We start from the raw sequence: 288,358 nt of genomic DNA on the forward strand, positions 1-288,358 counted from the left end.
ATCTGTTGGCGCATAGCACTGGATTGCCGTAAGGTTCCTAACCCGTGTTCTGAATCTGGCAACGATTATTCGCTCATTTATTGGTTCCCACTTCATCAGGGCCGCATGTGCCCCTGGGCTCAGTAGGAATCCAACTCCTCTTTCTCGAGTAGCATTTTCACCTCGTATGCCAGAGTAGAGCAAGACTTACCCGAATGATGTCCTTAGTGATGTCCGAAATTTTCAATTATTCGATTACCGATTAATCGACGAGCGTTGTCTGCACTAATCGATTTATTCAACTATTCGTGCTAGTGGTATTCGATTACAAATATTCGAATATTTTTTTCATTTATTCGATTAATCGAACGATTATGAACGATTAGTGGGCATTATTCGAGGATTATTCGCATTCATATTATTTCCTTTGAACTATTCGATTAATTCAACTACTCGTGCTGGCAGTATTCGATTAAAAATTATTCGAATATTTTTATAGTTATTCGATTAGTTGAATTAATCGAACGATTAACGGACATCACTAGATGTCCTGTGTTCGCCAGTACCCGGCCAGCGGACCTCGCGCAGCCCCAGGATTTCAAGCTTCAGGCGGCTAGCTTCCCTTGCAAGTTGAGCCAGCTTGCCCTGCTGGGCAAGGGTCAGTATATTCCATGTTCCGATTCGTGTCCGTGTTTTCATGCTAAAGGTCGTTGCCAATAATCCGGAGAGATTTCTTCTTTCATTTTCGGTAACTTTTTGTATGTTCTGGTACAGTAGGCTGTTAACCTAAGATCCTTATCCCGCTGATGGGGCTGCCATCTTAATGTGGGCGGGAGCCACTGTGCCCCCTTTCCTGTTAGCATACGACAACCGAAGTTGCGTACCCCAGCCGGCACCTCGTGGAGGTAGGAATAGGAGTTAATGAACAGAGGTTATGGAATGCACATGTTCACCCTTTGCCAGCCTTGGAATCTATGATCAGGGTGAATTCTTGGAATTTTTCGAAGATCTATCGCATGTCGAATAGTTGGTGTAACTGTTGATAGTTACACTTCAAGTTATATTTTTAGCTGTTGGCTCTCAAATTCCCAACATTTCTCCAGGAATCTCATTTCCAGCTACGTTGTAAGTTTTTGGGTAAATTAGTTTTCAGGTACGTAGTCGTTTTTCTCATTGTGATTAAGGTTGGTGGCTCTCCACCTCCTCCTTTCGCAAACTGTCATTTCGATGGTCATTACCTGCTTCCAGCAAGATGGTGCAACATGCCCACACTGAAGCCGTTACAATTGAATGCGTGGAATGTTCGGTAAATCTATAATATCTCCAAATGGTAAATCTTAAGTGTACGCCAATAGACTACTGTGTTACCTGACTCACTGCGAAATGCGTTGTATTCGCGGGATCGTGTTGGTTCGAAAGGTTTCGAAAAATATCGCCCTTGTATCGAAAATATCGTAAATTTTGATCACTAAAAATAACGTACTTAAACATTATATTTCATGTGCCAGTAGTACGCAATAATTGTATTGTGAAACTGAATTGTTTTTTATGCAACTTTTTACAAATTAAATGCAATAACAAAAGCACAACTTATAAAAAATCGTTTGTTATCGATATTAACTGAATATGCGTTATAAACGAATAAAACGCATGGTTACGTTTTATTTCAATAATACGCATATTCGCAGTGAGTCAGGTAAAACAGTAGAGCTCGAACACAACATTCGTACCGACATAGCGGCTATATCAGCCGAAATACTGCACCGAAACATCAGAAATTGGACAATTGTAATGCAGCAGTACAAGCATATTCGGCCGTAATTTGAGCGATATCATATTTTAATCTTAAATGGATAAATTTTCCACCAAAATAGGCCATTGAGCATGAAAATATTAAGTTACTCAACAATGGGAATGAAATAACAGTGTAGCGCTGATCATGCCATTGGCAACCGAGGGTTATTTCGTTGATCGACCCGTTTTCGAGCCTGCTGACTTCAGGTGACTGCAAATCATACATTTAGGCGCAATGTTAAGCGATTGCTGCTGTTGCGCGTGTAGTGAACGAAAACTGGTTGCATGAAGACTTGCAGATCGAACAGCAAATATGAGAAAGCGATGAGATCATGCCTAAGAATAGCAACATGCAAACATGTCTTCAAGAGGTTATAAATATAAGACATATTCCAATGATTTGAGTTTGAAAATGGAAAATCATACTTATTCAGAAGTTAACGAAGGGATTAATTAGCCAACAAGCCATTGATATATAGATAATAAGTGTCTCCGTTAACGTGATTTTAACATTATTTTTTGAGCTTCTCGGGAATGTATCGTGTTAACTAATTTTACTACAAACTAATTTTAATCAGACCGACTCAAAGTGGTTCAACTGGCTGCCTCCACAAACATCCCACCGAAAATTTGTCTCATTAATCGATCGAGTCGGGCTGTGCTAGAGGGGCTAAAAACTCCTCCAGTAAGCCACTCACATATACAGCGCAGTTAATTTGAATATAAAATAAATATTCCGATGACAACAACGGCAGGACTTCGGCCATTTGGCCGCGAGTTTCTCCGCTTTTGGCGATCGCGCTTGCTTAAAAGACGGTCGGACTGGGTAAACTTTGCGCGAGTCGTTCGCGCAGAAGTGGTCAAAGCTTTGAGTGGTTTGATGTGTTTCTTTTTTTTCCTTCGCTGAACCTTCACCCGGCATCACCGTTTCCCCTTCCTCCGTAGAACTCCAACAACGATCGTGATCGTAAGCTGATGAAGTGCCTTTGTTCGCCGTCGCCGGTCGCTGTGCTGGGCTTTGCACCGTTGACTTTCATGGTAAATAACCGGGCACGAGCGACCAATCAGCGTCGAGCATCGGGAAGGAACCGTCATCGTTGGAGCTGCTTTGCTTCGGTGGGCGAAATGGGGATGTGGAGTTAAAAAAATCTTAGCGAAATGAAAGGAAGTTTCGAGATTGCAGCAACCTTTTCGTGCACCGCCAGGGATTGAGTGGCACTTGGAACAGGACAGCAATTTGCTGCAGTATGTCACCTTTTCCAAGAAAATGGAAACTGGTTTAGCGGGGATTTATTATTTTTCCTGTATACTGGCGCCATAGGATCTCACCTCGAGAACTGACCGTAGTAAAGGGTTTTTGCCTAAGAGATTCAGGCCAGGAATATTTGAGTCAATATCGAATAGAGGGTTTTTCTGGGACACAAGATAAAAAAAGTACAAGAAATGTTGGCCGTCATGTTCACAAGTTAGACTTTTCAGGCCATTTTGCATCGACACTAAGATTTCGAATTTGCTATTTTTTCTCGTGAAAAGGTCTAGACATCTTTCGAAACATTTAGCGACAAAACACATTTTTTAGTTATTCCTTTCAGGTCCAATGTTAATAACTTTTAATTGAAATTAAAGTTTTCTTTACGAGGTTGTAATTGAAAGCATAATTCAAAATGATTATTTTTCATGCTACCTTTACATACTCAATCACACCTCTGTTACAAAATATTTTTTTGGAAAAAGTTTTCCAGCGGACGTGCAGTACATACCCAGTCCTAACAGCATAGTATGATTATCTACTGATCAACTATTACAGTCACAATATATGCAGAAAACTGATACATAATTCATCTGGTAATGTATCGAATCACAGTGTGATACACCGTTCATTAGGCTATAAAAAGTATCAAGCCCTATTCACTTCAGAAAGGAAGCAAAAAACAAGGAATAACATTTATACAGCGTTGAATTTGGTTCATTCATAAGTTGCTATCTACTATTTTGCTGAAAAGAAGTGATAGATAGGTAGAAGCAACTGATGTAGAAAGGTGTGAATGTGAATTGACGTACATATAGTGCACCACGTTAATCTCAGTAGAGTACAAAAGTAATACAAATGCAATGAACATTAAAGCGAAATGAGACTGACATTTCCGTTGGTAATAGGTTTAGCTAATATTCGGACTGTTGCTTATATGTTCGAATCTTAAATTGTCGTTTGCTTTAGATGCGATTTAAAAATAAAAATATAGATAGACAAATTATTTTCATTGTACAGTTGGATTTCGATTTTGGCAACAAAAGTATTCGTTTTTGGCAACACAAGATATTTTACTTCCAAAAATGTGCTTAAATATCAATCAGTTTCTGCATACATGCTTTAAATGACGAAGAAATGATGCCCTCAGCATGTTAGTGAAAAAAAGTTATGTGGTTTCGAACAATAATATTTTTATTGCCGTAAGACTACGTCTTACCGCAGGGTGTCAATAACTTATTTGCACCGGACGGATAGCTCTTAGCGGACTTTTTAAACTTAAAATGGTTGCAATCGTTGATTAATGATATTTAGTTAATTTCTAAAGCATTTACATTAAATTTTTTCATATCGAAAAAGGGTCTCGATTTTGGCACGGTTTCGATTTTGGCAACATAGGCGACACGCATTTGTTGCCAAATTCGAAATCCTACTGTATTTATTTTTATATTTTTTATGCTGATTTCCAATTATGCATGCAAACATCCAATGCTGCCTATTTATACTATAGATTAACCAAAATAGGTGGACTTAAACTTCACGCGTTTCTTTTGATCATGCCTTTGAAAAAAACTTGCACATCAAAACGTCATCCAAGCAAGAGAAGCAACGCATCCAAATTTTGTTCGAGCACTTTTATTATCCGCTTTGAATATGACGACTCAAGCAACCAAAAATCCGAATTTCACTTAAGAAATGAACTTGGAAGTTTGTTTGGTTCAAATTTAGTGTTGCAAAACTTTCTTGCTGAACAACAAGACATGCAGAACAACAACATTTGCAAACCGAACTTCATTCTCAATAAAGTACCGTTAACATCTGTAGCAACTTGAAAATACAGCATGCAGCTTGAAAGTTCAACATGTAGCTTGAAAGTAACCAAGAGTTTGGAAAATGTTTGTTTATTCTACCGAAAATGTTTGTTTATTCAGTGGTCAAGTTGGAACTAGCCCAGGTTAAAAAACAAAAACGGTATAAGTCAGGTTAACTAGCTTTATATTTATGGATTTATAGCTTGCTAAGCAGCTTTGCCTGTAATTAACCGAACTTCAAAGTTGCCTTGAGTTCGCTGCATTGAGCGCTAAGCAGTTTCAAAAGAAACTTTGTCAAAAATTTATAAAACAGCACTTTAATAGTTTGCACTATTTTTATACTTTTCTATTTTCTACATCCGCCTAGTTCTACAACTTCTGTAAAGTCGGTTCATGCGATTAAGATAGACCATATAAAAACCCTAAATAACACCTACACTGAAAAATTTTCGTATAGTTTCTAAGTGTCCCACACATAGATTTTTGCAAGGCGCCCAGCAAATGAACTTTACGTGCCAAACAGTTATCATTTATGTGTTTTTAACAGTTATCATTAAAATTTGCACATACTATTCATATACGTATAATTTTTATGTGTACTTCTGGGCGGATTGTGTGTATATGTGGCACATGATAATCACATGAATTTTCATATGGAAATTTACCATTAGTTATGTGCAGATTATTTTGAGTGTACCTCTGCTGGATTTGAATCCGAGCGTTCCGCGTTGCAAGCCTATCCTGATGCATTAAGCCATCTCTGACGCCACAAGAGACCTAAATTTTGTTGAGTTGTTCTTCGGTGTAAGTTCGTTTCGGGGCTGTTTTAATTCGCGACTACGAAGTTGCTGATATTTGTTTGGTTTTTGTGTGAGAAAAAAAGAGAAGGAAGTATTTTTGCCTTTGTTTTCACGCAAGTTTTGGCAATTCGGCACGGGATTTCGTGTAAGTGCGAACAGGCCTAAAATTCTCTATTAGTTTCGTGGTCCCGAATGAGAAACAAGCACATCGAGTAAGATTGATGCAGATCGCATATTTCAGCATGCATCTAGGTTATCGAAAGGAGGAGTACTCGTAATCCCCCCTAGGTGGTGTGTTGTGGTAAGTTGTAAAAATAAATTAATATTTATAAAAACAGTCATTCTTCTTCTGTTGACCTTTCATCAAAATATGTTTATATAAGAGGCTTATGTCTGTACCAAAAACCAGGTCTCTGACAGGACGTCATACTTTCGTAGCAATGGGTTGTATTCTCAGTCACCTCACCGGTCGACTGCTGGACTGCTTGATTGCTCAACTAGTTGACTAGACTGCTCGACTGGAGATTCGACTGCTCGACTCAAACTGCTTGATTGGACAGATCGACTTGACTGCTTGACTGAACAGCTCGAGTGGACTACTCGATTCGACTGCTTGACACATTTGTTTGACCCACTACTCGACCCGACTGCTCGACTTAACTGTACGATTGAACTGCTCGACTGGACTGTTCGATTCGACTGCTCGACTGGACAGCATGATTCATCTGCACGACTATACTGCTCGACTCAACTGTTCGATTCGACGCTCGACTGGACTACTCGACTCAACTGCTCGACTGGACTACTCGACTCAACTGATTGACTCGACTGTTCGAATGAACTGCTTGACTCAAGTATTCGATTGGACCATTCGAATCGGCTGCTCGACTCAACTGTTCGAATTAACTGCTCGACACAACTGTTTGACTCAACCGATTGACCCGACTGCTTGACTGTACCATTCGATTCGACTGCTCGACTAGACTGCTCGATCCAACTGCTCGACTGGACTACTCGATCCAACTGCTCGACTGGACTACTCGACTTAACTGCTCGACTAAACTGCTCGACTTGACTGCTCGACTCGATCACTCGATTAAACTGCTCGACTCAACTACTCGATCGGACTGCTTGACTGAACAGCTTGATTTAACTGCTCGATCGAACTGCTTGATTTGACTGCTTGACTCGCCTGGTCAACTCGATTGCTTGTTGCGACATCATATGGTCGGTGTTAAATCAGACCGGACCAAGCAGCAAAATTTAAAAAAATGAGTTATTGATAGCAAACGATCAAGAATTTTCTAAGCAACATTTTACTCTAATCAAACTACATAAATGTTGCAAACAGCCAGAGTTAGAAGATGATTTCGAATGCAGCAAACTTAGAATGCGTTTTTCTCGAAGTCAGAATTTTGCCACTCGGTTCGGTCTGACTTAACACCGACCATATGAATCGGTTTGCGGCAGACAATAGACGGTTCAGAGCCATTCACACTAAATTGGTTTGACGAGGAATGCCAACAAGCCATAAAGAGGAAAAAATTAGCTTGGAAAAACTATCTAAGTATATCCACGAGAGAGAATTTGGCCTAGTATCGACGAGCGCGGAATGATTTGACCTTGATCCTGAGGAGGAAAAAGCGCCAGAAGGAGGACAGAGATCGTAAGGAGCTGGAACAACTATTCTGGGCCAATGACACGTGCAAGTTTCACGAGAAGGTGAGCCGAACTCGTAAGGGCCACACACCTAAACCTGTCATGCGTAGGCGTAGATGATCGACAGGTAGAAGCAGTATTTCGATGAGCACATCAACGGCGATATTGCAGCAGGAGACGCAATGGAAGGTAACCTAGGAGTGGACCGCTAGCAACGACACTTCATTGGATAGTTTTTAGGAGTTGGGAGGAGGAGAAACTACCGGAGGAGTGGAAGGAAGTTGTAGTATGTCCCATCTACAAAAAGGGCGACCGGCTAGATTGCTGTAATTACCACCGCCTACAAGATGCTGTCCCAGATTTTGTTGCGTCGCCCAATAGCAAGAGAATTCGTAGAGCAGTATCAGGCGGGCTTGATGGGGTGCTACTATGGATCAAATTTTTACTCTCCGACAAATCCTTCAGAAATGTCGAGAGTACAACGTGCCCATGCATCATATTTTCGTGGATTTCAAAGCAGCATACGATACCGTTGGACGAGAACAGCTATGGCAGATAATGCACGAGTATGGTTTTCCGGACAAACTGACGCGGCTGATCAAAGCTACTCTGGAGCGAGTGATGTGCTATGTGCGCGTTTCGGGGACACTACCCAGATAACACAAGATCGTAATAGAAAGTGCACATTAAGTCGTATGCATGTCAATTGTACATTGGAATTGCATAATGATTCGAGTATGTCAAGGCGAAGTGTACAATAAGTTGTTTTGCGGTCGTGCGTGTCGTCATATACAACTTATTACTATGAATTGTAAAGCAGTATAGATGACTGTAACATTTAGTTATATCTTAATCGTATATTGATGATTATTAAGTTGCGTGTTCTAAAACTTGTTGTATAGAATGCTAGATAGAATTATCAACATTTTTGCACGTATATTGCCTCCACTTTGGTACTTATATGTTCTTATGTGGTGTGAAATATAACTTTTTAGTGCGGATATGATTTCGTATCTCTCAGTTGCAACCGAAATATACAAACCAAATTGTTTACTAGGTATCGAGTCCTTTCGAATCCCACAAAGGGTTGCGGCAAAGCAATAGACTGTCCTGTATGTTATTCAATATCGCTATTGAAGGTGTGATCCGGCAAGCGGGCATCGAATCGAGAGGAACGATCTTCAGCAAAAGTAGCCAACTCCTAGCTTTTGCAGACGACCTCGACATCATTACTAGAAACCTTGGAACGGCGGAGGCAACCTACGCCAGATTTTAAATGAAGGCTAGGAGGATAGGGTTACAAATCAATGCATCGAAAACCTAATATATGGTATGAAGAGGCTTCAGAGAGAGCAATGTTTGTCTCCCACGAAAAGTTACTATTGACGGCGATAAACTGGAAGTGGTTGATGAGTTCGTATATTTGGGATCTCTGGTCACCGCCGACAATAATACGAGTAAGGAGATCCAAAGACGCATCCAAACCCACTTTTCCCTTCGCAAGACGTTTCGATCAAGGGCCATGTGCCGCCGCACAAAGCTGACGATGTACAAAATGCTAATCAGACCGGTAGTTCTTTAAGGACTTGAGACAGTTTTTTTTATTGGGGCAAGTATTCGATTACATAAAATACTTAAGAGTAACTATCTATATCCTATTGTGTGTTCAATCACAAGTGGTGACTTTTCAACACTATTAGAATTGCATTATATACTATTATTCTGATTTCTTATGATTTGTTATGACAATTAAGATTATTTAGCAGTAGGGATTACAAACTAAATGTAAGGGAAAAAAATATAAATCTTAACCTAATACCTAACCTAGCTAACTTATAATCTATAAAGAGACCTAATCATAGCAATAGAGGATTGCAACGATTTTTGTCGGAAATATGAAATAATTTTGTTTGACATAGTTGCTAGGGTTTCAACACCAGTAAGTCTATGTAATTCTAATGTGCTAAATCAAGGAGGACGCTTCAAAATCATTTTCAAAATTTTATTTTGAATCCTCTGAAGACTCTTCTTCCTCGTAATACAACAACTTGACCAAATCGGAACGGCATATAACATCGCCGGTCTAAAAATTTGTCTGTAAATCAATAGTTTATTTTTCAGACAAAGTCTAGAATTTCTGTTAATGAGAGGATATAAACATTTCATATATTTATTACATTTTGCTTGAATACTTTCGATGTGGTCTTTAAAAGTAAGTTTTTTATCATAAATTAATCCCAAATATTTAACTTGGTCAGACCAACTCAAAGTAACTCCATTCATCTTGATAATGTGATTGCTATTTGGCTTAAGGGAAGAAGCTCTAGGCTTATGAGGAAAAATATTTAATTGAGTTTTAGAAGCATTGGGAGAAATTTTCCACTTTTGCAAGTATTTGGAGAAAATATCCAAGCTTTTCTGCAGTCGACTACATATGACACGAAGACTTTTTCCTTTTACGGAAATGCTTGTATCGTCGCAGAATAACGACTTTGTGCAGCCAGCCGGTAATTCAGGATGATCAGATGTGTATATGTTATACAGGATTGGGCCCAAGATCGAGCCTTGAGGCACACCTGCTTTAACAGGAAATTTATCAGATTTAGAATTCTGATAGACAACCTGTAAAAATCGATCAGTTAAATAATTTTGTAAAATTTTTACAATGTAAATTGGAAAGTTAAAATTTATCAATTTCGTGATTAAGCCTTTATGCCACACACTGTCGAATGCTTTTTCTATGTCTAGAAGAGCAACTCCAGTAGAATAGCCGTCGGCTTTATTAGCTCGTATCATATTAGTAACTCTGAGCAATTGATGAGTAGTGGAATGCCCATGTCGAAAACCAAATTGTTCATCTGCAAAAATGGAATGTTCAGTAATATGTGACATCATTCTGTTAAGAATTATTCTCTCAAATAATTTACTTATGGATGGAAGTAAACTAATTGGCCTATAGTGGACTTGAGACAGTAATTTTGCTTACGGAGAACCTACGTGCATTAGCCGTATTTGAACGAAAGGTGTTGCGGACTATTTTTGGCGGAGTACAAACGGAAAGCGGACAAATTAGTTCAATAATTGGAACAACGAACAACTAACGAAACTCTTTCCAATTTTATTGCACACCTGTTTTGCTTGTTCTAACCTCTGTTTTTCTTCAACTCTAATTTGATGGTTCACCTCTCCGCGAGGTGATCCTGGAAGCAGTTCTTCGATGGGCATATCAAAAATGGTATAACAGAAGCAGGTCGCATAGAAGCTAATCTAGTAGCGCCTACAAACGATAACAGCAATCTCGATGAGATCCAGGATCGAACCATAGATTTTATAAGGGGCACCGTAGCCGTAAGATTACCGAGTTTGATAAGCGAGTGGTCGTGTGGGTCTTAGTTGAATCAGGCCATTCGATGTCCAGTGACTCTATGAATCATCGTCTTCAATGTAGCCTACAAAGTGCTTTTATCTTCCGCCAACTCTCACCAATTGTGATCAGATTTGCGGCATATTATTAGGTCGGCCGAAGCCAACAAACATTTTTACTGCATAATTACTTATTAATAGCTTGTTTCCTGAACATTGGCCATATGACGGTTGAATAATCTACTGTTCAAATAAAATGTTTGTTGGGAAGGACGGACAACGACGGACTAAATCTTTATGCTGTTGCAGATTCTCTACAAAGGCCGTGAATTTTTTACCCAGCATCTGTTTATCGACTACAAAGCAGCATGTGATTCAACCGACCACAAAGAGTCATTGAAAATTATGGACGAGAACGGCTTTCCTGTGAAGCTAATCAGACTAATTAAATCGACGGTGGACGGTACGTAGTGCTGTTTACGGATTGGGATGGATTGTGGAATCCTTTCGAATCCCGCAGGGCGTTTCGTCAAAGCGTTATTCACCCTTGTCTGCTGTTCAGTATAGTGCAACAGGGTGAAACGCCAGTGATGCATTTGTCTACCTTGGCTCACTGATGACGGCTGACAATGACACCAGCGTAGCCGTGATTTTCGGAGGCGTACTTTCAGCGGAAGCTGTGCGTATTATGGGTGGGATGATCTGCGAGTACCTGGTGACTGGTCCGAGGAATTAAAGAGCGACAGTCAACAACCGAGTAAAATAGAGGAATTTCGTTCATCACCAGTTCATGTCGTAACTCGTAAGACGAAGAGCCAATTAAATATTGATAACTAAGGTAACTGAACTAAACAAGTAATATGTAAACTGTTAAGTTATTCAATTAAAACTCATTCATTAAACTTCACCGTAATGAAACCAGACACATATGCACTTTTTAAACTATTATAAACAGCTTTCTCCGTCATGATTATTGTTTACTTTTAGCCAATGAACGGATTTATGTGGCATTTTTTTTTTATTTTTACAGTTTTGCAATATTATAATTATTATTGTTTTCTGTAACATAAACATCTTTATGCGCATCCCGAACCACTTTACAAGACTTCCGTTCAATAAGAGCCCCACATCTCACGCATTTTTTCTATCAGTAAGTACCAACAACTTTACAACTATTATTATTACAGGCTATAAACTAGGTGTGAACATTAGTCTTTAATCTACTTTAGCACGTTCGAAATACATAACATTAACACTGGGATACCTTCAGTATGCACTCTACCTCATCGACTAATTGGAAAGCTAATTCAAAAATATAGGCAAACATACAATTATCCTAAGACCCATTCTTGAATACGAATAAAAATCGAATACTATAATTTAAAAGAAACTAACGTTGCATTAAATGGCAGTTGCTGAGGTAAGAAATAAAAAAAAATACATATGTACTAACAAAAAATGACCAACGGAAACAGAATCAAATCATGGGACGTTCTCATTTCTGCTATCACTTCGCAAAACGTCGTTGTTTGCTCAATTGCATTGCAATTGCTGCATCGATAACTAGCAAAAAAGGCCCGAAGGAGGTCGATTGCGACTAGAAGACAAATTCATTTGACTTTCAATGCACCTGCTGCAAGTAGTTATGCAGGCTGAATGCGATTCGCACCAGTCAATCGTGACAGAGCCAACTCACCTAGGCTTGTATGTACAACTCATGGCATTATTACTATCGCCGCCAATGCACACATCACTTGCACATTGATTGTAATCATCGTAAAAAAATAGCTAAATTATTATCAATTCCAGCAATGGTGCAGAATAGATTGCAAATATGTTGTGTCAATAGCATTCACGTATGCATGATCCTAGCCTCGCGTTAGATAGAAGCGGCGGGTGAAGAATGTCGCCGGCCACGAACCGGTCAGCCGTCATCGACACGAACTCACTTACAGATGCACGTCCGGCCGAGATGCACGCGTCTAATGATCTCGCCGCGCGCTGGGCCGTGTGTTCGGATTGCATGTAAACATGCAAGAAGGAACCCCCTCCGCTTGACCCAGAAGAATTTTGAAAGAGCTCCTTTGTGTCCGCGACTGTGGCCGTAATTATTCTTTGATTAATGTTCCATCGTGAGTGACAGAATGACTCTTTTCTACCACATCCTACAAAGCATTTTCAACTGAACAGAGCTGCTGCAGGAATGCGTCCGTTGTTCACTGCACACTGATGCATTAAAAATGCGCTCGTGGAGTCATAAAAATCCGATTAAAGACAGTTTAACCTAAGTAATAAACAATCTATGTATTGTTGGTGAAGTCCAGCATGCGCTTTTGACCTTGCCATTGTCAGCAGCATCAACTCCAGAAAAAAATGAAGACCCAACATCGGATCGGACCACCGGTGAAGAGTGCCTGCCTACTAAGGACGCACAATGATACGACTTACTTAATTGGAATTTGCCTTCAATGAAAAGAAAAAAACTAATTTAAAGTCTCGATTAATTCAAGCCAATGGCGGAGAATGTATTCAAATCATTTAACTGATGACATCAATTTTGATGAACAGTGACTTCACAGATTTATTGTTTTGTAAATTGCCCCATTCGGAGAGTGTAATCGTTTGTCACAAAGTGCTAGGTGCAGTAGTCTGTGGCGAATATAGAACCTATATAGATTACAGTTTCAAAGCAATAAAGCTATTAGGGGAACGCACAGCACAACATTGGAACGGCAGCCAGCGCCAGTAATACCTACCAATGAAAGTAACCGAGGGGTGAAATTTTTGTGAATGAACCAACCCACGCTTGTCGCACCAGCTCCCGTCGCCGAAATAGAGTTGTTTCGTTCAGATTTTTATCACTGTTTGGACTATTCCGAGGGGTTAAGCCGATATAGGCAATCTGTTCTTCGGGGCTGCCACATTGAGTGTGGCTCGTATAAATTATATCGTTCAGTCAGAGTCAGAACCGTTTGATCGTTGGTCACGTGGCGTACACCTTAAATAAACTAAAGCACCACCCGGTATGCAAGATGTTACCAAATTGAGTTATTGTATGCATATTAATTGTGTTACAAAAAACTATAATCCACAACGAGAATATCAAGCGATTGAAAACTTATAGACTACACAACATAAGAATTGATTTAATGAAGAATTTAAACATCTACATAGGTACTTCTTATTGGAATTATTCAAACTAGGGGTTTTTAAACGTTAAGTGAAAACGAATTGCAAAATAATAAGCAAAATATGGTTTTATAGAGCATTCAGCATTCACATATTATTTATTTAGAGTAGGGCGGGGCATAAGTGCGATGTTTGTAGTTGTCAACAATTTTTGTGAGATATAAAGAAGGACAACAACGTAATATACTTTATAGTGATGCAGTAACTCAATGTCTTCACATTCAACTATAAATCATCTGCGGTAATAGTGTTTTGTAAAATAAATTCTTCTTTCTTCTGATCAAGTGCAGATTCGCACTTTTACCCCAATAGCGGGGCAAAAGTGCGAATACCGCGGGGCAAAAGTTCGAAGCTAGAATCCATGAAATTAGCCCAGCAGTAGCTATCAACACCATATTATCTTCAATCAGCGTTATGTTTCGGTAAGGTATATTCCCGATTGGCACCTTTTCTATTTTGCGCTGGTGTATTGCAGCCTCCATCAGATCGAAACTTTTCCAAACGTTTGTTTTTTGTTTCATCAGCGGTAACACATTGTTTTTCTTCGGCCAACATCTGTAGAGCACAGAGTTTTCTGTAGATCTTTCATTTCTAGTATCTGTGATATAGTGCCGAAAGCTGTAAATAATTAGCTATACATTTTCGCCTCGTCTATGAATCGCACTTTTGCCTAGTCCGTGAATCGAACTTTTACCCCGCAAGGCGCTTGACGGGGTTAGATTAAATTACGGAAAAGCGAAATATATTTTGTAAATTATTTTCGCCAAATTTTCAAAACAGATATATGAGTGATGTAAAACGCTGCTATAAATTTTCAACAAGTAATATCCTCCTGTTGATATCGAATTTGCCCTATAACGAAAAATTACATCAAAACCGCCCTAAAATAACATTTGCACATAACTCAGCAACTATGCTTCGTAAGCAACCAAAGCTTCAAGCTGTCAAAGTAGTCACCCATCCATGCCAATGTAGAAAATTTACTCGGAATTTGCACCGATAAATCATTGAATCGTACTTTTACCCGCATTGCACTTTTACCCCTCCTTACTCTATTCATCAGCCATCAGCGCATCAAGAGGCTACATAGGCCGTTGACGACAAAAAATATTCACATATTAAAAACGGACATCATTTCGGGAGAAAGTGTCTGGGTATGAAAATTTGACTCTTAGTAGTACGGGCTCTCATAAAGCTCGCCTGGTACTGCCCTACGAAATTTCTTGCTACTGTAGAAAGACGTCGCAACAAAATCTGGGAGCATCTTTCTGGGTGATCCCTAGGTAGGCTTGTGGATAGGTTGGCTTGGAAAGAAAGTCATTCCGATCATCAGGCCTCGGAAAACTGTAAAGTTATCGCTCGCGCCGGTGTGCAGGCAATTGACCTAATCACCGATCTAACATACTTACTTACTTATTCAGCCGAGAGCCGGGGTGGCTCTTGCCGTATCAAGAATTCCTCTCCATTGTCCTCGGTCCTGGGCTACTCGCAACATCTTTCGTTCAAAAACGGCAAGTGCACGTATGTCTTCCGTAAGTAAAGTTACTGTCTCAAGTCCGTAGAGGCCTACCGGTGTGATTAGCGTTTTGTACATCATCAGCTTTGTGCGGCGGCGTATGCTCCTTGATCGAAACGTCTTGCGAAGGGAAAAGTAGGCTCGATTTCCAGCTTGAATGCGTCGTTGGATCTCCTTACTCGTATTAATGTCGGCGGTGACCAGAGATCCCATATATACGAACACATCAACCACTTCCAGTTCATCGCCGTCAATAGTCACTGTCTGTGGGAGGCAAACGTTACTTTCTCGGGAGCCTCTTCCTACCATATATTTGGTTTTCAACGCATTAATTTGTAACCCTATCCTCCCAGCCTCCGTTTTTAGTCTGGCGTGAGGACTTGAGAGTGTCCCCGAAACGCGCACGTAGCACATCACTAGTTCCAGAGTAGCTTTGATCAGCCGCGTCAGTTTGTCCGGAAAACGAAAATATGATGCGAAAATATGGCACGTTGTTCTCTCGACATTTCTAAAGGATTTGTCGGGGAGTAAAAATTTGATCCGTAGTAGCACGGGCCCCATAAAGCCCGCCTGATACTGCCCTACGAATTCTCTTGCTATTGGGGATAGACGACGCAACAAAATCTGGGAGAGCGCCTTATAGGCGGCGTTGACCAGCGTAATGCCGCGGTAGTTACAACAGTCTAGCCGGTCACCCTTTTTGTAGATGGGTCAGACTAAGCCTTCCATCTACTCCTCCGGTAGTTTCTCTTCTTCCCAAATCCTTGAAATCAGCCAGTGAAGTGCCGTTGCTAGCGGTTCTTGGCCTTTTTGGTAGAGTTCTGCCGGGAGTCTGTCCTTTCCGGCGGCTCTATTATTCTTCAGCAGACCTATTTCTTGTCGGATCTTGTCTTGTTGGATTCTTGTCTAGCTCCACAGAGGAAGACAGAGCTGCATCCAGTACGCGCGCGTAGTTTTCAGCAGTTCGCGGGTTGTCTAGTTGCCAAATGTTTAGCCGAGGAGGGCGACTTTGTCGCGAGGTATAAACCGTCGATAGTTTTGAACGCACATGTACTGCTCATAGGTAGAGGTCCGAGTCAATATTCGCACCCCGTAGGGAGCGTACGTTGGTGATGTTCGAGAAAAACCGGCCCTCGCTGAGAATATGGTCGATTTGGTTCGAGGTTCGTTGGTCAGGCGATCTTCAGGTGGCCTTGTGGATATCTTTGTGGGGAAAGAAGGTGCTTTTGATCACCAAGCCTCGGGAAGCCGCGAAGTTGATAAAGTGCTGGCCGTTATTGTTCGTGTCGGTGTGCATGCTAAGGGGCCCGAACACCAGTCTATAAATTGCTTCCCTACCGATTTAGGCGTTCATATCCCCGATGACGATCTTGATGTCCCGTGGTGAGCAGCTGTCGTACGTTGCCTCCAGCTGCGCATAGAACCCTTCCTTTTCGTCGTCGGGTCTACCTTCGTGTGGACAATGCACGTTTATGATGGTGTAGTTGAAGAAACGACCTTTTATCCTCAACAGGCACATCCTCTTGTTGATCGCTTTCCAGTCCATTACGCGATCCTGCATTGTGCCCAATACTACGAAGCTCGTTCCCAGATCGTTGGTCGCTCCACCACTCTGGAAAAATCGGGCTTTGCCGCTACGGATTCTCCACACCTTCTCGCCTTTGCGACAGATCTCCTGCAGTGCCACGATGCCAAACTTTCGGGGTTCTAGCTGATCGAGCAGCACCCTGTCGCCTTCAACGAAATTTAGCGATCTGCAGTTCGAGGTACCAAGTCTCCATTCCATGTCCTTATTTCGTCGCCTTGGTCCATGCCGAATGTTCTGAGAAGATATTTCTTGACTCTTGTTAGTTTTTTTAGGTTTAGATAGGTAGCCGTACTAGGGCTTACGCTACCGAGTCTCGTGATGGGGCTGCCATCTTGCAGTGTCAAGACACACTGTGCCTCCTCCCCTGTTGGTATACGACAACCGGGGTTGGTTACCCGATCTCCGCTAAGGTTGCTCGTATTCCGGCTGGTACTACGTGGTAGGGGTAGGAATTGCTAGACATGAGGCTAGGGACCACAATGGGGTCTGTTTTACGCATTATCCAACCATTTACCAACCGATCTAACATCGCGTCCCTATTGACCTGGGCGTTCATAACCCTGATGACGCTCTTGATGTGGAACAACTGTCGCACATCTCATCATCGGGTCTACATCACTGTAAACAGTTGAAAATATGCTACAGTTACGAGACTGAAAATGGAAAAACGGGCATCGAAATATTTATGAAGACAAGATAACCTGTTTCTTGAGAGACTGACAAAGCAGGACTTTAAAACAATTATATTCCAATTTCTTCAGTAAAACAGGATTTCATTTTGAAAATCAGGATTTTTCACTGTAAACCAGGACACTAAGACAACGCACGCGATAGGACATGTCCTGGTAAATCAGGGTGAGTGGTCACCCTACCCATATATAACTTTGTCAAATTTTGCTCGGCTGAGACGGTACTGTCAAATGCATCCAAATTGTGTCAAAGTGATCAAACTTCTGATGACAGCTTAACCAGCTGAACATTGAACATTAAAAACATAAAAAGTCGTGGGCTTAAACCGCCATTAGACATTACCTTTCTTTATCGACAGACTTCGCAGCCGGCTGTTTAGAGTACAGGAAAATTACGGGGCCAGTGTAACGATCCTCCTACTGACTCTATCAAGCAAGCACCGTCTAGCTGAGATTCGAACATGCGACGACTGGCTTGTTAGACCAGCATCGTACCTCGAAGCTAAGTAGGCGGTACCTTAAAAACATTTTTTTTTATTAATATTATTCGAGAAAATATTGTTCGGCGAGATTTGGCCAAGCAGGGGCTCGACCTTTGGTGTTTCGGCCAAATATAGTTTCGGACTTCTGTGACAGTTGTTGAAATTCGGCCATTCGGTTGATTGGCTCAAGTGCGTATTCATAGGAAAGCCAAGTTTTGTAAATTATGCCCAACGTCCATTATGAGCAACATCAATATTAAATCAACACTTCCAACAAGATTCTGCACCGTCTCACCAGGCGAAAGCAACACAGGCATGATGTGAAGACAATTTTCCGGATTTTATTTCTTCGAAAGAATAGCGTGCCTCTTCAGATTTCAGCAGATTTCGCTCGAATCGCTTATAGAGCAGTTCCACGTGTAATAGGTAAATGACAAAATTTAAACCTTTCTGATTTAGATGAAACTTTACAGACGTGTTTGATAGGAAAAAATATGCACCTTCCACAGGTTTTGGCGTCATTTTGATTCAAGGCTCATTTTTAAAAAGGGCGTATTCATTTTCATGTGTATTATGTTTGAAAGATTGTATCTCGAGAACTATCGATTTTACAAAAATTATGTCTAAACAAAAGTTGTAGAAAATATGCACTTAAAAAAAATATTTTACCTATTTTTCAAAAATTTGAAAATAAAAGTTATAATCAAGATATCAAAAATATACCATTTTTGAAAATTTTTAATTTTTTTTGGAAAAAATAGAAGTAATTTGCAACCTTTTAAAAGTTATCCTGAGATGGAGTAACTTTCATGGACGAATTTCGAAGTACAACGACTTTCATGATTTTTTCCAACTTGGAATTTTTCAAGTAATGCATGAATTTGTAATACAAATAACAATTCTTTATGTCATTTACAGCAAAATTGGTCATAATAAAATTTTTTCTAAATGCAACAGTTTTGAATTTATTTTAATTTTTTATGTTAAACACGTCTTTTTCATATGTTGCTCCAGTTGCTCCACAGTTTCTATAAAACTTCTAATAACTACAATTAATTTCCTGCATCTTATTCGAAAACACCTTATTGATTCAACCTTTCGCTTTTGAGTTGTGAGTATTTTGAAAACTGTATTCGAAAACACTGGACGCGCTGATTAGTTAGTAACTTTTTACCGCGTGAGTAAACATAACAGAAATTTTGACTAAAAATAGTTAAAAGTATGTTGTTTATATCGCTAGAATTTTACCAAAATAGGTTAAGAGATTACAGTGATATCTTTGAAACAAGAGAAAGTACGCAAAAAACGTTGGGTACTTTCTTCGAAAAGCCTGACGTTTCTCATAGACGGAGCAGTAAACAGCTCAGAATCGAATACTCAACCGTATCCCAAGTAATCAGAAGAAGCATCAGATTCAAGAAGCATCAGATTACCAAACGGAATGATGACAGCGGTAGGAAACGCGGCACCACAGACCCGACGAATGCCAGCATGGTAGCTGCGCATTCGAGCACAACCATATATTTCGATTCAGGATGTGGCCAAAACAGGTTAAATTTTCGATTTATTTTGTGCAAAAAACAATGACACGTTGTGGACTGCACGTGTAAAAAGTTCGGATGGCACCGAACTGGAGTGACAAACAGAACACGGTGGTCGAAGAAAGTGCCCAATTTTTTGTACGCTTTCTCCTGTTCCAATGATATCACTGTAATCTCTTAATCTATTTTGGTAAAACTCTACCGATATAAACAACATACTTTCAACTATTTTTAGTCTAAATTTCTGTTATGTTCACTCACGCGGTAAAAAGTTGCTAACTAATCAGCGTGTCCAGTTTTTTCGAATATAGTTTTCAAAATACCCTCAACTCATAAGCGAAAGGTTGGATCAATAACGTATATTCGGATAAGTCGTAGGAAATTAAATGTAGTTATTAGAAATTTTATAGAAACTGTGGAGCAACTGGAGCAACATAGGAAAAAGACGTGTTTGACATAAAAAATTAAAATTAATCCCACTTTTTTCCGAATATCTCGAAAACGGCTGCATTTAGAAAAATTATTATTACGACCAATTTTATTTGTAAATGACATAAAGAATTGTTATTTGTATTACAAATTTATATATTACTTGAAAAATCTCAAGTTGGAAAAAAATCATGAAAGTCGTTGTTCTACGAAATCCATCCATGAAAATTGCTCCATCTCAGGATAACTTTTAAAAGGTTGCAAATTACATCTACTTTTTCAAAATAAGTTTAAAAATTTTCAAAATACTTTTGATATCTTGATTTTAAGTTTTATTTTCAAATTTTTGAAAAATTGGTAAAATATTTTTTCCAGTGTATATTTTTTTATATTCAGAAATCTATTTTCTATAACTTTTGGTTTGACATAATTTTTGTAAAATCGATCGTTTTCGAGATACAATCTTTCTAAAATAATAAACATGAAAATAAATACGCCCTTTTTAAAAATGAGTTTTGAATCAAAGTGGCGCCAAAACCTGTGGAAGGTGCATAGTTCCTCCTATTAAGACGTTTGTTAAGTTTCATCCAAATCAAAGAAGTTCATTTCAGATTTCTGCTTTTTTGGACGATTTGGCGTGGAATTGCTCTATAGGGAGAGAATGACGGAGAGAAAAAGAGAGACAATGGTCAAGAGAATGAGAGAGAATCCGAAAGAGAAAGCGAAATACACAGAAAGTGAAATCGAAAGAGACAGAGAAAAACCGAAAAAGACGAGAGAAAGAAATAGGTAAACAGAGATAGGATGAGTAAGACAGGGAGAGCGAGGGAAGAAGAGGTAGTGTGAGATAGAAGAGAGAGAGAGAGAGAGAGAGAGAGAGAGAGAGAGAGAGAGAGAGAGATTGCCGTATTATGATTATTTGCTATTAATTCGCGGTGATAAATAACCCAATTTTGAATTCCTTCTAACGATTTAGCTTAAACCTGCTCACAATGTAGGTTTGAACACTTTACGATTTTTTTAGTAATTTCAAGTACAGTTTGATCAGTGTAGTACAGCCTCCCAGTTGGCTTCGAGGTATGACGCTGGCCTGATAAGCCAGTCGTCGTATGTTCGAATCTCGGCTAGGAGAGGCTCTTAGAGTCAATAGGATCGTAGCAACTGGCCCGTCAATTGTCCTGTACTCTAACCGCTGGCTGCGAAGTCTGTCGTATAAAAACAGAAGGTCAAGTTTCGATAACGGAATGTAGCACCTAGGCTTTGCGTTGCTTTGCTTACAGTTTGATCATCCGTGCGTTTTCCGTGATTGACTTGGATCATTCGAAATTGCACAAAGAATCATCAAAATGGTACTCGGTGGTCTGGTAGATAAACACACCCTTTTATTTGTCGCGCAAATAATACTGTACTATCTATAATTAAAACCAGTAAAGTAAAATATTTTATCTCAGCCCTGTCTAAATCGCAGTACAGAAATAACTATAATCAACGGAAGTGCACCATATACCTTGCAGCATGGTATTATGGTATCATGGCATGGTCGTCTAGCGATCGACTACTTCCACCACAATATTATGCAGAAAACTGATAAATAATTCATTTAGCAATATCGAATCGAACGGTATGATACGTCATTCATTAAGCTATAAAAAGCATCGAACTTTAGTCCCCTTAGAAAGGAAGGAATAAAAACCATGGAGTAACATTTGTACAGCACAGGATTTAGTTCATTCATAAGTTATTATCTACTATCGCGTTCAAAAGAAGTGACAGATAAATAGAAATAACTGATGTAGAAAGGTGTGAATAGTGATGTCCGAAATTTTCAATTATTCGATTACCGATTAATCGGCGAGCGTTGTCTGCACTAATCGATTAATTCAACTAATCGTGCTAGTGGTATTCGATTAGAAATATTCGAATATTTTTTTAATTAATTCGATTAATCGAACGATTATGAACGATTAGCGGCCATTATTCGGGGATTATTCGCATTCATATTATTTCCTTTGAACTATTCGATTAATTCAACTACTCGTGCTGGCAGTATTCGATTAAAAATTATTCGAATATTTTTATAATTATTCGATTAGTTGAATTAATCGAACGATTAACGGACATCACTAGGTGTGAACGGATGTAAATACTATATCAAACACTGTCTATCTCAGTGGAATGCAAAAGTAATATAAATGCTATAAACATTATTTTCTTTTAAGCGAAATAAGACTGACATTTCCGTTTGCAACAAGTTTATAACAAATAAACAAATAAAGAAACGAAATATTGTACACACAAAACAACAAGCTATTTGGTTTGGCTTGAAATTAGTCTACATATGCATTATCAGAAAACGTTGCGATTTTCTATCAGATTTCTATCAGTATGATCAGAAATCTTTCAAGTTTCACCCACAGCAGCCCAGACTTTCGCGCCGCTGCTGCAGTTGCATTTTCTGTTTCGGCAGAAAGCTTTCTTCCATTCGATTCAACTGGTGTTCTTTTCATTGTCATATTCAATATTCACCCACACAGGGAGGCGTATGTATACGAGCGAGATTATAGCGAACATAGACTGATAATGATGAGAAAACACAACATCAACTTTATGTTTTCCAACCCGGCCGCAATATGGAGTGGGCTGTTGCGCATGTTTTGTTTTTCACACACGCATCGAACTCTGGGCCACACTTACACGCTCACCCGTTGGTAGCCGAGATAACATATTTTTTTCAGGAGAATTGAAAACAAACGCGGCCTATACCAGACGACGAAGCACGCCTTCGCTTCGGTTTGTTCGGGCTCTGCTCTGCTGACGCTCGCCTGTGAAGTGAAGTGATCGCGCGCCGATGGTTTTGGGTTTCGCTCTTGCTCGCTCTCTCTTGGCTTGCTCCCATGCTACCAGTTTGGCGGATATCGGCTACGGCTCAAGTGTCTGCTTGATGCTAGAGCTTGGCGATGCGATGGTTGTTTTGTTGGTAGAACGACGAACGATGAACGCTCTGGCTCTGGCTCTGGCCGCTCTGCCTGTTGAAGCTGAAGAAAAACGGGTTTCTGCTGTGTAGTCCGCGAGTCGCGCAAAGTCTCGCCGCATCATCTCACACATCACATTCGCAGCGGCCGTCATTTCTCGGTGGTGCCTTTGCGAGTGATGTTGATGGTTTACGTTTCGGTTCCAGCGACGTGGGTTTCTGTTTTAAAACTGTGGTGTGTGCAAAGTTCGTCGCCTTCGTTGCAGTTATTTCTGAAACCGGCCGGACACCACTGCGGAGGGCTTCGGAAAGGTAGCAGCGTTCTGCCACTCGTTCCTCAAGGGTACAGTGTGTGTATGTGAAGTGAAGAAATCCGTGCTTCGTGTCACCTAAGTTGGTCGTCGAGGCCAGGGCTCACCTGCGGGGGCATCATAAGTTGGCCGATAGTGGCCAATCTTGCGATAGGAGGAGAGCTCTAAAGCAAACTCGCGCCGTGGGTACACTTTCGCGCAACGAGGGGCGGAAGCAGGCGCGCGGTTACGACAGACAACTGAGGCTGAGGAGCTCGAAGACGACGTCGAAGAAAAGTGTTTAATTGCGGCGAGAAAAGTGGAATTTTGAAAGTTTTTTTTGCGTGAATTTTGATTTTCGTGTTATGTGAGCTGGTTGGTTTGACTGAAAAGAAAAATTGTAGTTCAATTGTTGGTTGCTGGTGGATTGTATGTCGTTGCGTGAAAATTTTTCAAATCAAAACAGCGAAACAGTGAGGGTTTGAAGAGAAAACCGTCCGGTTTTAAAAACGACGATCGATTTGTAATAAGCTGATAATGACGTGCCGTTTGCGGTTTATGTCAACCCGGAGAAACTAGAATTTGCGTAGCGACTATCTGCAGAAGAAGCGGTTGTTTTGTTTGTGGACACGTACACGACAACTTCATGCGAAGCTGACAAATCGACTGGAAACAGAGCTCCATCAAGACGGTGCATAACTTAAGTGTAGCAGAAAAAAGGAAACATTATAACTTGACGTGAGTACTCAATTCCTGAACTGAATTTGCAAAGTTTTACATTTACATGAATATTTGTAATCATGAATATATATTCTGTAACAAGTTTCAAATCACATTTACATCTACTTTGTTTATAACTAGCAATTTGAAACAGTACAAAGAACAGATTTTTATAACTAGCTGCTCTAAGGCCATTTGGAGACATCTGACACCATTATGGGTGTCTTCTAAAATTTACGAGGCATGAAACTCTTAAAGTTTGACAACCATATTGTTATGATTGGACATGCCCAAAAGACTACTTCCGCCGTATTATTCACAACCTGCTATAGGGTTGCCACGGGAAATAGCGAACCTAAAGCATTGTCAGTGGTTCATAAAACCTTAAAGTTTGATAATCATATTAATATAGTTTGCGTTATGTCCTAAAATGGTATCAGCAGTGGTGATCCTGCCAAGTTTTTCTTTTTTCTTGCATTTCGTTTCCAATTGCGTAAAATAAGCAACGAAGCTAGCGAAAGACAGGGAGATTCGGCCAGACACGTTTAGTTTTTTTGCCTAATATCTTGTTTTGTTTTTAGCAGCCGAGAGCCGGGGTGGATCTTGCCGTATCAAGAATTCCTCTCCATTGTACTCGGTCCTGAGCTATTCGTCGCCAATTCGTTGCGCGTCTCGACACATGCAAATCGGCTTAAACCTGGTCGACCCATCTAGCACGTTGGGCCCTTCTATTTCTGGTGCCGGTGGGGTTCTTGAAGAGAACGGATTTCACTGCACAGTCATCCGACATCCTTGCGACGAGGCCGGCCCACCGTAGTCTCCTAACTTTCGCCAGGTGTACGATGGAAATCTCTCCAAGCAGGGCTTGTAGCTCGTGATTCATACGTCTCCGCCACTCTCCGCTTTCCGTTTGTTAGATCCACTTCTTGAAAAAGATTCAAATCCATCGAAACGTCGGGCATACAATAAATAAAGTGTCGTTTTGCTTTGCCGATTTACTGTCCTGCCGTCAACAATATTTGGGAATCATCATCAGTCGACAGCTCCACTTCGATAATTTATTAACTTCGAAGCAGCATACGATACAGTCGATTGAGACCAGTTATCGAAGACATTGCAGGAATACAGTTTTCCGGATAAACTGACGCAACTGACTAGTGCTGTCACTGGATCGAGTGATGTGTTTTGTGTGCGGGACTCTCTCGAGTGCCTTTGAGACGCGGCGAAGGTTGAAACAAGGCGACAGCTGTTCAATATCGCTCTAGGTCTTGGAAGGTGCAGTCTGTCCCATCCACAAAAAGGGCGACCGGCTAGATTGCTGTAATTACCACGGCATCACGTTGGTCGACGCCGCCTACAACGTGCTCTCCCAGATTTTGTTGCGTCGTCTATCCGCAAATGCAAGAGAATTCATAGCGCAGTATCAGGCAGGCTTTATAGGGGCCCGTGCTACTGCGGATAAAATTTCTACTCACCGACAAATCCTACAGAAATGTTAAGAGTACAACGTGCCCACGCATCATATTTTCGTGGATTTCAGGACAGCATACGATGCAGTTGAACGCGAACAGCTATGGCAGATAATGCACGAGTACGGGTTCTCGGACAAACTGACGCGGCTGATCAAAGCTATCCTGGAGCGAGTAATGTGCTACGTGCGCGTTTCGGTGATACTCTCGAGTCCTTTCGAATCGTGCAGAGGCTTGCGGCAAAGGGATAGACTGTCCTGTATGTTATTCAATATCGCTATTGAAGGTATGATCCGGCGAGCGGGCATCGAAAAGAGAAGTACGATCTTCAGCAAGAGTAGTTAACGCCTTCGCAGATGACCCCGACATCATTACTAGAAATCTTGGGACGGCGGAGGCAATCTACGCCAGACTGTTAATTTGCATAAGAAGATTAGAAGCATCAATTTTACCGGTTAAAAGCTTTCCTATGGAAATGGCTCTGGCCAGGTCTCTCCGTTGAGCAAGCGATTCCAAATTAAGCAAACGACAACACTCCACATAGGAAGGAGTCAAGTTCTATTGAGTTACGCCAAAGCAGAGATCTAAAAGCATATCATAGTAATCTAGACAGTATCGCCTCAGTTCTATTAAACCGAAATATCTGCATAGGGGCTCCAAATTATCGCTGAGGTTTCTAAAACCGATTGCACAAGGCAGTAATATAGTGCTCTCAGACAGTATGGTTCAGTGAACTTCGTTCCAATTCTTGTAATAAAGCCCAGATTTCTATTCGCCTGTGCAATAATTAGTGAGTAATGATCACTGAAAGACACCCGAGAGTCCAGCAATATCTCAAGATCCCTAAAAGTTGATACTCTCGAAAGAATCTGACCAGATAAGGTGTAGTCCCACACAATCGATTGTTTTCTGCATGTGAAAGAGATCACGTAACATTTGAGCATACTCAGTGATAAGCTGTGATTATTGGAGCACCATCCAAACAGATCCATCCAGATATCGTTGAAGTTCAATGCAGTATGCTATGGTTCATATCAAAAGAAACAGTTTAAGATCATCCACATAAAGTAGTCTGCATCCTGGTGATATAATAAGACGGACGTCATTGAAAAACAAAGAAAAAAGCAGAGGCCCGAGATTGCTTCCTTGTGGCGTGTACCTGATGAGCTGAAGAAGCTGTATGATTCATAGTTTCCAGTCGTCTCAGAAAGGAAACGGTTAATCAGGTATGATCTGAGTCACTTGACGAAGCTATAGGAAGCTCCCAATTCAATGGAGCAATTTTTGCCACCAGAATAGAACAATCGACTCGGTCAAATGCGATATATGGTAAACTTGAGCACTATCTTCTATACGTTAATTTCAGTGTGATGTGAACTGAGCCAAATTAATGGTTATCGATCTGCTTGGAAAGAAGCCATGTTGGTCGCTTGAGATATAGAACTTAGTTTGTTACACAAAACTTTGGAGTTTTGGAGGCAGCGCACAGGGATATTAAACCTCGGTAGTTGGTAATGTTCTGCTTATCGCTTTTTTGAAGACCGGAAACATAATAGTCGTTTTCTAACATGTAGGGTAACCAACCTATTTTGGACCCCTTCAGCAGCTGTACATAAGTTGGACACTTCCATTTGATTTTGCTGTAAGTGTCCAAATTATGTACAGCTGTTGAGGGGGTCCAAAATACGTTGATTACTCTACATAGGAAATACAGCTTGCGATTATGATTTGTTGAAAATTATTTTAAACGGGTAACAGAGCGCAGTTGCACATTTTTTAATTAAAATTGCAGGAATTCTGTCAGGTCCATAAGAGGTAGAGGACTTCAGCTTACCAATCGCAGCAATAACATCGTCATCGGAAAAACTTATGTTACCAATGTTTAGAACGTTGCATGGAACATGACGGAGAGCACTTTCGACTTCAAACGAGTTAGCGAAAGTAGCACTAAATACATTAGAGAAGATTGAAACTAAAGAAAATTTTTCACGATTGAATTCAACTATTAATTTTATTCCCGATAGATATGTATTTCACCTACGACTTGCAGACTACATTATTTGCGTCATTGATGGTTCTACCCAGGTAACAATTTGAGTTTTATTACACTCTTATGATGGCATTTAAGACCAAAATTGGTCATGAAAACCGCCATAAGAGCACAATAAACCTCACATTGTTGCTTGGGTATATATCATATGATGGAAAGCCGCCATTTTATGTTGATACGAGTAGTTCGATGAGCTAGGTATAGCACATTTTATATTTGTGGGTTTTCTGTATATTTCAAATTTCCAGGTTCCTGCACTTTCTATTTGCCTAATTTCAATATGTCCAAAAAAGGAAGTTTTCTTTTTTTTTATTTCGTTGGTAAGTGTTCTTGTGCGTGCTGTTTATGGCTGCAAGCATGGTTTCCAGTTCTCCAGTTCCAGCATAAGTAAATGCTGAACATCTTTTCAGGGGTAACTGATTCTGTTCGTTAGCCATAAACAGTTCGCTCTAGAACGGTGATAGTGGATTGCCCATTGGTGCACCTTTCAATTGTCTGTAGTAGTTTCTCCTAACTATAAAGTAGTTCTTCTCTATACACAATCGTGTAAACTTCAAGTATCCTCCTACCTTTTTCCTCCATGCGTTGTCCCCATGTTGTTTCATTAGTCAATCTTCCAAGGTGCTTAACGATTCCACATAGGAGTAGTTGAGCCGAAAAGTTGGTCAAAAGTATTGTTAATCATTTTTATTAGAGTAAACAAGCGGTAATGAGTGAAAAATAGTATCATTAGTTCTATGAAGTAATTTTTTAAGGAATTATGTTTGTATCTACCTTGTAGTGTAGTGCAACTTTTCTGATATAACTTTTACTGTAGATGAAGAATGGAAACTTTTTTAGAAATTGTGTGAATAAAGGAAGAGATGTGTATGAGAGAGAGAGAGGTAAGATAGAGAGAAAGAGAGAGAGAGAGAGAGAGAGAGAGAGAGAGAGAGAGAGAGAGAGAGAGAGAGAGAGAGAGGGGGGGAGAGAGAGGGAGGTGAGAAAGACAGGTGTGTATTAGAGAGAGAGGTGCCAAGGAGAGGTGTGTGGAGAGTTGTGGAGAGTTGTGGAGAGAGAGAGGTGAGATCTTAAACACTTGCCTTCATTTTCCTGCGTATGCTTCTCTCTCGATTCATTATTGAATCCCTTCGATGGGTGACCCTCCGGAAATTATCACAGGAAAACCTAATCCAGATCCAGCATGTACTTATTCTTCTTACAAAACAGGCCTTTTGACTGATAACACGCTTATCGAATAAATTACGTAATGAAGAAACTCAAAGCATGTGCAAATTTGATAGACATTAAAGAAATTTGACGAATTTCTCTTTCAATACCTAAAGTTTCTTGTTCAATTACTTTATAGAGCATTCCTCTGGTGTCTCACAAGCACAATGACATACAATTTATCTTTCAAATGATTGAAAATATTCAATTTTGCATTTTTTTTATGATAAATTATACTTTTCATGATAGTATAATTTATCATAAGAAAAATGCTGCGAAATGGAATACTTCATCATTTAGTAAAAAGTTTTTATTTCATAAAATTGCAAAAAGTTGCAAAAATTTCACTCACAACGCTCTTCCTGGAACTCTAAGCTATCAAATAGCATCAAAGATTGTGATGAGAAAAGGTGAGAACATGAACAAATATCACTTTAAAGTAGCAACATATTTGTGCTAATTTGCTATAATAAAAACTGATCGCCTGTCATCATTATATTAACTGAAATCTAAAGTCTATGTCAAAAATAATTGTAAAATCTTTGAGTTTTAAAAGCCTTTTTACAGCTGGTCGATAGGATATATAATAGGCCTATGCAATGTGAAAGGCAACATCCTTACCTACATGAGCGAAAATATATGGCCCATTTTTACTCGAAGTTTGACAGCTCTATGCAAGATGTAAACAAGACAAATGGTTTCAAAATTAACGTTACATTGTGTGATAGGTATCTGGGAAGACAGCAAGGTTTAATTGGAGGGGATTGAGCGAATTTCAACTTTCCTCATTTTCACCAGCTTTTAGGTCCAAATACTCCACTGTGGATTCTTTCACACGCTCTGTTTTTCTGATGTTTTAGGTGCTTGAAGAATTAGTTACGTTACATAGATTGCGTAATTTTAAGAATCAACTCACCAGTTACCTCCTATAGAATCTGTAAAGCTGCTATGGTATAGCTTAGCCGAGAACAAAGGGCGGGAATATATATTCTGAGGGTTAATTTTGTTTTGTTTGATTATAGTCATTAACAGCTTGGGTCATTCCTGACTTCTGCGGGGTTGAGACTTGAACTCGGGTCCTCGGCGTGAGAGGCGTGAATGATAACCACTACACCGGGATTCACCCCGCCCGGATTATTTGGTAGAGATTTCAGTTCGCGTTTCTTACAGAATCTTGTAAACCAATCTGCATTCAAAAAATCTGCATTCTCCAACAAAAAAAAGCAAAAATCTGCATTCAAAAAGTCGAATTCTCTATCGCTAAACAACACTCGCACTACAGTAATGTTCCGATATTGTCTACCCGCGATTTTTTCTGCCCCCGATTTTATCAGCTTTTTATCCCGATTTTGTCAGCCTATAAATTTTGTTTAATTTTTGTGCTTTAAGACTTGTTTTATAAAACTTTTCAGCCTGCTTGAAACTATTCCGATTTTCTGGAGAGACTTTTTGAATAAAATGATGCCATCTTGCGAGTAATTCGGGGTCAAAATTAGGGTATTTTTATGGTTCTATAGTTCCTAAACAAGCAAAGGTAGAGGTGTACTATATTTAGCAATGTTGTGTATTTTTACTATTTGTACAACTTTGTAAAACAGTAAAAAGTCAGACAACAACTACAAAAACAGCTAAAATAGAAAAACTGATTTTAACAATTTTTCATTTATGACAAATAGAATTTTTCTATCTTTGCTGAAGAGATAGAAGGTTATTGTCTTCAGCAAAATTTCTTGTAATAATATGCTGTAAAACTTTGCAGAACACATCAATGTGTTATATTGAAACTGAAGAAAAATAATTTTTTTGTTTCATTTTTAGGGGGATTAATCAAAATATGAATCCCGCTGAACGATAGAAATTTTAATTTTAAGAAACTCGTCCAAAGGTTCCATAAACCTAAAACCAAGTTTTCCCGCTCAAAGCTAATGCGCACCAAAAAAGGTTCTGGACCAGTGTGCTGTGCCCGGTTCATTGAGCCTTCGCTTGACCAATTGAGGGTTAAAATTTAATTTTTAGTAGAAGTCTTCGATACTGCAAGGTCTTGAGTCTTGAATTTTGAAAAAATTTTCGAAAAAAAAATTTCCCGATTTTGTCAGTTTCCCCATGTTGAAATTTGGGCTGACAAAATCGGAACATTACTGTATTAGTAACTGTACATTTCTGTAGCATATTCAGTAGCGACATGCCAGCGAGTAACGCTGTGCTGGGTCTAGAAAAAACAGATACGGTAGGATCAGGAACAGCAGGAACAGCAAATAATTTGTTTATTTTCGTGCGCATTCGTCTTACATTCTGGTTGTATATACTGAGTTGATATTCGGTAGCCGATGCGTTGTACGAAGGGCAGTTATCAACGATGTTTATGATCCTCTACAGGTCTTCAAGAGCAATTTCATAAAGCCGCTAATAAAATTAGGAGCTCCACTAGAATATTCTGAGGACCGTTATAAAACTGTCTTCCGAAAAGTAGAAAAATATTCAATATTTCATCCCAGTTTCATCGAAAATCATAACCAGATAGCAACCAATCATGCGTTCAGGCATATCTATCAAAGCTTCTTAGGATTGAAAAGTTATCCGCCTTTTCATTCCGAGAGAAAAGTCTTCGAATCTACTTATGGAACGCTATCGAATACGCCAATCTTCAAGGCAGACATAATCCTAATTCAATGAAAGATACAAAACAAAAGTCCCGACTCAGTCCGCAGAGTAGGTCGCCGAAGAAGCCGAAGTCTTTATCCACTTTTTTTTAAACGACACATTATTACTACGCATTCATTAGCGCATCGGACATATATCAAACATGGTACAGTTCCAAATTCAGAAACTCCGTTAAGCAAACTACATAAATCTCCCGAGTGTTCACCGACGCGGCTCTGTCACGTCACGTGGGCCGCTATCGAGTGGGTGCCCCCGAAGTTCGGAAACTAACATATTAGCAGCCGAAAGCATATGCACAAATTACTCACATCTCACAACGCCGCGTGGCCACGCCAATAGCCATAAAGCTAGTTTTAATGGTCCATCCGCTATCCAAAACGGAATCCTGTGTGCGCCACCTTTTTTCCGATAGTGCGCCTCCTCGCCGAGTTTGTTGTTTTTTGTTTTTACTTTGTTTCGCGAGCGAGTGACATAACCGAAAAAGTGGTTTGAGTAATTCATTCAATTCCGCACCGCTCAAAACCAAATAGGAAACGTGAACCATGGCGTTTCCAGCTTTGTGGTCTGTAATAATCAGCCGTACAATAATCGATAACCAACAACAAACGCCAGCCGGCTTTGTTTACACGCCACTCGAACTCTTTACAGGCGCTCGTTCGGATCAGTCGGAAATGGTCTGTTTGGCGTGTGCGCGCACACGGATCCACCGACACCCACTCACGCAACGCTGCTGTTTTGCATATTGCCGTGCCGCATCGAATCGCTCCAAGCGGCGCTGTTTTCGTTGCTGTCAACCGATGACGAAAACGATGGCAACGCACTCCGACTCCGGCTCGAGATTATGTATGCTTTCTTTAAATAATAGCACAGACACATTGTTGCTGAACAATGAACAAAAGACTCGTAGCGACGAGTTCAATTACTTTTAAACGATTCGTTTACATTGTTTGCTATAAACATGTTGTCACCAAGATGCGACAGAAACAATAGCGCTGCGCGCATAAGTGCGGCAGAAATTTTGACTAATTTCGATTAACATTCCTGCAGGTTCATTGGCTTCATGTTCATGTAAGTTGACTTCGTTTTTGTCTTCGATGCAAACAACTTACTTGCTATCGCTACAATGACGAACGTCGAACTTGTTTCAACCAATTACAAGGTTGGCCTCCGAGGTCTGACCCAAAACAAACGATGCATTTAAGGAAATTTTCGTCGTGAGTCAATTTCTGATTCTGGAAAGCGCTGACTCTGATTCAAGAAAGAATTTGTACGCAACTCACAGTCCTCCCCAAACGAGCAGTTAAAAGCTAAAAGGTTCTTGGACTTCGAAAACATTACAACCAATTAACTGGCCTCTCGATGAGAGCGCGCTCGGACCAAGTGTATGGGAAAAACGCATTTTTCTTCGCACCCATGTTACTAAAATCTACACTGACATTCACACACACACGACACACCAATTCCATCTTGTTTTCCGAATCTGAATAACCCCGTCAAGGCAATCGGTGTCGGTGTTGATGATGACGGCAGCAGCGCGCAGTGTGGTGAAACGGGCAGAAACGAAACAAAGATTTGGCTGCTGCTGCCTTTGCTGCATCGCTTTTGTTGCGTGAATGTTTTGACGCCCTGATTTTAGCTCCGATTTTGGTCGGAACGCGGACAGCGCAATTGCCTACGACTTGATGATTCCCCCCGAGGCGTGCGCGCGGTACTGTACGGGAAAATTGGTGTCCAATTGGGCAAAAGTCGTGATTGAACATGATAATTGCTGTCGTGGGAACCCATTGTGGACAGGATGAGGAATAAGTGTCTACCCGGTCTCGTTCGGTTCTGCGATTGGCATGCGTCAGAACTGGGGCTATTTCACAACACAACACCAGAAAATCGTTCACTGATTTGGTTCGGAACAGCTTCAGCTTTTGTCAGTCTATAAATTTTGTCTAACTTCTGTGATTTTAGACATGATTTATAAAAGTTTGCAATATTCGTGAAACTATTTTGATTCCCTGGACAGAGTTTTTGAATAAAATGTTGCCTTTTTCTCGAGTAATTCGGCTCAAAATTAGGATATTTTTATATTAAAAGTTCTACAGTTCCTAAACAAGCAAAGATAGAGGTATACTACATTCGGCAATGCTGTGTATTTTTACTATTTGAATAACTTTGCAAAACGAGAAAAAGTCATACAACAACTACAAAAAAAGTTAAAATAGGAAAACTGATTTTAACGATTTTTTATATGTAGGTATATGAGAAATACGATTTTTCTATCTTTACTGAAGAGATATAAGGTTACTGTCTACAGCAAAATTTCTTGTAATAATTTGCTATAAAACTTTGCAGAACACATCAATGTGTTACATTGAAACTGAAGAAAAATATTTTTTTTAGTTCACTTTTAGGAAGATTAATTAAAATTTTCATTTCGCTAGAGGATAGAACTTTCAATTTTAAGAAACTCTTCCAAAGGTTCCATAATCCTAAAACCAGATTCTTCTTCTTCAGCAGCATAGAGCCGGGGTGGCTCGTGCTGTTACAAGCACTCGTCTCCATTCAACTCGGTCTTGGGCCACTCGTCGCCAATTCCCTAGTCGTCTCAGAAGTCGCAAATCGCGTTCGACCTGGTCGAGCCATCGTGCACGTTGGGCCCCCTGTTCCTGGTGCCGGTGGGGTTGTTGAAGAATACTATTTTCGTCACACTGTCGTCCGGCATCCTTACGACGTGTCCGGCCCACCGTAGCCTGCTAACTTTCGCTAGATGTACGATGGGAGTCTCCCCAAGCAGTGCCTGTAGCTCGTGATTCATACGCCCCCGCCACTCTCCGCGTTTAGTTTGTACTCCGCCAAATATCGTCCGCAGAACTTTCCGTTCAAACACGGCAAGGGCGCGTATGTCCTCCGTAAGCAGCGTCACGGCTTCAAGTCCATAAAGAACTAGCGGTCTAATAATCGTTTTGTACATTGTTAGCTTCGTGCGGCGGCGTATGCTTCCTGATCGTAGCGTTTTACGGAGGGCAAAGTAGGCCCGATTTCCCGCTTGGATGCGCCGCTGGATCTCCTAAAACCAGATATTCCGGCTTAAAACTAGTGCGCACCAAAAAAAATTTTTGTACTAGTGCACAGTGGTCAAATTTTGAAAAAACGCGGACATTAGCAATTGGGTAAAAAATGCGTAATTTTTCAAGGGTGGTGTCTTCGGAGAAGTTAAATAATAAAATAAGCGCATCTTTCTGCACTAATAGATAGGGTGACCTTGAATTCACCTATTAGGGTGATACGAACTTGTTTTTTTTAAATAATTTCAAAAAAAAATTTTTTCTGTAAAAAGTAACTAAACATACTAAAATAAGCAACTTTGCTGAATACATTAACTATCTATCTTTTATAATGATGGGTTAAAAAGGTGCGCCTAAAAATCAATTATGCTCAATAACTTTGCACCCGATTTTTTACTGCTTTCGAGAGTTCTACAAAGTTTTACACTATGCTAATATATACATTTTCACTGAACACTGTTTGTCACTAGGACGCATATTTAATAAGTTATAAAATAAATGAAAACAAAAAATTTCAAAATTCAATTTTTTTTTCTATTTCGGGCAGTTTCGCCCAAACCAGACAACCATTAGGTGAAAGTACTATATTTTATCTAGTACTATATTTAACCTCCCAGGTGGCCTTGAGGTATGGTGCTGGCCTAATAAGCCAGTCGTATATGTTCGAATCTCGGCTGGGAGAGGCTGTTGGAATCAATAGGAACGTAGCAACTGGCCCTGCAAGTGTTCTGTATTCTAACAGCTGGCTGCGAAGTCTGTTGTATAAAAACATAAGGGCAAGTTTCAATAACGGAATGTAGCGCCTAGGATTTGCTTTGCTTTTTACTATATTTGATCTATAAAAAAATATTTCCATCAGGAGCTCTCCAAAGGAATCTCAAAACAATCAATTGAAAAATGTGTTATTTTTTGATAAATTTTTTTATAGCTCGTTAAGTGAAAGAGATAAAGAGTTACAGTATTTAACAAAGTTACTTATTTTAATGTGTTCTACAATTTTGCTGAAGACACCATACCTTTTTGAACGCATTGTAAACGAAAATTTGTATCACCCTAATGAAACTACCAAAATCACAATAGTTTGCTATAACGCAAAAATGAGTTATTTTTGAGGCAAAGTGTCTTTAGAGAAGTTTAATAATAAAATACAGCGCATCTTTCTTCACTATTAAGGTGACCATGAATTCACCTATTAGGGTGATACGAACTTTTGTTTTTTTAAATACTTTCAAAAAGTTGCAGAGGATACTAAAATAAGCATTTTTGAGGAATATAGTAACTATCTATCTTTTACCGGTTGCGAAATATAATGATGTGCCAAAAAGGAGCACTTAAAAATCAATTATGCTCAATAACTTTGCACACAATTTTTTTTATTGCTTTCAAATGTTCTACAGAGTTATTCAGTATGCTAAAATACACATTTTCTCTGAAGACTGTTTTTCCCGAAGATGCATTTTCAATGAGTTATAAAAAATTTTATCAGAAAATAACACATTTTTCAATTGATTTTTCTGAGATTCCTTTGGAGATCTCCTGATGGAAATATTTTTTTATAAATAAAATATAGTACTTTCATCTAATGGTTGTCTGGTTTGTGCGAAGCTGCCCGAAATTATTGAGCATAATTGATTTTTAAGCGAACCTTTTTAACCCATCATTATAAGAAATAGATAGTTAATTATTCAGCAAAGTTGCTTATTTTAGTATGTTCTGCAACGTTTTGAAGAAATTTTTTTTTTTGAAATTAGGCCATTGCAAATCATTTTCAAAGTTTTTGTATAAAAAAAATAATTTATAGGATATGAGTTAACTTTTTTATAAAATCAATTGTCTGTGGGCTCTACAGCCTGAAAGACTCGAAAAATGAGTGTACGAGTTGAGTTAACGCTTCTAGCACGAAATAGAAATGGAAGCTCAAACAGTGGAATTTCCGAGACTCGGCCAAAATTTTTTTTTTCGCTTTTGTCTTTTTGATCGTAGATTTTTGCACGAAAAATAAGAACGTATATATTAAAAGGAAGAATAGATTTGGTTTTCACATTTAAACTTTAAGTAAAAATGCTTAAAATCCATATATTTTTTGCTCGATTAAAAAATTCTCTTTGTTTTTTTTCACAAAAACTTTTTTAAATACTTGTAATGGCCTTATTTAAAAAAACAAAAGTTTGTATCACCCTAATAGGTGAATTCACGGTCACCTTAATAGTGCAGAAAGATGCGCTATATTTTATTATTAAACTTCTCTGAAGGCACCACCCTTGAAAAATTACGCATTTTTTACCCAATTGCTAATGTCCGCGTTTTTTCAAAATTTGACCACTGTACAGTGTGCTGTGCCCGGTTGATTAGATTGCGTTTAGCTTTCGGTTGATCAATTGAGGCTTAAAATTTAATTCGACATACCTGATACCTGATACCTGAATGTAATATTATAATTTCTACATTGTATGCATTGTAGAAGCCAGAATTACACGAATGAAGCACCAATTTATAGCAGCAGGTTTGAAACGCCCATTTACAACCCAGTAAACCATTTGGTTTATATATCTCGATTGCAACTAAGATATACGAAATCATATCTGAACGAAAAAGTTATATTTCACGCCATATAAGAACATATATGTACCAAAGTGGAGGCGATATACGTGCGAAAATTTTGACAATTATTTGTAATTCTATTTTGCGTAGTTTTTATAACACGCAACTAAATACTCCTGAATATATGATTAAGATATAATCAAATATTGCAATCGTCTATACTACTTTATAATTCACAGTCATGAATTGTATCTGAAGACACGCACGACTGCAAAACAACTTATTGTTCACTTCGATTTGACATACTCTAATCATTATACAATTCCAATGGGAAATTGACATGAAAGCAATTTAATGTGAACTTTCTATTACGATTTTGTGTTATCTGGGAATAAACTCAATTTCTCCTACATCAACTGAGAAATTTTGGATTTGGCTGTCAGCAAGTGGACAACGAATGGTACCAGCAGATGGTGGAGCAAGGGAGTGGTCCTGCTTATGGAACTCTCCTGAGTAATTCTCGCTGAAACGGGCCCGCTACTGACACGAGGCCTTAAAATATTGGATATTGTGCACTTGATTGATAACGGGTGGCAACTAAAATTTTTTGAGGCCCCTATACTCAACAATAAAGGAGCTCAGAGAGAAATGAGAGTATGTATGTGTTAGCTCTCTCTCTCTCTCTCTCTCTCTCTCTCTCTCTCTCTCTCTCTCTCTCTCTCTCTCTCTCTCTCTCTCTCTCTCTCTCTCTCTATCTCTCGCTCTCTCTCTTTCTCCTCTTTTTGTTAATATTTTTAGTTTTGTTTATGTTTGCCCAGTTTTGCTAAAAATGGCGTCGAAACAAGTAGCATTTCGGTAGAGCGTTGTACACTTCTACGAACTGCCACAGAAATCTAGGTAAAAAGTATACGATACAAAATTTAAAAAGCGGCTTCGACTGTTCACCATATCCCAAGATGCCCAACAACTATTCGCAAGCAAGGTAGTGGAAGACCAGCCAAAATTATGGACGCAGAAGGACATCGATCTCTTTCTCGTTTCTTCAACAACAAGCCCAAGGTTTGGCTACCAATTAAGATGCACCAGATGAATGTTTGAAGAAAATTTTGATCCCGTTTCTACAAAAAAAATTATGCAGATGGACAATACGTGTTTTGGCCGGATAGAGCATCATCGCATTACGCCAAAAAAACATAAACGTTCCTGAATACCCATTCGATCCCATTTTAACCCGAAAACCACGACCCGAAAAACCTGTCTCAGAACGCCCAATCGAAGATTTCTTCGGGGTTTTGAGTTCCTTGGTGTAAAAAAAATAACTGGAGTGTCAAAAATTGCAAACAGTTGATTGATAGAATCAAGAGATGCGTTCGCAAAGTTGACATGACGGCCATACATCGGTCCTGTTCAGACATGAAACGGAAGCTTCGCTGAACAGCCGATTATGGACCGTTTTCAAACGTACACTAATTTTTTTTTCAACAATAGATAATGTATCTTTAATTTCGGTAAATCAGATCTTCTTCATGTATCTTTGTCTTTTTTTGACAGCTTGAGAAAAAAATTCCAAAATTTTAGTTGTCACCCGTTAATTGAAAATGGTTAAAAAATAGGAATAGCACTTTTAATACCTCGGAACAGTGGATCCCTCGCTCACCAAGGGACCCGAAAGTTTCAAAGAAAGTTGAATTTTTAACAAACCTTAAGATCTATATGACGTGATATTTTCTAAATTTGCAATGAAACAACTATGGCATGGTTCTGTAAAGAAGAAAAACAAGGCTTTCAAATGGAGTAAAAAAATTGTTGCTGGTCATCTTGGATTTGGTCGCCATATTGGATTTTAACAAAAAAAAATCGCCGTTTTCACTTTCAGTTCTTCAACCGATTGTCATTTTTCACCATTGGAAAGCTGAGAATTTTTTTTTACAAAAAACATTCATAAAACTAGGCATTAACTAAATGAAACAACCAATTATCTGTTGTAAGGTTTACGATTCTAACGTAATGTTCAATCTTGCTACAGAAAATCTATTGTTTAATCAGGGTAATTCCACTGCACATTAAAACTAATAAATGCTTCATATGCCATTTTACCTCAGCTTGACCTCGTGTCAGTAGTGGCCCCGTTTCAGCGAGAATTACTCTCCTGCATCACACTTCAATGTCCATCTATTATAGGCGTTGCACAAATTGGTTGACAATGACTACAAATGGTCTCATAAAACCAAACGGGTCAAATATCTGCAACACGGACGGTGCGCAGTCTGCGTCGTTCAAGATTTATGGGTTTGAAAGAAACGATGTCCATCAAAATCGGAAAATTTCCTCTGGAGTATTCCAGAATCCAGATTTTTTTTTCAATATGTGGGGTGGATACGGTTATTTTAAAAATTCGCTTTTCAGTAAATTTTGTGGTTAAAGTATGGTCACAGACAAATAGACATAACTCTTGGAAGAAAAATCAACAAAAATTATCGTACCTCACATTTAGCCTGAACACTAGCACCATCTATGATCGACATTCCCAAATATCAAATAGCAATATGGGTGTCCCTCGAAGTAGCAAGTATTTTTTATAGGAAATTCCCCTTCTTTCGTCAAAAAGCGCCACTTTGACCAAAACGGGGACATTCCCAACTAAGCCCAAATTTGAAATGACGGTTTTATCGGTACGATGAATGGAAAACGAGTGTTATGTCTGTTTGTCTGTGGTATGGTGGTCGCGCAACTAAATACTACATCACACAAGTAACAATTATAAAGCTACTTTGTTTTACTTGAATTTTATAAAGGTTTTATTGCGTTACCTCTGGTTTTATTATGGTATTACGTAAAGATTAACTAACTGAATATATTTTTTTTTTGCTAAATCAACCAGTGTTTGAAAATTGCAAAATTTCGATTGCGCGTTGATTTTATCCACTTATTATATCAATATGCACGATAAAATTTAATGCGCATAGGCTGCAAACCAACGCTGAAAATTTATTAATTATTCTATAGGATATTTTATAATTGTCTCTATAAACTAAATCGAGCAGGATCATTCGACAGTAAAACCACAAAACCTTAACGGCTCAGAATACATCCAAACGTCCACTAAAGAGCTCGTGTTGAAAAATCCTGTCATTCGATACCCCATTTGCCATGTAAAACCGATGCCGGATGTTACGGAATGTCCAGAATCGGCTCAAAATACATCCAAATGTCTACTAAAGAGCTCGTGTTGAAAAATCCTATCGTTTGATACCCCATTCATTTGCCGTATTTTCAAAGAGAATTCCAAATGACCACTTTTGAGTTCCGGTAGAACCGACAGTGGATGTTCCGAAGTGTGGGGCGTAAACAAGCGCTCTACAGGATAATGTAAAAGTCATTATTAGTGACTACAAATAAAATGGATAACTTTTGCGCAGTAAATTATGCCGATTTCTAGTTTTATTTCATCTGCTACTTATGACGTCATAAAAAATCCCACCGCGATCTGGAATATCTCCGGGAAAATTGAACCATAATTCACCAGCACATTTTTAAAGGCATCATCATTAAAGGCCAATATAATGTGGTTCTTTTAAGACTAGTTACATAAAAATCGATTGAAAATCAGTGAAGATAGAGCAAAAAATGTAACTGAAAGTACCTTCATTGTTGATGTCGTGGACGTGAAGGTTAACTACATTGGCATGGATAGGTGACAACTTTGATATATTGAATCTACCGTAAATATTTGTTGCTTACGAAGCATGACTGCTGAGTTAAGTGCAAATGTTATTTTAGAGCGATGATTCTATGATTTACAAAATATATCTTGCTTTTCTGTGATTTGATCAATCCCCGCCAAGCGCCTAGCGGGGCAAAAGTGCGATTCACGAACGGCGCAAAAGTGTGATTCATGGACGAGGCAAAAATTCATAGGTAATTATACACTCAAGTCGCTTTTGACGCGAATGATACGTCCCGCGTAAATCAAAACCACGTAAAAAAAACGGGTAAATTTCGACATTCACGTAAAAAAAATCGCGTAAATTCCGAAAATCGCGTAAAAAAACCGCGTAAATTCAGAAACTCGCGTAAATTCCGGAAATCGCGTAAAAAACCGCGTAAATTCCGAAATTCGCGTAAAAATAGTCGCGCCCCCCGGAATTCGAACTTTTACCCCGCTAGTAAAGCAAAAGTGCGATTCGACACTTAACCCTTAAATGAGCACACTGAAAAAATTCATTTAAAAAGAAAACTTACTTACCTAAAGGCGGTAACGTAAGTTTACTTTGGGGATGTTTTTCACTATGCTGTTTTAAAACAACATTGCGCATTTAAGGGTTAATCAGACAAATGAAGAATTTAATTTGCATAACACTATTATTGAGGATGATTTATAGTTGAATGTGAAGATATTGAGTTATTGCATCAATATGAAATATATTTTATTGCTGTGCTTCTTTATATCTCGTGCAAATGGATGATAACTTTAAACATCGCACTTATGCCCCGCTCTACTCTATTGTGTTTTCTGCTTATCTTGTCAGTATAATTGCATGCAACCAAATACATTGTCAGTCAATTTTGGGTAAAACGAGTTACCGTGAAAAAACCACCAAATTTTGGGCAACTTCCATATTATAATTGAGGAAAATCTGTATTTTAGGCATACAGATTCCGTACACGTGATTTCTTGCAAATATCTGTTAAACAATTGTTTATTTGTACTTTCTATTGCATTGCTGTCAAGTGTGAAATAACTGATAAACAGAGTGTCCAAAAGAATTAATAATGTGCGGAGGACGTTAGCTAATTGATGATATTTTAACTGTTGTTCGTATGTTAGTTGAAAGGCAATTATATTTCAAATCAACTTGTCACAATAAATGATGTTATATATCAACTATTTGCAAGGAAATTGACGAATGTGAATCAGTGGCAGCTGGCAGGGGTAGTAGTGATTTTTGGTAGAATACTTCCTTATTTTCGTTATTTCGACATATTGGCACAAACAAAAGGGCGTAACTGCAAAGTGCAAACAAACCAAGTGAGGGTTTCTTTCTCTACGCTAGTCCGTCAAAAAAAACTCTCACTCGTTTGTTTACATTTTCAGTAGGTCAAAAATATGCAAACAGGTTTGGATTCATCAAACTGGCAAAATATGGACTCCGCACTCTACATGGATTATCTGTCACTGAAAATGGTTTTAGCATAGCCGGACAGAAATTGTAAAATTTTCCTAAACCTTGTTCGTAAACTACGGTTCAAGTTTTTATGATAAATACAAACCAGTAACTAGTTGTATGTACATTAAATTTTACTACTTCAGGGTTACTGATTCAGCAAAATGTCTGCCTATATTGAAAGCTATTATTCTCCCTTAGCTCAGATTACAGCAGGCGTTTTCACAAACTTCAGCATAGGGTTTTTTTAACGATTAGCTCGGCTAGTTTTATTGACGAAGCTCATCAAACTCCGCTTCTTTGACGAAATCCATCAGAGATATTGCGTAACCTCATTTAAGGATATATTAATGTTTATGTTAGTGTATTGAGCGGCATAAGCCATTATTTACAACGTTTGGATGGTCAATACTTGCAGCTTTCGAAATGCTGACAAAGCGTCGTAGCAAATGCAGATATTGTAATTTCAGTGGCAGAATATTGCGTTGTATAATTCATATGATTTGTAAGTAAAATTAATTCAGAAATGCTACGAATCAAATCAAAACAAAAATTGTGAGAATTTCGTGAAATGTTTAAAAAAAAATCTATCCCGTCATTCATAAAAGTCCTAAAAATCAGACAAATTTCCCAAATTCCAATACTTTTTATAATTATATGGTTCAAGTTCAAGCAGATCAGAATACTAAAACCACTTTGTGGACTTTTTGGAACATCGCCAAAAATTATCAGTACTATGAACAATAACTAACACTAACTTGATATATTCCAGCGTAACGGGACACAATTAGCAACTATTTTTACTGTGTAAATTGATTCTTGTTTCACTAAGTTTTTGGCAAATAGCTCGTAAAATTGGTAACCTAAGAGGACTTTACTTTCCAGTTGTACGGCAGAGATTTGGTTAAATAGGAACTGATTTTCGTGGTGGGCATGGTCTCCCGTAACGCTGGAACACATGGGAATTTGGAAAACAATCCAACACAATATTGATCTATTTTCATGGAATACATAATGACCAGTTTGCAATTCAAATAATTGCTACCCATTATCTGTAGACTATTACAAATCAATATTCCCAAATGCAGGCGCAAACTGCTCCTCCGAACACCCAGAGCCTCCTCCCCAAAGGACCAGCTCCATGCGCTCCAGCTACTTGACCCAACTGCGGCGGATACAGCGCAAAGGATGCTTTGCATTTCGCGAAGCGGATCTGGCCGCCATTGATGCGTGACGGGTGCTGCCGGCTACCATGGTAACGAACGAACCGACCGACCAACCAACCATGGACGGAATCGAAAAGTTAAGCTCCTTCAGCTGGAAGTAATCGCAATCCGCTCGCCGGTCTGTGCTCTCGTAACTCAACGACAGGGTGATCCGAAAGTGCTCCCAGCAGCACAGCACAGCACAGCAGGATAGCGGAGGATTCTGCCGGCCGCCATCCATCCGCGCCAGCCCGCAATCTCCCGCAATCCTAGTAGGGTAGACGAAAATCAATATTTTTCAGCACGCCTGGATGCGTCTCACTCGCGACTGCGCACTCCGAACCGTGCTCGCTGACATGGAACTAATCCAGGAAAATCGTCGCATCGTCATTGCTCTCCTGGGCGACTGACGCGAGCTCTTTTTTGCTGTTTGCTGTACTATCGATTTTCATTCCCCGCTAGCCGCGGGGTACGCTTAAGGGTTAAGAACTAGAATGATGACCTGTCATGTCTTGGAAATCCGACCGGTCGTCAAATGGTCTCAAGCCGGACCGCAGAAACCGGCAACTTTCATGCCGAGGTAGCAAGGTCGAATTCCTTTTCCTCCCCCAGGACCAAAAATAATTCGTCGTCGCAAACCATTTCGGATCGGAACGTCAGAAGGGAAATGAGATCTCACTCATGCGAGAAATTCATTTCACCGTATCGTTTGGATCGGAATACAAATAGATTTCGGATTTGGGCTTGCGAGCGATGACGGCTGTCTCGGAAATAAATGGTGTAGGCCTACATGCAGGTCCTCTGGCTGGCTGGCCGCCGGCTGGCTGACACTGCGAGCGCACGAACGAGCGTCTTCTGTAAACGATTGAGCGATGTGTGCGTCACGGGTGCGTTTTTAACGAGCAGCGGAAGTTTGCAGTTTGCAGGAAGCATTTAGCACGATGGCGTAATTTATTAGCAATGCAGCCCCCCGTTTATCGTTTTGCCATCCAGGGGTGCTTTTCTGTTTCGAGGATACGGATAGTGCCGGTAATTATTTGCTACTGTTTGATACAGGGAAAAAAAGAAACCACCCGAAGGCGTATGATTGCAAATAACTTCAGTTCGCTGGAAGCTCGTTTTACTTTTCAACATTAATTTATTTTTTCGCATTATAGCCACGCATTAGACAACAAAAGTAATAAGAAAAATGATAGCTTCGACTTTATGTGTTTCTGTAATGGAGCTGGCACTCAATTGTTGTGCTACTTATGAATTAAAAATATAATAAAGACGCAAATAAAATTGAGGAAACGAATAGAGTGCACAAATCAGGCTTTTGAGACATGCTGCAATATTATTTCTGGACTAATGTATGTTATTGATTCTATGGAAATTAAATTATCACTCTTAGGAGAACTCTGTGTTGTTACTTTTAAAGTATCTTTATTTGATAGGATTGTTTTTCATTTTAAAATGAAACACAAGAATTGCAAAAAGTGTATAAATTTTTTAATTGAATCAATAAATTGATGTCTGCCATTTGCTGCGACTACGCCTGAGGTGGTCCATACAGAGGAAGGTTCAATTTTGCACCTTCTTTTTCAAGCATTTCAGCTGTGATTTCTCACCAATGAACCGTGTAATATTGTCTTCCAAGGCCTCAATCGTTACTGGTTTATCCGTGCAGATCAGAAAACTAAAGCCTTGGGTATAAACTTCTTTAAGATTTGACCTTTCTTTACTGATACAGACTTCGCAGTCTCAATGGTCTCAAGCCGTTAAAGTACATGACAATTACGGGACTAATCCCACTGACTGCAGAAGCATCGCTCCGCAAACATTCGAATATACGACGACTGGGTTGTTAGACCAGCATCGTACCTCGAAGGTAATTGGGCGGCCTGTGTAGATCAGAAAAAGTAGTCGAATCACACGATAAATTTACAATGTCAAAACGAGAGATTGCTTACTCGCCAGGATCATCCCATTTTTTTGTCCATTGTTTTGCATGCTGTGTGGTAAGTAGTGCCGTCCTGTTGAAACCACATGTCAGTCAAAAACAATACTCATCCTTGAAAAAAAAAAGCTTGTAATCATCGACTGATGGCAGGCTCCGAGTTTTATGTATATATTTGTATTTCTGTTACTTCGTCTTTTACTTCTACTAGCAGAGATCCGCGGTGCCTCTTGCTAAATCAAGAATTCCTCTACACTGTACTCTTTACTACATCAAAAATAGTTCGTGTTTCGCCAACTTTGTGCTGCGGCGTATATTCCTTGATTGAAGCATTTTACGGAGGGAAAGGTAGGCTCGACTTCCAGCTTAGATGTGTCGTTAAATCTCCTTACTCGTATTACAAACGGCGGTGGCCAAGATCCTAAATAAACGAACTTCATCGCACCCAATAGTCACTGTTCGAGGGAAGCAAACGTTGCTTTCTCTGGAGCTTCTTCCTACCCCCTGGTTTTTGACAGAAACATACAGGACAATCCATGCCACAACCCTCTGTGCAATTCGACAGGACTCGAGAGTGCCCCCGAAACGCGCACGGGACGATTAGCCGCTTTAGCTTGTCCGTAAAACCGTGCCCGTGCATGATCTCCCATAGCTGTTCGCGACTTGGCGTTCAACTGTATCATATGCCGTCCTAAAAACTACGAAAGTATGACGCGTGCGCACGACATTTCTGGAGGATTTGTCGGAGAGTAAAAATTTGATCCATTCCTTGATCGAAGCGTCTTACAGAAGGAAAAGTAGGCTCGACTTCCAGCTTAGATGTGTCGTTGAATCTCCTTACTCGTATTACAAACGGCGGTGACCAGAGGTTCGAACTCGCCGCCAATAGTTACTGTTCGTGGGAAGCAAGCGCTGCTTTCTCTGGAGCTTCTTCCTACCATATATTTGGTTTTCGATGCATTGATATAAAACCCAACTCTCCTAACCTTATTTAGCGTAGATTGCCTCCGCCGTCTCAAGGATTCTAGTAATGATGTCGAGGTCGTTTGCGAAGTGCTTCACCTTGAAGCTTAGGTTTGGCAATTTTGTACGGCCATGGTGCCCCCCCAGCCATATGACAATACGGCAAGCACATGATCGATGTGTTTTATCTACGCCATTTAGCTTAATGCTTCGCATACTGATGAACCATTTTATAAAACACAAAAAAACAAGTAAATTTATAGCTTCCATAAACTTCTAGAACATTCCGCATCCGAGCCTAATCAAATAAACGAATTTGAAAAAAACTTCTAGAATACTGTAAGCTTTAAAATCGAAAGGAAAACAGTACGTTCACAGAAAACTTTATACAAATTGAAGCAATCCAAAAAAACTAATAAACATATGCTTTCCGTACTCTAACAAGGATGGGTGGAGACAAGGATCACCTATACAAGTTTATAGTATTTGATCTTAGATTTAAGACTGCACTGATTTTTCCACTTTCCCCATTCTATTGGCTCGTAAAATTAAGGAAAATAAAGCTTAAATAAGCGACAACTTTGCAAGGAAAGGTCATAATGGTTTGCAATCTTCTGCAAAAACAGGTATTTTGAGTGTTTCGATAAATGCCTAGATCGATGCGTTCTTCTAAAATGCAACCAACAAAAGTTAAGTATGAAAAACTAATTTTAAAAGAACTTTCATAGAAAATGCTCTAAAGCTCTACATCCGATAGAGATAGAAATGCTTATTAGCTTGTATTTCTTATTTTTGAAGATATATGACATGAAACAGAAAGAACTAAACTTGTTAAACTGTAAAGTTTTAACTACATTTGATTACTAATGAAAGCATTATCATTGACTACCACAATAGATCTAACTAATGGTCGCAGTGGTCCAGGCTCCCATAAAAAAAAAATTATCATTGACAGTTTCAATAAATGAGCGTCAATTATACGGATAACAATGCAAAATACACTAGAATTTTTAATGGATCCGATTGTTATTCTATTGTAACCACAAGGGTCCATCAAGAAAAAAGGACATTCCAATCTGTTTTGAAAAATATGTAAAATTTAGCGATTTGCAACATAACGTGGAGAAAAAAGTGGACGTGTATTAAGCATACGGTGAACGCAAAACACATATATTTATCGTACTCTCATTGGATGGGTGGGGACAAGCGGCACCTATGCAAGTATGCAGTACCTAACCCAAGCTTCAAGGTGAAGCACTGATTTGATGTCTTTACTTGCCCCATTTTATCTTATAGGTTTAATCAGCCTTTTAGGAAAAATAAAACTTAAATAAGTGATAACTTAGCAAGTAAATGTCCTAGAGGATTACAGTGTTCAGCAAAAACGTGTGTTTTGAGTGCTTCGATAATTGCCTAGAACAATGTGTTTTTCTAAAATGCAACCAGCAAAAGTTAAGTATAGAAAACTAATTTTTAAAGCACTTTATAAGAAAATGCTTTATAGTGCTGTACCGGGTAGAGATAGAAATGTTATTTCTTCACCAAATTTGCTTGTTTTTATATTTTCTTCAATTTTGCTGAAGAAACCACGTCAAACTACTAACACAAAAAAATTAATATTTTATTACCATCATAGTTAGCCATGACTAACATGACTATACTGAAGACCCGATTTGCTAGAATGAAAGCAAAAGATACTAGGAAAATAGCTCCATTTCTCGCCCTTTTGGACCACTGTGCAGTGATCTCTGAGGTTTTTTGAACAAAGTTAGTAGCGCACAAATCGGTTTGGCCATCGATTTGGGCAAAACCCAAACCGATGGCCAAACCGATTTGTCCGCTACTTTATAATAAAACTCTCCCGAAACTTTTGAAATAGCAACAGCTTTCATAATGGAAAACTGGTCTGAAAATGAGGAAAAACAAGTGCCTGAGGGAGCCTGAGGGAAAACCGAAATGAAAATAACAAAAAATGAAACAAGAGACGAAGAAAAAAGAGAACACTGAAGCAGGACACAAAAAAATGAAACACGATAGAAAAAGAGGAAAAATGGAAGGAACAATTGGGAAAATGAGAGCAAAAACAAAGAAAATGATACATGAAGGGAGTAAACGGCCCTGGAAAGAAGAAAAAAACGGAACAGAAAAAAAGAAAAACATGTGAGAGAATAAAACGAAAATTGTCAATTCTAATATCACGTGAAACTTCGTGTCTAGTTTCGTTTTCATCCCAAGCAGCTATTTGAGTTTTATTACGTTCTTCTAGTGGGTTTCATAACCAATTTCATAAAACGGCTAATAAAACTATGAGCTCCATTAGATCCGATATAAAAGTTCCTCCTTTTGATGACCGATATAACACTTCCTTCTGACCATGAGGCCCAATCTTTGGAAGGTTTTCATAACATCTTGAAGAGCAAGGCCATAGGCTCAACTAGGTTTATTACGCTCTGTTGAAAGCAGCAATATAACCGATTCTGCTTTTCGCTGCTTGACGGTATCCGCTATAATCCAATAATGCTTTTCGCTTTGTTCGACAAAGCTATAAAGCAGGAAGCTTGCTGCGTAGAAAGCTAAATCATCAAGATAGCTCTAATATCTTGAAAATATATATCCGTCAGCAGAAAAGGTAAAGAAGTGTCACTGTCAGATAATCCTGAACGATTTGATACAGCGACGATAATAAAATAGAAGCGATGCAATTTTTATTACATACATTTTCAGCAGTATCCGTAACTGTGCAGCATATGCGCATTAAATTTTATTGAAATGAAAAGTGTGTAAAAACAACGCACCATCACAATTCTGCAATTTTTAAAAACCAGTTGTATAAACAAAATAAATATGTTCGATTAGTCAATCTTATTTTCTAGGTTTGTCAATCAACTGCAATAAGATCCACTTTGATTGGTGCGCCATATTGTATTACTACGCTCCACTTGTAGTCAGTTTATAAGACATGTGTCGCAGTCAACCAGTTTTATCGTGGTGGTATAAGCAACCACAATAAACTTGTTTTATTAACATTATTAACAGCTTTATAGCTAACTATAAATAGTTTATGACTTCTACGACCATGATTAAACCGGTGGTAGTGATTCATACCGGCATAAAAGCTATTTAAAACTCAAATAAAACCAAGTGGCTTTAGAATTGTTTCTTGGGGTGTCCGGTTTGAAGTAAACTTGAAGTTCAAATTAGTCCAAATTCCAGTCTAATTTGAGTCCAATTTCTAGTATTTTAATTCCATTTTATTGGTCATCAAATTTAAACTCTACTTTCGAGTCCAATTTGAATTACAATTTCAAGTCTATTTTTAAATGTAATTCCAAGTCTAATCTCAAGTCCAATTTAAATCCATTTTATGTCCAATTTCAAGTCAACCTTCAATTCGAATTTTAAATTCAATTTCGAGCTTAACTTCAAATCCAAAACCAAGCCTAATTTAATTCCAATTTCTAATAAAATTTCAAGTCCAATTTAAAATTAAAACTCAATGTCTAATTCCAAGTAAAATTTCCAGCCCAAATTATTCCAATTTCAAAACCAATATCCGAATTCAAGTCAAATTTAATGTCATATGTCAAGTGCGATTTCAAGTCCAATTTCTCCTCTAATGGACTAGTGTAATGCATTACAACACTTCCAAGTCTAATTTCTATTCCAATTTCAATTTTAATGTTAAATTCAATTGCACCCGAAAGTACGGAGATTTCAACCGAATCGCCCGCTATTTTTATGATAAGTAATAATAGATTCGCAATCCCACGATTGCTCCGTTTTACCAGGCCAAACCATTCTTCTGAAAGGCCGATGTCTGGAGATACTAGCGTTCACAAACGGTGGCTGCGACATCGTTGGCCTGTTCAATATGGACATCTTATATTAACACATCATGTGAAAACATGATAACATGACCGAATTTTCCAATCTTCATCGAATGAAATGCTATAGCCTTCGAAAATAATCTGCTCATAAAATCATCAAACCACAAACCGTTCAACCTTCAGCAGGCAGGCATGCACGATCTAATGTGTCGATTGTTTACGACAACGAAACATTCCACGGTGTCCGTCCGCATGTAAACAATTGCGCCCATTTGAATAGGAAACTCGATACACCCCACGATGGTCGGGTCGGGTCGGGAGACAACCAACAGGCAGTAACATAGACCCGCAGCCAACCAGCCAGCCAGCCGACGACGACGGGTAGTCGACGGAGTTGGAAATTGGAACTCGAAGAATTTTGCCCATTTGCATTTTTAGGTTTCCCTCCAAATCGGCGACGTGCCGTGCCGGTGCGCGTTTCTCTACGGATGAATGAATGAATTGAATGAACATGAACACTTGTTTTGTGATCGCCCCACCGTCGTCACACAGGCAGCAGACAGCGCAGGTTGGGTCTAACGACACGTTGGTTGTGCAGCGAGCAGAAAAATATATTAATTGATTGCGATTGGAATTCAATTTCCTCGTTTCCTCCCAATCCACCGAACCGGACCGAGCACCAACAGCAGCGAACGGGCTGCTAGCGCGGGACCACGAAGGAGAAACCGCATCCAACGGGGAGTAACAAGTTGATTTTCAAGTTTCGAACGAAAGATCGAGCCTTTTGGCGAAACTCGCAGCTATCCGCTAAGCCGCGAGTGCCTTGAGGTCCGTTTCGTTCGGTAAATCTGTGCCCATAGTTGGATTTGTGTTGGTGTTGATGTTGATGACAGAGGAAGGCCTTTTATTTTTTGGAAATAAAAGAATGGAATTCAGGCCATCGTAATATTTCTCTCCTCCGTTTTCGAGGATTGTACGCGACTTTCGCGGTGAAGCCGTAGCGCGTGGTGACCGGCCGGCTGTAATAGCCTCGAGGATTGGGCTGGCTGATCGAGCGAATAGAAATCTCATCGAAATTCGATGACCCCGCGGGTTGTGCTGTGAAAGGGGAATAAAAGTTAACTGGCGAAATGAGATCCACACCGGGCAGGTGCTCGCCCGGGTTGCCGTCTTTCGACGACGGGGTGGTCGATAGATGAAAAGTCGAACATTGTTTTTATCTAATTCATCTTAGAGAGATAGTTCGTGGAAGTTTATAGTTCAGTTGATTTATCTACCGGATGCATGAAAGATCGCCGGATTATCGACGGATCAATTTCAATACTACTTCGTTTAACCATTATGTAATGACTATGATAATATTATTTTTCGATCGCACCCTTAGCCGACAGCAATCAAAACGTGGAAGTATATGAAAACAAGTTTGAAATGATTTGACAGCCTGTACAAATCCATTGACGATTGACCACATCTTAACTATTCAAGTAGACTAGATTAGACACTGTTACTATAAATAGGTAAATAAAATCATTAAAAATCAATTATAACGATGCCAAGACATAGATAGTAATTTTCTAAAAATATTTTATTCGTTCCTGATCTTGGATAAGGACGGTGTGGCTAATTCTGAAACAGTCCAGCTGAAACTATCCAGTTTCAAATTTATTACCCAGGCATAAATTGTGGCTCTGATTGCGATTTGTACTCGAGAGACTCGACCGCTTGGTTGTTCGACCGGTTTTGTGATAACGATAAAAACGACACCCATCCAACGGTGTCCGCGGTGGATGTTTTAGGGAGAACATTTTGTTAGTTTAATTAACTTACTTCCTAAAATAGATCGAACTTGATCGACTTGAATCGATTGGCCACTTTGATTATATTTATTACGTATCGTTTAGTTGATGTGATCTGGAAGTCAAGACTAATTAATTTTTATTTTTATTAAAATTCATAACTCAGCAACCACCGGATAATTTCAAGGATTTGGGAGGAAAAGAAACTACCGGAGGATTGAATGGAAGGTATGATTTGACCCATCTACAAAAAGGGCGAACGGCTAGATTGCACATCATATTGTGCCAAAACGTGAAGTTTTTCGCATATAGTGTCTTTAGGAACATTTCTTGGTATAACAAGCCGCTTCTTGTAATTTCTCTCACAAGTGATTAATGGGGTGATTAATTCCCTTAAAAGTGAGATACGAAATTTGTTTTCTCGTACATTCGAGATACAGGTTTGGTACTTTCGGCAAAGTTGTAGTAAATATCAATACAAATAACTTTGTCAAAGACACCATACTTGTATTTCTTAATGGAAATCATCTATTGACACTTGCTTTTACAGATGTTTTGTTGTACTTTTAAGTAGGAGTTGTTTGATCTGCCACCATTGGGAAATATTTAAGCTCAAAGAAGTACTATTTTTCACCAAAAAAGCTCAAAATCTCGGAAACTTTAGAAAATAATATATAATAATGTTCTAAAAGAACGTTGATTTTAGCAAGATAAATAACTTTCTAGAACACTATGAACACGTAAAAATTGACCAGAATAAGTCACCGTTTAAAAACTGTTTTAAAGGGTTTGTCCTCGAATAACGCTTCATAGACAATTTGCATTAAGATATACAAGTATGGTGTCTTTGACAAAGTTGTTTGTATTAATATTTACTACAACTTTGCCAAAAGTACCAAACCTATATCTCGAAAATACGGGAAAATAAATTTCGTATCTCACTTTTAAGCGAATTAATCACCCAGCCCTGCTGTCCAAGAGACTAGGCATCGCAGCCCCAGTAAGACAGTATGCTTAAACAACTTTCGCTAGGAGAAATTCAGGAAAGGAACTACAACCGGATAATCGGCATGGACCCAGGCAAAAGAAAAAGGACAACGATTATTGGAAACTTGGTACTTGGAATGTCAGGACTCTACTTGAACCGGCACGCGCGGGTTCTCTTGCCAGGATACCCTGCAGAAGATGAAGGTCGAGGTTGCAGCCATCCAGGAAGTGCGGTGGCTGAAGACGGGAGAACGTGAATTCCGCGCAGTAGATCCTATTGCGGGCACGACATTCAAGTATCACATCTACTACAGTGGCGGCGATAAAGCAGAGCATGGCGTCGGATTCGTATTACATGGAAAACAAATGAAGCGTGTCATTAGGTGGAGGCCCATCAATGACCGTCTATGCGTGTTGAGAATTAAGGGCAAATTCTTCAACTACAGTCTGATAAATGTGTACGCACCGACGAACGATAAGCCCGATAACGTTAAAGAGGCGTTCTATGATCTTCTCGACAGAACATATGGAGAGTGTCCAAAACATGACATAAAGATAGTCATCGGGGATACAAATGCACAGGTCGGACGTGAAGAGTTCTTTCGTCCCGTTATTGGTAGTGAAAGCCTCCATTCTACCACAAACGACAATGGCCTGAGGCTAATCAACTTCGCTGCAGCCAGAGGAATGGTTATCTGTAGTACCCATTTTGCACGATGGAACATTCGGAAGCACACCTGGAAACACCCTGATGGAGAGGCCTGCTCTCAGATCGACCACGTTCTGGTTGATGGCTGGCACTTTTCTGATGTCGCGATCTTTCCGGGGACCAAACGTTGACTCGGACCACTATCTCGTAGTAAGCAAGATCCGCGCACGGTTGTCCAACGTATTCAAATCGAAACCAACGAGGAAGATACGACTGAACTTTCGGCGGTTATCAGCGGAGGGAGTTGCTGCAGAGTACTCTCAGAAGACTGATGAGCGGACCGGTGAACATCTCGGAAAGAACCTGAACGAACAGTGGAGACACATCCACGACGCGATCAGTACTACAGCGCGGGAAGTGTTGGGTACTACTGCCGCAGCCACTTCCAGTGAGTGGTTTGACGCAGAGTGCCAGCGAGTGACTGATGAGAAGAATCGAGCCAGAAGTCACATTTTGGCTGCAACTGTGACACGCCAGAGCAGGGAGAGATACCGAGATGCTAGAGCTGCCGAAAAGAGACTTGACCGTCGTAAGAAACGACAGCACTGGGATCGCGTTCTTGCAGAGGCGGAGAATTGTTTCGAGAGGCACGATACAAGAAGCTTCTTTAATACGATCAACGAAATCAAGAACCGGACCGTGCCAACTCCTGTTATGTGCAACGACAAGGAGGGGAACCTGATTACTGAAAGATCGGAGGTGGCTAGGCGTTGGAAACAATATTTCGATGCATTGTTGAATGGTGAACAAGATGGAACGGTCAACAGAAACAGGATAACGATTGAGGATGATGGACAAGCTGTGGATCCACCAACTTTGGAAGAGGTTAGGAAAGCAGCGAGAGAGCTGAAAAACGGCAAAGCAGCTGGAAAGGACGGCATCCCCGCCGAACTTTTGAAAGTCGGGAGCGAACGGCTGTATTGTGCAATCCATCAGGTTATACTAAAGGTATGGACTGAGGAGGTATTACCTACGGACTGGTCTCATATGCCCAATTTACAAAAAGGGCCATCGACTCGAATGCAGCAATTATCGAGTAATTACTGTCCTCAATTCTGCATACAAAATTCACTCCCGCATCCTGTTTCTCAGACTGAGGCCGTTACAGGAAACCTTTGTTGGCGAATACCAGTGCGGTTTTCCAGAGGGACGCTCCACGACGGACCAAATGTTCACCTTGCGACAGATCCTCGATAAATTCCGGGAATTCAACTTGCAGACTCATCATCTGTTTATAGACTTCAAGGCGGCGTACGATTCAGTTAAACGAAACGAGCTGTGGCAGATTATGCTTGAACATGGTTTTCCAACAAAACTGATTAGGCTGATACGTGCTACCCTTGATGGTTCAAAATCAAGCGTCAGGATAGCGGGTGAGACTTCGGACTCGTTTGTGATGTTAGATGGTTTTAAGCAAGATGACGGACTATCGAACTTGCTGTTCAACATTGCATTGGAAGATGCTATTAGAAGGGCCGGCGTGCAGAGAAGCGGTACCATTATCACGAAATCTCATATGCTCCTAGGGTTCGCGGACGACATCGATATCATCGGTGTTAACCGTAGAGCTGTGGAAGGAGCGTACACGCATCTTAACTCGCGCTCTATAAGACGCCAATTCTCCCGGAGGTACTCTACGGTCACGAAGCGTGGACGTTGAAAGAGGGCAACCGACGAGCTCTTGGCGTTTTCGAGCGTAAGATCCTGCGATCAATTCTTGGCGGCATATTAGCCGAAGAAGTGTGGCGCAGGCGCATGAATCATGAAATATACCAAGTGTACAAAGATGCGGATATTGTGAAGCGACTAAAATACGGCAGGCTACAGTGGGCTGGCCACGTAGCAAGGATGCCGGATGAGAGACCAGCGAAAACGATATTTAGCAGAGAACCCGACAGAGGCCGACGACTTCGAGGCAGACTCCGTACCCGTTGGATGAGCGCTGTTGACGAGGATGCTAGAACAGCGGGTGTAAGGGGCAACTGGAGAGTGGCAGCCCAAGACCGAGTAATGTGGAGACGGCTCCTGAATTCGGCATTGATTCGTTAAGCGGATTGTCGCCGAAAAAGTAAAGTAAAGTAAAGTAAGTAATCACCCAAAGATTGCTCTCACAAGAAGGGGTTTGTTATACCAAGAAATTTTTCTAAAGGTACTATATGCGAAAAATTTCACGTTTCGGTGCTATATCAAACGATCACGTATTTCGCTGTTTGAACCACTGTGGATTGCTGTAATTACCGCGTTATTACGTCGCCTACAAGGTGTTCTCGCAAATTTTGTTAGGTCATCTATTCCCAATGGCAAGCAATTTCGTAGGGTAGTACCAGTAGAACTCCTCTATGTTGTTTGGGTCTATGATTATCTTCAGATAAAAGTAACACGAAAACCATGTAGGCCCAATAATTAGAAACATGCCGAAAATACCAACCAATGCTCTAAATTAAATTTAAATTGTGCTTGAACTTTTATTTGGAATTAGACATGAAACTAGACTTAGAATTGGACTTGAAATCGGTGTTGACATTGGGCATGAAATTAGAATTGAATTTGAACTGGAAATTGAGCTTATATTAAGGCTTGAAACTAAACTTGAAATTTAATTTAAAACTGCGCTTGAAATTAAACTAAAAAATGGAAATATTTTCACGCAATTGAGTTTCTTATCGCGAGCTTCTGAGTTACAGAAATTATTTTGTTTTTCATTAAATTTTACCCAGAAGGTGGGGCACGTACCTCAGCGTGCCCCAGCCTGGGCACGTCATTGTTTGTGAAAACAAAAAATAACTTCAAGTTAAATAATTTGCCGAATCTGAGCAATGATTTAATTTTTCGACTCATACTGTCGTGTAAAATACAAATTCACAGTTGAAAGTTATCTGAACTACACCCAACATTTCTCTTTCATTTTCGTCATTTTCGACATCAATCAGGGTAGGGCTTTGACTATGATGAATCGAATCTTGTGTGGAATTAGTGTGTATATGTAAGCATGGGCTTGGTGATTATTAATATTTTCCTCTTCGTGTAATATTTCATGTAATCTGCGTGAACCGTTACTGCCTGCCATACCCACCTGAGCGTCGTCGGTAGGTCGATTCAACCGCGAGCAGATAACTGCCGCACCTCGGCACCACCACCGCGCCCGACGGAGCAAATAATCCAATTTTTATAATCAAGCCACTCCAAGCTATCTATCTAATGCTTATCTAATCCAGCTCAGTGGCTGCTGGCTGCATCATTATAAACTGATCTAAGTGTATGACAGCCGGCGGCTTCGAGCGGCCTGCGATTACCTCAAGCCAACAGAAACTATGTACATACCAAACCAACAACAAACGGTACTTGGCGCACGTGGTGGTGGGTCCGAAAGAGAATCGCGGTAATACTACGCCAGTGCGCGAGTGCCACCCACTTTTGCGTACCGATGAAGATGACTGGGTAGGCGCAAACAGAAGCGACCCCGAGTCGTTACGGCACGCAACCGATGCGCTGTCGGAACGTGTAACCTCCGGCGGTAAAGAGATGAGTTTCAATTGAGCAATTGAATCTTTGCCAATGTCCTTCGGGTACGCCGTGCTTGGACGCTGCGTGCAGTAAACCGACAGATGACTGACAATAATCGCGGAGAAATTGTTTGTGCCGTTGGGGAAAAAGGCTTTTTTCCTTTACCAATTCACCTGTTCGGGTAAGATTAAAACTAAAGGACATAACAACAAAGGCACCGCGTAACGGAGCTTCAAATGGTTGTTTCCAACTAACCCCAGTTCCCAATTGACACGTTCCATAGGTTACTGCAAGTGTTAAAAGGAATTCCCCACTGGGTGGATTCCGAATCACCACATACCTCCCAAACGCACAGCAGGAATCTTTCTCGAACGAAAAAACACAGTCGATTTTCACCCTTCGAATCCCCTCAAACAACATTCGGCTACGACGACGACGACGATTAGGGCGTTTTTATTACCCGACCGATTCAGTCATCTCAATTACAGTCGCAGTTTCCAACCCAGCCAGCCTTTTCCTACTCCAGCTCATTTCATCATATCTAGATAAATGTGTCAAGTGGTATTTCCCTCCTGCCCCCAAAAAAAATTTCAATTACAAAACTCGGAGATTGTGTACAATTTCATTGGTGCGAATCGGAGTCCCCTTCCGCCCGAAGGGCCAAAGCAGTCGCTCGCACGCGTGCACTGACGACCGACCGACCGACCGACCCACGACAACGCTACAGAAGGAAGGGTGTAAATCGTCCTTTCTCCTCCCGCTCCATTCCCTCCCGTTTCGTTTTGTTCGTTCCGTTTCAAACGACTGAAGGACGAACCGTTTTCCCCGGTACGGTGCGCGGTGCGGTGGTTTTTGTTCAAATCGACCAGCATAAGCAGCAGCGGTAGCGATAAAACTATCAATGCAGATCTGTTTGTCTTCCTTAGTTTTCTTCAACGAACGTCGTCGGTCGGCGTTCATTCCCCTGGCATCATCATCCGAATCCGTTTGTCGCTCCCTACAAGTGCTTGTATTGTTATTTTATTACCGTCATCATTATGTTTCAAGGGGGAAAACAGAATGCACCGGCAGCCAGGTTGGCCAGACAGACGAGCCTCGTTTTGAGCCTCTACGAGCCTCTGGATTGTAAAAATTAATATAAAAATACAACAGTTTGCTCTCCAATCAGTCGTTTTGGATTTAGTTCCGTGATTACTTTCTAAACGGCAGCATTTCCCTAGCAGCCAATAGTTTCGATTTTACTACACATTCACGTACCTTGAAGTGCACCTCTAGTTCCGTTGGGTTCCGTGTATTTTTGCTGCTAATTAGCGAAATACTGCCACATACAGGTGAAACTTAATTCTCAATAAAGTATCACTAAAACCAGCATCGGCGTCATTAGCAACTGGAAAATCGAAGAAAGTCTTCTGTTTTGCTCTTGTGCGCTTGAAAAAATCACGCTACTTATGATAAAAAAGCAAGTGTACCTAAGCTTGATGTTACACGAAGACCAGTAATTCAATAGGACAGAAGCAGCCACGTAGCCAGAGAGGTGGCCCGGGGTCCTACTTCGACCCCAATTGCTTTACAAGCATATTTTGCCGCCTAGGACTACAATATATATAACGTATTGTAGTTCTAAACGAAAAAATATGGATGTACATAAAATAACACCAAATGGAGCGTCCGCCCCCCCCCCCCTCCTCTGGCTACGTGGCTGGGCAGAAGTCCAACATGTAAACAACCCGAGTGCGGGCTCATTATTACTGAGCCAACCATATAAAAACGAACCCTCACTTGGTTTGTTTACATGTTGGACTTCTGCGCTATTGAATTGTTACTCTTCACATAATAACGACAGTTTTCTGCTATTTATATTAGTGCGATGGTGACCGCATGGTTGACATGAAATACGTTAGTCTACGTGGCCAAATTATTATGGCAACGTTCGACAGACCCACGCACGTCCAACGCTTCAACTATTTTGATTAAACAGACTGTTGACTATTATTTTTGAATTGCCCAGAAGCTTGTAACAAAAATTTACAATTTACTGTATTGAACTAGTTTCAATCAGAAACGTGCAAAAATGGTTTTCTTCATTTATCAGATGACTCTTCGTATCTAAAAGGTGTCCTCTGTAATTTTCCGATTCGAAAATGTCGATTTAACTTTTCAATAATAAACTTTTGGCAGCTCCTATAAGGAGTAACGACTGGTTGACCTTGAAATACTTAGTAATGGTTAAAGAGTAATTGATTTTGAAATACTTGCCAATGGCGACTGAGCTTCCATGAACTTAGTTTTCGACGATCGAGCAAGCTTAATGCGAATTAACGGATATGGTTATTAACAGCGTCATTTTCAATGTCCGATTTCGATGCCCGCCGTTGAAAAAGGTTCGGCTACGTATGTTATGAGATGGAAAAACTTGAGAAATGGGACAGACCAAAATTTAACTAGAAATGCGTTAAAATAAAACAAGAGCTACCTATCTGTAGGGCTATCAGTTGCTGCAGAGTAAGTCATCGCATAGCATCAAAAACAAATGGAAGGCAACCGAAGGAGAAAGAAGATTTGATAAAAAACATGTTCCACGATACAGTCCTGGTCCAAAATATTGTTCAGGCCCAGAATCTGGTTCAAAATCTGATCCAAAATCTGGTTGATGCTTTAAAAATGTGGTCCAAAATCTACTTCAGGTCCAAAATCTGATAAAAGATGTAGCTCAAAATTTTGTTTATAATCTGGCCTAGTTTTGAGAATCTGGTCCAAAATTTGATCCATCATATTGACCAAAATGTAATAAAAAATGTAGTCCAGAATATTCTGGTCATGGTTCAGAACGTGGACCACAATGTGGTCCCACATCTGATTCAAAATTTGACCAAAAATGTGGTCCAAATATTATCCAAAACCTAGTTCAAATTTGATAAAAATGCGGTCCAAAATTTGGTCCAGGCTATGATGGACGTCCAGCATTTAGTTCAGATCCAGCATTTGGTCCAAAATATGGCCCAAAGCTAATAAAAAATGTAGTCCAAAATCTGATCCAGAAGCTAGGTAAAATCTGTTCCAAAGTATGTAACAAATTCTGGTAAAAAAAATTGGTAAGAAATATGCGGTCCAGGTCCAGAATCTGGTAGAAAATCTGATAAAAAAAGTGGCCCAAAATCTGATGTGGTCCTGAATCGGGGCAAGGTCCACTATCTGGTCCAAATCTGATAAAAAAGTAGTCCAAAATCTGGTCTAGAATCTGATGCAGCCCCAAGATCTGTTTCAGGTCTAGAATGTGGTTCAGATCCGGATTCTGCTCCAAAACCTGATTAAAAATCCAAAATGTTATCCAAAATCTGGTCCAAATCTACGAAAATGTAGTCCTTAATCTAATCCAGAATCTGAGGCAGATCCAGCCGAGGCTTACAGTCTGGATCCAAAATTTAATCCAAAATCTGGTCAAAAATCTGATCGAAAACTGGTTCTAACTGGTATCTCGAGGATACCAAATGAAAAAGGGCTACCTTTACGCTATCAAGACAGAAATAAACAAACAAGCAAACAAACAAATCCGGAACAAAATTTGACAAAAAATGTGGTCCACACTATAGTTCATCTGTAAAATATGGTCGAGGTCCAGAATCTGCTTCAACATATGGTTCAAAATCTGGTTGCTAACTTGAAATCTGCTTAAAAATGTGCCCCAAAATCTGGTTTATATTCTGGTCCAGTTCCGCACCCAAAGTTGATTCAAAATCTGGCCCAAAATTTGATAAAAAGTGTTGTCCAAAATCGGGGCAAGGTCCACAATCTGATCTAGGTCGAAAATGTGGTCCAAAATATTATCCAAAATCTGATCCAAAATCTGGTCCAAAATGTGATCATAAATCTGATCAAAAATCTAATCTGATCTGATGAAAATATTGGTCAAAATTTGGTTCAAAATCTAGTCCAATTCAGTTCGAAAATCTGAAACCAAAGTTGGTAAAAAATGTGATCTACGATGTAGCTTAAAAGCTGATCAAAAAACTATGGCCTCAAATCTGGTTAAAAACGTCGTCCAAACTCTGGTTCATAACTTGGTCCAAATTTTGATCCAAAATCTGGTTTGGCGAAGAATATGGTTCAATATCTGGTCCAGTAGCTAGTTCAAATCTGCTCCAAAATTTGTTACAAAATTTGAAACAAAATCTGATCAAAAATGTGGTACAGAATTTAATGGCAGGTTCAGAATCTGGTTGGTGGTTTAAAATTTCATCAAAAATTATAAACTTGTAAGGGACACTGTCACGTTACGACTCTACTTCTACGTATGTTTCATTATCAAAGGATGCTAAAAGGCACCAATTTCGCGAATGTCATTTTAGTCATGTTTGTCTCTGGACGGGCTTTGCGCACAGCAACAAATATCTGTCGGTATCTAAAGACTATTCGCACGTGATTTTGAACAGATTGGTTGATGGTACATAATCTTCGTTGTTGGTAAATGGACTCCTCGTGTATTTTTCTTATGTCGATACTTCGGATTTCCTTTTTTGTTTCACGTTGCCCACATAACCAAATAAATACGTCGTTAAATAGTACGCGAGCTCGAATGATAGTGTTTGCACCGCTAACCACGGTGGATCTAGATCAATTCCTTTTCACTAACAAAGATTCCTTCCTGTGACACTTGTGAATGATGCAGAGGATTCCCCGATCTCTAAGTAGCAGCAAGTATCAGACTGACTTTCCTTTACCTCTCAAATTGAACTGCATTGAACATGTTATTGTTCAATGATCATCGCAGGGAATTAGATCACTAGAAATTCGAGAATGCACACTGAGAATGATTTGCTACTCCTAAACATCATTACGATGGTTCTTTGTGCAATTTCAACTGTTCTAGATCAATCGCGGGAGCCTCACGGGCGGTCAAACTATGCTTTGTTTTAAATGGAAGTCGGAGATATGTTAATTTTGAAATTTGTTACATTGAAATGCTATCTACTACGAGCGTAACATCAACTGTTTCAGAACAATAATTCAACAAATTACGCTAGACCATAATCTAATGTGATCAGTAGAGCAAAGAAAATGTTTTAATCTTCATATAATAATGTGTTCGTTCCTAAAAGGATAGTTATTGGCAATTGATGAAATTGTTGGTCAATGTTAGTTCCATTCAGCAGTTTCTTAAAATGTTTGCCGTAACGGATGGCCAGCCGCAAATAACATGACATGTCTTCTTGCTGTCACCAGCGGCAGCCTGGTAGTTCCAAAACTTCAGCATCAAAATTTATCTCAAAGTAGAAGGAGGCACTTGCACCAACGCGTTTGACCTAATTTGTCTTTTGCAGCAAGTGCAAAATAAGCCCTATCGAAAACTGAAGACCAGCACTCATTGTAACGAGCCAACCGGGAAGCCAGAGCAACTATGCGATCAAAAATGTTATCGACATCGACGCTCATGAGTCACGATGAAATACCGGTATCCCGATGGATTGGCTCCAAGGCTGCGTTTTTTTTTTCTTTCGGCGTGCTTGTTTTCTTCTACTACTTTTCAGGTTTGAAAACTGTCACACAGGTTTAGCTAGGTGCTTTTCGATGGTTTATATTTGCTTCGCAGGAGCTGATAGCACTGCACGCTGAGGAGAGTTACCCCTTGTTTTATTCCAACACATTTTAGGTATAATTTTGTCCGTCCCATTTTTCATGTTGCGCCATTTTATTACTTACGTAGGCGAACCTTTCCGTCGATTGTGAATCGGTAGATGGCAATTTGGCGCTATTTCAATTATACAGGGTGAGTAGTAATAACTGTCAGTAAAGTAAATGGTCACAAAAATAAGGCACTTGCATAAATTTTAATTTTGACTGTATTTCGTGCAAAGTATACCCATGAAATTTGTTTTAAATTAGTCAAATTCAAATCTTTTACCCTTTACTTTAATTACCAGTCACAATCGTTGTTGAAAAGCGTTACAGCTGGGCACGCACGATATTCTGAAGCATTTCATCCCAAATCTTCTTTAAACGTTGCTTGAAAGTAACCTCAGGGAATCCTTTGGTGCTCTATTGTTTGCTTAGCGTCAAACCCCATGCATAACTAGAGGTCGAGAAGATTCAAATCAGGCGAAGAGGCACGCCATTCCTTCAGAGAAATAGCATCCGGAAAATTGTCCTCACAGCAAGCCTGTCTAACTTTCGCCTAGTGAGGCGGAGCAGAATCTTGTTGGAAGCAGCATGGTGCAGTCTTGTAGTGTTTTTTGACGAATGGAAGAAAATGTAGTAGTAGTCAGACCGTGTACAGATGTATTTTCTGTGCTTTCGAGCGAGGAAAAACCTAGTTTACGGTGATAATAAACGACACCTAAAAAGGCATAATGAAAAACATAACCTTGAAAAATATAAATATAAAAGTAAATTTGTTTTGATTACATCACAACTGACTTTAGACATTATTAAGATGAAAAAATTATAATCAATTTAGATTGTCATTTTAGATTCCTATTCGAGTGAAAATTATATTTTAAAAATAGATTTTTTGCTCATCTTAAGGCACGCGGTATTGCGGAAGTTCGGTAATTATGCGGCGTGCAGCTTGGTTGCAATATAGGTCGCGTGACACAATCCCAGAGTGATAACATATCTCTGGCTAACACGGAAGGAAACTATGTTGCAGCGGAAATTTTCAAATGTCGCTATTATTTAGTGATCTGAAGAAGACTCGGGTATATAATTATCACAGAAGCTGACCGCTGTGCTGTGCTGCAGTACTTTATTCTCATACATCGACGATGATGGTGGGCATTTAAAATAGCTGTACATGGCATGCGGAAGGGCCGCCCGGTCGGTTGTTCCGTAGCAGCTTGATCCGTCGCCACGCAATCTCTTCCCGTGCGGTGGGTTAGGAAGCAAATAACGAAATAATGAGATTTCTTCGCGGACGCGGATTACATGTGTGTTATCAAAGAGCTCGGCCAGTTCTGCTGCATGCTGTAGCCGCTGGAAAAGCAGCCGGAATGCATTGGTTTGAACCACGCCCCTCGGTCGACTCTCGGCATGACCACTCAGCGTGCAGCGGAGAAAATACCATTTAGATAAAAAAGTGCACAGAGAATAGGATGCAATTGCTCCAGATATGTAGTGGCACTGCTGCTGCTTCTGCTACTACCACTGGGCCCTGGAAGAGCAGGTTGTTTCCCATTGCGCAGAATTTCTTTCGTATGAAATATAGTTGACTTTCGGCGAAATTTCACACGGAAAGGAGGGTGGTGGGTGCTAGGGAAAGCGCTAGACTGCATTTACGGATTACGAGTTGCTTTCATTTCAAGTAGCTAGAGATAAGCATCGAACATCATGGAGAACACATTGACGTAATCAAAACCGCGACGTCAAACTTAGGAGTATATGTCCCTTTTGTTAGCCATGTCAGGATTGTAAGTAACTTCACATTCAAGGAGGTGGGTTAAAAACAAAGCAAAACAAAACTGTCTTTTGCACTTCGCGCGCAGACTCTGTAATCAGCTGCACCCAGCGTCATCATCGTATCGCTCCTAACAGCAATGCAGGTTGAGGAAAGGAACAATATTCTTAGGCAGCCCGCGCGCGGAGTAATTACATGACGAGTGCACGACCTGCACTATTCAGTGCATAAAATGCTGCATTTTTGCCGTGCAATAATAGAGATGCATAGATGCATGGCATACGCTCGAAAGAGTTTGCACGGGAACTTCGAGAAGAAAGAAATTACAGACCAGCCGAGGGGGCGTTTTAATTTCGAGTGTGTGTGCAATCGTCGGAGTTGGCTTCCCGGTGCGTAAACTATAATAATGTACTCCCACTCTTGCTAAGTGGAAATAGAAGCGGCGAAATTTGCGTCCTATTTTATGTGATTTTATAAATGAAAATTATTCTCAGTGACAATTTATTTATATGGATATTGCAATAAATTAGAAAACGATATTGGAACTGCTGGTTTTATATTCCATTAAAAAACCCACGACACCGCTGAGCGTAACTTGCAAAGCTTAATCAGCGATAAATAAGCCTACATTGCAAAACTAGAGATAGGCAAATGTTATCAAATCTCACACTCCATTGTTTACAGAATTTTTTACCGTTTCCGATTGTTATTCTTTGATTTGCTAGCAAAAAAAAACTTGCATTTTTTCGTACATTTGAAAAACTATAACTGGTTCAGCGTCCCGGCACGACCAATACGAGGGACCCCACCAGTGAAAGTATTTAACGTTATCAAATAAAGATGTTTCTGATGCCTCGAATTGAGGTAAAAGTCTCCATTTATTGGTTCATTATCCGTATATCGCGCACGGTTCTCCATACGTAACCTGGGGTGGTGATCTGCCGCCGCCGCCGGACTCATTTGAAGATGTGATTGTACCTGCAGGATAGCAGCAGTTTGAGCGCGTTTCGAGTTTCCCAAATGGCAGAATTTTTTTTGCTCTGCGACAACGGCAGTTGCGGCCAATAAAGTAATAATATGGTAATTAGCCGTTTTGATCTAGCTTGTAAACAAGCTACTAACTTGGAATAATTGTGTACGGCAGAAGCCTTTGAACCTTCCGCGCCGCTGAACTTGCTGGGGTACAATGTCGTTTCGGCTTGCAGCAGCGAGTTAATTTTCGTCACTAAATGACTTTTTTTATGACCTCTTAGCGGTACCTAATTGTAGGTTTTGCTTGACTCTCTGTGGGAGCCGTCGGTGTGAATTACCTGCGTTGACGAAAAACCGGTGCGTTGATTGCCCGCTTCGGAGGCGTGAATTGATTCGTGGCTCTTGATTCGACTTGGTTGACAAATGATTTTGGTTTGGCCTAGTCACAAGTATTCGGTTCAAGGCATTGCCCTTCAACCGATGTATGGTGGCTTTTCTGAAGATTAATTTCACGCCAATTTAGAAAAAAAGCGGTGATGGGCATGTCCCTCTCGGGTCAATAAGAATTAAAGTCGACTTCATAGCTGGACGAAGCTGGGTTAATTTTTCAGATGGTCAACTTAGCCTTGATCATAGCGTAAAACTTAGCATTACTATAGGTCCAGTTAGCGTCGAGGTGCGATGCTTGTCTAACAAACTAGTCGTCGAATGTTCGAATGTCGGCTGAGCGGTGCTGCTAGAGTCAGCAACTAGCCCCGTAATTGTCCGGTACTCTAATAACCGGATGCGAAGCCTGTCGATAAAGAAGGGTAATGACTAAAGATGGTTATACTCAAGGCTTTTTTACTATGCACCTGCATTTTACAGTATTGTAACTTAATTATAAGTAACTTTATTGTATTGGAGGAACTAGCACTCATTTATACAGTGGGCTGGCATGTTGTAAAAGCGATACAAATAAAAATTGCTCTAGTTTTTATTACCTCCAATTATCTATAGGTTATATTTTAGTTTAAAAAACTCAGTCGATTTTTCTAGAGAGGCTAAATCTCCCCTAGAGGGGCTTCCCAAGTACCAATTCTATAGCCACTTGGTTATACTTGAATTTTACAAAGGTTTAAATGCGGTATTAATCATTACCTCTGTTTTTATTACGGCACTACGCAATACCAAGAGTAAATCACTTTTAGCAAGCTATAAAACCATAACAAAACTAATACAAACAATAAAACAAATTTATTGTGGTTGCTTATATTATCACGATAAAACTAGTTGGCTACACCAAAGCAAAACCATGGGTATAAACGTCCTTAAGAACTTGGTTGTTAGAGTACAGGAAAACTACGGGGCTAGTGTAAAGATCGTATTGACTCAATAGCGGCACCGCCCAGATGGGATTCGATCCTACGATGACTGGCTTGTTAGATCAGCATCGTACCCCGGTGCTAACTTGCCATATGTGTGGTGTAGCGAACCAAAATGGCGCACCAATCAAAACTGATTGTTTGATTGTTGCTTGTCAAACCTTAACCGTTATGTGTTCGACAGGGTACCCGGGTACCTTTTCAGATTTCAAAGTAAGAAATTCTAAAGTTTTCTTCGACCCAGGATACTGAAACTCTGTGACATCTCAGAACTAGCTAAATTACAACTTTTCATAAAATAAGTTTTCATGTAGCACTTAAGGGGGAGGAAAGGGGAAGCTTCGAAATTTTTTACCCTTTAAGTGCTCGACAAGGGTACCCGGGTACCCACAAATTGAAATGCTTGTAACTTTGGCAATATTTGACCGATTTGGACCAACTTACCACCTAAAGATTCAGGAACTTATCCACTTTCAATGGGGTTACAACAGAACCGGAAGTAGTTCATCTGGTTTCCGGAAATCCGGTATTCCGGGGCTGTGTTCCGGAATTAAAGCTAAAAAGTACTGAAAAGGATTTTTCTATCTTCGCTAAAGAGATAGAAGGTTACTGTCTTCTAGAAAATTTCTTGTAATAACATGCTCTAAAACTTTGCAAAACCCGTAAATGTGTTATATTGAAATTGAAGAAAAATACAAATTTTATTTTACTTTTAGGGGGATTAATCAAAATTTTAATTTCACCAAACGATAGAACTTTTAATTTCAAGAAACTCTTCCAAAGCCTTTATAAACCTAAAGTCAAGTTTTCCCACTCAAAACTGTAATACGCTTGTTTATTGAAGCACTGGTTTTGAACCACTGTGAAGCCCCACGGGAATATGTTGCGGAATGGCCATGCCGGGGCAAAATCATTAGATAGAGTTAAAACAATGAAAAACGACCTTCCGGAGTAATTTCATGAATTTAGATACCCATATTGCCAGTGTTGCAATCCAAACAGTTCTGTGGCCGCAGGAGGTCCCATGGGAACTTGTTCCAGAATGGCCATTCCTAGGATAAATCATTATACTGTTTTAAAACTATGAAAAATAACCTTTCGGAGTCATTTGAGGAATTTTGGATACCCATATTACTATGATTACATCCAAAATCTTAAAAAGTGCTTTAATTCCGGAACACACCCTCGGAATACCGAATTTCCGGGAATCAGATGAACCACTTCCGGTTCTGTTGTAACCCCACTGAAAGTGGATAAGTTCCTGAATCTTTAGGTGGTAAGATGGTCCAAATCGGTCAAACATTGCCAAAGTTACAAGCGTTTCAATTTGTGGGTACCCGGGTACCCTTGTCGAGCACTTAAAGGTGTTTTTTTTGTCGAACACATAACGGTTAATAAATCTGTAAGTTTTATAGAGCTATTATAACGGCAACACCCTGACCAATCAGATTAATTGCTGATATTGCCATATTTTTGCATTTTGTTTTAGCTCGCAAACGACGATTCTCCAAAGCAATGTGTTTTGCAGTAAAAAAGTTATTATCACTCGGTTTTCCTGTCACAGGAAGCAACTAAACCAATTTTGCTAGAAGTTGAGATTGGCTAACTGAATATATTTATTTTGTCAAAACGAAAGCTGCAAAATTTTGATAGCGCGTTGATTTTATCCACCCATTGTATCAATATGCACGATAAAATTTAATGCGCATATGCTGCAAAGCAATGGAGACTGCTTTTCCATGCAAATGAAATACAGATTTCTTTATCAATCTCGAACTAATCATGTAAATAGAACCAAATCTGGCATGTGGGGTTTTTTGGAGGCATGAATTTATTTTATGATGGTTTGAGACCACTCACCCTTGTGGTACGCTCATATAAATAAAACAGAAATTTTTTCGTATGTGCCATATTTTCTGCTATGTAACAAGCGGTAATCTGTGAAAGTAAACTAGTAAAACATTCTCAGAGCAAAAGACAGTGAATCAACGCCGCTAATTTACGTGCCTGTTGCCATTCACGTCAAAGGAGTATGCCATTGGAATGGCACGTCATATTTGCGATGAACATGCTTTGGCTTTAATGTTATTTGTAACCAATGGCCCTTTTAAAGGCCACAAGCAAGTTAGAGTAAGATTATTGAAACATGTCAAGCTACGCATAATCATATTTAATACAATAATCTGTAGGCTGGCCATTCATTACTATTTCAACTTTATGATGCACACAATTGATTTTTAAAAGAAATCTCTGTTTCAATTCAAAGCTACAATTGCATTCAATGAAGAATTGAATCTGTATATTTCGCTCTTCTCTTTTAAACATTCACTTAAACAATGGCACTCACAGATTCTTATAAACATACATTCATAAACATAAACAAACATTCCAAAAATGCAGTTTTGAGATTTTTTTAAAACAGATTGGAATGTTCGTTTTCCTTTTATGGACCCTTGTGGTTTACAATTGAATAACGACAGGGTCCATTATAAGAATTCTAATGTACTTTGCAAGGGTAGGGTCCACTAATGGCGACATTTTTGGAATTGTTATCCGTATAATGGATCCTCACTTGTTGAAAATGTCGATTTCAAAGCATTAGTAATAAGATGTACAAATTAATAACCGCCGAAAATGTTCCAGAGATCCATATAAGAATGGTTTTGTCCTTAAAAGGGCGGTTTCTTATAATTGAAGAAATTGTTGGGAATTTGGGTTTTTGTTTTCATTGGCAACAGATCGGCTTGAATGTTCCATAATACCAGGCACGGCTTGTTGTAGCGAGTCAACATCAGCGGTAAATATTACCAACAAAGTTGTGACAAAGTGACGCTTATGAATCACAATGAAATTCCGGTATCCAGGTGGATTTGTTTCAACATCGCATAGTTCTCCCGCTGCTTCTCTCTTTTCTTCTTTGGTTGCTTTTCACGGGCACTGTAACCAGAGCCGTAGCGTGACATTGAGGTGCCCTTGGCGGAAACCCAATTTGACGGCCCCTGGTTTCCCAAATCAGTATTCCTTCCAGGCTTATCATTTTTTCGTATTCGCCCTTTATCCAAAACTTTGCTGCACTTAACATATGTATTGAAAAAATGGACTAATTTCGGATGGCGATGAAGCCTTAAAAATACTTTGATGCCCTGCCAGGTGGCTTTTATGCCTAAATTTTTTTATTGGCAGCAGTTGGGGAATGTCGGGAGAGTTGGTGATCATCAGTACAACATTTATCTTTAACCGGTCCATCACCCCTAGTGATCTCTTCCCATGATGGGCCAAGGTCAGGGCCGGCCAAAAGACTTGCGCATGCTTTGGGCGATACTTCTTGATGAAGGCGACAACTTCCGTTAGGTACTTTGTAGTTCGTACTGTATCTCGTATCGTTCGTATCTCCTCGTTCACCCTAAACCCCGGACGAAACAACAGATTAAACATTATCTTCTCGCTGATTGTCAACCACAGAAGGATCTTCTTTAGGAAGACATACTTGACCTCACTGTTTATCTTCATGGTGGGGGACGCAAAGTATTCGGTATTCTGCCAGTCGTTGCCGCCCAGCGTCAAGTAGTTTTCGTCGCCCATTACGACCGCGAGATCATACTTCACCGGAAAGATGTTTTCACCAGCACCTTCAACCGGCTGGGCGATTGCATGTTACTTAGAGACAGCCAGTATTAATTGACTGACGCTTCCGCATAAAAACGTCCATTTTAACCCAGTACTTCTTCATCGTTTAGCCGGTTTCTCCGTACCCTCGACCCAAGGCGCGGAACGATGAGACCACCTTACTCTCGGTCTTTATCTTCAGCTTCTGCTGCACGTTACGGTCGCGCAGCACTGTTGGGTGGCCAGAACCAGGTTTCCGCTCAATGCTTTCGCCTTTCTCGCGGGGAAGGATATTGTACTTGCCAGATTGGCTCTATTCAGCGAATATAAAGTGCTTCACCATTCTAACTTCTTCGCTACGGGGTGGAGCTGGCAGTACGAAGAAAGTCTCGAGCGTAATTGTTGGCTTTACTGAATTGAAGGCCCATTTTGGTGCCCACGAGAGCTATCGCCGTTGGCGAGGGCCAGTCTGGCCAACTGCACGCTACGGCGTTGACTGTACCGATGCTTACTTAGTGTTCGATGTGCGCTTGCTCCGTAGCAACTGATAGCACTGCGGAGAGCTATCCCTTTTTTTCCCAACACATTTCAGGTACAATTTTAATCCGTCCCAGTTTTCATGGTCTGCCATTCTACTACTTCGATGGACAGTCCTTTTCTTCTAGTGTATAACGAGAAGTAAATCTGTAGACGGTACGAGGAGGTAAAGTTAAAGCCCCGTTCAATTTGTGCTAGTGTCGCTTGTTTCTAGTGAGTACATCGTTAGCTGCCAAAAAGAAATTACTGCACGCGTTTATTTAGCATTTGTGATAGGATTGAACTACTACAGTGTTGGAGCTGGAAGGAAAGGCCACCAAATGATGAATGGGGTTACCATTACCAAAGGTGGTGTACTGCTGAACAGCCAAGCCGTTCTGTTCTGTTGCCAAAGAAACCCGAGGAGAAAGCTTACTGAATTTCCAACAGTTTCATCAATTACCGAACACAGTGTCAAGTGTACACAATGAAACACAAATGAAAAATCATATACTTATCTCAGGCTTCTAATACATCCAAATACTGGTGTCAGGTCAGTAGATATTTTGGAAAATTGTTTTTTCAATCCCTTTTAGTTCTAATAAGAATGAAATAGAGCCAGTGTGAAACCGCGTTTCAAGCGATTGCGTTCACACATACACAAACTAACGCACTTTTCTTGGTAAGCCATACTGTATTGTTCAGCGTAATACTAGAATCTAGCACTATTTGCGTCGGAAGTCACGACATTTGAGCATTAATAGACAACAATGACACTCTGTTCGTGATTATATCTGTATCTACACAACGATGCTCTGAAATTGATTGAAAAAAGCAAAGTATTCGCCACTACATCCGCACACTCTGAAGCGAGAATTCTAGTTAAACATTGCTTCATTATCTTCAATTTTTCAATAGTGCAACCACAATAAATCAATATTCTTCTTCTTTTGGGTCGACGTGTAGAAGATTTTCCGATCGATTGGTGCAAGAATATTGAAAATTGATCGGAAAACCGCTAAACAATTAGCGCTCAAAACCTGACCACTTTTCGAGAAAGATTTTTTGGAGCGACACCCTATTCCAAACCTTGCCGTAAGATCGTAGTCCTGCGTCAAAAACAATCGGACTGTGCAATATCCGGGGAATATGGCGCATTCCAAGTAGGTTTTAACGGGTTTGGCAATACAAGACCGAGCATTGTCATGCTGTAGAATCACTTTATCGTACCCCTGCTCGTAATTTGGCTGTTTTGGCACGCAGTATTCGACTCAATCGTATTAATTGAATTCGATACTGTTTTCTAGTGAATGTTTTGTCTGACCAATAATTTTCCGTGTTTGAATGTTCTGTCAAAAATGTGTAACACTGATGTTAAGTCCTCCTGATCGGGTACCGTCGATAGTTTTGAGCGCACATGTATTGCTACTAGAGTACTAGATAATTCGCACTCAGTAGGGAGCGTATGTTGGTGATGCTCGAGAAAAACTCGAGTATCAGCTCGAGGTCTATTGGGTTTAATGTTCGTTGGTCAGGTTATCTCCAGGTGGCTTTGTGGATATATTGGCGGGGAAAGAAAGTGCTCCTGATCACCAGGGCTCGGGAAGCTGCAAAGTTGATGCATCGCCTGGCCGTTATCGCTCGTGTGGGTGTGCAGGTTATGGGCCCGATTACCGGTCTGCACTTCGGTTCTCTGTCGATCTGAGCGTTCATATCCCCGATGACGATCTTGATGTCCCGTGGCGAACAGCTACATGATTATAGAAAATAGAATAAACATAGATGAGCAAAATCGAGAAAGCCTATTTTGAAACGGAGCTCTGCTCAGGTGTTTTTGACAAATACGGTGGATAAAAGTGGTCTTATATTGAGGTAAAAATGACCTTAGGTATCAAGTTGCGTTCTATCAAAGTTGTTTTATTCTGAGGTTATCTTATATCGAGATATCACTGCATGTATACATATATTTAGCTTTTTGATTTTGCTTGACTCTAACTCGATTGTGATTGAATTGAATATTTCTCAACTGCTTGTTTCATCAGCTCTAGAATTTATAGTAGATGATTTATCCTAACATGGTCAGATCAACTTAAACGTCAAAATAATATCAATTGATAAAAATCATGGTACAGAATTAGTCCATAATAACAATGCATTAACTTGATTATCCTACTTGTCTAATCTAAATCGAAAAATCTCTTTGTCTATGGCTGTCAATCAAGGCACACCTTTGCTGGCCCATCAAAGTGGACAGTTTTTGACTGTACGTACCTCAAAACTCGTGACCCTAACACTTGCGTTAAAGCTTGCTGGGCAGGTTGTGCGTAGCGCGAATGCAGAAGTGGGCCATCTCGATCTTCACCTACTGCATGGCATGGCAAAGACCAGTCTAATGCCAGTAACTAAAAACAAGTTATCCTCATCTGTAAAGACACGACTGACGGCACCTTGTACCCCTAGCAGTGATCATCTCTACAATTTATGACCGCTGCTAGGTGCTAATCCACGCTCTGTATTATTAACGATTCACTGGCTGAACGGTTCGCTAGTTGCGACCGCGACTCGTGTACGTAGTAGGTACACGGCCGGTCGTTCGTCCTTGAGTTCCAATCGCTGCGTTTTGTATCAACAACCGTCGTCCGTACCACCAGGGAACCGCATTCCACCGACAGCACCGACAGCAACCATCGGAGACTTCCTCATCGTTGTTCACCTTGAAAGCAATGCGGCACCGTTTACTACCGATTGAACCGGTGAATGGTTCGTTCCTTCGTCGATTTGTTACTTATTGACATGTCAAAGGGTTGCTCAATGGTTAATAAATTGTTCTGCAAACTTCTAGGTGGTTTTGTTCCACTGCACTTAGGAAATTTTATTTAATGATATGCCTACTTTTATCTGCAAACTTTACTGCATAAATTAATATGGCATTCAATTAGTTAATTGATGAGTTATAAACGTACACTGCTGACAAAGTATATGTTCATCGACGGACAAAAGCAAACGTCACGTCAATGCCAAATACGAACAAGAGAACAAAACGTCAACATCAAGCTTGTCAAACATAGCTTAACTGCGACGAGAAAACAACCGTAATGATATTGACAATTGCTGAATTATGCCAATTTGGATAACAAACAGTTATACCTTTTATGTGCCAAGTTCGACGTTTCCCATTTGAGCCGAAAATAAACGCTCGTATCCTGTCCGTCGAACATGTATCACCACTTCATCTTGAGACCCAAACCGAAAGTACCGAAAATTGTTTTTATTCTGATGGCTATTTCTTTCTTACCTTTCTCCTTCCGTATTTACACGCTGCTGGACCGCCAAATTTGCCGGAATTGTTCCATTAATAAATGTTAGCAACCAATAGCAACTTCTTCAACTGGACGGCTGGACGCTGGCTGGCTGGATGGACATCTCACTGGATTCTGGGCACACGCGAAAAAAAAAACTGGAAACAACCGGCTAACTGTAAATTGTAGTAATTTCAGCGGCCGTGCGTAGAGTCAGCCAGTTAGCAGAAGGCGTCAAACGCGCCGTCGATATACGACGGCCACAGATAGACGTGACCTGCAAAGAGCAGTGAAAAAAAAGTACAATAAAAAAGAAGACAGTTTAACATTTTTTATTTTTTTTCTGTCTCTTCTATTTTCTCTTGCTATCTCCGTTGCGTAACCGAGGAATATTTTGCGTCGCGCGAGATGGAGATGGACACGCGGGGGCCTCTCTACGCAAAACTTGAATATTAAGTTTTCTTGGTTTGGTTTGCTTTTGTTATGCTTTCGAAAGAGGTTATGTTCAGCGCGGATTTGGCAGACGTCACTGCTGTGTCTGCCTGTCATTCTGTCTGCTTTATTATTTCGCTAATTTGATGCCGTTGAAACCGTTTTTGTTTTGCTAATAGTTTTATAATTAAAGCTTTATTATTTTCAAGTGGGCGTTCGATTGGTGAACGCAGTTGTAATTTATGGCTTAAGTTAGACCAATAAGTTTGACAGTTGTTTTTATTTTATTCGATAAAAAGTGCTCGACGAGTGACGCAAACGTCACAGGATCTGGAAAGGTAATTTCTGAACAAAGCCTCTAGAGTATAACGCTAATTGAACTGATCTTCTTGCCAATTTATTCCAGCTTGTTCAATTAATCTTTACAGCTGCGTGGTGTTTTCATTATTGCTAGTCTGCCATAAACTCATTGAAATCCAATAAAATATCTAATGAATGTTTAGCTCTTTAAACTAATCGCAACTCATTTCCCTCTTAACTGCTGCTCCGGATGGCCGGTTAAGGTGTGGTTTTCGAATCGCCGCGCTAAATGGCGCCGTGAGGAGAAACTGCGCTCGCAAAAACGTCTAATAAACCAGGTCGGATCCAGCGGTTCGCAGCCGGGAATGCCGTCGACCATTTGTTCACCGTCAGCAACGAAGATTTACAACTCCGAGTACGATAATCCGTATGCAGCGGCAGCCGCCGCATCACAGCCTACTTCGGACTGCTACAGTTCGATCTCGAACTCCGTAGGGCTTATGGCCGGTCAGCCGCCGCGTGACAACTACCAATATTTACTGTCCGATTCGCTGCACTCTCTGAGCATGCCTTACTCGTTTCACCATCGTTTGCCGTGCAGTTCCCCTTCGAGCGTTCAGCCGATGGATCTTAACACGCATTCGGCCGCTTCGGCGGCTGCTGCAGCGGCTGCGGCTTCCGCTTACAGTCAATCGATAAGCATGACCGATCTATCCCAGATGACTCCGTCAAGCGCGGCGGCGGCGGCTGCTGCAGGTCTTCCGCCGCCGCCGCGTCATCTTCCGATAATTACCAGTTCGATAGCCGCCAATGCGGCGGCGGCCAGCAATGACATCGATTCAGCCGGTCCCGGAGGCGGCGGACACTACATTACACGGCTTGAATAGTCATTAAGTCAGCCGCTGCCGTTGACCCACCATCAACACCATCCCCACCACCATCAACAGCAGCAGCAGCAACATCAACCTTTACCACCCTCGCAGAACATACCATCCTCGCCATCTTCGCAGGTGGCTCCATCGGCGACTCATCAAACTTTATCGGCGGTAGAACTGTCAAATGCGAGTCAACAACAGCAGCAGCAGCAGCAGCAGCAGCATCAGCAACAGCCGCCGAGCGATATGGAGGGATAATAATTGTAGCAAATTAGAGGATTTCATTTGGTGAATGAAAAAGCGTTGCACTCGACTGACGGTTGTTTCATAAAATGTGATATTGTAATACGTTAATTAGTACTCGTTCTTATAAACCAAACGAACTCATTACAGATGTGTAGTTTCGGATTTAAAATCCGGCAAAATAATGTAGTAGCATTACAAATGTATGGTTTTTATGCGCATGTTATAGATAGACCCCGAAGTTTTGAACACGATTCACAAATCTATTTGTAGACTTATACGATGAGGAGCGAAGAAGGGCTGAAACGTGGAACAATTCCGCGGATGCAGCTGCGTACGCCTGCCTAAGCAAGCGAATAGGCCGCAGGAGAATCATAACTTAATTATATACATGTAATAGTAAAAAGCAAACACATTAAAAGTTCATTCTATGAAGGAAAATGTGAAAATAATACAATATTAAACCAAAATGAATACAACAAAACAACCGGAAACGAATTTTGACAAATAAAATGCTATCGCGAAAGCGTAAAAGATATGTGATTAGCCGCAATGAAGAAAGCAAACACACAGCAAACAGCGGAAATCGTCTTTTCATTTCATTGTTTGGTTCAATTTTGTCGCTTTTATTTTGGGTTTCGCGCACGTTCACGAACGTTCGCGCTTGTTGACAGATGACTTAGCGGCGGCGCTGCGCTGCGCCGCCAAGCGTTGCTTGCGCCGGGGCACGCTCGCCGGCCAATGCTCGACCGAAATGGTTTAATTTGTTTTCAGGAAAGTAAACACCGCTTATTGTCGCACAGTTTGAACGTCATTGTCGTTGCTGTTCGTCGTGCTCGCGAAGAGACCCGCAAGAGGAGATGCGTGCGTTGATGAAAGATCCGGAACTGTTCGACAGTTTGATGCATTTGTCGAAATGTGTCATGGCGTGCACGGACCGTGCCCTTAATATGCGGTAGTGTTTTGCAACTGTACTTTAATGTACGCTTACCTTTAAAACTAAAACACACACACGTACAGTAAGTAGACAACCGGTGTGATATCGCATTGTACACCCGGTCTGTGAATGCTTTTCTTTGTGTAGTCAGTTTTTTCCTCTTACTTTGCCGGTTTCCTTTCGGCCTATTATGATGTGTAAATTGAGATTTTCGGTAATTTACGACTTAATTGTTGTGCGTTTTGACACAGTCATAAAACAGACCTCAGATCTATCCGGATGGTTCCGTTCGGTAAACCCTTCATTTATTGTTTTTCCCAGGTTTAATACGAATCAGCATTGTTTGTTTTTATTTTTTGATGAATTGTTTTTTTTTACGTCCGTCGGTGGAATGGTGCCGTCATTTTTTTCTATTTTCTATAATAGAAAATATCGTATCAATTGTTTGTTCTACCTTTCTATAATAGAAAATATCGTATCAATTGTTTGTTCTACCTTTAGGTTGGCTCAGCTAATTACATCTTTCTTTTCCAATTTTGACGTATTGCCAAGGATTAATTTGTATGGAATTCGATTGATTACGTATTTATAATTCCCTATGATGTTTGCTTTGCTTTTCATACATTCACAAATAGCAGGCTGTTAATGAATTGTAACAAATTATAGGTCTAATGCATGTATAAAAACTATTGATAATAATAAGTTACCTTTGCTATGTGTTCTTTGAGGGTTTACGTGATAAGACACGTAATATTTTGATTTCATTTTTTGCGTATTTTGATTAGTTAGTTTATTGTTGTATGTGTTGTAATTATCTGTAAACCAATTTAATAACTAGACCTAGACTAACAACTTCTTTACCCTTAATTTTCAGATTATCCAATTCGAGAGCCCTTCCAGCTTCGCTGCAATGAATCATTCCCTCATTGACCTCCCCTAATTTGCACTTCCTCAACCAGTTCACAACCATGTCAAGCAGCTCGAGTGGACCCCAACCTGCGTCCAGCTCTGTTCAATCTGTTCACCACCACAATGCGCAAGAAATGACACGTGGCTCGGTGGTGGCAGCGACGGCGTTGTCGACACTTAACCGTCAACAACAACAACAGCAACATCATCAGCAGATCGTTCCCGGATCGCTAAATGTCGTCGCCGTTGCTGGGTTGCTGGGAAATCCGCTTGTCGGTTCCGTCGGCGGCGGTAGCGGCGGCGGAAGTTTCCACCCACCACCGCCGGCCGTCGTACTACCGGCGGAAATCGTCGTCAGTGGAAACAGTGCCAGCGGCTTAAGCGGTGGCTGTGGGGCCACGAGGCATATTATCTCCAGTCCGATCCAGGCCGGCACCGGACCCTCCAAGGGGTTGCTGAACGGGCCCGGGCAGAACAATTGTTTTCTGAATTGTGCCGTTCAGGTGAGTTTTACTGTGTGCACTTCTTTCTCTTGTTGTTGTATATTGCTTAATTGATACCGGTAGGGTCGCAGTAAAACAAGAGCTTTGCAATGCAATGCTGCGAAAATAGCATTTCCGTTCTGGTCATGCGGAAGCACCACGATACGAAGGTGCGGTGGGGATCAAGAGGATCGAAGGAAATGGTCGCAACTTTGAGCAGGGCTTCCCCATGTGAAGCCCGTTGTGAGGGAGATTTGCTGTTTTTTTTTCTTTTGCTTGTGTGCAGAAGAGAAAGAAAAAAACGAAAGAAAGTCTTATCGTACTAAAACGTAAAGCGGAAGGGTATTGTATTTCAAGTGAGGGCTCTACTCGAGAAAAGCACTTGGGAAAACATTAAAATGGGTGCCATTGATTAGGGAGTTCTTGTAGTTTGATTCTAATATTAAGAATTTTCTAGAACCCATATAACATAAAATAATATTGTATTCTTTCTAAACAACCACATATGTTAAAGCTGGCTAGCTCTTCTCTAATCATAAAGAATTTAAGCGTCTAAGTCAAACGATAGCGATCGATGACCATACTTGGAAATACTTCAAATACGTACTCAAGCAGCTAAGCTAGAACGCGCGACTTAAGTATCTAAGGCGATGGGCAGCACATACAGCGTCTGTTTCGGAACGAGCGACTGAATATGAAACGCTGTATTACGTAAGCTATAGCTAAGATGGCAGACCCATCAGCGGGATAGAGGTATTGTGACCCCAGCAAGGTAGTATGTCGCAAATCTCTTATACCACTAACAATGAAAATGGAAACGCCGAACAGATTAATCGGCATAGGACACGGCAAAGAACTAGGAATGCTGGCTCGAGAGCTACAACGACTCAGAGTAGGGTTCGCTGCTATTCAGGAAGTTCTGTGGCCAAATTTCGGATAAAAGGAGGCAGGCACTTCTTTCAACTACCACATCTATTCGGCCTATAAGGTGTTCTCCCGTATCCTGTTCTGTAGACTGAATTCATTAACCAATTCCTTAGTAGGCGTTGGTACACGGCTTGGCTGATGTTCGTGAGTGTCAGCTACTAGACAAGTTCCCAGAATACAATTTATAGCCTTATCATTAAGGCGACGAATGATTCAGTCAAACGAAATGAACTGTGGCATATAATGCAAGAAAACCTATATTCCAACGAAATTTATTAAGCTGTTTCGTGCAACGCTAGAGGGGTTAAAATTATGAGTCAGAATAGCGGAGAGAATGCACTCTCGGACCTGCTTTTCAACATTGCCTTGGTAGGTGCAATACCAAGAGCAAACGTGGAAAGGAACGAGACTATCATCACGAAATCTTACATACTTCTTGGTTTTGCGGGGTGATGTCGATATCATCCGAATCAACCGCAGAGCAGTGGAACAAGCCTTTAGGCCTTTCAAGTTGGAAGTAGCGAGATTGGGCGTTATCATTAACACAGCCGAAACGAAGTACATTGTTGTTAGCAGGGATCGTGGAAGTCCAAATGGTATTGAGGCCGAGATGAAACTGAAAGGGGAACGATGTAGTGAAGTAGTGGAGAAGTCATAAGCATTAGTACGCTCATTACATGTGAAAACGATGTGAGCCGCAAGGTAAAACAACGAATTCGGGCCGTGAATCGGGTTTTCTCCGGATTATGTAGCCAGTTGTATACTGTAGTTTGCAAATTCGCGCAAAACTGGTTTCCTACAGAACATTCCAGAACTCTCGATGGGCCTTTATGGGCATGACTGTGGCCTAGGAGGGAGAAGTCAGCTTCCGGGGCAACTGTTCTGCACCGCCCAGCACAAGCTTAATATTCCGGAGAAAGAAAGGAAGCAGAAATTTTCAAATTTGTCAAAAAATACATGATTTAGCAAACGATCCGCTCATATGGCAAACGGAGTGCGCCGTTCGTGACTACCGGAACTGTAAACGGGCAGATCTACCTCAAGTGAATGTCCTGGAGTGATACGAAGTAAACCGGCACCGGCACAACTTTTGTACCCAAGGACATGAACCTCCCCAACGCACCAGAACTAAGGCCAATTAAAAAATACTGGGCTATTATGACGCAGGCACTACGGAAGCATCCCAAGGTAGTCAAATCTGGGGAAGACATGAAGAAAAAGTGTGTTTTCGTACAAAAGAAGCTGCAGCCAGACGTTGTACAGAAAACAGAACCTTAGGAGTAGAGTTAAGCGTAAGGTGTGAGCATAAGGTTATGCTCCCAAGGGTGTCTCACATCAAACTGCATCACGGAAAAAACGCTGGAGAAAATTATCGAGTTGATAACCATATATATAAATATAGCATATTTATTTAATTCAACTTCAATACCATAACCGCACTCCGTTTGGCATATTAGCGGATGTCTTCATATCTTCATGTCTTTCTCAGATTTGACCTCGTTGGGATGCTTCGGTAGTGCCTGCTTCATAATAGCTCAGTATTTTTCAATGAGCCTTGGTGCCGGTGCGTTGGGGGCTTCATGTCCTATGTACGAAAGTGACTCCGTCGGCTTCGTAGCACTCCAAGACATTCTTTGAATAGTAGCACGACGCTAAATCCGATTAGAAGATCGTAGGGCCCTCATCTTGCTTCAATAGAGGAAGCCGACGCTTCCGTAAACACTCCTTGAGCTAGATCTCCCCGTTTACACTCTTGATAGTCACAAACGGCGCACTCCGTTTGTCACACAAGTTTCTGCTTCCTTACTTCCTTCGGAACACAGTACAGTAGCTACAGAAGCCCGTCTTGACGCAAGTCTCATCATCCATGATGAGACAATGAGGCTTTGTCAGCATCTGGGTGTACAGTTTCCAGTGACTTTCCCACTGTATTTTGCCATTCGTTACGATTTCGAATCGTTTTTTTCCGCTTGGGATTCCGCTTAAACGCTTTCACGACACGCTTGTGATACTGATCACTAATAGAACATCCATTCTGACCGCATTTCTCCTTCCGTTCGATGCTCAGAGTAGTAACGTTTAATCACATGACTCACCGTTGATGGCACGATTCGAAGTCATTTCCCGATGTCCTGATGAGAGAGTTGAGGATCAATTCGCGACGTTGCTTTTCGGGTGACGCTATTGTTTTTAATTTTCGAAAACTGACAGCGTTAAAAATACAGTGTACACAATACATTCTAAATCACATCTGCCCAAATTTTTAAGCGATAATACTCAATAGGTAATTTTTAAAACCTTTTTTCGACCGGGAACAACGATTATTCATTGATTAAAGCCTATTACGTATCTGGAAAAGATTTTCAGAAAATGAGATATCTTCAGCCCGTACCGAAAATCTCGTACAATCAAGATGTAAAATGAAGGGACAAGCTCATCTTCTCGTATTTGTAAACATATACGAAAATTTCCTTTCATGATCTTTTTCGTATCAATTCTATTCGCGTTGACGGCATTAAACGATCTCTTGCGCACTCATAGAAATGCCCGTATGTACGTGTGGGTGAAAATCTGCCAAAATGTTTCGATCTCTTGCGCTCTTTAAGAAATTCCTATTCCGCTTCACCCCTACAGTAAACTTTTGGAGGTGGCAGCAGCTTACGTTCGTCAACGCGAATACTACACCTGAAAGTAAAGTTTTTTTGCGTAGTGCATAACTTTGATAAATTACTGAACCACTGCGAGCATTTATTCCCTAGGAAACCCATCCATAATATAACTAGGTAGATAATCGGCTCTCGTACAACAAAACGACAAACTGTTGCGGCGATCGATCGCACTCGAGCCCTCTTGGTGCAGACGGGGGAGGATCGTACTTCGTTCGTTCGTCGACAACGACGAAGACGACGACGACGACGACGGCTACTACTGGGACGACCGCAAGACGGGCGCATATCAAGCAGCCGTTTCCCACGGCTCTAGTAATTAAATAATAATGCATTCAACACCGCCGTTCGCCGCTCCGGTACCCCTAACCGGTACGGTGGCGCTCATGCGAACATTTTCCCAATGGGTTCATGTTTTTACATGCAGTCCGGGTCGTCCACACGTTAACGAGCGCACAGTCACTGTGCGACGACGACGGTGACGACGACGGCGCGCGCGAAAGAAGATCACCGTCAGATGGCAGCAGCGAGCGACGGGATGCGAACTTGCCGGCCGGCTGGCCGCCCGAAACAAGTGTTGTGTGTGATTCAATTCAAGTAGAGCTTCAACAAGTATATATGCTGCATTAATGACACACTTGATCCTTCCTGCTGCTCTCTGCTCGCTGCTACGAAAGCGAAAAGAACTTTACAAAAATTAGCCAAGTGTGACGGGACGGGAAGACCAAGTCGGGCATGTCGTCGTATTTCGCCGACAGTATCTATGCATGATTCTCAGGCGGGGCCGCGGAACGAGTGTGCCTCCGGATAAATATTCATAAATTTCACAAATAGAAGAAAGTTGAAAGAACTGTTGTGCTTCTCTTCGCCTCCTTCGGAGTGTGGATTTCGATAGGAAAAATTCCCATGCACTTGTTGTCCAGGCTGCTACATTGTAAATTATTCTGGATTAAAGACGATTTAATTTATAGCATTCAGAAGCTGAGCTTTAGGTCGGTCGTCTTTTGGTGGGTTCGGTTTACGAGCACGACTTTTGGCCATGTCGGATTCGACGAAAATTATACGCAATGGCAGCACTTAATAACTGTATTTTTTGCTTGTTTTATTTGTGCGGTTGATCGTAAATAATAACAATCAAATGTTTCCTTTAGCGTTGTCCAATAAAATTGAGCGGTAATCCACTGCCAAGGTTGAGGCGGACGGTACGGTGCGTGCGGTGGTTGCCGGAGCAGGTGTGCTTTCTCGCGTCCATGAGTGTAATCGTGAAACACGTAAACGAAAAATAATAAACAAATTAATGTTTTTGTTTACTCACGCTTTTCTACACATGTGAAGTGGCCTAATGGTACACGAAGTCGGACCAACTGCCCCGGTAGGTATAGGAGTCAGGAATGAAGGGCACGAATTTGGAAGCGACAGAGTAATTACTCGTCCAACACAAAACACTGTGCATGGCTATGGTTTTCCCTTGGTTCAATTTCTCTGCACGCAATCGGTTTGAATTTCTACTGAATCGAAACAGATGCGTTTGTTTTTGTCGTATGCTTTTATTTTTGTTATTTACTGCATTTGCCACTGTTTGAATGAAATTACCATTTACGTGCGTCAACATTAGGTAACATATGGCTTTTGATTTCTTGCTTCGCCTTCATTTAAATCATGTGAATCACAGTGGTCGGGCAGCTAATGGATCCAATTTGGATCAACGGGTTGAGTGTGTTGATCGTACTTTGTGCATGACGAAGAAAATTACGCCGGTACCTAATTGTTTCTCACCATTTGGCAGCCCAGCAATTGGGCTGGTTAACGCGAACGATGAACGATCCCCATCTTTAAAGATGGTGGTGAAATAAGGGCTTTGTCCAAAAGTTATAAACGAAGTGTTTACGGCTTCTCTTTGAATCTGCATCGAAATATCGTGAAAATAATTGGAATACCGATTCATTAGATCACCCCGAGACGGCCTCACGGTATCACTTCATGAAGTTAAGGCTTCTGAACTTGTTGAAGCTGAAGTTTACTGCTGCTTGTCGGCGTCTTCGATGCTAGTTCTATTTTTAATACTTTATACTCTGCCACAGTCGACTCGAGTAGTACTTGGAGCTGGATTGGCTCTTCACCGACCGAGAATTCCCCTGAAACGGACCATTTCCCTTTCAACGGGTCACCTCTAGGTCCTCACGCCAGTTCTGATAATCAAGTTCTACGTATTTTCGTGAACTTCCTGTAGTAAGCGTTCCTTTCATTTTCCCCGGTATGGTTGCGTTTATCCCCAATGGCAAGAGAATTCGTAGGGCAGGATCAAATATCTACTCTCCGTCAAATTCTCCAGAAATGTCGAGAGCACAATGTACCCACGCATCATATTTTCGTGGATTCCAGAGCAGCATACGACACAGTTGAACGCGAACAGGTATGGCAGATACTGCACAATACATAACGAGACGGTTTTCCGGCCAAACTGACGCGGCTGATCAAAGCTAGCCTGGAGCGAGTGAAGTGCTACGTGCGCGTTTCGGGGGCACTCCCAAGTCTTTTCGAATCACGCAGAGGGTTGCGGCAAGGGTATGAAATGTTATTTAATCTGGCTGTTGAAAAGTGCGAACCGGCCAGCGGGCCTCGAAACGAGAGGTACGATCTTCAGCTAGAGTAGCCAATTTCGAGCCTTCGCAGACGACCTCGACATCATTACTAGAAACCTTGGGATGGTGGAGGCAATCTACGCTAGACTTAAAACGAAGGCTAGGAGGATAGGGCTACGAATCAATGCGTCGAAAACTAAATATATAGCAGAACGAGGCTCCAGAGAAAGCAACGTTTGCCTTCCACGGATAGTGACAATTGACGGCGCTGAATTGGAAGTGGTTGATGGATTTGTATTTTTGGGATCTCTGGTGACCGCCAACAATAATACGAGTAAGGAGATTCAAGAACGCATTCAAGGTGGAAATCAAGCCTACCTTTCCTTCCGCAAGACGCTTCGATAACGGAGAATTTGCCGCCGCAGAAAGCTGACGATGTACTAAACGCTAATTAGACCGGTGCGGCCGGCAGTCCTCTACGGACTTGTTTAGGGAAGTCCGTAGAATGCCGGAAGACTGTGCAGGGAAACCCGTTCTCTTTAAGAACCCCACCGGCACCTGGAATGGAGGGGCCCAACGTGCTAGCTGGCTCAATCAGGTTGACGCCAACTTATGTGTGTCGAGACGCGTCAGACGCGATTCTCAGTTTTACATCTTCGTTAAATTATCTGCCTCCCGCTTGATTCTATCTACGTTTCGTTCCCGAGATGAAATCGAATCGTCCACAAGGTCACTTCAACAAGTAATTGCTCGCTTCCTTCTTTAGTTGGCATCGGGGTACGACGCTGGTCGTCGTATGTTCGACTCTCGGCTCGGACCGATCATCAAGAAACTTGCCGTGCGACCGTCGGCAACGCACTACACAGTGGAGATTATTTTGTAAAATAGTCCTTTATCTCAATATTTTGATATCAAAAGAATAGTTTTTTTATGGAGATCCCAATGGTGTGGTGTGTTTACAATACACGTTTGTTCCTAGCAGTTTTGGTTAATTGAAAAAGATTTTACTCTACTTTTCTAGTTTACAGAGATGTATTTGATCAATAAATCTGGAACCCGTTTGGATAAAACCGATCTTTTTTCGCCACAAGAAAGCTAACTTTATGTAGGTTTTATTTCTAATTTCCGTCGTAGTAAGTAAAGCCATTCTAATTTTCATCATTTGTTGGATGGATTTAATGACTACTCTGACTACTGAAAAGCGATTATTAAAGCATATTATTAAAATTACGCAACTGGCTTTATTTCTTAAATTCGTCTTACCGTCCATCAAAATTTTTCATCGTCCGAACTAAAAATCACAAAATTGTTTACGAAGCTAACGCGCATGTATTTGTGTAGGACGGCATGACAAATGTTATTCTGCAAAATTTGTGCAGGTCAGGCAAGTTTTCCTGGCTGCAGAATAACGACAATGCCTTGCATGAGATATTTTCATTTATGAATGACGGAAATTAAAAAGATTAGTCGATATTTTCTTCTTCATCGCACGAAAAAACGTAGGATAAATGATAAAAAGCCTTTAAATAGATCTCAGCTCGCTTTGGTTGATCGCGTATGATAGACAACAAACTAAAATATTAACTAGGGAATAACTATTTTTGCATTGTGTGTCATAAAAATGCTGATATTTTTAATAATTTGTGTCAAAATTACATTTTCGAGATACAGGTTTGATGCGTACAGCAAAGATGAAGTAAATATCGATACAAACACCTTTGTCAAAGACCTTAACCCAAGTACAAATTCCAACTTTGATTACGTTCGTATAGTGGTTTTCATGACCCATTTCATAAAACCGCTAAAAAAACTATGAGCTCCATAGTGAACTTTCTGATGACCGCTATAAAACTGCTTTCTGACCAAGTGGCCCACTCTCCAGAATGCTTGCATAACCACTATTAGAATCAGGTTATAAGCTCAAGTAGTCGTAACACGCTCTGCGGAAAGCAGCAATACAACCGATTAAGCTTTCGCTGCTTGATAGCCATCGCCATAATTTAAAAAAGCATTTCGCTTTTTGTTCTGGTTAAAGCTAAATCAGTTCGCCAGCTTTGTCAACTTGAAAATACATCCGCGAGCAGAAAAGTTACAGTTTTACTGTCAGATCATTCTAATCGATTTGGTTTATAGCGACCATAACAAAATATCTCATAATATTTAATAATTAATCAATTTTGAGCAATCTTAGTTCGTTTTAACATATGCGCATTAAATTTTATCGTGCATATTGATACGTAAGGTGGATAAAATCAACGCGCCATTGAAATTTGGCAATTTTCGAAAACTGGTTGATTTAACAAAATAAATATATTCAGTTAGTCAATCTCAATTTCTAGCAAAATCATTTTAGTTGCTTCCTGTGACAGGAAAACCGATTGAAAATGACTTTCTTTCTGCAAAACACTTTGCTTTGATGAATTTTTGTTTGCGAGCTAAGACAAAATACTAGAAGATGGCAATGTGTTCTCGCATAAAAAAATGATTTTGGTATTGAACTTTAGTATTTTTCATAATAGCAGGGTGTTACCGTTTTAATAGCCGTTTTATAAAAATAACAGTTTTTTTTGCGGTTTGACAAGCAACCGCGAGAAGATTAATTTTGATTTGTGCGCCATTTTGTATTGCTACACCACACTTATGGTAAGTTTTTAAGAGACGTGGTGCAGCCAACTAGTTTTATCGTGGTAATATAAGCAACCACAATAAATTTGCTTTATTAACAGTTTTATTATGGTTTTCTAGCAAGCTATAAGTGTGTTTTGACTCGTATCCTCGTTCTGTATAGTATACTTCCTCTTATGAGTAAACGAAACCATAATTGCTTGTGAGGGATTTACGTTTTAGCCCTTTTCTGCACCACACCAGCATTGCCTGTATGTATATTTTAGATTATAGTCACTTTAACACTTTTAGGTCATTCGTGACTTCTGCAGGGTTGGGATTTGAGCCCGGGTCCTCGGCGTGAGAGGCGTGAATGCTAACCAATACACCGGGACTGACCTCTCAGCCTGTTTCTATTTTGGGCCTACTCTCGGATCTCCGCGTCCTAGAGGAAAATCAATTCACTAATTCTTATCAATATACACTACTACGGTTGCATATTTGTTTCGTGGTGATGAATTTGTTCTTCAGGTACAGGTAACGCGACAACAGAGTTGGCCTAATAATTAGACGCGTGCCGAAAATAGCATCCAATTCCCTATATTCAGAGCTGTAGACCCGATTTAGCACTCCTTCGTTTTGTAAATGCATATTCCTTCGAAGACTGACCGGGAGAGGCTGTTAGAGTCAATAGGATCATAGCAACTGGCCCTGCAATTGTCCTGTACTCTAACAGCTGGCTGTGAAGTCTGTCGTATAAAAACAGTTGGTCAAGTTTCGATAACGGAATGTAGCACCTAGGTTTTGCTTTTATTCCTTCGAAGTTTATTATTTTTTGATAAGCTTTTAAACCACCAACCAGATTCTTAACCTGAGTTTAATTATGGATCACATTTTTTATCAGATTTTGTTCCAAATTTTGTAACAAATTTTGAAACAGATTTGGACTAGATTCTGGACCAGATTTTGGATCCCATTTTTAATGAGACTGAGCCAGATATTGGACCTGGTACAAATTTTAGGCTACAGTTTTTACCTTTATTTTTTAAATTTTTAAACCGCCAGATCCAGGGTTTAAACCGCTTTGCGAACCTAGATCTTATTTTGGATCTGTACTAGAACAAGAACCGCATTTTTATCAGCTTTTGTTGCAGATTTTGGAACAGATTCGGACTAGATTCCGGGCAAAGTTTTGAGCCACATTTCGAACAGATTTTTGACCAGGTTTTAAATCAGATTTTGGATTAGATTTAGATTTTGGATTTGGACCCAAAACCTAGACCTGAACTGGGCCACATTCTGGATCTTCGTCAGATTCTGGACCACATTTTTATCGGATTTGGATCAGATTTTAAATAATATTTTGGACCACAATTTCTATTAAATTTTGGACCCGACTCTAGACCTACACCTGATTATAGATCTTGCTCCGATGCTGGACTACGTTTTTAAAGAAGTTCTAGACCAGATTTTGCGTCAAATTTCTGTCCAGATTCTGGAACCGGACCGCAATATCAACGGAAATGGGGGCCACATTTTTTGATCAGATTTTAAACCACCAACCAAATTTTGGTTCAGGTTTTGGGTCAGATTCTGGACCTAAACCATATTTTGGACTAGCACTATATCGTGGACCACATTTTTTATCAGATTTTGGATTAAATTCTAGACCTGGTTCCAGAGTCTCGTAGCGTGAAACTGGGGGAGGCGTTGGCGAAGACCCGATTTGGCGACCCCTCATTTTTTAATTCAGTGATCCTTCGAAGTTTATTATTTTTTAGTATAGGACTGTCTTACATGATTCGTACAACTCCCTATATCCAGTACTTCGCTACACTCGAGAGTACCTTTTTGGGGTTCTGGCCATTTTTGACACCTCCTAGAGCTAGCGCCTATGGTGGGGGCCAGCCTGGCCAACAGCACGCTGCGGCGCTGCCTATATTGCTTAGATATGATAGTCGATAGTTTTTAAGAATATGGAAGTCAGATTGATTGGCCTAAACGCTGTCAAGAGCGTTCTTTGAATGTCACCCTTGTCTATCTCCAAGCCGAGGGTATATGATTTAATTTAATATTGGCCTTAAAAATTTCTTTCGATAATGGGATAGTTAACTGCTTGCTATTTTGCAGCATTACTGGCAATATCCCATCAGTACCAGGTGATTAGAACGGTTCGAAGGAGTCGATTGCCTATTCTAATTTGGAATCAGGCATTCAATTTATCGTTTCAAATGGGCGATATTCAATGAATTTTGCCTACTACGATTTATAACCTTGCAAAAGAGAAACGAAAATGTTTTATACATATGTATTGTCGCTCGTGAGCGCAGGCTATCCATATTTTTCTTTATCCCTAGAAACACGCGATCATGATTTGTTTATTTTTAATTTTTCGTAACACGAGTTTATCCTCTCTTTGTTGTGAGAGGATAAAGCAGTATCAGCCGTTTTTCAGAGACGAAAATACACAGGTTACTATTGAATTTACCAAGCAACCAGCCAACAAGAGAGAGACATATAAAACAACCCAACTTATGTATTTGGGTATTACCATGGGTTTCATTATATACCTAGTATTGCATTAGAGTTTCGCGCCAATTCCACCTGCGATTTATATTTTTCATGGTTCACTACGAGCGGATAAATGTTTTTCAGGGAAAAATGCAATGAGATATTATCAACTCTCATTCTGTAGCGGAAAAATGTTTTTCTTTCGCTTTTTATAAACAGATAACCACAGAATCTAGTTGTCATATGAGAATAATGGGTGAGCGAAAAACGTTTATCCTACAAGTGAGTGAAAATTTTAATCACTGTTTGGAATCAGTAAAAATGGCCATGGCCATTTCATGAGCTTCAGGTTCAGTTCCATTTGTTTCTGGCCCTGTCTCATCTAAATTTTCTCGTTTGCATCTGATTGTTCTTGATGGGAAAAGAAGTAAGTATTTTTTCATCATCAAGCTCAGTGTTTTGTTGAAATTACTATTAAAGGTACCGTCTTCTTTTTGCGTACAAGTTCACAAAAGTATTCTCTGATTACTAAGCACTTTTACGCCTTACTGGAAACCCCTTGCGCACACGCAATTTGTTGTTGCTGTTAGAGGTTTTGCCACAGTGCTGTTGTTGTTTTTCAAACCGGAGGAAATATATACCACTAACACAACAACAAATGAGCAATCTCTATCAGTAGAGTGCATCCTCCCTTTCGCTGGTATAAGCTTTCGTATTTCGTTAAAATTATATTGAAATATAAAAGTATAACAAGCAGTTAACTTTACGATAAACTTTACGTACAAAATAGTGAACTTGCGTGTAAACACCGAATGATACGTACTCTGTTGTTTAAAATGGACTGAGGTGCTGGGGTTTAACCAGGGTTTAAGGTGAATCTGTTGTATCACGAATTTTTAAAACCGTTTTTGCACGCCTTCTTTTCTGGCTCCACAATTAATCCTGCCCCGGACGACAGAGTATTCATGAGGTGCTCGCACCAGTTGTAGTTTGGCTCAAGCATTAGTTAGAGCGAGCTGCGATTCTTACCACGAAAATATGGCGTCCTGTGAGGGACCTAGTTTTGGTTACAGACAAGGTTCTCTTACATAAGAAAATGTAGTTTTCGAAATCTGGAATCTAAATTTTCTTCTTTCACTGAGAAACTAACCGAATCACGGAAACTCAGAAATAAATATTGAAAATTTTTAGAAACCGGAGTTGAGCCTCTCGTGATCGTTCACCGTACTTACAGACCAACCTCCGATAGCGTTGAAAAGTCATAATTTGTTAAAAAGTTATTTTACATATCTTGCAATATACGTTTAATCTAAACGATTCACAGAAACAACTACCAAAAAGTGATTGATTCTGTTTCCAAAATAAGACCAGCGTGTAAAGTCAAAGGAACTTAACTGTTCTTACGATGACATCTGTCCCATAATTGTCAGTTAGCTTGTATTTGCTTGCATCTGGAGAAATATCAACGCCACCCAATCACAATCAACTGAAAGCATCTCTGCTCTGAACGGAGGAAAAATTTGACAAAACAGAATACCGGGTAATTGATACTGATGCAACCATTGCATTGCTGCAGCAGCAGCAGCAGCGAGTGCAATGACGTTCAGGTGCATCCATAGATAGTGCACGTCCCGCCGAGTCGATCGACACCTGCGGCTTATTCAATATCAAGAAGGAACGTGCGATAAAATGTTGATTGTTAAACAAAAAAAAAATCGCAATTTGGGTGCAATTTCTTTTTTTCTTACATTTGCTTTGAGCTGGAGTTTTCACCTTATAATTATACTATTTCTGTTAAGGAAAATACGATTGCTGATGAAATGGATAACGAAATAATTGGGTATAATGGTATCGTCACAAAACATGCAATGAGTAAAACTGATTATTTATTTAACCTCAAATCCATTAGCTTTGAACTGCACACATTATCGTACACACATTATACATACATGTTCGAAACATCGAAAAAACCAGCTTGCCATCACACGTTTTAGATGCACAATCGTTGCATCGTGCAAAAATATACGGCCAGCCGCCGTCTGGCCGTATGACGATGATGCAGGTGCAACCGCCTCGAATTTCGCAGCCACCGGTTGTTCAACCATCAAACCAACCAAACGGCCAGTAATCGGTTAATCGGCAATAGAGAACTTCTTCTTCCCCGTTTCGTTCGCGCCCGTCCGGTTGGATGAAGAATTGCTGCATTAGTTTTCACTAGCAGCCTCATGGATCTCTTAGGCACCGGCCGGCCTGCCTGTCTGCCTGTTTGCCTGCCTACCAGCTTGGCTGCAGATGATTTATAAGAAAATTTATGCGAGCTTAATTTTCGTTTGCCGTTCTTTCGTTTTAATGTTCGTCGTCGTCGTGAGCTCGTGGAAGCTAATTTCGTTTTCACGATCCGAGAGATTACGGCGGGATTAATAAAGGTAATGGTTTGAACGGGAGGGCGAAAAATGAAAATAAAAACAAAAAAGCAGAAAACACGCGAAAATTAAGCGAGGTGCATGCATAAAAGAATATGTGAAAACGAACAATTTACAGCCGATCGGAATCGGAAGAGGTGCGCAAGAATTGGCCGGGTAAGAACTGACGGCCGGCTGCCCGGCCGGTGCGGCAGGGATCAAGAACAATGGTTTCGAATTAATGGTGTGGTTATCTAATTGGAATAAATTTGACTATATTGTGGTCGGACGGTGGAAATCACACTTAACGTGGGCGATTCCTATATTTCTGTTCTTCGGATCAAAATTTTCCCATTCCGATGGTTCTCATATTTCATATCCTCATATCTGATTGTTGACTCAATTAACTTCTCTCTTCCGTTCCTTTCTTGTTCCGTTTTCGCCGTTTTCATTCTGGCTTTTTCTCTTGTTTATTACTTTTCTTTTGTTCCGTTTTCCGTGTAATTTTATTTTGTTTTCTGTCCCGTTAACTCTTTCTCTATATTTTTGTTTTAATCTGTTCCGTTCCTCCTCTTATTATGCTCTGCTTTACCTCCTTATCTGTCACGTTCTGATTCGTGCTTAATCCTGTTTATCTTCCGTTTTCATTGTTTCTCTTTATTTCCTTCTTTTACTGTTCTTGTTTCCAAATTTCCCTGCTCACATATTTAGTCCTTTACTTTTTCTCATTTTTTCCTTCATTTTGTCCTTTTCTGTTCAGTTTTTGCTCAGTTTTTGCTTCAGTTTTTTTCTATCCAGTTTGTCGTTATTTTCTTTTTCGTTTTTTCCTACTTTCGTCTCATTTTTCTTCTTTTCTAGTTCCTCTTTTTCTGTTCAATCTCCTCTTTTTTGCCTCGTTTTTCCTTTTTTACTCCCGTTTTCTTCGTTTTCATTTTTTCCTAATTTTTCGCCCCGTTTTGTTTCCACTCATGATTTTTCTTGCTTTTTCTCAAGTCAGTTTTTATTCTTTTTCTATCTCGTTTGTCCAGTTTTTTTCACGTTTCCCCCGTATGGCTCACTGCTAAGAAAATACTAACAGTTACATAAGAAACTATTTGCTCGTATAGATCTGAATTTTTGAATTGGGAAACCGAGTTTTTCGTTCATAAGTCAGGAAAAAGATAGACAGTTAAAAAACTGAACTTTGAGATCTAAAATATCAGTCAATAGCAAGACAGGTCAGTCGAGTAATCATTCAGCACTGCAATTCATGAATGACTTGTTTTGAAGGAAAAACTGAGAAAGACAATCACTGCCAGCAGTTCATGTCCATGGGATGACAGATAAAAGAATACTATCAGGGGTAAAACTGTATACGCTGAATGCATTTTAAATTCGCTTTGCAGCACTGGCCCCAGAATGTCTCAGCCTAAGGAAGCCCGGGGTTGCATATCAAACAAATGTGGTTGGAATAATTTGGTTTTGACTTTAACTATCGCCAGCTAAATTTAACTAATAATGGTTGTTTGGTTATTATACCGGCTAAGCTATAAATAATATTCCATACATTAAACTGTTAAAAACTCCAAGAGGTAGAACATGCAGTTAAACGAAAATCTGCGGTTATTGACCAGCGAATTTTAATTAGTGTTTAATTTAGGAAGCTATTATCTGCTGCTGCTGTCATCTCAGCCCGAAACAACGGATGCCCTGATTTGATTGGCCAATTCATCATCAACTAGCACCCAACGTGTGCTCGCTAATAAGACCGTGTAGGCTAGCAAGCAATATTCTTTCACCACCTCGCTATCGCCGCCGGGTCATGGTGCCTTCTTCGTGGTTCTGGTTGTACCTAGCTTCTAGCGCATCAGATAAAACAACAACAACAACACGAAACTTGACGAACAACGTCCCAAATGACCGCAGAATAAATTGTCTACGGTTGAGGTGATTTTCCCAAGCAATCGCCTCGCTACCGCCGGCCGGTAGTGAGTGAGTACCGACCGGCCCAGGTGTCATGATGACATGCTGACTAAAGATGGTCTCGAAGCTTCCGCTGAGAGCATTTAGCCGGGTGACTCTTATTTAAGAGGCCCTCATCGGTCGAAGGAAATGAACTTATATGTATATTGATTGCAAAGATTAGAAGATCTCTGTCTGTCGGCATGATTAATATGACAGTTTGAACGATGAGGGTATCCTATTCATTACCGCCAGGCTATTTATCAAAACTTGCAAAACAAGGAACTCCCGTATTAACCCCGAATGTACGGCTAGTTGAAAAGCCACTTCCCCGGAGATGGCGCTCATCCGATAGCATTACGATGCTACTGACCCCGCTGGGCGATCCGGTTCCGTCGTCGTGTCCGCCGATTTATTCACTTAATACCTGTATAGATAGAGTTAATCCAATTTTCCCATTTCAGAAACTCTTTATTTCATTAGAGAGCGCTCGGAAAGGCTGGGAAGAATAAATCTAAATTTCCTGTCCGGTTCTGGTGGCAGAGCCTGGACGATGCAATGCCACGATCGTAAGCTGAAAATGCAAAGAACAAAAGCGGTGATTAGCGGCCAAGCAGCCGGGTTCGTCGTCTACCGCGACCGTTCGTCCGCCAAGTCTGCACAGTCTTTTGTTTCCGGTGTTTGACTCTTACGACACTGGCTGCAAGCGGATGCCCAATTTGGGGGTATTTAATGGATGGAAAACGATTGCCCACATTCACATACTACATCGCTGTTTTTTGTTGGTTAATTTGATTTGTTCAAAGTGAGAACAGAGCGAATCAATACAGGCCTGATTAGAACTGGAGTTGGGACTTTTTGTTTGGTGTTATAATAAATTAATACGATCAGTAGAAAATAGCTAAGGTGGTAAAACAACTTTGAACGTCTTCTTTTATTATACCTTCATAGCAAACCGGTGCCTTTATGTTTATGTTGTAGCTTTAGCCACCCCAGCCATTTTCTAACAGTAACTTGAACTAACCTTGCACTGAACAGAATATGGAAATTGTGCACTAAAACTGTGTCTAACTAAAGTATTATTTGCTCATTTCATCTGCTATTATACATATTAAATTTTCAGTACATCGTTAGCGTAATCGTGAGTCCGTTTCTTTTATTCTTTTGAAACGTGAAATAGACGGATCTTTTTTCATATTTTACCATGTTTCACCATTTCTTCCGTCATTTTAGCAGAAAAACTAGGACAAGCGCAGAATTACTTCCCAAGTAACAACATAACAACAGCAGCGCACACTTATTGCGGTTTTTATGACCATTTTTAGTCATGAAAACCGGCATAAGTATGTGATTAAACCCGAATTGCTACTTGGATGGAAAAATATGTCGAATTAACAATATGTGGTTTTACTGTAGTTATTAGAGATAAAAAAATATGTTTTTAAATTTAATTTTCAAATAATACATTACTTTTCTGAACTTGAGTTTAGTTCCACTCTAAAAAATCGACATGTCGTATCCATGTGAAAAATCATGTAAACTTCTGATACAGAAACTTACTGAAACTTCAGATACTAGTAAATGGGGAAGTTGATAAAATTTACCGGGATCACTAGTAAACCGGTTAGTATGAGTGCAAGTTACCAATAATTCGTGTGAACGTTACATGAAAAGTGTGATGGATGAGAATTACCCATGTTTCACGTAAACTTGACGTGCTGATTTTTTTGAGTGTCAGTTCACTTCAGGGACTTTAGTCTATGGATGGCGTTTGTGGCTTCTTATCCTCATTTTTGTGATCTGAACTACACACTGAACTAATAGGGAAAGACTTACAAAATGAATTACACTCAAGTACTTTCTTACACGGTTTGTTTTTTCGATTATTAAGAACGGAGCAACTCAGAGACCATTCATTTATTTCTCAATACATTTGGGAGAGGCCCGACATTCGTCGTTCTTGAGTATTTGAAAAAAAAAAAAAACAAACCGTGTAAAAAAAGACTTGAGTGTACTTTAATAGCTTTGTTAATTTGGTACTTATGATCTCCGAGATATATGAATGTAATATGAACTTGTGAATGTCAGGCGTGGGAGGAAACGAGAAGGTGCTATTGAAGACAGTCCGCATCGTCGCGTCGAAAGGTTGATGATTATTTTTTGCTACCCAATCAAACGTGAGATACAGGGGATCTTGCACAGCAGTTTAGAAACATGCGAGGTCTTCCTGGACCAGTTCTCGAAAAACTTGACAGCCCTATATGAAGGCGAATATGAAACGCAATCAGCACATACAGTTTAACCCCTGATAGAATTCTTTTAACTGACAGCGCATGGACATGACTACTGAACTGCTGACAGAGTTTGTCTTCCTCAGTTCTCTACCCTTCAAAACAATTCATTCATGAATTGCAGTGCTGAATGATTGCTCGACTAACCCGTCAGTCAATTTTTTTGCTCTTGACTGATATTTCAAATCTCAAAGGTTGGTTTTTTAAACTGTCTGCTTTATAAAATCAACCAAAACCTGGCTGAAGGAAATTAGTTGAAACTTCGAAACAATGTTCACGTTTATTGTTATTTCGTTTGCCGTTGTCGGCAGTTCGAAATGAATGAATGATTTACATTTGATTTCATGTACTTACTATTGTCGATAATGAATCTACATAGAGAACAACACGAACATGAACGCAAGTGATTCGCTTGAATCGTTGGTTTCAGGTTGGCAATGCTGAGTTCATATCATTTGTAATAGAAACAGCAAAGAATGAGCAGTACATTGCATCAATTCAGGCGTGTTGCATAAATTGAATATGAGATTTCTAAGCAGCGGCCTGGACTAAATAACATCTATTTATCCGCCTCGATTGTAGCTAAGATCGGAGCAATGGTAGATCCGATAGTGGTTTGTTGCAAGCTCGGATGGACAGTTTATGGACCGAAGCAAGCAAATGTTGCCGAAACGGTTTGAGGATTTCTAGGATTGCATCCAGTGTAAGTATCCAACAACGACCTTCACAAGTTGCTGAAAACTGACTAGACGCTGGAAGAATCAGCCATTTGCATTCCGCGGGAGTCTACCGAGGACCAAAGCGCCTCGAGGAACGACACTGGTCTAACAATCCAATCGTCGTGTGTTCGAGTCTCTGCTGGGAGAGACTGTTAGAGTCAATAGATTCGTAGCACTAGCCCTGTCCGCTGTTCAAACTGTGCAATATTCCTGGTGACCAAACATCGACTAGCTTCAATATCTCCTGATATGCCACACTCGCACCTTGCAGTTCAACATGCCGAAACTGATTATTCATTAAGTACCAGTAGACTACAAACAAAAACAATAATAATGAATGACCATTTTTCGGGGAATTGGTACTAAGGTAACCAATCTATTTTGGACCCCATTAGCAGCTGTACATAATTTGGACACTTTGTCGCGGTTCGCTTTTATCTTTAGAGTAAGTAATGGAGGTATTTAACGGATTCTCGAAACATTGTATGAAAGTATGCACTTAAGTCTCAGGGTAACGGTCGAAAACGGTTTAGTAAAGAGAAATGACCAAGTGTATCGAAATCCCACTCTTAGGGGTGACGGGATTATTAATTAATGCTGTCAGCCGTCCTCCTCGATCACTAACACCTTTGCACCGGAAAAATGACTGGGAAATTTCTTGGCTGCGCCAAAGAAAGTTTGCGGGCTCTTATCCATTTCGTCGTTGAGCTGTACGGTCGATCCTTGATTTAATTCGGTGGTGATATTGAAGAATAAGTGCTTAGAGTTATAAAGCCCCATAAGATCCATTCCTTAAGATTCGAAGTGCCTAAAGATGCGAGGGTTCAGCGGTAAACCAAATCGGTTCTTTTAGCGATTACACTACGCGAGGGGTGCGGTGACTAAGAACGATCGAGTGCGCGGAAAAGTGAACGGATCAGCCGTTTTACCAAACCGCGGAGGCTTGAGAATCGAGGTGGATGCCAGCCGGAGGACGATTTATTTGGTAAGTTCCTTTCTACTATTGCCATATTTGGTGGAACTATCCCTGAGCTGTGCATACTGGATTCAGTGATACAAAATCTGCAAAATACCTGCATTTTCCTTTACATAATCCAGTACACAATGGGCAAAAACGAGCGCATAATCCCAAGAATTAGAAGCCGCTGGTTTGGAATCTTACAAGATACCTATTTCTATGTAAAAAATGCAAGAAATCGATTGGTGATGGTTTCATCCTGCACAGCCTTCTGGAAATGGTCCATTTTTCCCTATTTTCCCCAAAAATCATGATAAAAGCTAATTAAACAGTATAAAAACTTATTTGTCGCCCGTGAAACGAACTCAAATAGCTTCCAAATTTTGTCAAAACATCAGAAAAATCAAATTCCATCCATACCATACTGTGCAAAATCCAAGAATAGTCCATTTTACCCAATTCACCCCCATATGCATAAATAACCTAATTAAAGCGATTAAAACTAACTCAAAGGTAAAACAGTCTTCAAAACAAATGTGTATTTTATCATAATGAATAACTTTGGAGAACAGTTGAAAGCAATATATTAATTGGATGCGGAGTTATTGTGCCGAATTGATTTTTAAGTGTATTTTTTGAATAAATCATTATACAGGCCGGACTCGATTATCCGGGGATTCGATTAACCGGGGATTCCATTATCCGGGGATTCGATTATCCGGGTTTTCAGACTCGATTATCCGGGTGAAAAAAAAAAAATTTTTTTTCACTGATTTATTTTAAACCCAAATGTTATAATTTTCATGCTACATGATGGTTCCAACTGGACAAGCATTGATTAACCTCCCTAAAGCTACAAAATTCCTTTCTAATATTCCTTTTATCGACGAAAAAACAAATATAAATCCTGCGATGATGAAATCAATTTTTTTACTTAAAAATCATCATCACCATCATCATTGTCATCATCATCATCATCGTAATCATTAGTAAAAAAATTGCAAAAAAGGAATTTTATGACTTTAGGGGAGATTGATCAATAATAAAAAACATTTATAAAACCTTAATATTGAAAAACATAACATACAAAAAATAATATTGTACCAAAAAATATCATCAGTGGAAAAATCGTAAGAAAGGATTTTTCTGATTTTTGGGAAGATAGATCAATAATAAATAAAACATTTCTGATACCTAAAAGTCAAAAAACTTGACATACCAAAAAAAAAGTTTAATTAGCTTTTATCATGATTTTTGGGGAAAACAGGACAAAATGGACCACTTCCCGAAGTCTGCGCAGGATGACACCATCACCAATCGATTTCCTGTATTATTTTACATAAGAATAGGTATCCAAACCTATTGTAATTGTAAGCGGCTTCTAATTCTTGGGATTACGAGCTCATTTTTGCCCATTGTGCAGTGAGTTGAAGAGCCGCCATACTCTGTGGGTCTCAGGTGAACCTCCCCTGAGAAGCGAGTCCGGGCTTTAAAACGCTTCCGGTACATCCACTTTCTAGTGGATGACGCAAAAGTACCGGAGGTGGATATTATAAAAAAAACCTCGCACAATTCACAGACCTACGGAGTTCTTTTTCACCCCTAAGCTTATCTAGAAAGCTTAGGAGGGTACAACTTCCATTTGATTTTGCTGTAAGTGTCCAAATTATGTACTGCTGCTGATGGGGTCCAAAATACGTTGTATACTCTAGGAGAATTTTTCAAAAAGATTGTTCGTACATGACTGAGTATACAACGTGGTGGTGGTGGATGGTGTACAAGATACTGCCTAGTTTGGTTCTGGGGATTTTTCAAAATTATTGTACAGGTTTGGGTCGAAAGGCCTCTGCATTCCATGAGATTTTGAATACGGGTACAGTTTATAGACTTATTAATGAAAACAACCTACTCAAATCTCGATTTACGTCCACTATTGGGGAAACGTAGAAAAATCGGTCGTAGATAAACAGCACGTTAATTCAAATTTTGGACGTAAAAAGAGAGGACGTTAATTCGAATTTTGAACGTAGAAAGAAAGGTGTTAATTCGAATTTCCTGAAATCACTTCATGATTTTTGACGATGACGTTGATTCATATTTTAGATGTAAAAGGAGAGGACGTTTATTAAAATTTCGGACATAAAGAGAAATCACGTAAAATGAATGGATGCAAAAAGAGATTGCAGTGTATTTAAAAAATTCGAGGGCCCGTTTTTCCAGAAAGCTCCAACGAAGATTTACCGATTTTCTCGGACGTCACCTATTTCAAAAATTTATAATTCTTGAACCAAGCATTGTAGTACAAAAGTTTTTTTAAGATGCAAGAAAGTTTTCACAGCAATCTAGAAAAAAGTATCAGTTGGAAAAGGTTTTTACTAATTTTTCCATAACGTTGAAAATTAAAGAAATTTTTTGCTTCGAAATTGGCCTAATATGAAGGACGAATGATCCAGAATTACTTGATAGCTACTCCATGGCGCTACGGCGTCCAGAGGAGCTGGAGAAGAAGTTGGAGAAGAATCCGGAGATCCGCGCGAACGTCTGCAAGCAAGTTGATGAGTACTAGGGAGTAGTGTCACACTAACCGTCAGCGTCAATTTGACAGTAAACCCATAGGGAAACTGTCGAAATAACGCTGACGTACGCGTTGACGCAGCATTCTGTTTGGCCCTTTAGTCGTTTACTACTGGCGTTGATGGCGGCTGTTCTTGAGGTGCGGATGGGCCTAACGGTGATCAAGTCACACTCGACAGAATCGCCAGCGGTGTAGAGTTAGGCCCAATTTGACCAGTGTAAGTGCAAACAATTTGTAACGTTTAGGATCGGAGAAATACTAGAGCTAACGAAGACAACGGATTGCGTTGGGTCCCAACGAAGCATGATATGGTGGACCTTCTAACTAGAAGGCGATACGGTATACGGGTTCTCCATTCTTGTATGACTCCGAAGACCACCCAGTTAGCACCAACTCGTATATCAATGTACGAAAATGATCGTAAATATCTCCTAACAAATTCGAAACCGTAACTGAAGTGTGATAAAGTGGGACCAAGTTGATTTTCTATCGGATATAATGATAATAACTGACATACATACGATTTTCAGAACAAAATCGTATAGTAGTACGGAGCGACTCGCGCTTAATCGGATATTATCTTATATAAATACTCTATAATCGTAACGCTCAAAATTATTCGTAATCACGTATATCGTCTCAAAAAATAGTACGGATATGCCAGTTTTGCGCATCAAAAACGATTTATTAGCATGTATATCTGTACGAAGTCTGTCGTATAAAAACAGAAAGTTAAATTTCGATAACAGAATTAGCACCCAGGCTTTGCTTTATATCTGTACGTAATGCTGATTTTAATCTTTTTTATATATATGAAAATGCTAGCTGGGTATTGGCGTTCCGATCGAAGACACATGCAAAAAAGTCGAGGTCATTTGCATTTGTATGGCGTGGTTGACGTGACCCGATATTCGAGATGGACAACGCTGCAGAGAGTGATGACATGCGTTGGCAGATTGATCGATAACTGTAAACGAAAGGTAGCAGGGTCCCAGATCATCGTCGTCGTTAGCAGCATAGGTCCTGAGTGGTCGAGCATTCTTGCACCTTGAGCCCCTCTATTCCTGGTGCCGATGGGGTTGTTGAAGACAACCGTTTTCGTCCCATTGTCATCCGGCATCGTTACGACGTGTCCGGTATACCGTAGCCTACCCATGGGATTCTTTCCAAGCAGTGTCTGTAGTTCGTGATTCATAAGTCTCCGTCACTCTTCGTTTTCAGTTTGTACTTCGTCAAGTATTGTTCGCAGCACCTTTCGCTCGAACACGGTAAGGACGCCTATGTCCACCGTCACAGCTTCAAGTCCTTAAAGAACTACCAGTCTGATAAAGGTTTTGTACATTGTCAACTTCGTACAGTGGCCTATGGTTCTTGATCGCAATGTTTTGCAAAGAGCAAAGTAGACCCGATTTCTCACTTGAATGCATCGCTGGATACTAGTGTTGTTATCTGCGGTCGTGAGCGATCCCAAATACACGAATTTAATCTACCAAAGGACCCAGATGGTCACCGAAAGCGCCAACGGATAAATCCACTCAAGCGGCGCGAGTTTCGGCAAGCGCATATAATTCTGTGGAAGGCTTCGAATCCCGGATGTGATGAACACTCTCGCTAAAAACCTGAACCAATGACCGGAAAAACTTCCAGCAACGATGTGAAAAATCAAATCCCTTCATAAGCGGTGTTTTTCCTGGAGAAAGACAGCGTGCTGCATTTTGGTGGTAGAATAGAGTTGCAGTTGTTCCACGATAAGTACGTAAATTTAATCAATGGCCGTTCAACACGGTGGGTCAGCTATCGAGATCCGATGGAAGTCACGGTTGGACGAAGAAAGGATATACGACGAGTCGAGGTGATCATCTGCCTGGCCGCACGGGCGGTGCAACTGGAACCTCTTTCAGCCTAGCCTAGCCTAGCCTAGCCTCGCGACGCAATCCTGCCCGATGGCGACACGTAGGTTTAGCTGTAAAGGAGGCGTACCCACTACGTGATGGACTACGGCGCACCCACTACGTGACGGACTACGTGACGTGTTGCTTTGGTACCAACAATAAGCTAAAGAAAGTCCAGCGACGCCGCACATGCGCGTCATATGGGAACGGATGGTGAGGTCCGTGAACGAGGCGATGAATGAACTTTGTCCGACGAGGTCCTGCAAACTATGTTGACGAAAGCGGAGGACACGATCAGTTCCAAGTCGCTAATGAACGGTCCACAGGACTCTGCTATGGATGAATCGATCACCTCGAACCATTTTCTTCGTGGATCGGTAACTTTAACGGACTTAGTGGTGCAACCATTGAACTCCGCGGAGGCTTTGTCAGGTACTTAAAAGCGTAGACACATACTTAGCAAGCCACGTGTGGGAGAGATGGCTGAAGGAATGTCTGCCCATGATAAACCGGAGGTAAGGGTGGTTCGTCCTAATTGTATTGAGGTGTTATTCAGGAGCTACTTTCGGGATCCCCAGAGGGACAAGTGCGGTAGGCGTTGGTGTAAAAGGCTACCAAGGTGTACCGGCGAGCCGTAACCAACTTAGTGGTGATCGTTTGTTCGGAATTCATTTGGCACGTTAACGTAATAGCTATTCTGTGCTCTCAACAATGTAATTAACCTTAAAACTTTAATATCCCTAGAAAATTGTAACACACAGTGGCTAAAGGTCAATCCTCTCGGGAAGGTTTTAACGCTAATTGAGCACACATTTAAATGCCAAACGTCGCATTTAAATCGCTTCAAATTATAGCACATTTATCCCCCGGGAAAAAAGAACTTTGCATCAAATTGATAGTGGAATTAAAATTCCATTTCACAGAAGGTGGCAGCACACCATAATTGCGCAATCAATAATTTCCGTTCGTTGTATGTTCGCTGCTCGGTCTCGGGTATGATTCATTACGATGTGGACCACATTTTTTTTCACAGCAAAAACCCTGCGCCACAATTCTATATAATTAAATCAGTAACGATGGCGAAAGCGAGCCCCGGCACGCCACTCCATTCAGAACAAGTCGGGTCCCGCCAGATCAGTTACGGCTCTTTTGCGATCGACACCCCGGTTTGGATGGCTTAGCAACTCAGTAGCAGCTATCTGTAGTAGCACCAGCTAGCAAACCGGCGATCGTTCATTCATAAATGCATTACACGCGGATCGTACCGAGCGAACGTAGCTGATAATTAGGTTTTCTCAGTCGTAGAACTGGTTTGCTGGAACCGCTTTAATTACCATATGCAACTAGCAGCGTGGCTGAAAATAAGGCTGATGCTGTAAACGGAAACCGTTGTTGGTTGGAAAAGTCGCTTCATTCATGAGATGAGATAGCCTAAAGGGCAATCAGTATCGTATTTTGTCAAACTTCTACGACGAATGGTAATAGCAAAAGCGGCACTAATGGGAAAGAGGTTAGTCGGAATCAGTCCTATGACCGATGAGAGCCGATGGGAAATCTTAGAACGGATGTCTCAATGTTGGCCCTAGTCAGATCGCTTAATTACCACTTCCCATTGAGGCTGCGTCGTTTCAACAACAACTTCCACAGCACCCATCGATTGTCGTCGTCGGTTCGGACCGATTGTGGAATTGAATCTTCTACGCCGGAACGACAAAACGGACGGAAGAACGGAAGGAAGGAAGTGACCGTTTTGCTTTCTTTACGTTCTGATCTCCGGTCGTGATGCAGGCAGGTATCGTTGTCCGTAGGTAATCGATTCGAGTGGAAGGATTTAAGTATTAAGCCAAGACAAGGGGGCGTTGAAAGAATCTGCCGCGTCGCGGTGGTCGCTGACGGGTTGCCATTGAACGATTGCTTCGAAAATGATTCCGGGCAATGTTTAAACTATCCTGTGTCGCTACACTACTAGTGGAGAGGATGTTCGTAATTCTAAACGACGTTCCTGTGTGGAAGATGCTAATTACAGAATAATTGCCGGCAGCGCTTTAGGGAAGGTCATATGATTGTTGGCCACGGGATGTGAGATCTCTCTTTGTCGGATGCGGGAGAAAATGATTGATTCGTTGAAGAAGACGTTTAGAACAATTTTCATCCTGCTTTAAGAATTGACGCTGTTTGTATAGGTAGTATTTAGTTTTGTCTTTCACCATTATTTCAAAAATAAGCTTCCAAAAAAGAACACGCTTAATATCGTAAATTGCATGTGCATGGATTTGACTTAATTAAGTACCGCACAGCTCACAAAAAATGCGAATTACCTATGCGGTTTCTAAATAACCCAACTTGCGTGCAGCTGGGGATCATAATTAAGTCCCCGATGCCTTCCACTCCGGTGCAGCCGTCCAGGGGTAGAACAAAGTATTCTGTGGTTTCTGCCATATTCACGTTGCTTCCAGCTGCAAAAAAGCGATAGTGATAAAATGAATCTGCAAACGGGCCAGCAAAGCTCGCCAGTTCTAAAAACAGAGTTGCGGTTCTCCACAGTCACGTTCCACGCGCAGGCGCAGGCAGGAGAGATGCGCAGCGCATATGGCTTCGCAGCCGGACCGGGTTGGATCCGAACGCTTAAACACGTCCACTCCACGTTAGTTTCGGGTTTCCAATTAATTCGATGCTCTGATCGCCCCGCCGGCCGCTGACGACGGGAAACGATCCGATCCGACTAGTTGGGATGATGCGCACCCGAGATTTGCGATGTTCATCCGTATGGATAACATAAAACTTTGTTTTTTGACGTAGAATTACGTCTATATGAATGAAATGACATGAAAAATTTTGCTCAGGTTTATCACTCTAATGCAAAAACGAATGAAAAGGCTTTATGAAAAGGCTAACAGTAAAACCATGTACGTAAAACTTCACTATATTTTTATTTTCATTTATTTTTTGTATCAGATTTGTCATTTTTGCTGCCTTTTGGTATTATATTTTTTATCTTTTTATCATTTGTGGCACTTCCATGCTTTTTGTTATTTTTGTGGCAGCTTTTGCATCATTTTTGCGCTATTTATGTTCTATTTTCTGTAACTTTTATATCATCTGTGAATCATCTTTTGAGAGATTTTACATTTAGTTGTCATGTGTAGCATTTTTAAGTTATTGCTGTGTCTTTATATACTACTAGCTTAGTTCGAGATCCTGCTCGGGGTGATTTTGTTACCCAGTCATTCGTACATCTGTTTTCTTTCTGGAAATCCCTATAAAAGAAATAAAGCTTCGGCTCTCACCCCGTTCTCCAATGTTACTAATGCTCATCGCGATGATAGCGCATCGCCAGCTCATCAGCGATTTAAATTTCGACATCTTGCAACGCCAAACACAACCAGTAACTACAAGTGGCTCACGGACAAAAAAAAATGGTTTCAGGATCTAGTGTCAATGAAATGCAAACCTAGTGCAGTATATCAAGTATCTCAGATGCCAACAGTAAAGTAAATATTACAAGTTTTTTGGACGGTTCTATCAAATCTAAGTGAATCTCATACTAACGCAGTCAATAAGCATCTTGGAAAATGACGATTGCTTGAATTAATTATTTTTCTGAGGCTGGTCAGGCCACTGAGCACAGCATGTAACGTAGAGAGAATTCCAAAGAATTAGGCGGAACCAGATATGATACCAAATTCCTCTCAATTTCCAAATTCAACTCCTTGAAATCAAGGAGAAGGAAGAAAACGTGGACCTCCTGTGCCAAACGCTTACCATATAGATAATGGTTTCTTTACAGTTGTTAGGAACCCAGTCAGCATTTTCATATGTATAATTAGATTGCAAATAAGAGTTCCGTGCTGATATGTATCCAACAAAATCGTATTCGACATGCAAAAACCGCTTATTCGTGCCATTTTGGAGGCGATATATGCACTGAGAAATAATTTTGAGCGATACACTTATATAGGTGTTTCAATACGATAAGATCCGATTAAGCGCTACCAGCTACATACAGCTATACAACTTTGTACTGAAAATCGTATGTTTGTCAGCTACTAGCATTATAAACGATAGAATATCAACTTGTGCGCGGTTTTTTATGCTTCATTTACGAATCCGAATTTGTTAAGAGATATTTACGATAATTTTCGTACATTGATATACGAGTTGGTGACACCAACACCAAGTTGGTGTTAACTGGGAATATCTTTGCTAATAAATGGAAAGTAATACTCCGGACCCTCGGGGCTGAACTAATGGCATTTAGATCAGAAGCCAGGCTGCAATTGGCCAAGGATATAGCGCCTTATTTCGCTCTCGGAAAATAGATTAGAAATGCCAACTCTCGGGGACTTTTTCATTTCGACGTATCTGACAATGAGAGATTCTCTTCGTGTATCCTCTCTTTCGCTTTTCACGGTGAAACTAAAGCATTGAAAAGAAAATTTTCAAACCCTTTAGCTAGCTAGTGACTCCGGCAACCGATCCGTGCAAAGCTGATGCACTAAAATGCATTAGTATCGCCGTAAAAAGCGAGAGGGGACACGAAGAGAATCTCTCGTTGTCAGATACGTCGGAATGAAAAAGTACCCGAGAACTATCTACCAAAAATATTAGTTTAAATAATATAACACTTGAAAATAAAGTCGTGTTGCCTAAAACTACAATTGTAAGATTAGGAACCGAAAATCACGCGACCCCGCACTTCCTAGCTTGGCTACTCAATTATACAAATTGGAGTATTTCCAGGAATGGCAACGTGGAGGCGCTAGGTAGGGGCTTGGGATGGCTAGAGATATGTTAGGCTCTTCTTCCTAGTTACCTGCTTTCCCAATTTCATACCTTACAAGTTTTTTTGACGGTTCTATGTAATAAACTTAATATCGTAATAAATGTTAATATCCGATATTGCATTTGCTTATTTCTTAAAATTGTTAGTTAATGAAAACTCATCGCGATGATTCAAAATAAAGGCTATTCGTGTCTGTTTGATTGCATCACATGCGATCAATTCATGCTAGAAAAAGCGTGAGTTTTAATTTGCTTTTCTCTCACTCTCGTAAAATAATTCTCAACTTGAAAAGAACTGCCAGGACATTTGAGTTTTGGAATTACCTTTGATCGCCATGTTTCAAACTGTATCGGTACTTTTATCGATGAATAGCAACACGGTCGTTCTCTTATCTCTCACACTGTCTTTTATTTATTTACTTATTGCTTCTTTTATGACTATTTAGACTACTGTGATAATCATTTAATGCAACATATTGCTTTTTTCACTGTTAATCTGACACTAGAGTGGCTTTTAGTTTAATCAACTTATGAGTTTGACTTCTTTTTCCTTCTTGCCCTTCTTTTTCACTTCCTTTTCACTTTTCCTTGAGCGAAATCGTGTGCGAGATTCGACTGTGATAATCGTGAAATCACATTTATTTATTCACATCTCACATTTTGTCAACCACCCTAGACTGACTCCATTATGTCATAGAACCTGTAAGCCAAGTTGCATTAAGAATCATCCGGGCGTTCCTGGCATTCTAATGGAACGATTACGATGCTTACGCCATTTTGTGTTGCTTTTATACCAAAATTTTATTCTTGTTAGCTTCATTATTTTTATATTATTGTTAGATATTTGTGTGTATTTTTTGGGGCGTGTTTATATATTTTTTAAATTGATCATTTTTGTGTCATATTTGTAACTTTTTGTTGTGGCATACTTATGTCATTTCAGAGTCATTTTTGCCATTACATTGTTAATGCTGCAAGACACAGCATTTTTATGTCATTTCTATCCAATTTTCGTCAGAATATTAAATTTCCTACATTTTTATTTAAATAACTCTTTTTGAATACGGTGAAATTTGAATCATTCATTTGTTCATTTTAAACTATCGACAACGGTAAACGAAATTACAATAAACGTAAACATTGCTCCGAAGTTTTAATTAATTCTCTTCAGCCAGGTTTTAGTTGATTTTTAAAAGCGGGTAGTTTGGAAAACTAAAATATCAGTCAAGTGCAAGAAAATTGACTGACAGGTTAGTCGAGGAATCATTCAGCATTGCAATTCATGAATGAATTGCTGTGAAAGGTTGAAAACTGAGAAAGACAAACACTGTCAGCGGTTCAATAGTCATGTCCATGAGCTGACAGGCCAGTAGTAACACTGTATGCGCTGAATGCGTTTTATATTTGCCTTCATGAGGGGGCTGTCAAGTTTTTCGAGTGCTGGGGGAGTAAGTGTGTTTTGTTATTTTTCACATTATCTTTGAGTCATTTTTGTACTATTTTTATACCATGTTTGTATTACTTCTATGCTATTTCGTTATTATATTCGTATCTTTTTTCAGATATTTGAATATCATTTCTGTGTTATTTTTGTATAGTTTTGTATTAATTTCTGAATCTTTTTTGTCGTGTTAGTGTCATTGTAATGTCATTTTTGTATCACTTTTCTGCTGACTTTGTTTAAACTATTTAACTACACTGAAGTCACTTTTTACGCGATTTTTTGCGTGACTACACGAATTTTCAAATTTACGCGGAATTGAGCCTTCGGGTAAAAAGCGACATGAGTGTAAAATTTTCACTTCTATCCAGAGGTTGGAAAACTCGCAAAATGAATAGATGCGCCGAGCATCGGCAAACGGTTTTTATCATGATAAAACAGCTACGCGAGTGGTTCAATTCGCTTATAACAATGAGCAACATACACTCACGCTTCATAGCATCGCTGAATATACGAATATCGTGAGCAACGCAAAAGTGCAAATTACTGCTTTCTGCTGCTTGTAAAGCCACTAACACTACTTTAAACTATTCCCTTTTCGTGGTAATATTATTTTGAATACTTTCCGGCGTCCCCGGGCATTCTATATCCGATAAATCGAACACACTCAATGTTCAATATTCAATTTTTGACCGAATTCTGATGTTCACATTGAGGTTCTGTTCGTGATAAAATTCAAAGCTGATGCGTGCATTATCAGCGAGGCAGGCGAATAGTGTGTGTTCGTGAGGGATGTTCATCGATTCAAACGATCACTTTTTCGCGAATTCTCCAACCACTGCTTCTATCTCAATTTCTGGTGCCTTCTTATAGCTTTTTTGTTTCATATCAACGTGTTTGAAGTATAATTTTTGTCTAATTCGTGAAGTATTTCTGTAATTTTTGTTCCTTTAAATTACCATTCTTATATTACTTCTGTACCATTTTTCATTTGTGTGCTGGTTTTTGTTACTTTTGTTTTTACGCGGTGTTTTTACGCGAATTTCGGCATTTACGCGGTTTTTTTTACGCAAATTTCGGAATTTACGCGGTTTTTTTACGCGATTTTCGGAATTTACGCGGATTTTTTTTACGCGAATGTCGGAAATTAGGCGGTTTTTTTACGCGATTTTCGAAATTTACACGGTTTTTTACGCGAATTTCGGAGTTTACGCGGTTTTTTACGCGATATTCGGAATTTACGCAGTTTTTTTACGCGAAATTTTGGCTTCTTTACGCGAATTTCGGGATTTACGCGGTTTTTTACGCGAATTCCGCAATTCACGCGGTTTTTTACGCGATTTTCGGAAGTTACGCGGTTTTTTTTCTACGCGAATTTCGGAATTTACGCGGTTTTGATCTACGCGGAACGTATCCTTCGCGTAAAAAGCGACTTGAGTGTATTTTGTTTTCATTGGCGTTTTATTTCCAAAGTAGTATAGTACAAGAAGTAATACTTCTTGTGTCATTTTAGTGTTATATTCGAGGCATTTTGTATTATGTTTCAGACTTCTTCTGTTATTTTTGAACCATTTGTATGTATATCATTTGCTATGTTATTTATGCATCGGTTTTTGGTATCAAATCTGCATTGTTTCTATATTGTTGTTTATGTCAGTTATTTTTTATGTATTTGTACATTTTTTGGTTCCTCTTTGTATCGTTTTTTGTTTTATCATTATGTTGACTGAAGTTTTTGGAGCGTCTTAGTAGAATACGAAACCTGGAAATTAAATAAAAATAGAAAACTTATTCAATATTTACGTCATATTCTACTGCCAGTCTCTTAAGTTCTGGTGTTATTGGTGTTAGTGTTGTGAGTGATTTTTTGTATGCTTCTCTTCTTTTCTTGTCAATAATGTTCTGGATTGTCCTTTCTTTGTATCCGTTCAGTTTTGCAATTTCGAAAATGTGTGTCAATGCTATTTGTTTCCTTAGCTGACTTAACGATAATGGTTCCATCCTATGTATCATGTGACGGAAAGCTGCCATTTTGTGTTGGTGGGAGTGGTTAGATGAGCTAGGTATAACTCGTTTGGTGTTCGTTGGTTTCCTGTAAATTTCAATTTCTGTTTATGTGCTTTCAATTTGTCTGATTACAACGATATCCAAAAAAGGAAGTTTTTCGTCTGTTTCTATTTCGTCTGGGAAGTACCCAGCAAACCACAAATCGTATAATAATGTGTAAAAATCATCTTAAATATCGCTAAATAAACTTGAAATCGTACATAAAGCACAATAAAGCGCACCCTAGTTTACATTTATTCGTACAAAATGATAGTAACTGATTCGCATACGATTTTCGTCACAGAATTGTATAGCGTTATGAAACTAATCATGTTGAGTCGGATTTCATCGTATACAAATACTTATGAATGTGAATTGTTTTCATATAATTTGCAGTACGTATATCGCCTCCAAAACAGTACGCATATGCTGGTTTCGTGCATCGAATGCGATTTTTCTAGATATATATCGGTACATATATCATATTTCTTACTTTGTTATACGCACGAAAATGTTTGCTGGGTATGTTCCTCTGCGCGCCATTCATGGCTGCTAGAATGGTTTCCAGTTCTCCCTTTTTGACTATGCTGAAAACGTCGTCGAAGTATCGCCACCATCTTTTTGGAAGCACCTTGTTTTGTTCCAGCTTACTTTCAATGATAGCTCACACAGGAACGGTGGTAATGGATTGCCCATCGGTGCACCTTTCAACTGTTTGTAATAGTTTTTTTTCTGAATGCGAAGTGTTTCTCCTCCATACACAAACGTGTCAGCTTTAAATAACGTCCCACCTTTTTTCTACATGCATTGTCCTCATGTTGTTTCAATAGCCAGTCTTCCAAGAGGCTTATCGATTCTTTCCCGGGGACGCTTGGGAATAAGGCCGTAACATCGAAAGAGATTATTATGTCGTCTTCTGCTAGTTCTCCCGGTGTTTTTAGGTGCTTGACGAATTTTCGTGTCATTCTTTAGAACTCGGTTACCAACCATTTGGCAATCTTTTTCGTGGGTGATCCGTTTGCCGTGATTATTTCCCGCATTTCCGTTCCTGGTTTGTGGATGTTGGGCTGTCCACTAATCCTTGGTAATGTAGGGGTTGATGTCCGTAGCTACGCGTAGTTTTCCAATGCAGTCTCCTAGCACTGGTTGGCATTCTTTAATTGTACGATCAACTCGTTTAACTATTTCGGGCAGTGGGTCGTTTCTTTGCTGTCTATATGGGCCGTTGTTGATTTTATCTAACATCTGTTTATCGTAGTCCTCCTCGTCCATTATAACCACCTTGTTTCCTTTGTCTGCCTATAATGGCTTTACTTTCAGTTCCTTGACGATGCGGACTTCAGGGTTCCTCCAGCCACGTAGCCAGAAGGGGGGCCCGGGAGCCCAATTTTGATTTTAACTGTTTTATATGCATAGTTTTTTGTTTAGCACTACAATACATTAAATATATTGTAATGTATTATATTTATAAGCAGTAAGATATGCATATAATGTATTAGGAGCCAAGTCAGGGCTCCTGGCCCCCACCTCTGGCTACGTGGCTGGGTTCCTCTTCTTTTGATGATGATTTTCCTCGATGACCTCGGCGACCGTTGTTCTGGCGTGGTTTATTTGGGAGGGTTCAAGATCACAGATGCTAACTACTGTTTCCATGTCGATGATAGTGTTCTCGATGTTTGGTGTCGTTGTTACTGCGTAGTTCAGTCCCATGTTGAGTGTGTTCATCTGTTCGTCGGTGAATTGTTGTGATGACCTGTTGACTACAAAGTTGTCTAGTAGGTGACCCTTGGGCTTTTCTTCGTGTCTTGCATTGTTGCGTTGGAGTAGTTATTGAAATTTCCTCTCACCTATCTTCCTCTTCCTCTCGGATTCACGTTTCGAGGCGATTAGTACTTTTGTTAGGAACAGTGGGAAGCAGTGGGGGTATTCTTGCGCCAGTTTATGGTGGAGGTGATAACATTCCAAAGTTTTAATGTTCAATTTCCTGTAAAAGGTCTTAATGTTCTCCTTCATCCACTGCGACTCGATGCATTTAATAATGTGTAAAGGGGTTGATTTGCTGGCTTCTATAACTAACGATTTGATTTAATTTGCAGATCATTATTAGGTTATTTTTTATTATTTCTTATATCGTTTTGTGTCATTTTCATATCATTTTTGAATCGTTGTTTTGTTATTTTTGTATTTTTAGATACTATTTTTATATAATTTCTTTTAAATTTACCAATTCCGTGTCAGTTTCTGTGCCTTTTTGTGCCCTTTTTTGTTTTTAGCGCCACCTATTATAAGTAGCAATAATTTTCCTTTGGATCAGATTTTATTTCTGTGTAACTTTTTTATATTTGTGTCTATTTGAGGTAGTTTTTGTGTTTGTTTAATTATTACGGTGTTTTTGTTTTGTTTTTTGATCATTCTTATTAAATTGTTATATTATCTTTGAATTATTTTTCTTTTTTTTTTTGTACCTATATAGTACCATTTTTGTAATTATATTTGTGCGTATTACATCGTTTTTTTGAATTTTCGAATCGATTTTCTATTATTTATGTATCATTTTGGAACCACTTTTGTATCATTTTTGTATACCGTCAAACGGGGTAACTTGCAACAGCGGGGTAACATGCAACAACACTAGATCGATCCAATTTACTGTACGTTTTGATCTGTTACTTCAATTTTTAATCTATATCAGTCACTGAGTCTTGTTGTTAACAGTTCAAAGAAGCCACAGATACTGTTATGTTGATTTTCTGCTGTTTTGGTGATTTTTAAAAAATTCCACAAGATGGTGTCAAATTCATCGTCAATTTTTCGTCAGTAAGACCTTTGTGTCGCCCACAGGCACTTCAAATAAAAAAAGCCTAATATACATTTTTTATAGCAAAATGAACAATAAGGAAACAAAATAATCGATTTATGATGACTAGTTTTATTTATTTTACTTGTTACCACATTATTCGTAAAACTTCTTCGTAAAGCACTTAAACGGGGTAACTTGCAACAGCTGGTAGATATGAAAAGCTGTGTTCCGTTAGCTTCAAGAGGCAAGTTATCATTTAATTTTGCATCAAACAATATTAAAGCACACCTGAAGAGTGTAAGATACTTTCGGTAAGTCGGAAATATGCCAGTTTTTCTCTGGAAATTCATTTTCAGTGGCCATAGAAGAGCCCAAAAAGAAAATAACCTCACTGAGAGAATCGACCAGCAATATGACTGTGTCTAATTACGATCACTCGTAACGTAATGAACATTTATATATTACGTAACCAAGATATCGATGATTTTTAACTCTCCCGCTCCATTTCATGACGTGATTTTGCATAGTGGATATACGACGTGTAACGCGTTACTACACAACTCCCGCTTCCCTAAGTGCGTTACGTAATATGTGAATGGTCCTTAAAGAAGGCAGCTCTAATGGATCCAGACAAGGAATATCAACTGCATGAATAATATAAAAAGTTATTTCTGTAATTTCCGTTACGGGGCTCATGATTTTTTTTCACCAACGTGACTTAGGACATTTGTGCGTATATTCATAGCAAAAGCATTAAAAATCGCAAGTCGGATTATCATTTGCATATTCAAGTCAAAAGAGTTTCATACAAATCTTTAAATTCGTTCAAATTCCAAAAAATATTGCTTGTTGCAAGTTACCCCATTTAAGGGGTTACCAGTAACAAATTAGTTGAAAAATTCTACAACAGCCAATATTGATCGCATATTTTTTCTCAATATGTGAAATTGTTCTATACTAGACCTAATAACTTTGTGATAATTAAATGTCCTCAAATGTACTACAGATAAGTTTTCACTTGCGCTCATAGTTGAGAACTGTTGCAAGTTACCCCGTTTGACGGTAGTTTTCCTTTTCTGTGTTAATTTTCATTGTTGTACCTTTTTGGGTCCTACGTACAGTTCTACGTCAGCCCTCTCCGACGTTCTGAGTATCGACGCATACCTTGATTTTTTTCAACACAAAGGATTCGCTGCCAGTTTTGTTTTGTGCTTATTTTGCAGCAATAATGACAGGTGCGCAGTAGCCTTGCTCCCTCTAAATTGCTTTCCGCGAAACTGAGACTCAGACTGTAAATAAAAGGATGATCGTTTAGCTTCAAAATTGGCGGACGGAGAGCCAAATTCTAAGAACTGGAAACAGTTTGAAATCCCAGCTAGGTATTTTAGAACCTCACACGAAAAATCAAACACTGCTTATTTTGACCCATTTTTAACAGTCTCTAATAAACAGCTTTACTAGCGTGTAACACCATCATCTTACACACGCACGGAGATTCGCACTCGCCCCAACGGAAATGCGTTCCACGATCGACGACTGTAATCAATCTTGTGGCGCTTTCAGTTGTGTGGCAGGCCGACCGGCGGCGGGTTGTGCTATACATAGATAAGTTTAATTAACCACACATCAATCAAGTGGGAAGTTGTGGGGCGATACTAGCGGGCCCACTGGTGGACCGGTTGTTAACCCTTAACTCACGCTCGGTCCAGTGACAGAAGTTCTTGACCGTGTATTAGCCGGACAACTTCCGCAACACGACGGACAGCGTGCTGGGTAGTGTTTAACTTTCAGCAGTAGGTCACCGTAGGCCGTATCGATGACCGTATTTTCCACAGTTTGATCGTTGGTTGAAATCAACAAAACAGGAAAACACCAATTGCCACCAGTGCAGTGCCTGTGCAATGATGCGGTGTTGCTGATGCACATCTTTAAACCAGCTTCCTTCGGAAGCCACGAGGGGTGGTGCTGGTATCAAGCGAGGTGCAAATGTAAATCAGTTGTCAATAGGAGAAAAATGGTAATTCTGCTGTAACGGAATGCTGCAGAGCATGTTTTATGGAAAACAGCTTTATTGTTGGCTGAAGCTCGGTTTTGCCGCGGGAAAGTGAAGGGTGATATGATTGTTATTCAATCGGTAGTGTAATTATAATTACCATTCAAACACTCGTACACATGTAAGGTTACGCAAGAACAAATGCTAATTTGGATTTTTTGCTTTATCTCTTTTTAGGTAAGTTCTGCGCTCATCGTCGGTGGTTTCACTGCTGCTGGTACGAAATCGGCTGACTGGCAAGTACGTTCTGGACAGCACTAGCAAAAACAGCATAAAAAGTATAAACCATCGCAAGCACTGATAAATGATTCTTCAACTGAACAAACAACGCAATTACCGGCTGTACTCGGCTGTGCCGGCCCAGAACACTACTCTAGATCGATCTGTACAAAGGGGCTGAAACCTGATGCTGTTGCTCCATTTGTTCCATTATTATGTTTCCAACCCTTTGCGGATCCAGATCCAGACAGTACGAACGGTAAAACATCTCATTATGGGTTTTGTTGATAAAAGTCCGCAGACTCCACCGCGAGACTCGAAACGACGTACGTAGTAGGTCTTCGAACCTTTGTCGTGATCGCAAATCGTACTACCATACCAATGTACCAGCAAGGGAAAGGAAAAACGGAAAAAACGGAAAATCATCTCATTTAATTTGAAGGGCCCCTTTTCTGGTCATTTTGGTCTTGCGCAGATCTCAGACGGAGACGGAAAGCGAGCACACGATAGAACAGATGAATGTAGACAGCGAACGAAGTAGGAAAAAAGTAACAGATCACGAAATTTGATTTTACTTTCACGGTTATAAAAAGAGATTTGTTATGAACCCGAGAGAAGATGGGGCTGAGGATGTGCCGTCTTCTCTGTGGGCTGGTTGCTTAACCTTTTAGCTCTTCCGAAGATGGCTTCTGGAAATGACACATCACGACTTTCCATCTGCGGTGCGGTAAGCATTGAGTTTGCTTTCCGGTGCATCTTCTTTTTTCAGCTTGAAACTTTGTATGTCGTGATCGACGCAATCTTTGAACAGTTTTACCCGGAGTGGGCGGGGGGATGCGCGAGCAAATCAAACAAAGAAGCACGGCTGTGTGACATGTGTTTACTCACCGGGTTCGAAACTGAAAATCTTCTCCAGTGTACCTACAAAAAACGTTGCAATTTGGCATTTGTCTCCGTTGTTGAGTTGGTTTTGTAATGTGCGTTTGTGAGTTTTGAATCAACAAAATTTCACCAATTCACAGAGGTCGTTGGAACCCAGTCCCAGTCACTGAGTTGGATGTGTTGTTTGCTCACTCACAAACATGGGAGCTAATCATGTCAATTTTATTGTCATCATGGGTATTGAATGATGCCAGGCAAATACAAAGGTAAATAGTACAAGGTAAAATTCGGGAAATTTTAATTTTATTTTGCTGTGCAGAAATTATACAAAAATTTCTAAAATAAGTTCAAAAAACTATGTTCTTTTTCGAGTTGAAGATTAAATATTGGAACACCCCTTGTCTCATTATGGAGCAAAAGAGCGTCAGGTTTTGGGCACGCCAGGATATCGTTTCGTGGCATAGAGAATCTAGCCTGCAAAGTGATCGTCACTTTTATGTCCCACTATCCCACATTCTCATATTTTGATGAATCTAAGAAAACTTAGTTGTTTGAAAGCACGATTGATTTAAATGAAAATAAAAATGCAAATTGGTGGTAACTTCAATTGGTGGTACTTTAGAAGGAGTGTGGTTCGAACAATTGCTTCAAAAACCTTTCAGCAACCAGCAGAAATGGCAGGAGAAGCATTCCATGAGGAATCCAATCCACAATATCTGAGAACTTCAGATATCCACAATTTGGCAGAATCTGAATTGAAAAAGAAGGAACATTTTGGGTTTCCAATAACGAGAATCTCCCCCGAGTGGATCGTCAGCTTTTGACTGGTTAGATGACAAAAATTCATAGAAGCTCGGGAGTAATAGGACATGAACGTTCTATTTGTGTGTCCTCAGCGAGGCGAAGGTGCGCTAGGAGTGCTTTTTCAAAGAACGTTTGAATCTATTGCCGCTCAATTTGTACGTGGGAAACTTCGGAATCCCATCCGATGTCTCCCTACAATAAAGGCACTTTTCACACCTTTTTTGCAGGTTTCATCCACATGGTACTCCCCGCACTTACCACGCCGTTTTTTGTTACCGTATGGTTTGACATTACAACTTACAAGTAAGGCATTTTAGACCCCGCCGCACAAAGAGGCGTAAGGGCAGACGAAGTTTGCCCATGAATACGTGGCTAAGTAACGAGTCTGATGGAATATCCCTTTTGGTACTGTCGTGAAGCGACACTTAATGCCATTGTTTGCGGCCCAATATATTTAACGACTGAACATTGAATTCCTTGAATTTACAAAACTCTAAGTTCAGAAGGCTTGATGGTCCGACAAGGACTGATATCAAGGTTATTGGCGAAGCGTAGGAGCTAGCTTCTTTGCTGAAAATCGAACCTCTCGTTTTGATGCCCGCTTGTCGGATTACCCCCTCAAACGCGACGAATAGAATGCAAGATAAGCCGTCACCTTTTCTCAACCTTCGTCGTGTCTCGAAGGGACTAGAGAATGCCTCCGAGATGCGTACGAAATATATCACTCGATCCAATGTAGGTCTGATTTGTCGCTTCAGTTTGTACGGCAAACTGCCATAGCTGGTCTCGATCAACTGTGTCGTATGCTGCTTTGAAGTTAATAAAGGTGTGATGCGAAGGCTCGTTGCACCCCCGACATTTCAACAAGATCAGTCGGTTGATAAAATTTAAATCTGTGGTAGCATTCCCATGCAAGCCCGCCTGATAGATCCCTACCCCTTGTGCTATTGGTAACAGCTGGCGCAACTGGATCTGCGAAAGTACCTTGTAGGCGGCGTTTACCAGCATTATGCTATGATTGTTACAGCAGTCGAGTTGAACAAACAACTTCTTTCACCCATTCCTCGGGTAGCTTCTATTTCTCACAAATCTTAGAAACAACCCAGAGTAGAGCCGATGCCGGTGTTTCTCGGTCATGATAGGTGGTCCGTATCGGCGGTTTTGTTGGTCTTCAGCAATCCGATTTCTCGTTTAACATTTTTGAGATCAGGTGCTGAGACATCATTATCTTGGAGGAACACTCCCAGGTTAACATCCGTTCTGCCTCCTTCAGCTACTTCGCTATTGAGCCATTAAATATTCGTCTTTGGTCCAGTGAAGGGATCTGATTTAAGTCCCTCAAAGTCACCACTGAACATTCTGAACGCTGTGTTTATAATCTTGGTTAACTTCCCCCTCAACCAGCTTTTCCAGCTACTATGAAACTGTTGAAATTGGGAGGGATTGTTAGTGTCGATTTTGCAATGTTGTCTGCGACATCTGTTGGCTGCCTTAAGGTGCGTTTAGATTGGCCACATGTGGCATGCAACTTTTTCCAAACTGTTGCCCGATGTTTCCAAACAACATGGCAACGTATCCCGAACATTCAGGTGGCAACAGAACCAACATTGACCGACAACTAGCAACATGTTACATACCGCATGTTACATTCCACATGTTGCCACAAAATTGCCCAGTTTAAACGCACCTTTAGAGTCATCAGAATGCTCAATTGCGCTTGCTGTACATATCAGCCAAGTAGGCGGCCATTCCATTGATCCATTATCAAAGGGTTCCAGGGTAATCCTCGATTTAGTTTATTATCGATGGCTCCAATTAAAACTGTGCTCCAGGTGTTTTCATGATTTCCTAAGTTCCAGATTTTAGGTCTTCGTTGCTTTTCTCTAACATAGTACGGAGCGTCGTGATATGGTTCACACATGATTGGCCAGCGTCCATATTTTCCAGGATCCGATTAAGAGCTTGTAGAGTATTTTGAGTGTGATACGGAGTAACCTGATGCGTCAGTTCACATATTCAAAAAGGTTCCTTTCGTAGGAACGTGTAGGGTATTGTCTTTATCGTCGGGCCACTGTTATGGTCGGGCCATCACGATTTTCCAGTTTTAGTAACTCATAATAACTATGATACCACCATTGTAAAACTTCTTACTGTGATAGCTAACTTTTCACAATATTGTGAGTTTCAATCGTGTATTCAATACACCCGTACTGAATTCAGTGACTAAATCTTACAAAAAAAGTTTTCCATGCGCAATGAACTTTTCTTCAAGAAATGATTCAAGAAATGCAATTATCGAGATTCATTTTGGAAATGTATGAAGTGAGTTGTGCTGCACACGAAGACTATAGAGAAATCCCTTCCAGTAAGGTGTTTGGGAAGGCTTAGGTGAAATACTAGAAAAGCGCTATTTGTAAAGGTCGGGCCACTTGAGTAGTCATGGTTGGGCCACCATAATTTTAAGCACAAAAGCGCAATAATCGCTAGAGAATGTCAGTCACGGTAAAATGTGATGAAATAAAGTAGAATTAATACGATAAAAACCTAGATTTTTGTTGTTTATTTCATTGTAGTTGTACACTTCGGAAAAGGCGATTCTAGCAATATTGATTTTACAAGATCGCCAAAATTTCCCAAAAATGCAATTGAAAATAGGGTATTTGTACCTATATGAGCCGTTGTTCACGGAGTTCATTCTTTTCATGTCTCTACATAGAATTTCAATACGTATGTCTTAGATTTTCTGCGGTGGCCCAACCTGTACAATATGGCCCGACTATGACAACATTTTTTGTCTTCACGTAAATACCTATAACTTTTTTTAATTTTTAAGCAATCAGTTCAAAACTTTCCGGAAATATAGCTTATTCTTAGACCTTTGCAACGATGTATTTTGATTTCCAAAATTCCTTTTGAAACGAAAGTTATGGACGAATTCCAAAACGTGGCCCAACCACGACGACACTCCCCTACTAAGACGCCTTGCCTACAATTCACCGTAAAAATTTCGGATGAGTTGATGCATATTTGCGCTGATAATAATGGGTCAGCTTCCTGCATCTCGACTGAAATGCAGTCCATCTTCATGCTTAGCTGGACTTCATATGTTTGATTGCTACTGTAATTCTAGCTAAATAAGCGCCTCAGTGGACGCGCTTGATACGACGTACTGTGAGTGTCACGTGCTACTGGTTTTGTATATACCGAAGCACGTAGTTTGTATAACGGGAGTAATCACCGGCATCCACCAACGACCTTGAAAGTGAGGTTCCTATTGTTAACATTTATCGACTCAATCGCTACATAAATGGAGATAAGCAACCTTCGAATAGAATATCTGCTACATTTCGTGCAAGCCGAAAGGTAAGGTACGTGCCAGAAAAGGTACGATTAATATTTTTTTGACTATGGACTATGAACTATGGAGGAGCAACCATACCGCTGCACAATGAGTTCAACTACCTGGCAATACAAGTTGCCGGCTACGTCAGATTGGACTCAAATTTGCGGATTCACTATTGGTTATCTAGATATAATACTTTTTAAATAAAAACACAGGTTTAATTCAAGAACGTCAACTCTAAAAACTAAAAGGACTCTAAACTCTAACTCTAAAAGGATTCGAAATGACAAACAGGGCCAGCGCTAGCAAATTTGTCGCTTCACGCAAATTCTCAAAATGACACCCCCAGAATAAACGAAAAACAGCCGGCGTTGCTGTGTGCATACATTTTACTACCTACACACTCGAAAACGCAGTCTCCTAGCGTCGTTTTGCATAACCACTCACGACGCAAATAATTCGTGAGCAGCCAGGTGCCCGTGAGGGCTGGCGGCATACTGGGATATAAATTTTGCATTACTTTTTGTTTTCTTCTTCATCTTACGCCCTCGATTCTACACGCGGGTGGGAATTTTTTTGTTTAGATTAAAGTCACTTTAACACTTTTAGGTAATTCGTGACTTCTGCGGGGTTGGGATTTAAACCCGGGTTCTCGACGTGAGAGCCGTGAATGCTAACCACTACGCCGGGATTGACCTCAATCCTCGCGAATGATCAGTATTAGTTACTCAGGCTGCAATGACGTGCGTGAGCGACGAGCGTGGCTGTTAGCTAAATACACACTCGCAAAAGTCGTTACAGTGCATGAATAAACAAGAGCGGGAGTCCGAAAGGAATGTTCATGCCGGCGTATTAATTAGAACGAGTACGCGTGTGTGAGAAAATTAGTCCACACAAGTACGGACTTCGCAACACTGGTCACAGTCAATCACCATTTCTTTTGAATAATTGTCGGTTTCTTGAAAGCCATTATTAGAATGATAAACCTTCAAAAACGAAAAAGTTCGGTTCACATTTCCTGTTACTTCAGAAACTTCGTCCTCATACCTTGCTACTTCATCGAAGATGAATCTGCTGATTGCGGATTCTGAAGAGATTCGAAAATCTCTCCCGAAAAACTTCTGAATAATTTAATATCATCAATGCCACTTTCCCACCGCGTTTATCTGAGTATTTTGATTGTTATATTTTGTTGCGAATAGATTTTCATCGGGAGGAGGTGGAGCGCAAACAGAAAGCGAAGAATGGCGTAGGCGTATGAACCATGCACTGCAGGCACTACTTGGAATGATTCTCAAAGTACACTTGTCGAAAGATGAGAGAGTACGAGGGCTCGGTCTCGGTCACGTCGAAAGAATACCGGGTGACCGTGCAGTGAATTTGTTCTCTTCTAGACCTTCATCGGCCTTAAAGGCCCCATACACGTACGCATATGTTGGGTTGGAAACGAATAAAATATTGGCGGGTCATTCAGGTCGAGTGACATACACAGGCGAGAGTGTTGATCGAACATGAATTCACCAACATTTTCGGTCATATGTTAGTACGTGTATGAAGGCCTTTAGGAATAGAGAGACCCAACTTACTAGATGGCTCGACCAGGTTGAAGCCGATTTGCTTGTGTCGAATTGTTCAACGAATTGGCGGCAAATAATCCAGGACCCAATACAGCAAAGAGTAACTCTAGATATCACCACTTGCCATCCCGGATTTATGCTGCTAAAGGATAAGGAAGAAAGTTTTAAATTACCCATTTATTTATTTATCGCTACAGTTTTTTAATGTAGGCGAAATGGCACCCCCTCGAAGTGGCGCTCCAAGCAGCTGCATGTTTTGCTTAAAGGAAACTTCGGCCCTGATCCACATTAGTCTGAGTTACTGGGCCAAGCACTAGAGCGGACAGATGTCAGCTCCGAACAGATGAAAGAAGAAGTAGTTTCCGAGTCTCAAGTCCCAATACAAGCGAACTGTCTATCGGCGTGGTCAGGTTTTGTAGCAATTAGGTGACGCCTAATAGGCTACAAGGTGTGCCACTCGGCAATTCGCTGGGGTTCGGCGAGGTTAGGTTCCAAGCTGGAGACTGCGTAACGCTCACCGTGATTCCGTTTCCACGAGGTCGAGGTCCACGGTGTTGAATAGCTGGGAGTACCTGTTGCAAACTGCCGTCGATGAGTCCTAAAACTTCTGTTCCTATCGACCAAGTTGCTAGTGCGTGATGAGGACGAGATTGTCGGTGACATCTGCCACGGTCCCGTTTTAACGGACTGGTTGTCCGCCGTGCTGATTAAGCCTCTCCGGCTCGTCGTTGCAACTTGAAGAACCACTAGTTACTTTAACGCGGCCGATCCAATCACTTTGTAATGTCTCGCCCAAGCGAAAGAGATTCGTTCGCTACACTGTCTATATCAGCGTTCTCGACCTGATCATCAGTTTACCTACTCGTAATCTGCTCTTGGGGAAAACTCCTTGCACAATCGACTTCCTGGCTCTATTAGATAGTTAAGTGGAATGGCTCAAAGCTGCGCTCTCTGCCTGCCGAGATGTCAAACTTAACAGGCCTCTCACGCGCGGTGTATCGTTCACGGGTTGCTGTCTTAACCACTCAGCTGGCCTTCGTCTTTCTCCACTCGACCATATAGTCCAGAAAATTTTGGGATCGTCAGCATAGAAAAGTTTGAGACCTGTCGGTAACACATGGCAGACGTCGTTAAAGAATGTGATGTGAACAACAATGGTCCTCAATTGCTGCCTTGTGGGACACCTGCGAGATTATGAATTTCATCTGATTCCATTGATGATGATGATTTCGTAGACGAGCTTCCTGGGGAAGCTGTTCCTGTCCACAATTCTCCATAGCTCTTTCCGATCGATGGTATCATATGCAACTTTGAAGCTAACGAACAAATGGTGCATGGGAACTATGTATTCAGGGCCGTTTTGGAGGATCTGCCGCAGTGTAAATATTTGATCCATTGTAGACCGTCCTTTGATGAAGCCGGTTTGATAATAGATAGAAAATGATTTGGGACAGCACTTTTTAGGCGCCATTGAGAACGGTGAACGCTCGATAGTTCTCACAGTCCAACCTTCCCCCTTTTCGTAGATCAGGCAGATAACCCCGTCGTCTTTCCACTCCTCCGGTAGCTGTTCCGTATCGCAAATTCTAACAATTAACCGGTGCGTACAGACGGCCAGCTTTTCTGGTCCCATTCCCAGCTGATTTATTGCTCTTTAGCTGCATGATGGCCTCCTTAACTTCGTCTATCGTAGGGAATGGCACCTCTTCCCAGTTTGTTGCACCGTCGAAATCTATTTCCCCGCCACCATGGTTCTCCGCCTGGGTGCCATTCGAGTCACCTCACAATCGTCCTTCATAATACTTGCGGCTCGCGACACAAAGCCTTTGCGAGTTTCGTTCAGTTTCTGGTAGAACTTTCGCGTTTCCTGAGAATGATGCAGTCGCTCCAACTGTGCATATTCCTGTGCTTCCAGGTAGCGCTTTTTCTCCCTGAAGATTACGTTTCGCTGCATCATCTCCTGTTTGTGTTGTCTCACGTTCTGACGTGTGGCACTGCGCATCTTGGCGGTCCGCGCAGCGTTCTCCTCATCTATCGCTAATGGCTGTTTTAACAGTCCGCGAGAGGGGCTTCATCCAGCCCATCCTCAAAAGATAAATGTTCCAAAATACACTTAAAAAACTGCGCCGTCTCTAGAACACCGCACAAGCCTTCAACAGTCCCAATACAATCAGGTCTACTAATTTAGTTACCCCAAAGTTATCTAGATCTAAACTCTCTGCACCAGTGCTAATACCGGGTAAGAACAAAACCAATCAAGACTGAAAATGGCATCGTAAATCATACGTTTCTTGTGCTTTCAATTTTCGCAAACGATCGTTTTTCTGCTTCCTCTGTAGAAAGAAGAACAAAGAACGGTCAGAATTCAATTTGCCAAAACCAGAAGCAACCAATGTATGTATAGGTATGTATGAGTGCTTGAAATAAAAATTAATCGTACTCAGCATTGCTCAGTTGATCGACCCTGGTAGGCTAGAGCTTTATGGAACTTTCCGAGAGTCAGAATGGTGCGGCCGACCGGTCCTAAATTGCGCCGCGCACGGTTTAGCATCCAACCGCTAACGACTGACGTGACGATTTAGCTGCGGGTGTGTTCCAAGGGAGTGTGAATATTATATTAGGACAACCCAGTCCGCGGGCCCATGCATGAGCACAGATTGAGATCACACCTTCGTGTCGTATCTACACGCTACGTTACAATTTATGTGTGTATACGCGTTGTTGGCACGCGACCAAATCTTTGTTTGATTTGATTTGTGCCATACACGGTCGTGTTGAATCTGGGTCGTGTGTCTGGAAGTTTTGAGGTTATGGAGAAGGAATAAAATTTGCAAATTGGTGTAGAATCCAAGGAAAAATATATTATTTGCAAATTAAAATCTGTCAAATGTGTAAAATCTATCATAGGTATACCATAAAACATTAAATTTGAAATTGAAATTAACAGGGTACCTACGTCGTTTCTTTCATTCTAATAAACATATTTCAAGTTGAACAACAATTTCACTCGATCGGTTTAATGTTTATACTAAACACACTTCAAGTCAATAGCTGCGAACGGGAGAATGTGTAAATAATTGCTATAATCCACTACATACCGTCTGTACATTGTATTGAACGCCAAAAGCCATCAATTTAATTCGTAGATGGCGTTTTGTTGTTATCCAACGTGGCATTAGCGGGTTTGGATCAAGCTCATACACAGCAAGCGCTGCCAGGAGTGGCGTTAAACGGAAAGCGTGCTTTCTAGCGGTGTCTTTCAACCTTTCGACCACGGACCGATATTAGCCTGATGGCATTTCCTTCCACTAGCGCTTCTACTCTGCCGACAATAAAATCCGACTAATTGATATCCATTTTATTGGCATCTAATGTGTTTTATGTTCGCGATGATGGGTTTTGGAACAGAAATACTTCAGCTCAGGAAGTGCCATTGTAACAGTGTGTGTGTTGTATGGAACATTAGAAACGATACCGTGGACAGTTTTTCACGAAATCCATCGATTATATCCCATGACGGTGATCGGAAAATCAGCTCTACAAAGTAAGTACCGATATCTTAGCGATCTTATCTTAGAGGCGAAGAAATTGTTTTTTCAGCCACAAATTCAATTTTCACGCTAGCGAAGCGGCTTTCGATTTGCACGTTTCACCACAAATGGAACCGATTTGAGGAGGCACTATAATGGAACGACGACGTATGCTTCGGTTTTTCTCCATCTCTGGGGCTCCGAGTGGACACAAGCGCCAGCATGAAGCCAGCATCGCCACAGTGCCGTTCCATTGAAAAAGTTCAATTTATTCCTATAATGGGCCTCGTGTCGAAGCCTTCAGGCCCACGATCGACGACTCCGACAGCCATGGTGGACAAGACTCTCTACCAAAGTGGAGCAGTTTCGCCGTTTACCGTCGTCAGTCGTCGTCGTCGTCGTCGTCGTCTCGCAATCGTCATAGGCTTAGATCGATTGAACTCCACTCCGGGGCTCTGTTGTTTGGACATGTCTGCAAAGAATGTGCGCCATTGAGTCCAAAGTGTTTCAAATCACACCTCGATCCGTGCTAATGGCAGTAATTGGAATGACCTCCACACTAATTCCAGCCTCTTTCTCCTAGCAATCTTTCAACGAGTTGGGTCGGACAATGGCTTTAGTCTCTGGTATTAGTTTGTATTTCTTTTAACAGATGAAAATTTTCATTTTTAACCAATTGATATATTACTTTTTATTAATACATCGAATTGATTTTAATTTTTTCACAATCAAACCATCATCGCTAATCAAACTTCAATTTGCCATGATCAAGTATCTCATTATGTAAAAGTACCACTCGATCCGGACCTCTAACTACAGGTTTCGTTTTGAAGAATCTTACCAATGTAGCCACGGTGATAAGACAAAACAAAAATAAAAAGCTTCATCGCTTCCCGCGGCCGCGAGGCTCGTCTAGGGAGCCGAAGCTCACGCGTGCCATTGTTTTCCATCTGCACCACCCCGCTGCGTTGGCTGCACCGCAGCCCAGGTTCGATTCGAATTTCGGGAGATGCACCGAGCCTCCCATCTGTTCGAAGGTATCTTATTTATGCCGAAGCGTTGTTTTTTAATGACGAAAAGCCTGTTATTACTCAAAATTCAACAAAGCTTAAAAACATGCACGTACCTCTAGTATGTTGCCGCCTCTTGAAGCTAACGAAAGAAGATTGAAGCATGCTTCTTGCTCTCTTGGTCTCATCGCGGGATGCTGCGCGAGATGATGCTTCAAAATTTGATCAACAGAAAACAATCAACAAGGAGCGGTCGGGTTGTCGGTTTGAATTTCGTGTTCGTTACACAGGCAAAAGCGCAATTAGATCGTTTCAACATTCAATCGAGAAACCAACTCCGACCAGAAGGATTATGGAGACCTTCGTCGGTGTGCGATGATTGATTATAGCCCTAGCTAAGCTGGCAAAGTATATTGCCTTGTGAGATGAGCACGTAAGATGCGAGGTTCAGTGCGCACTCTTTGACTGCGTAAGTAGCTTTGAAATCAATGAGTTGTACATGCCTAGTTAACCTTATGTGTCTTCTTTGGTAGAGCGCAAATAATCCGAAAGTGAGCTGAATGATACAAATCAAAAGTGATGAACCCTCCCCGTGGTTCGATATTTCTTTTCAGACGATTTTATTGGGAATGGGTTTTTTCGATCAGAAATAAAATGATTCAAACGTGGTCGGAACGCTACAAAATTAGTATCCAAATTAGTGGAACAACCTAAAGAATCGAAATCTGAAACATAAAAATATCAATTTTATGAAAAATTTTCGACGATCATGCCCACTTAACATTTGATCAAAACATTATATAGACGCTCGTCGCGACATTTAAAGTGGCGTCAAAAGAGTCATACCGACTGTTGAATGATAGGATAAACTGTCCGCCGAGTTTGGTTGAAGGGGTCATAAATCACCAGTCCACGGCTGGTCACCCGTGCAATGCTTTGGCAGGGTGTTTGATTACTATCTTTCCTGCAGCAGGGGCTTCCGGAGATAAGCTGGACACCCAGAAACGGATTTGGCATTATAAGCTGCAAACCGACTGTTGAAGCTGTTGAAAATTTGGAACGTAATGGGCCTGTGGGTTAGCCTGCAAGCACAGTTGGTCGCATTTTAGGATATTTTTTAATTGATTTCACAACAGGGTGGCTCAAATGAGCTGCAACAAAATTTACACTGTTTCTTACCACCAAGCTACATAAATGCAAGGTGAGTATTGATAGATTATAGAGCTTCGATAGTTTCTAGACGAGGTGACAGGTTAGCAACCGTCGCAACCGTTTTTCAATTTTAATGCTCGATACTATGGCATCCGGAAATTTTTACCATATTAGAGAATTTGCCTGTAATGAATGTGTGTTATTTAAACATTATTTGCCAGTAGCGAGTAACGAGATCGGGAAAAAGGATCGTAGTGAGTTGACAAGTTACCGCGTAAATGGAATAAGCAGTCAGTCTTATCTCACAACGAACAAGTAAGATGTTACATTGGCGATCCGTTGCCTAATCGAACCTTAGGGGTGAATTTAGAGGTGAAATAAAAAGTTAAGTAAAATAGAATATATTTTAAAGGAGTAGATGATTGCATTAGCAGGAACAAATGAAGCTGGCCGGATTTCATTTGGGATTAAAGTTATTAATTGTGGTGGAAAATAGGGGAATATCGTCGTGGTTGGGCCATCTTTTGGTCCACAAATCTCATTTCAAAAGAAACTGTTGGCCATCCCTAGTTGACCTCGCATCTCACTGTAAAATAGCCCCCTCGATTAGTCGATCAACCTCGCAACGAAATCGATGCTATAGGCAGCTGTCAGTGACGACGAGGAGGTCTGTCATGATTCTGGTGAGTCATCATAACAAAGGCGATCGTAGAAGATAAGTCTAGTGCACTAAACCTTTCGCGACCATCCAGTGTAGTATTAATTTTGCTGCTAATATTGGCTTATATCTAAATTGCTTAACTAAATACTTAATATTAATTGGTAGCCTACGCAAGTGCTATTACTAAAGTACATAACCTGAACACAATAGTACGGTAGCGTTTGGGTTCCAGTTTGCGAAGATACAAATATAAAAAATAGAGAAGGGGACTAAACGAATATAATAAAATGTTGCAAACGGCAACAACAGAGGGGGATTTCTTCCGCTACTATAATATCCCTACAAATCCGTATCTGATTTTGATATTATAGTAGCGGAAGAAATCCCCCTCTGTTGTTGCCGTTTGCAACAGAAACTTTGGAAATGTAACTTATTAATAGTTCGTATTTAGACCTTTGTATTTATACCTTTGTATTTAGACCTTTGTTAAATTTCCAAAGTTTCTTTTGATATGAGATTTGTGGACCAAAAGATGGCCCAACCACGACGACATTCCCCTACCATTAGGTAGATTTGAACGTATTGCGATTGAGCTAGGAAAAGCCCATGGGCGATTCGTATAAAATTTGAGCCGGCGGAAGGCCATTACTTACTTACTTACTTACTTATGTGTCCATGTCCGCCGGTCCGGCAGAACAAAGGGATGAAATCAGAGATCTCCACTGCTGACGGTAACCCGCCATGGCTTTTATCTGTGTCCAGGACAGGTCCTCGTCTACAGCCCGGATGTCGTTGGCTAAGCTCCGTCGCCATGAGTCTCTGGGTCTGCCTCTTCTACGCTGTCCTTGTGGATTCCAGTAGAATGCTTCTCTGCAAACCGCGCTCGCTCCTTTCCTCAAGGTGTGTCCGATCCACTTCCACCTACGTTCCCGAATTTCTGTGGCTATCGGCCGTTGATGACACCGACGCGTCGCGACGATGAAGTTCCTCATTAGATATCCAGTTATCAGGCCACCAGGCGCGAATGATGCATCGCAGGCACCGGTTAATGAATACCTGCAGGTTTTGCGTTGTCTCCGCTGAGACGCACCACGTTTCGCAGGCATACAGCAGCACGGATTTAATGTTTGAATTAAAGATTAGGGTTTTCGTACGTAGAGTGATCTGGTTTGAGCGTCAAATATTTCGCAGACCTGCAAAGGCACCTCTGCCCTTCCTAATCCGTGTGGCTTTATCAGTTTTGGTACCACCATCGGGCGTTGTCTGGCTACCAAGATATCGAAAGGCGTCTACCTACTTAACTTGTTGTCCCGCTACTGCGAAGTTGGTGGAAGTGTCAGTGTTCACTACCACCGTTAGTTAGTTATTGCTACATTGACTGTGAGATCTGCTGCCAGGGAGCTCTCGGAGAGGTCATCTAACTTGCTCTGCATAACGTTTCGGCGTTGTGCGAGCAAGACAATGTCGCCGGCTAGGTCGAGGCCATTTAGCTGCTCTATCGTTAGAAGATTTCAAGGTAATCCTCGATTTGGTCCAACTAACATCTCATCCATAACGATGAGAAACAGAAGCGGTGATAATTTGCAGCCCTATCTCAGGCCAGCAGTAACCCTTCTGGAGTCGGACAAGATGCCGTCGTACAAAACCTTGCACGAGAACGCCTCGTACTGAGCCTCGATGAGATGGACTAGCTTATCTAGAACTCCTCTACGCCTAAGTGCGCCCCAGATGTTTTCGTGGTTGAGTCGGTTGAACGCCTTTTCGAAGTCAACGAACGCCAGCAGAAGAGGGTCCTACAATTCGTTGATCTGCTCCTATATAATGCGGAGCGTTGTGATATGGTCTACACATGATCGGCCAGCACGGAATCCAGCTTGCTGCCGCCGGAGAGTAGCGTCGATCTTCTCATGGATCCGGTTGAGGATTACCTTACAGAGTACTACAGAGCAACGTGATGCCACGCCAGTTACCGCATTCAGTTAGGTTTCGTTTCTTAGGGACTTTGACCAATATGCCCTGCATCCAGTCCACCGGAAAAGTTGCGGTTTCCCATATATTGCTGAAAAGCTGATGCATCATTTGGGCTGACAAAGATGGATCAGCTTTGAGCATTTCGGCTGAAATACAGTTTATCCCTAGCGCTCTATTGGATTTCATACTCTTGATGGCTGCTACAATTTCATCCAGCGATGGCGACTCCGAGTTGACGCGATTTATTCGACGAACTGTAGGCGTCATATGCTGCTGGTTTTGTTGGTCTCTGACCGATGTCTACGACGCACAGTGGCACGGCTTCGAAAAAAGGCGGACATCAGCTTTTGCGTAGAAAATACTAAGTTTTCTGCATTTGTGTCTTCACAATAGTTTCTTGATTTTTGAAATGCTTTTTTGTTATAGCAAAAAAATTTGCATTATGGGGGTGGTTCAATAAATAATCAATTTAACTTTTTTATTTAAAGCCAAAAATAAACAAAGCCCAAGAAAAAGTTACAAAATGTTATTTAAGGAGTTTTTGTCGAAGAAAAAGAACTTCTATCTCTTAAGGGAAAGAAGTTATAATGCTGCAAACTAATGTATCCCCTTAATACCAGTTTTTCTAATTTTTTCTGGTTATTTAGACTTCTACGCAGTTTTGACGTTCTACGAAGTTCAACATGCTATGAAAATACACCTTTTTGCTGAAGAAATGCAGTTCTACCTTTCTTGGTTTTCGAGCTATTCCAGCTTTTGTCAATCAATTTTTAAGGGGCTTTATATTAAACCGGAGCAGGTATACGCAGCCAATATCAACCACTTTACGTACTGCAATATAGTGAGTTTCATTTCATATGTATGTCACGGTGGATCACGGTGGAACAATTAAGAAAACTGTAAATGAAATTACCAATTTCGGACGATTTTTTGCTTTGAAATCGAAATACGCTAGGCCAAATACCAAAAGTATGTCAAAAACAAAAATGCTCGGATGAGAGTGTTTCAAATAACCACCGCAAGCCTTGCCACGCGATTGTTGATTATTTTTGGCAACATTTTTTCTTGCATATTTTGATTCAGAACAAAGAAATCAGCGTAATAAAAAAATACTAAAGAAATCATGCAAAATTGAGAATTTCATTTGCAGTTTTCTCAAATGTTCCACCGTGACATACATATGAAATGAAACACACTACATTGCAATACGCAAACTGGCTGAGATTGATTGCGCAAATTTGCGCCTTCTAAAATTAAGCCCCTTAAAAACTGATCGAAAATTAGATAAAAACTGAAATAGCTCGAAAATCAAGAAAGGTAGAGCTGCACTTCTTTCGGAAAAAGGTGTATTTTCATAGTATGTTAAACTTCGTGGAACATCAAAACTGCGTAGAAGTCTAAATAACCAGAAAAAATTGAAGAAAAACTAGTATTAAGGGGATACATTAGTTTGTAGGACTATAACTTCTTTCCCTTTAGAGATAGAAGTTCTCTTTCGATTCGATAAAAACTTTTTAAATAACATTTGGTACAACTTTTTTTGGGCTTTGTTTATTTTTGGCTTTAAATAAAAAAGTTAAATTGAATATTCAATGACCTAACCTACCCCCTTTATGCAATTTTTTTTGGTATAACAAAAGAGTACTTCAAAAATTAAGAAACTTTTGTGAAGACACAAATGCAGAAAACTTAGTATTTTCTACGCAAAAGCTGATGTCTACCTTTTTTCGAAGCCGTGCCACACTGTGTCGTAGACTTCGGGGCAGACCCCGCGCCCAATGGATGTGCGCTATCGAAGATGACGCACAGCCAGCTGCTGTTCGAGGGGATTGGAGAACGGCAGCCCAGTTTCAACAGTACTGGAGGACCTTAATTCGTCAAGGAAGCAAAGTAAGTATAAAACCGGCTGACGAGGGGAAGTTAACCATGACTAGAAATACATGGTTCAGAAATGCCAGTAGAGACTTTGTGGGCCGCCGCTAAGGAACGCCTGTCAGTGGAGCTTCATAAAAATGGCCGAGAGACGCTGGCAACACCTCTATACTGGGTCATTTCCAAGGAGAAAGAGAAGCTACCAGAGGAATGGATGACAGGCATTGTTTTTCCCATCTACAAAAAGGGTGATTGACTCAACTACAGCAACTATCGCGGCATAAGACTGGGCTCGCAGGCGGGTTTCTTGGAAGTTTATGCCTCTACAGATCAAATATCATGCGACAGATCTTGCAGAAATGTCTGAAGTACAACGCGCCCACGCATCACATCTTCATTGACTTCAAAGCAGCATACGATACAATCGCTCGGGGCAAGCTATGGCAGATAATGCAAGAGTTTCCGAACACACTGATGCGCTGCGCATCTCGGGGAAACTCTCGAGTCCCTTCGGGACGTAACGAAAGTCTAGTGGAGGCACGGTGACGGCTTATCCTGCATACTATTCAATATCGCTCTTGAAGGAGTGATCGAGTGGGTATCGAAATGAGAGGCTATGAGACTTTGAAATCATAGCCAATAGCTTTGCGATGGCGGAGGCAATCTACGCCACACTGAAAACGGAGTCCAAAGCCAAATCATCCTATTTGGCTAAAATTGAACGCGTTGTAGACCAAATAGATGAACGGTAGATTCAAAGAAGATTCAAAGAAAACGAATGCACACTTCCCATGGACGGTAACAAACCGTTGAAGGTGACGAACTAGAAGTCGTAGATGAGTTCATGTATTGAGGTCGGACACAACGTAAGCATGCCGGACGACTGCGACGACGGCTCTTTCCAATAACCACACCGGCACCAGGAATAAAGGATATCTGGGGAATTGTCGACAACTGGCGTATTCAAGCAACTGAACTTATTGTTTGAGTTTTTGCCTTCTAAGAGTTCCTTTTACGGACTTCAGCTGCTTAGTTTTATGGAAAGTAAAATAATCTTTTAACACTAAACTGACTAAAAATTGTGTGAATTGTATTCGTAAACTATATAAAATAAAATAAAATATCGAATCAATTTTCCAATTTCGAACTTTAAAATCGGTGTTTCATTGTTTATCTCGAGAGGCTTCAATACAGGCTGCCAACAGCCAAATCATGATGATGATGATGATGATAATGATGCGGAAAACGACGACGTGACGGAAAAGCCCACAAACTACCGTCAGGCGCAATTATTAAGGTCTTTACCATCTGCGGAGCCACCCAACTGGATTGATGCTATTATTATGGCATATGAAAGTGCGCTGCTGAGAGTCATATTTCGCTACATGCTGCCCTTCGATCGATCGAAGAAACAACGGATACGCCCTTTTGTACCACGAGCCTCTGCTTGTGCAGGCATACGGCAAATATCACGGTGAGTCATACTGAAATCATGGCTCCATTTTGGCGGGACAAGCGAAGCTACCCTGGGCCGGGAGAACGGTCATTCAGTATACACAGTATACAATCGCTTGTTTCAAATAGGCTTCATAATAGACCATAAAGTACGACCTAAGTGTGCCCCAACAACAGAAACCGGCACCAGCGCGGAGTCTGTCGGCGGGTAACGGGTAACGAGTGGCGGTTATTTGTTTGCAAACAAATCCGAATCGAGGGAGTGTCTAGCGACGGGATTGTTTTTCAAGCTGCTTTATCGTTTACCAATTGCTTTCGCCGTTGCAACGGCGTTGTGGTTGCGTTTGAAGTTCAGGAAATGGTCATTTTAGATCAATATGAGACTTTGTTGACTTTGTAACTGGCAAACTCGGATATCCCGTTTGTGTTCACGTCATAAACTTCAGGGTCAGTTTTGATGTTTAAGCTTACGGCGCGCTATTTTATGTGCCTCAAATTAGAATGAGCTAATGATAATTATTTGTATACATCTATTCAACTGGAAAATAATCACCAATCTCAACACATGTAGTTTCTCAAGCGGCAATTAAAAATGAAAAGAAATCCATCTTTCTAAGCCTCAATCATTGGATGGCTAGCAGCACGTGTTTACGTTTGCCTTCAGGACAGAAAGGCTAAGTCGTAGTGATCGTTTGATTGAAAAATGATCCCTAAAATCTTCGAACTGAAATGTGCTTACACCACTTTGCACGGCTAGAACCGACTTTCAACAATAATAGTGCAGATAAAGCCTTTTCATGCCAACGCTCGACTCGACTGGCGTGGAACATGTAATTATCTCCGCTTTTCATCCTAGAAATTCAACGATAGCCCAACGGCTAGCACCGGCATAAACTATGAATATACACTTTTAAGCGGTTTTGTAGCGAGATAATAAATGAATATTCTCGAGCTAAGAAGTGTGTGCGATAGCGAGAACTTTAAACTGGGCTTAAAAAGCGCGCCAACCCGGGTCCACCGTTCTCGGGACTGACCAACAACAATCGAACCCTCCTGTCTCCGCCGGTCAGTCTTGGTGCGCGGGGAGACTTGGCGCTGGTTTTTTTTTCAGGCAACGTCAGCTTAATAACCGGTTTCTTTTGGGCTGATGGACCGTGTCGTTGGGTACACGGAGCCGAGCCACCACACGGCAACGGCTCCGAAAGTGGCGAAACCTGGTGTCCCGATCTGGTGTGGAGGCTGCGCAGGCAAGAGTTCGTTGCTTCCTTTGGAGCCCACTTTTGCACGGGTTCTACAACCTGGTGCCACCACAACCAGTGCCGGATTAAGGCCGGATGACTTTTCAATTAGCATTTTTTCATGCGATTACTGTTAATTTCATTTTTAAAGCACTGGTACACATTAAAACCATGCCCTCAATAGGGTCTTGATTTTGATTCGACTCTGATTGCCATTTTGCAAAGGAGAGAAGCTCAAAAAGTGGGTACCCCATCAAGATCCAGTCTCATGTTTCTTGTTTATTTATCTTTTTTTTTTGCTGTCTCCTTCATCTGGGCGAGAAAAATAATATTTTCGGCGGGAAGAAATAAGAACAGGACTCGCGCACGAGCTACGACTGTCGAGTTGAACCTAACGACCTCATAAAAGTGTAAAAGGAAGATCAACACGCTTTGTTATTTAGTTATACTCAGTACTATATTTCAGAATTGATTCTAAAAAAGAATTACTGAAAATAAACCATAACGATAAAGGAGATCTGTGACCTTAAAGCACTCCACAATTATGTCATCGCTTGTCATAAACTCAATTCACGTAGGTTCAAGTTTTATCTTATTTTGGCGCGAATTAATGTTTCGTGTTGTTTTTTTTGTTGTTGTCCGTACGTAGGGCTCGATTGCCAGCAATTTCACAGCATACATACAATAAGCTGTAAGAACCGGACATTTTCTTAATTTATGTATTTCTCCAATAACCGGGCATCAATTGCAATTGCTGGTGATGTGCTCATCTTGCCTTTCTCGTCCACTGCACTGCGCTGTGCTGGGCCGTTCCACTTTTCACGGCTGCTGCCGTGTGCTGGACTTGGTTATTTCTTCCTTTTCAAGCTGCGACAGGTGATTGAAAGACCAATGGCGTTGATAATATGTTAACTCGATGGGGAAAAGCTGCGCTTTCGAGTGGAGAACACGTGCGCAAATGGGGAAAAGAAAAATGATCTTCGAGTGAAGAAAACGTACCCATCGATTCGTTGCAGCAGCAGTGGTTGGGGGTTACAAGTGTGGAAAGGATCGTTCCTTCCGAGCGGTGCTGTTGTTGTTCCGCCGCCGTAACGAAGATGCAACGCCGGGAAGTGGTGAGGTACTGTTATGTATAACCGAATGCGGCGGCCTAACCAGTTGTTTATGGTTGTGCTGAAGTTGGAGCGATGCACCGTAACTGCGGCTTCGGCTGAGAACCCGGTTTGGGACTGCGGAATGGCATCAAAGCTTAAGCTGTGATAAGAAGCTGGCTGGCTTAACGGAATTAAACGAAGAGATGATTAGAATTTATAATTCCAGTTGGGTTGGTATTTAGATGGTCTCAAAATTATGGAGAGATTAGAAGGCAGAACTTGGAAACGGTACTGCTATACTTAAAAATTTTGTATATCGAAAAGCCTGAAAAAGTAACAATAACGTGAAATTAGTCATCGTAAAGATTCCGAATTGTAAAAGTCGGTTTTGGACTCCACAGACTGGAGGTACACTGAGGCACGTGCCTGGCCTTTTCTCTGTAAAATCTGATGTTCAACAAAATAATTTCTGTAGCCCAACAGTTCGTAGTTTTTAATTTAAACGGTCACTATTTTGGTGATATGAAAATTGATTGCGTAAAAATAGTTCCGGTGTCCAATTTCAAATCCAGTTTTAAACTAAATTACAAATTTAGTTTCAAGCCTAAGTTAAGCTCCATATCAATTCTAATTCTGTGCCCAATTTCAACACCTGGGCTTCGTCAGCATCTGGGTGCACAGTTTCCGGGCCCGTGACTTTTCCACAGTAGTTTGCCGTTCGTCACGATTTGGAGCCTTCTGCACTTTATACGTATGCAGTCTCTCCCGGTCCTTGGCTCTCTGAATGAAAGACTTGGACAGATTCCTGACCACATCCCTGGTTGAAGCATTGGGATTCCGGTTTAACGCTTTCATGACACGCTTGTGATAGTTATTGCTAATAGAACATCCATTCTGACCGCATTTCTTCTTCCGATCGAAGCTCAGAGTTTCGTAGTAATGTTTAATCACACGTCTCACCGTTGACTACACGATTCCGAGTTGTTTTCCGATGCCCCGATGAGAGAGTTGAAGATTTTCCAGGTGCTTGCGCAAAATCAATTCGCGATGTTGCTTTTTGGATGACACCATTTTTTCCAATTTTCTTAAAACTGACAACGATAAAAATACAGTGACATAATACACTCGAAAATACTTCTACCCAAACTTTCACGATAAAATACCCAATAGATAGTTTTGTACAGCGTTTTTTCCGTGATGCAATTTGATGTGGCACCCTTTAGGAGGAAAAATGGAACTTAAAAAGACAAAATAATGTTACGATCGGGGGTCAGTGCGATGTGCACTATGCATGAAATTTGGGAAGAAAAAAAACTAGCAAACAACAAGAAGAAAAAACTATGAATACCTGTTTTTCATATATTATAGTTAGCTAAAAATAATCTTCAAAATTTGTTAATACTATACTTTTATTTGGTTTTGTTATGAATATAATTGAATTGAAAACCGTTACCAAAATAAAGTGAAAAGGAACAATAAATCATAACGAGACAGGAAAATTTGAAAAACGGGCCTCTAATCGAGGTAAAATAGAAGAAAACAACGAAAAACGAGACAGAAAAGAGAAAAACAAGAGAAAAATCTGCACTGAAAAACGCAAAAAATGGAACAGAGAATGCGAAACTGGAGGGAAAAAGGAAAAACGTGAGAAAAAAACGAAGCAAAACCGAAGAGAAACGAAGAAAAACTGGAGTGAAAAAGGATAACGAAAAAACGCAACAGTATAGGTGGAAAAACGGGAGACAAAAAAAGGGAAACCGAGACAAGAAAGGGACGACGAAACAGAAAACCAGAGAAACCAAAGGCAAAAGAAGAATAGCGAGAGAAAAAAGAGAGAGAGAGAGAGAGAGAGAGAGAGAGAGAGAGAACAGCAAAATTACTAGAGGAAACGAGGAAAGTGAAATATAAAAGAAAAAGTTTGGCCAAAAAATGGGAAAATGGGATAGAAAAAAAGAAATCTGGAGAGCAAAGAGAAAAAAAAAGAATCAAAAACAGAATAAAAGTGACAGAAATGAATAAAGAATGAGGTATCAAAAAGCATAACCATAAGCATAGGATGCTGCCCGTGTGCTGCTAATACTCCGTTATTAATCAGGACCGATGAGAATTGCAAAATGATGGCTGGTAAAAGCATACATGGGACAGCTCGCTAATCCTCATTGTGCAACTTTATCAGGTCCCTGCATGCTGATCAATATCGACTCCGGCTACGTCGGAATGCGGGTCCTGGAGGGATGGGAACGAATGTTAATCCAATAGTCGTTGCTGCTAAAGGCCAGGGAGCCCTCAGCATCTTCAAAAGCATTTCGGGGAAGGAATTAGTAGAAGAAGGAGATAGATAAAGGTCCATCTTAATGGATAATGTGATCTGTCAAAAGCTACGCGCGGCATCGATGTGGTTTTATTTAAACGCCCGCTATCTCTTTTAGCACCGACAAACTCGGATATTCGATTATTTCATGCTATTCGAGTACATACTACAAATATCGTAAATTTGCTTCGTCTATCTCGGTAAATGAGTTATTTATTCATGTCGGTCTACGATGTGTTTTCTTAAAATTTCATCGAGACTCTTTCATAAACAATACAGTTGGATTTCGATTTTGGCAACAAATGCGAGTCGCCTATGTTGCCAAAATCGAAACCGTGCCAAAATCGAGACCCTTTTTCGATATGAAAAAATTTAATGTAAATGCTTTAGAAGTTGACTAAATATCATTAATCACCGATTGCAACCATTTTATGTTTAAAAAGTCCGAAAAGAGCTATCCGTCCGGTGCAAATAAGCTAGCGACACCCTGCGGTAAGACGTAGTCCTACGGCAATAAAAATATTATTGTTCGAAACCACAGAACTTTTTTTAGAAACATATTCAGGGCATCATTTTTTCGTCATTTAAAGCATGTATGCGGAAACTGATTGATATTTAAGCATATTTTTGGAAGAGAAATATCTTGTGTTGCCAAAAACGGATACTTTTGTTGCCAAAATCGAACCATGCCAAAATCGAACCATGCCAAATTCGAAATCCAACTGTATCACTAAATTACTCGCGCGAGATTGTGACATCATCGTGAGTTTAATGCATCGACAACGAGAACGTCGAATTCGAAGGCCGCCCGCCCGAATCGAATGCATGGTGACAAAAGCAAAAATTCTTCTCCCATACAGCATCATGTAACTGGCTTGGTTTTGCTCATCGTAAGCATACAGAAACAGAGCAATCTGCTTCTCACAACCACTAAGAGCTTTTGTTTTCTCTTCAACCGTTTGCTCTGCCTCCGAATGATGCATGCATCCTGTTTTCTCTGACTACCACTCATATTGCGCAGAAGGAGCACAACTACAAGCAAAGCTTATCTTCTTTTCGCACACTGGAGACAAAATACTATTTGCTCCGTATTCCGAAGAGAATAACGGACAGGCAATTGTTTATTTGTCTATTAATTAAAAGTCAACAGATTTTTCTATCCTACTGACTATTTAAAAACTAATAGCACGAGTTCTGAATCGGGTTTTCAGTATGTTGCGGCTGACGTCAAAGTCGAAGTAGGACACAAAACGGTCGAAGTTCCGTTGTAAGCCGGTTATCGTACCGAAAGTACTGTACTTAGTTCGCCGGTGCAGTATATGTAAGAAGGAATTGTTCCGCGTTCCATCTGATACGAAGACGGCTCTAGTTACGTCCCGACGTGTTTGCAGGGTGTCCAAGTTGATTAACCTGCAGCGCTGTTCGTAGCTTGGTAGCCGGAACGGATCGTTCCATGGTAACCTACGGAGGGCAAAACGGATGAACCTCCGTTGTACCGACTCTATTCGAATGACGCCGTTTTGGTAATACAGGCTCCATAGGGGTGCGCAATACTCGAGGTTGGAGCGAACCAACGCACAGAAGAGTGGTTTCAAACAATAAATATCGTTAAAGTTTTTGGCGATACGCATGATGAATCCCAGGTTTCTACAGGTCTTGTCGACAGCGAATGAAACATGCTGTTCGAAAGTCAATTTAGAGTCCAGCAATACCCCAAGATCCTTGACGCAATCTACACGGGGTAAGGGTACGCTTGATAGTCGGTAATCGAATATTATAGGGTTCAGCTTTCTCGAGAACGTTATCACTTCACATTTGTCGGGGTTTAGTACCAAGCGATTGTGTTTGCACCATCCAACGAATATCAACAGTTGCTCCTGGAGTGCAAGAGTGTCCGATGAATCGTTAACTTTCGAAAACAGTTTACGGTCGTCGGCGAACACAAGCCGAGGACCTTTGAGCATTAAGTTGATGTCGTTGAAATAAATAAGAAAGAGCAACGGTCCGAGATGGCTACCTTGTGAGACTCCAGAAAAAGCGGTGAAAGCCGGTGAGGTGAAGTCATTGATAGACACCTTGATAGGATGGTTCATCAGATACGATTTAAACCACTGAAGCAGCGGCCCTCCAATGCCCGGTTTGTCCAGTTTTGCAACGGCGATTTGATGATTTAGCTTGTCGAAGGCGGCGGAGAGGTAATTGTATGGACTGAAACGATTTGCTCCGTGACCTTGAGGAGAGCATTAATTCGGTAGCACTCCGGCAGAAAAAGAAAGATGAAACAAAACTGACGCTCACTCGATGGGAGAGCAAAGCTTCAAAGCACTGAGGAAGCAAAACACTCGTCGCTTGTCAGAGAAGGTAACATCCGAAAGAGAGAGAGAGCAAATTGCTTCATTATGTGGGCTATGCCAGTAAAACGCCGAGAATTGAGATTTTTTTCAGAGCACGAGGAAAGCCTGGTTGGGACAAAGAACTTCATTTATTGTCATTTTCTCTGGCACACTTCCCTAACACAGACATCAAATTGGACAAGGTTTAATCGCGTTCGTAAGAAATTTGTTGACACGAGGGGGCTTTGTCACTCTTTCTGGCGTATTTCCCGAGCAAGGACATCATCACGAACAGAATTTCTCATTTGCAGATACGTCGAAATGAAAAAGTACCCGAGATTTGTTTTGGCTTATTTCCCAAGCACAGATATCAAATTTGTGTAGGTTCAATCATCGCAAAGAGTCTACGATTTGTTGGGACAGGGAGATTTTGTCGCTTTTTTTCTAAAATCACGTTAAAACTATGATGGCGTCTTTTTAAACCAATCACGAAGCGAGGATTTTCAGGTGGACAATGCTTCATTATTTCCAATTTTTCAATAGTGCGCACTTAAAAATCGACAGTTTTCTTTATTGATGTGAATGAATGCGTAGAAGATTTTCCGATCGATTGGCGCTAAAATATTGACATTCGAACGGAAAACCGCTAAGCTATTAGCGCTCTTTTTGAGCATTTTTTGATTTTTTGGAATGACACCCACTGTGCTAAATTTTGCCCTAAGACGTAGTCCTACATCAAAAGACGCAAAACGTGTGAGAGAAGAAATTCTAAAGTTTAACTAGAGTAAAACTTCGTGTCCATGTCGCGTGTCCAATCTAACCTAATCTCATGCTAACGCAGCCAATTATGCTAGAAAATGACGATTATTTGAATCAATAATTTTTTTTGTCAACGGCAAGATCATCTGCGCAGCACGTACAGCAGAGAGCATTCCAAGAAATCAAGTGAAACCAGAAATAATCCCTAATTCCATTCAACTGAAATCAAAGTAAATGAAGAAAGCGTGGACATCCCGTACCAAACGCTTTCCATATTAATAATGATTTATTTACAATTGTTGGGTGTATCTTTGCGAATAAAGCCTAGGTGGTACTCCGAACCTTCGGGGATGAACTAATGGCATTTAGGCCAGAAGCTATGCTACAATTGGTCTACAAAAAATATTAGTTTAAATAATATAACACTTGAAAATAAAGCCGTGTGGTTCAACGGTTGCCTAAAACTTCAGCAGTAAGATCAGGCACTGTAAACCACACGACTCCGCACCTCCTGGCCTGGCTACTCAATTATACAAATTGGAGTATTTTCAGGTATGGTATGGCCACGTAGAGGCATTTGGTGGGGGCTTGAGAAGGCAAGAGCTATGCTGCTTCCTAGTTGCCTTCCCCATTTTCAACTCTCAACACAAAATTTGAAATGCGTTCTGCTTAAAACTGACCGCCCAGTTAGCTTCGAGGTACGATGCTGGTCTAACAAGCCAGTCGTCGTATGCTCGAATCTCGGCTACGCGGTGCTTGCTAGATAGAGTCAGTAGGATCGCTACACTGGCCCCGTGATTTTAACAGCCGGCTGCGAAGTCTGTCGATAAAGAAGGGTAATGTCTAATGACGGTTTAAGCCCACGGCTTTACTTTGCTTTGCTTAAAACTATTTTGGTAGAATTGGTGTGAAAGATTTCTCGGAAACAATCGAATCAATTAATCTCAGATTTTACCGTAAGCTTTTTAACCCATTATGTGCTAGTAAGGTTAGTCTCGACGTAGTGGTTAGCATTCGCGCCTCTCACGCCGAGGACCAGGATTCAAATCCCAACCCCGCAGGAATCACGAATGACCCAAAACTGGTTAAAGTGATAATAATCTAAACAAAAAAAAATATGTCCTAGCGTTTGATATATCATACCCCGTCTTCAAAACTTGTGTACTGCTGAATTTCAATAGCTAGCATTGTTAATATATCGCCACAAGAGAGATAAGACATCAGTCAAGACGCATTAGGCGTGTACGAGATAATCTGTCAGTTTTTGTCATTTCATCTATGTTTTCAACAGTGCAAAGTTGTGAAAAATGGCAGAAAAAAGTTGAAAAAGTGGCGAAAAAAAACTTTGTCTACAAAACGCATGAAAAAGTCTACATTTTGTGATGAAACATTATCTGAAGTGTAAAATGGTATATGTATGTAAAGTCTATCACAAAATTCGATAAAAAATATGTAAACAACCTGGCTTTTGGCCTTGAAACGATTTTGAGTTTCCCGACACATTCGAGCCATAATATAATAATGGATTACACAGTTTCAGTTAATTTTTGCCCATTCTTTCCATTAATGACAAGACGATACATTAGCCCGAGTGAATAAAGCAGTTTACATTACTTTTCCCGTGTAAACCTTATGGAGGAAGTAAAGTAAACTGTTTATTTCATTCTGACAGATAATATTGTTAAAATACAGTTAAAAGCTACCGTCAGTAATCTTCCTTATATAATCTTTTAAGCTAAGCAAAGTAAAAAACATAGTCCTAGTGCTTCTGATTTTTTGACAGACCGACTTCGCAACCAGTTGTACAGTGTACAGGATCGTAGCTCAAGTTCAACAGAGAGGCTAATCTTTTAAGCTAAAATAAGCTGAATTCAAGAACGAAATGTACAACGAAGAACGACCATCTTCTTTTACCGCTACTTATCAGTGAGCTGTTATTGTTAGCTATTTTAATGACGATGTTACTTCCACAAACTAAGCAATGTTTCCAAAGAAACATCTTTAATTTATTGATTTCTTCCAAATAATAATAAGCTGTAACACGTAATAATCAATAAATCTTCCAAATCTATCCAAATTGTTGATGTTCCATAAAAAAGTCCATTCGTTTGCTTTTTAGGATGATTAAAATCTTACCCAGGGATATGGAAGGCCTACCTTCTCTTTGTCTCTTAGGTTTAATATAGTCTCCACAAGCTTCTTATCGTCAGCCAAAGTCTGAGATACGCGCGATGCTAAATCGTGTCCATTAGTCACGGTTCACGTACAACAAATACGCAGTCGCACCGCGGCACCGTTCGATGTGGGCACTTTGACTGGCTTCAGCGGCCAAGAACGAAGATACAACAGACTCGATCGTAGTAGTCGTCGTCGGGTCAAACCATGCAAATCTTCAAATCCGTAAAGAAACGGTAGTTAAACGATGGTTGTCATAAAAAACGAGCCGCACTGCCGGCCGGCGCGGCGTGACTACCCCGCGCATCGCGAAAAAGTATCCTTTTAACTGATCGCACGTGTGAGGGTGCGGGGTTTTTTGGCCCCCGGGGGCGAGTTGAAGCATGGAGCGAAACGAGTGTAAGCGGATTATAGTAGTAAAATTTATGTTGTGTTAATTTAAGCTTTTACGCTGGGAATATCGCTAAAGTGTTGCTTTGAATGACTTTATTTGAATATTTATTGGGGGGCAGACTGTCTGCTGTGAAAAGTGCCGTTCAAGGTCTGCCTTTTGCAAAAATCCGTGGTGGTTTTATGATTTCTAACAGATTTGCTGCGCTTTGCAGTTACCTACTACTTTCATTTGTAACTTTTGCATTCAAGCAGTGACTTATGCAGTTTTATAACTTGCTAGAATTTAAATAAAGAACAAACCGTGGGAAAACATCGAAAAGTCACGAACAATTTCGGAACTGCAGTGCACTGGCTTCCAATAACCTGCCGGTTCATGCTGGGGATTCCCGCACAGATGGATCCTGTCAGTAAAATACCATATAGCAATAAATACACTTCCTCAGAAAGTGATACCAATAGCCAATCGAATAAATTATTCAAATTATGCTCAAAACTTCCCATTTGTAAAAATACCGGTTCCTGCAGTTTCAGGTGTTCGTCCGAATTCGGCTCATCATTTTTACCAAACAAAAAATTCCCAGGATCTCACTGGCCACGATCGGTGGGAAAACATGTGTGCGCAATTTGCAGAAGAATAGCAATTCGTCCTTTCCTTTTTCGTTTTGGAACCAAACAGACGATGATTACCTTCAATTGCAGCTGTATATATCAATGCTTCCATTCTGACTGAATTGGACCCCATAAAAATCAATAACGCACAGTCAAACCGTGCACGATCTGCAATATTATACCTGCATGTGGACCTTTCCTGGTCCTGGTCCTGGGAAAGGCGGAGAAAGTGCGTGAAGTACACTAATCCTTACGGCGACGACGAATACTGCTACAAAGAAAAGAGGCTCACGTTCTCATATTTTTCTGTAGATTTCAGGAAAATAAATACCAAGCCAAAAACCACGGGAAAGGATAAACTATGAGGAAGAAGGAAATTACCATCAGCACGGTTGATTATTGCATTCACGCCCCCTCGGCAGGAATCAGGATTGCGTGAGGTAGCATTAACTGGAAGCGTTTGGAACTGACTAAGGAAAGTCATGAGAACTTTCTTGTCCTCCGATTGGTTTGACCTTGTCGTGTAACATCTCACTTTTCGAATTCTACTGCGTAGTAATCCTTTACCCTAGTCTAGTCACGAACTGGGCTGAGGTTGATTTATTCAACAAATGATTCCCGCATCCAAATAATTGTCATTCCACCGTAATTTCTGTGGAGCAAGCGAACGAAACCTGATGGAACTAAACAACCAAACATACACAAATGCGTAGAAACTTATAAGAAACCAACAAATAATGTCTCCTATCATCAGAAAGATTGCGTCACAACGCCATTAATAGGCATAGCTCCGGGCAGGAATCTGGGAATGCATTGAGAACCGCATCGCTCGTTGCCCGTTGTTACGAAGGTAGAAAGCCAAAAGAGATTAAATGTCATTTTTTATGCTTTTCTGACCTGTCGGAATGCGGCGGCCCGATTTTTTCTTCTATCTACTCTTAGGTGACTTCTGATGGGACGCAGGGCGTAGGGTGAGGGATTATGATTCTATCGCATCAACGCGTTTTTTGAGCTGAGAATGTGAGTCATCTTCGGACACTCTTTTGCTGATGCTGGTGTCCTATAGGTGAAGTGAAACAGAAGCCGTCTTACCGGGTTGACTCGGGTTCAGCCGGTGGATTCTGTACGCATTCAGGAACGGTAAATCATGTTGGAAAAACGATCCGATGGCTCTCGGATTGGAACCTGATTTCGAAGCTTCTCAGTTTCGGTTATTTATGACAGTAAATATGATCCTCCGATCGCGTTGAAAAGCAGCAGGTGTATACTGAGGTTATAATTTTAACAGCAGCCGTGAGGATTTTGAGCTAGTTTTTGTTTTGTCCGAAGCTGATTGCCTTAGGAATGAATCCGTAAATTGAAATTATTTCAAAGGGTTTATACAACGAATTTAGTAAAAAGCAAAAGACTAAGCATTTAAGAGCAGCTAAGTAAATTTATGAAAATATGCTAGAAATAATATTTATTCGTAATGCAATCTGTATTACGAGGAGGTTAAACAAGAATTAGAAATCATAAATCGTCGCACTCGAAGCCATGAATCAAGTTCCTGAAACCGCAATTATCCTGTACACTAACCGTTGGCTGCGAAGTACGTCGTGTAAAAATCTGAAGGTCAAATTTCAAGACCGCTTAAAAATTTAAAATTTTAAATTAATAACTATTTCCTAAATGTGTTATTTGAAATAAAAAATTGCTTAAATTTGGAAATGTAGAAGGAAATGAGGAAAACGTAGAATTAGGCGCGATGGTCAGAGCCATTGCGTCACATTATGGCGCCCTTGGCGAAGACCCGATTTAGTGCTCCTTCATTTCTCAAATCAGTGTTCCTTCCAAATTTATTATTTTATCTAAGATTTTAAGCCACCAACCAAACCCTGAACCTGGACTAATTTCTGAACCAATTTTGTAACAACTTTTAGAACAGATTTGGACTAGATAAGGGACCAGATTTTTGATTAGATTTTTGGCCTAATTTAGGATCAGATTTTGAACCAGATATTGGATCACATTTTAGATCAAACCCACATTTTAGACATGGACCACATTTGGGTCTATATTTTATTCCAATTTTGGACCAGATTCTGGAAATCGACCAGGTTATAAACCAGATTTTGGGTCACATTTTTGATCAGATTTTTTGGGTTAGATTTTGGACCTGGGGCAGATTTTGGGCCACAGTTTTTAAACCACCAAGCTACTAGATCAGGGTTGAACCAGATTCCAGATCTGGACCATATTTTGGACCGGGACTGGATCGTATACCACATTTTTTTATCAATTATTGTTTCAGATTTTGAAACGTATTTGGACTAGATTCTAGACCTAATTTTTGATCAGATTTTAAATTTAATTTTGGACCGAGATTCTAAATCCATGCTATACTTGCATCAGATTGTAGACCATATTTTGGACTACATTTTCATCAGTTTTAAACCAGACTATGGATAAGATTTTGGACCACATTATTGATCTCATTTTGGATACAATTTTTGATCAGATTCTGGAACTTAACCACATTCTGGACCTGAACCAGAACCTTGGACCTGCGTCAGATGCTAGACCAGATTCTGGATCGCTTTTTTTATCAGATTTGGACTGAATTTGGACTGGTTTGGGTAATACTTGATCAGATTTTGAACCTGAAGCAGATTTTGGGCCGCATTTTGATCAGATTTTAAACCAGCAACCAAATTTTGTATCAGATTTTGAACCAGATTCTGGACCTGGACTATATCGAGGACCACATTTTTTATCAATCGACGAATAGGTCTTGGTCCGCTAGAAACTCATGATATCATAATTATTATTTATGGTGCATTTTCATACATAATACACCTGAGTCCTAAAATCATGAGCAATTTTTCTCATTACGAGGATTAAGCTTGCTTCTGCGTGTATCATAAACCTTGTTAAACCGCCAGTTTAACAAAACGAAACAAACCTTGTAACAAAAGGTGATATTTTGAAGAAAAACAGGATCGGTTTCCACGCGGCTATGATTTCAAATACGCTTTTGGAAAAAACAAATGGTTCACTAATAAATCGGGTTACCTACGAATGGCCGAAACACAAATTGCCGAATCACGAATGGTCGAAACACAAATGGCTGAAACACAAATGGCCGAACGTCATATTCGGCCGAAAATAATCACGGGCTTCAGCATGCACAAATGTTGGGCATATGCTGTCCTTACTCGCTGCCGCTCGTTCGGACTTAACTAAAGGATAATCCCTACTAGTCAATAAACTTATCAAAATGCATGCACCTAAATAGTAGGGGTTTCTGCAGGAGGGGGCAACCCTCCCCCCGCAGTGGCCGGCGCTTCCGACGGCGGGTCACCGGTGCACACTCGCGGCCTACCGTCTCGCCCTGAATCATCTAGGAAACATTTGCTACTGACACGATCAATAGGCCTCGCACCCTATAATAAACGTAAATAATTCGCGCTTAGGGGAACAAAGAATCTTCAATCATCTATACTCTATCTACCAAAATAAAAAATAAGACGCAGAGTATGTCTTGTTTTTCTGAAACTAAGGTACAGAATTTTACGAAAAGCTTTTCTCCTTCACCTATCAATGAAGCGGATCATCACAGAGCTGTGAGTGGAACAAAAGGCAATAGAGGGGAAAAATTTAAAGGTTTTTCAGGGAGATGTTTCAAATTCGCGGAGAGAAATAGATGAAAAAATTTGTTCAAAATGTATAAGGTGAGCAATAAAAATGTTGTTGATTTAGGGATTCCGGGAAAATTCGGCCTTTCGTGATTCGGCCATTCGTGATTCGGTCTTTCGTGATTCGGCCATTCGAGATTCGGCCTTTCGCGATTCGGCCTTTCGTGATGCGGCCTTCTGTGACTGTTGTTGGAATTCCGCCATTTAGATTTCGGCCATTCGTGATCCGGTCATTTGTGTTCGGTACCAGCCACCTCCTCGACATCGCTATCTTGGTCTACAGAGTTTGACAGTACCCCCATTAAGTTGGACCCCTCACTATTGTACTCCAAACAACAATGGCCGTCGCATTGATTTTCTATGAAGTGATTTCCTGCCCAGTGTTTTTGACGTTTCAATAAATCCGATGTACCGTATGGTAGTAACTTTGGACCTATTTCGTTTAACTTATTTTTAAACTATATTGTCTCTGTTATTAGAACAGAATCATCAATCGACTTGAATGTGTCTATACCGTAAGCCCCGCTGGTATGACTTTGTTTAATCTGAATATATTTAATCTGAACCGCGGTAGGGTAGATGCACCAGTAGTTGTGGTAGTACCTGTAGTGGTGGAAACTCGAATTATTCCATTATTTTTGCAGATTTTGGTGCAAGTTTTATAAGTATCGAACTACCTGGACCAGTATTATTGGTAAGCGTCAAACTTGTACCAAAATCTGCAAAAATAATGGAATAATTCGAGTTTCCACAACTACTGGAGCATCTACCCTAATACATTATACACTAATTCTCGTGTAACTTTTCAAAAGGACCTAAGTAACACTGAGAGACTCTCTTTGTATTGTGGATTTCCGGCTTTCCAGTCAGTTTTATATTGAAAACGGCTTTTTTATGCTGCCTGACGTTTCGGTCTTTGGTTTTGGCCTTTTTCAAAGGTAATAAATGGTCAAAAGGTTTAGGTGTGTACATTGTTTTAGCACCAAACTAATGCATTTGGAACAGTTAAAATTTAAGCTTCCGTTCGCTGATAATCAGCGACCAGACAAGAAAACGTAACCATATTACCTTTGAAAAAGACCAAAACCAAAGGCCGAAACGCCAGGCAGTATAAAAAAGCCGTTTTCAATATAAAACTGACTGGAAAGCCGAAAATCCACAATACAGTATATGTACTTCAGTCGATCTTTACAGCATATTATACATTAAAAAATGACATTTAAGTTGACCCGACAAAAGGAAAAAAGAGGGGCCAGAAATCACAAATGACCCAAGCTGTTAAAGTGACTATAATCTAACAAAAAAAATAGCAAAAAAAAAAAGTAATCCATTTCCTCTTGCCCAGCAGCTTTGGCAATGAAACTCATAGGCAACTTACCCATCTCCAACACCCAAAATAGGCCGTTTTAGTCGGAATTACCGAGCAGAATTCGCACCTAACTAAAGAAACGTAGCAGGAGAATAATTAATAAAATATTGTAAAAATGGAAAGGTTATGATGTCAATAACATTCGAAATTCGAACGGGCGAATACTGCCCATAAATGGAAGACAGTCACATCTGCAAAATCGTGCAACTGCGAAAAACGCTGTTGAAGCCACGACAATTTTTCTTTAATATTGAATCGATTTTGGAAACAAATCGTCCAAATCGTCATAAAATCACTTGAATGTACATAACAGAATACTTTTACAAACAATTTGTTCACAAGTGACCTAAAATTTGTTCTAAAACTTAGAAAAACTGCCGAAGTTACTGATATGCGTTTATTTGTGCTTGAATAAGCAAGAATAAACGCATAACAGTCACAGGCACAGCATGCCTTGATCCTTGCGTTGTCGGTGACTCGGCAGCATTTTCAAGACCACGTGTCGTTGTTTTGATAATTCACGTGCTCGTTCAATTCAATTGTTCAAAATGTCCTTTTTGACTCAAATCTCTTCCTGGCCTTTTCTCCTTTTTATTGTAATTTGGTATATTGAGTTTATAGTGAGGTTGCATGATGGGGTTTGTTTGACTCAGAAGCTGGTCGCTTTCCTGTGTGTCCGGAACACTCCCAGAACGTGTTCGAGTATGACTAATGTGAACCTGGACACTATATGTGAACTATTTCAAACTAGTTTTGCAATTTCGAGTACCGACTTAGAGATGTCACATGTTGTATTTGAGTTAAATTCAGAAACTGATCCCCGTAGAGGAATCCGGAACATTCACGAACATGTTTAGATGTGGCCAATGGCGTCTTGAACACTTTTTACGACTACCAATAGTCTAGATGTGCAAATCCGTGTATTTATAGGTGTCACAAGATGGGTTTGTTGTTATTCAAGGTGCTTCAATGTTCAAGTCCCATATATTCCGGAACTTGTTCCCACTGTAACTTCGGAATCCTACATCCGATCCAAATTCTGCTCAATAGTGTTCTTCTAGGCCATAAAATCTTCCGTTTGGTAGTTGCTACAGGCGAATCGGTCCAGGCATTTCCCAAAAACAGATGCTTATTGAAATATTTTTACTACTGTGACTGTTATGCGTTTATTTGTAATATGGGACTGACATAGTTTGATATTTTTTTCAACATCTTGGGAACAAACATAACTTTTTTGTTTGAAATATTGAAAGAACAGTTAATTTAAAGATGATTCCCAGGTTTATCTCAAAAGTGGTGAAAAATCAGATGGGACTGTTATGCATTTATGGGCAGAATACTGTACGAATGTCTCTTTTACCGTCATTTTCCAGGCTGTGTGGAACCAGAAGTCCATCTAGAGTTCGTTTTGGTTGATTTAGAAACATGAACTTTCGCTCAGAGACTTGTCCCATGTGAAGCGATTGTGTGGATCGTGAACAGCTTCTTTCCATACAACTCTTCTGGAACAGATGGAATACAGATGACAGAGGGGCAAAATTATGACTCCAGAAAAGGTTAAACCTGAGAGAGAAAAACCAGCTCAGTGACAGTTCGGTGCACGAAAAAAATCCCAGCAGGCTACTCTTTCTCAGGGTTAAACCACCGCACAACGGGCAAAACGAGCTCGTAATCCCAAGAATTAGAAGCCGCTGGTTTGGAATCTTACAAGAAACCTATTTCTATGCCAAAAATGCAGGAAATCGATTGGTGGTAGTTTCATCCTGCGCAGACTTCGGGAAGTGATCCATTTTGCCCCATTTTCCCCAGAAATCATGAGAAAAGCTAATTAAACAGTATAAAAACTTATTTGCCGTCCGTAAAACGAACTTAAATAACTTCCAAATTTTGTCAAAACATCAGAAGAATAATTCCATTCATTCCATACTGTGAGAAATGCAAGAATAGTCCATTTTGCCCAATTCACCCCTAAATGCATAAATAACTTAATTAAAGCGATTAAAACTAACTCAAAGGTAAAAATAGTCTTCAAAAAAATGTGTATTTTATCATAAGCAGTAAATTGATTGGATTGGTTGAAAGCAATAAATTGGTTATTGTGCAGAATTGATTTTTAAGTGTGCTTTTTAAATAAATCATTATATCTCGCAACTAGCAAAAGATAGATAGTTATTATATTCAGCAAAGTTGCTCATTTTAGTGTGTTCTAGAATTCTAGAATCTGAAGAACAAAATTTTTTTGAACATATTCAAAAAAAAAAACAAAAGTTTGTATCACCCTGATAGATGAATATAAGATCACCTTGAAAGTTTGAAAAGATGCGCTGTATTTTATTGATAAACTTCTCCAAAGATACCATCGTTGAAAAATTACGATTTTTTTACGCAATAGCAAATGAACGTGTTTTTGTAGATCTAGGAGAGAATCAGGCAAAACGAACCGATTGTGAATTCATCACGGTACTAAATCGATGACAATAAACTCTCCTGATGTCTTTCGAGTAAATTCGTACTATTCGAGTTTATTCCCCTGTCTTTGAATTAGTTTTAATCGCTCTAATTATTTTTTACTATGTATTTAGGGGTGAATTGGGCAAAATGGACTATACCTGCATTTCGCACAGTATAGAATGGATGGGATTTGATTCTTCTGATGTTTTGACAAAATTTGGAAGCTATTTGAGTTCGTTTCACGGGCGGCAAATAAGTTTTTATACTGTTTAATTGCCTTTTACTATGATTTTTGGGGAAAATAGGGCAAAATGGACCACTTCCCGAAGTCTGCACAGGATGAAACCACCTCCAATCGATTTCCTCCATTTTTTACATAGAAAAAGGTATCTTGTAAGATTCCAAACCAGCGGCTTCTAATTCTTGGATTACGAGCTCGTTTTTGCCCATTGTGCACCGTCATAGGATAAGTTTAAATGCAATGGCTGGAGCATTTGCTACAACTCCAAGTGCCGCCCTAAAAGATATTTTCTATATTAAATCTCTGCACGTCCACTTGAAGCAAGAGACACTGTTGTGCGCTTATCAACTAGATGCGATTGGCCTTTAGCAATCTGTGGTTGGTCACACTCGATTGTGGTCGCAACTGTTGCAGAGGCTAAGGCCTCTCACGCCAAGGACCTGGGTTCAAATGCCTACCCCGCAGAAGTCACGAATGACCCAAAACTGGTTAAGTGACTATAATCTAAACAAAAAAAAAGTTTATTCTTATCGAGCGTCCTTTCATGTCCGCTCGAAAGAAATGGTTGTCAAGCTACATGGAAAATTTCTGACTGTGCAATCTCTTAGACCGGCGATTCTTTTTACGAAGAGGCGGGTGCTGGTGTTTACTGCCGTGAGCTGTAATTGGGGAAATTCTATTCATTGGGTAGTCAGTGCACCGCGCAGCACTACGCAACTGAGTTTGAGCTTCAGAAATAACTCATAGGCAAGATTATCTACTTCTGTTCTGAAACCCAGGCACTATCTATAATCTAAATTAATCCAGTTAGCTGTGTGATGTGATTTTTCTATTGCTACTATTATCATTTTTTTAATTTTCTAATATTAAAATATCAATAATTCAGTTTCATTATTCATAATGCAGAACGACTTGTGAGCCACTTCCTGGACAGCTTCCTTGGACGAGTTTGGGCTACCATGTTTTGTTTGTCATTCCGGTTCGGTGCCTTCCAAACTGGATATATGTGTAGCCCAGAATGCGTCATTGTTTTTTGCGCAAAACAATCGAACTACCCTTGCATTCTGCGGATCTGTGGCGCTCCGTTTCGTACCATTATCATCCTTCCGCTTGCTAGTCCTGTGCTCCTTGAACGTTTTAATCACTTGGGATACAGTTCAATGTGCGATATAAATACACCATTTTTAAAAACAAGTCTTGAACAAAATGGTGCTAGTGTCTGTGGAAGGTGCATGTTTCCTACTATATTTCTGCTCAATAGAACGTAGAAATAGCCCCTCCATTTCTTCATGGAACATGATTTCTAAGTAGAAACTGCAAATCTATGAAGTATTGTAGTATTTGAACAATTTGCAAACACATTCATTGACTAGTGGTCAATGAAAGACAAAAATTTTCTCTCGACTGGATTCTCAGGCATTTCCTTTTAAATTTTAAATCGCTCGGCTGAATCACAAACATACAAACCTACAGTTTATGAAGTTTTATCCATCGTATTTTCAGTCTGTCCTCTGAATCAATCGAACCTCACCTCGGGAGCTTCGCACCAAAGCTTTGTCATTTACATAATAATGTTAAACTTATGCAAAACCAAAATACACTCTTCCCCTACTTCGCTCCCCGATTTGTTAGCGTATTATCTTACGTTTGATTTTCTTTTTTTTTTATTAATTTTCGTCTGTCACTTGAAACAACCACCAAACCACAGAAGTGACAGAGTGGTTTCGCGCGAAAATAGCTAACCTCCAAACGAGACCGCCGGCCGCATCCGTGAAAGTTCCGTCCGGTCCTTGCGGGATGACGCGGCAAGCGAGAGGTGATAACAGCAATCAACATTCCACCCGTAAATATGTGTGTTCACTCACGGGTGCTTGTTGATGTTATGCGACTACCACAGTTTTTCGTTCAGCATGGACAGTTGGTACCTACGGACGGGTGTACGACAGCGAGTCCGGTTCGAGCTTATTTTATTTTTGTTTGTGGTTCGGGGTTTCCCTCCTGGGACCGTTGAAATCTTTCTCTCCTTCGTGTGTATGTATGGGATGCCGGGCTGCTGCGTGTACAGCGGCAGTGATTCTCTTTCCAATCTACTCTAAGACACAACAGGGTGCTTTGAAATGTGATGATCGCTAATGACAGCGCATAAATTTTGTTCATCTCCTATGTACGAACCGAAGACGGCGTTACGGCGGAACGGCCGGAGCACGGAAGACTGCGCGCTACATTGATATATTGGATGGAATATGTTTGGCACGGCTTTTGCCGTGGCCGTAACTCTATCCCTCTCTTTGGTTGGATAGTTTATCGAGGACTTTGCTAGATCTTCTGAAGTTCGAAGATCTTTTCCGCTTTGAGGGTGCGTGATTTGCGGTTTCAGGGTTCATAAATTATGGCTTGCCGTGCGGAGACACGATAGTGTTCTAGTTTTAATTGGCTACCCCGCGGGAGCCCGTTGGTAACCAGTGCCTGCGCTGGGAGTCGCTGAACTGAAGAGCTTTTCAGTGTTCACAATGACGGTTGGAATTAATACTTTTAAACGTAGTTCTGCTAGAATTTTGACTAGTAATGAGTCGACTGCGGACTATTCAAGTTGTATTACTAGCAAAAAATCTCATAATCATAATATTTTAATTAGAGTAGTTATTTTTACTCAGTAATGTCGGGACAAGCTCGCGTATTCGTCCCAATTAGCTATGCTTTTCCGCTAGAAGTAGGTTAACTAGATTCCTCTTTTCTCATGGGAGAAAAAACTTGTCAATAACATGAGATCTGACTTCTGTCTCACCGGAAAGAGGTCATCTGTAGGTACAAGCTAGCAGACCGACCAACCTCTGTGTAAATATGGTGACATGTTGATGCCGTCTCTATGAATGTAGATTCACCGGACGGAAGCTGCGCCACCAGCTCGTGACCGGTGGTTGTGTACTCTTGGACAGCAATTTGCAACGGTTGTCGGTGTTTTGTTTTGAGTTCAGCGGTTGCTACAAGAAATCGCTCGAATATTTAATGCTCTTCAGAAGCAGAACAATTTTTCATAGTTTATACTTTGTCAAAACATTTGGGAAAAATCATCAACTGAAGTTTAACTAGCTAGTAAACTAATGATAACAGGCTTTGATATCAATCTGATTTATTTATTTTGATTAGGAACAAACTTCGTCTTTAAAATACTTTTCAATTTAATTTGAACCCTTCTAACGCTCTTTGAAGCGAGACGGTAGGCGAAGTAGTCCCATTACCGATCTATAAAATCTATAAACACTCTTTTAGATTAACTTCTACTGCGGCATTTTCAGAACAACCATTTTCTATTAAAAGCGAACGATTAGTTCTATGTAAACAACCCCGCGGTATGCCGGTTTAGGAGCTACCGTATTGGGCCGTTCCTCCCACCCATGGACTGAAACTAACGATCGTTATGGAAATCAAACCGATTTCGTCCGTTTGTGCTGCTGCTGCCAAGTTGATCAGCCAGCATCTGACTCTGGCCGGGCCCGAAGGGGAAAGCCACTGGTAACCTTCCACACAAATGATATAACGAAACTAATCTTCTTATGAAAGATGAGACGCGAACAAAATTTCCTCTCCAAAGCCGTTCTGCTTCATCAATTTAGGGATTTACTTGCCCACTGCCTTCCAAAGTTAGTTCCATCGGGAGGAGGAGAATCCTAGCGCGGTGCGCGGTGGTATGATGGGGTTAAATGAACGTCTGGTTTCTGTCTGTGCCTAATGCGGGCGCGGTTCGCGCCCGTACGTGCCTTGACTTCGGACGCTTTGTTGCCGTCCCCGTCAGAGCCCTCCGAGCGTCCGAGTCGCTTGAATTTTAGCTCATAAAAGTAATCCAAAAATAAGACATTGAACACTTATGTCCCGCAGGCTATTCGGCACTATAAGAGTAGCCAGCGAAGTGAAGCAGAAACCCGAAAGGCTCTGCGCTCGTGCGCAGCAAGGAGAAAACTTGATTGGAAAGAGTTGTTCACGGAACAAGAACAAGAAGCAAATCATGGCTACAAGCGGAGAACCGGTTTTCATGTTTGGAGCCTAAAAACAAGATTCGATCTCTCCGGTAGAAGACTGTAAGCTACCGAGCATTTGTTGGTTGGAGTGCCCCTACTAGCCAGCCGGTCCCATGTTCTGTGGATATTCCATTAGCCAGAGCACCAACTTTCGATTATGGCATTCGAGGTTTGAAAAGGCGCGCATGGAGCTTTATTATTTTCCTATACAATCAGAACGGATAAAAACAGAATAAATGAAACAACTACTACGGCGGGGAATAAGAAAAATGTATACAGAACCTCGTGTGCGCATTGTGCATTGTACCCGCGAAGGAGTACAGCCAAGTAAAAAAGAAAAACGCTACTATTATTACAACTACCACTACCGTGACAGCCAGGGCGCAGCGGGTGCTCGATGTTTACTTTGGAGTATGGTAAGCATAGGAACTCATAAAGCGCGCCAACTTTTCCCGTTCATATTTCCAGAAACCGTGAAATGGTCATGAAATTGCATATAGCCTCCGGCGTAGGAACTTGTTAGTAAACAAGGAGAAGCCTCCCCCTGCCTGCTAGAATACCGGTTTCTGCTTCGCCAGCCCGACCGCCCGGATCTCCTCTTTGGGGCCACCACACCGCCATGTGTCGTCTTTTGTCCAGCTTCCCGGGTTCGCGGTCTGCGCGGCTGCAAACGTGAGCATCATTTGTGTGCCGAGCCGACACCGGGCGGCGGGAAAACGACGGAGATGATCGCGGAAGTAGAATTTGCGGCCTGCGAGTGCAGCTGCAGTTGCAGCGAATCCATACGGTGTTCGCGCGGTGGGCAGAACTCAACCGTAATGATGGGGCAATGCTCTGTCCTACTCTGCACTGGTAAGTGTTTGCGGTTTGGCTCCCGTATTCGATCGAGTAAAAAGTTAGCACCTTTGATATTTATACTTTAGCCAGATGCTCTGTCCTGTTAGTGGAAATTATAGATTTTAAATCAAATTTAACCAGAACACGCAATCTATATTATTACCTAGGTTAAAATAAAAATATTTTGATGACCAATGCGATTTGTTGATTGCTTGTCATCATATAGAATGCCCTTATTAATTTTTGGTAACATTACTCTATCTACATGCTACATGTTTGAAGAAGGGTTCGCAAGTAGCAGTTGGTCACTATTCTTGAAATATGGATCTGAAAATTTTCTTTGCGTTAAGAGCAAGCAAGCCCATTTGTACTTATTTAAGTACATTTAATAGAAGCCCATCTCAAACGTTCTAGGTTACCGAGATTTGGAATATCAATGTGAGACTTTGGGTCCATAACCTTTAACCGCCGAACTGCTTTTAATAATATTTATCTATTGACTCCACTCCGACTCCAGGATAACCCTTCTTTATGGACAGATGATGTTTAGTAATATCATATTCATATTAATGCAACACACCCGAAGTGATGCAATATACTGCTCATTCTTCTCTGTTTCTAGTACAGATGAAATAAACTCAGCATTGTCAACCTGAAACCAAGGATTCAAGTGAATCACTTGCGTTCATGTTCGCGTTGTTCTCTACATTCATTCTTTCTTGATAATATTTGAATCATTCATTCATTTTGGACTGCCGATAACTGCAAACGAAATTGCAATAAACGTGAACATTGCTCCGAAGTTTTAATTAATTTCCTTCAGCCAGGTTTTGGTTCATTTTAAGAAGCAGGCAGTTTAAAAAACTAAGCTTTGCGATATAAAATATCAGTCAAAAGCAAGAAACTGACTGACAGGTTAGTCGAGTAATCATTCAGCACTGAAGTAATAATTCATGAATGAATTGTTTTGAAGGGTAGAAAACTGAGAAAGACAAACACTGTAACCAGTTCAGTAGTGATGTCCATGGGCAGACAGATAAAAGAGTACTACAGATAAAAGAGTGGCAAAGCGCTGAATGCGTTTTATATTCATGCCTGCATGCAGGGCTGTCAATTTTAGGAGCACTGTCGACAGACTCTGCGGACGGTTATTAGATTATAGGATACTAGTTAGATTAAACGTCTCATTCGGTAGTTGACTATAATTAGGGCCGGCGCTTCCCTTAAGCAAAACAAGCAGTTGCTTGGAGCGCCACTTTGAGAGGGCGCCATTTCGGTTACTTTAAAAGACTGGTATATTAAATAAATAAGTTATCAATAAAATAACGGTTGTCAATAAATAACGGTTAACATAATTTTAATGGTATTTTATGGATTTTACGGTATAGGTTCCTCCTCCTCTAGCAACATAAAACCTGATAAACAAAATTTCTTCAATTTACTCGGGTATAGGTTACTGCTCTCCAACTCCTTGGGAACCACGTACTTCCCGCCAAATCTCGCTTCACCTGGTCTAACAATCTTACTCGCTGCGTTCCTATCCGCGTTCCTACCGGCTATGACGCAAACACCACCTTTGCAGGGTAATTGTCCGGCATTCTTGCAACATGCCCTGCCCATCGTATCCATCCAGCTTTAGTCACCATAGAGCTGTGCGAGTTCATGGTTCATCCTCCGCCTCCATCTTTCATTCGCCTGTATACTCCGCCGAAGATCGTTCTTAGCACTCGTTTCTCGAAAACTCCGAGCACTCACCGGTCCTCCTGAAGCATTAGCCACGTTTCACGCCCGTAGAGAACATCCGGTCTAATAAGCGTCATGTATTAGGATGTATTTTGTACGAGGGCTTAGCCTGTTCGTCCGCAAATGATTGTGAAACCCATGGTAAGCATGACTTCCGCTGATAATACGCAGTCGAATCTAACGGCTGGTGTCATTTCTGTCGTTACCAGTAAGCCAAGGTAGACAGATTCATCGACTACCTCTAACTCATCGTCGTCGATCGTTACATTACTGCTCAAGCGGCGTCGGTCGGCCTCGATTCTACCTCCATGTTGAGAGAGACCGTCACCTTGGTGAAGCCCTCTGTGTGATTCGAATGCACTCGACAATCTGCCCGATATCCGAACACTGCACTGTGTACCGTTCATTTTAGATTGATTTTGTTTGATGAGCTTTCTGCGGTAGCTACACTTGTCGATGATTTTCCATAGCTCTTTTTGGTCGATGGTATCATATGCCGCTTTGGAGTCAACGAACTAATGATGCGTGGAAACTCTGTATTCACGGCCCTTGTGGAGGAAGTGCCAAAGTAGCTCGTGCCGTATCAAGAAGTTCTCTCCACTGCACTCGTTCCTGGGTTATTCATCGTCAATTCGTTGAGTATCTCGACACATCCGTATAAATCTTACTTACTTTTTACGACTTAATTGTGGGGGCGCCATTTTAAGGGTTTGCGTGGAGCGACAATGAACGTCAGACGGGTGAATCATGGAGCCGAAGGTAAACGTAGGGTTATAATCCGGTTATAATTGGCTACTACCTGCGGATCACTTAGCTTGGTAAGAGGAAATGAACTACGAACCTAGTGTTTCCTTACCTTGTTACCCGCCCCTTCCCCTCCACATCTTACCCCACTAAAGGGTACCATCGTGACCATCGCGAAAATCGCAACCAGCACACGCGGTAATCCAACAACTTCCCTAACCATCGCAACAGTTCGCTAAGTTGCTGACAATTCCGTGGACTGTTCAGCAGCGAACAGCTCTGGAGTCAGTTCCTGGTCCAAGCAGTGAAGACGCTGTAGGTCATATACATCTTTTTGAAGCAGAATTCTGCTAGAGTCGATGGTAAGCGATGGCAACGGATGAAAGACTGCAGGAGAAGCGAGTACTTCAGCAGCAGAGCGTCGAAGGCTCGCTGAGGCAGCCCACGTAGTTCAGGAGTCAAGAGATATCTCGACAACCAACAACCTAGCGAATGTGGAGGGATCGAGTCGGAGTTTCAACGTATCTTATGGTCAGATTGAAGAAACATTCGAGTCCGCTCTTTCCGAAGCAGCTCGGAACGAAGACGACATGCAAGCAAGCCCGGAACGAAATCGACATTTCTCGCTGCCCCAAGAACGCCTGAGTCAGCAAAGCCGTGGAGAAAAGCAGTTAGAGAAAGGGAGAGCAGCAATTTCGAGAGTACCAACAGCAGCAGCTCAGATACAAACTCTTCAGAAGAATCTGCTGTGAAAACAAATGAAGGAGCTGGATAAGAATGCGAAGACCGTCGATCGGATTCCAGATTCCAGATACCCTGCCATAGTCGAGACGCAACTTCATACTAGAGTGTTGGGCCTTTCGCATTTAAGAAGGTTAGTAATCAAGACAACAGGATTTGCAGGAGTTCTTCGGCAAAATTTGTCGATCATGTAAGATTACGACGAGTTTCAACCTACCCAGTCTCTAGCAATTTTAAAAATGCTCTTTGGCCTGCCCGGGGTAATCATGCAATCACTTATCGGAAAGGTGAGCTCTCTAGTGCTCATCCGAGAAGATAAGCTAGAATCGTTGCTGGATTTTCTCACAAGGGAAACTCTAGAGCAAAATTATGCGGTAAGAATGGATGCACTTATCGGCGTCACGAGCTGCTGCTCAACGATGCGTAGGAACAGCCGCAAATCAGTCCAGTAAGGACCGAACGCGAACAGTCTGACGGATTTCACGCCAACTCGTCTATGGAGTTGGCAGTACCCTCTCAGACATCAACTTTTAGAAAATGTTATGAATTTTGATAAAAAATACTGAAAAATTTAAAAATTAATTTCTACACTGGAAAAAAAAAGCATTTTAAAAATTAAAAATCGATTTCCCAATAAACGCTTTCTCAGAAATTGATGTAATTTTTTTGAATATAGATATAATTATGTGACCTACAAATCTTCCGTACATTGCAAGATGATCAAACTGAAGGGAAAAAAAGTTTTCCTAACAAAAACTTTTTTAAGTCCTTACCGGGAAAAAAAGATATTTCAGTATTTCCAAAATTATAGCACCTACAAAAAAATGCTGTATAAGTGACTTTTAGAAAATGTTCTGAATTTTCAAAACTAAGTACTGAAAAAAATAAAAAAGATTTCTACACTGAAACAATAAGCATTTCAAATATTAAAAATCGATTTCCCAAAAAACGCCACCTCAGAAATTGATAAACAAAATTTTGAAGATAGACAAATATATGGCCTGCAAATCTTCCATACGTTGTAAAATGGTCAAATTGAAGAGAAAAAAGTTTTCCTAACAAATACTTTTTTAAGGTCATTTTTTTGTAGGTCCTATAGTTTTCGAGTTATATTTTTATTAAAAAATGAGAAAAAAAATGCGCGCCCTTTTCAAAAGTTAGTCTAGACCAATTTTGGAAAAACTAAGTATGGGGAGTTGCTTATTTACAGGAACTCTTTACACACACAAAGTTTCATTGAATTCTGAGAGGGTCGCGCCAAACTTTGGTCGAGTTGGCGTGAAATCCGAGGTAACCCAACCCAAGTAACAATTTCAGTTTTATAGCAGTTTTATAACGGTATTTATGACCCATTTTGGTCGCAAAAAACCCTAGCAAGAGTGGAATAAAACCTTCAATGTTACTTGGGAAAGCAAGCAAGTGCGTATAATACTAATGTCGAGACGCAACCGGTAATTTATCTTTAGGTGCGATTCTTCTTTAGGTGCGTGTGTACCAGCGGAAATGCTCTTTTATTTAGGCACTAGCTGATTGCCTGATCTCACTCGGAGCCCCTTTTATCACTCAGTCACTTGTACATCTGTTTTTGCAACGAAAACTCTTATTATGTAAGTAACAAAACCTTTTTTTTTCATTTGAATATGTCTACTCCCTTTGTCAGTTCCTCTCACGTTGTCCCCCAACCACTTGTAAATCTGTCTTCTTCTCGGTAATCCTTATAAATTGACATAAAGCCTTTTTTACGTTTTTGAATCTCCCGTTTTTTAATGGCCACTGTCTTCCCCATTTCAGAAATAAAACAACTTGTACAACTGCTATCGTTCCAAAATGCAAGAGAAACGCACTCCTTTACCCATTTGAACCTTTCTCTCTCCTATTATACTCCCCTTGTAAGAGACCGTCTCCCTATGTTGTCAACCCCCGGTATAAAAGAATCATGTTAAAAACATGTGTTTGACAAACGCCGTTTGGTGAAGAACGATCCAGAAGTTCCGGAGCTATGGCGGAACATTTATTCATACTCACGTTCCTCGTCCCCCTACATGTCGGTTCCTTCCCAGTCAGCTCCCACGGAAACGAAACAAAGGTTTGTTTACCGAATATTTCACCTCGGTGGAACCCCTCGCAAAATCAGTTGCACAACTGCAATCAGTTTCAATGTAAGAGAAACGCCGCTTTTACTTATTTAGATCTCTCCCCCCTTGTTAGGGATTTTTTTCGTCGGAAGATTTGGCCACTGCGACCACACTTGTTAGGGATTCCTTTTGTCAACTTCCCAGTGCTGATTCCCTAATGTCAAGGAACATTTTTGCCAAGTTTGATGAAGAATTGTCCAAGCATTTCGAAGTTATGGCCTCCCCCTGTTATGAACCCCCCTCCCCCCTGTTATGACCAGGCATTTCGGAGTTATGGACCCCCCCCCCCCCCCTTGTTACGACCTCCCCTTCTTATCAACTCTCCAGTGCTGATTTCCTTATATCAAGCAATATGTGTGCCAAGTTTGGTGGAGATCGGTCAAGGCGTTCTGGAGTTATGGTGGAACATACAAACACACAAACATACTCACACTTACTTTTATATATATAGATAGATTTCTGAAAAACCATCTACAGTTTGTCCGGGACTGTCTGTATTGCCATTTTTAACTCTGCATTATAACTAATAGCGGTAGAGGACAAGCAGGACAAAGTCCGTCTCGAGGGCTACTGAAATACCATCAGCCGTTAACAGTGGAACCGAGAGTCTTACTGGGCTTGTAGTTCGGAATCAGTGTGCTCTCTGAAAACTGATGAGAGGATCGGTGAACGAGTTGAAAAGAATCTGAACGAAATCAACATAATCAGGAACTGGACCATACCAATTCCTGTTATATGCAACGACAACGACGGGAACCTGATCAATGAAAGATGGGAGATGGCCAACATTTTGATGCACTGCTGCATGATGATCACGATGGAGTTGTCGACAGAAACAGAAAAATGATTGAGGATGAAGGACATGCTGTGGATCCATCAACATTGGACGAGGTTAAAAAAGCAGCTATACCCGAGCAGGAGCAAATAGCAAAATAATATAAAAATAATATCAAAATGTGTTCTAATGGTATATTTTGCTATTGAATAGATATGGAGAAACATTGATAACACATTTTGTTATTGAGTAGATATTTAAAACAGTGGTTGTAAGATGAGTTTAATAACTGATTTTGTTATCATATCTTATTTTGGCCTTAAAATGACTTCGATATATTTCATACAATTTTTTTAAATTGATTAAAGAGATTTTAGATTATAAAATGATTTTTTAATATCTCATATACTACTGCTTTTGTTATTCAATACCTTAATAATACTAAAATATGTTATTCTAAACCCTGAATACAGTCATGTTATTCAAATAACGCAAGTAGTTATTCTTTTGGCCTTAAAGGAGTAAAATTTTGGTATTATTTTTTGCTATTTTACCAATTATGTCAGCCAAAACAAGATCAAATTTTGATATGAGTTATTCGATTTCTAATAACACATTTTGATATTATTTTGCTCGGGTAGTGCTGAAAAAGCACCTGGAAAGAACGGCATTCCCGCTGAACTTCTGAAAGTCGGGAGCTAGTGGCTGTATTGTGCAATCCGTTAGGTTATACCGAAGGTATGAACTAAGGAGAAACCATTTACGGACTTGTTGAAAGTTCTCAATCCCCTATTTACAAACAAGGAATTCAAGTCGAATGCAGCAATTTTCGTGTTTGCTCTTCTCAACTCGGGAAACCTTTTTTTAGCGAAGCAACGTGGTTTTGTTTATAGACTTCAAGGCGGCGTACGATTCAGTTAAACGAAATGGCCTGTGGTGGGTCATGCTTGGAAATGGTGTTCGAACAAAACTAATTAAGCTGATAAGTGCTACCCTTGATGGTTCAGAGTCAAGCGTCATAATATCATGAGAGATATCGGACTCGTTTGTGACGCTAGATGGTTTGAAACGAGGTGACGGTCTACTGAACGGATTATTCACCTACGAACCTTCGGCTGTTGGAAATACGGTGAGCTATTATAGTGAACAAATACATAGTCCTACGTTAAAATCGCTAAGCAACGAAACGCACTTGTATTTTAATAGCTCCGGTTACATTACTGGATTATTTTTATAAATGAATCTTCCCATATGACCATCTGTGGCACTATAATTATCAATAAGAACAGATGGTTTTCTTTTTCGAAAACCATTTTTAATAACCAATCAACATGGGAGCAGCAAATCAAGGGAGTAGTTTAGCCGGGCAAAATTCGCTTCCCTAAAATAAATCACATTTGCCCAACCAGCGAGCGAACGTACCGGCGAACGAACGTACCCCAGTTCGGGGTCTAATTAACACCTGTTGCTCGATTCAATTAATTTTACGGCCAATTCGTTCTCCTTTCGTTGGCTCGACAGTCAACAAACAAGAAGCCCACCACTCTTTGTCTATCGAGCGCATCGTGCAGAGGAAGAGACGATGATACGCCATGAAACTGTACTAGTTTTATTTCACACTAGCACGTAGCTACATTTTTGGAACTAGCACGCGAGAACTTTTCGCACCAATTGTTTTCCGTCCCTTCGGACGGGACTACTCCCACTGAGGGGAGGGAGTGTGTGGGAGGCTATTGTTTATGCAAATTTCCAACTCTCGAATACCCGACGAACGCCCTCGCTTGAGAGTTGCTGCAACAGCTGTTTTCTTTCTCCCCTGTCGAAAGTTAACAGATGTATAATTTCGAATTGAATTTTTCTGCTAAAACTCAAAAGCATATTTTGTAAATCACCGGTAAATTTTATTTGACAAAGCACAATTCAGTGTGACACTCTGTGGGAGAACTGTCAAACGTCACACGCGTCTGGCGACGCGTTCATTCACGCCAAACACAGCACACGAAAGATTAGACACCACAAGATAAGACACGAAAATTATTATACAAATTGAATTTTAAGTTTAGCTTTCCTGCTGCAACTCAGTTTTGTTGACTTTATCCACCACCAAAATGACTACACTAATTCATAGATAGGAGCAACTACTCAATGAGTGGCACGACAGTGGTGGCACCTCAAACGTAACAAAAACTTCACGTTTGATAGAGAAGCCACCGCACGCAGCATCCGCTGCTGTTGGTGATGGCTGGTTGGTTGGTCTTCGAAAACCGGCAAATTGATAGCAAATTGCGGGTCCCCATTGTAACCCAATTTCACACGGCTGCTTTGGCACACAAAACTACGCGTAGTCTGAAAAGAAAAAGGGAGGCGTGACGTGCCTGATTTTTGTTGTTTCGCTGAGAACTGCGCAGACACGCGATTTGATAATTTTTGAGAAGCTGTTGAATTCAGCTATCGTTCGGAAAATAACTGCTATCACATGTCTCTACTCTACTACTCGTGAGCTCGTCCTCACACGACAGTGAAAATCGCCCGCTTCGAATTTCTTCATACACAGTCAAGATGTATAGATGGATGACAAAGCCAGACAACCTGACTTTCACTAAATTAGCAAAATAGTTTAATCAATTGATTAGTTGGTACTATCTGGCTGACATTTTATGCGTTATCCAAACTTCCGCTACTCAATTTGCCCACTTTTTATTTTCGTGTGAGGTACTTTAGCTGCCTGCTTGAGATTATCAAAAATTAAGATAATAATTTACAAAACACCGCAACACCGGCTCCTGGCGGCTCTTTTTAGTTCCCAACATATTCCCACGCAGCACCGCTAACGAAAGCTTACGATATAACCCGTAAAAAAAACGTATCACACTTAATTAAAATGACGAGTTTTAAAATTGCAATGATTTACAATGCACTATGGAAAAGTGCATGAGGTAAACAACGAAAATATTAGGTAAAATTTAATGTTTTACAAATTTGTTCCCAGTTCACCAGCGCCGTACAATAGTAGGTATTCTCTTAAATTTCAATGACACTACTGGCAATCTATGTGTGCAGAGATGAAAATGGAGGTATTTTGACAAAGGGCCGTGCGGTGATCGAAAGGCCGTACCCAGCTAGTATTTTCATCTGTATAAAAAAGGTAAAAATCAGTATTACGTACAGATATACAAGCTAATAAATGGTATTTGATGTGCCAAATTGGCATATCCGTACTATTTTGGAGGCGATGTACGTAATTAGGAACAATTTTGTGTGTTACGACTATATAAGTATTTAAATACGATAATATCCGATGAAGCACGACTCGCTTCGTACTGCTATCCAATTTTGTGCTGAAAATTGTATGTATGTCTGTTATTATCATTATATATGATAGAAAAGCATCTTGGTCCCACTTTATCAAGCTTTAATTACGATTTTGAATTTTTTAAGAGATTTTTACAATAATTTTCGTACATTGATATACAAGTTGGTGCTAGCTGGATACTAACGAAGTTGTTACAAAATAGTTGTGGCAACCAATAAATGTCTAATTCTTAATATAGATAAGTTTATGCAACTAAAACTGGTGAAGTTGCACTGCTAGGGGATGGAAGTAGCACAACGATTCCTCTTAAATGGCACGTTTGCGGTAGACCGAAATAGTGGAAGAAGTGACTTCATTGGTGCAGCAAGCAACGGAGATGTGTCACCCCCATCGATAAGCGTAGTTAGAGAAAAATCAGCAGAAAAAGACTTGTGTTGCAGCAGAACTTGTCAAAATAGGCCTGGCCAAATTGGCCAGCTGCTGTTCGCATCAATTGATTGTTAAGATTTGGGATACGGGAGTGACGACCAGAGGAATGGAAAGACGGGGTTATTTGCCCTATCTACAAGAAAGGCGATAACCTAGATTGTAAGAACTACCGAGCGATTTCTATCCTGAATACCGCCTACAAAGTGCTTTCCCTAGTCGTATTCCATCGTTTGTCGCCAATAGCCATTAGATTCGTGGAAAGTTGTCAAGTCGGTTTTATGAAGGGTCGTTCTACAACGGATCAAATCTTGACCCTGTCGCAGATCCTCCAAAAGTACCGCAAACTCCGAGTCCCCACGCATCACCCGGTCATTGATTTCAAAGCCACATATGATAGTGTAAACCGAAAAGCAGTATGGAAAGTTCTGGACGGAAATGGCTTTCCGGTAAAGCTTACTAGACTTATCATAGCTACGATATAGAACAATTTCGTCTGTACACCAGACTAAAATGCGAGAAAATTGGGTAGAAGACAAATCCCAAGCAACAATGTGAGTTTTATTGTACTCTTATGATGACCTTCAAGACCAATTTTGGTCTTAAATGCCACCATAAGAGTGTAATAAAACCCAAATTGTTACTGGCGGGCGAGACTAAACGCGACAGGGTCTACTTAGGCAGTGCCGTGATAACCCATCCGGGGTGAGTTTAAGGCAGTCGACGAGCTCGTGTACCTTAATTGGTATTATCAGTGGAAGTCGTGCCTACTATAGTTACCACAAACACTTGCAGTCGAACAATTTGAGCTGTTTATTTTCAAACAAACTCATTAGTTATAAGTCATAATGTCGTAAAGTCGTATATGTATGAAAATGATGATGAAATGAATGTAATGATAATGAAATGAACATCCCAATTACCCGCGTTATACAAATATCGACTGTACATATTTGTATAACGCGGGTAATTGGGATGTTCATGTTTCTTCATTTTCTTTCTCTTCTATGTCGTTTTTTCTTTTTTTGTCTTGTTTTTTCCTATTATAGACTAGATAGACTGAACATATCCTTTTTTTCTTCGTGTTTTTTCCGATTCTTTATCTTTTTCTGTCCAGTTTCCTCGTTTTTTGCATAGTTTTCCCTCTTTTTCTCTCCTGTTATCTACTTTTCCACTTTTTTCTTTCGTGTTTTCAAGTCGGTTTTAATTCTTTTTACCGTTTGTCCATTTTTTGTCAAGTTTTCTGTCACTCGCGCGCGCGTTTGTGTGTGTGTGTGTGTGTGTGTGTGTGTGTGTGTGTGTGTGTGTGTGTGTGTGTGTGTGTGTGTGTGTGTGTGTGTGTGTTTATTTTACCTTCATCGTTACCTATCGAGACGTGAACCGATATCCAGAGATGGCGACCAACATGACTTCCATTCTTTCACAGCTATCCTCGCTGGATTTCTGTCCACACTCGGTGCTGCTCTTCTTAGTACTCGTCACTCTACTTCCAGCACTATTGAAACGTGAACCGATATACAGATGGCGACCAACCCTCTCCCGGGTGGCCATGAAAGGATGCATGGTCGCCATGTCTGGTGCTGCTCCGTTGTGTTCGTCACAACCGATGCGCCTGTCGAGACGTGCTAACCGGCGTTGGTAGTTCGCTAGTTATCTCTCCATTTTTGTTGCAGTTGCAACATAATCTGTGCTACGACACTGTTTACAGCATTCCAGATGTTATCCTCTCGACACATTCTATCCACTATGTTGTCCACACTCAGGGGTGGCATGTCGCTATGTCGCTTCGCACTACGAAAAATCTTGGAAATCTTGCTGTGGTGTTTCTACCGTCCCTCTGTATTCCGGACAGACTGTTGATGTCGCGGCGTGCCCGAACCGATGCAGGTATTGCCTGAAGCAACCGTGACCTGACAGAAACTGGGTCATGTGAAATCCGACTTCTCTATGTTTTCTGTTCAACCAGATCGACAGAACCGGACGGTATGAGCCGGTGCGTCCATCGATCTCGGCCATATTCTAGTCCTGCTGCTACATGGTCAACGATTCCTTCCCCACCAGTTTCCGAGATCTTCGGTGCTTCTTCATCCGTAACATTCGCTGTCTTCCACAAGTATGATGCCAATGGGGATCATTGCAGCGATAACGCATCCGACGATATTTTTCTGTACGTGCTGGCGATTCGCACAGCCATGAGCCGGTACGCACTTTTTAGCTTTGTATGATTCTGCTTGGTTTGTAGTACTATGATCTTGTCTTGACCTCCGCTTCGCAGTATCGACACCGCTTCCTATGACTAGGCCCGTAACCATTTGGCTTGATTCTGGCTACCGCATTGATAGCCTTTCTCACAAGCGTAGTCGATATGACTGTTGAAGTTCATCCGATCGTCTGTCATTACGCCCAGATGCTTGCTTGATAGTGGTAACAGTCCGCTGTATTTCTTTACAGTTAGTGACCAGCAGGGCCTCCGTTTTATGATGAGCAATTTGTGATTCTACCACCTGCAACCAGTTCTCGATCTTTCCAATCGCCTCTGTCACCAGCATATTCACCTCTTTCAGTGATTCGCCTGTCACCGACAGTACGATGTCGTCCGCAAAGCCGACGATCGCCGCACTTCTGGGCGTTTTCAAAGCCAGTATACTATTGTACGTCCCGTTTCAGAGCATAGGTCCGAGGATGGAGCCTTGCGAAACTCCCGACGTAATAATCATCGTCTTACGCCCCTTGGCGGTCTCGTAAACAAGCACCCAGTTCCGGAAATAATGCCTCAAAATGCGGCATAAGTATTCCGGGACCTGCAGGGCTATGCTACAGAGATTATAGGTTACAGACTTCTGTCCTTCGGACGACTTCGTGGCTCGCTCGACTACTGTCCGGGTAGCTTCCACCGTGGACTTCGCCTTGCGGAACCCGAACTGCTTGTTCGGTTCAATGTTGCGAGTCGAGCAAGACGTCAACCATGCCTGCTTACACGCGAAAGAGTATGGGAAAAATAGCATTCAACACTTACGCCGCACACGCAGGCGTAAAAGAAACAGCCGCCGGTGATGTGTGAGATATTTTGTTACCCACACACTCGCGCAAGCTCATCCTCACATCGTCTTCCTGTATGGCTTATTCCCGAGGCAAAAAACTCATTTCCCACAAGTGCTCGTGAGGCTGGTGGTGCACTGGGATGCAAATTTTGCATTACTTTTTCTTCTTCTTCTTCATCTTCGCCCTCGATTCTACCCACGGGCGGGGGCGCGGGCTTCGCAACACTGGTTCGATAGACCGTGTACGCTTTCCCCGTACCTCGTCAATCTGTTCAAGATAATCCTTTCCAAGAGTTTTCCGCATGTATCCAGCAGACATATCGGCGTATATGACGCCAAATTCGCCCTACTGGAGCTTCCATTGGTTCGGGTAATGCATATCTCCTAGGCATTTTTGCAGCACTACCCTGAATATGTCCGGGAACGCTTGTATTGCAGCCATCTGGGCCACGTGAGGGATGCCATCCGGATCAAGTACTTTTGGCCTTTAGGGTACCTTTTTCAGAGTTAGAGTGGCACAGAGAAAGCTTTCGTTTTCTTTTAAAAACTCAACTTTTGAACGACTGAACTGATTTATATTATAATATGCGACGCTGATTAATTTATTAATCGTTAATTATCTGTCAGTAAAAGTGATATAAAGTATAAGCAACTAATATAATATTAATAAACATAGAATTATGTTCTGAAGACTTGTCGATTTCTATCTCATATAAGAAGTACGATGGCGTAACAAAGATTCCAGGTTCCTTTCACCACCAGGTGAATTCAATTGGGGCTTTCTTTGTTTGGCGGGATAAAAGATGTAGCCTATTTTCCTTCAAACCTACAACTTTTAAGTTATGAAACTTAGAAATTGAATTCAGCATCAGTACACGCTAATGGTCTTCAAACAAATAGTTTTATTCCATTGGCCTAGAAACCGCAATCGTAACCATAATTTTATTGTTAGTTTAACAGTAGAAAAGAAGTTCTTTCTGCAGCAGCAACTAGTAACTATTAGTTGCACACAAGAAAGAAGAAAGAAAAATCCTTACATATATTATATGCGAAAAAGAATTAAATGCCAGTCAGCTAGGAAGCAAAAATGAAATAACACTACGCCATTGCACCTAATCATACTCCAACCAGTACAAATCTCCAACCGAAGGGAAAGGTAATCCGGCGCGGAAGGTGAGCGCGCGGGTGAAAGCAACGAATAAAATTTAAAGTCCAGCAGAAAGTCTTTCTGCTGCCGGTTGGAAAGGTTGGAACCCACAACCAAACAATCTTTAACTTTTTGTAAGATTAGCGCGTGGAAGCGTTCAACAACACCAAACATGGTGGACGCGGCCGGTGGGTGGACAGGCGAATGGTCAGTCCGACACATACACAGACGAATGAGTCTACGTGAGCCTACAAACTGAAACTACGACTGCCACTGGACAGACAAAAGAATAGCTCGAACGAAGTTCGAAGCACTATAATTTTCATCAGGAGTTTTGAAATCTCAGCCATTTAAATCGTAGGCCCCACGGGGGCCAAAGCCACTCGCTCTATCTCTAACACGTACACGTTGAGCGCGGGCAGTGTTGCCATACTAGAAATCGTAACCTCGTTTAGGGCAAACGATCCTTCCCTGCCCGGAGCTGAGAACACTGCCGGCCGGGAACTTTAAATTCATGCTGCTGTCGCTGTGCTGTTGTATACCTATGTTGTTTTGAGCCTTCTTTATGATCACTCGATCGTAAACTTAAGCTCTCGGCTTCGGTTTTCTTCGGGTCCGACCCGAAGAAAAACCGGTCACCTGCGTTCTACCTGCGCTGCGCGCGGCCCGGCCTGATGCATGTTGCGTCTATGCTTTTCGTTTCTGGCTCAGTTCCGAAGTCGACAACATAAACATAAGACGTGTGTTGGACCTCGCTGCGCGAGTTCGAGTTTCTCTGCTTCTTTCTACCCTTTTTTTAGTGTGAAGAACTGGTGGATGTGGTTTAGCGAGCGATCGAATAAAGCGCGCGCGATTGACGTTCTCCTAAATGTAGGCAATGCGTGTGTGCACTGGTTGTGATTTTCTGTTCGGTGTTTCAGTGATTTCAACGATCGAATTGCGGTGGCGTGGGTGATCAACGTTCGAACTTACCTAAATTGGACGGCCCTGGGAGGCCCGGTAGAATCAGCGAAACGGACGCGATGCATGACATAATATAAGCGGTACCAAGCTGACATCCGGTCATTTTTCTCGGTCGCCGAAGAAGCCTCAGACTTTAATTTTTGGCCAGCGCCGAGCAGACAGACCCTGAAGAAGGTCCCGTGTGAACCAGCCACAGGAAAATAAATTAACATAACGCATGTGAATGAGTAATAAAAAGCACAAACGCGTGACAGTGAATAGAAGAACCGTAAACAGAAGTTAGAAGTCCAAAATTTACGAGGGGAAAGACGGCAAGTGCACCGGTTAGCAAGTGAAACCTTTTTTTCGGGAGGGTTCCGTTCGGCTGTGCAGTGGAACGATTATATCTCGACACTTGGATCTTCTCTGCCAGCCAATGATGACGAAGCAGAGGGTTCTGGCTACCAAAAGAAACAAGTGAATCCACGAAAGTCTTAACCGACGATATAAAAAAACTGAGAACAAAACAGACCAAAAGCAGGTGTTGAATGTGCTGTAGCCCAAAAAGACGAGGGTCAGATGTGATGTGAATCATTCGGGGTTTTTTTAATGTTAAAGTTTCGCTTGAACAAAAGTGTGTCCCGCAGATGTTCCCTCGCAACATGACATTTGTCAACGTAGTGAAGTCCATCCGGATCCAGCGGATCGATCTAACCTGACAATGAGACAGTTCTAATAAACTCAACCGATCTAACAACTGTACCGTATCGAAACAAGTAGTAACAACCCACAAAAATGCATACCGTCGACAATATCGGAGCTTTCTTCCAGACCTGCAAGGTAAATAAGTCTTTTAGCTATCGCCTTTCACCTGTTTCTTTCACCGCGACCGCGGACTCATTTCTTGTGGCACATTGCACATGCATAGGTGAAAATTGATAAGACCTTCTGCGCTTTTAAATGTGCATTGTGCATACTGCAAATAAACATCTTCGTCGTCGTCGTCGACGCCATAAAAAAACAACGCGCTTTGGTGGTGGAGCGAATAAAGAAAGAAGCAAAAAACACAAGCTCACATGCACGCCAAGAAGCGTACGCTACGCAAGCTTACTTAAGACAAGATGGCCGCCATCCGATCCGAGCGTCCGTCGCCACCAGTTTCTTCTTGAAGCACGGTTGAACGATGGCGGAACGGGTGGCGACGGGACGGGGAGAGTTCACGATCTCTTGTCTTGGCGACTGCGCTACCAAGCATCCAACCAAGCAGGCTCCGCGTACTTCGTCGGGCTGCAGGGTGCAGGGATGCCAACTAGATTCTTATTGGTTTTACGTGCGGTTGCACATGATGCCGCTATTAGAATCCTGTTTGTTTCGGGGTTTTGTTTATGTTCGAACTTGTTCGTTGGTTGCCGGTGGTGGTGGTGGTCGGTGTTCAAAATGAGAGGATGGTAGATGATTATGACCAGGTTGCTTACTGTTTGTTATCGTGTAATTTTTAATTTGTGAAATCAATTATTTATGCGTTACTGCAGAGCTTTGGAAAGTTTTTCAATGTTTCATTTCGATAATAAACCACAGATATGTAATTTTTTTACATCTATTTTTTCACCACTCTGTAGTGCTCAATTTTAATAACTTTTCTAGTTTATTTTTCGTCCGAATGGTTTTATTAATTTGTTATCCAATTTACTGGTATGACGTTTTTCTGTACAATATTCCTTTTTTCAATTAATATTTTATTCAATTTAACCATTTACGGGGTAAGTCCCGGCGTAGTAGTTAGCATTCACGCCTCTCACGTCGAGGACCCGGGTTTAAAATCCAACCCCGCAGAAGTCACGAATAAACCAAGCTGTTAAAGTGACTATAAATTAACAAAAAAAAAACATTTAGGGTATTTTTCTAATTCCCGTCGTAATAAGTAAAGCCATTCTAATTTTCATCATTTGTTGGGTGGATTTAATTAATACTCCAAAAGTTCTTGTGCTGATTTGACTAAAACACACTTACCTTCCGATCCGTGAACTTTGAAATCACTGAAAAGGGATTATTAAAGCATATTATTGAAATTACGCAACTGACTTTATTTCTAAAATTCGTCGTACCGTTTTAAAATCTGTCCATCAAAATTTTTCATCGTCCGAACAAAAATCACAACAATGTTTACGAAGCTAACACGCATGTATTTGTGTAGGACGGCATGACAAATGTTATTCTACAAAATTTCTGCAGGTCAGGCAAGTTTCCCTGGCTGTAGAATAACGACAATGCCTTGCGTGAGTTATTTTCATTTATGAATGACGAAAATTAAAACGATTAGTCGGCATTGTCTTCTTCGTCGCACGAAAAGACGTAGGAAATTTGGCTGGTAGGACTTCTTTAATGATAAAAAGCATTTAAAAAGATCTCAGCTCACTTTGATTGATCGCGTGTTATAGACAACTAACTAAAATATTAGGGAATAACTAGTTTTGCATTGTGTGTCATAAAAATGCTGATATTTTTAATGATTTGTGTTGGATAGGACAAGAATAGGCAATTACGACGATGTAGCAACATACCCTATTGCCGATTTAAAATGCGCTGCTTTATTCTTTTGAGTTGTGATTTGAAGTTTATAAAAATTATTCGCGGAACAAAACTGTAACAGCATTGGTTTCTTACAACTAGCCTCCCCCACCCAGTAGTTGCCCAACATCGGAAAGACAAAAACTTTATAAAATATTTGTATTGGACTAATCAATAAAAATTTCAATTTTTTGTAAGTGGTTCTCGAGCACATTTCAAACTGCGCTTATGAGCAAAAAAGTAAGCCGAAATTTTATTTGCTTGTACTAGTAAGGCAGAGAAAACTAGTCTTCTTGCTAACTTTGGAAACCTAACATTGTGGGGAAGTTTCAGCTTTCAGCGACATCTAGAGGAGCCACAGCAAAAATAGTTACTCATTATGCACTGGGATACGACCCAAGTTTTGACATTGCTCTCATTCATCCATTTTCAATCGAATTTCGTTTGGAAGTTATGACCCGAAACTAGCACCCAGGGTATGTTAGGGAACAATTGTTGACTAATGGCCACTTCTACGTCAGTTCTGGAACATCCACTACCCGGTTCCAGGGGCTATTTTTGTACTTTAAGATAATTCATTTTGCGACTCATCAAATCACATCAGTTTAATAAAATAGAACTAATGCAGTACAATGTGAACATTTTAGACCCAAATGGCCACTTCTCTATCGGTTCCGGAACATCCGGTACCCGGTTCTTGGGGATAATTTTGGATTCTAGGATGATTTATCTTACGGCACGTCAAATTACATCACGTTGATAACATAAGACTATTGAAAGTATAATAAAGACAATTCAAATGCAAGTGGCCACATCGGTATTGGTCCCGAAACATCCGGTACTCGGTTTTTGGAGGTTTTTCAATTACCCTATTTTACTTCCATCAGTTGATGTGTCGTAAAAAGAGTTATCCCAAAATACAAAAATGCCTCCAAAAACCGGGTACCGAATGTTCCGGGGCCGATACTGGCGTAGCCACTCGCCTTCAAAATATCTTTATTATATTTTCAATAGTGTTATATTATCAACGTGATTTAATTTGACGTACCGCAAGATAAATCATCTTAAAATCGAAATTGTCCCCAAAAGCCGGGTACCGAATGCTCCGGAACCGATAGTGAAGTAGCCATTTTGGTCCAAAATGTCCTCATTGTTCTTCCATAAGAGTTATTTTATCAAGCCGATGTAATTTGATGTGCCGCAAAATGATTTGTCTCAAATAATTCATCACATTAACCCCTCTAAGGTCTACATCATTTTTAGCACCGCAAAATTCACTAAAATGGCCGTAACTTTTTTATCTTTCAATATTTTTTCACCAAATTTGGGAATTTTGCCGAAAATATTTTCTATTTTCATAATATCTATAGATAATGGCCATATGTCATATGGTCCCGGAGTTATTCCGGAGTTCCTTGGGGGACCGAGATATGGCTTTTTTAGATAAAGTTGCCAAACATCTAAAATTTGTTTGAAATCTGTTGATTTTCGTAAACATATCATCGACTGTAGACATATCAGTTACTTTGCCGCAATTAGGAGCCATGGTGCGCGCCATCCGGATCCGAGGGGACACTTTAAATCCGGAACCGGTTCCCGTAACGGGACATTTCAGCATCAGTAAAGCATGCCGTGTCGTATATCAAAAAACATCAGCATTCGACAAAATAGCGATTGGTGATCATCTCATGTCTCTCAGAGGCCGTATGACCGGTTCCGGGTCCGGGGAGGGTTTCTTTTCTGATTCAAGCACGGAATGGATTTCGGAGGAACTTGTCCGGGACCTGGAATCGGCCATATGGCCTCTGAGAGACATGAGATGATCGCCAATCGCTATTTTGTCGACTGCTGATGTTTTTTGATATACGACACGGCATGCTTTACTGATGCTGAAATGTCCCGTTACGGGAACCGGTTCCGGATTTAAAGTGTCCCCCCGGATCCGGATTGCGCGCACCATGGCTCCTAACTGCGGCAAAGTAACTGATATGTCTTCAGTCGATGATATGTTTACGAAAATCAACAGATTTCAAACAAATTTTAGATATTTGGCAATTTTATCTAAAAAGGCCATATCTCGGTCCCCCAAGGAACTCCGGAATAACTCCGGGACCATATAACATATGGCCATTATCTATAGATATTATGAAAATAGAAAATATTTTCGGCAAAATTCCCAAATTTGGTGAAAAAATATTGAAAGATAAAAAAGTTACGGCCATTTTAGTGAATTTTGCGGTGCTAAAAATGATGTAGACCTTAGAGGGGTTAATAATAAGCATAAGATAGCCTAGGCCGTGCAATAGTGATGTATGATCAAAGGGCTAGTTGAGGTTTCAGTCCCCTGGTTTTGTCAAACAGTGAACTGTATGCCCGGATAGTTGTAGTTGCTTTCTTGACAGCATAGTCTAGGTGAACAGTCCAGTTCAGTTTATGATCCAGGATAATGCCTAGATGTTTAACTTTATTACTGAAGCTTAGTCTGATGCCATTGAGTGTAGGGGGAGTAAGAGTATGTATCCTCCGCCTAGTAAATGGTATCACGATTAATTTGGAGGGGTTTATATTAAGCCCCTTTCGCAAACATCACGAAATAGACGTGCTTAGAGTTCTTTCCATACGACTAGACAGCACTGCGTCAAATTTACCTCTGACAATAAGTACTGCGTCGTCGACGTACACAGTGACCTCATAACCATGCTGTGATAGCTTGTGCAAGAGTATGTCAACCACTAGGGGCCAAAGCAAGGGTAAGAGAACTCCTTCTTGAAGACACATCTCCCAACGAGGCTGTCATTTCCCTGCTTGATAGCATTCATGGAATCCAGCTCATTGTCAGCTGATCAGTTCGTTTATTAAGAAGAGCCGTATTAATTGAAACGAAGGACGTGTTATCGAAAGCGCCTTCAATGTCAAGGAAAGCACAAAGTGCCATCTCAGATATTGAAGCGATTTTTCAATCAGCTTCACTAGGCAGTTCCGAATTTTTAACGCGTTGATAAGCATGTTGACAGAAGGGCAAGGCGTTTTTAACACCTATTCTAACAAACCTTTTTCAATCAAGCCTGATACTAGGTCATATACCAGCAGTATGGCGACAAGTACGGGTCACGTTCATTCCGAAGGCTAATAAGAAGGATAAGACTTCACCAAAATCCTTCAGGCCGATAAGCTTATCGTCCGTTGTGTTAAAAACAATGGAAAAAATAATTGATGAGTATATAAAATCATCATATTTAGCCAAAGATCCTTTGAGCGGATATCAATTCGCATATCAAGAAGGCAAATCTTCAATAACAGCAGTACAAACTGTTGTAAAAAAACTAGAAAAGTCTTTTGAAGCGAAAGAAATTTAACTAGGTGCCTTCCTTGACATAGAAGGCGCATTTGATAATTCATCTCATAATTCAATGATTACGGCTATGACGAAACGTGGTTTCGATATATCCATTATCGACTGGATTAGCGAAATGTTATCAAAAAGGGAGATATCAGCAAACCTTGGAAGCTCATCTATAAGCATTAGAGCAGTAAAAGGTTGCCCACAAGGAGGCGTAATATCACCCCTACTGTGGTCTTTAATAGTTGATGATCTTCTTCAAAAGTTGACGGCGCTAGGCTTTGAAATAATTGGCTTCGCAGATGATATAGTCATAATTGTTCGAGGAAAATTTGATTCTATTATCGCTGACCGAATGCAAATGGCTTTAAATTTGATTTCATCATGGTGTGATAGGCAGGGTCTCAGCATAAATGCCAATAAAACTACTATCATACCATTTACGAGAAGGAAAAAATTTACATTAAATAACATCAGATTGAAAGGAACACTTTTAAAACTTTCAGACACTGTTAAATATCTTGGAGTAATTCTTGACAGAAAACTCAATTGGAACACACATCTAGAGCAAGCAGTAAACAAAGCAACAAATGCTCTATGGATATGTAAAAGAACGTTTGGTAAGCAATGGGGACTGAAACCGCAGATGATCCATTGGATCTATTCGGCCATTGTCAGACCCAGGATTACCTATGCCTCGTTGGTCTGGTGGCCAAAAACGAAAGAGAAAACTACCCAAACAAAGCTGGAAAAACTTCAAAGGCTAGCCACTCTCTCAATAACAGGTGCAATGAGAAGTACACCTTCGAAGGCATTGGATGCTTTACTCTATATACTTCCATTGCATCAGTTTATACAATTAGAAGCTGAAAAAAGTGCTCTGAGGATCAAAAGATCAAAGAACCTTTTTGAAGGGGACTTAACAGGTCATCTCAGTATTCTAAAAACTATTAGTATAAATCCTCTTGTAACCAGTAATGAAGATTGGATGGAGAAAAAATACAACTTCAACCGAATATTTCGTGTATTTGAGCCTAGACGTGATTCCTGGGAAGATGGTGGTCCCGATATTCGTCCAGGCTCGACAGTTTTCTATACAGATGGTTCAAAAATGGACAATCAAGTGGGAGCAGGAGTCACTGGCCCAGGAATAGACATGTCAATTTCTATGGGCAGATGGCCAACTGTATTCCAAGCTGAAATACAAGCAAGTCTAGAATGTACGACTGTGTGCTTGCGCAGGAACTATAAACATTCAAATATATGCATCATGTCCGACAGCCAAGCAGCTCTAAACGCTCTAAAGTCGGCGACATGCACATCAAAACTTGTCTGGGAATGTATTCAATCACTCCAAAAATTGTCTCGTCGTAACCAAGTCAACTTGTACTGGGTCCCAGGTCACTGTGGAATTGATGGAAATGAGAGAGCTGATGCACTAGCAAGACTCGGATCATCTCATCAATTTGTAGGACCTGAGCCCTTCTGTTGCTTATCTGCTTCTGCTTTAAAAATGGAGTTAAAAGCATGGGAATGTACGAAAGTGGAATCAAATTGGAATAACACTTTCAATGCTAGGCAGTCGAAACGTTTCATCTCTCCAAACGTTTCAATTACTCGCAAAATACTGGAGCTTTCGAAGAAAGATCTAAGCATTTATACTGGTCTTATAACAGGACATTGTCCCAGCCGCTATCATCTGAAGCTAATGGGAAAACTTCATGATGATATATGTCGCTTCTGCGGCATAGAAAAAGAAGACTCGGAACACCTGTTATGCCGATGTCCGGCAATTCTCAATAAAAGATTAAGGTTCTTCGAAAGAGGGCTGTTAGAACCCTCTGATATTTGGAGAACAACTCCCAGCGCAGTAGTGCACTTCATCCGAAGTGCATCACCGGGCTGGACAAATGCTATTACTCAAACAATGACAATCACTTCTGCTAGTGGTGCGTCATCTTGACAACATAGCTATAATAAAACGGGGAATATATCACAATAGATCAAACAAATGGTCGCAGTGAGAAAAATACCCAACATGGAAAAAAAAGCATGTTGATTGCCATGCAGAGGGGAGTTCTTTAAGAACTCATTACGGATGTGATTATCCGTGATTTTTCCATCAACTTAAGAAACGTTGATGTCAGACTAATTGATCTGAAAGCTTTTGGCACGGTTTTATCTGTTTTGCCTTTTTTGTTGATATTTTGGCAAAATTTTACCGAATTCGGGGATTTTTTTAAGTGTGTAGGTATGAAAACCATCCTGACTTTTCGCTAGCTCGCCGGGACATGTCCCAGCGTAAAGCTGGCACGAAAGAGCTTGGTGAGCTCAGACTTCATAATCTCGTCCGCTTTTTGTAAAAAGATGGATAGTATGCCTTCCGCCCAGTTAGCTTCGACGTACAATGCTGGTTCAACAAGCCAGTCGTCGTATGTTCGAATCTCGGCTAGGCGGTGCTGCTAGATAGAGTTAGTAGGATTTTTTCACTAGCCCCGTAACTGCCCTGTACTCTAATAGCCGGCCGCGAAGTCTGTCAATAAAGCAGGGTCAAGTTTAAGAAAGTCGTTTAGGCCCACAGTTTTGCTTAGTATGCCATACGGACCTGGAGACTCCATTGGTTCAAAGGAGCTGAGTGCCCAATTGATTGAAGCCTCCGTAAACAGTCGGCGTGCAAGTAGAACCGAGTCGTTTGACAGTTTGACACATTATGTGATTTTTTTTCTCATGTGTAAACTCATCACTGCGACCAGTATAGTTGATCTATTGTGATATAGCCCGGATGCTTGCTGTATGACCTGCACTGCATTTCTTTTTGCTTTAATCGCTATAGACCAAATCATCATACCGTCAATTGACAGATACTGGCGCCCTTGTTTACATTTTGGAAAACTTTCCTTACCGTTTATAGCGAATGTAGCGTGTGTTTTAACATTTTACAGGCATAATGGCTTTTAAATTTAGTCCTAATGCTGTTTAAACTCGGTTTAAATAACAAACTTGCCGTTTAAACGGCTGAAACTTTTTTGGACTCTGCGGTCTGTTTGTAAACAAGGGCGCCAGTATCTGCCAGATGACGTCACCTTGATTTAGTCTATTGAATGAGCGATATGCTTATTAAATTTTATGCGTACTTGTGTGTATTGGTGGTTCATCCGTCCTTCAAAGCTTGATCTACTTTACCCACTTATTCCTTGCTGCCAGTACTATCCCATATTGTAGCCATTCCTAGCGAGGAATCATTCGTACTTCTGACCAGTACACTTAACTATAGGAGGGACATTTGCACTGTCAAGAGGCTTCAGAGGGTAAATATAGGATTCAGCATGAAGGAAGGGTAAATAGAGGGGCCTGATAATAAACCCATCCTAATGTAACTTGACATCGAATGGCTTGAATCTACTAAGATTCGAACCCACGGCCACTCGCTTGTCAAAGCAGACTCGATAACCTTGCGGCTACGGAGGCTCCCTACATTATGCGATTACTCAACTTGCTGCTGCCCGTCGACGTCGTTTCCAATGGTCACTGTCGAACCAGGGAAATGAACACGCACATAAGAATCTCCAACGTTTTCCTAGTAGTAACAGTGAGACTGTCATCCTCTTTTCTCAGAGACACGCCAGTTTTTGACCTTTTCAACTATAGAAGTGCTACGCAGAGTGACAGTGTTGGGCATTGTTTCGGTAATTCGCTAAATCACTAATTTTTCTTCTTCTTCTTCTTCTTCTTCAGCAGCATAGAGCCGGGGTGGCTCGTGCTGTTTCAAGCACTCGTCTCCATTCAACTCGGTCTTGGGCCACTCGTCGCCAATTTCCTAGTCGTCTCAGAAGTCGCAAATCGCTCTCGACCTGGTCGAGCCATCGTGCACGTTGGGCCCCCCTGTTCCTGGTGCCGGTGGGGTTGTTGAAGAGGACTATTTTCGTCGCACAGTCGTCCGGCATCCTTACGACGTGCCCGGCCCACCGTAGCCTGCTAACTTTCGCTAGATGTACGATGGGAGTCTCCCCAAGCAGTGCCTGTAGCTCGTGATTCATACGCCTCCGCCACTCTCCGCTTTCAGTTTGTACTCCGCCAAATATCGTCCGCAGCACTTTCCGCTCAAACACGGCAAGGGCGCGTATGTCCTCCGTAAGCAGCGTCACGGCTTCAAGTCCATAAAGAACTACTGGTCTAATAATGGTTTTGTACATTGTTAGCTTCGTGCGGCGGCGTATGCTTCCTGATCGTAGCGTTTTACGAAGGGCAAAGTAGGCCCGATTTCCCGCTTGGATGCGCCGCTGGATCTCCTTACTAGTGTTGTTGTCCGCGGTCACCAGCGATCCCAAATACACGAACTCTTCTACCACTTCTAGTTCGTCGCCGTCAACGGTTACCGTCCGTGGGAGGCGCACATTTGTTTCCTTTGAGCCTCTTCCTTTCATGTATTTGGTCTTCGACGCATTTATTTTTAGCCCAATTCTCCTAGACTCCGCTTTCAGTCTGGCGTAGATTGCCTCCGCCGTCGCAAAGTTCCTGGCAATGATATCGAAGTCATCTGCAAAGCCTAGAAGTTGGCTACTCTTGGTAAAAATCGTGCCTCTCGTTTCGATGCCCGCTCGTCGGATCACCCCCTCAAGAGCGATGTTGAACAGCATGCAGGATAGACCGTCACCTTGTCTCAACCCTCGTCGCGTCTCGAAGGGACTCGAGAGTGTCCCCGAGATGCGTACGAAACACATCACTCGATCCAATGTAGCTCTGATCAGTCGCGTCAGTTTGTCCGGAAAACCGTATTCGTGCATTATCTGCCATAGCTTGTCTCGATCGACTGTATCGTATGCTGCTTTGAAATCAATAAAGATGTGATGCGTGGGCACGTTGTACTCCCGACATTTCTGCAGGATCTGTCGGAGAGTAAAAATTTGGTCCGTAGTTGCGCGAGCCCCCATGAAACCCGCCTGATAATTCCCTACGAAACCTTGTGCTATCGGTGACAGCCGGCGTAACAGTATCTGGGAGAGTACCTTGTAGGCGGCATTTACCAGCGTAATACCGCGATAGTTGCAGCAGTCTAGCCGATCACCCTTTTTGTAGATGGGACAAACCACTCCTTCCATCCATTCCTCCGGTAGCTTTTCCTCCTCCCAAATCCTCGAAATAACCCAGTGTAGAGCCTTTGCTAGCGTTTCTCCGCCATGTTTATAAAGCTCTGCCGGTAAGCGGTCCTTCCCAGCGGCTTTATTGGTCTTCAGCAACCTGATTTCTCGTTTGACTTCTTGGAGATCAGGTGCTAGGACATCACTATCTTCCATGGGCGCTCCTAGGTTAATTTCCGTTCCGCCTCCTTCTGCGACTCCGCCATTGAGGTGTTCATCGAAGAACTGCTTCCACCTAAATCACTAATTAGTGACGCTAAATTCTGATTAGCGAGTTAGCGTTTTTGCTAAATTTGGAGTACGCTAGCGGAACCGTTAGCTTCGCTAAAAATAAACCCTTAAGATCCCACATACCGGCATGTTGTTCAGCTCTTTCGTGACGTTGACGATCAGCTGACTTCTCCGCTTTGGCCACGAAATTATTCGCCAAAACATGTTTTATTGTTTGCTGCTGGATGACGCTGGTAGGGTTGACGGTATTCGGTACAACGGTTATCCTTAGCCTGTCCGTCTACTCCAGTGATCTTTTGGCATAACGGGCCAGGCCGGCCAAAAAATAACATCCTCAAGGCGGCAACTTCTGGCAACTCCACCATGCTGCATATTTCCCCGTTAACCACAAGCCCCGAAGGAAAGAACAGTGGCTTGGACATTCCCTTCTCGCTGATCGTTAGATACAGAAGGAAAGGACTGCACTTAAGGTTTCTTGAGGTTTTCGCTGCACTTAATCTTTCTTCAGCAGGAAGAGGATATTGTACATGCCGGATTGGCTATATCCGACGGACACGAAGTGCCTCACAATGTTCAGCTCCTTCCCTCCGGGCTACTGCTAGCAGTACGAACAAAGCATCGAGTGTAATTGCTTGACAGTTTTCGTCATAGCTGCTGCAAATCAATTGATAACGTTGTCAAATTATTTCTGTACCGTAAAACGGGGCTACATTGATCATCGGGGTAACGTTGATCAGTTGGACCATTCCTATAAATTAGTGAAATAAATTTTTTGAAATGTTTCAAGAGACTATAGCAGCTATTTCAATAACAATTCAAATCAATTCAATCAATGTTAAGAAATATGTTCTGCACACATTTTTCATATTGTCAATTTAAAATATATTTCGTATGTGGTTCTGAAGCTCCAAAAGCTAAAGCCGTCTACAGACGTGACGTGATAAGACGTGATTTTGCGAGTGTCGGTCTTTCTCATATCAACTGCTCCGTATCCATCTTTCCCAAGCAAGCACAGTAAGTCTGATTTATTGATAATGTTTTTCAGCGTTAGGAAAGCACAAATTTTGAAAGAAGTATATTAGCACAAGTTGGTGACGGTATGTCAAACAGAGACTTAAAGGTTCGGTTTGTATAAAAATTGCGATTAATAAAATTAGACTTGAGTAAATATTGAATCATACCTTTATGGTGCCCGCCTATACCGCCCCTCCCCTATGTGACATTACATTTCGCTAATTACTAATTACCTGTATTTATTGCAAACACTTTCCAAACCCCCCCATTCTGGTCGCACTGCCATCGTCGTCGATCGGCATCTAGCAAGCAAGCGTGTTGAAACTTCGCGAGATAAAACGAGCCACGAACCCCGAAAGAGGCAGCTTCCAAAGGAAAAAAAGAGAGAAAACAGAAAGATAAAATAGAAAGAAAAAAACACTATTAGATTCGCTTATAATGCCCGCGAGGCTGAACTTTTTTTTCCTATGCCCTGCTGCCCTTTCTTTTCTGACGGGGGCAAACCGATGCCAGAGTATTAGGCCAATTTTGACCGCGTGTTAAAGCGTGTTGGCTATTGAAGGTTCGTTGCTGTTGCTCTTGCTGTTACTACTACTACTACTACTACTACTATCGATAGAGATTGATTTGATTTGATGTCTGAAAAAAAAAATCACTCCGAAAAACCGTTTGGTAGAGAAACAGGTACATCACCCATGACCCTTTCGGATAATTTCTCTACAACGAATTGTTCATCAGTAGCAGCTTCGTGGGTCCCCGTTAGTTTGAAATTGCCCTGTTTTGCAGCAACGACGACGACGATGTCGACGACGGCGCCATAAAACATAAATTGGTGTAGATAATCACGCAAGAGCATTTAGTTCGTTGTCAGAATCCAGTTCCCAACCCCCTTGTGGCGATCGTACACAAATGTTGCTCTAGTTTATAAATAAAAGAACGACTCCTACAAGCAGTAGTAGGTAGGTACACCCGTGTAGAACTTAATTTCGCAGCGCCAACACCGAAGTCGGTGGTGTGGGTTGATTTTATGCTCCGGGCGAATCACGAAACCGGAGTCGTTGTACCGCTTCGCATAATATTGCGCTGGTGGTCAAATGGTGATTCTGGTGCACTCCTAAAAGAACCGTTGGTGTACAATAAGACCTTAGATGTCTTGTGTTAAAATTAAAATTCAGCAACTTTATCACTGTGGAAAACAAAGGCTGCATTATTTAATTTTCGCTGCATTCAAAATTTGAACATTAAAAAAATTCACTCTAATAGTGTGTATTTTTTAATTACTTTCAGGTTCTCTGGCATCTGGACGCCTTCCGACGGTCATTCCGGCAGCTCCAGAATCACGTTTGCGGTGGGCAGGACTGTATTTTCTGCGCCCTCAAGGTAAGTTCAGAGCAGACCCACACTTTCTAACATCAATCAAACCAGCCCGTTGCCATCAACTGTCGGTCGGTCGGGGATGGCGATCGTAATCACACCACCGTATGGGCGACGATCGAATTGACTTGCAGGTTGTACCTATCTATCTATCTCTCGTAGTAGTGATTTCCATCTACAAAAGCATGATGATCAAAACGAATGGCTCCAAATGCACCCGCAGGGCAAAATAGCCCACCAATATTCTGGAGATGGCAGTGAATGAGGTTGAAATAGGCAACACAGGCTAGGGTGCTTCAATGGAAATTCAGAAACAAAACGACAAACAAAAGTTTGTCTTTCAAACTAGAAAAGGATTGGTTGAGGTTGATGAAATTTCTAAACGGTTTGATGTCGATCCGTCATGCCCTCGGGGGCCGGCAATTAGTTCAAGTTTTCTCGACGAAAGACGAATTTTCGCGTTTGTTTTCTGCATCGGCGAGCCTCTTGATAGTCCGGGCGGCTGAGGCCGTCTTCCTCAAACGATTCCGATCGGCACACTGTTTTTGAAGACGAAGACGAAAATTAATCCACGCCCAATTGGATAGTTTTTTTCATTTTCATTAGATGCGTTTTCAGGTGGCCAACATTGTGGAGGCTGCATTCGATCGATTCGTCTTATCGCAGCCGGTCCGAAACTGGAATGTTTTTTTACCAGAGCAGTCCAAGCCGATCGACTATGATTCGTACTTTGGTGGTCACACTGATTGAAAAGTTTTGACATGCCATGTTTTTCAGCCGGCTGAATTTCTCTGATGACGATCCGTTTTCTGTGGAAATTTGTTTTGATATTGTTGACAAGCTTCTTCACTGTGACACTGCTTTTACTTTCCAGACCGATACGCAGACATTCGCTATGCGATATTAATTCAAATTTAACGCTTTACATCCATGTATAGTAACAGTTTCACTTTACTTTTAGCTTCGATTTGATAGCTGATCGATTTTCCACTTTTACCAATGTAATAATTTTTTATTAGGATAAATTGGCAATTGTTGCACAGCTAAGCACTCGTCTACAGCAATTTGACGATTTTAAACAAATGAAAGCAAATTTTATAATAAACTAATCTATTTATATAAGAGGCTTATGTCTGTACCGAAAACCAGGTCTCTTACAGAACGCCATAAGAGGCTTATCGGTAACTAAAAACAGGTCCCTGACAGGTCATGCTTTCGTAGCAATGGGTTGTATTCTCAGTCACCACTGATCGACTGCTGGACTGCTCGATTGCTCAACTGGTTGACTAGACTGCTCGATTAGATTGCTCGACTCAACTGCTTGATTGGTCAGATCGACTTGACTGCTTGAATGAACAGCTCGATCCTCAGCTACTTCAAATCGTTTCCCATACAGCTCCATCTCGGAACCTAAAACCGTTAGAACTCCCACATCCTTCGCTAGCTATCATGCACTATGTTTTGGCAGTGTTGATGATCTTGTTGTTTCCAATTTAAAAGTCCTCTTCCAGAGCTCAGCAGTTCATCCAGATGTTACCCATGTTATCCACAAAGCCAGGAAGATTTTAAAATCTCATAATGATAGTACCGTTCCTTTGCACATTTACCTTTCACATTGCACCTTCCAAGGCATACCCTTGCTGCAGTCTACCCAACATCATGAAAGCAGATAAGACGAGCAAATTACTCTTTCGCTAGTTTGACGCTTTATTTGGACCTATCCTGCGTCGTTTGAATCAGCTTAGTCAGATTTGTCGGACAATCATATTCAAGCACTATCTACCACTGCTCACTTCGCTTGACTGAATCGTACACCACCTTGAAATCCACAAATAAATTATGTATGTAAGTTTTACTCCCGAAGCTTATCTGCGATCTATCATAGGGTAAATATTTAGCCCGTCGCAGAGTGACCCCAGCTTGCAATTCGCCGACAAAAAATTCCACTAACGACTTCAAACTAAAAAATATGATAAGGCAATTGTTTGTTTCGATAATATCTACAATCGATTCGATAGCTAAAGCAAATCTGGCCAAATAGACGAACGGCATTTCTCAATCCGCCCAGATCTTCATAATCATCCGGTGGATCGATTCGCACTGCTAAAACTCCTTGTGTCGTTACTAGCGAAACTTTTCTAGCACATGGAAATGAAACAAGTTGCTTTGGCAAAAGGGGGCACCCAGACCATTTCTCTCTCGATGCTTTCTAATAATGTTTAACAGCAAGTTTATTTCTTCAAATTTATTAAGACATCTCATGAAATCATATGTTACCGTCAAATCGGTTTTTTACTGGTTTTCTTGAGTAGTTTCAGAGTTCAAAAGATAAAAAACAGATTCATTCCTTATTGTTGGACACTATAGACAAATTTTGCTGAAACTGCTGAACTAGTGTAGGTCAGTGGGCTTCGAAACTAACAAACGATGAGACATTTGACAAGTTTCTTGGAGAATCACATGACGTGGTTTGCAAGTTAATGCAATTTATACCAGTTTATGTGGGGAGCGAAAGATGGATAATTTGTCCAAATAGTCGATTAACCTAGCAGCTTCCTCCTTAAGATACGCGTACACTCTATGCTCGCATAGTTGTATGGTTAACACCGATGATATCGATGTCGATAAATAAATAAATAAATAAATAGCGCTTCTCTGCACGTCTGCCCTTCGAATAGCACCTTCCAATGCATTGTTAAATAGCTAATTTGATTGTCCGTCACCATGTTTTAAATCCTATAACGTCACTAAGGCGTCCAATTTCTCACTCGCTATTCCGACGCTTGACGTTGAATCATCAAGGGTAGCACGTATCAGCCTAATCCACCACAGCTCATTTCGTTCAACTGAATCGTACGCCGTCTTGAAGTGTATAAACGAATGGTAATTTGCAAGTTGTCGCAAGGTGAACATTTGCAAAGGTTTCCTGCAACAGCCTCAGTCTATGGAACAGGATGCAGGAGAAAATCTTGTATGCAGAATTGAGGAGACCAATGCCCCGACAGTAGTTGCATTCGAGTCGACAGCCCTTTTTGTTAATAGGGCATATGAGAACTCCCAACCACTTCCTAGGTAATTCCTCCTCAATCCTTTAGTGTAACCTGATGGATTGCATAATACAACCATTCGCTCCCGACTTTTGAAAGTTCAACGAAGATGCCGTTCCGCTCAGCTCTTTAAATGCTTTGCCGTTTTTCAGTTCTCTAGCTGCTTTTTAATCCTCGTTCAAAGTTGGTGGACCTACAGCTTGTCGTTCATTCTTAATCGTTATCCTGCTTCGATAATCAGGTTCCCCTCCTTTAGGTTCCTGATTCCGCTGATCGTTTTAAAGAAACTTCTCAAATCGTGCCTTTCGAAGTAATTCTCCGCCTCCGCAAGACCGCGATTCCAAATTTGGCGTTGATTACGACGGTGAAGTCTATTTTCGGCAGCTCTAGAATCTCGGTATCTCTCCCTGCTCTGGCGTGTCACAATTGCAGCCAACATGTGAGCTCTGGCTCGATTCTTCTCGTCAATCGCTTGCTGGCACTCTGCGTCGAACCACTCACTGGAAATGGCTACAGCCAGGGCCCAGCATCGTCGAAACAAATAAATGAAACTGACTTTCTCTTACCTTTGCTTTATACATGCAGTGACTTGCTTCATTTGTTGAACAGAACGTTTCAAGCAAGCTTCAGTTGAAGTTGGTTCAATTGACGATGGCAGTAAGTGAGGCACGATTTGTCAACATTGTCAACATAGGTTAACGTTAATAAGCGTTGCATTTTAGGAAATGTTACTCAAATTCAATTCATTTGCATTCAAAGTTGCTGGCCTTCTTCTGAATATTTGATAGAAAAGTACAAATGAAAAGTTGAAACCGATTGTCATGATGAAGTGAAACCCGTTTCGCTGACGCTGACTGAAGCCAGTTTGAAACTGAAGCTGTGCTGCTTCTGTTGAAACCGAAGCTTCACTGTTTCATTTTTGAGTGACGCTATGCAATTGAAAGTGACGTTGTCGGGCCCTGGATACAGCTGTTCACCAATCTACTCATCAGTTTTCCGAGAATACTCTGCAACAACTTCTTTTGCTCATAACCGCCGAATATTCAGTCGTAACTTCCTCGTTGGTTAAGCGAGCACGAATCTTGCTTAGTACGAAACAGCGGTGTCCGAGTCGACGTTTGGTCCCCGGATGTGTCGGCCATCAACCAGAAAGCGGTCAATCTGAGACCAGACCTCTCAATTAGGGTGTTTCCAGGTATATTTCCAAATGTTCCATCGTGCAAAATTTGTACTACAGTTAGCCATTCTGCTGGCTGCAGCAAAGTTGATTATTGTCGTTTGTGGAACAATCGATAGCTTTCTCTACCAGTAACGGGGCGAAAGAATCTTCGCGTCCGTGCATCTGTATCCCCGATGACTATCTTCATGTCATGACCTGGGTATTCCCCATGTATCCTTTCGAGAAGTGCATAGAACTTCTCCTTCACGTCATCGGGTTTATTGTCCCTCGTCGGTGTGTAACATTTATCAGGTTGTAGCTCTTCGCAAAACTTTACCTGCAAATGCACAAAACGGTAATATTTGTCATCATCCAATAGGCTGAGGCTGAGAATTTTGATCGCATTTCGCATAGATAACATATTTTTCCGATGGATAAGTCCAAGATTGGTTAGCCTTTCTGGTGGACATTCTTTGTTGCGTCACTTGCACTTTAAAGGGACTTTTTTCGTCAACACAACCAGCTTACTTATTTATCCTGGTGCGATATCCTTTAGGATTTCACCGACACAAAAACCCGAGCAGCACACATTTGGCACCTTTAGTTGCAGCAACTTATTTATGACTAGAATTGGTTACATATCCGTTGGTCAACACAGGTTTTAACAAGTGTGCTACTGGGGAATATTCCGCTAACAAAACTCGGTCCACCTTCGTCTCCAATTTCTCGAATGTCCCACCCTTTCCAGGTATTGCTCCACTTAGGTTAACCATCTAGCACGCTGCGCACTTCTGCGTCTGGTACCAACCGAATTCGAGGCAAATACCATTTTTGCGGGGTTGATGTCATGTTCCGCCCATTGTACCTTTCCAGTTTTGGCAACTTTCTGGATACTAGGTTCGGCGACGGGCTGCGCCAGCACGTGATTCGTCCTTCTCCTCCTTACGTCATTCTCACATACACCCCCAAAGATGGTCCTAAACACACGACGTTCGAAAACGGCCAGTACCTTCAAGTCCTGGTCGAGCATTGTCCACGTTTCGTGCCTATGGGGGATTACCGGTTTTATTGGCGTTTTGTACATGATATATTTGACACGGGGGTGAAGCTTACTAGACCTGTGGATCTCGTGGAGTACGTAGTAAGCACGACTTTCGGCAAGAATACGCGAGAATTTCTCTGCTGCCGTTGTTATCTAACGTCATCAATCGTAGATCGTTTCGTTTCCGATACGCCGAATAGGTTAGCCACCATAATCCTGCTGTTAAGGACCACCAGCATGCACTTTTCCAGATTTTTACGCTTCGAAACAATAAACTTCATTACTGACTATTTGTACTCGATAAAATATATCACGTTCGTCACGTTCATCGACGAAATATTACTGTCAAGGGTTGTTGATATCATATCGATATTCGATATTATTGATTTTCCGTCATCAAAATATTGATATTTGAGGACGATATTGAGATGGGCGATATTATCAATATTTTGATATTTATGGTCGATATCGGCTACGGTTTTTTATACGGACTATCAGTAACTTCACAGTTGTACCTTTGGAGTGATTTTATTTTAAACTTACTATGCACTCCAAAGGATCTGTATTACAATCCTTGCTCCGTCAGCTAAATTAAATGAGCAAATAACTCGATCGGAAATATTTTATTCTGTTCTGTTTAATGTTCATTGGAATAGAGAATAAGGATGTTTGGTGCTGATCCGCACGTCACAAGATCTAGTAAGGAAATGTCATTGCATGAGGGATAACAAAAATATTTCCTATTTTGTCATCTATAAGTTCATCAAGCATCATGATTAGATGCTGCATGCAGAGTTAAAGTGCGAATTCATGTTAAAGGGTTTAAGGGCCTTTGGCACTTTATTCCTTGGATAATAACGAAAAAACACAGAGAACAGATTAACAGGCTCGATTTTTTGTGTCTAAAATCGGCCGGTGGCGCGCTCCAGAAATAGTTTGCCAAACGCATAAAAAAATATGCATGTACCTTTACCAATATTACTTTGTGCTGGAGTTACATAGTAGCGATGACAGCGACATCAAGTTTTAGTTTGCCACTCACAGCTATCGTAGGATCGTATCATCGATTACCTGATAGTCTGTTCTCTGTGGAAAATGCTCGCAGAATGCATCAAGATGATAAAATGTTAAATGGACGATCCAATTATGACGTCCACCAAATTTCTGCTTTTTAGACCCCCCCTCCCTCTCCCCTCTGTCCGATTGTGTCACAAAACGCAACCTCCCCCCCCCCCCCCTTTGGACGTCACACAAACCCAAAATAAAAAATGAAAAGCGTGTTGAAGGCAACAAGTGGTTTATAAAAATAGCTTAACCTTTTAAGAGTTAGAGTATTATTAAAAAAATATAGAAAATACTGCTTTTTTACAGATTTTTTTTATAGAATTGCTGACTTGCTTCTACGTATTTTTTTTAGTTAAATATTTTTATGGGCACGATTTATGAACTGCGAACAAGGACTCTAACATCCATCTCTTGCAAATCGTTACAAATCAATGACAAAATGAAGCTTTGCTTTCAATTAAAGTAGCACCGCTTCGCTTCAAAACAAGCTTCAATCTGCGTCGGCGAAGCAGGTTTCATTGCATCGTGACAATAGCTTTTATTTGTTTTATTTGAGTTCATAGTACTTTTCTATCAAATATTTAGTAAAAGACTAGAAGCTTTGATTGCAAACGAACTGAAATTGAACAACTTATATTCTTCAATGTAACGCGTGATCTATCTAGTTAACAAATTGTACCTGACTTTCAAGCGCCGTCACCTGGAACAATTACCAGTTTCAATTGAAGCTTGCTTGAAAGATTCTGTTCAACAAACGAAACAAGTCGCTTCTTGGGTGAAGCAAATCTGTTTCATTTATTTGTTTTGACGATGTCGGGCCCTACTGCGATCTTCTGGAGTAAGATAAGTTTGTAAATCGAAATAAAGCGCAAATTTTTGCAGCCTTTTGATGAAAATGAAATTTTCTTCGAAGGATGTCACGTTTGCCTAGACCCCCTCCCCCCCTTTGTCACAGCCTGTTAGAAAATTGACACCCCCCTCTCCCCTCATAAGCAATGGACGTCATTATTGAATGGTCCCAAATCGCACCTTTTCAAGCAGTTACGCAGTTTTTTCGCAACATCGATAATATCGATATCCGATATGAATATCGATGTCAATATTATCGCAAACGCAAATATCGATATTACTGATATCGATATTATTTTTTAAATATCAACAACCCTACTGTCAAATACCTAGTTGCACTCTAAAGCATAAAATTTCATTTGTGTGTAATTTGTGCCTTGCTTAATAAAATAACCACTTATAAAGCTCTTTACACTTGAGCTTTCAGTTCTTTTGTTTATCTAAAAAAATGTACTGTAGAAGTGAAAGTTTTCTTTGTAAAATTCATTATATTGATGGTAAAACCTGCGGATTTCAACACTTTACATCCTTTTTGATAGGTTTTAATGTCCTACTGTGTTACCTGACTCACTGCGAAATGCGTTGTATTCGCGGGATCGTGTTGGTTCGAAAGGTTTCGAAAAATATCGCCCTTGTATCGAAAATATCGTTAATTTTGATCACTAAAAATAACGTACTTAAACATTATATTTCATGTGCCAGTAGTACGCAATAATTGTATTGTGAAACTGAATTGTTATGTATGCAACTTTTTACAAATTAAATGCAATAACAAAAGCACAACTTATTAAAAATCGTTTGTTATCGATATTGACTGAATATGCGTTATAAACGAATAAAACGTATGGTTACGTTTTATTTCAATAATACGCATATTCGCAGTGAGTCAGGTAAAACAGTAGAGTAACGAATGTTGAATCCTATAAATGTTTCCAAAACTTCGGCACGTAATTTGTCCAGTAAAGCGTATCCAGTCAAACGAAGGTCTTCCCTGTGTACAGCGGTAACCAATAGAAATCGAATGGTTCTTTGTGTGCTCTTCAAATCAACCAAAGCAGCAATTATTCGATCATACCTGACCATAACCGATTGCGGGTATAAGAATGATTCACAATGCAAGCGTGCCTCAAATTTCACTCTCAGTTCAGTTTCGCGAAGCCCCTACGTATACGTGGGTACCTACCGCAATTATTTATTTAAGCCAATTTTGCTTATTTCATCTTCGAAACCAAATTTACTCCAACAGACTGCTTTTGATGGTGGTCGGTCGGTAATGGTGGAGAATTATACAATAAAAATCGACCAAACGTGTCGTCGTCAATTGGCAGTTCGTCGAGTAAATTTTAGTCAGCACACGTGCTGCCTACATTTCGGCGTTTGTTTATGTCTACTCTCAATTCGCATCAGATCCTCAGACATGGAACCGTACACAGTCGGAAATCTCGGTCAGACAGTACACAAATCTTCGTTCGACCCAAACCGTTCCAAACGGAGATTGTAAAAACTGTAGAAACTCTCCATGCCAACTGCTGGGCTGCATCATACAGGTTATACCCACAGATCGTGTCTCGTCTCACCACTACCAACTCGGAAACGTTTCCCACCAAACTTCACCGTTGTTTCCGCACACCTCGCCCTCGGAAAGTTTACCTTTCGAGAGGGTTCGTTACTTGATCGGTTTCCTCTTTCCTAGCATCCATCGGCGATCGGGTCCGTGTTTTCTTCACCAACACCCCGAACGGTTACGGTTGATTTGACCTCCTGTGCTGTGCTGTGCTGTGACTGTGAGTCTAATATCTTACACAAATATGGCCGTACGGTCGTACAGGTACAGATACAGGTACTGGTACAGACGGACAACCGAACCATATACAATGTTTCTGTGTCTAAGAAGGTAAGAAGAGAACCACCAGCAGCAGCAGCAGAAACCCATTAGAGCGACCCACATCGGAGCGATCTTGGTTGCTCGGTTGCGCGCGGAAGGGCGGAGGGAAGCCAACCAAAGATGTAGTAAAACGGGAGGAAAACGAGAAGTCAAACACAAAACAACATACAAACGTGTTGTTAGCTGTTTTTTCTGGATGCGAAAAGATGGGTCTTATCTTTCATGCAGTAATATGTCACCGACTGTTGATGATGATGATGATGATGATGAAAAGTCAATATTTGCTTGGGGGAGATGAAGAAACAGTGGAGCTCATTCATTCGTTTCCAAAAAAAGAGCTGATAACACAGTTTTATCTCAAGACATCAGCATCGGAGAGGAGTAACTACAGTTGAGTAAACAACGGCGTCAGTCAAACACGCGGCTTGCGTAAAACCAAAAAGCGCCTCGCCCGCGGGCCGGCACATGTTCTACATGAGTCTAATAACGTATAAGTTGTCTTGTAATGTTGACTTTGTAGTTCCGCGAGCGGCAGGAAATGGGTAGGAAGTACAAGTACGACGAATCCGAAGACCAAACGGAACGGACAGCGCGTACCTGCCTATCAAAGGTGCTAATTTTTGGGCAAACGTGCGGTAAATTAGATTTTTCTTTACTTTGTATAGGCGATCAAGCTGAACGAAGTGATCCCCTCCGGTGAGCAGCAAGAGCCAAGAACGGGGGAACGAACGTTAATTAAGTTTAGCTTTGAATCAGCCTGGTGTGCAGGGCAGTGGCTTGTTGCTGCTGATAATCGCTGAAAATGTTGAATTAAAGCTGCTTCAATCAAAGTTTTAGCGACGTTTTCTAAAAATAATTTTATAATTCGATGCAGAAAATCTTATTTACATAGAAGGAACCTGTTTCCGAGGAGCAATGCTGCGCACACAACTCAAGTTGATTGAATATTCCTATCGCACCGCAAATATGGTAATATAGTTTATGCTTCTTCGTCAAATCTGCATATTTGAATGTCGTCAAACGCGAGGCGATCAATACCGGCAAAACGAGCGAGCATAACGATCCACTATAATCCTGATTGAAAACGCGACAAACGAAGCACCTCTCGGCTTTCTATTGTCTATTCAAAAAACGCCATCACTCAACTATTAACTATATGAGTTCATGTTAGGGTGGTTGGTAAACTGAAATTATTTGCTTGGTTTAATCCAAGAAGACTTCAACTTGAGAGTCCCTAACAGTCACCCAAACCGGGCCATTGAAGATCATAAAAGATGTGTGACATTTATATGTACAAACAAACCCCCACAACTTATTACTGCTGCAGTAACCGAAGTGGATCGTTTACCACCGACGACATTTGAGGAATATTAATAGTCGCCCGCCCATCGAACAAATGTTTTAGGTAAATTCTAACACGTTGCACACACCACACGATTGAATTGGAAATTAGATATCTATTGTATGGTTTGTTCTTATTAATGACTTGTTTTTCAGTTCGACTTCTCCTCACCGAAATTCGAAACGTTTGAAAGAAAAAGTACCTAACGAGACAGAGAATTAAATTTCGAATTGTTCGACGGAATTACTCCGGGCGATTGATCGGCCAAAATTGATCGGTTGGATCTAGGTATAGTGCCTACGCGTATGGCTTCGGCGATTTTAATTATCGATTACGCACCGGCTGTGGGCCGGTTGTTGCTCGTTCTGATCCACCTGTGTACTGGTTACTCTCGTTACTCGTTTAACTGCCAGCAGTAAATGCTTTATCCAACCCAAAAATAAAAGAAACAGATCAAACTTCAACATTTTCTCACGCAGCAGGCTGTCCTTGAATCATCCTAACCAACGAAGAGGGAAAAAAGATGGCAGAAATCAACTTGATCCCTCTCTTGTAAATGTCTCATTAGATGACGACTTTTAATAAGAACTAAGCAGCAGCAGCAACAGTCATCGATACCTTCGAATAGCAGAAAATCGTGACTGGTGGATGTCACAATCATCCGCAAAAGATCATCAGTCGTTCGTTAGTTGCGAGAAGATTCACCCGTCGTCACCTGGACTTCTTTTTTTTTCGAGTTGCTTGGTCGGTCGCTCCGGGGTAGGAGACCCGGAGCCAGGGCAACTGAAGAGCCTTCTAACATTTACGATCGTTGAGGCTCATACAAAACAAACACTCATCGATCGATGAGGATTTACGACTTTTACGGGGAATACGGTGGTCGATAGGGAAAAAAATTACGAAAGACGTCGTCAATGGACGACGTCGTTAGACGACGAACCTTCTCTTCTTATCGCGAGCGTGTTCTACCGTCAGTCAGTCAGTCATTCATTAACTACCCGTCTTTGCAATGTGGAAAACCATCGAAAATTGAGGGAAAGGCAATTGCGAAAAGACAGGTACGACGCGGCGACAGTCAGACTTGCATCCGGCAGAAACGGCAGGGACAAGACCGCTTATCTGATTTCCTGTCATAATTGCACTGTCTAGTAGGTACTTAGATTTTTTTTGCGCACCGCACCGTCAGCCAGACCGGATATGCATCGATGAGTTCGGCCTTCAGCCGAATTGTTGGATTGATTGCAGTGGAACTTTTTAGTGCATCTTCAGAATTTTTTTTGGAATGGGTTTGTAGCCTCTTCCGGGACAAGTTTATTTCTTTGTGCACCCATAATGATAAAAAAAGACATGTTTATTTTTTTTGTTATTACGTATTACAATTAGGGATATTTCATTGAAATTCCCACAATTTACCAAGGAATTGAATGGTAGTATGTAATTATTATTTCACGAAGAAATTCTATCCGGTCTTTGCTTGATGGGAACGTTATTAAAACACAAATAAATCCGATTAGATCTGAAAGTGAAAGGGGAAAACTCTTTTCTTTATCAATTGCGGGGGTTAGCGTTTAACTTGCTTATTCTTTCAAACCACAGTGAGCTCTTAAGATTGATCTTATTTGTGCTTATGTGCTACTCTCATCAATTAGTAACTTCCTGAATTTTTCTACTATCATGCTCAGATAGATGCCATTTGCTTGATTTCGACACAATCAAATTGCAGATTGAAAATGCAACACACTGTACTGATAGCTAAAATAGATTTTCCTTGATTTTTTTTACTATTTCGGGAAGACGCGCTTGCTTTCGAATGGCAAGTTAAATCGATTAAGCCTTGTAGCGTTTGACGATAAAATAAACGTGCATGCCGCTTGTTGGTTTCTACTAAACTAACTTCATTATAATAAATTACTTTAATGGCTAACCTTATTAAAATAAGTATTTGACATCATTTGAGTGTTTCAACGAGTGTACAATAAGTGCCAAAGCTTGATCGGACCGGCTGTGTAATTAGTGTAAAATGTGTGAGGGTAAATGCAGTTAATTGTAATTTAAATAGAGTGAACTTGAACTTAGACATTTCTGATCGCTAAGATTTTCGCAAAACCAATTACAAGACTTTCAGTTTACAGTCAGAAAGTACAGTCACAGAAAACACGCTTATATTGTTTTGTAGCCGTTTCCACCAAGACTGCTCGGGCATATCCGTCTCTGCCACCAATCATTACTACGATGCTCCCTATGTGCCACTGCTAGGATGGAGAACTTTTCTAAAACAAAACAGATGCCCCACTTGTAGTGATTTCACAACTTAACCTTCCGTTTTTATACGATAGACTTCGCAGCCAGCTGCAAAAGTACGGGATATTTATGTGACGATGCAACTGACTGTTACAGTTTATCATTTATCCCAGTCGACATTCGGACCGATGACTGGCTTAGGCTGAGACTACCTATTGGTCAGGTCCGATCGGCAAAAGACCACCTGTTATGCCGTTCTGGTAATCTAACGCGTTAGAAAGAGCTTCCAGTTGAATGACGACGACAGTGTAAAATTGGTCCGTCGAGAAAGCTTTTGCTCCGTATTATGATGCTACGGAAACGGTGTTTGAAAAATTTTAACCACGTCTCCCAAGATCCGCCGTAGTGCGGCGGGTAGGCAGGGATAAAACTGAGCTTGATTCCATTTTCATCGCATCAATAATACTATTTTTTTAATTGCAAAGCCAAGCCTCATTGCTACATTCTGTTTTTGAAACTTGGCAGCCACCTGTTAAAGTAAAGGACAATTGTGGGGCTAGTGCTACGATCCTATTGACTCTAACAGCCTCTCCCAGCTGAGCATACGACAACAGGTTTGCTAGACTAGCGTCGCACCTCGATACCATCAGGGAGCTTCCTTTAATCAGGGAGTCCACCTTGAACCTTGACGCGGTTCCATACGAACAACGCTACGTACATTTTCTCCAACGTGCTTCTCAATTGTAACACGCTAAGTCAGTGATGGCCAAACTGCGGCCCTTTCAGATGATTCGTGCGGCCCGCGGACTGATTCGAAAGATGGTGGACTTAGGAGAAAAATTTTTGATGACATAGGAGTCCCTCAGTTTAATCGTTATGCGTCGTGCATGTTGTGAATCTGAATGCTTTCCGGTTTAAATCTTATGGTGGTTCCTAGAAAATGGTTGTTGTTGTCGCCTATTTTACATTTTGTTATGCACAGGAATGGCCAAAGATTATTGCGGCTCGCGGCATTCATGAGCGATCTGATTTGGCCCGCACCATGCCTATGCCTGGGCACCACTGCACTAAGTAAAGAAGATTGTAAGGAAGAACATTACACAGTAATCCATTCCGTATACATGACGAAACGGGAAAGTCCCTAAGAAATACAATTAACAGAAGATTGAAAGTTGAAATTTCTTAAGCAGCGTATTCTTGGTTCTTCTTAACACTACTAACACAGTTGTTACAAACCAGTTGCTCCAGCTGATATATGACTTATTTCAGTCGTAAATAAGTTGCTGCAACCAGAAGTGAGCAAAGTGTACTGTTTGGCAATTGAACTGTCGTGACAAATGTACCTACGTGTTAGTCCGTAAATAGTTGACGGATAGACACGCAATTTACTGTGTGTACACTTAAATATATTCCAAGTAATAATTCTAAAACCGCTTGGTTTTATTTAAATTTTATAAAGGTTTATTACGATATTCATCATTACCTCTGGTTCTATCATGGAAATGAGCAATACCAAGATGATACAAGTCAAAAACTACTTATAGTTAGCTATAAACCTGTTAATAAAGCAAACTGATTGTGGTTGTTGATACGATAAAACTAGTTGGCTGCGCCTCATTTCTTATAAACGTACCATACGTTAGGCGTAGCAATACAATATGGCACACTAATCAAAATTGCGGTTGCTTGTCAAACCGCAATGAATCTGTTAGTTTTATAGAGCTGCTAGCTGACTCGACAAACTTCGTATTGCCGCAATTTAAACTGTGTTGTACATAAATCGTGAATCTCGGTTGACCTTTGTCACAATCTCGAGTTGTGCAAGTTTCTGAGTAGTTCAACTTTTTAAATGATTTATTTTAGCAGAAGGAAACTTGAGTTTCATTTCTATAGGACCCCCCCCCCCCCAAAGTTAAAGGACGGAGGGTTCTCAGTATACCATAGAAAAAAATCCTGCCTCTTAAAACACCCACATGACAAATTTGATCCCATTTGCTTGATTAGTTCTCGAGTTATGCGGAAATTTGTGTTTCATTTGTATAGGAGCCCCCTCTCCTAAAGGGGAAAGACGTCCTAATTCACCATAGAAAATATTCTTGCATCCAAAAACCCCCTCATGCCAAACTTGGTTCCAGTTGCTTCTCGAGTTATGCTCGAGTTACGCATAAATTAGTGTTTCATTTGTATGGGAGCCCCCCCCCCCGCTTAGTATGGGGAGGGGTCTCTAACCATCATAAGAACCTTCTCCGGCCCCATAAACCCCTACATGCAAATTTTCACGCCGATCGGTGCAGTAGTTGTCGATTCTATACGGAACATACGGAGAGACAGACAGAAATCCCTTTTTTATAGGTAGGAGATTAAATTATGAGCTGTAATTATGAAGAAAATTAGAGTTCAACATCGAAAATATGTTTTTAAACGAGGCCATTTGTCATAAAACAAGTAGTTTTTCAAAATTGCCAATATTTCAATTGTGCACTGATTTTATCCACCTATTCATACCAATGTGCACGATAAAATTTAATGAGCGTATGCTGCACAACTACAGAGTATGCTGAGAATTTATTATTCAAACTACGGGATATTTTATTTTGATCACTATAAATCAATTCGATCATGAGCTGATCTGACAGTAAAACATTAACTTTTCTGCTCACGGATGTATTTTCAAGTCAGCAGTTCTGATGTGCCTTTTTACCAGAGAGAAAAGCGAAAAGCTTTGTTAAATTACGGCGGTGATTTTATTGCTGCTTTCAGCGTGATACGGTTGCTTGAGCTTATAATCTTATTTTTGAAGAGGTTATAAAACCCTTTTGAAGAGTGGGCCACTTGGTCGGAAGGTAGTTTTATAGTGGTCATCAGAAAGTTCCAGTGGAGCTCGTAGTTTTTCTAGCGGTTTCATGAAATCGGTCATGAAAACCACTTGAGGAATGCAATAAACCTTAGAATAATTACTTAGAATTGGAAACCATAAAATGGTAAGAAATTTTTTTCCAATTCTTACAGTGTTGGCACAAAAAGATTTTAAATGTATATTGGTGCTATTTTCGTCATGTTTCGGTAATAGATAGTATTTTTGACTCATTTTTGTCTTTTATTGACATTTTTATCAAGTTTTGGTGTTATGTAACATTTTGTCATACCTCTGTAATATTTTTGTCACGTTAAAGTTGAGTTTTTGTCATATTTAAGTCACATTTTTACCACAGTTTGATACTATTTTCGAAATATTTTTGTCATAGTTTCGACCTATTTTTGTTATACTCTAGCCATACTTTTGTTACATTTTTGTCATATTTTTGCGACATTTTTCTCCTAATTTTATCATCTTTTTATCATCTTTTTATCATCTTTTTATCATATTTTTATCATATCTTTCTCATATCTTTGTTATATTTTTTATATATTGGCCATCTTTTAATTTAATGTTATACAGTGGGATTTCGAATTTGGCTTGATTTTGGCATGGTTCGATTTTGGCATGCCCCGATTTTGGCAACACAAATAGTGTGAATGTATTCAAATTGATCACGTTCGGTGAAATATCAAAACTCAGTCGATTACGTTTCGGCCTACTGTCTTTTATTCAGCCATCATCAGATACTATTGTTAGCAGAAATAAAACAATTTTTAATTTACATATTTTAACAAACAAAATGACAAAACTTACAAGGGAATAATCTTATCACTAACTAAAAACAAAACTTTTGTCGTTCACTGTAGTTTTTTCTACGACGCTAAGTCCGTCTGTCTGCGTCGTTCCCTTTTGCTCTGTTCAAACCTTCTGAGCTTGCAAAGGGCGCCGTCGTATGTGTTGCCAAATTCGCATTGGCATTTGTTGCCAAATTTGAAGTTCTACTGTATATTAATTTTACGCTGCTGTATTTTTTGTCATATGCTGGTCATATTTTTTTGTCTCAGTTTTGTCCTATTTTTGTTATATTCTTAACTCAATTTTGATTTATGTTTGCAATATTTCTGTATTTCAAATATTTATCATATTTTTGTTATCTTTGCTGCATTTTGATAATATTTTGCCATATTTTAATCTTATTTTGGTCACAGTTTTGCCCTATTTTTGTCATTCCTGTGTTATATTTTAGTAATATATTTGTCATAATATAGTTTTGTCGGATTTTTGTTACACTTTTGTTATATTTGTGTCATTTTTTGGTTACGTTATGTTATGTCCTGGTTATAACTCTTTCATAGTTTTGTACTATTTTAATTATAATCTAGCCACACTTTAATGTTTTCGTCATATTTTTCTCAGATTTTTGTCATATTTCTGTATTTTTTTTTAGATATCAGATCAGATCTCAGATAATTTCTTTATATTTTTTTTCATTCTTGTCTATTTTTTGTTACATTTTATTCTGTTTTGTCATATTTTTGTTAGCTTTTTGTCAGAAATTGTTTTTTTTGAGATTTCTAGTCTAATTTTTGAGTCATTTTTGTATATTGTCATTATCGCCGAACTGAATATTTGTTTTTGTTATTAGTTTTGTGCCATTTTTAAGCCATTATTGTGTTATTTTCGTATTATTTTTTATCCTTTTTGTGTTGCTTTCGAATCTTCAAAGTTCCATTCGGAAATTTCGTTCCCACAGCTAATAGTTGAGCACCCAGTAACGAATCCAATCAAACACAGAGTTTATCCAGAAACCATTCGAACTCCGCAGCAGAATACTGCGCAGCATTCAAAAATCGACCCGAAAAAGCGACCGATTCAGATCGTAAGCCCGATTTAACTTAACGATATTTAAAATGCTAATGTGTGCTAATACGTCGTCTTCACAAACAACCGAAATTGAAAGCTGCGACTTAACTTCAACCAGCCAGTCAATGGAAAGATCCGTATCCGTCGGCCAACATCTACCACACCAGAATTAGGCGTCAAATCAACCGACAAATCTTTCGCCTCTTTCCCATAACGAACGGATTTTCCGGTCAGTTTCACTTAGCTCTTTTTTCGGTTCGGTTTTTTGTCCTTACCCGTGCATTGTTTGTTAGGAGTCGGCTTAAAGTTGCTGAGCTTATGAAATGTAAAGACCATTTCCTGCCAGACAGGCTTGGAATTCTTATCCTTGTGCGGGAAGCACGGATTTTTTTTCTTTTGCGTGATAAAAGGGGAAAGTTCCGGTACGGAACGGAAGAGAACCGCCTACCGGCGGCGGTTGATCGACGACAAATTAACCTGTTCGTTATTACGTAGGATGATGCACACTGCTGGGGGCAGTTTCTACTTATGTTAATCGCCTCCGTCCTTTGTTTGTTCTGCGTGGGGGAAGGCTTTGGTCAAACGGCTTCCTAGCATCATCGGTTGTGGGTAGTATTGTCATTCGTTGGCTACACCAACTCAAATTTTCTGTGCTGCATTTTGTTTTGTGATTTATCTTCATGCAAGTTGTTCTGTTTATATTTATACCCAAAACCCATGCAACCTGCGCCTGTCAACCCGCACATACAGACAGAAGTGGACAAACGGATTGGTCCCCGCGTTCTCGTAGGTTCATGGCGTTGTTTATAGCTTTTTGCAGCTCAGAATTAAAATTCAAACAACACTCTTTTCTCGAGAACGTATAAAAGTGTATTTACTGTCTACCCTCTCTAACCCCTCTTGAAAACTTCCATTTCGTTGTCGTTTCTTGATGATCATTCTACGCTACGGGTATTGCAATGCGTTCTGTTTCCACGATCTTCGTCCGTTTCTTCTTCAACACAATGAAACTTTACAGAGGGTGGTAAAGCAGAACGCGGAGGATGTGGGTAGAGGGGAAAAGGTAGCACACGGAAAAAAGAAGAAATCTTAAGAAAGCTGCAGCACACCTGAGCCAACCGAACGAAGCAAACATCGAGGGGCTGACTCGGGTTGATACTCACCACCGGATCGACCAGAAACTCACCACGCCGACCGCTGCAATGGTGCAACAAAAGGCGATACAAACAAGTTGGAAACGAGTTTTACCTGGTGCTGGTGTTGAAAAACGATCAAGTTTGTGTAATCTGCTGCGCTGAAAGTGGTTGAGAGTGGCTCACCCATACACGTTCATTCGCACCTGTCCGGAGTTCGTCGGAGCTCGGGCCCGCCGCAGGCTTGTGTGTGGGATGGCAAGCGCAGCAAAATCAGTCTTGATTTAATTCCCGAACCAACCGGTTGTGTTTTTGAGGAAAATCCGTGTCCGTCGCCGTCCGGTTGTTTCAATTCTGTTCAGCTTGCTATCCTGGATTTTGAGCGCAAACTTACTTTTATCTGTGTCTGCGCGTGTGTGTATGTGTGTTTGTGGGAATGTGTGTGCGGGGCAATCGCAGCTTAGGTACCGTGCTATGTTCCGCTATGGATCGGTGTTGCGAATGGATCTCGCATTGATCTCGTGCTCGTGTTACTACATCCTAAGAAGTGGAAGCAATTATGATGCGAAGAAGCAAAACCGATGGTTAAACTTGCTAGAAGAAGCTAACGTTTTATGAGAAGAGAAGTTTATTGTTGTTCCGAGAAAAAATCAGGTTCGTGTGCTGTACGAGAATCGTATGGTACGGTGCTGCAGCAGTGGGAATTGGGATCGGCGGTAGCCTCTGGTAACCTGCGCGGAAACGAACGCACGTGAACCGGACGACATCTGTTGATCGACGGAGACGATCTTGCAAGGATTACCTGTATGCTGTATGACACTTTTTTTTCGCCAACCGACCCCAGCAAATGACCGCAAGAGTAATGAGCGGTTATTACATTAATAACCACTGCCACGAAGATGATGCCATCTGTTGCTGTGTTGTGGTATTAATAGAATTACTCTCATCGTTACGATTGGTATCATTATTTCGATGACTGTAAATTCGAGTTTCACCTGCTTTTATTTTTACGAGCGGGGATTCACCTCTGTTTCCGAAAATGCGAGTTTTTTTTTCGGTTGTCAGCCGACCAGACACACATGTGACTCATCACAATTCGGTGGTTACGGGGAAGAGGCAACAATATTAAACACACACAGTGTACAATTAAACAACCCAAAATGTGCAGAACAGGTTGCGTGGTTACGGAAATAACACAGTGCATTTTGCACTGAGGCACCCGTCAAAAGCATGCAATGTTTTCGATACACTCTTTTAGTTTTTTTGAAGGGCTATTATCGCATCGAGGGGCAAACGCAATTACCGAAACTTCACTGCGCCATTGATGGACAGCTGATGAGTGTTTTACTTTATTCACACAGCCTGTGGCAGGTTTATTGGGCCTTCACCCATGATGATCAATTAGTGCACCCGGTAGCCTAATTGGTGCACTTTACCGAGGTGGCAGAAGCACGCCCGGCAGAAACAGGTGACCCCTTGGTTTTGCTGAATGGAGGTTCGGCCCATCGATTTCGCTGATTACACTCCCGAACCCGAACCTGGTGTTAGCGATTTACTCGTTTTTTGCACTGTTGTGACAGCTGGTTTGTGACGGGATGTGCAGCATGCTAGTCTGTCACCTTTAAATTTTGTCATAAAATAATAACTCTATTTACAATTGGGGTACTTCGTCAGAAGTGCTGACCCGGAGACATGCTCACACTCGGCCATCGTTCGTCATCGACCAGTTCAATGTCGTGTCATCGACGACGCCTTCGTTTTGCTGTGTGCAGTTTTTTTATCGTGTATTAATAATAACCACAACAAACGGCACCACTCCACTCTCCAATTTCGGTAATGATTGACCAGTCCGGCTCCGGTGAATTCGGTCGTCCCTACCTGATTTGGTGGACCGTGGATCGTGACTGACACTTTAATCCCAAATTGCCCACTTAAAACGCTGCTACGATGATAGCGCGTTTTGCATTTCTATTAACGCCTCCTTCTGCCGCTTCATTTTTTTCCATTCGTTAACCCCCCCGATTGACAAGCGGAATGCAACTACTAATGTCAATAATTTCTGGCAAGCAATTCGAAAGACCCTGTGATGATGGTGTCACGTGAAGGTTACGAACGACTCAATTCACCCAATCTTACCATAAAAATGATGGTACCTTTTCATATTTCATTCACCTTTTAAAGTGCCCTCAAGTTCAGGCACATTTTATAATTAAACGAAAATCATTTTCTGGCGGTGCCCAGACATTTACGCAGAAGGTGGGGCACCGATCTTTCAAAATCCTTGGTTTTGCCCCCGGAAAACTAAAGAAATGTTAGGATGGCGGCCTTATATTTACGCAATTATTGTACTTATCGTAAAAATGCTTGCCAAATAGATTAAAAATTTTGTACATCCGAGTCCAGTTCCGGGACTTTTTACAATAAATTTTACAAAGAATGTGCGCCTAGACTTAAAAGCTGCTACTTGAACTTGGAATAGTACTTTAAATTAGACTTGAAACAGGACTTGATATTGAAGTTGAAAGTGGACTGGAAATTAGACATAAAATTCGACTCTAATATGGATCAATACTCTGCTTAATATCAAGCTCAATATCAAGGGTAAGGAACCTATTTTAAGCAGTCTTGTCGCATCACTGATTGTTTTACCTTGTTAAAAGCGATAGGTTGACTAAGTAGAGGATATCCGCATATCAATCTTCTTGTTAACTTCAATTCTTTCAGCGATTACCACTGAAAGTCACTATTATTAAGCTAAACTTATGATATTTTACATTGAAAATTGAGGCACTGCAACTAATTTTAATCAGCCCGAACGCATTTAAATCACCAAGTTGCTTTCTTAAGCAGTCCTGAATTTTACTGACCTGCCCACAAATTATCAAAGTTATAAGTTTGTGACCGCGGCATCAAACGACGCAAGTGCTCACATTTCTACTACAATATGGTATGTTAAAATTGAGTTCCTGACTTTTAGAAATGCTGTAATCAGTTCTCAAAATAGCGAGGTGGCGATTCGCTTCAGCAACTGAAAAAAATGCAAGTTTTTGTGAAAATAATTTTTAATTCATCATACTTCTTGTCGAAAACACAGTAAATTGTACATGTATGAATTACATGTATGGTTTAAATTATGAAAATATGAACAAAGTTCTGCATTTTAAGCTCATTTATGTTCAAATAATTAAAATAGGTGACCTCTGATTAAGCCGTTCCTTACCCTACTTCAAATCTAATTGCGAATTAGCTTTAAAATTGACATAAGATTAGAATTGTAGTTGCAGGTACATGAATTTGGACTTCAAATTGGATTTTCATTTAAAAAATGCACTTGAATTGGACATTAACTTGAAGTTGAGAGTGACTGGATCTACTTTTACGTAATTAATTTGCTTGTCGCAAAAAAGCCGCTCTTGGAATGAAAACTCGAAGCAACACTCGAGCGCTACAGTGTGGGCATGTTGCGAAACATGGTTTTTCTGTAAAATGACTGTTTTTTGCATGGACGATGAAATTAATGCGAGTGTCCCGTCTGTTTGTTTGCGGTTTTACCTCAAATTGGACTAGAAATTGACTTGAAAATTTGAAATTGGACTTATATTGGAAGTAATTTGAACTGACAGTTTTACCTGGAATTAGACATGAAATCGAACTGAAAACAGAATTAGACGTTTCGATTTGAAATTGAACTTCAATTTTTATTAGACATTGAACACAACTGAATTAGACTTGGAATGGAACTTGAAATTGGATCTTGAAGTAGAAATTAAAGCAGAAATCGGACATGAAACTGTGTGAAAGTCGTCGAGCTGATGAAATTAAAATTAGTATTGAAATTAGACTTGAAATCAAAGTTTAAAATTGACTTAAAATTGAGCTTACAATTGGATATTAAATCAAACTTAAATTTGGATCAATTTGAATTTGCAGTTTTACTTTTACTTGAAACTAAGATTGATATTTTTATTATTCTTTATTTAAGAGGTTTTCAGCCTGCGGCTGGCCCTTTTAATATCTTACGCTCTTACACATTTTATCTACGAAAGAGTCAATTTTTCTGCCCCGTTTTTCCACTATTTGTTCTGTTTTGTTTCTTTTTGATATAAAAACATTTTGTTGGTTTTTATTCTCATTTTTTCTTCCACTTTTTGCTTCTGTTTTACCAGGTTTTTCTCTCGTTTTTCCTTTTTTGTATCCGTTTCCTGTTTAATTTTCCCGTTTTTCTGCATTTCGTACGGTTTTTCTTTTGTTTTTCATACGTTTTTTGATATTTTCTTCTCTATTTTCCGCCTTCTCTTTTCCCTTTTTCTCTTCTCTGCTTCCTGTTTTAGTTTTTTTAACTCTTTTTATCTCTTTTTCTTCTGGTTTACGTCTTCAACTGTCCCATTTTTTCTCTTTTCAATGCCTCGTTTATTCTTCTTTTCTGTCACGTTTGTTCTGTTTTTGGCTCGCTTTTTCCCTTTGCTGTCCGGTTTTTCTTTCTGATTTCCCGTTTTTTTCGACTTATTTTCTCCTTTTCACTTTCTCATCATCTTATTTGGTCCGTTTTTCTTATTTTCTCCTGTTTTTTGCCGCTATTCTTTTTTTGCCCTTTAGCTTATCTTGTTTTCTGTTTCATCTTTCTTTACTCGTACCGTTCCATCTTTTCCCTTCCGTTTTACTACGTTTTTTGTCACCTTTTTGTGCCCGTCTTCCCTGTATGTGCCTCCTTCTCCCTCTTTTCTCTCGTTTTTTTTATCTGCCTACTGTTTCTTCCCACTGTTTCTCTTCTTTTCCTGTTACGTTTTTCGTTTTTTCAGTCCTGATTTTCATTTTGTTTTTACTCTTTTTATGTCTTTCCGATTTTCTTGGTATTCAGTCCCGTTTTTTTCTTTTCTTGGCTCGTTTTTTTGTCATTTTCTATCCCGTTTTGGTTCTGTTTCATTTTTTCGGTCTCAGTCGGAAGTCTTTTTTCCCTTATAATTGCTCTTCTACCTCGTTTTTTGTTTTCCTCTGTTCCATTGTTCCTTTTATTAAGTGCTGTTTTTTCTCATGCTTAATCACGTTCTGTTTTTCTTTCCATTACATTATTTTTTTTTCATTTTGCTTTTTTTTCTGTCTCAATTTTTTCCTTTACTGTTTTTATTTCTCCACTTTTCTGCCCCTGTATTTCCTTCATTTCTTTTCCACTTTTCTATTCCGTTATTCTCCTTATTTCTCATTTTATTCCAGTTTGTCCCCATTTTCTCGTTTTTCCTTCTTTCATTTTATCCTTTTTTGCCTCGTTTTCCGTTTTTTTCTTTCCCGTCGTTTTTTTTTCAACTTTTTGCTGTTTTTATATTCCTTCGTGCTCTGTGCTGAACAGCAGGTGAAGGACTACCTCTAGATGTATTCCGAGGTAACCAATAAGCACTAACATAAGCAGTAAATCAGCCCCTCATTAGCATATCTGCCATTTTATACTGCACATTGCTGTTTATTAGCTTTTTGAATGATTCACAGCATTAAATTGACATTCAAAACTCTACTAAAATTCTTCTAGTCGGTAATTAGCCGCAAATAAGCATGGTCAGCACTATAAGAGGATAAGCAGTAAAGTAGCTGTATATTTTGCCAAAGTAATTTTTGAGTAGCATTTAAGGTGACTTAAATGCTTATTGGCTTGCATGTGAATGGCATTCGCAGTTTTCCACCATCACTTCACTGGATTAGAAATTGGTCTTGAATTCGGGTTTAAAATTTTACTTCAAGTTGGACTTAAAATCAAAGTTGACTTGAAACTGGGAATAAATTGGATTTGAATTGCACTTGAAATTGTATTCGGAATTGAACTTGAAACTAGAATTAAAATTGGGCTCAAAATTGGTGTTGAAATTGGACATCATTCTTCAAGACAAAAGAAAAAAATGTCACCACAATATGACACCAACGACGACGAGGACGACGTAGAAGGCGTTGGAAGAAAAATTACGACCCGTGCGGCGTCAAGTTGCCGATTATCGAATCGCCTTCGGTGCGTGCTGAGGGGTGGTGGTGGTGGTTGTGGGGACACGCTAACTGCGTCACAGTTCGCGTCGCATAAATGGTAAGCTTTTCGGGCCGGTTTTCTGTTTCACCCATAAGATCCACCCGCAGCGCAGTAAGCATTATTTAATCGGATTCTGGGATCACGGCGTTTAATTGGATTCTTCCAAAACTTGGAGCAGATTTCCGCCCGCGGCGGGGCGGTGAAACAGATCTGGAACTTGGTCGGTTTCCGGTCGTCACAATCGCTTGCTTCACGAGTGACAGCTGAAGTGATCGCCTTTCACCGCTCGCTGGCGAGCTGCCAGCTCGTCGCGCTGGCAGCGTCGATGACAAAACGAGGCTATTTACGTTTAGCTTGTAAACAATTGTTTGCATTGAACGTGAAAAAAAGCAGCACTTTCGCGAAAGTGAAACAAAAACCTGCCAGACCTGCAGGAAAGTTAAACAAAGCTTTACGTCAGTCGGCTCTTGTCGTCCACACTCACTCACTCGCTCAGGCTGAGGTGACTCATCGCGACGCGCATTTCCGCTGACGAAGCAGACCACGCGGACGCGTTCTTTCTGCTGGTATTCTTCTTTACGGTCAGCCCTTACCTGCCGGCCCGCTCGAAGCCATTAATGCGGCGTGTAGTCGAACGAAACGGATTTTTGAAGTATCGGGACTGCACTACATAAGGAACGCGCAAAGGAAATTCTCGACATAGTTTAACGATGATGAGTCAAACATTTTTCACGCTGCTTGAGGTGATTCGATCCGTGTTATGCAATGCAATCCGTCTGCCTACCCACAGATGTCTCCACACCATCCGCGTCTGTGTCCACGTCCACCCGTGGGTGTATCATCGGGTTACCAAGGTTACCAAATAATCCCTTCACGCTGTTCGACCGTAGCGAAGCGTCTAGAAAATAAAAGTTTCGAAACACGTCTTCCACAGATTATTAGGTGATTTTCTTTCGTCCGCTGTTCGGCTTTCGGCTGGGCCGTTGATCGGATTGGAAAAGCTGGAGAAAACAACGCGACGGCAACAATGATCAAATTTCGCTACAAGCGGAAAGAAGCTCCGGCGTCGGGTGCTGCTGCAACTGGTGGCACCACTAGCGTCGCTAGTGGGACGCAAACCGGTAACCTTTCCACCCAAACGACGCCTTCTTACCTTCAACCTACCTCAAGTGCAACACTGCCAAAAACTAACTCCAGAACCGTGCATAGTCAAACCGCGCAAGTCGCTCAGTACCACCCGTATTGTGATATCACAAGCTACAGTCCAAATCACATCAGCACCTCAAGTCACTGCCTGTCGAACGACATTTCCTATCATCAGGTGATCAACCGAATGAAAACGGAAAGCGTCCACCAGCAGCACTATGAATACATGTCCTGCATCAATTCGGTCGTTGTGAGTGCTTAACCCCAAACCAACCACATCAACCAACCGGACTATAATCACACTCATCTATTTTTTTTGTTTCTCCCCCAAACAGGAACTCTTCTCCCAGCTGCAAACCAGCTCGGAGCCTGCCCTCTGTCCGGAACCGCTCCGACGAGCCCTAGCCAGTGGCCCACTGGCCGGCCGACGTTTTCCACTTGGCTGCCTGGGTGACGCCGCCGAATGTTTCGAGCTGCTGCTGCACCGCGTCCATCAGCATCTGTCCCCAGCCGATGGGGACAGCTGCGAGACGCCCCAATGTGTCGCCCATCAACGATTTGCCATGCGAGTAGTGGAACAGAGTGTCTGCGAATGCGGTGCCAACTCCGAGCAGCTTCCGTTTACACAGGTGAGTCAAAGCAACAACCGTGAACTCAATGACCTTTACAGCAGCTACTTTCACTATCCGTGATCATATACACACGGATGGATTGATGTTTGCGATGATCAGACTGCCTTCGGCTTAGCTTATTGACATGACGATGGAGTGTAAGATTTTATGACTTGTGGCGCAGTCGCATTCCGTCTGTCAGTGTAACTTATCATTAGCCACCGTGCATCCAACCGGACGAGGCGGAGACGAGTGTAGGTCTGTGTGCTTGGAGGTGATAAAAAAACAAGATCCATCACAATAAAACATTGGCTGTTCCATCAGTTTGTAAATTACCGATGGAGGATTCGTCATAAATCATAATCAGTCGGACGGACTTCGATGCTGAACACGTTCGGCAATCAACGTCTCTGACGACGTCTGACGGACTGACGACGACGATGATGATGATTCAGGGTCCGGGAGTTGAGTAACGTACGCCAGAGTCATGTTACTTTACGCTTAATGTCATACCTCGACACCTTTTCAGAGTGCCTGTCCGTACCCGTGGTCACGTGGTGGTGGCCGATGAATACCGCAGTGTTTATTATGCGGTAATAATTACCATCACAGGAGGTAATGTGTCCAGTTTTGGGCTTTTAAAAGTTTCCTCATTAGGTCGGTGGGGGAGCAGCGGCCTAATGAGTTTTTATCAACAGACTTTGGTAAGCTCTCGCCTTCTTTTGGAAGTTTCATGGCTTGAGTGTTTTCTCTAGGACTGAGTCTAGTGTTTAAACTTGTCATTTATTATGAGTTTGTGGAGGCTTAAAAGTAGTTTCACCGTCTCGATAACTCCACTAGACGGCTCATTTTGGCTTTTGAACGACCGGGGTTCATATGATAGTGAACGAATTGATTCGAAAAAGTCCATATTCTTTGATTGTGCTGTCAAAAATCAATTTGTTTGTACGGAATAAATCAGTTTTCATATGGTAGGGTGCATTTATTCACGGCAAATAGCAGTTCAAAAACCAAAAGCCAAAGCACCAAGACTCCCGTCTTGTCTTGAAAACCGATATGTTTTTGCGAAATACCAACTCAAATAATTATTTTTTGTAATTACTTACCATTTTAAGAGAGCATTCCGAAATTTCCTCCGTCCGTAGCAATGCAAATTTCTGCGATTACATCGTTCCTCGCCAAGCCGCTAATCCTTGTGCTAGTGTATGCAGGGGTTCAACGTCGAACAGTCGAACAACGGAGCTGTGTCAACTAGTAATGTAAAATCTTTCTCTGCCCATCCGAAGCCGAAGAGAGATCTATTCTTTCCAGTTGCAAATGAGTACAATTATGATGTAGTTCTGCTGATCTGATCGCATAACTGTTCAGCAATAACTTTGCCGATTTTAACTCTTCGAACAATACTTCGAATGTTTACCATCAAAATATCTGTAAATCACTGTTTTCACTCATGACTAAATTTGAGTCTAACCTATAACCACTGCCTGTCTTCTATGTCCAAAAAACGCTTACGCAGATTAAAAAAGAGCAGCGCTACAGCTTTTTGAAGATACTATTGGATCGCCCTTAGTTTAGGAAACCGCAGTTCAACTGTACGAGTAACGATTAAATACAAAAAACACAAATGATTTCGGTACGCATTCAACTCTAGCACACTCAACTATGCGCAGAAATCCAAGATGATTCTAGCGTTTTGTTAATTCCAAGAAGAAAGCAGCTGGCCTGCCATTGCTAGTTCAGCTTAGTGAGCAAGTTGCCAATCCTCAATTTGAACAGAGTGCACTTTTTGCCTAACACAATGTGAATTCGTCCAACAGAAACTCTGTCTCACTTGGCTAAGTTGCGATTGCTACTAGTGATCGTTCTTCTAGTGATGCATTCTTGCGTTCCCCAGGGCAGCAATCGTGGACCCCTTTTATTTTCGCTACTCATCAACGAGCTATCTATTATATTTCCCCCTTGAAAATGCAAATACTATTTGTTTGCTTCTTTTCTAGCAGCATCCTAGCATCTAGCATCTAGCAGCGGTCCTGGACTACTCGTCACAAATTTATTGAGCGTTTCAACACACGCAAATCGACTTCAATCTGGTCAAGCCATCTAACACGTTGGGCACTCTATCCCTGGTGCTAGTGAGGTTCTTGAAGAGAACTGCTGTCACTGCAAAGTCCTCAGCGAGCAGTTTAACAACGAAAGTGACTTGCTGCATCTGTCGTCTCCGAGCGAGCGTTTCGAGACTAAGCAGGTGACATCTATCGGAATACGCTGGAAGGTTCCAAGGATCACGCTGCGGGAGATTCTTGAGAGCCAGCCATATGAATCTTTTTTGGGCATGCTCGAGCCTTAAGTTCCATGTTACGTCGTTCGGTGTCCATATTACGGAAGTGCTTGCATGGTTCGGTTTAACGAGGGAACAATATAACACCTTCAGGCAATGCGGGTCCGTTAAATCCTTAACAATCTTAGAGATGAAGCCAAGTTGTCGATTTTTCTTGCAAAAAATCGACATGAAGTGCGTAAGCGTAGGATCCAGTAGAATACTAAGATTCGTTACATGGTCCACTCGATTGAGAATAGTACCGACGATACTGATAACGAGTTTGTTCAGCTGATACCAATTGACCAACAAAAGATTTTCAAATCATCGCCGTAAACTATTTTGCATTTATAACCAAGCGAAAATGCAACATCGTTATTGAAAATGACGAACTTAATTGGTCCCAAATTGCTCCCTTGCGGAACGCGAGACATATTAACAAATGGTGAAGACACGAAATTCCAAACACATCCAGGTTGACAGATTCCAGCTAGACATAAGGCGTGGTAAGCTCGGCGTCTGCATCAGACTTGTTCTGCTTGAACGACAGACAACGTAAACCATTGTAAACCAAGTTGGATGGGATGGAGTGATTTTTCCTTTTTGTATTTACAAAACCCCAAAGGGACTTTGGATTCCGACACAAGCCACTGTACTCTTATAAAACTTTGGACTAATAAAGTGTAGCATTTTGCTTTCTATAGTTGTTCCTTGCTCTCTTGAAGTTGCGCTTTATCGCAGCTGATTTATAAGCCCTCTCTCTAACGACGCTGCCAGCTGTTGAGGTCGCTTTTCACTTTTTGAAGAACAGGGGTACTACAGGAAGGTGAAATTTCGCTTCGTTATCACTGGAACTTTTGAGTTTAACCACTGACGAATAACGTTGCTGAACTTGGGGGCCATATCATGAACAACCACGCAGTTGTAGACATCCATCCAATGTAGTTCCAATCCACAGCTAATACGTAAGCAGCAAGACTGTCGAAATTGATTTTCCCAAAATGGAGTTCTCGTAACGTTTCTAGTTTCTCAAACATAAGACTAAATCTAGAGAGCAGCCGTTGTTATTCAGCTGTAGGATTACTTGATTCATGTTTAAGAAGTCCACGCCATCGACCAATGCTGTATTTGCCGGAATTAAATACGAGTTATTAGGAAGTGCACCGTTCCCGTCTTCGCACCATACAAGGTGATTGTGGCCGCCGCACACGAGGACAGTACCACCTTGAGAGACGCTGTTACAGAGTTCACGGATGGTGCTAATGTGTTCTTCAATTAGATCAACCCGTTCAGGCTTTTGCTGGGAGGGATGTAGATATTACACATCAGGAAACCATGGCCCCGTATGGTAGCAGAAACACACATCTGCTCCAGCCTATTACCGTTACAGGTATCAATGTGGGAACAACCATGTTGCTCGGCAACAGTAATCAGCGCACCGCCAATACTACACTTGTCGCTGTTAACATTGGATCGGTCACAACGGAAAACATTGAGTGAGGTACCCAAAATCTGCAGTGAATTGATGCTGTAATTTAATCCATTCTCTGTTAGCATAATTACATCGTGGCTTCGGCCAACAGTTGCCAGAAAGATATCAAAGTTTGGTCTTACATTCTGGTATTAAAACCAGATGGCAGCACTATTTATTGTTGCATCACTTCCGCGGGAGTATCGTGCGTTGGAGTCAAGCACACAGCTGGGGATCTCTGCAATTTTTTGGCAGAATAATCCTCAAACTCGCGGAATACAATACCTTTTGGCCAGGAACATGCTACTAATGTCCGTACCAACTCATCAACCACTTCCTGTTTATCGTCGTCTAGAGTGACTATATACAGAGTGGCGCCAAGTCATCCCAAATGTATGCAATGCGGTTTTTCCAAGGTTTTTCTTTCTCTTTCCTGCATACGCGTTGGATAGGTCGTCTGCTCGATTGGAATGACACTGACAGATAATTAACATTCCAATTTTGACATTGTCGCCACTCTGTATATAGTCACTCTATCGTCGTCAATAATAGTCACTGTCCGCCAGAGGCGAATGATGTTTTCTCTGGAGCATCTTCCTAGTATATAGTTGGTTTTCGATACATCCTCAGTTTTTAGTCTGGCGTAGATTGCCTCCGCCGTACTAAGTTTTCTAGTAATGTTCAGGTCGTCTACGAAGGTTAGGAGTTGGCTACTCTTGCTAAAAATCGATTCGCTCGTTTTAATGCCTGCACGCTGGATCACATCTTCAATAGCAACGTTAAATAACATACAGGACAGTTCATTTCAGTGTCGCAACGCTCTGCGCGATTCGACTGGATTCGAGAGTGTCCCCGAAACGTGACACATCACTCGCTTCAGGGTAGCTTGGATCAGCTGCGTCAGTTTATCCGTAGAACCGTTCTGGTGCATTATCTGTCATAGCTGTTCGCGCTCGATTGTATCGTATGCTGCCCTAAAGTCCACGAAATATGATGCGTGGGCACTTTGTACTCTCGACATTTTTGCAGGATTTGTCGGAGACTGAAAGTTTGATCCGTAGTAGAGCGGGCCCCCAAAAAGCACGTCTGCGAATTCTCTTGCTATTGGGGACACTTGTCGTATCAAAATCAGGGAGAGCATCTAGGCGGCGTTGATCAGCGTTATGCCGCAGTTATTACAGAAATCCAGCCCTTTTTGTAGATGGGACAAGCTACAACTTCCATCCACTCCTCCGGTAGTTTCTCCTCCTGGTAAATCCAAAATTATTCAAATTATCCAGTGAAGTGCCGTTACTAGTGGTTCTTGGCCATTTTTTGTAGAGTTCTGCCGGGAGTCGATCCCTTCCGGCGGCTCTGTTATACTACGGCTGACCGATTTCTCGACGGATCTCTTCGTGATCGGGAGCCGGCACGCTGTTATCATTTGTAGCCATTCCTAGGTTAACTTCCGTTCCGTCTTCTTTTGTTATATCGCCGTTGAATTGCTCATCGAAGAACTGCTACCACCTGCTCTCGTTTGTCACCAGGTTTCTTTACGCGACTGGTTCACCTTTTTAAAGAACTTGCGCATCTCATTAGCCCGGAATTGTGTTGTTCTAGTTCCTCACGATCTCAAACCAATTATTTCGTGCACACGTATGGCGATAGTGACTCAGATGCAACCTTCAACTTTTTATGGGTCCTTCATAAAATTTTAAATTGGTTTTTAAACACTGACGACGACTAACATGACATTTACTACATTCCACTTTAAGAGAACTCGCAAGCGCTCATATCAAACAGTAGCAATGAACAAAGGCACGGTTTGAATGAGAACATTTATGAATAAGTATCGAAAATAGCCCGGTATTTCTTTGAACGTTATTCAAACGAGATAATAAAGTCATTTTGACAATCGCCTGAGTTCATTGATTGTGCGCTTCCAGCGTGGTTTCATTTTTATCGTGTCAGTCACGTAGTCCGTGAATGACATTCTGCCGGACCTGTTCTCTAGTTTTTCAAGATAAATTCAAGGTAAATTTATTGTGCAGATAGCGTTACTGTTCGACGTAATTTGATTCAAATGTTCAAACACAAATTTTCTAAGAAAAATATTTGGGATGTCATGTCGGTTCGTCGGTGTTTTGAATTCAAATGGGTTTAATAAGTTTTTTTTCGTCCTTCAATGTTTCGCTACTGTTTCAAGCTAATGTGCCTCCTGCTTGGGTTAAAGTTTAACACTCTGACAACGTTCAGGAAAGTAAATAATAACTCAACTTGTGATTATCAGTTCAGGGAAAACTAAGCGTTATGAAGTATTATGATGCAATCCGTTTATGTTTTTTCTGTCTCACATCGTAAAGAAAGCCCTTCGCTGTGCAGCCCCTAACATTCCCAGGTTAATTCCAACAAAATGTTATCATTTTTCAATCTAAAGAGAAACCGATCCAGTTTCAACGCTGTCTGCTGTTATCTGATCTCTGTCTACCATACCAAGAAACCATTCATCCCGCATACACACTGCCGAGCAAGCATAAGTAGGTCTACGTAGCGGTCTTCGGTAGGAGTTTACGAGAGCACAGAACTAATGCATTCGAAGCAAAATCTGCATTGCGCAATCATAAGTAACCCAGTTCAGAACAACTTTTTAGCACGTACAATTTCATGACCGCAAAAAAAACTACGCGTGCTCAAAAATAAAGTACAGCCAAGACTGCCAAAGTGCCAAGCAGCTGAGAGAGAGAGAGCGAGGTAGATCACGTGTAGGATCGCGGTAAAACCGATTTCTAGAATGCAGATCTCGGTTACAAAATCGCACATTCACCTGTTGCTTCACGGCACATGGCATGGCATGGCATGGCATGGTAGCCACATTCGCTTGCTTTTTTTCTGTGTGCTTTTAGCGGCCACTTGAACCATTGGAGGCCAAACAGGCTCCGATCGACTTTGGCGCGTCTTTGGCGCGCGCGCGGTGGCGAACAGCATCGGCGGCCAATGAACGGCTCGGTCGGTCAAACAAAATCCAATCCGCTATTTCTAGTTTTGCTGCTCTCGAATAAGGTGCGTGGTATGGTTTTGGAGTTTTCTGAAATTTGAATTTCAAATCAACGCAATATATGTACTGCATAACCGTGACCACCGCCCGGTCGGATTCGGTCCGTGTTGTTGATTCGATATCACCATCATTGTGATCATCATCATTATGGCAACATCCAAACCTAGCCAGTCAGCCAACCAGCAGGGGAGCGAGGGGTGGCGAATAAGCAAAACAGCATCTCGACACAAAGGGAAAGTTTGGCTGATAAATAGGTATGGATTTCACCAGGTCGAAGATTTATCAGCCATTGAACTCTGTGCCTGTCTCGAAATTGTCGTCGATTTTTCGGAACCGATACCGTGACTACGTAACTTTTCTCATAAAATACCAACCAAAACCAAAAGTGGAACGAACGCATGTACAGACACTCTTAAACCGACGAACAAAGTGCTCTAATTAAATCCTACAACTTAGTTATGTATTCCACCTGATTACTCGCGCCATTGAAATCAACCCATCTTTCTTCCACGTTTGTGGTTAAAAATTGTAACCGAGCAGAAAGAAGCGCCGGTGGTTGTTGATGGCAGCCGTAGCAGCGTGACAAAGCTGCAAATCTTAGCCCGACAGTAAAACAGGTGCTGCTCTGCATGCACAATGACCCCACGTTGTCCCCTCGAACCAATGCCACCCCGACGGCGCCGGCCACCTACCGTAGCAAATCAACAACAATAATATCAAACAACCAGTAAAAGAAACTAACGGTAGAAGTTCTGCTTTTATCGAGCAACTCCCACCACAAGCTCGGGAACACGGATTCACCCTCACCTGCTGCTTGCTTATCTCTTAGCCGCCGCACGGTCGATGATCGTGTTTCGCGCGCCGCGCCTGCCACCCAGTTTGACCCCCCTTCCATTTCCCACTGTGTGTGAGTTTTTTTTTGTATTTTATTTTTTTAACTAACCGGCGACTAACATCACACTTCAGGAAAATGCAAACACAACTGCAATCAAAAGCTAGAGACTTTCATTTCCCATCAGTGCACAGCCAGCACAGCGCAGCTTTTTTTTTTCGCCTCATCTTTTAAACAGTTGCAAATGATCGCAAAGAATAAATTATATCAAACCGGGAACTGTTTCGAGTTCTTCGTTTCATCATCATCATGATCTGCTTTGCTCATCCAGGTGCTTGCTTGCTGGTTCGTTTCTTTTCCCATTCAACAAACTGAAGGCGCTGAAATGGAATGATATCAAAACGGGCGAAGCGCGTAGGGGAGCAAACGGGGTGCAAATTCAATTTTTAGTTTATTTTTTCACTGATTGTTCGCACGACGAGGGCGCCTTAACTAGCGGGCGGGCGGGTGGTTGGCCCAATTTTGCCATCACACTTTTTCGTTCACGGCCGGCGCAGCGCGGCTGGAGGAAATGCAGAAATTAATTGCCGCAACATTTGGAGCGCACTAGAAAAACCAGATTCGTGTCGCGCGATCGATCGCGTGGCATCCATGGGTGGGACACGCAGCGTTGGTGTGAGATCCTAGCGCCTGTAGCCCACTACGAAGTGTTTTTCTCTATGACTTTTCCAGTGTTCAAAGCTCTTGTGTGATAATTTTTCAACGATTTTGATTGAAAAAGTGAAGTGAAAGGTACGAATAGACCATCTTTAAAGAGCCTTTCATTTGTGATGATTGCCATTTTCCACTCTTCGTCGCAAACAAGCAAACAAACAAACAATTGAGTCATCAATAAATGAATGAAAGTCCCAGCACGGCAAGCTGAAAAGGCAAACATTGTTGAGAAACTGAAACAGAAAACACAACCTAAGTGGAGACTGTCTTCAGTCCTCTTCGTCAAAACATAGAATGGTTTCCATCGATCACTTTAAAATTGTATATTAAATGACCCCAATGTAAACCCAAATGAGAGTCTCTGTTAGTCACTCTGTTAGTTAATATGTTATCAACAACGTTTAACAAAAGATCCGTTTTTTATTTTGTTTCTTTCCAGATGGTACATTACGTCTCGGCATCGGCACTCAACTCACAGAGCAGCCTGTCAGCCCAGAATCAGCAGAACATCACCTTCGGGCAGTTGCTGCGGAATGCCGGCAACATGGGAGACATTCGGGACTGTCCGGTAAGTGATTTTGTTCAAGTAGATACATTGCATTCATTTCTAGAAGGAGGTTTTGTTGTTGATCGGCTTTGATTTGAGGTTGGTGGAAAATACTGGGTCCGTCCACTCCAATCTTTCATTTATTAATTCCAAATGATGCGTAATTCCTCCTGCTTGTGTGCCTCCAGTAATTCCGTCTAAAACTAAAGTATTAATTTTTGTGATTCCATCCATTTAATAGCACTCACAGAAATGCTACACAGCAACCTTTGTCTGTCTACCTTAATTCAATTTCTTTGCTGCTAGATGTGAGGTTCAAAAATCTACCTTTTGCAACAATGTAACGAATTTGTTTGAACAATTTTGTTCAAGACACAACAAAAAAGAAGTTCCAAAGGTAGCCCATTCCGGCGTTCAGTGGGAGGCCGCAGTAAAGGCCGACTTTAAACTGTCATCTCCACAGGAGCTTAAAGACAGCTTTGGTGACATCCAAGAACCAATGCTAATAATTTGCAGTCAAATTAGAGCTTGTTTCAGCTCAACATCACTGACAGTCATCCTCATGTTCTCATATAACGACATCAGTGCTTAGAAATCTCACATTGAATTTATGCAATACGCCTGAATTGATGCAATGTACTGCTCATTCTTTGTTGTTTCTAGTGCAGATGAAATAAACTCAGCATTGCCAACCTGAAATCAACGATTCGAGCGAACTGCGCGTTCATGTTCGTGTTGTTTTCTACATTCATTCATTCTCGACAATAGTGGATGAAATCAAATGTGAATCATTCATTCATATTGAACTGCCGATAACGGCAAACAAAACTACAATAAACGTAAACATTCAACCAGGTTTTGATTGATTTTCAAATGCAGGTAGTTTAAAAACTAAACTTTGAGACGTTAGATATCAGTCAAAAGCAAGAAAATTGACTAACAGGTTAGATGAGCAATTTTGCAGCACTGCAATTCATGAATGAATTGTATTGAAGGGTAGAAAACTGAAAAAGATAAACACTGTTAGCAGTTCAGTAATCATGCCCATGGGCTTACAGATGAAAGAATACTACCAGGAGTAAAACTGTATGCGCTGAATGCGTTTTACATTCGCCTTCATGCAGGGCTGTCAATCTTTTCAAGCACTGGATCATTCACAGAGATTTGTATAATCTTCTATCTATATAAGAGGATTATGTCTGTACCGAAAACCAGGTTTCTGACAGGACGTCATAAGAGGCTTATCGGTAACTAAAAACAGGTCCCTGACTGGACGTCACGCTTTCGTAGCAATGGGTTGTATTCTCAGTCACCTCACTGATCGATTGCTGGACTGCTCGATTGCTCAACTGGTTAACTAGACTGCTCGACTTGACTGGTCGATTAGACTGCTCAATTTGATTGCTCGGCTGGACTGCTTAACTGAACTGCTCGACTGAACTGTTCGATTCGACTGCTCGACTCAACTGCTTGATTGGTCAGATCGACTTGACTGCTCGACTTAACTGCACGATTCGACGCTCGACTCAACTGCTCGATTCAACTGCTTGAGTCCACTGCTCGACTGAACTTCTCGACTCAACAGCTCGACACGACTGCTCGAATGAACTGCTTGACTCAACTATTCGATTGGACTATTCGAATCGGCTGCTCGACTCAACTGTTCGATTCAACTGCTCGACTAGACTACTCGATTTGATTGCTCGACTCAACTGACAGCTTGATTCAACAGCTCGACTAGACTGCTTGACTTAGCCACTCAACCCGACTGTTCGACTCAACTGCTTGACTTAACTGTTTGATTCGACAGCTTGACTCAACTGCTCGATTCAACTGCTCGACTGGACTACTCGACTGAACTGCTCGACTCAACTGTTCGACTTAACTGCTCGACTGAACCGCTTGACCCGACTGCTCAACTAGACTGCTCAACTCAACTGCTCGACTAGACTGCTCGATTCAGCTGCGCGACTAGACTACTCATTTCAACTGCTCGACTGGACTACTCGACTTAACTGGTCGATTAAATTGCTCGACTGGACTGCTCGATTAAGCTGCTCGACTCGACTGCTCGGTTCAACTGCCCAATGCGACTGCTCAACTCAACTGCTCGGCTGGACTGCTTGACTGCACAGCTTGAGTTAACTGCTCGACTCAACTGCTTGACTCCTGTTTGATTCGACAGCTCGACTTCTGTTTGATTCGACAGCTCGACCTAACTGCTCGATTCAACTGCTCGACTGGACTACTCGACTCAACTGCTCGACTGGACTACTCGACTGGACTGATCTACTCAGCTTCTCAGCTGGACTACTCGACTCAACTGCTCGACTAAACCGTTGGACTAGACTACTCGACTCAACTGCTCGACTCGACTGCTCGAATGAACTGCTCGACTTGACTGCACGAATGTACTGCTCGACATAACCGCTTGACCCGACTGCTTCACTAAACCATTCGATTCGACTACTCGACTCAAGTGCTCGACTAAACTATTCGATTCAACTGCTCGACTGGACTATTCGACTTAACTCCTCGATCAAACTGCTCGACTGGAATTCTGAACAGACTTTTATATTTTCCGGATCGTGAGATTCGGGCTCAACTAGTATTATTATAATGATTGAAAATCCAAACCATTATTAACCTATTTTGAACCCTTCCCCTTGTTAGCGAGACCCCGAAACCCATATGCTTATTTCCTTATGCCAATGGAACATGTATGCCCAGTTTGATGTAAAACGGTCTAGGTGTTTCCGAGTTATAGAAACATACATACTCAAGTTCACATTTATGTATGTATTAAGAAGATGTAGAAATTATAAAAAAGAAGAAAAACAAAAGTCATTTCTTCTTTTTTATCGTTTCAGGTATTCTACTAAGACGCTCAAATAAACATTAGTTAATGTAGAAATTGATTTAATAATTAAAAATAATATCAACATCTACACAACAGATGAAGGGTCAAACTTTACCAAGTAAATAAAGTAAAATTTGAACCAAAATTTAATATTTGGTTTGAGTGTTTGTGTGCACCAGCATAACTCCGGAACACCTAAATGGTTCGAATTTTAGTTGAATCAGACAATTCGATGTTGAGAATAAAGTCATTCTCGGACCTTTCCACATCCATCCTGAATTTCGTATTTACCAACAACGTAAAGGCAGGTTATAAGATTAGTACTGCAGTAGCTTTTGTCCAAAGCCAAATTATAGCAGGTTTCTGCACTTCTATGCTATAAAGAGCGAAATTGGCTGAAATGTAGTATGAACATGAAGGAAAAAAGTAAAAAACTGGCACTCAAGTACGAATAATAAGCTGTTCGGTCGTTTAATAGTGCAAAAGAATGAAGTGCGGAGTACAGGAAAACACCTAGACGATATCAAGATCAAATCAAAATGCAGGTTGCAGTGGGTAATGTCCATACTAAAAAAGTCGAACTGACTTGAAAAATTGTTTTGAAACTAAGATAAATATGTTGGCAAATTTCATTATTTGTCAATTTACTTATTTTTGGCCGATATTTGTATTTTTTTTTTGATGCAAAAACCTTATAAACTTGCGCTTGGAGTCACAATCACAAATCACAAAGTATCTGTCATAATACAATGTTGCAGCTGTAAAGGTATGAGTGTGCACTATAATCTACCGAGTGAGCGGTACAGTGTTATTAACGTCTTTCAAACACGATACCGGAAGGATAGCTTTTGGAAAAAACAGAGCGAAGATTGAAGGATATCGGATTGAGCAACCAGAAGATGGACAAGGGAATAGGAGCAATAGTGGTATAAAATGAAAAAAAAAACGAAAACTATGACATTAGGGAGGAAAACTAAGGAAACTCCAACACTTCAAAACGAGATCTGGAACTGCATCATAAAGCTTAGTGAGATAGAAGAGTGGAACGCCTCGTAAATAAAGCCAGTGTTGCGAAGTCCGCACTCCTTACTCGTGTGGTCTAGTTTTCTCACACACGCGTTCTCGTTCTAACTAATATACGGGTTTGAGAATCTCATGCTTTCTTGTTATTTCATTCCCTGTGACGAGTTTTTTTGCGAGTGAGTTTTAGCTATCAGCTACGGCCGTCGCTCTCGCTTGGCTTTGCAAGCCGAGAAGTTAATACCGAATGCTCACGAGGGCCCACACTCTTCCCGGTGGGTAAAGCGCGGGCATAAGATGAAGAAGAAAAGAAGAAGTTACAGAACAAAATCTGCAGTCATATATCATCAGCTGTTGGATTTGTGAGCGGGCTGCCCAGAACGACGCTACGCGAGACGCTGTGCTTGCTAGTATGTCGGCAGCAAAAAGTATGCACACAGCACTCGCGCACAGATGTTTGTCGTATGCTTGCGTCAGTGAAATAAGCGTTGGATGCTGTGCTTCTCACACGCCCTCGCGTATGAGTAGGCATCGTTTACATGTCACCTGATTTGCAATAAAGCCGGAACGACTTTGCCACAGCAAAAAAGGTGCACTTCACAAGTTCTGTGAGAAACCGGACATCTTTTTTATACAAAAGAGGCCACCTAAGCACATTCAAGCAAGACTGGAATTCGCCACACAGCACATGGATTGTAAGGCACAATGGGATGATGTGCACACTTAAAAAAAAGTGCCGAAGTCGGCTAAATTTTGCCGAGATTTGGACAGCCGAGCGTTCGGTAAAAAATTCGGTTTTGCAAATCGACGTTTACGGATCTTTACTAACGTTTGGCATCATAAAAAATTTTACCAAACGCTCGGCTGTCCAAATCTCGGCAAAATTTAGCCGACTTCGGCACTTTTTTTTAAGTGTGTGGTGCTTGCCTACGAGAAAGAATTTAATCTTGATAATCCCCACGGCTGCGCCTGCTATTGGCATGATATTTCAAAGGTTCTCAAGGTAAAATTGACTTAAAACTTCCAAGAAGACAGGTCTCATTGTATGGATTGGATTTTTGTGAAAAGAAAACACTCTTTTGAAGCGCCCATTTTCAGGGAACAAAATGAATAACAAATGGAATTTTATCTTCCGGCAACCTCCGGCAGATTGGAGGATGATCGATGAATCGAGAACGGCGAAAGTCAGCAACTCGGCTTTGAGGAGGCACGAACCTAAGCGCCTCAAACAGCAGCCCATCAATGATACATTAAGTTGGATAGGCCTGATAAAAACTCTTGTATACGGGGAGAAGTTGAAGAAGGAGTAAAGGTCGCCGCTAATGGACCAATGCAAAAATGCTGCTCATGCTCAGAACTAGTCAATTACTAAGCAATCGGAAGGACTAACTTTAAGGCACCGTCGTTAGCAGCAGTCAAATGTATGAACCAGCAAAGCACGAAGATAGACTGCACTTCAGGTGATTTTCAGAAAAATTCCAATATGGCGACCCTACCAGCACGGGTGCAACAAAGTTGTTCTGGTAACCGAAATATGACTAGTTTCAGTCGTAATCCGGTTGCTTTAACTAAATGGACCTAAAGTGTGCTACTTGGGGACCAAATCCAAGATGCCCGCCAAACTTATTTTTCACTTCTTTCATAAGCCTTGTTCTTCTTCTGCAGAAAACCTTTGTTTTTGTTGGTTTGTAAACTGTCGAGCCACTTGGCCAACGAGAGGTCCACTGTTTCGAGGTATTGAAAGTGTCATTCTAATTTTTTAACCATTTTCAACTAATCAAGTACAAAAGTCTCAATATTTGAAGATCTCGTGTCAGCAGCAGTGGGCCCGTTTCGACGAGAATTACTCAATAGGATTGTAGCGCTAGCCCTTCAATTGTCCTGTACTCTAACAGCTGGTTGCAAAGTCTGTTGAATAAAAACGAAAGGCCAAGTTTCGAAAATGGAACGTAGCACCCAAGCTTTGCAGTACTTTAGGTGATTATAGACGGCACTGCCGGCTCGTTTGCGACATCTAGAATGGAGAGGTTGGAACTCTGGTTGAAGTCGTCGCTGTGGTTTCCGATTCCTCCCCGATTCAGGCTTCCTGGCTACCGACAAAGGTTCCTAGAACACTTTTATTGCATTGGGGGCAGCCAATTTGGCCCCTTCGAACAATTTTGCCAACTCACGAGTAAAATTTAGATGCGTTCTTCCTCTCACTTGGACGCGCTACTATGATAAGTGAAGAGCAAATGTAAAAATCAAAATAAAGGTATCATTCTACATACATACACACCTACATCCCTCCTGTTCAGGCTCAGGTTCACGACACATTTGTTCGTCAGGTTTAAGTCGACCAAATTTAGTTTGTACAAATCTTTATTTCAAATAAAATTAAATGAAAATAATGTAGAAAATAGAATTCGGATTCTTTTGTACAAAGAAAAATAGACGCCTTGCTTTGTTGTTTTCGCGTTGAACATTGATCGCAGAAGGCATGGACAAGATCTATTCCAGTTTACCAAGTTGGCTTCTGTTCTAGTGTCCAGTTTTAAAGCAGTAGCACAGACCCCCCTCCATTGAAGGTAAGAATAAACAATTAAAAAATCCGGTCCCAGAACGACGTAGAAGTCTGGCGTCTAACAGAACTTGCCACTCGATTGCTGATTGTGACCATGAAACTAGCTCACCTATCTGAAAGCGCAATTAATGACAGCTTAGAGGACCGTCGATTTTCGTACATACATATATAAAAATAAAACGTAAACCAGTTTCAGCTGGCCACAACAAGCGCTTCTGAACTTTTGAACCTTCAATTCAACCACCGCCAACTGCACCTCGAACTGTGAGTTTTACTATTCACCTCTAAGGGAATGAGCAATAAGTAAACCAGCCAGCAGTGTGCAATGTCCTCGACTTATTACTCAATCCGAGTGTGACACATTAATGTCCTCTATTTTGCAACGCAACCCTTAAACGGGCGTAGGCCCCATCAGCGCGTGCCGTCTTCTTCCTTCGGAAGAAGTGCAAGTCCGTGCAGCCCCAGATCACGGACCGTGAGTGTCGCAACTGCTGACCATGATCGGTCAACTATGGATTTTTTCTTTCTTTCTTGCTGACGGTCAACGGCGACGATAATTGCTCGAATATGGGCACAGCCACAGATCCGGATATTTTGTTTGGCTTTCTGTGAATGTGTAAATGTGTGTGTGTCTGTCATTGTGGCCAAACTCCAGCGTACTTACTGCAAATTGAGGGTTCGTTATGTGCCTTCAGACAGCGCGGATTTAAAAGGCATAGAAAAAGTGAGCGGCCGCTGTATTCAGAAGGGGTAATTAAGGAAAATCATTGTGTTTTTCGTTTCGTTTTTCATGCGATCTTTCACTGATTAGCATAACACAGTTTAAGTTTTGTTGGAACTGAACGGAAATTTGCTGCAGCGTTTAGCAGCGTTGAATCATAAATTGAGCAATTTGCGCTATTTTCAACATTGTTTTGACGGCGGGAAAGAATTGTTTCACTCTTTCTGACTTTTACCAACCAACATTATTTGATTATTCTCAATCATTCAAGCGGTCAAGTCAGCCAAATTCCAGTGTGCTTCGGTGGAACCGGTGGCGACGACGTCGTTGGTCCATGGCCTCCTGCGCGACGTGCATTCACTTCCCAAGAAAACTGCGATGGCCGCCGCGCCGCCATGGCAGCGCACGCGGCTGCTTGCTTTGTGGGTTTCGAGCAGAGTTGAGTGTTTTGTGAACATATATAAATCGCTCACTCTGTCAAGGCCAACCACAAGAGTATGAATATGTGATGCATATAATTTTTTTCTTATACTTCGATTGTTGCTGGCTTGTGGCGCTACCATGCGGTACGAGGGGCCCACTGCGGGGGGTCACTGCGGTATCGCTGATTGTTATTAAATGATTATTTCTGGTGGAAGAAAATTAGCTAAAGCCATTAACAATTGGCACCGCCACGAAAAAGTTCCGATCACCGTTGTGGATGTGGAAATTGCTCAATCGAAACAGGTTTTACTTTGTGTTAGCTGACCAGCTCGAGCTCAGCTGTGCAAAAAGTTGTAACCTAATTGTCATTGCGGTAAAACTGGGTCTACGTGCGGAGCGCAGAGTTGGACAAAAACTTGTTCGCTGGTTGAGGTATGAATGAAACAAGTTGTGACCACCTACCCGGGGCTGATTGATACGGCACCCTTGGGAGATACGATTTTTCTTACAAGCCTACTCTAATGCCATGTATGAGCTGGGTGCGGTTAGCTTAGCAATTACAGCGTCAGTAACCGGCGTCGAAGTCATTATTCTTTTTTTCTACGCCAACTAATCAGGCGGCAACACCATAATTGAAAACAAAACAGCTTGAAAACAACTTTCACTTATTCAAGTTCTAACCAAACGTGTAATTTCTTCTTTTTCAGAATGCTTGCGGAGCAAAAATTGGAATTCGCCGAGCCCTGCTCAACCGTCCCGATGTTGTTTCGATCGGTGTCGTGTGGGACTCGGAGCGACCAGCCGCCGATCAGGTGCATTCAGTGCTGAAAGCCGTCGGAACGTCACTTCGCCTGTGCGACGTCTTCCATCAGGTGTCCGATCAGCGTTGGGCCCAAACCGTCAGCCACGAGCTGGTCGGTGTGGTGTCCTACTACGGTAAGCACTACACGACCTTCTTCTTCCACACTAAACTGCGCGTTTGGGTTTACTTCGACGATGCCAACGTGAAGGAGGTCGGCCCCAGCTGGGAAGGAGTGGTAGACAAATGTTCTCGTGGTCGGTATCAACCGCTACTGTTGTTGTACGCCCTGCCACAGCCACAGCCACAACCCCAGCAGGTCACAGTCCAAGAGATCACCGCCCTACAGCAAGCCCAGCATCGTCGCGCCGTAACACCTAGCCCGGAAAAGTCCGCCATGGGTTCGCAAACTCGAAGAGCCATCACTCCAACACCAAATCGAGCCGTATCCGTGTGCGACTACCAGAATCTTAGTGTTATCCAAAGCAAGATATTCCCCAACGAAGAAAAGGAAAACTACATCAGTAGGAAGGCTGTCCAGAACGTCCTCCAAGCGCAACAGTATCAGAACCTGTCCGTCATTCAGGATAAGATCTTCCAGCAGCAGCAACAAGACACCAAGGACGATCAAGCTGGTTACATCTCCAAGAACGCCCTCAACGCTCAGATGCGCAAGCAGCCAATGAATCTGCACCGAAGTCTGAGTGCCGAATCGGGACAAGTTTCTCCCCCATCATCGTCCACCTCTTCGCCGGATGGTCTCTCGATTCCGGACCACCTGAACCAACCCCGACGACGGGATTCGGGCAACTGGAGTGGAGACCGTAATTCCGCTTCCTCGTCCTCCTCCACCACCCTGGACAACCCATACCTGTATTTGGTTGGCAAGCGAAACGGAAGTGTACCGGCCAGTCCAACCCGACAGGGTCAGTTCTACGATGCCGGTTACGACTCCTACTCACTGTCCTCAACGGATTCCTTCCCTCCGAAGCACGCCGTCAACGGTAACAATATTCACCTGGCCAAAATCCCAGAATCCGTCGTTCTCAGCGGTGATTGTGAGAAACTGTGCATGGAGGCGGATCAACTGCTGGAAAAATCCCGAATACTCGAGGAAGCACACGATCTGGAGACTGCACTGGTGCTGTGCAACGCTGCCGCCAGCAAGGCACGAGCCGCAATGGACGCACCGTACAGCAATCCGCACACGATGACATTCGCTCGGATGAAGCACAACACCTGCGTAATGCGCGCACGATCCCTCCACCGACGGATCCTTATCGAAAAGGGTGGAGAAATCATTAAGGAGCAACAGCAGCAACAGCAACAGCTGGCTTACAACCTGGCCGGCATCAGTGCCGGCGGAATCGCTCATCGACGGCAGAACAGTAAGGAAAAGCTTCTCAGTAATGGTCGGCAGAACAGCAAAGAGATGCTGCAAGATACAACCGGTGGCTCTGGAACTATAAGGAATTCTCCCTCCAAAAACATCGAAATCTACGCAACTCTTCCGAAGAAGAAGGTGACTTTAAAGCTAGTTGAAGCGGAGAATATTGAAGAAGTGATTAATGGAACGGTCGACGTTAAGCCGGAGCGTGAGAGTCGATCTCTGTTCGGCCGAAGCAAAGACTCTAAGGAAAAGCGCAGCCGCAGCGAAGATAGAAACAAAGTCAACCGCGACTTCCAGGTTCCCGATCCGGGCCTGGTCAACGCTAAAGACACACTAAAGAAGCACAAAGAGGAGAAAGAATCCGACAAAAAGGAAAAGGATGGTTCGAAAGGTGGCAAGAAGCAGCACAAAATTCGTCGGAAACTGCTAATGGGTGGACTTATCCGACGAAAGAACCGTTCGATGCCCGATCTTACCGAGGGAGCCGGTGCGGCAGCCGACGAGCAGCCCAGCAACATGATCCCGCCGATCAAGCAGATGGTTTCCATCGACGACAGCACGGTCGGGCTGAGTTTGGCCAAGGAGGCAGCTAACAGTGGCTACCTCTCCGAGGGACACTTCGATTTTCAGGTAAGTTTTGTTTGGTTGTTTTGATTTAATCTGAAAACTAATTGGTTTATGTTTGTCTTTTCATAGGTGTCAAATACGAATCCGAACCTGGAACGCAGTAAACTCATGCGCAAGAGCTTCCACGGAAGCGGAAAGACGCTGTCCATTCCTAAAGTGCCACCACCTCCGCCGGTCCGTTTGGGTTCCTCCTTGACGGGTCCACACCAGCAGCAGCAGCAACAGCAGCAGCCTCCGGCGCAGCAAATGCTGCAAGTACAAAAGCTTCCACTGAACGGTGCCAACCTTCGCCACCTGGAGTACCAGGAAAGTCACCCGCCAGCTTCGCCGTTGGAACCGTACCATCGAGCTAACCTGTCCAATATCTCCACAATGAGTTCGAACACTAGCATGAGTGAAGACTCTTGCCAGACCATCATCACCACCTGCGCCGTGGTTCATCAGGAGCAGTCCCCGCTGAAACCGCAAGATCAATACCCCCAGAACAACACATCATCATCAGCTTCCGTCGATGAAGTTGACTCGATTGTCAAATACAGCACTAACAGCAACCACAACAACAACTCCCAAACCAACGGACAACCAGCGGGCAGTCTGGAGCTGCCACCGTATCCCAGCCCTCCGTCGACCACGTGCCATTCGCGCCAGGCTAGCGAAGATTTCCCGCCACCTCCACCGGCAATCGATTTTGAACCACTTAACGAGCAGCTAAGTGAAATTCAAAGTCTTCAACAACACCAGGGAAAAGGTCCACAGATGCAGCAGTTGCACCATCAACCGCCGGTTCAGAACACAACCAGCATTCTAGCGCAGTTGCAGGCCAAACAGCAGCAGCTGGCGATGATGAACAAACTACGAGAGCAACACCAGCAACAACAACAACAACAACAACAGCAAAATAATAACAACAACCCAATTAGTGCTAGTGAAATCCTCAATGAAACTACTCGATCGGAGATTTGGTTGAAGGAACTTCAGGCCAAACAGGTTGCCCTCAAGCAACAGCAGCAACAACAGAATCAGCAGGCTTCCCAGATGCAACAGCAACAACAACAGCATCAGCAGCAGCAGCAACAACAACATCAAATGATGCCATCATCCGGTGCTAATGACCAGCGAAGCGTTCGCGATCTTGCCAGCCGTTTCGAACAAATCAAACTGGCAGCACCAGTGCAACAACAACAACAACCACCACCACAGCAGCAGCAGCAGAATCCACCTCCGCCTGTTTCGATTCGACCCTACTCAAGCCAGGAGCTGCTTAATGGCCCTGTTAAACAGGTGAGTGTGAAACTTTAACGATAATTAACGTTTTTTCAGATATCTAATGTGATTTTTTTTCTCTTATTTTTGCAGCCAATGCCACAACCGCAGCAGCCAGCCAACGTTCGCACCGGCATGAGCGGTCTCCTGACCGAGCAGAAACCGAAAGCGTTCAACAGCACAGCTAGCAGCAGTCCTGTGGTTGTCGCTCAACAAGCATCTTCAGCCGTCGACGATTCGGCCGGTGTCGACGAAGTCGATTGCGCGCTGGCTTACAAAATGCTCCCCAAACCACGATACGACATTGCACAAGCACAGATTCAGGAGGAAATTCGCGAAGTGGAAATGCTTAATCAAGTGGTACAACAAACGCTGAACAGTACCGGCACCGGAGCACCAACGGCGCCAACGGCTCCATTGACCGGAGCTAAACGAACCAAGAAGAAGAGCGTTAGTTTTTGCGATCAGGTAATTCTGGTTGCGACAGCCGATCAAGACGAGGACGATGAGTTTATTCCTAATCCGATTCTGGAACGTGTTTTGCGTACCGCTGGTACGGGCGGTTCGGATGGTGAAGAACCATCCCGACAGGGACCAATTTCATCACCACAACCAGCAGCTACGACTCTTTCGACCAGTATTACGTATCATCCAATCAAATCGCAAACCGGTAGCTCGAGTCAATATTCACTGGCTGCCGACATGCACAAACAGAATCTGGAAATTCAACGACAGTTGCAACAGCAACAGCAACAGTACTTCCAGCCGCCAGCTCACATTCCGCAGAATGACAGCTATCAACAGTATTCAGCCATTCCTAGCAACGCAGCCATTTTCAAAAATCAAGCATTCCAGCAGCAGCCGCAGCCACAACAACAGCAGCAGCTGCAAGCACCGCCTACTATGAGCACGATGTACACCGACGTAGCTCCAGTGCAAAAAACGATGATTTATCAGCCACCTCCAGCGCCGCAGCAGCAATATCTGCTCCAGCAAAAGCAGCGATTGTACGACGACTCCAGCAGCGAGCACAGCTACGACATGCGATTGAGTGTTCCTCCTAACAACGCTCCTGCAGTGCCGAACGGTTACGTGCAATCACCATACATGTCCGTCCCGTGTCCAATCGATCAGGGCTTCCAAACCGTTTCGGCATCGCCGACTACGATAACCACCAACACAACCGCAGTCACGAACGGCGGCAGTCCTAATCCTGCACTTCCGCTAGGCATTAGACAGAATCTCACTTCACTGATGCAGCTATCCCACGGACAAAACGGATCGGTTCTAAGACAACAGCAACATTCCCCTCTCGTGATGCCTCCACAACAACAGCAGCAGCAACAGCAACTGACGGCACCGGTTTCCAGTGTTTACCAGAAACCGCCAATGCCTTTGGCCTATCAGCAGCAGCAACAACAACAACAACAACAACATCAGCAGCAGCAGCCTCAGTACAACCCTAATCCTAACGCTTATAACTCTTACAGCGCCCAACAACAGCCACACCAGCAATCACCCTACCAAAGGGTACCGATGCCCCACTATCAACCTGATTCCCCCTATCACGATCTTCCCTTGCCTCAGCAGCAGCAGCTGCAGCAACAGACTTACCTGCAACCTCCTCAGCCGCAGCAACAAACAAAACCCGCACAGAAAAAGGTTAGCTTTGAACCCGGCACCAAAGGTGGCACCGATTGTCCGCCTTCTCCCCAACCCCAATCCCAAGCCACGATGTTTGTTGGTTCCGATTCCTCCCAACAACTGCAACAACAGCAGCAGCAGCAGGTTGGTCTTCCCGTAACGCGAGTAGCGATCGCCACCTACAATAGCAACGCGATCGTGAAAGCTTCCGCCAAGGCCGTGCAGTGCAACCTCTGCCGCAAGAAGCATTGCATCCTGCCGGCATTGTACTGTTCGGATTGCGAGTTCTACATGAGCCGCTTTCAGGGTCCGGTTCGGAGGTGATCTGCCCACCGGTCTCCCCTGCAAATCAAGCTCTGCAAAATTAGTGCAAATTAGTTAGGTTAGGTTGGTTGACCTGCTGGAAATATGTGCCTTTCGACGACGCGTCGCTGTTTTTCCCACTGCTGCTGTGAGTACGATATGCCTTATATTGTAGGAGAGTTAGCGTTAGGTTTTAGGGAGTTTTGTTTTTTTGTATTTATGCGTAATTTCGGTTTTAAACCAGAACGCATTGCGTGCGATCTTCGGCGCACGGTCGGTCTGCAGAGCGGACCAACCGTTCGCGCGTGCGGCGGAGGGGAACGCAAGCGATTGATTTCTTTTGAGAAGTTAAGTCAACCGCTTCGCGCACCCGACCCGAATGATGGCACCAAGTTCGAATTCTATAACTTAAGCCGTTTGCCGTTGCTTTCGTGGGGAGGTCCTGCCCTCCTGTTGAATGTGATATTTTTATTTCTATCTTTCTAACGAATGTGTATATTTAAAGCTGCCGGGGGCGTCAAATGCTGTCAATTTGTCTACTTTTTAACGATTGTGCTAGGAATCAGAAAATACGTCCACTAGATGTTTATGGTTAGCTCTTAGCAGTTTAGAGAGTAAGTGTCGTATCTTTTTCCATCCTTCTTACATTACGGTCTGTTATGCGGAATTATTTTATTTTTTTTACGAGAATGCATTTCAGTGATTTTAACATAAAGCTAGATTTAAAAACGATCAAGTGAACAAGCTCCAACTTCGTCGACATTCCAACTGTAACATTTGTTAGTTTATGCTAAGTGCTAAGGAAACATTTGTGCAGCATTCCAATTAAATAATAAGCAGACTTCTGAAAGAAGACATGTAATATTAAAAAATGGATCGCATACGTAAGTATTACTCGAAAAACATACATCGAAACAGGTGAGATTTATTTCTAATCTCCTCGTTTTAGTTTAAGCTAAATTCTGCCCTTTCTATCATACGCATATTTTATGTTAATTTTAATGTGCTTTTTCTACTGTATGTTTAATTTTCAAACTTTTATATGATTTATAACGTATATTTAAAAAAACAAGACGAACAAAATAATGAATAAATTTTCTTTATTTTTCAGAATAATAAAACTCTGTTTTGTTTTAATTTACTCTTGAGAAATGCCCCTGTTATCTACCTATATCAATAACGTCTTGTCGGTTGTCATCTGATCGTTAACGGGAAACTAGCAGTCATTAACTTTTCGACGGAGAGCCCAATTTCGGAAGCAGTTTTTGGGACCAAAAGCGGGGTTCTGTTTATAGAAATGTTTTCACGGCATTCATTTTGTTTCAAACAAAAAAACTGTTTCTGAAATTTGCAGAATCGATGACGACTAATTTCACCTTGATATTTTGGGATGAATTTTTGGCATTTTAGTAAAAGAATGACCTCGTCTGGTTGTACAAGATAGCATTTTCAGGTCGACATTATAGGTGGACTTCATCAGAGCTGCCACAAATACAAATATTTGGGCATGCATAAATCTGGGACCCATCATTTCATTATTTCAATTGCAGTGATTTCTGGCTCTACTAATGTTCCTAAATTTTGAAGTACTCTATACACTATTTATGTTATTTAAAAGATTAGAGTAGAGTACTTCAAAATTTAGGAACATTAGTAGAGCCAGAAATCACTGCAATTGAAATAATGAAATGATGGGTCCCAGATTTATGCATGCACAAATATCTGTATCCAGCTCTAGTGGACTTGCCAAAAAGTGTCAAATTTTTAATTTTTTGCTTGTCAACATTTTCTGCGATCATGATTGATGACCGACCTTTTCAAAATCGTGTTGAAAATAAATGGAAAATTTACACCTTCTTGCTTATTATCAATTGTCACTATTTATCGAGCGAAATACGACTCTTTTTTCGTCTGAATCACCTCGTAAAAGATTTTTCGATGCACTGATTCAAAAATCTAGTCTTGTCTATCCGTTAAGAAATAGTAGTGTTGCAAGCGTTCAAGACGACCATAAGCAGCAGAAATAAAACGGTACGAAGTACCAAATTTTTCACTTTACAGATTTTGACTTTATACCCGTGCCTTACCGTAAGATGTTGAAATGATAAAATAAGTTTAATTACATTTTGAGAACATTACCTTTAACATAACCTAGAGTTTTTACTTCTTACCTTTAAGCAGTCAGGCAGCGACATGCGTTGCAGTAGCCGTTATACAGTGCATGGGAATCTTCCAGCTACAAACAGCAATGCTTGTGCAGTTTTTTCGCCAATTGCATAACCAAAGGCGCATTGTGAGTACAGTACAGTGAACCTTCGGTTGTTAGAACCAACGTGATCGATGACCTAATATGGCCTAATATGCTCACACATTCCGGACACAACTTTGCCATGCGGTCGAAACTTCAAACTGCGCATTATTTAATGTGAATGTAACACATTTCGCCGAAAACCGTTTCACGGAAACCCAATTCGCGGCTGGCTGTAATGTGGAATATGCTGTTTGAATGCATTCATATTAAAGAATGATCAGATGATTAAACGTCATACATCATGGGCGTAGCGAGGGGCAGGCGGATTGGGGGTACTTAAAAATTAAAAAAAAATGTCGCTCTGAGATCACGATAGAATGTGAGGAGCTGACTACGTTTACTACAAAGAGCGATCTAAGACTGAAGTTGGAGGCCGAAAACATCATGGGAAAGGTGCCGATGAAAGGTTTAGAAAGGCATACCGTGTAACGCAGATCGCAATGATAAGGCTCTCAAAAGACGCAGCAAACAAGCCACTGAAGCTAGAGAAAATAAACGTTTGCTGGACAGGGTTTTAGAGCTATTTTTATTATTATTATTTTATCAGCCGAGAGCCGGGGTTGCGCTTGCCGGATCAAGAATTCCTTTCCATTGTACTCGGTCCTAGGCTACTCGTCGCCTATTCGTTGCGCGTCTCGACTCACGCAAGTCGGTTTCAACCTGGTCGAGTCATCTAGCACGTTGGGCGCTACTATTTCTGTTGCCGGTGGGGTTTTTGAAGAGAACGGATTTCACTACACAGTTTTCCGGCATTCTTGCGACGTGGCCGTTTCCCAACCTTCGCCAGGTGTACGACGGGAATCTCTCCAAGCAGTGCCTGTAGCTCGTTATTCATACGCCTCCGCCACTCTCCACTTTCCGTTTGTACTCCGCCAAAAATAGTTCGCAACACCTTTTGTTCAAATTCGGCTAGTGCACGTATGTCCTCCGTAAGCAAAGTTACTGTCTCAAGTCCGTAGAGGACTACTGGTCTGATTAGCGTTTTGTACATCGTCAGCTTTGTGCGGCGGCGTATGCTCCCAGATCGAAGCATCTTGCTAAGGGTAAAGTAGGCTCGATTTCCAGCTTGAAGGCGTCGTTGGATTTCCTCACTCGTAGTATTGTCGGCGGTGACCAGAGGTCCCAAATATACGAACACATCAACCATCAATAGTCACTGTCCGTGGGAGGCAAACTTTACTTTCTCTGGAGCCTCCTCCTACCATATATTTGGTTTTCGACGCGTTGATTTGTAACTCTATCCTCCTTGCCTCCGTTTTTAATCTGGCGTAGATTTCCTCCGCCGTCCCAAGGTTTCTAGTAATGATGTCGAAGTCGTCTGCGAAGGCTAGGAGTTGGCTACACTTGTTGACGATCGTTCTTCTCGTTTCGATGCCCGCCCAGGTAACCAATAAGCATCACCAATGCTATTCAAATGCAAGCCAATAAGAATTTAAGTCGCCTTAAATGCTACTTAAATGCCATTCTGGCAAAATATACGGCTAATTTTCTGCTTACCTTCTTATAGTTGCAGCTAATTACTGACACGAAGAATTTGAATAGTATTTTGGATGCCAATTTACAACACCTATACAGTCAAAAAGTTATTATACAACAACGTGCAGTATAAAATGCCAGATAAGCTAATAAGCGGTTGATTTGCTGCCTATGTTAATGCTTATTGGTTACCTGGGCGCCCGCCGGATCGTACCTTCAGTAGCGATATTGAATAACATACAGGACAGTCCATCCCCTTGCAGCAACCCTCTGCGTGATTCGAAAGGACTCGAGAGGGTCCCCGAAACGCGCACGTAGCATATCCCTCGTTCCAGAGTAGCTTTGATCAGCCGCGTCAGTTTGTCCGGAAAACCGAACTCGTGCATTATCTGCCATAGCTGTTCTCGTTCAACTGTATCGTATGCCGCCCTGAAATCCACGAAAGTATGATGCGTGGGCACGTTGTACTCTCGACATTTCTGGAGGATTTGTCGGAGAGTAAAAATTTGATCCGTAGTAGCACGGATATTTCTTCTTGGCCAAGCTGAAGACTGGCTGGCAAAGGGTAAATTCCTACCTCCACGAGGTGCCGGCTGGGGTACGCAACTTAGGTTGTCGTATGCTAACAGGAAAGGGGACACAGTGGCTCCCGCCCACATTAAGATGGCGGCCCCATTAGCGGGATAAGGACCTTAGGTTACCAGCCTACTGGACCGGAACACAAAAAAAGTAATCGAAAATGAAAACAGAAATCTCTCTGGATTATTGGCAACGATCTTTAGCATGAAAACACGAACACGAACCGGAACATGGAATATACTGACCCTTGCCCAGCAGAACAAGCTGGCTCAACTTGCAAGGGAAGCTGGCAGCCTGAAGCTTGAAATCCTGGGGCTGAACGAGTTCCCCTAGCCAGGTACTGGCGAACACCTGACATCATCCGGGCAAGGCTTGCTCTACTCTGGCATGCGAGGTGAAAATGCTACTCGAGAAAGAGGTGTTAGATTTCTACTGAGCCCAGGGGGACATGCGGCCCTGATGAAGTGGGAACCGGTAAACGAGCGAATAATCGTTGCCAGATTTAGAACACGGGTTAGAAACTTTATAGCGCCAACAGATGCTGCAGACCTGCAGGAGAAAGAGAGTTTTTACAGCCAGCTGAACTGCGTGGTTATGAAAATCCCGAAGCGGGAAATCCAAGTCCACTTGGGCGACTTCAACGCAAAGATTGTCTCATATAACGCGGATCTTGAACGCGTCATGGGACGCCATGGCCTAGGAGAGATGAGCGAAAATGGAGAACTGTTTACAGAATTCTGTGGTAATAACAACATGGTCATTGGTGGATCGCTCTTTCCCCATAGACCAGTACATAAACGTACGTGGGTTTCTCGCGACGGCCGAACAGAAAACCAAATCGACCACATCTGTATCAGCCGAAAATGGCGAAAGAGCCTTCTTAATTTACGCAACAAACGCAGCGCTGATATCGCATCCGAACATCATCTTGTTATCGCTGAAATACGTTTGCGCGTCGCACGTGTCCAACGACCAACGTGTCGAAGGAGACAGTCGGGTGCCGTTACGACGTTCGCTGATTGGAGAATTCTGAGGAAAGCTGGCATTGAGCGAACGCGAACCAGATCGGCTAAGACAGCTGGCCGTCAACGATACGCCGAACTAGAGAGGGCTGTTAAACGTGCTTGTAGGCGGGTTAAGAGCGCGTGGACTAACTCCCTAGCCGAATAAGGAGAAACCGCCGCCGCCAATGGTGATATCCGTTCGTAGTGTATATTTCTCGCCGCCTTAGTGGTGCCAGGATGAATACAAAGATGCCGCTAAAGGACAGTGCTGGTCAGTTACTGACTGACCGTACAAAACAGCTTAAGCGGTGGACTGAAGATTTTGAACAGCTCTTTCGAGTTTCAAATGTCACAGACTAACAAAACCAGCAGCGTACTCTCGGAGGTGCCTTTTTAGCAATATATGGGAAACCACAACTTTTCCGGTGGACTGGATGCATGGCATATTGGTCAAAGTCCCTTAGAAAGGAGACCTTATTGAATGTGTTAACTGGCGTGGCATCACGTTGCTCTGTATTACTCTCAAAGTACTCTGCAAGGTAATCCTCAACCGGATTCAAGAGATCGACGCTACTCTCCGGCAGCAGCAAGCTGGATTCCGTGCTGGCCGATCATGTATAGATCATATCACAACATTTCGCATTATATTGGAGCAGATCAACGAATTCCAGGACTCTCTTCTGCTGGTGTTCGTTGACTTCGAAAAGGCGTTCGACCGATTCAACCACGAAAACATCTGGGGCGCACTTAGGCGTAGAGGAGTTTCAGATAAGCCAGTTCATCTCATCGAGGTCCAGTACGAGGCGTTCTCTTGCAAGGTTTTGCACGACGGCATCTTGTCCGACACTACAAGGCTGCTTTTGTTACTCATCGTTATGGATGAGCAATTGATAGTAGACCAAATCGAGGATTGCCTTGGAATCCTCTGACGATGGAGCAGCTAAATGACCTCGACCTAGCCGACGAAATTTTCTTGCTCGCACAACGCCGAAACGATATGCAGAGCAAGTTAGATGACCTTTCAGAGAGATCCCTGGCAGCAGGTCTCACGGTCAATGTAGCAAAAACTAAGTCTCAGTGAGCACTGACAATTTCACCAACTTCACAGGAGCGGCACAACAAGTTGAGCAGACGAGGAGACGCCTTTCAATAGCTTGGTAGCCAGACAACGCCCGATGGTGGTATCAAGACTGATATAACCACAGGGATCAGGAAAGCCAGGGGAGTCTTTGCAGGTCTACGAAACATTTGGCGCACTGGATATCCAGCGAGGAACTCCATCGTCGATGTCATCAACGGCCGATAGCAACAGAAATTCGTGAACGTGGATCGAACACACCTTGAGGAAAGGAGCGAACGAGGTTTGCAGAGAAGCACTCGACTGGAATCCACAAGGGCAGCGTAGAAGAGGCATGCCCAAAGGTTCATGGCAACGGAGCTTAGCCAACGACATCTAGGCTGTAGACGAGAACCTGTCCTGGCGACAGGTAGAAGCCATGGCGGGTGACATCATTTCATCCCTTTGTTCTGCCGGACATGGACGCATAAGTAAGTAAGGTGCTTACAAATGGCATCCCAGGAGATGTTTATTTTTTGAATTTCAAGCGCTGGCACGATTTGTCTCTGACGAAGCCACAATCGGTTGAAGTTGCCAGGAAACGATCTGCTGATCCATTTCCATCCATCCATCCATATCTCATACTACTTCGATTTGCTCCGAGATGTTCAACATCCCTTCCGAGAGAATCTATAATATTGACGAAACAAGCTTTTGCTTGGAGCAGTATTGCATTTTTAACTGAACTTGTTTTAACTTTTAACATTTAACTGAATGATTTAAACTTTTTTGGTGATCTTTTCACTCGTTTTTATTACATCGTTTGTATCAGAGTTGAATAAAATTATGAAAAATAGTCTCTTAACTTTAACATTTAATGAGAAGTGTATGGCCTTAAAACGATCTTCTTCATTTTCATCTCAATCAACTCAATGCTCACTTTAGTGTATCAGGCTCTCAAGCTTCCACTTACAAAAATATGACCTATTTAACAATTTTGAAGATTTGCAGGCTTGTGGAACATATTACGCAAATATAGAAGCAAAATTCAAATATTTAACGCATGCCAGTTCAGTTTTCAACTTACCCCGCTAGCACGAGGTAAGCCGAAACACCGCACATAAGCATCTAAAATTTTAATAAGGCCATTGCAAATCATATTTAAAGTTTTTGTCAGCCCCCCCTTGGAAATAGGCTTGAAAAATCAGGGGGCAAATAAGTAATTTGTAGGATATGAGTCAAATTTCTTCTTATAAAATCAATTGTCTGTGGGCTCTACAGTCTGAAAACCTCGAAAAATGAGTCTCCCTGTTGAATTAACGCTTCTAGCACGAAACAGAAATGGAAATTCGAACAATGGAATTTCCGAAAATTGTCCAAAAAAATTTTCCTTCGTTTTTGTCTTTTTTTCGTAAATTTTTGCATGGAAAATAATAACGTAGATATTATAAGCAAGAATAGATTACCGTTTTCACGTTTAAACCTTAAATAAAAATTCTTAAAATCCATGTTTTTTTTGCTCGATTAAAAAATTCACTTTGTTTTTTTTTCGCCCCCCCCCCCCCTTCAGTAGCCGAACACCGGAAGGACAAAAACTTTATAAAATATTTGTAATGGCCTAATTGGTTTATTTAAAACAACTTTGGACTCGTTGGACTGAGCTAGTAAATGGCATCAGCAGATTTGAAAATAATTATTTTATAGTTTTATTGGAGAACTTTAAAAATGAACTTTGAAAAAATCGTTTCAAATAGCCCCGGTGTATACTTATATACTGAACCAATGAAATACACCTCCAAGCCCTTGATGACATTGTTACCGTTTCGCATCTTTACCCTATACCCTTAGGTATAATTGGAGAAAAACGCAATGAGCCAGCAGCATACTAGAGTTCAGTATGAATTTGATTTATATAATTTTAGAGTTAGGTTGGGTATGCGATTAACATTATATTAAAATTAGGGTGTTACAAATTAAAATAAATGTAAATAAAACTAAAATATTAGAAACTAAAATATATACATTAGGGACAAAATAAGAATAAACTAAGCATTCCGAGTAATTAAAAAGAGGTTAAAATTAGGCAAGATAAAATAGCTCACTGTGTTCAACGAAAGACAAACATAACTGCACCAAAACCTAGAGGGCGAAAGTAAAACGCATAAGTAGAGTTCAGTGGAGTGAAATCCTGAACCGAGCAGAAGATCCGGCTTGTCCCTGATACGTTATAGGCGATCATTTTGGATCGAGTTGCGAAAAGAGCAAGTTTTACCTATTAAGCTTGCGTTATATATCGATATCTTCAAAGTGCTACAGTGCAAGTCAAATCAGTAGTACAGTGCAATACATTCCGTTAAGAAAATTAAAGAATCCCAGTCAGGTAGGATAAAAAGAGAATTATAGGGCAGGCCGAACCCTAACCTGCAAGACCGTATTCTAAAAGACCACTATTTCATTAATTCGCAACAGGGCCCATTAATGCTTTAGAGCAACAGCCGCGAGATTAGCCACGAGGCGACCGGTACAGGTATTGAACCGGTGTCGTAGGCCGAACAGTGCCCATGTGTGTGCCAGTGCCATTTAGCGGCCCGCCGCTAAGCGATCAAGTATAACCTCCCGCAACCGCGGACGATCCCTGCCTTCGAGGTCACACGCGCTCATGCCAGAGGCGGTGACGGGCTTGGATACAGCAACGATTCTAGTACCACCGGGAAAACTTACCCCGCAACCGCGGTCAAACCCCGCCTGTGAGGTCACTCGCACTCCAGCCGGAGGCGGTGACGGGCCTGGGTTAATACGAAGCCGAAATCCCGCAGAATACAAACACCTTTGTAAGGCCAGCAGTTCCACCCCGCCTTCGAGGTCACGTGCACTCGCGCTAGAGGCCGTGACGGGCCTGGGTACACCTGAAGCTGCTGCCCGATCCCACACAACATTCGCAGTTCGCCATTTGTCATCGAGAATTTGTCATCGTCAAGTGAATGGTCGGCCGACCCCGCAGATAAAGAAGAAAAGTACAGTGAGTTTGTAATTTAATTAATAAAATTTAGCATTGTAAGCAGTAAGTAGAGTGATTTTGATTCCTTGATCGGAAAGTAGACCCGGAGCCGACTCTGAGAGCCTTCGTGCCCCTCACAGCTGAGATAGCCAGAGAAGAGGCCGTGAGAGCCCAGCCCCTACACGGTTCCCAATGGTTCGACCAGGAACCTGGGGTGAACTCAGCTGAGGCCCCTCTGGCCTCAGCAATAACAACATATACCTCAAATTAGGATTATTTTCATTATTCTAATTGAGATGATTTTTTTTTGCTTTACAGCTACAGCTTACAGATTATTTTATGGTTATACAGTACCTAATGTTCCGATTTTGTCAGCTTCCGATGTTGTCTTCCCCCGATTTTATCAGCCTATAAATTTTGTTTAATTTTTGTGCTCTTAAACATGATTTATACAACTTTTTAGTCTGCATGAAACTATTCTGATTCCCTAAGGAGAATTTTTGAATAAAATTATGTTTGTTTTGCGAGTAATTCGTGGTAAAAATTAGGATATTTTTAAATTAAAAGTTCTACAGCTGCTAAACAAGCAAAGATAGAGGTATACTATATTTAGCAAAGTTGTGTATTTTTACTATTTTTACAACTTTGTAAAACAGGAAAAAGTCATACAACAATTATAAAAACAACTAAAATAGAAAAATTGCTTTTAACAATTTTTCAAACATGAGAAATAGAATTTTTCTATCTTTACTGAAGAGATAGAAGGTTACTGTCTTCTGCAAAATGTCTTGCAAATAGTATGCTATAAAACTTTGCAGAACACATCAATGTGTTATATTGAAACTAAATAAAAATATTTTTTTAGTGCACTTTTAGGGGGATTACTTAAAATTTAAATTCCGCCAGATGATAGAACTTTTAATTTTAAAAAACTCTTCTAAAGGTTCCATAAACCGAAAACCAAGTTTTTCCGCTCAAAACTCGAATGTGCACCAAAAAAGGTTCAGGAGCAGTGTGTGAATTTTAGCAGAAATCCTACCCCGTAACAAAGTGACAGTTATTAACAGTTTCCCATAACACCCGCCAGTGTCAAAAATGTCGCGACGATCGTTTTTACATGTCAGTCAAAATTGACGCACCTTCGATTTCCAAAGGAAATGTTAATTTTTGTTACGTTAAATGTGAACGCAAAAAGCTGTCTGGACAACGATTTGAAAAGTGCATATTGATTATTTCAGCATTATTTCATGTTTTCGGTAAAACTGTTTGAATTCTTGGTGGGTTGTTTGATTGATTTGTTTACAAGATAAAAAGCGGTATTTGTTACAAGATTGTCACTCTAAAGTATTTAAATACTAGCTTACCCGACAAACTTCGTATTGCCACAAATTAACCTGTGTTGTACATAAATCATGAATCTCGGATGATCTTTGTCACTATCTCGAGTTTTGCAAGCCCCCCAGTGGGCGGCGCTTCCGACGGCGGGTCACCGGCAACACTCGCGACCGGCTCGGCCTGAATGATCTAGTGTTACTATAGATATATCCCCCTACCACAGGGGTGAGAGGTCTCTAACTATCATAAAATAAATTCAAGACTCAAAAATCTCCTACATGCTAAATTTGGTTCCATTTGCTTGATTAGTACTCAAATTATAAGGAAATTTGTATTTCATTTGTATGGGAGCCCACCCTCTTAAAAGGGAAAGGCAGGGACGTAAAATGTACTGGTTGGTGACCAAAATCTGAAGATATTTGACATTATTTCTTGTGACCAGTCATGCGGCACATTTCTAGTACACACGCACCGAGAAGAAATACCAGAATAACGACAACATCGCTTGCTCGTCGTGTCGCACACATTTCGGAGCGACAGAGCCACGCTTCAACATTCTAGCACCATGCATGACCAAAGGTGTAGTGGTTTTTGGTATTTTCGTGTGCTGCTTCATTCGTATGCCTACAGCTTTTCCCCAAATAATGCGGATTCAAAGAAGAACGTTCCCAAACTTGAAAACGAACTCTACTGCATATATTCCTACAAGATCTTTAAAGTAGTGGTCAACCACAAAACCGTGCAAAAATTCATTACATAAATTTCAGGTGAAAAACGCATCAATAATTACACCTTATTCTCTATCGCTTGTCCATACTATTCCAGCTAGAACTGTAAGCAAAAAGCGGCGAAAGCCTGTCACTTCTATACTGTGACACTTTTTTCGACTGGTCACAGTGAAATATGAATGTTTGCTTATTATCATGTACGTATTCCAGCTAGTTTCAACACATCGAGAGATAGGCTCTCTCGATACAGAAACAATACGAAGCGACGGTATTGGCTGAGATTATGACATGGCACTGCACATTGGCAAATGTATAGAAAAAATGTAACCGTTTCGGTCCCTGGGGAAAGGGGTCGTAATACACCACAGAAAAAAAATTCTGCCATCTAAAACTCTCACATGCCAAATTTGGTTCCATTTGCTTGATTAGTTCTAAAGTTATGAGCAAATTTGTATTTCGTTTGAATGGGAGCCCCCCCCCTCCTAAAAAGGTAAGAAGTCCTAATTCATAATGGGAAAAATGGTTGCCTCCAAAAACACCCACATGCCAAATATGGTTCCATTTGCTTGATTAGTTCTCGAATTATGAGGAAATTTGTATTTCATTTGTGTAGAAGCCCCCCCTCTTGAAGTGTGGAAGGATCCTAATTCACCGTAGAAAGTATTTTTGCCTCCAAAAATCTCCACATGCCGAATTTGGTTCTATTTGCTTGATTAGTTCTCGAGTTATGGGGAAATTTTTATTTCATTTGTATTGGAGCCCCCCCTCCTAATGTGGGAAGAGGTCCTAATTCATCACAGAAAAAATTCTTGCCTCCAAAAACACCTACACGCCAAATTTGGTTCCATTTGCTGGATTAGTTCTCGAGTTATGAGGAAATTTGTATTTCGTTTGTATAGGACCCCCCCTCCTAAAGTGGGGAGGGGTCCCAATTCATCATTGAAAAAAAATTGTCTCCAAAAACACACATATGCCAAATTTGGTTCAATTCGCTTGATTAGTTCTCGAGTTATGAGGAAATTTGTATTTCATTTGTACAGGAGCCCCTCCTCTTAAAGTGGGGAGGGGTCCTAATTCACCATAGAAAATTTTCTTGCTCTCGAAAACCTTCACATGCCAAATTTGGTTCCATTTGCTTGATTAGTTCTCGAGTTATGAGGAAATTTGTATTTCATTTGTATAGGAGCCCCCCTCCTAAAGTGGGGAGAGGTTCTTATTCATCAAAGAAAAAATTCTTGCCTCCAAAAACACCTACATGCCAAATTTGGTTCCATTTGCTTGATTAGTTCTCAAGTTATGAGGAAATTTGTATGGAAGCCCCCCCTCTTAAAGGGGAGAGGAGTTACAATTCCCCTTATAAAGAGGGAGGGGTCTCAATTTACCATAGAATAAATTCTTGTCACCGAAAACACCCACATGCCAAATTTGGTTCTATTTGCTTGATTAGTTCTCGAGTTATGAGGAAATTTGTATTTCATTTGTATAGGAGCCCCCCCTCCTAAAGTGGGGAGAGGTTCTTATTCATCATAGAAAAAATTCTTGCCTCCAAAAACACCTACATGCCAAATTTGGTTCCATTTGCTGGATTAGCTCTCGAGTTATAAGGAAATTTGTATTTTGTTTGTATAGGAGCCCCCCCCACTTAAAGGGGGGGGGTCCCAATTCATCATAGAAAAAAATTTTGTCTCCAAAAACACACACATGCCAAATTTGGTTCCATTTGCTTGATTAGTTCTCGAGTTATGAGGAAATTGGTATTTCATTTGTACAGGAGCCCCCCCTCTTAAAGTGAGGAGGGGTCCTAATTCAACATAGAAAATTTTCTTGCTCTCGAAAACTTTCACATGCCAAATTTGGTTCCATTTGCTTGATTAGTTCTCGAGTTATGAGGAAATTTGTATGGAAACCCCCCCTCTTAAAGGGGAGAGGAGTTATAATTCCCCTTATAAAGAGGGGAGGGGTCTCAAATTACCCTAGAATAAATTCTTGTTACCGAAAACACCTACATGCCAAATTTGGTTCTATTTGCTTGATTAGTTCTCGAGTTATGCAGAAATTTGTGTTTCATTTGTATGGGAGCCCCCCCTCTTAGTGGGGGGAGGGGTCTCTAACCATCACTAAAACCTTGCCTGGCCCCAAAAACCTCTACATGCAAATTTTCACGCCGATTGGTTCAGTAGTTTTTGATTCTATAAGGAACACAGGACAGACAGACAGACAGACAGACAGACAGACAGACAGACAGACAGACAGACAGACAGACAGACAGACAGACAGACAGACAGACAGACAGACAGACAGACAGACAGACAGACAGACAGACAGACAGACAGACAGACAGACAGACAGACAGACAGACAGACAGACAGACAGACAGACAGACAGACAGACAGACAGACAGACAGACAGACAGACAGACAGACAGACAGACAGACAGACAGACAGACAGACAGACAGACAGACAGACAGACAGACAGACAGACAGACAGACAGACAGACAGACAGACAGACAGACAGACAGACAGACAGACAGACAGACAGACAGACAGACAGACAGACAGACAGACAGACAGACAGACAGACAGACAGACAGACAGACAGACAGACAGACAGACAGACAGACAGACAGACAGACAGACAGACAGACAGACAGACAGACAGACAGACAGACAGACAGACAGACAGACAGACAGACAGACAGACAGACAGACAGACAGACAGACAGACAGACAGACAGACAGACAGACAGACAGACAGACAGACAGACAGACAGACAGACAGACAGACAGACAGACAGACAGACAGACAGACAGACAGACAGACAGACAGACAGACAGACAGACAGACAGACAGACAGACAGACAGACAGACAGACAGACAGACAGACAGACAGACAGACAGACAGACAGACAGACAGACAGACAGACAGACAGACAGACAGACAGACAGACAGACAGACAGACAGACAGACAGACAGACAGACAGACAGACAGACAGACAGACAGACAGACAGACAGACAGACAGACAGACAGACAGACAGACAGACAGACAGACAGACAGACAGACAGACAGACAGACAGACAGACAGACAGACAGACAGACAGACAGACAGACAGACAGACAGACAGACAGACAGACAGACAGACAGACAGACAGACAGACAGACAGACAGACAGACAGACAGACAGACAGACAGACAGACAGACAGACAGACAGACAGACAGACAGACAGACAGACAGACAGACAGACAGACAGACAGACAGACAGACAGACAGACAGACAGACAGACAGACAGACAGACAGACAGACAGACAGACAGACAGACAGACAGACAGACAGACAGACAGACAGACAGACAGACAGACAGACAGACAGACAGACAGACAGACAGACAGACAGACAGACAGACAGACAGACAGACAGACAGACAGACAGACAGACAGACAGACAGACAGACAGACAGACAGACAGACAGACAGACAGACAGACAGACAGACAGACAGACAGACAGACAGACAGACAGACAGACAGACAGACAGACAGACAGACAGACAGACAGACAGACAGACAGACAGACAGACAGACAGACAGACAGACAGACAGACAGACAGACAGACAGACAGACAGACAGACAGACAGACAGACAGACAGACAGACAGACAGACAGACAGACAGACAGACAGACAGACAGACAGACAGACAGACAGACAGACAGACAGACAGACAGACAGACAGACAGACAGACAGACAGACAGACAGACAGACAGACAGACAGACAGACAGACAGACAGACAGACAGACAGACAGACAGACAGACAGACAGACAGACAGACAGACAGACAGACAGACAGACAGACAGACAGACAGACAGACAGACAGACAGACAGACAGACAGACAGACAGACAGACAGACAGACAGACAGACAGACAGACAGACAGACAGACAGACAGACAGACAGACAGACAGACAGACAGACAGACAGACAGACAGACAGACAGACAGACAGACAGACAGACAGACAGACAGACAGACAGACAGACAGACAGACAGACAGACAGACAGACAGACAGACAGACAGACAGACAGACAGACAGACAGACAGACAGACAGACAGACAGACAGACAGACAGACAGACAGACAGACAGACAGACAGACAGACAGACAGACAGACAGACAGACAGACAGACAGACAGACAGACAGACAGACAGACAGACAGACAGACAGACAGACAGACAGACAGACAGACAGACAGACAGACAGACAGACAGACAGACAGACAGACAGACAGACAGACAGACAGACAGACAGACAGACAGACAGACAGACAGACAGACAGACAGACAGACAGACAGACAGACAGACAGACAGACAGACAGACAGACAGACAGACAGACAGACAGACAGACAGACAGACAGACAGACAGACAGACAGACAGACAGACAGACAGACAGACAGACAGACAGACAGACAGACAGACAGACAGACAGACAGACAGACAGACAGACAGACAGACAGACAGACAGACAGACAGACAGACAGACAGACAGACAGACAGACAGACAGACAGACAGACAGACAGACAGACAGACAGACAGACAGACAGACAGACAGACAGACAGACAGACAGACAGACAGACAGACAGACAGACAGACAGACAGACAGACAGACAGACAGAAATCCTTCTTTATAGGTATAGATTGCGTGTTTCATTAAAAGTTATCCGCTGCGCAATTCAAAATGAAATGCTCTTTCATGATTGCTGGATCGATTTTGTCGTTAACAGAACAAATTAAGCAAAATTCAAGAGTAAATCCAAGCAATAGAGATCGTTGCAGTTGTACAAAAAACACTCTGTTACATGACAGAACCAAATAGAGCATGTTATTATGACAGAAGAACCAATTATGCTGCTATTGTCATTACCACGGAAACGTTTTGGTACTTGACATAATATTGTCAGTTCGTAAAATACTCTATTGAATATAATAATAGACCAATTCAGATCTTATATGCACAAGGGATTTTTTGCCAAAACAAATGATAATAAACTCTTTCTTCGATATTTACGCCGCTTTCAAAAATCTGTCGTGAACCATGAACCAGCAGTTTTAGGTACGTTTGATTAGTATGGGAGCTGTCACATTGTTACCGGGTGCAGAAATCTTCGATATTGCAAGGTTTTAAGTCTTGAATTAAAAAAAAAATCTCGAATTTGTCAGTTTCCCCATTTTGTCAGCCCAAAATTCAACATGGGGCGGACGAAATCGGAACATTACTGTAGTGGAAAACTCAAAGGTTTTTCCAATCGTTTATTCACTCATGTAATTGGATGTAGTATTCTTCCGAGTTGAAACAGAAAGGAATAAAGTTGAGAGTCTCAACTTGAGAGTGAACTGGATGTGGCATATCAGGTGAAAAATTGAATAAAGGCTAACAAAATGTACCAAAGCTTCAAGCTTAGGGTCTTAAAATAGAAAGAGTTGGCTAAGGCTGGAGCTAAGTACGTTGTAGAAGCAACAAGAGCCAACAACTCTCCACAATATAGGTCTTTACATTACAAGTGCGCTTATTTATTATGAACGTTTATCAAATACCGTCATCCGGGGATACTTGCAACACCGGGGTTACTTGCAACACTTTGACGCATCGCGCTTTTGACAGCTCTAACGCATTTGTTTGTTAACATAACCATTTGTACCCATTCCCATTTTAAAGACGGGACGTTTACCTATTGTTTAGTTAAGTTTAATCCATTACATCATTGTTTTGCTTGCTTTTATACGATTGGAAAGTAATTTCACTTTCAGAGTAGGAAAAATGGATGTGCAAAGTTGCGTCAGTTCATTGACATGGAATTATTTTTTATTGTTTGGTTCTTGTACACAATAAGTGCATCATATAAGCTAACAAATAGCAACTTTGAGCTTTGTTTATATTTTGAACTTGGAGAAGAAACGATGAATTCGTGTTGGTACTTCGAATATGACACGGCTTGCAGCACTTGTAAAAATGAAAATTATCGTAATAGACAGTATGTACAAAGTAAGTTTGCATCTGTACGATGTTATTTTGTCTACCACCATCTCCAGAAAAATTAACATTGTGAAAAATTCCACATGCCTTGAAACGGCAATTTGGAGTTCGCCGACATGCTGCATTTTCACCGAATAGCTTTAAAAAAGCGATAGACAAAATTAGGAAACAAAAAACGCCTCCAGTATCTCTTGTTTTACTAAAAATACATTCAAAATAGTCATTCGTGGTTTGAAATCAGATATAAAATCATAAGAAACGCAAAATCAGAAAAGTGTAGCAAGTAACCCCGTTTACTGGGTAACTTGCAACACCCCTATTTTCGGTTCATTGTACAGATTCATTTAGTTTATATTTTTCCTCATAATCATAAATCAAAAGTACTCACCACTATACAAGTTTTGGCTACTTACACTTGGACCTAAACGGTATACTTCGAAAGTTATACTAAGTCAAAGTTCAAAAGTGTTGCAAGTATCCCCGGATGACGGTAGTATTAAATGGAACATTTTCCACATATCCTTGTCGACACGCTCGAGACGCTCATAAGTTATAAAAGATTTTTGATTAACTCATCCATTAAATTTGTAGACTTGTTCGACCATCATTTTCCGCTAAAATCGATAAAGTTAAATAGGCCTTTACATATACATCTCTACACAATAAAGCAGAAAGTGCATTGAAAACTGCCGCTCTCTATGACAACAATAAATAAAACCGATAAGACACCATACACATTAATACTTGTGTGTAGATATGAAACCACATGCGCTTATCACTATCGCTTATCTTTCGAACTGTATGGTTCGAAATAGTTAGTACGCACCCTTCAAGGCGACCAGTTCGTTGGTAAACAAAGCTAACATTCATGGATAGAGACAGCAAACACGACACAAAACTCTTGCTCGGAAATCCAAACCCAGAGTGCATTTGCCATCCGCAAAACTGCACTTCCGAGTATGCTAAGCGTGATTGTGGTAAACTGAAGGCGGCTCAAATTGTAAGTACAATTTATCAATGTCTGTACTAGACAATCGTTTTTCTACCGGTCAATCGTCAGACTCTAGGTTTCACATCACTCGTTCTAATCCGACCTCGGTTTCGGAATGCCGACGTGGAGTACTGTTTCATGTTCCTATCGCTAAATGGTTCGTTTTTGACGGCAATTACTTGTGGCGAACAATTAAGAAAATTTCTTCTGTTGCACCGGGCGTGGACTGGCCGGCTGGAGCTGTACTACAACGGAACTTTGGCCGTTCTTTTCTACGCTGCATCATTCTGGATGTTGGTCAATTTTATCGGATACTACCATCCGAAAACGAACATTTTGGCCGGAATATTTGGAACGCTCACCAGTTTGGTGTATGCTTGCAACTGGTGGTTACTGTACAAATCATGGGCTGAGAGTTCTAGTAACAATCGATCAAGCCGAAGGACACAGGATCGACAAGAGTTGGTCTGACATTTCACCGTTCGAAGTACCGTTTTTCTTACCTTGTGTGCTAGTATTAGTTTTAAATCAATGTTTTGTTTATTTTAATGAAATATTATTAAACTTTCTACACTTCAACTGTCAACTGTAACTTGTAATTATCTATTTTTACTGAAAGCTTTGCTTTTCCAGCGCCTTGATTAACAACTGTCACTTCAAAAATCTCCTGCGGCGAAGCTTTCCCATTTTATCCAGAAACGCTTCCGGATAACAATCGTTCTCTTTGGATATCGCCGCTTTTCTCTCCTGATTCTTCCCTGCTCACTCGTAACCCACGTGGAAAGTTCCGCTTTGTTATCAAACAAACCATCGTAGCCGGTCAAGTTATTTAGACCGAAACGACAAACCCTTTACACTTCGGCTCGACCACGTGCTAGTGGCGCCCGCCGTGCTGTTCGGCAGCGCCTGCGCTTCACCCAGCAAAACATTACAAGTCTGAGCTCACGGACAACACGGCACGGTAAGGAGTTCCGGTGTGTATGCGATTGAACATTTCATAAAGTACTTATTGCTTTGCCTTTTGCCGCCGGAACGCTAGTCTGCTCGTGGAAATCGAATCGAACGGAAGGTTTTGCCAGGCGAAAGCACTCGACTCGACTCGAGCGTGGAAGCTTTATCAACCGGATTCGTGGAAATCAAACGCCAGCTGGATTAGCGCAGCGGAAAGGCAGACCCTAAAGGTGTGTCCTCGCCGGTTTGGGTGTGTACTTTGTCCACGGTTGCCGGTCGGTCGGTCGGACGGTCGGTTGGTCGGCCGGTCAGTGCCGGCTGGAGGAAGGCGATAATAATCAAGAACGGTCAAGTTCGGAGTTGAAATGTTTCCAACGGTACCCTTGGGAGCGAGATGTGCCGGTTTGCGGAACGGAACTTGAAGCACGTTGACTCATTTTGCCTTCCGCAATCAAAGTCTGTTAGGTACATTTGTGGTCTCACCCTGGTTGGGTTGTTGGTGGTGGCAGGAATTCACTGGAGTATCTACTTTTTCTGGAGTGACATCCGAGAGGTGTTTGTGAATGTGATTAAACTGGAGAAAGTTAAGATTTGTGTTTGAAAATTGTCGAAGTAATTTAATAGGTAGTGTCTGTTTGCCGAAGTTTAAAAGGATACTCAGTGGTTGTTTTGTGCTGGGATGATGCTACCGTGCAACGATTAAGTTTGTGTGATAATGTGATTTGATGTTACGTAAATCGAAAGAGCGATCGGATAGTACAAGTTTTTAAGGTAAAATGGGTTAACTTTTTAAGATTAAAAAAATAGTAAATTAAAATAAGCAAATAATAAGAAAGTAAATAGGTTTGTGTCATTTTCGGATACTTTTCATGTTTGTTTACTAGACAATTATTAAATATTATCCTGACATTTGCAATAGGAGAAATTTTATGAAGTTGAAATAGCATAAGATGCGCTGATATTGCTTAAAATGCTAAGTTGTGATACATACAATTTCACGAAATTGTGGATTCTGTAGAGAATCACATGAAATTGGCAGGAATATTTTTTTTTCCTAATTTTAGTTAATCATATAACGATACAGTAATATGACGGATTAGCATAGTACCTTTTTCAAGAAAATTATAATATTTGCTGTGAATATCAGTCTAGAAAATTGTGTCTAAATTTAAAAGCTCAATTATGGAGCTTTCAACGATAAAAAAAAGAGGAAGCAACTTTAGACAGCTCGAGACGGTGTTTGTCTTCTTGTGTTGAAAATATGAGAATCAATTAAAAAGTTTACCGACAATTTTGTATTACTTTAGATTTAGAATTAGATTCGAGAAATCGGCTGACACGCTGAAAATCGAAGTTTGAGAACAGTTGGCTGGAAATATTCGGTCAGTTTTATTACTACTATAACTACGTTGAACAGTATTCCGGACCCTCGGGGATCAACTTTTAACCTTTAAATGAAAGGACAAGTTGCAATAGCACAAAGTTAAATCGGTTTATTTCTCTCTTTAAAAATAGATAAAATACAAACGACTAAAATGATTTAAATTAAAATTAATCATACAAAATTGTATTCAACCAAATGTTACTAATCTGAACCGACAGCAATGCTGTTGAAGTGCCAGGACCTCTATTAGATCTATAAAAAATGGGTATATGAGGAGCTTGGATCTTTGAGATGGAATGTTTCTACAACGCCGATTCGATAGACGCTCCGTGGGTTTACTTTGCTCTGACGGCGTCGTAGTTTTTGAGCAACTTGGACAAACTTGCTTTCAATTTCCGATTGCTTTCACTTTCCGAGAACAACTCCCATCGTTCTGCTTTCTGCCACACGGCTAGGACTTCGAATCACAAACTACTAGGGTTCAGTGCCAGTGTGAACGTGCAACTTTCACATGCAGCAAATTAAGTTTTATTTTATTGGTTTTCGTAAACAAATTTCAGGAAACCGCTAGTTCATGATTCATCAGATCATCCTGATCAAATTGGTTTATAGCGACCATAACAAAATATCCGATAGAGAAAATAATAAATTTCAGCAGTTACCGCGGTTGTGCAACATATGCGCATTAAATTTTATCGTGCATATTGGTTTTATCCACATAGATAAAATCAATGCGCCATCGAAATTTTGCAATTTTTGAAAACAGGTTATTTTAACACAATAAATATACTGAATCGGTAAATCACAATCCTGTGACCGAAAACCGATTAATAATAACTTTCTTTCTGCAACTCACACTTTGCTTTGATAATTTTTTGTTTGCGGGTTAAAAAATACTATAATATCTCTCTATCCCTGAGGTCTATGCCTAGAGGAACGAATGAGGGGTTCACGTAGGACTACGTAGGCTTGTAAAATTCGCAAATTTATAACTTACTGTATTGTAATAAATGTTTTTATATACGTTTGTTAAATGAAGCAAAGTTTAAATATCCTAAATGTCTGTCTGTCATTTTTATTAGTTTCTTAGAGCTTGTAGTTCCACTAAGAGTTAAACCATCAGGCCATAATTAAAAAATTTCTAGTGATTGGCGATGATTTCGCATTTTGACAATTTTTGCATGACTTGTAGCACTAGTCAACTTTGAAGTGAAATGAGTCGTCATTGATTTTGTGAACTTCAAGAGCAGTTTTTTTGTTTGAAATAAAAATTTTGTGCATAAAAATATATTCTCCATGTTCAGATTGGCAAGAAGAATGCAGTGAGTACCTTTTTAAAACAGCACCATTCATTGTGATAGATTGGTTTGAAGTATACTTGTCTAAAAACTAACATTTGGACATTCAGTCAATCAATCAGACAATCAATTAGCTAACGTCGTCTGACCTTTACTAGCTCATTTCGACACTCTACTTTCCAGCTATTTCCGTGCTTGAAGAAAATATAATTGAAACTTTGTAAAGAATTGCAAGCAACTAACTAATCCAAAGTAGCAAATGAAATGCTCAAAAATTATTTTCGAATAAGACATGCTTTGTTTCCGTGCAAGGCAACAGTTCCGAGCAAATTCGTGCAGTATATGGATGCAATCTGGCAAAAGGAAAGAATGAAAGAAAGTAGAAAAGGGGTGGGTTTGCGCTCTAGCCTACTTCCCAGGTACAGATATAAAATTGGCATAGGTTTATACGTTTTAAAGAATTTTAGACCTGTTGGGACGGGGTTTTTTGTTATTTTTTGTAAAAGAAAACCATACTAAACAGACGGAATGTTTAACTATCGTCCCTGCCTGTGAAGCGACCTCGCGAAATTTGAATTTGAAACTTTTCTTTAATTTAGGGATTGAAAATGAAAATTGCTATGAAAACCACATAATTGCTACATATATTATGAATCGATTGGTATTAAAACCATCACAATCCATTCGCTATTAGCGGAGCTATCAGCGTTCAAAATCTTTCATTTTTTCGTGACGCTCGCATTTTTTGATTTTTTGGAATGACAATCTTTTCATACCTTGCCGTATGACATAGTCATACGTCGAAAACGTAAGAAATCTTAAGCATTTGTTGGTAGTACTGCAGTTGATTTGTGTGGTGAATTACATACTCTAGATCGGGTATTGCCAAGAGAGAGGTGCTCATGTGAAAATGCTCGGGAGTGAACACGTCCAGCTCGATTGGATCCTCTGACAATAGAGTAAGTAGCCGAGATTTAGGTGTAAAGCGTAGTCATGTCGTTGGCCCAGAACTCGAATGAGTGACATGTTTGCCGTGGCAGCCTCCCAGTTCATGGCAGCCTCCCAGGGGCCACCGAAGTTAGGTGCATGCGACGAAATAAACTTTCACATGATACCATGCTGGGATGTTTCATTGGTGATTTCAGCTGACGTAGGCGAAACATTAAGCAAGTCGTATATCTCTCAAAGATGGTTGCTGGCACCCTGGAAGTTGAGGCCGTAATTCGAGTATATATCGGCAGGTAGATCTCGACGAGATACAAACCGTCGCCAGACGCATATGAATGCGGCAGTATAGTAAGATCTCCTGTTAGATCGAAGTAAACGGCATTTGTGGTAAAGTGCATCAAAAAGACAAAGTATCCCTTCTGGAATACTGCTTTACGAAGGTAAACCGAGCCACGTTTTCAGAACGATGTGCAATGGCGAATGAACAACTGACACGGCTGATCAAAACTACTCTAAAGTGAGTGATGTGCTACGTGCGCGTTACGGGGGCACTCTCGAGTCCTTCGAATCGCGCAGAGGATTGCGGCAAGCTGATGTACTGTCCTGTATGTTATTTAACGTCGCTATTGAAGGTGTGGCTAGCGGCGCGGACATTGAAACTAGAGGAACGATCATCAGCAAGAGTAGCCAACACTTAGCGTTCGCAGACGGCCTCGATATCATTACTAGAAACCTTGGAATGGCGGAGGCAATTTACGCCAGAACAAAAACAGAGGCAAGGAGGATGGTCAACGTCGACAATAATACGAGTAAGGAAATTCAACGACGCAGCCAAACTGGTCAAGCCTACTTTTCCCTCCGCAAGATACTTCGATCATAGAGCATACACCGCAACGCAAAGCTTACGATGTACAAAACGCTAACCAGACCGATAGTCCTCTTCGTACTTGAGACAGTAACTATGCTTACCGAGGACAAGACGTGCATTATTTGAATGAAAGCTCTATTTTTGGCAGCGTACAAACGGAGAGTGGCGTAGGCGTATAAACCACGAGTGGCGAAAGTTGGGAGATTACGGGTGGACTGACCACGTTGCAATTCCAGGACTTTCGTTTGCATCGAAATAACCTCGACCTAGCCGACGACATTGTCTTGCTCGCACAACGCCGAAACGATATGCAGAGCAAGTTAGATGACCTATTTGAGAGCCCCCAGACAGCAGATCTCACAGTCGATGTAGCAAAAACTAAGTCTATGGTACCCAAGCAGCACACTTTTAGCATTTTGAGTTGCAGCAACTTATCTATGACTGAAATTAGTCGTATTTCGGTTGTTACAACTGTTTTCTAACAACTGTGCTACCAGGGTAGTGAACACTGACAATTCTACCAACTTCACAGTAGCGGGACGACAAGTTGAACAGGTAGACGCCTTTCAATATCTTGGTAAACAGACAACGTCCGATGGTGGTACCAAGACTGATATAACCACACGGATCAGGAAGGCCAGGGTGCCTTTGCTCAAACCAGATCACTCTACGTACGAATACCCGAATCTTTAATTCAAACGTTAAAACTGTACTGCTGTATGCCTGCAAAACGTGGTGCATCTCAGCGGAGACAACGCAAAAACTGCAGGTATTCATTAACCGGTGCCTGCGATGTATGATTCGTGCTTGGCGGCCTGATAACTGGATATCCAACGAGGAACTCCATCGTCGATGTCATCAACGGCCGATAGCAACAGCCCTTCGTAATGCACCTTCCAAAGCAATGTTGAATAGCAGGTTAAAGAGTGCATCCCCTTGATTCAGTCTATCCAACGCGTTGGATCGTCACGAAAGCAGCTGCAACGTCACGAAAGCAGCTGAGGTCTCACCTGCTATTCTAACGCATGATTTGGATCCGTCCAGCGTCGCACGAATCAGCGTAACTAGTTTGGTTGGAAAACCATGTTCTAGCATTATCTGCCACAGCTCATTTCGTTTAACTGAATCGTACGCCGCTTTAAAGTCCACAAACAGATGGTGTGTCTGCAAGTTGTACTCCCGGAACTTGTCTAGCAACTGATGCAGGGTAAACATCTGATCCGTCGTGGAGCGACCCTCACGAAAGCCACCTTGGTACTCGCCGATGAAGGACTCCGCTAACGGTCTCAGTCTGCAGAACAGGATACGGGAAAGCACCTTGTAGGCAAAATTGAGCAATGTAATTCCTCGATAATTTTTACACCCCAGTCGTTGCCTCTTTTTGCAAATTAGGCAATTGAGGCCATCCAACCACTCCTCCGGCATTTGTTCTTCCTCCCAGATCCTGACAATGATCCGGTGGATTGCTTCGTACAGCCGCTCGCTCCCCGCTTTTAGAAGTTCAGCCGGGATACCGTCCTTCCGAGCAGCTTTACCGTTTTTCAGCTCACTGATTGCCTTTTTAACCTCCTCCTGTGTTGGTGGCTCCACAGCTTGACCATCGCTTACAATTCCTATCCTGTCCCTGCTGATCTCCGCATTTACCTCTCCATTCAATAGTGTCTGAAAGTGCTCCTTCCACCTGGCTGCTACCGCCGTTTTGTCGGTAAGCAGATTGCTAGCACTATCATTGCATATCACAGGCATGGCAAAATTTCTGCGTCTTACAGTTTTAGAGAAACTTCGTGTGTCGTTGCTGGCGAATCGCTCCTCTGCGCCGGTGAGCATGTGCTCCTCGTACTCGCGTTTCTTTAGACGATAGATTCTTTTTTCCACAGCTCTAGTCTCTCTGTATCTCTCTCTGTTTAGACGCGTTGCCGCAGTGAGCATGCGACTCCTGGCCTGGTTCTTTTCATCTGTCACTCTCTGGCATTCGGCATCAAACCAGCTGCTACGCTGTCTTCCACGCGTCGTGCCTGCCACCTGTCTCGCTGCTGTTTGGACGGCGCCATGGATGTTCCCCCACAGCCCATTTATATCATCTCTTTCTACCTGCTGTTCTGCGATTCGTTGGTCAAGCTTCCTGACGTACCACCACTGTCACGCCGTCTGCCGTTAACCGCTGGATGTTGAAACGCAGTGTCCTCTCAGTGCGAGCTTTCGCCGTGTTCGACAGCCTTACGCGAATCAAATTCCCTAGCAGATAGTGGTCAGAGTCGATATTTGGTCCCCGAAAAGACCGTACATCGATAACATCCAAAAAGTGTCGACCATCAAGCAAGACATGATCGATCTGAGAGCTAGAGTCTCCATTTGGATGCCTCCAGCAGTGTTTCCGAATATTCAAACGTGGAAAGTGGATGCTACATATGGCCATTTTTCTTGCCGCGGCAAAATTTATGAGCCTCAAACGGTTATCCTTCGACAGATGAAGGCTATGTCTTTCAATGACTGGACGGAAGAATTCCTCCCTCCCGATCTGCGCATTTGCATCTCCGATGATGATTTTCACGTCGTGTTCTGGCCACTCTCCATAGCCGTAAAACTCATCCTTAGCGTCATCGGATTTATCATTTGTTGGTACGTATAAGGTAATTGGGCTGTAGTTGAAGAATTTGCCCTTAATCCTCAACACGCATATAAGATCATCTACGGGCCTCCACCGGATAACTCGTTGCTTTTGTTTTCCCAACACTACGAAACCGACTCCATGTTCTGCTTTTTTACCGCCACTGTAGTAGATGTGGTACTTGAAAGAAGTGCCTGCGATAGGGTCTACTGCACAGAACTCCCTTTCTCCGGAATTTGGCCTTCCTGAATAGCAGCGATCTCCACTCCGAGTTGATGCAGTTCTCGAGCAAACAAATCAGCCCGGGCCGGTTCATGGAGAGTTCGGACATTCCAGGTACCAAGTTTCAAATCATTATCCCAAAATCGTTTCTTTATCCCTGCTGTGTCCTATACCGACTGTTCCGTCCTGAATTTCTTTCTTCGTTATTCGTGGTAATTAAGTTTTTCGGTATACTACCTAACCGGGGTCGCGATACCTACATCCCGCTGATGGGTTTACATTCTTAGGTATAGCTTGCGGGATACAGCATTTCATATTCAGCCGCCCGTTCCGAGACAGACGATTTGTGAGCCGCCCCTCACCTGGAGAACAGGCGTTCTAATTCGCACCTCCTAGCTTAGCTGTTCCAGTAAGTACATGAAGCATTTCCGGGTAAGGCCATCGACCGTCATCATTTGACTTAAATCTGCGTGGAGGCGGTAGGTGGGAGCTTGAGAGACCCAGAGCTATATTGGACGCTCCTTCCAGGTAACTCTCTCCATTTCAAACCCAAAAATGGTCAATAGACCACTATAATTCGGAACGGCTCAAATTGGCAATGGACATCGCTTTGCCCCAGTATTGTTGACCAAGCCCATTCCTTTTGCTCAGGTGTGTGTCCCATTCTGTTGGAGGTTTTACGAGGCTTTCTTCCCCAGCAGAATTTCGTTCGCCGCGAAAAATCTCTTCCACTCTTTGCAGGAGTGCTATCCGTCTCCATCCGAGTGGATTATTTTCGGTCATCGTTCTGCACTGGTTTTGCGTCATCTTAGAATATTCGACGATCTTTTCAGCAGCGGTAACTGGTTGCAACTGGTTTAGATTAAAACCAAAACGTCCAAATCTTTTTTCAGACCACTAGAAAGCTGTACCAGTCAAATAGATAAAAGAACTAGTTGTGAGCTTTAATCCAAAACTGTTCAACAGTTTTGGAAAAAAGTACCTTAAAGTACACATTTTTCCCCTACTCGAGATGATAAGAAAAAAACACGTTCTCAACGAAGGGAGCGTAAGTTGTATACAACTTCGACATTGTTGATCTAATTTGATTGCGTCAATGCGGATTAGTAGTTCCCAAGTCCAAAATTTCGCACGGCTGCCTCCTCAACAAAATACTTGGTAAGGCAGGTTTGAAAAACGAAAGATTCGTGACATTAGTTTAGGCAGAAGTCATGTCACATCATGTTGGGGACATTACGATTTACCCAATCATTATAAGAGCCAAGACGTTCGAACCAGCAGTAAATCACGCTTGACCCCAGCAAAGTTGTCCACGAAACAATTTGTAACATGATTGAGCAACACATAGTGAGTATAGTTAATCGACAAGTCACCTTTGGTGACTTGCCATCACACATATAATGGCGTTTTATTCGAATTCCGAAAATTATAGGTTCAGAAAAATGATCCTGATGTTTATTACAGTCCATAAACATAAGGATCAACCTCCCCGTTGAACGGTAACCATTGACGACCATTCATGGTAAACTGATAGCGTGAAAAAGAGGCTTTACGCACAGGCCGGCTTGCTGCTAGGCAGTTCACTTGGAAATCCATTGATTTATAGATGAGTTTCCCGTTTGGTTTATGACTTTCGGAAGCTCCATCGGATTTAATTGGCTTTTCGGACGTTTCTATACCGTAGGACACTGAACTGAGGCTACGGATTCATTCGGAATCAGCAACAGACTCCTACATCATATGTTTGTGGGGAGTTTTATTCGAAGAAAAATCCATTTCTAGTACCTAGTAGACTGGTGTGTTGTTTAGGAAATCGAAATCTCAGTGAAGGGCATTGCATTTCCATAACGATGGAAGCCAGATATGAGACACACACACGCACGCTTCGCATGTGCCTGATATGAATTCTGTTTGGAGGTCTATTTTCCTTCGAGATGAAGATGAAGCCAATCAAATGGTCTTTTATTGCGTCGGAACAATGAATCAAACTCAAGCACAGACATAACAGCAGATGGAGCGTTTTATAGCAATTTCGGCAATGACGAGCTGTATCTTTTTACGCTTGTGTGAAACCGATTGAACCGAAAATTCTGTTCGTTTGTTTGATAGAAATCTAAATGTTAAAGTAAAAGAACGGTGTCTGTTCTAGTGTGTGTCACGTCAGTTGATTTCATTTTTAACAGCACTCATCGTAAATTATCGTAAATTCGGACTTATCAATCCTTTTTCGAGTTCAAGCAACTGGAAATTGTCAAGCGTTAAATTTTGTGGAGTTGAAAGTTGATAATTCATTGTACAAAAGTCGAATAGCATTGTTGAAGCAATAGATGATGGTAAGCTGCTCGAATATTAAATGAGGCACCAGCGTTGCGTTTGTATCGGAAAATGTAAAACACATCCTTTCATTTGGACACCTCATCAAAGAGCAGAATGGTTGTTTAATGAATACTTTTTCTGTACTGGGACTAGGACACGCTATGAAAACACTGCTCTGCTGATCAAACGATTTTCAATATTCGGCTGATCCTGTACGTAAATTATGTTAAAACCAATTAAAAAATTAATCACTACTGTTCCAGACAGCATTTTACTTCTGATTCTCTTATTTGTCCAAAGTCAACAGGTGATTCCACATTCATAACAGCGCCAAAATCATTAATTAAAAATGTAATTCTACGAAATATTGTTCTCTGCTGCACACGTGTCGAGTTTCTTACGGCGCGAATTTGATTTCCATCACATTACTGTTGAATTTCGATCATAAAGAGCACGCTAATTAATAGAGCTGGCGTATCTTCTCACTGGAATTTAAATATTCAACTGCTGGAATTCATTATTTTAATTTTTCACAATTGAACATTCTTTTGAAAAATTTCCTTTCGTATAGAAAAACAGATTTGCAGTCTCGACGACATCCTGGGCGACATTCATGTGACATTAAGCATTCAATAGATTCAGTTGACGATGCGTGTTGTGTGGGAATAAAATAAAAAAATAAAATTCAGGACATGTTGCCCTATCTTGTATCGAATGCTATACATTCTAAATGTCATTTGAGGACATCCGGAGCGACGAGCTTCATAAATCCATGGTCCAACATGGCTTCCGCTCAATCAAGCATCGATATTACGATTACAATTGAACACCGACACCGACACAGGACAGGCGTCTCATTAGCAGAGAAGTTCGTCTTACGCTCAAGTGAAATCTGCATGGCATTGAGCAATCCAGACGAACACAATCTTTTTTCTCACACCACCACCACCACCACCGCATGTCCACCCACCTTCAGCACCAACATCAGCAACGCTTTGGTGGGTTGGTTATGAATTCCGACACCGCGAATAAAGTGAAATTTATTCGCCTCAAGTATTCCGACGAACAGAAGAAGTTGACAATGTCAAATTCGATCTCGCGCAAATCCTTCCTTTCCTCAGCTCGTTCACTCTACGCGAGCTTTGATGATGATGATGATGATGATGACGATGCCTTTATCGGTTTGAAATCTTTGAAAAATCATTAAAACAGCTCTTCCAATGGATTTTGTTTAAGATGATAAATTTCAATAAGCAGACGAGAATCAGGACAATCTACGTACCCTTGCGCCCCATTACAGTGTTTCTGGAATAGCAATTTGAGTACTACTTCACACTCTTCAAGCGAGACTAAGGCAGAGTAAAGGTTAACCGCCTTCTGATGATAAAATGACATGATGCAGGGAACTTATCCCACGGAAATTGCTATTGATTTTTCAGTTTACGCTTTCGAATTTTCCAAGCGATGCAAATAGTACTACCCGAGTAGAATACTGTAACAACCAGGAATCTTCTTCCATCTTCTACGGGCACCTAACAACTTATAAAAAAAACATTATACTGGAGGACCTTTTTTGTGTTTCATATCTCACAACTCGGGGAGCGCATACATCTTAAAAGATTTAAAGCCGAAACGTGGCTTCCCTTTTCGAGGACACTTCTCGAAAGTCACGAAACATTTCAATTAATTTGCTCAGTCGTGTACGACGACGTGGCGGGCACGCAATTGCGAAATGAATTCAACTGCATGACATTGCTTGCTGCTTGGTGCCAAGCTGCCATCCAGAAAACCGACCAAAACGATGCTACCTACGTTGAGCCTGTGTTCTAGTGAGGAGAATCAACAAAATGTAAATTGCTCGTTTGAAAATGAACGTCGAAACTGCAACCATAGCTTGGTGCCCGATTTCACCTGTTGCCGCCATCTGATATGATGTACCTACCTACATTTTATTTGCTTTAGATTTTAGCCGTCTTGTTTGCCTATTTCGTTATACCCTGAGGACTGCATAAAGCATTACACGATTTCAATTAGTGAGTTTGACTTTACCAGTTTTACTGCAATTTCGGAACTGTTTTAGATTTGTTTATTCAATTATTAAGAGGTACTGAGGTAAATTTAAATGAAATGAGGCCAATTGAAGTCTTTACGATAAGGTTTATACTAGTTCACCGAATCAAATTAATATTTCCTGAATAATCAGACGATAAATTGCAATTTATTCCCTTTTTGTGTCAGAACTTCATAAACAGGTGCAAAGCAAAGCAAGTTGTTCCATTGAGAGGAGAAATATATTCACCCGATAACCTAGGGCTGCACACGATTGATTGGGGCTCCTTCCAGGAGCGAAAGGTCGATGAAAGGGTTGAAAATTGATTGAGTTTTGTATTACAATGTAGTCTGCAAAACGTAACTGGAAGTAAATTGCTGTAACTGGAAGTAAAATGTAATGGTCTTTATTTATCTACAAAATGCGAAACGTTTTTAAAAGTTGAGGGTCGACGTAAATCAAATATAAAAACAATTATAAATTACAACGAAGCCAATAAACTCTCGAGTTGCAGAACCTAGAAGGAAAATATATCTGGTATATCCGAGTGCAACTAAAATACACTGCCACAAGAATCTACACGTAAAATATTTTCACCTTTGTTATACTATAGCAAAATTTCAAAATTTGGACGAAAACGCGAAATTAATCCGGATCTCAGAGAGCCGAGTCATATCTCAAGTAACAATTCTAAAGCCACTTGGTTCTATTTGAATTTTATTTAGGTATTATTGCAGTATTAATCATTACCTCTGGATTTATTATGGTATTACGCAATACCAAGATACGAGTCGAAAAACACTTATAGCTAACTATAATACCATAATAAAACTGGTAATAAATCAAATTTACTGTAGCTGCTTATATTACCACGATAAAACTATTTGACTATTATAAACTTACCATACGACTGGTGTAGCAATACAATATGGCGCACCACCTGTTCTTGCACTAGAACTACGCCATAAGCCGAAAAAATAGATGCCATCGCTTAATGGGCTGGAAATACCCTCCCGTGCCCTATGTGAAGAATTAGAGCAACTATTTCAACCTAATGACACGCGCAAGTTTTACGAGAAGGCGAACAATCTCTTAAGGGCTACACCACGAAACCCGACATGTTTAGGGACGAGGGAGATAATCTAATCACAAACGAGCGCGAGGTGGTCGATAGGTGGAAGCAGTTCTTTGATGAACACCTCAATGCCGTGGTTAACCTAGGAGTGCCCAAGGACGATAATAATGTCCCAATCCTTGATCTCTAAGAAATCAAACGAGAAATCGGGTTGCTGGAGACCAACCAGCGGCTGGTGCTGGTATAAACAAGACTGAGAAGCGCTGGCAACGGCTCTACACTGGCTATGTTCTATAATTTGGGAGGAGGAGCAGCTACTAAAGGAATAGATGGAAGGAGTGGTTTGTCCCAGCTACAAAAAGGGTAATCCGCTTGACTGCTGCAGCAATCGCGGTATAACGCTGCTAAACACCGCTAACAAGGTACTCTCTCCGATCCTGTTACGCCGGCTGTCACGGATAGCACAAGGTTATGTAGGTTTTGTAGAATTACCAGGCGGGCTTCACGGGTCTCGTGGATCTACGGACCAAATTTTTGACATACGACAGAACTTGCAAAAATGCTAGGAGCACAACATGCCCATTTATCACATCTTTATTGATTTCAAGCAGCATATGATACAGTCGATCGAGACTAGCTATGGCAGATAATACATGATAATACGGGTTTCCGGATAAACTGACGCAACTGAGCAGAGCTACATTGAATCGAGTGATGTGTTCCGGGCGTATATCGGGGACACTCTCGAGTCTCTTTGAGACACGGCGAGGGTTGAGACAAGGTGACGGTTTATCCGGCATGCTGTTCAACATCGCTCTTGAGGGGATGATCCGATGAGCGGGCATCGAAACGAGAGGCACGATTTCCTCCTAAGTCGTGTAGATTATTTTAATATCATAGCCAGGAACTTTGCGACGGCGGAGGCAATCTACGCCAGACTGAAAGCGGAGTCAAGGAGGATCAGACTAAAAGTAAATGCGTCGAAGACCAAATACATGAAAGGAAGAGGCGGACGCTAACCGTTGACGGCGACGAACTTGAAGTGATAGACGAATGTATTTGAACGGAAGGTGCAGTTAAAAATTCGAAATCTCAAAACTCATCAAAAATCAAAATCAACTGTGAATCATGTCAACTTGATCCTATGCAGAAAAAACTCACGCGTGAGTTTTTCTGTTTTCATAGCAAGAAGCACTAAACTCACACATATTTCTTCCCGCTTGATCATATTCTGCTTTGCTTCAACTGCTACCCGGAGCTATACACCTATACATACAAATTCGTTGTTGAATAGCATAGGCATTCTCTCGTGCGATACGTAACTGTGACTGAGCGTAAGAGAATGAATCTCTAAATAAATCGTAAAGTTAAACTAAAACACACATTTAAACTACATGTTTATCTAATTCTTATTGGGCTTTTTACTTTCGAGTTAAGAAAATGTCGATTCCCGCGAAGGAAAAATGTAAATTCTGCCAATTGGTTTGCCATCTTCATTCATGAATGTGTGCTAGCTTTTTTCGCAGCTGATGTTTTCTCTGGCGGTTAATTCTCTTTCGCTCTCTGGTTCGTTGTATCAAATGCCAGCTGTGGAAGAAGTAAGCAAAATTCTCACAGCTGAATTTGGTTCACATCACATAGCAACAGAGGCATCGCATATAATAGCAAGAGAAATACACATGTGAGTTCGGTGCTTCTAATCAAAGTTGAAATTTCTTGAGCTTGAAATGTCATTGAACTTTTTGCTGCTATGAATTTTTCAACACTGGGAAGGTATTGCGGCGATACTTCGCGGAGTACAAAATGAAAGCGGAGAGCTACAGGCACTGCTTGTAGTGCTTCCCATCGTGCATCTGGCAAAAGTCGGTAAGCTACGGTAGGCCGTACACTTCTTCTTCTTCTTCTTCTTCTTCTTCAGCAGCATAGAGCCGGGGTGGCTCGTGCTGTTTCAAGCACTCGTCTCCATTCAACTCGGTCTTGGGCCACTCGTCGCCAATTTCCTAGTCGCCTCAGAAGTCGCAAATCACTTTCGACCTGGTCGAGCCATCGTGCACGTTGGGCCCCCCTGTTCTTGGTGCCGGTGGGGTTGTTGAAGAGGACTATTTTCGTCGCACAGTCGTCCGGCATCCTTACGACGTGTCCGGCCCACCGTAACCTGCTAACTTTCGCTAGATGTACGATGGGAGTCTCCCCAAGCAGTGCCTGTAGCTCGTGATTCATACGCCTCCGCCACTCTCCGCTTTCAGTTTGTACTCCGCCAAATATCGTCCGCAGCACTTTCCGCTCAAACACGGCAAGGGCGCGTATGTCCTCCGTAAGCAGCGTCACGGCTTCAAGTCCATAAAGAACTACCGGTCTAATAATGATTTTGTACATTGTTAGCTTCGTGCGGCGGCGTATGCTTCCTGATCTTAGCGTTTTACGAAGGGCAAAGAAGGCCCGATTTCCCGCTTGGATGCGCCGCTGGATCTCCTTACTAGTGTTGTTGTCCGCGGTCACCAGCGAGCCCAAATACACGAACTCTTCTGCCACTTCTAGTTCGTCGCCGTCAACGGTTACCGTCCGTGGGAGGCGCGCATTTGTTTCCTTTGAGCCTCTTTCTTTCATGTATTTGGTCTTCGACGCATTTATTTTTAGCCCAATTCTCCTAGACTCCGCTTTCAGTCTGGCGTAGATTGCCTCCGCCGTCGCAAAGTTCCTGGAAATGATATCGAAGTCATCTGCAAAGCCTAGAAGTTGGTTACTCTTAGTAAAAATCGTGCCTCTCGTTTCGATGCCCGCTCGTCGGATCACCCCCTCAAGAGCGATGTTAAACAGCATGCAGGATAGACTGTCACCTTGTCTGAACCCTCGTCGCGTCTCGAAGGGACTCGAGAGTGTCCCAGAGATGCGTACGAAACACATCACTCGATCCAATGTAGCTCTGATCAGTCGCATCAGTTTGTCCGGAAAACCGTATTCGTGCATTATCTGCCATAGCATGTCTCGATCGACTGTATCGTATGCTGCTTTGAAATCAATAAAGATGTGATGCGTGGGCACGTTGTACTCCCGACATTTCTGCAAGATCTGTCGGATAGTAAAAATTTGGTCCGTAGTTGCGCGAGCCCCCATGAAACCCGCCTGATAATTTCCTACGAAACCTTGTGCTATCGGTGACAGCCGACGTAACAGGATCTGGGAGAGTACCTTGTAGGCGGCGTTTACCAGCGTAATACCATGATAGTTGCAGCAGTCTAGCCGATCACCCTTTTTGTAGATGGGACAAACCACTCCTTCCATCCATTCCTCCGGTAGCTTTTCCTCCTCCCAAATCCTCGAAATAACCCAATGTAGAGCCTTTGCTAGCGTTTCTCCGCCATGTTTATAAAGCTTTGCCGGTAGGCGGTCCTTCCCAGCGGCTTTATTGGTCTTCAGCAGCCTGATTTCTCGTTTGACTTCTTGGAGATCAGGTGCTAGGACATCACTATCTTCCATGGGCGCTCCTAGGTTAATTTCCGTTCCGCCTCCTTCTGCGACTTCGCTATTGAGGTGTTCATCGAATAACTGCTTCCACCTGTCGACCACCTCGCGCTCGTTTGTAATTAGATTCCCTCCCTCGTCCCTACACATGTCAGGTTTCGGTGTGTAGCCCTTCCAAGTTTGGTTCACCTTCTCATAAAACTTGCGCGTGTCATTAGCTCGGAATAGTTGCTCTATTTCTTCACGATCTCTGTCCTCCTTTTGGCGCTTTTTTCTCCTCAGGATCGTGGTCCACTGGTTCCTAGCTCGTCGGTACTTGGCCAGGTTCTCTCTAGTGGCAATACTTAGATAATTTTTCCAAGCATTTTTTTTCTCCTCCACCGCTTGTTGGCATTCCCCATCAAACCAATCATTTGTGTACTCCGAGGCTCAATACCTAGTGCCGCAGTAGCGGCTTCTCCGATGGCCGAGCGTATTCTGCCCCAACCGTCTTCGAGGTTTGAAGCACCTAACTCCTCGGAAGAAGGCAGTGCCTCATTCAGTACTCACGCGTAGTTCTCGGCAGCTTGTGGGCTATCTAGCTGCCTGATGTTCAGCCGAGGAGGGCGGCTTTGACGTGTCCGGTATACGGTGGACAGCTTTGAGCGCACATGTACTGCTACTAGGTAATGGTCAGAATCGATATCCGCACCCCGACGGGAGCGTACGTTCGTGATGTTAGAGAAGAACCGGCCCTCTATGAGAACGTGGTCAATTTGGTTCATTGTACGTTGGTCAGGTGATCTCCAGGTGGCTTTGTGGATATCCTTGCGCGGGAAAAAGGTACTTCGGATGACCAGACCTCGGGAAGCTGCGAAGTTTATACATCGTTTGCCGTTATCGTTTGTGTTGGTGTGCAGGCTATGGGGTCTTACCACCGGTCTATACATTTCTTCCCTACCGACCTGGGCGTTCATATCCCCGATGACGATCTTGATGTCCCGTGACGAGTAGCTGTCGTACGTTGCCTCCAGCCTCGCGTAGAACGCTTCTTTCTCATCGTCGGGTCTACCTTCGTGCGGGCAGTGCACGTTAATGATGCTATAATGGGCCGTACACGTCGTAAGCATACCGGACGACAGTGCGACGTGAAAAGTTCTCTTCAATAACCCCACCGACACCAGGAAACCGGGTCGAAAGTGCTTTGCGACTTCTGAGACGACTTGGAAATTGGCGACGAATGGCCCAAGATCAAGTTAAACGGAGATGACTGGTTGAAATAGCACGAGCCACCTCGGCCCTGTGCTGCTAGCGATGTCGACGCATTATCGACTGTCGGATTTGCAGGGCGATACTGTAGTACATCAAATTCTTGTCAATAAAAAAAATGTTCATTTTATAAAGTGGGCACTTATTTTTCATTGGTTCAAGGTTAATTCTTACTGAAAGATTACGAAAACTACTTCAGTGTTTATGTAAAATGCTCATTCTTGCAATATGACTGATAAATGTCAAAATAAGTACAAAATTCAAGAGCATGAGTCAGATTAGGATGTCGACACGCAGATTAATGCTGTACAAATGGTACTCCGAGAAGTTATCGTTGCGATTATTATCAGCGATAATCGCGAAGTGTTCGAAGTCCGCGGTTTTCAAAATCTTGAAGAAATATGGAGAAACTTATACTGTGGAGGATTTACTAAAAATCCGAGCAGGAAGAGCCTAGAAGAATGAATTAAAAAGCTTAAACTAGTGCATTCCTTAAAATTTGTGCCAAGTCTATTTTACATCCACAAAGAATTCCCCAAGTCTTACATGTTAGTCAACTGCAGACGACTGACTGCGGCCAGCAGTCAGGTCGTTGAACGCGGTCGAAATCTAGACGATACCGATGATTGCCGATACGATGATGCACCGAACGGTTTTCTCACGATAGTAGCGCAACGCAACACTGCTGAGATATTGAATTTCGCGACATGTTCTGATGCTGGGATGAGCAATATTCTATATCAGATATTCTATATTCAATTCCCACACCTCTCCTCTTCTCACCAGATAAAATATGATTAAAAAACTATTTAATTTACTACCATTGAAAAGATGTCTAACTTACACGATTCAAAACAATTTTCTTACCAACTTACTGGAGTTTACTTCGGTTTGTCTGCGCACTATGCAACAGGATAATCAAATCGCCGCCATTTACATGGATGCAAGCGACATTCGAATCGATCATAATATCTTGTTTGCCACTTGCTTTTATGGCTTAGCTCATATCTACGCAATTGCCAAAATTGCCGTTTAATTGGGTTCCAGTCAATTGAGGTACCAGAATGGTTCTGGAGTTCCGCGAGGTAGTACTTTAGGACCTTTGCTATTTTCGCTGTTAGACAAGGATGCGCCCTGAACCGTTTCTGGGTACCTCCACATCCGCCGTGAAAGGCGAATTAAAAGATGGGAAAAGCTAGAAATAGTATCCCTGTTGCAATCAAACACAGGGTTGTAGACAAGCCAAACAGTTTATCTACCCAAATTCTGCAGTAGCCAAAAAACTACTCAACATCTCGTAATAAGCTATGCACAATCACTGGACTCCTTATATATACCATTATAACATTATAACCATTTGTTATTGAATAGATATGGAGATACATTGATATCACATTTTGTTATTGAGTAGATATTTAAAACAGTGGTTGTAAGATGAGTTTAATAACTGATTTTGTTATCCTATCTTATTTTGGCCTTAAAATGACATTCGATATATTTCGTACAATTTTTTTTATTGATTAAAGAGATTTTAGATTATAAATATTTTATAAAATAATTTTTTAAAATCTCATACTACTGCATTTGTTATTCAATACCTTAATAATACTAAAATATGTTATTCTAAACTCTGAATACAGTCATGTTATTGCTTTGTTATTCAGATAGCACAAGTAGTTATTCTTTTGGCCTTGAAGGAGTAAAATTTTGATATTATTTTTTGTTATTTTACCAATTATGTCAGCCAAAACAAGACCAAATTTTGATATGAGTTATTCGATTTCCAATAACAGATTTTGATATTATTTTGCTCTTCGCTCCTGCTCGGGATCATCCGACACCTGCCGCTTTTGCACTCTGATCCTGAAAGTTCAGCGCATCTGCTCTGCAATCGCGGGACTCTTGCTTTATCAAGGTATTACTTCTTCGGAAGTTTTCTTCTAACTGCATATCAAGTTTGGAGCCTAAATCATAAATAGGTCATTGGGTTTAATAACCATGTAGTATGTACACTACATCCACTTTTTACGTCCGAAATGTCAATTAGCGTCCTCTCGTTTTACGTCCAAAATTTGAATTACCGTCCTCATTTTTTCACGTCCACAATTTGAACACGTCCTCTTTTTTACGACCGATTTTTTTACGTCCCCCGTAGTGGACGTAAAACGAGATTTGAGTGTATTACAACTATCCGGCTCAGCTCCATCAATGGGTATGAGCATTTTGTAAATTATGTAGCAGTTCTGCCCTGCACTCAGTGCACCTATTCAAGCAAGTCAGTCAAGCAAATTTTGAAATATCATATATGGGGCATTTGTAGAGTCAACTATTATCTATAAGATTACTGAGCTAAGTATTGCTCTATCTCAAGTATTTACGGCGCACTCTCAGTTCACACTGCGTGGTACCCCAAGAGCGCTGTCTGCGCACCAGTCAGTGTGAATTGAGAGTGCGCCGTTAGTAGAGCATAGATAGATAGATAGATAGAGAGATAGAGCAATACTTAGTACAGCAATCTGATAGATAATAATTGACTCCGTAAATGCACCATAAATAACATTTTCGAATTTTGCTTGGCTGAGGTGTTGCATTTAAATAAACAAAATAGCTGCACTGCGTGCAGGACAGTTCTGCTATGCAACACTCGAGGCCTGCCACAAAACACGATCATTAAGACTGTCGTAGTGGCCTTTTAACCCAACGCTCTTCTGGCCTACAAAAAAAATCTCGTTCTCCTATAATAAGACTGGTCAATGGTCGTATCTAATTATTTAATTCATATATGGTCGTACCGAACCAACTTAATCAAATACCATATACAGTGGTTGGAGAATTCACGAAAATATTATTACTTGAATCGATGAACATCCCTCATGAGCATACACTATTCGCCTATCATGCCGATAATGGTCCATCGGCTTTGAATTTTAATCACCTAATAGTGAACATCAGAATTCGTTTAAAAATTTTATATTGAATATTGAACATTGAGTGTGGCCAACTTAACGGGTATTTTTTTGTATGCCAGAAGGGCATTGGGTTAAAAGGCCACTGCGACAGTCTTAACGGGTATACTTTCTGGCTCGGGGATGCCAGAAAGTATTCAAAATAATATCAACTCGAAAAGTTGAAAGTTTAAAGTAGTGTTAGTTGCTGTAGAAGCAGCAGAAAGTGTTATTTGGCACTTTTGCGTTGCACACGATGTTCATATATTCAGAGACACCATGAAGCGTGAATGTATGTGGCTCATTAGTTATAGGCGAATTAAACCAATCGCTTCTCTGTTTTCTCATGATAAAATAGTTTACCGGCGTGTTTATTCATTTTGCGAATTTTACAACCTCTGGCTATGCAGAATCATTTTATTCCCAATGGTCGAACAAACCATTTCCTGAAACTATGGTCGTACCGAACCATATACTTTATTGAACAATGACCGTACGGATCGTTTTACTTATCAATAGTCGTACCGAACCATTCGATTCATATATGGTCGTACCGAATCGAATACTTCACCAACAATGATTGTTGCGAATCATTGTAGTTTATAACCATACAAAAATACATTTTGGTTACCATGGGTGGGTAAATGGATGTTACGGAACCATGTCTTTTAAATTAGCTGGGGTCGCATCGGACCGTTCCATTTGAAGCCAGAGTTCGGAGCATCTGAGTTTCCGTTTATCAATCAATTATGTTGGCCATGTGGACCAAGACTCTCATCGTAAGTGTCGAAAAAAATTAAAGAAAACAAAGTAATAAACCAGAACTGTGGTAACTTGAAAGATACTACACTGAGAATATAATTTCGTATTGTTTTTGAAAAAACATTCGTAAAACTATATTCGTAGCTGGTACAAATAATTTCATACCATTTAAAAACTTTCGTAGGTTTATTGTCTACCGCAAATGTTATTAGTACGAATGGTTCGTATTTTTTACGAGAGCACATTCGTAGTTGCCTAGCATCAAGATCCATCCGATGCACGATAGTTGTCTGGCATCGTTATCGACGAAAACGGGATGCGAAGATTGTATGAAGAGAAAATAGACTTGTGCAATTATAACCTTCTTGGTATGCAGTAGTTGTGGTTCTGTGGTTTGCGGCTTCGTCGGCTTGTTCGTAAAGAAGTATGACAAACGAGCTCAGTTCGATTCCCGATAAAATCAACTTTTTTTCGGAGATAATAAAGATTTCGCTATTTTTCGATAGGTGTCGGTAATGTAACATACTGACACCTATCGGAAAATGGTGAAATCTAGTATTATTTTTATCGACAGCCTTTTCGTTCATTCGTAAAATCTACGAACCATTTTGTAAAATGCAATAATTCGTACGAATATACCTATCGTACCTATCGGAAAATGGTGAAACCTAGTATTATTTTTATCGACAGCCTTTTCGTTCATTCGTAAAATCTACGAACCATTTTGTAAAATGCAATAATTCGTACGAATATAGCTTTGTTACTATGTACAAAACATTCAGGATTGATTTTACGAATCTAATTCGTGGTAGAAAACAACGAAAGAATTCGTAAAGCAAACGCTCGTTTTCGTACTATAAGCCAAGTTTTATTATCAGTGTAGGGTATAATCAAAAGGCATCTCAAGAAGGAAGGTAGAGAAGCTAACTCCATTGAAAGTTTAAAAAAATGTGATCTGCAGCAGTACGAATAATTTCAGTGAACGTTGTGCAAAACCTCATGAAAGGCAGCGGCAGAAAAGTTAGAGCATTCTTCAGAAATAAGCTGTAAATCTTGTATTTTTCTTGATTATATCATTACGAATCATGTGTATGTTTGTGAGATGTTCTATTGGCACACTACGTGAACTGGTCGATACAGTATTTGCCAAAAGCATGTTCACTTTTCGGAAAATCACGTGTCGGGAAATATGCAGAGTGCTTTTCGCAAAGCAGCAAATATTTTTATCAGTTGCTAACCACCGATCTGTCTGGAGAATTTGTTCCAGAATAGTGACTACAGGGAGCTGCATTTGTGAAGCTTTGTTCATCACTCCCCTACCCTAATAGGGTGGCGTTAGCCAAATGTGGTCTGTTTACTGGAGGTAAAACAACACAAATTGCATTGCTCCTGCATTGCAGATAAACAAACCCAAATTCGTTTTGCGCAGATCTGGCATGTGAATCAGGCGTTAGATTTGAAAATCTGCTGACGTTGGACGAAAGCAGCGTACTTATGGAAACAGATACTCGCAGGGAAACTGGTAAAACTTAACCGGTGCTGATAGTTTCGGAAACGCGGCCTCAATCCAAGTAGGTAGACCACTGAATGAGTCAATAGCATTCCCAGCTGTAAACCAACGAATCGGACAGTCACAATACCGGACTAATCGGTGCAGTAATGCCAACAAGAATTTGATGTATGCAGACGATTGTTCCTAATCCTATATTACGAACACGAATCACAGCATCCGCCATTATGGCGCGTAATAAGCTAGATACGGATTTTCTACTGTTTGGAGAAAGATTTTCATTCTTTGTTTCAACCACTACAACAAATCCAAACACTGTACTATTCCTTTGAAACAACTATATTTGTTATTATGAAAAGACTAGCATACAATCATATCCAGCTTTTTACAAGCCTTAACAACATTTGACCAGCATTTTCTACATTTCTTTTTACAATCGATCATTTCTTTTCCACACGTTCTCACAGCAAAACTAAAAGAACTACTATTAATAATTTTCAATATCAGTAAAGTTAGCACTTTTCATTAATTGCTAAAAGGTTTTTCTCCTCGCCTAATATTGACTGAATGTTTGAAAATATTCTTTCAAGAGAATGAATGATACGAGAGTCAGGAGGTAAAAAAAACTGCATCACTTCGCAAACCAGTGCTACCTTGGTCATGAGGTAAATTAATTCTCGAGAAGTGCAGTCGGACAATGCAAAACTGCTGCTATAATTGCAAACGTACTTCTTCAGTAAAAGTAGCAATAAAACAGAAAAAAGTGATAAGTGAACTTCTGCTTATTTTAATATTAAAGGACATTCCCAAAAAAATGCTTTAGGACGTGTCTTATCTATTATTACACAGTTTAACTTGGAGTTTAACCAATTTCATGGCTCAGTTTTCATCGTTGATTTTTTACAGAGGTTTTTCGTTATCATCGGAAAACTTTGATGGTAAATACTGCAATGAACACATTTTCTCCGTGTGTATTTCACGCTCCCAGACAACAAAAAAGCATTTCATAGCTGTCCTCCTTCAACCGCCCTCACAGCGAATAAGTAGCGCGTTGTTCAGCTTTACACTTGCCCGCCCACTCTTCCATTACCAGTGAATTCCCTCGATTCCAATTAGAGCCATCGGACCCGGCGCCCGGTGAATTTCTTTGTCCTATCCGACTGACACTGCACAACGGGTAATCCTTACAGCAGCAATCCACAGAGGGGAAAATTTTCGGACCCAGCTCGCTACTCTTTCGCTGCTTCGGGATTTGTCACTCCGTAATCGCAAAACGACAGCCAATCCACTCGGGAGATGGCTCTCATTCTCAAGGATGCGATCGATTGCTGGCTGATGTACGGTGCCGTGTACGGAGGCGTGTACTTGGTGAAAGTTTCCAGCAGAAAACTGAAACGAAGATATAAGAGGGAAAATGATAGGCCCAAGAGGCTCTTCTGACCGGTATCGCAACAACCAACAAGGGCAACAATAATGATGCTACAGGGGAAAAGTTAATCAATCACATTAAACTTATGCCACTCTTGGGAAAATTGCGAGTTTATCAATTGAATTTTGTAATTGAATGATAGACACTTGCTGTGCAACATGCACATTGACTCCTTTGTGTAGATAATTATGGAGGCGAATGGTTGTTTTCACTAAGCGCCTGTACTGAAATTGATCAAAACAACCACCGAATGGTGGTTGATATCTTATCGATGCTTCACTCAACTGATTATAACCAATAAAATCCATTCCCGTATGCTTTAAGCAACAGTTTCTGATGCGTAGATTTGCGCCACCATTTGCCAGATCGATCGATTCAAGTGCGGCAACACGTGCGGCCCACTACCAGTAGCTTTTGTTATAGTTAAACCTCCTTCAGCCAGCAGCACTTTCGCCGGCACCCTTTCGTGGTATGTTATTACAATATATTAGGACGAAGAGGAATATTGAACCGCGCGACCCGTCGAGCGAGCGACCACACGCATAAATTGGTCAACCAACATTACAACACACCCGGGTGAAGTGTTTGCTTGAACTTTGTTCTGAAGTGTGGCCGAACAACGTCATCGGAACGGTTGCCCGTTGAATCGCCATCATCGGTCCACAATGATGGAATGATAGAGCAGCAGTGCCAAAACTGCCCGATGGGCTCGCTTTATTATCAACATAATCAGGCAATTATCATAAATTCAATCTTGTCGTCATGCTCACGATCGCCGGCTGATTTACGTCCGTGCGTCTGTCGGAGTGTCGGAGGTTATGCGATATAACTTTATTGCTTGCCTAATTTTTGGTGAATATTAATGAATGCAGGCAGCATCTGTGGCTGGAAGTTGATGATTGAGAATATATTTTCCGCAATATCAGAAAAGGAAAGCTTAGTTTGAGTGACACATGTTTGCAAGATGGGTATTACCGATGAATGAATATGGTAGGTAGACAGTTTACTAAATTAACCTACATTGCTAAAGACTTCTCATGTGAATACTTATACATACAAATAGCTGCGGATTGTTGCCATGCAAACTTCTATTACATATCACTGTCAGATGCAGACTGTAAAGTATAAACGAATACCTATCAAAAGCGATACACGTTGTATTTTCTTTCAAATGCTCGTTTGCGTTTCTCTAACTACAAGTAATTCTATACAGATTGTATAAATATGATAGCACAAAGCTTCTGAAAGGGAGCAAACGCAAGTCTGGTTTCAAAATAATCGGCTCAATACTGTAGAGAACGGTTTACATATTTTTCCAGAGTTAAAAAACGAAGGAAAATGTTATTTTTATAAATACCCTTTTACTGTTTGAAACTACCATCTGGGATATAGAAATAACTGCTTACGGCCAACGAAGCATCCCACTCAGTGCAGTGGTAAGATGCAAGATGATAAATTATTTTCAAACTTGCAAAAAGATTTATTGATGTAGGGTAAATTAGCCATTAGTGGACCAGTTAGTGCTTGAGTAGTTTTCTTCCACGAATTATTTTAAACTGGTAACGTTAAACATGCAACCGATGGCACATACTATACGAGTAACTTTCGATTGAGCCTAAAAAATTATCAATTTATGTTGCAAATCTCTATATTTTACACATTTTTTAAAACAGATTGGAATGTCCGTTTTCCTTTTATGGACCTTTTGGTTTACAATAGGATAACGACCGGGTCCATTATAGGAGTTCTAGAGTATTTTGCATGAAGAGGGTCCATTAATGGCGATTTTTCGTATTGTTTACCATAAAATGGACCCTAGCTTGTTGAAAATATCGATTTTGAGGCATTAATCATTAAATTCAGCTAAAATTTTATAAACTGAATTGTGTGGTATGTTTAGTACTTTCTGTTTCATATCATATATCCTCAGAAATAAGAAGCACAAGCGAATAAACGCCGAAACTGTACCCGAGGTCCATTGTAGGTAAAGGGTTCACTACAGGTTAACTTACCCTACCATCTAACCACCGTTTACATGTTATTTTTCCATTAGATTATAGGGTACGGGAGGGTATTTTCAGCCCATTAAGCGATGGCATTTACTTTTTCGGCCTATAGCCTAGTTCTAGTGGAAGAACAAGTGATTTTGACGTTCTTTAAATAAAAAGTAGTAGATTACTTACAGTCTTTAGAAAATAGTTATAACATATTAAAATTGTATGTCGGCAAAGTATATTTACAGTAACGTTCCGATTTTGTCAGCCCCATGTTGAATTTTGGGCTGACAAAATGGGGAAACTGACAAAATCGGGAAATTTTTTTTCGATTTTTTTTCAAAATTCAAGACTTAAGACCTTGCAATATCGAAGACACCTACTAAATATTAAATTTTAACCCTCAATTGGTCAACCGAAGGCTCAATGAACCGGGCACAGCACACTGGTGTAGAACCTTTTTTGGAGCGCAATAGCTTTGAGCGGGAAACCTTGGTCTTAGGTTTATAGAACCTTTGGAAGAGTTTCTTAAAATTAAAATTTCTATCGTCCAGCGGAATTAAAATTTTGATTAATCCCCTCAAAAGTGCAATTAAAAATTTATTTTTCTTCAGTTTCAATGTGTTTCAATGTGTTATTGATGTGTTCTGCAAAGTTTTACAGCATATTATTACAAGAAATTTTACTGAAGACAGTAACCTTCTATCTCTTCAGCAAAGATAGAAAAATCCTATTTCTCATAAATGAAAAATCGTTAAAATTAGTTTTTATATTTTAGCCGTTTTTGTAGTTGTTGTATGACTTTTTCCTGTTTTGCAAAATTATACAAATAGTAAACATACACAACTTTGCTGAATATAGTACACCTCCACCTTTGCTTGTTTAGGAACTATAGAACTTTTACTATAAAAATACGCTAATGTTGACCCCGTATAACTCGCAAGATGGCATGATTTTATTCAAAAAGTTTCGCCAGAGAATCGAAATAGTTTCAAGCAGACTGAAAAGTTTTATAAATCATGTCTAAAAACACATAAGTTCAACAAAATTTATAGGCTGACAAAATCGGGATAAAAAGCTGATAAAATCGGGGATAGACAAAATCGGGAGATGACAAAATCGGAACATTACTGTATTGGCGAAAGAACAGTCAAATAGGCTGAATTTTGAAACCTGCGGAAAATACCGTCCCGTACCCTATTAACAGTTTGCTGCTATATATTATTCCACAGGTTATGATACCTTAACCTAAACCTTCAAATAAATGGATTAAAATTAATAACTTAACCTAAGCTTGAAGACTGGAACGGAGATTTGAGCAGGGATTGGAACGTCGGTTGAGAAGGAAATTAGAACGGGGGTTAGAACGGAGCTTGGAACGGGGATTGGTACGGGGGTTGGAACGGGGATTGTAGTAGGGATTGGAACGATAATTGGAACAGAGATTGGAACGGGGATTGGATTGAGAATTTGAACGGGCTTTGGAACGAGAATTGGAATGGAAATTGGAACGCAGATTGAAACAGTGATTGGAACGGGGATTGGAATGAGAATTGGAACGTGATTGTGATTGGAACAGGAACTGGAATAAAGAGAAGGTGGGAGATGGAATTGGAACGGTGATTAAAACGGGGATTGGAGCGGGGTTTGGAACGGCGATTGAAACGGAAATTGGAACATGGATTGGAACAGAGATTGGAACGGGGATTGGAACGGCAACAGGAACAAAGATAAGATGGCGGATGGAATTGGAAAGGAGATTAAAACAGGGATTGTAACGGAGATTGGAGCGGTGATGTGAACGGGGGTTGAAATGGAGATTGGAATGGGCTTTTGAGCGGGGATCGGAACGGGAATTAGAATGGGGTTTAGAACGATGATTAGAAAGGGGATTGAAACGATGTTTGGAATGGGAATTGGAACGGTGATTGAAACGGTGATTAAAACAAGGATTGGAACGGAGATTAGAACGGGCATTGGAGCGGGAACTGGAACGAAGTTAAGCTGGAGGGTAGAATCGGCACTGGGATTGGAACGGTAACAACAACGAGGTTTGGAACGGCAATTGGAACGAGGGTAGGAACGTAAATTGAAACAGATATAAGAAAGGGGATTGAAACGAGAATTGGAATGGGAATTGGGACAAAGATTGAAACTGTGATTGGAACGGGGATTGGACTGAGATTGGAACGGGGATTGGAACGGGAACTGGAATGAAGATAAGATGGGGGATAGAATTGGAACAGTGATTAAAACGATGATTGGAGCGGGGTTTGGAACGGCGGTTGGAACGGAAATTGGAAGGGGGATTGGCACAGAGATTGGAACGTGGATTGGAATGGCAACAGAAACGAAGATAAGATGGGGGATGGAATTGGAACGGAGGTTAAAACAGGGATTGGAATGGAGATGGGAACGGTGAAGGGAATGGGAATTGAAACGGGGATTGAAACGTTGATTGAAATGGGGATTAGAATGGGAATTTGAATGGGGATCGGAATGAGGATTAGAACGGGGCTTGGAACGATTACTAGAATGAATGAGGGAATTGGAACGGGGATTGGAATGGGAATTGGAACGGAGATTGAGATTGAAACCAGGATTGGAATAGGGATTGGAACGGGGATTGGAACGGCGATTGGATCGGGGATTTGAGCGCAGATTGGAGCGAAGATTGAAACGGTGATTAGAACAGGGATTGCAATCGGGATTGGAACAGAAATTTGAACAGGGATTGAAACGGCGATTGAACCGGGGATGGGGATTGAGCTTGAAACGGGGATTGAAACGAGGATTGGAACGGGGATTGAACCGGGGAGATTGGAATGGAGATTGGACCGGAGTTAGGAACAAAAATTGGAACGAGGAATAAACCGGGGTTTGGAACGAAGATTGAAACGGTGATTAGAACGGGGATTGCAACCGGAATTGGAACAGAGATTGGAACTGGGATTGGAATGGCGATTGGACCAGGGATTGGGACGGAGATTGGAGCGGGGATTGAAACGGGGATTGGAACGGGGATTGGAATGGAGATTAGAACAAGGATTGGAACGGGGTTTGAAACGAGGATTAGAACAGGGATTGGAATTGGGTTTGAACCGGCGGTGAAACGAAATCGTCGTCCAAAGTTCAAAGACCAAAGTCAAATGTCATTGAAGTGCGAAGTGACTGCTAAATGAAAAATGGAAAATGAAAAAGCTAAAAGTTCAAAAAAAATAAAAAACCTAAAAGTTAAAAATTTAAAGTTAAAAATTAGAAGTTAAAAGTTAAAAGTTAAAAGTTAAAAGTTAAAAGTTAAAAGTTAAAAGTTAAAAGTTAAAAGTTAAAAGTTAAAAGTTAAAAGTTAAAAGTTAAAAGTTAAAAGTTAAAAGTTAAAAGTTAAAAGTTAAAAGTTAAAAGTTAAAAGTTAAAAGTTAAAAGTTAAAAGTTAAAAGTTAAAAGTTAAAAGTTAAAAGTTAAAAGTTAAAAGTTAAAAGTTAAAAGTTAAAAGTTAAAAGTTAAAAGTTAAAAGTTAAAAGTTAAAAGTTAAAAGTTAAAAGTTAAAAGTTAAAAGTTAAAAGTTAAAAGTTAAAAGTTAAAAGTTAAAAGTTAAAAGTTAAAAGTTAAAAGTTAAAAGTTAAAAGTTAAAAGTTAAAAGTTAAAAGTTAAAAGTTAAAAGTTAAAAGTTAAAAGTTAAAAGTTAAAAGTTAAAAGTTAAAAGTTTAATGTTTAAAGTTTAAAGTTTAAAGTTTAAAGTTTAAAGTTTAAAGTTTAAAGTTTAAAGTTAAGAGTTGAAAATTTAAAGTTGGCAGTTAAAAGTTGAATATTGGAAGTTGAAAGTAAATTAAGAGTCAAAATTTCAATGTTATAACCAACTATTAAAAGTTATAACTTGAGAAAAGAATAGCAAAAAGCGCAAAAATGAAAATTAAAAAATGAAGCAAAAATCAAAAAGCAACAAACTAAAAAGAGAAAATCCAATAGCAAAAATCAGAGGAAGCATATTAAAGTTCAAAATTTGAAATGTATACTAAAATTAAATCATGACGTCAAAATAAAATTAAAGGTCGAAACGAAACAGTACAACTAGTACGGAAACTAAACCATCAGAATTGAAATTAGAATTTCAATTAAAACCACCGAGCCTCCGTTCAAAATGGAGAACGTAACATTGTAGAAGCAAGAAACTTGATAACAGGATTTCATTCTTAGAAATACATGTTTAATTTAAACGAGTAATTGAAATAGGGTAAGTTAACCTATAGTGGACCCTTTACCTATAAAGGACCTCGGGTACAGTTTCGGCGTTTAATAGCTTGTGTGTTATTTCTGAGGATATATGACGTGAAACAGAAAGTACAAAGCATACCACATAGTTCAGTATATAAGATTTTAGCTGAATTTAATGAATAATGCCTTAAAATTGACATTTTCAACAAGCTAGGGTCGATTTTATGGTTAACAGTGCGAAATGTCGTCATTAGTGGACCCTCTTCATGCAAAATACTCTAGAATTCCTATAATTGATCCGGTCGTTATCCTATTGTAAACCAAAGGTCCATAAAAGGAAAACGGACATTCCAATCTGTTTTAAAAAATATGTAAAATATAGAGATTTGCAACATAAAGTGATATTTTTTCAGGTTTAATCGAAAGTTACTCGTATTGTAAGTGCCATCGGTTGCGTGTTTAACGTTACCAGTTCAAAATAATTCGTGGAAGAAAACTACTTAAGCACTAACTGGTCAACTAATGGTTAATTTACCCTAGCTGGAATACTCTACAAAGTTATTCCGTCATACAGAACGGTAGTCATTTCACGTACAGCCTGTACCCACACTTACCACGATGCAATTCGAAGGAAAACTGCTAGTTTCATTAACTAAACCAACAGCTTTTAATCCACGCAGGGATATAAAACGGTATCCCAACGACCACATGATTCTGTTTTCAATATAATTGGAATTCTAGTAAAAAAGTAATAACTATTTTTTCTGTTTTTTTCTGCTATCCTGAATAGCTGGCAAAAGATCGATTATTTATTTTCTGCATCGATTTTGATGGCTTATCAAAAATAGTTTTACTTCAATCAACAATTTTCCACCATACGCTGAGAGTAGGTACCATTTTCCTTTGCATAAACCAACGTGAAAAGTTCAACTTTAACATTCACAAAAGCTGAATAAATCCCCCACGGGCAAAGCCACTGTTAAGGAACAGCAGCGGCAAAAGTTGTACCACATTCAAAATATATCACATAAACATGAAACATCGGTTCTGGAAAGCTACGGAACAGATTTTAATTGCACGTGTGACTCGAACAGAGAAGCTGCCGCAGAAAGTTGGTAATCTCATTTTAATAGAGCAAAACGTATCCTTACGCCAGCGTGTACAGGATTTCTCGGAAATGCTGACATGGTCAGGTCATACAGTCTTACGACGACCGGTACCGTAGCGACTATGTAGCTGAATGAACGAAAATACACGTACACATAGTTCGAGTTCGAGATATGATTGATGTTTCTTTCAGTTGGAAATTACGTGAATAGCAACCAACTTCGTCGGATGTAAAAGGATTGCTTACCCAGAAATTGGTTTGATTTCGTTCGCCTTCCGTCGAACTCTCTTGATTGAGAAAGTATCAAAACACTTATTCATCACCGATTCAGACGAAACTTAAATACACGTTTTCATTCTAGATTTCCACAGTCCTAACTCTGTTAGGGACTGATTTATATATAAAATTGTGTTTTGTACATAAAACATTCAAAATGAATACAGCTGGCGTGGCAGGAATGTGGCCAACTGCAATAAAACAAAGTACGTGATTTTCATTCGGGAAAATTCTTCATTAGATGTTTGAAAAACGGCTTTTGCTAAAGCACAGAGTTACCTTGACTCAGCTGAATTAGGTAGAAAGTGCAAAACCGAAAAATGCTCAACTCATACCAATCATGCAAACGAAGAGCAAAAAAAATCACTCGCTGGACACTGACCGTACTTTCACAACATTATTCGACCGATTCTCGGTCTCTTGGAGCAGTACAGACTGTTAATCTGCCGCTGGGCAATAATCTATACACTAATGGTATTGTGCTAGAATGGCTTGTAACTGGCAACGGCGGATTGGAATGATGAATAGTATTATTTATGCCAGTCATTTGCACAGTAACTATACCTCAGTCATATTATTGAACGAAAACATATTAAAGCGCAATTTTTCCAAATCGCACGTGCGTGACTAGGACACAAACTGACTGACAGGAAAAAAAAGAAGTAAGTACCTACCGAGTGAGCTTTTGCTTATAAATGAAGATAGCTAACAATAGAAAATGATTTGATGCTTTTAATGCCTCTCAGGTGATAACTTACGCCTGCGAACTTAATATGAAACCAAAACAAAATGAAGGTTTTTTTTTCGGAGTGTTTATGATACACTATTTTGCAGGCCAGTTCATTGTAAATAAAATGAAATTAACGAAGTTTCTGTTGGAAAACTAAATCGTTCAACTCCATCTGAATCTGATGTCTCGAATACCCATTATAGGAAAAACACAGAAACACAGTATAAAATATGTCAGAGGTTCTTACAAAACACGAAACCTTCGAAAGCATACATTGTTTTCAACCATTCTGTCAATCAAAATACTTTCAAAGGATTACCCGCGGATGGCCGAAACGCAAACGGCCGAATCACGAATGGCCGAAACAACAAATGGCATAAAAGATCTAATGGGCAAATCAAACATGGACGAAACGCGAATAACCAAATGTCATATTCGGTTGAAACTATTTCTGGCCTTCAGTTAGCACAAAGGCTAGATATATGCTGTCCTTACTCGCTGCTGCTCGTTCGGATTCATCTAAGGGAAAATCTCTTCTAATGGGTAAACCTAGGAAAATACGTGCACCTATAAATAGACGTGGTTTCTTCGGGATGGCTGCATTCTACAGTGGCCGACGCTTATGATGGCGGATCACTGGCGAACACTCGCGACCTGTGACCGTCCCTCCCTGGATCATCTGGAAAACATTTGCTGCTGATTGTATAGGAAATAGTTATATTGTGTATTTTATTTTTTGTTCGATTAAAGCTATTTGTATACTGCTTTCCAATTAATATTTTATTTACTGAATAGTTGTTTAGGCATTCCGAGAAAATTTGTCTTTTCATGGTGAGCCTTACCAGACTAAGCCAAATAGGAATTTGGCGTTTTGTGATTCGGTTAAATATAATTTCGGCTATCTGTGACGGTTGTTGAAACTCGACCATTTGAATTTCGGTTATTTGTTAATTCGGCCATTCGGTACCAGCACAAAAAGAATAACCTGTAGATCGTCGCTTAATGTTTACTCTTTCTTTAGCTATTGCTTAGTTTGATAAAATAAGTCCTAGAGAGTAATTAAGAGAAATTTATGTGCTGAAACAGAAAAAATAGTTCAATAACATATATGATTTACTACAGGTACTATTTGATAAAGAGGTCGTATGGCAATTGTAAGATTAGGAGCCGGAAGCCACTCATCCCCGCACCCCACAGCTCAGTTACTCAGTAGTAATTCAATTTGCAGTATTACGGGGTATGGCTACGTGGAGGCACTAGATAGGCACTTGGGATGGTCAGAGCAAAGTTGGCGCTTTCTGTTAGTTGCCTTCTCCATTTCATACTCAGGTTTTAGGAATAGGCCTTAGGA

At 41.2% G+C, this 288,358-nt stretch overlaps 1 protein-coding gene across 1 annotated transcript; it reads left to right on the forward strand.

Moving 5' to 3' along the window:
* Positions 1-23,223: 23,223 nt before the first annotated feature.
* LOC128739408 (uncharacterized) lies at positions 23,224-236,155 on the forward strand. Its single transcript, XM_053834896.1, has 8 exons — positions 23,224-24,088; positions 77,957-78,494; positions 186,228-186,320; positions 212,289-212,582; positions 221,372-221,500; positions 229,774-231,885; positions 231,952-233,163; positions 233,239-236,155. The coding sequence occupies exons 2-8, from the start codon at positions 78,051-78,053 to the stop codon at positions 235,111-235,113; spliced, it is 6,159 nt and encodes a 2,052-aa protein (XP_053690871.1). The 5' UTR covers positions 23,224-24,088; positions 77,957-78,050; the 3' UTR covers positions 235,114-236,155.
* The last annotated feature ends 52,203 nt before the right edge of the window (positions 236,156-288,358 follow it).

The sequence above is a fragment of the Sabethes cyaneus genome, chromosome 1 (genome assembly GCF_943734655.1).
Source record: "Sabethes cyaneus chromosome 1, idSabCyanKW18_F2, whole genome shotgun sequence".
Taxonomy (NCBI): domain Eukaryota; kingdom Metazoa; phylum Arthropoda; class Insecta; order Diptera; family Culicidae; genus Sabethes; species Sabethes cyaneus.

Bases quoted from the DNA above. Each gene is read 5' to 3' on its own strand.
- LOC128739408 (XM_053834896.1), top strand. From the start codon at position 78,051: ATGTCAAGCAGCTCGAGTGGACCCCAACCTGCGTCCAGCTCTGTTCAA. The intron at 78,495-186,227 runs GTGAGTTTTACT...AATTACTTTCAG, and splicing joins TTCTGAATTGTGCCGTTCAG to GTTCTCTGGCATCTGGACGC. The intron at 186,321-212,288 runs GTAAGTTCAGAG...TCCCCCAAACAG, and splicing joins GTATTTTCTGCGCCCTCAAG to GAACTCTTCTCCCAGCTGCA.